The sequence below is a fragment of the Balaenoptera physalus genome (genome assembly GCF_965194825.1).
Source record: "Balaenoptera physalus genome assembly, chromosome: 1".
Lineage (NCBI taxonomy): Eukaryota > Metazoa > Chordata > Mammalia > Artiodactyla > Balaenopteridae > Balaenoptera > Balaenoptera physalus.
Window position 1 is genome coordinate 181,865,260 of NC_138882.1, and position 202,592 is coordinate 182,067,851.

The following is a 202,592-nucleotide window of genomic DNA, read 5'->3' on the forward strand; positions in this document are numbered from 1 at the left end:
CCTCAGGCTCCCTATCTATAACTTGGCACAATGACAGCCACCTCACACAGTCACTGTTAGGACTGAGTGAGATAAATGCTGGGTAGAAACTCCATAAATGATTCTTCACCGCAACCAGCCTAAGCAGAGGGATTGCTGGAAACCAGGGATCCCCATGGATCCATCCCATCTCTGCCTCCTTCAAGACCAAGTTCAAGGCCACCTCCTCCAGGAAGCCTCCCCAGGTTCCCAGCAGCCCCATTGTCCTTGTCTTTACTTTCAAGTTCCCCATGACTGTGGTTTCTGGGACAACATCTCATCCCGCACCTGCTGCCCCTCCCAGCCTGGTGTTCCCATTTTCTCCGCTGAATGGCTTTGACCTCCCGGAGCTCTCTGGACCTTGTCATTCATCACTTTTGACCCTCTGTGGGTGTCATTGGTGGGCCTGCCTGATCCCCTCCCTGGGCAGTGGAGGCTCCTTGAGGGCAGGGGTCTGGGGGAGAGTAGACAGTAGGGTCTTGAAGACCCTCTCTCACCCAATGCCTGCTCTGGGGCTCAGCAGAGGGCATGCCTGTTGGTGGTGGACTTTGGTGGGTCTCTTGTCCCTTCTTGGCAAGGAAATGTATGGGGATGACGTTTCTTTTGCCAGAGAATATACTGGGGGTTACACACTTCTCTCATTTCACCTCCCCCGAGTTTTTTTCAGACGGTATATTAAATTTTTTTTATTTTGGTAAACTATACATAACATAAAATTTACCATTTGAGCCATTTTAAGTGTACAGTTCAGTGGTATTTAAGTACATTTACAATATTGTGCAACTATGACCACTATCCATTTCCAGAACTTTTTCATCATCCCAAACCGAAACCCTGTACCCATTAAATAGTAACTCCTCGTACCCTTCCCTCTAGCCCCTCCTGACCACTCTTCCACTTTGTGTCTCTATGAATTTGCCTATTCTAGATACCTCACATAAGTGGAGTCATGCAATGTTTATCCTTTTGTGTCTGTCTGGCTTATTTCACTTGGCCTAATGTTCTCTAGGTTCATCCGTGTGGTAGCATGTGTCAGAATTTCCCTTCTTTTTATGGCTGAGTAATAGCCCATTGGATGTCTGTACCACATTTTGTTTATTCATTCATCTGTAGATGGACACTTGGGTTGTTTCCACCTTTTGGCTATTGTGAATAACGCTGCTCTGAGCATTGATGTACAGTACGTGTTTTAGTCTCTGCTTTCAATTCCTGGGTATATATTCCTAGGAACGGAACTGCTGGTAATTCTATGTTTAACTTCTTGAGAAACTACTAAACTGTTTTCCATCATGTCTGCACCATCTTACACTCCACCAGCGGTGCATGAGGGTTCCAATTTCTCTACATCCTGGTCAACACTTGGTATTTCTACCCCCTCCCCCCCTTTTTTTCGATGATAGCCAGCCTCGTGGGTATGAAGTGGTATATCATGTGGTATAATTTTTTTTTTTAATTTTTATTTATTTATTTATTTAATTTTGGCTGTGTTGGGTGTTCGTTTCTGTGCGAGGGCTTTCTCCAGTTGTGGCAAGCGGGGGCCACTCTTCATCGCGGTGCGCGGGCCTCTCCCTATCGCGGCCTCTCTTGTCGCAGAGCACAAGCTCCAGACCTGCAGGCTCAGTAGTTGTGGCTCACGGACCTAGTTGCTCCGCGGCATGTGGGATCCTCCCAGACCAGGGCTCGAACCCGTGTCCCCTGCATTGGCAGGCAGATTCTCAACCACTGCACCACCAGGGAAGCCCAAGTAACACTATAATTTTAAGGGTAGCTCTTAGAGCCCCATTTTATAGTGTGGAAAACTAAGGCTTGGAGAAGTTAAATAACTTGAGGTCACATACTTGTGCTATAGGGAAGAACCTTTGTATTCTATTACAAGTTAATCACTAAAGGGATGTTGCCTATAAGCTTAAATTATACATAATGGCCCATCTCTGAGAACCCTGCCTCCCAGGTAAAGACATTAAGCTCAAATACCTTTGTTTAGCTCACAGGAAACATCCTGACCAGGCCTACCTGTGAACGACTCCAGAGGCTGACCGGAGCCGGGAAATGTTTGACTTTACTCCCTCCCCTTTTAGTATAAAAGAAGCCTGAATTCTAACTCAGGCAAGATGGTTCTTTGGGACACGAGTCCACCGTCTTCTCGGTTTGCTGGCTTTCCGAATAAAGTCGCTATTCCTGGCCCCAACAACTCGTCTCTTGATTTATTGTCCTGTCATGCGGTGAGCAGTACCAGCTTGGACTTGGTAACACTTGGATCTGGGATTTGAACCGGGGGGTTACAAAGCTCACTGTCTTCCCACTATCCCCACCACCCGACTTGGATTCCTTGAGAGTAGGGATTGTGCCTTCCTGTTCCTTTGTGGACACCAAGAAGGCAGGGAATTCTATCATAGAACCACTGAATTGCGGGGGAATGGAAAGGTCCTTGGAGATTGCCTATTCCAACCCCTCACTTTTCAGCTGGGAAGGCTGAGGCCCAGAGAGGGGCGATTCACACTTGAGTGAGCAGCAGGACAGAAACAGGTGTCACGAGCCCTGGGCCTTGACCCTGTGTCCTACGGGTTCCCCCAGAGGCGTCCAGCTTTCCCACTCCTGAGTGTTGTCTCTCCAGATGCTCGCCACCCTCCTGTCTGACCCATGGCATGGCTGGGCACAGGGAGGCGGGTCTGGACTCCAGGTCAGGTGACCAATGTCCGGGTCACAGGGTATGAGCTGTGCCTCCCCAAAGCCTCCTCCAAAACAGACGTTAATCCTGCCTGTGGGCCAGGTGGTTTGAACCTCCCCGACAGGTAGGAGTGGTAGCTAACCTTGAATGGGACCACCAGAGGAGGGCGGAGATCTGGAGGCTCCTGATAACTGACCAGACTAGCTCTTTCCCCCAGACGACCCCAGTGGTTGTCTCCAAAGGAGACCAGAAGGTCCCGAGGATGGATTCCAGCCCAATGGCAGAGGCTTGCCTCGGCTGCACGGGAGGTGGGGACCGTCTGACTTTGGGAAACCAGGGGATAAAGGGAGGGGTCTGTCCATCCACTGTATCGGGGGTTGTGCAAGTCAAAGGGACAGACTGTGGGGTTAGAGAAAGAATATGTGTTTTGGCTTTTTACGGCCCGAGTTGCAGTCCTGGCTGGACCACAAATTAGCTGTGTGACGTTTGCAAGTCATTTGAGCTTCCTGGGCCTTGGTTTCCTCATCTGTAAAATGGGGATGTGAGCATGTGCTCATAGCATCACATGAGGATTAGATGATTTCCTGTGTGAATAAAGCTGAGGGAAGTGAGTGCCTGATCTTTAACAACTGCTTGGCAAGGTGAGATATGATTAGTCGCCATTTTCTGCCTGATCTTGAGCTGCTAGGATTGGGCTGGGTGAGGAGTTAAATGTTAGAGTTATGCCCAAAGTGACCTTTCCTCCCAGTTTAGGCTCTCCTGGGAGAGGTTCTTCCCCTTCCCTCCAAGGCCCCTCTGACCCCTGATTCTCCATCTCTCACTGTTACCTGTGACACCGTCTCCTTCCTCTTTGCAAAAGGTCGGCAGATGGAAACCAGTGGTGTTCCTGCTCCTCCCGGGGATGTTTTCATTTCAAGGGGTCCTTTAAAACCCCTGACAGCAAGGATCAGGCTCTGATGACTTCAGAAGTTTTTGCGGTGCAAAATAATATTAATAACAATAATGGCCACTTATTAACCACCTATCGTGTGCCAGCCGTTGCTCTGAATCCCTTATGTGCTTTCCCTTATTTAATTGTCCCAACAAAAGCATGAGGTTGGGACTTTTATTGTCACCCCACTTTATAGATGAAGAAAGTAAGGCCCAGAGAACTTAAGTAAGTTGTCCCATGTCACACAGTAAGTGGCAGAGAAGGGACGCAAACCCAGGCAGCCTGGCTTCAGAGCCCACTACAGCCTCTATTTAACCGAGCATTCAGTGTGCACCAGGCATGTTTTCAAGGTGCTTTATACACATGATTGTCTCTACTTTCTCTGTCTGGCAATACGTTGGATTTCTCTTTTAACCCTCACACCAGCCCTATGATGTAGATATTATTGCCTCTGATTTAAAGGTGGGAAAACGGAGGCCTGGAGAGAGAATTGCTTTCTGTTGCCTCTCCTGCTGTTGCAATATTACTTATAAAGCAAGTTTAGAATCAGAAGCTGCTTTGTCCTGAACACCCCTCCCAGCCAGGAATGGTGGGAGTGTCAGAAGTGGGAGGGAAGGCATTGGCTTTAGAGCCAGAGTTTAGGATCCCATCTCCACTATCGCTAGCTTCACAGCTCTGGGAAAATCCCAGAGCCTTGTAGAGGCTGGATATTTTCCTGAGTACAACGGCAGAAGTTATGCCCACCTCAAGGGCCATTGTGAGCCCAAAATGAGATAAGATGCTCAGAATAGAAGGTACATAGTAGGTGCTAACCAAATTGTTTCATTGCCCCTAAAGCTACATCTTTCACTCCATGTCCTCATAACACTTTGCTTGGTGCCTCTCTTGGTCCCACTTACTAGAGGTGAACTAGTGTCTAGTTATTCAGGGACCTGGGCCTGGAACCTTCTTGATGTCAAAGGCCACATCCCATGCATCTTTAGATCTTCCACTTGGCCCAGTGCTTTTTATGTTATGCAATAACTTTTTTTTCAAAGGAAAATAGCTTTGCTATTTTTCTCCTTTTAAAAGTAATAAGTGCTCATTTTAAAATGGGGAAAGAATTTGGCTTTCTCAAATGATGTGAGGCTTAAATGAGGTGATGGTGGTGTCGTCCTTACCATTGTGGCTTGTAACTGTTATTATATATGTTATATATATATATATATATATATATGTTATTATTATTCAGAAAACACAGAAAGGTAGGTAAAAGAACAAAAACCATCAGCTGACCTTTTGGATGTCCTTACAGATTTTTTTCCTATGTCTATACACGTAGACAAACCCACAGACATAAGATGAATACTTTAAAAGTGGGGTTTTATAGTTTTTTTTCATTTTCTAATGGAAGTATAGTTGATGTACAATGTTACATAAATTACAGATGTACAACATAGTGATTCACAATTTTTAAAGGTTACAGTTACTACAAAATATTGGCTATATTCCCTTGCTGTAGCTTATTTATTTTATACATAATAGTTCATACCTTTTACTCCCCTACACCTGTCTTGTCCCTCCCCGCTTCCCTCTCCCCCACTGGCAACCACTAGTTTGTTCTCTGTATCTGGGAGTCTGTTTATTTTTTGTTATATTCACTAGTTTGTTTTATTTTTTAGATTCCACATATAAGTGATATGGTTTTACAGTGTTTTACAGTCTGCTTTTTCACTGCAGTGATAGCTGGAGGACCTCTTTCTAAGCCAATGAAGATAAGTGTGTATTATCCTTAGGATCGCTTGAGTATGACTTCTTATGGATGTGCCGTGACATACGTAGTCAATCCCCAGTTGCTGGACACCGAGGTGATGCCTATCCTCTGAGTTGGGCTGGAAGGTGCAGGGCAGGTGTAGAGGGAGGAAGCCTCCGGCTGGCTGAGGTCTCTGCAGTTACGAAATAGCCATCGGGGAAGTCACCAAGAAGGCTGATGTGGTGACTTCTAAATTTAGTTATTTATTTATTTATGGCTGTGTTGGGTCTTCGTTTCTGTGCGAGGGCTTTCTCTAGCTGTGGCAAGCGGGGGCCACTCTTCATCACAGTGCGCGGGCCTCTCACTATCGTGGCCTCTCTTGTTGCGGAGAGCAGGCTCCAGATGCGCAGGCTCAGTAGTTGTGGCTCACGGGCCCAGTTGCTCCGCGGCATGTGGGATCTTCCCAGACCAGGGCTCGAACCTGTGTCTCCTGCATTGGCAGGCGGATTCTCAACCACTACGTGATGTGGTGACTTCTGTGGCGAGTAATTTCAAACTTGCGTTAAGGACAATTTGGGAGCTGGTCCTGTTACCAGAGTCTGGGATGAGTTCAGACGCATTCCTCCTTTTCATGGCGCTGGAAGCGGCAGGCCTACTGGGAATAAGGGCTTTGACTCACTCCTTGCTGGCAGTCACCTCCTGGGAGGCGGGAGGCGTCCCCACTGCTGGGATGTCTGTTTCAGCAGAAATAGGACCACGAGGTCACAGAGGACCTGCCTGCCTTCCTCTGAGGGATTTCCCTGACACGTGAAAGTCTGCTTGCAAACCAGAAATCAGAGGTGACGTACGTGGGGATTTACCTAGCTCACCTCCTAATGGAAGCAAAGCAAGCCAGTAGAGAAGCAAGAGGGTCCCCACGGGGTAAGGACTCCCCTGTCAGGCCTGCCTTGTGGTTTCTGGAACTCCCAGGGCCTCCCTGGCAACAATCCACACATCCTGGTCCCCCATGAAGCTGCAGGGCCCTCTCTCACCTTGAGGTTGGTGTGGATTTTGCAGTATCCAAGCAGGACCTGGCTTAAGGTTTCGGACCTTTGATCTCCAGGCCCTGGAACCGGGCAAAGAATCTAGCTTCTCCTCTCCAAGCTTCAGTTTCTCCATCTGTAAAAGGGGAATGAGGTCCTTCCCTCAAATTGACGAGGTTTGGGTAGAATGAGATGACCCACGTGAAGGACTTATATGCTGCCTGGCACACAAACTCTTTCTGCTGGAACTGATCTGAGCAGGACAACGTGAGGAATAAGTGAAACGCCACGTGTGAAGCAGAGAGAAGACTCTCAGTACCTGTTGGTTCTTGAGGTCAGGGGCCCATCTCTTTGGACAGAGATGGACATGTCGCATCACGCAGCTGAGCCCTTTGTAGAGCTTTCCGATGATGAGAAGAGCGAGGCCTGAGAGGTCGTCTCCTCTGAGAGAGGGCTGTGGGCTTTAGAGTGACCTCAGAGAGCCATCCCCCTCTGCCAGGCTCCCTCCCAGGAACTTAATAGCATTTCATTTAGCCCCTACCACAACCCTATAGGGCAGAGGTTTCATTCCTATTTTATAGATGGGGAAACTGAGGCTCAGAGAAGTCCTGTACCACACATCCAGTAAGGAGACATCTTGTTAAGCTCTGGGCTCGAAATTGATCAGGGCATATCAAAGAGAGGGGCCCTGCATCCTTGGGGCTGGACTTCTGGCTGCACTGGCAGAGGGTGAGTGGCCTGGGACTGGGGCGACAGGGTATGGCTTCTCCTTCCCAAGGAGCTCCGGGTCAGATAGATGGTGTCCTTGCCTCCCTCAAGGAGCCCTCCCTTCTTGAGATGAGGGAGACAAGGAATTGGTGGGAATGCTACAGACAAATAAATCTACAACGGGGAAGAGCAAGAGGTCCCTACCTATCCTGGTTTTGGGGGTGCAGAGTGGTTCTAGGGGGAAGTGCTACCCTGCACCCTAATCCTAACCCTAACCCTTAAAATAAAAAAGGACTGACTATGCTAAATATATTTTTTTAATGGAAGTATAGTTGATTTACAATATTGTGTTAGTTTCAGGTGTACAGCAATGTGATTTTTTAATGGATTTTTTTCAGATTATTTTCCATTATAGGTTATTAAAAGTTATTGAATATAGTTCCCTGTGTTATACAGTAAATCCTACTTGTTTACCTCTGACTGTACTAAATATTAGCTGGGATTTGGAGCAATCAGAACTCTCATACGCTGCTGAGGGGGGTGTACATTTACAGAGCCAACTTGGAAAACTGTTTGGCAGGATCTGCTAACTCTAAATATACACATATCCTGCGACACAGCAATCCCATCCCTTGATTTCCACCCAAGAAGAACAAGTGCTATGTTTACCTAAAGACAGAGATGAGAAGGCTCACAGCAGCTTTACTCCAAACAGTCCCAAACTAGAAACCACCCAAATCTCCATCCATGGTTGAATGGACAAATACATTGTGACATGTTCATAGCATGTAATATTACCCAGCAAAGAAGAAGAACAGAATGCTGCCACACTCAACTACATGGATGGATCTCTTACAGATAAGATTGAGCAAAAGAAGTAAAAAAATTACTGTCTGATTCCGTGTACATGAGGCTAGAAAGGAATCCATGGTGAGAAAAGTCAGAACCTGATCACCTTTGGGAGGTGTCTCTGAATGGGGTCACCAGGGAGCCTTCTGTGTGTGGGAAATGAGCTGGGTGTGGAGTACCCTGGGGTGTGCATACGTAGAAATTCGTTGAGCCATGCACAGAATATTTGCTGAACGTACATTATTCCTTAATGCAAAGTCAAAACAAGACAGCAAATGAAGAAGGAGACTGCTACCAAAGCCAAGATCTGGAGGATAAGTAAGTGCTAGCTAGCGAGAAGGGGACCAGTGTCCCTGGAGGTGTAACCAGCATGTGCAAAGGCCCAGAGGCAGGAGTGCGTGGTGTTGCTTCTCATCGTGGCTCTGGGCTCATCTGATGATGCTCCTGCCCTTCGCTTCTCTGTGCCCCTTTCTACTCAAAGACCGCCACTGTGGAACAGGGTGGCAGAACTCACTTCAATGGCTCACTTCTCAGATCAATATTTGACTGTTCCATCTTCGGGTTGTTGAGAAAGAGGCTGGAGCCGGAGCAGGACGGATGGGACTTGGAGTTCAAAGTTGGGTTCAGAGCTCAACTGTGCCATGAATTGTGTGTTTTGGGGTAGGCCCTTCACTCCCTAAGCCTCAGGCTCCCCATCTGTAAGACGGGTCTTTAACATGTAGAGTTTCAGTGACAGAGTCAGGGTAGAGAAGATGTTTAACAGATGCCAGTCATGTGGAAATGAAGGAATAAGGCCTGAAAGCAAGGGCCTCCCCAAATTTGTGGCTCCCCCTAAAATGATCCAGCATGACCCTGCTTAGGCTTCTGCAACCCTCAGCCTTGACTTCCTGCCTCGTGGAGCTCAAACCACTCCCTAGAACGGTGCCTGGCAGGGTGCTGAGGAATGTTGACTCATGACAGCTGGTGCTTAATATATGGTCAGGTGCTGCTTTCAGCTCTGTGGACTTGTTTCATCCTCACGGTAACCCCATGAAGTACTACCATCCCATTTTACAGAGGGAGAAACTGAGGCACAGAGCAGTTGAGTAACTTGCCCACAGTCACACAGTTAATTGATTGAGCCTGGACCTGCATCTCCTGCTTGTAACCACACTGCCATACAGCCCAGCTGGCCTTCATGAGAGAGGCCTGTGGAGGCCTGGAGAAGGTGCTGGAAGCAACCAGGGCTCCCCCAAGGCTGCTGACCAAGATCAGGGATGTCCAGGCAGCCAGGACACTCTGGCGCCCTGACATCGGTGAAACCCATGCCCTTTACGAGGAAGGCAAACCCACCCAGAATAATTGTTGAGCCAACAGGTGGCTTAAGCCGCCTGTAAGCCTGCAGATGTCCAGGAGGGATGAGGCTGGGCAACATGCTGCCGAAGTCGCCCTTTCTGCCAGCTTTTTTTTTTTTTTGACTGTTTTTATTGTCATTATTGTTTTTGGGGAGGTGAGATGGGCCATCTCAAGAATTTCCCTGTGCCTTGTAAAGGATTAATTTTCACCTGTAGCATTATGGGGGACTAATAACCACTCCCTTTCCTCTGTGCCATCATGTTTTATTGCTTTCTTTCATTTCACCATGAAGAAACCTGATGGGAATATTCTAGAAACTGCAGCCTGGGGGGTGGGGATGGGGGACTCAGGGGGAGGGCAGTTCATTCTCCCTGGCAACAGGACTGGGCTCAGATGCCAGAGAGGGCCACTGGGTGTGGGATCATGGGAGACGCTTATTTTTACCCCTGCTTCTTAAGACATTTATGGGCTTTTCACACTGGCATAAGCAAAAAGAATGAAAAAAAATTATGGTGATAATAGCTAATATTTATTGAGCATTTACTTCATGCTGACTTTATATGCATTATCTCATTTAACCCTTACAACCACCCTCTGGGGTAACTACTCTTATTAGTCCTATTTCCAGATGAGGAACTGATATGCAGAAAAGTAAAGTAAATAAGGTAATGAAAAATTCAAACTACCAAAATTTTAAAAGAGATTGGCAATAGAAAGGAAGGTCCTACCAATGCCATAATGTGGATGAACTTCAAAAACATGATGCTTAGTGAAAGAAGCCAGACACGAGGGATCACATATTGTATGATTCCATTTATAGGGAATGTCCACAAAAGGCAAATCTAAAGAGACAGAAAGTAGATTAGTGGTTGCCCAGGGCAGAAGGTGGAAACAAGGAGTAACAGTAAATGGCATGAGAGATCATACCGGGAGAGGTGACATATTCTAAAACTGATTTATAGTGAGAGCTGTGCAACTTGGTTAATGTACTAAAAACCGTTGAAGTGGGTGGATTGTATGATATGTAAAAAAATGCCTCAATAAAGTTGTCAAACAAAGAAATGTAATTAAAATGTGAAAATCTAACATTTATTGAACACCTCTTAGGCACTTTACAGGAATTTTTTCCAGTGCCAACAGCTCATTCAGTTGTTTACCTAAACTCATCTTTGTTGAGCACCTATTATGTGCCAGGCACTATGCCAGAACATGGGGGTACAGTGGTGAACTGGACCTGGTTCATGTTCAAGATCCCTGCCCTGCTGGAAATCACGGTCTAGCAGGCGTTGGGGGGTAGGGCGGGGGTGGGGTGGAGATGACAATGAAAAAGCCAGCAATGGCAAGAGAGTGTACCTGGGGCTGTCATGTTGTAGGCATGGTGCTGGTATAGCCCAGAGGAAGCAACCCCATTCAGACCTGGCAGGTGCTGGGAGGACAGGGAGGCTGGGGCCTGAAGGATGAGGGGGTAGTTAGCTGGTGAAATGGCAGAGGGGTAGAGTGGGGAAAATGGAAGTTGTTTGACCATTCATTCATTCATTCATTCTTTTGTTCATTCATTCAATAACTGTTTATTGAGAGCCTGCCAGGGGCCTGGCACTTTGACAGGGCAGGTGGCAGAGGCAGAGGGTATAAAGGCCTTGTGGGTGAAGTCATACCCATTTCACTGATGGGCCTCAGAGAGGTAAAGTGACTTGCCAGTTTACACAGCTGGAGCAGAGATACAAACCTAAGCCAACTTTTGTTCAAAAGCCCATCTCTGGAAGAAGAGGCCAGGCGGGTCAGACACACTGCTGTGAATCTGAGGGCCACTGGTAGGTATCCTGCTAAGAAAACCCATCCTTGATCAGCAAGTGGAGGCTGGCATCCTTCCTGGGGATATTCCTTTGTCTGTTGGAACAACCCCTCCCCCCACCTGCTGAGGACCCATCTGTAGCCCCTTTGGATTATTGATGGGGGAGGTGAGGGTACCCGGGGCTGAAGGGAAGGGACCACTGATTTCACTGTCTGGCTTGGGGTGGTACCGAGCATTGGACAGGGAGTGAGGGCCAGAATTCTAGACCAGACTTTGCCACTAATTATTTGGGGCTAGTCCCCACCCCTCTCTGGGCCTCAATTCTCTTGTCTCTAAAATGGGAGCATTGGGCTTGCTGCACTCTGAGCTCTTTCTGGCTGACATTGATGACCACGACTTCTGGCTATAGAAGTCTCAGGAACTATATGGGCTGGAAGAAGGGTGACCAACTCATCCCGGTTTGCCTGGAACTTTCTGGGTTTTAGCATTGAAAGCCCCACATCAAGGAAAACTCCTTGATCCTGGGCAAATGGGGACAGTTGGTCACTCTAGCTGCAAGGGCATTAGGCTGGCCTCCCCTCTCATCTTGCCCACAAAGAGCAAGATACATAGCATCTCGCTTTTGCACCTATGTGGCCACAGAACTACTTTCTAGCCATTTTATTTGTACAAATCATGTTTCTAGGACTCAGTTGAAAAGCCCTTCAAGTCCAGGTACCACTTCCTCCATTTCCTTCGGATCTCCTGGCCTTGCCCAGCCATCTCTTCTTGGTCAGGCTTCCCTCCCCTGCACTTCTTCCCCGTCTCAGGATGGTCCGTTGGGTTGTCTGTCTCCATTAGCTCCCCCAGGGCTCCTGGAGCTCTTGCATTGCTCACAGCTGTTTCTCTAGTGTTAGGGCAGGGTCTGTGCTAAAGCAGGAGCTCAAAAAATAATCTTGGAGTGTCTGGGTCTCTCCAGGCCCAGGACAGGGCTGGGTGCCTCCCACCCCACCCCACCCCTCCAGGAGGGCTTCACACTCCAATTCCAGGGCAATGCTGTTGGCAGGACAGATCCTTCAGAGAAAAGACAGCAGGGAACCACTCCCCAGGTGTGGCTTCTTAACCCTTTCTGTGGGTTAAGGTCCCTTAGGCATCTGGTGAAGCCTGTGGATCCACCTCATAATAATTTTTTAAAAATTGCATTCGGACAACAGTGAAAACAATTTTACTAAAACACAGCTATCAAAGTACTAAAAAATTTTGTGATATAGTAACATGTGTTAATACATTAAGTAAGATTTATTGGTGAGTCGAATATGATCTTAATTTCAGAGTGTGGTAGCTTAAATGATACTTTGAGATATATAGAAACTGAAGGTGAGGTGAAAATACCTGTGATTTCTACTAGTGACAAAATCACAGGGACTTCTACTTGTTGCCTGCATTCATGATCAAGGGAAATGCTGAATGCCATTTAGGGATTAGTGAAAATAAAGATATAATTTTTGTCGATGGCATGGACCTCTCAGAATTCTATCCTCATCCCCCCCAGGGTCCGTGAACTCCTGTTTTAAGGCAAAGGGTTTTGATTCTTTAGGTTAGATAAACAAGAAAATCACCAAGAGAGGAGAGAACAAAGAGTGAAGAGCAGTGACCACATTGGGTTGGGTTAAAAGAAATGTTTCAAGACAGGTGAGTTTCAGCTTGGAATGTTGGAAAGGTGAGCCTATTTTCGGAAGGGAGCAAGGAACTGGGGTTGAGGGAAGGAAACCTAGGGAGGGTTTGCTCCTGTGACTGAATCAAAAACAGCCGACTAACATCACAGCCACGACCTCACCCCAGAGCATGCCTGTGTCTCCTTTGTGTCTCTTCTGTCACTGAGAACACCAAGCCATTGTCCCTGTGAGACAGGGTACCTGCCCGCAAGCTTACTCACAAAGAAATGGAACAAACACAAAAGTTAATAACAAGACAAAAATTAAATTGCAATTCAAAAAATGCAGCCTGAAGAATGTGGAACATGCCACATATCTGGTTATGTGCACACAGTGCAAGCCGCAGGCGTTCAAAGGTGCGGGTTACCTCCCCTCTGAGGTTTGTGGTGAGGATCCAACGGGGAGATGGACAAGAGGCCACCAGCATCGGTAGGCGGGTTAGAGCATGTGTTTGGGGATGGATAGCTGTTCCTCTGGTCTCAGCGACCTCTGTAAAATCGGGATAACAACTATGGCACCTGACATATACTTAGCACTCAATAATGGGAACTACTATTAGCGTTCAAAAAATAACCATAGATGTTTGCAAACCGGTTTAAGAGACACCAGGAGACTGGAGAACTTCGTCTTTACGGTGGTAAATCTGAAAACAGATTTGAATGAATGAGTGAATGAATGAATGAATGAATGCGTCCTCTGGTGGGCTCCGCCCTCTATACCTGTTCTGCCCTCAAGCTGCCCCCCCAAGCAGTTCGATGACCCGCTCTGGGGTCAGCTGCATCTCGGCGTATGAGTGTGCGGTGGTGGGGAGGTGGTCATTCAAGGCGGGGGAGCGGCAGTAGCCCAGGCTGAGCTTGCGGGTGTCACATTCCGGGAGGGTCTTCGCTCAGTCTCCCCACTCCTGTCCCCACCATCCGTGCGGCGCATCTTTGGACCCGAGGACCAGCGGGCTCGGCATTGCCCAGCCAATCTCGGGATGACGAGGCCCGCAGTTAGAGGCGGGGGGCAAGCGGTAGAGGAGCGCTCCCGGGTCCACCGCGTGGGGGACCTGCCGCTGGAAGCGCTCCCTTATCCTGGGAAGGTCGAACTAGGCCGCCCCAGGCTGGAGCGGGGGTGGGGTGCGGATGCACCTTCGGAGGCTCTGGTCCCCCGGCTCTTCCAGGCCGAGGTCTCCCTCACCCCGTGGTAATCTGGGGCCGGGGAGTTCGGGTGGGGTGGAAGAGAAGCGGGGTCTCCTTGACAGAGGACGTGGGGGAGGGGACTTCCTAAAGGGGGAAACGAGCGCTGCCGAGGCTGCTTGTCCCTTTAAGAGGCCGGGCTGGCTCTGCGGCGGTTCCACCTAACCGCGTGCCTGGTGCAGCTCTGCGGTCTGTGTCCCCGGGCAAAGAACCCGAGCCGGGCTGGACGGCAGGACGCGGCGCAGGGGAGGGAGTGGTCCAGCCCGGAGCTGGGCGGAGCCAAAGCTGCAGACAGCGAGTCCACAGAGCCGAGAAAACGGTGGAGCCCCGGAATGGGAGGAGCCACGGGGCCGTGGGCGGGGCCCGGCGCTGCGGGCCTCGGGGACCCTGCCTCCAGCTTTGGGAGCGCCGCAGAGGAGGGCGGGGTGGGCGGGGCGAGCTTGGGGGCTGGGCCTGTGTCTGCAGTGGGCGGGGCCCGCCGCAGAGGGGCAGTGCCGGCTGAGAGTCCTCTGCGCGCTAATACCGCGGTGCCTCCACAGCGTCTCTGACAGCCCCGGCGCCGGGACCAGCGATCCTCGATACCTCGCGCAAGCCGCCGCGGCCTCCACCGCGGCCCGAGTCCAGTTCCTCGCCTCGGCGCCCATATCCGGGGGCGGTCCGGCTCGCCGTCTCTGCGGAGGCCGCATCTGGCGCGCATCTGGAACCGCCCGGCCCGTCGCGCTGGATCCCGCGCCCTCCCTGGCCCGGCCGCGCCGGGAGCCCTGCCCGGAGCTGGAGCCGCACTTGGAGCCGCGGGCCCGGGGCCCTGAGCCGCGCAGCCGGCGCATGGTGAACTCGCTGATATTCGGAGAGATGGCCTTGGCCTTCGGCTGCCCGCCGAGCGGTGCCGGGGGGACCTGCCCCGGCGCGAGTGGCGGCGGCGGGGCCGGGCCAGGGCCATCGCCGGTGACGGCGGCGCTGCGGGACGACCTGGGCTCCAACATCCACCTACTGAAGGGGCTCAACGTGCGCTTCCGCTGCTTCCTGGCCAAGGTGCACGAGCTGGAGCGGCGCAACCGGCTGCTGGAGAAGCAGCTGGAGCAGCAGCAGAGCGAGCGCGAGCGGAGGCTGCGCTACAAGACCTTCTCCCGCGAGCAGGCCGTGCAGACCGGGCCCGAGCTGCTGCAGCCACCCGCGCCCGGCGGCGGGCACGGCAGCGGCGCGGCGGCCGCAGCCAACGCCAACGCCGCGGCCCTGGGCGGCCTGCCCCCCTGCGGCGGCTCGCAGCCGCAGCACTACGGCCGCCTGCCCGGGACCATCTGGAGCTACACGCAGGTGCGGCGCACGGGCGGCGGCGGCGTGGAGACCGTGCAGGGCCCCGGCGTGTCGTGGGTGCACCCCGACGGCGTGGGCGTGCAGATCGACACCATCACCCCCGAGATCCGCGCGCTCTACAACGTGCTGGCCAAGGTGAAGCGCGAGCGCGACGAGTACAGGAGGAGGTGAGTGGGGCCCCGCTCCTGCCCCCGCACTCCCGGCTGGCGGGGGGGGGGGAGTCTTCCCTGTCTCCGCGGCCAAGGAATGTGTGCGTTCGGGAGGGGCCTGGGGCGGCAGCTGGTCCTGGCAGGTGGGCTGGAAGCTGTGTTTGCAGAACGCCCTACACACGCTTGGAAAACTCAGTTATCTAGTTCCAAGAATGGGAGCGGGCGCTAACTATGGTGGGGGACACCTCCGCTCCGTCACTGGACCAGGCACATTGTTTTCTAGGTGACATAATGACCATTGGTGTTTTGCGTGATCTCGTCTAATCCTCATGGCAACGCAAAGTGTGGGGCATTCTTATCCTCATTTTGTAGATGAGAAAACCGAGGCACAGAGATGCAAGTGACTTGCCTAAGATGGCTTGGCTAATAGGTGGTGAAGCCAGGATGTGAACTACTCCTGGCTAGTCTGTCTTCCAGCTTAGGTATTTTCCCAAGGATGTAGGAGGTGGGCTCTCCTCTGTCAATGGGTGAAAAGAAATAACTCTTAAGTAATCCACTGGCTTCTTGTTCCTTGAATTAAAAAGTCATGTGTTTAAGAATGGTTGGATCTGTCCACTGAGGCCAGGGTCTGCTGTCTTGGTCCAGCTCTGTAAGGTCCAGCTGGCTGGGCTGGATAACCAGACCTACATCAGACTGGCCACGAGCTTTTAGAAACAGCTACCTTCACCTCTCTTCTCCCCACCCCCAATTCTCATGGTTTTTTGGACCCCAACAAGCTCAGCCCTAAAGGCCCACAGAAGGAGATAACCTTAGGCTGGAAGACTGGGCACTGAATGGACCCAGACCACCGTCTCTGGCTGGAGTGTGGCGCAGACTGCCTGCTGAACTGGCTAGCACATTCCTGCCCAGCCCAGATTACCTAGCTGGGAAACTGACATTGCTTCCTGCCTGCAACCTGGCTGACAGTATTGTCAAATCAGCCTTCTGATAAGAGTAGAGGGGTCTGTCTGTAGCATCTCAGGCCTGGATGGGGGCAGGGCCCTCTGCTGTCCCAGGCATGGGCAACTCTGCATTGGGAGCTGTGGCTCTGAACTTCAGGGCTTGGAGGATGCACTGAGAAGCATCTTTCCTCCATTCCTCGAGTCCTAGCGCTCACATGAGCAGAGAGAGCTGGGCATGGGTCTCCTTCCTTTTCCTCTACTGGCAGGCTGGCCACTGGGCAGGATTCAAGTGCCAGCTCCATTACCTGCCCGTGAGAACCACTGGCTGAACCAAGTGGTCACTGAACCACTCGGAAGCCTGTTTACTTATCAGAGAAATGGGAATAATAAAATCCATCCACAGCTGCACAAGACGTGAGTAGGCTGGTGATACTTTTTGGAAGGTATAAAGTAATCAACTTGACATTATTAAAGATGATTGGTTTTGTCAAGCTGTCAGGGAGCAGTTGCCTGGAGAATCAGGTCTCTCATGCAGGGCCTGGCTTCCTGGGGGTAGGTCTTGGACCCTGCGGGGAGACAAGCTACTCTTCTGGGCTGGTTGTTTCTCCTGAGGACTTGAGAATGGCCTGGTGCCTCGCCATGGGGAGGCCACCTCTCTGCCCCTAGCGGGCAGCTTCCTTGGTGTGGGGCAGAGAAACAGGCACTTGCTCTCGATGGTGAAACTCGGAGGGATGGGCCCTTCTGTCTGCCACTGTTGATTGTGTCGTCATGCCCCAGGCTTGCGCTGTGTTTGTTTTACTGTGTGTGTGCTTTTTGGACCTGGCTACTAAGGAGATGAAAAAACTGTGCCCAGTCTTAGAGGGAGATGGGTCGGCATTGAGCAATGCCCTGTTCAAGTTGCACCCAGGGTGTGGGGTGTGATGTCAGCTTCTGGACTGGCCTGGAATGACATGGGCGCTGCTGAGACAGGTGGAGTGCGGGTGTCTCTCTTCCCGCCCTTCTGGGGTGTGTGTGCACCTTCTCTTCCCCCATTTTTTTTCTTTTCTTGTGAATTGGGCAGACGCATCTATTCTGAAGTTGATTCAGGGCTCAAGTTGGATTTTTTCAAAGCAAGTTTACTCCCTTCTTTGAGCCTCAGTTTCCCTATCTGTAAAAGTGAGAGGAGGGTGGTCTAGAACTGTCCTTGAAGGCCCCGGCTGCCTCAGAGATGCCTTAGGCAGTTCCTTGAATATTAAATAAAAGCTAATATTTAAAAAAATGTTAAAATGGTCATAAAAGTGTGCTGTCACTTTTAAGTTCTTACTGTTAACTCACGGAAGTCTACTTAACATTGATTTGTTAGTACTTGGCCTCAAGTTAGAGCCTTCCCCTGCCTTCTCTTTGTCGGAAGAGTACTCTGAGATTACAAAGCAAACTGCTAAAAGCTGGTCCCGTTTGTAGCTACTAATCTGTGTGAGTCAGGATTTTCTTGATACTCTGCAGCCAAAACCAGAGAGAGAATTAAAGCGAAGGTGGACCTGTCATCCATAATCCCAGTTCTAAATGTTAATGGATCAAAATAGCCTCATCAACCTCATGGATTGAATTTAGAATAGGTAACTGTTATATCGTTGAGCCTACAATATAAATTTATACAAGTAACATTCTGTTTTTACTTGTTTCTGTATTTGGGTTTCTCATAAGAATTTTCTTTTGGGAAGAGGGCAGGCATATGATCAGCTTTTTGAAAAGCTTAAGAACCACTGGGTTAGATGATCTCAAAGGGTCTTCCCAGCCTTGACAATATGTAAATCTGAGTTTGAGCTCCCAGCGCACTTCTGATCTCCTGTTCATAAGAGAATGAGACCAAGGTGTTTACCTGGGCTCTTGGCCACTGAAGGCTTCAGATCCTTCCAGGATGTCTAGCATGGAGCCCCAAGCAGTGACCGACAGAAGGAGCCTGTGCCGGGAAAGGAAAGGTTCCAGGCTTTCCTCTGGTCCACCTGGAGGAACTCGCAGCCTTGGAGATGTTCATTCTGCTTCTCCAAAGGGCAACCTGGGTTGTGTAGCTCAGTGTTCTCCAAGCTGGGGACTTTTGGGGTTCCACCTCCATGAACTGTGGCCATATTCATGTACCACCATCCATATTATTACTTATGTAAAATATTTTATATAGCCTTATGGGGTATAATTTACATATCATCAAATTCTCCCATTTTACGTGTACAATTCAATGATTTTTAGCCAGTCCACTGAGTTGTGCAACTATCAGCACAATCCAGTTTTAGAACACTTGCATAATCTCAAAAAAGATCCTTTCTGCCCTTTTGCAGTGAATCCCTGTTCCCACTCCAGACCAGGCACCACTGATATGCTTTCTATTTCTATAGCTTTGCCTTTCCTGGGCATTTCATATAAATGGAATCATACAGTATGTAGTCTTTTGTGTCTGGCTTCTTTCACTTAGATGATGCTTGTGTGGTCCATCCATGCTATAGCTTATATCAGCAGTACATTCCTTTATAATGCTGAATAATATTCCACTGTATGGGTAGAGCACATTTTGTGTATCCATTCACATACATAGTCAATAAAATGTAAATTTAAAAAGTCACCTGTGTGCTATGTCACATCATCTTGTGTGCTGTCAGTGCTACAGGATCCGTGCTTTGGAAACACCAACCCAAACCAGAGCCCCTGGCCTGGGGTGACTGGGCCCTGGCCCTGATCACTCCTGCTTTGGTTTCCTTTTGGTCCAATCAGCTCTGAGCTCTTTACCAGGAGGGAAATGTGGTCACTGAAACTGTAGCCGACAAGGTTGTCAAGCATTGATTTGAAAACCAAAACAAACATCTCTACCCTGTCACCATGCAGTCATGCCACCAAAATATCCTGTTCTGAGTTTGCAAGCTGGGGGGGCCTTTCCCTGGGAGATTCCTACTGAAACTAGATAAACTTTAGACAGGCAGAGAGTTTTCTAAATGGGCATCCTAGAGATCCAGACTCCAGGTCTGGCTCTACCATTAGGCGCTGTGTGACCTCAGGCCAATTCCTGCCCTCTCTGAGCCTTAGGTCCCCCACCTATACACAACATGTTTCCTTTAGGTGATCCCTGCCAGCTCGCTCTACATTTCGGTCTGTGACTTGGAGGGGCCCAGTTCAGGGCTGCTCTTTCTGCTTCGTGGGATGACAGTTTGGCCTTTCTCTGTTCCGGGCCTCCCCCTCTCCTGCCTCAGGCCCCGTGTGGTTTGGAACCAGCTGGTTTTGTTCCCTCCCCTTGCAAGTTTCTGAGTGTCTGTGCCCCTGACTCCAGTCAGCCTGAAAGTCTCGGTTTGTTTTCCCTGGAGCTTTGTTTGAGAGCCAGGAGGACCACAGTGATCATTTAGCATAGTGGTTTTCAAGTGGACTCTTTGGAGCCCTGGAGTCTAGAAGAGGGTGTCTTGGGGTGATTCTGGGGATAGTCCGGGGGGCTGACCACCTAGGATTCGGCCAACATCAAACACAGCAGCTCCATTTTCATGATTCTCAGATTAATATTCTGAGGGAGATTCGATTGGAAACCAGGGTTTTACAGTTTAGAAGAAAAGAAAGAAAGAAATCGCTGATTCAGCTGAATACTTTTATTTTAGAGATGGGGAAACTGAGGCCCAGAGGGAGCTGACCCACAAAGCCGAGCCAGGCAGAACTTCTGTCTGCCATTGAGAGCTTTCTTCCCTGCCCTGAGATGATGCCCGCATCATTTGCCTTCCACTGGGGCTTGGCAGAATTCTCTCCACCTTTTTATGTGTCTGCCTTTAAGCATTTTTAAAAAAGCCACTTTCAGGGATAGGAGGGACTTTTGTCACAGCTATTTGTGATCATGAGCCGGAAGCGGCTGGGCTGTTGGCCCGAATGGAGGGCTCCAAAAAGGGCTGGTGGGTGAGCCAGCTGGAGCGTCCCTTGCCTTTTCCCATCATGCGCTGGGAGGCCCTTGAGCAGGTGGGTGCTGGCCCCTAAGTGCCCCAAAGCCACAAGACTGCCCTGGAAAGCTGGTCAGAGGGCTTCGTTCCCTGCCACTTCCATTGTTTCCGAAGCTGCTGATATGGATTCTTTATTTCTGATTTTCCTGGGAGGCAGCCTGGGATGGTGGAAAAAGGGATTGAATCCCGGTTCTGCCACTCTCTGTGTGACTATGGGCAGTTGCTTGGCCTCTCTGAGCTGCCTGAGCCACTGCTTTGTGTAAAAGAGGGAGAATAACACCCCTAGGGATCAGAAAGGAGTAAATAAGCTCTTGTGTTAAGACACATGAAGCTCCCGGGACATCCCCCATCCGAGAGCCCTTCCCCCACCCCAACCCGCCCCTGCAATATCTGTTCCCTTCATTTACAAGGATTTCTCAGCACAGCGCTGGTCTGCCTGACACATCCATTTCAGGACCCGTCGTCGCTCTCTGTCCCGTGGAAGGCGCCTGAGATGGTGCTGGGGGCAGAGGGAGAAAGGGCTACTTCTTTGTCCAGCATCTAAGGAAGCTGTTCTTCCTACTCTTAGTGGTTGATTTGTGCCTCCGGGAATCTCTGGCCACCCTCCGCCCTTTCTTCCAACCTCCTTTAAAAGAAACACGCCCCCCGCCCCCCAACCCCGCCCCGCCTTCATTTAGCTCCTCAGTATTCCAAGTCTCTTGGGTTAGGCTGGCAGACTCTTTGGCAACAAATTTGGGAGGGCTTTTCAGAGCCTCAAGCTAGAAGGAGGGGAATAAGGTCCCAGAAAAGAAAAGGAAACAGGAAGCAGGAAGCAGGGATACAGCTGACACTGAAGATTCCTTCTCCCAGGAATTTGAGGCGGGGCTTTTGCCTTGGCCACCGGATACAGGCCCCTGGGCCCCACCAGCTTACATACACTTACACACACACACACACACACACACACACATGCACACACGCACGCACGCACGCACTCTCAGGCTCTCTCTCCAAGCCTGTGCCTGCATCCCCACACGTGTCTGTATTTGAAAGACATAGAAGGGTAGACCCAGAACTTGCACACATCCTTTGCTGCCAAGAGACACATGGACTTCCAAGGGAATTGATTTGAACCATGCCACGTGTCAGTGATACTGGAGGCTGTGGACTTTGCATGTGGAGTCCCAGCTTTCGATCACATTGATGAGATGCAACCGGGTTGGCGCTCCGTTTGTTTCCCAGGTCATAGATGGCAGGAGGCCCATGGCAGGGAAGGAGGCAGCCCTGTTGTTCCCTCAGGATCAGGATATGTTGCTCTCCCCTGACTTTCTTGCGTCGGGCATTCCTGAGCACCCACTGCCTCCCCATCACAGGACCGTACACCCTGAACTGTAATTGCCTGGGATGTATCTGCCCCCTCCACTGACTGTAAGCTCTCTGGGGGCCGGCTCCGGGTCTGTCTTCTTCGTCTTGTACACAGAGAACCCATCCAGGGCCTGGGCAGAGTCCATGCTGAGCGAGTATTTGTGCAGTGAGGGGCGCTCTGTGCCCAGCTGCTGCGTGCTGGTAGGCCCCAGTGAGGCTGGGTTGACGCAGTAACCGACACGCATGGACTCTACATCCGGCGGACTCACAGCTTGTGGAGGGCAGGGTCTGGACCTGGAGTCAGGAGACCCGCGCTCCTGTCCCAACACATCAGTTCAACAGGTTTGAATGAATACCTGTCTCCTGGTGCCACATGATGGGCCTCCAGTGCAGGAGTTAAAAGCTGAATGAGCTTGGGCTATCACTTTGCCTCTCTGAGCCTCAGTTTCCTCATCTGGAAAAGGGGAATGCTGAGATCTGTGTCCCAACATTGTGAGAGCAGTAAATGGGCTCACAGAGCTACAGTACATTGTAGGTGGTGAAGTTCCAAGAGTTACACAGCCAGATTTCACAGGGCAGAAGGGGTGAGCAGTGATGGCTTTGTGAGGTGGGCAGAAGTCAAGAACGGGGCTTGGACCTGGGTAGAGGGTAGTCCATGACCTTGCTGGCAGCATCTGGGGGTTGTGAAGCCTCTTGGCAGGACTGGTGCTTAGAAGAGGTGCTTAGAAGATTCCAGGCCAGGTGGGAGGCTGGTGAAGATTTCTGATGCTGCTGCCTGCCTGCCAGGGCAGTGCCCTCCCAACCCCAGTGGGCACCCATGCTTGGCTTCCTGGGCAGGATGTAGTTTCTTGCTCTAGTTCTTGGTACAAGAGTAGTTGTCACCCAGTACTAAATCTGGCAAATGCCTCAGGTTCCCCTGAGGGCCTGTGGCCTGGCTGAGCCCCCTGGGGTGTGGCAGGGGGCAGTTAGAGCCCTGTGGAGTCCAGGTCATGGTCCTGGCTTGCCTGGCGTGTGAGATAAGCTTCCTGTTGCCCACCTGGGAATGGGGACACTGGGAAGATGGGCTCGCCCAGTGCCCTAGGAACGCTGTCGTCTCTATAACTTTATTGGAGTGATCTGGATTCTGTGCACGCCATTTAATCTCTTGCACCTTGATGTGTTGCTCTATAAAATGGGGATAAGTTTTCTTATGCGTTCTGCTTCCCAGGCTTGTTATAAGAATCAGTTGAGGGGCTTCCCTGATGGTGCAGTGGTTGAGAATCCGCCTGCCAATGCAGGGCACACGGGTTCGATCCCTGGTCCTGGAAGATCCCACATGCCGCGGAGCAACTAAGCCCGTGCGCCACAACTAATGAGCCTGCGCTCTAGAGCCTGTGAGCCACAACTACTGAAGCCCTGCGAGCCTAGAGCCCATGCTCCGCAACAAGAGAAGCCACCGTGATAACAAGCCCGCGTACCGCAACTAGGGAAGGCCCGCGCACAGCAACAAAGAAAGACCCAACACAGCCAAAAATAAATAATAAAATAAAATAAATTAATTTAAAAAATTATAATAAAATAAAATAAATCATAGTGAGTTCATAGCCACCATTAGTTGAGTACCTACTATGTGCTAAGCTCTGTGATGAATTCTTTAAATAAGTGAGATTTAATTATTAGAGCAATTCCAAGAGGTAGGATTGATTCTGTTCATTTTACAGATGAGAGTTTCAGAAGGGTGAAGAACTCCGCCCCAGATCTCCCAGTGAGTCCAGCCTGGGTCTCCAGACCCCAAGTTCAGTACTCTGCCTGGCGGAGACGCGGGCTGGCTTCGTCTCATGCGGCCTGGAAGCTGGTGAAGCTGGCACAGGGTGGAGGAAGCAGGTGGGAGGCAGGCTGAGGTGTGGGTCTCCCCGGCGCCTGTCACAATATTGCCGGGCCGGTGACGGAACAGGAGGTGGCCACCATGCTGGGAAGACTTCCTGCTGTGACTTTAGAGTAATTATTTATGACGAAGCCAATGAATCACTGGCAACGCAAGCTGATGGAGCCTCCTGGGCTGCCATAGAGGGCGGGCCAGCCCCCCTGATCTCTGAGGACTGAGCTCTGGGGATGGGGAGTTCCTGGGTTGGCAAATCTAGGCTGGGAGACCTGGGGGTGAGGGTGGGGGAAGGGATGGCGAGCTAGGAACACGAATTGTTACCTGTCAGGCACTTTCCATGTGATCTGATTTAAACCTTGTGACAACCCTGCACGATGGAAACCGAGGCTCAGAGAGGAAAATTAACTTGCCCCAAGTTACATAGCGAAGCCAGGACTGGATGTGGGTCTCAGACTCTAAGTTTCAATGCTCCGTTTGTCACGCCCAGTGCCTGAGCACTCCCAGGGCAGTGGTCAGGGGCTCTCACTGCCTGATGACGAGCAGGAGAGAGCAGTAGACATTCTGGTGGCCGGAGGGAAGCTGGCCTCCACCCTGGGCTCAGGTCTGACTTTTGCTTTCGGTTGGTGCTGTGAACTTTGCCAGGGTATAGGGAACTTGTTACAGTCATTCTGTGCCTCTTGTTGGGGAAGATGAGCTTGCTGGGTGTGGGTGTCTGAGAAACCAAGCTTCTGTTCTCTGGACGGTGGCTGGGCACCCACCGTGTGCCAGGCCCCATGCTGGGCACCGGGGTGAAGCAGACACAGCCCCTGCCCTCAGGAGCTCGGTGTCTGGGGACACAGGCAAATGGGACAATGTCACATGACAAGTACCTGCCCAAGTAGTGCCTATGTATACTAGAGGCACAATAAATAGTAATTAACTTTAAAAATATTTATATACCATGTACCCTTTGCCAGGCTCCATTCAAAGCAGTTTACGAATGTTTAATTTATATGACCTCATAACAACTCTATGAGTTGGATACTATCATTAGCCCATTTTAGAGATGCTGAAACTGAGCCATAGAGACATTGAGGGAAGCCGGGCCAAGACGGGAAGCGGCGAGCCAAGATTTGAACCCAGGAAGTCAGGCTCCAGATCCAACCTCTTATCCTGTGTGGTACCCAGGAAGGGGCATGTGCATTGCAAGCAGCTTTCCTGCTCTGAGCCTCAGTTTTCCCTTCTGTGTAATGGGGGTAATAAATCTGGCCTCATGAGGCCGTTTGGAAGATTAAACTAAGTGATACCTGTGGAAGCATCTTATAAACTGTTGAGTGCTGTGCCCGTGGTGACTAAGTGATCGGAAGCCCTGGGCCACACCCACACTGCTGTTTCTTTTCCAACTTCCCATGCATCCTGGGGCTACTTGAAGTTCCATGAAAGGTCTTGTCATCCCCTTGCCTTTATATCACATCTCCCCTAGATCCCAAGTCAAAGGACAAAAACCTTTGGAACTAAACAGCTCGGAGCAGAGCGTTTGTGTGGAACTTGGAAGCTGGGAAGAGAGGAGTCCAAGAGTGTCTCCACTGCTTATCAGCTCCGTAACCTTGAGAGAGTCCTTACTTCCTTATCTGCAAAATGGGGATGGATAGGCATATTGCACGGGTGGCATGAGAAAGGGACTGAGGTGACGGCCCTCAGACACTGGCAGCTGCTGTGATGATTTTTTTAATTAATTTTTATTGAAGTATAGTTGCTTTACAATGTTGTGTTAGTTTCTGCTGTACAGCAAAGTGAATCAGCTATACGTATACATATATCCCCTCTTTTTTGGATTTCCTTCCCATTTAGGTCACCACAGAGCCCTGAGTAGAGTTTCCTGTGCTATACAGTAGGTTCTCATTAGTTATCTATTTTATACATAGTAGTGTATATATGTGCCATGATGATTCTTCAGTGAGACTGGGGGTCCTGGGGAGAGGAGCAAGGGGGCACTCCGGTGGCATTGGGGCCCTGGCCTGGGCTGCGCTGGGTTGGGGCTGTCTCCGGGGCGGCTCTGAGATGCTTGCTCAGCGCTCTCTGGCCTGCGTGCTCTGACTTCAGGATGTGCAGGTGCACACAGCCCCCTGCTCATCTGCTGCGCAATGGAGAGACACCCCCGCAGTGGAGACACTGCCTTCCACCCTCTTAATTGGCATTTTTATTACTTGGGTTATTTAAGGAGTTTCTTGGCTCGCTGCCATCTGTTTGCCGTCTAGGGGGAGGGGAAGAGCTGGGTCTAAGTGGACCTTGTGAAATTCCCCAGCAGACAGGCCTCTGTCTGGGCAGAGTTGGTACATCTTCCCGGGACCCACTGGCATCCCCATTTTGTCCCCGCCTGCTGTGGTTAATGGGAAGAAGGCCATCCCGGGGCAGGGTGTGGGTGGAGACTGAGACTGGAATAGATGTGGGGAAAGCTTGTTGCAAAGTCAGAAGAACACTGGACCAGAGAGAGAGCCTTGGAGCACTAGGCGGGACCCTGGTGGGACCCTGTAGGGCCTGAAATCCAGGGATTCTGGAAGACAGCTGAGCCAGCTTAGGGCCAGTCAAGGAAGGCTTCCTGGAGGAGACATCAGCTGAGTTGTGTTTTGAAGGTCCAGTAGGAGTGGAAGAGAAGGGGGAAGGGTGCTGCCAGTAGAGAGAACAGCTTGTGCAAAGACCTGGAGCTGAGATTGCCATGCTGGTGCACAAGCCAGGCCCGGGCTGGAGTCAGGACACAGCCAGAACCTGGCCTGCCTGCTCTTTCTTCTCCCCCTTCCTGGCCTACCTCCCTCCTCATGGCCTTCTTGGCTCTCTTTGCTCTGTTTTGCTGTCTCTCCTCCTCTCTCCTTTCCCTCTTTCCCTTCTTTCTTGTTTTGGTCTCTGTTCCCTATGGCTGGAGGCAGGGGAGGGCTGTGAGGGGTCTCTGTCCCCCACCCCCGCCCAATGCCAGGCCTTGGTGGGGGGCCCTTTGTTTGCTGCTGGGGCTTTGTGAGCCCGTGCGTGAGCCCGTGGGTGTGCGCGTGTGTCTGTGAGTATGGGGCTGAGAGCCTCTTTCTACCCCCTGTGGACTTGGAGGCTCCGGGGTCAGGACCCCACCTCTGTCCACTGCAGACCCCTTGTACTACGGGCCTGGGGTCTTGACATCAGGTTGGGGGACAGGGGAGGTTGCCTGGTGAGAGGGATAACTGCCAGGTTAGAGGTCAATGCCGTCATGGGGGCCTCAGCCTCCCCTGCCCCCGTCAAGGTCTGGGCCTATGATTAGACACCGGTCGGGGAGTGAGCTGGGGAGGCTAGGCTGCTCACCTTACCTCTCCCGCCTGACTGCCCCACCTGCCCCTTCTCCCTCACACCTGTGCCTTCCTCATACCCCCTGGTGGGCCCAGAGGGTTTGAGGCTCCCTCTGAGGTCATTTAATCCATCCCCTTGCTTCTAGCAGATGTCGTTCCCCTGTCATCCCAGATGACTAAATGTGCCTGGTGTCTTTTGAAGAAGACCTTCTGAGAGTTCGTCCCTCAGTGTTTTATCTTTTTCTCTCTATCCCCACCCACATACCCATGACCATTTTACAGATGAGAAAACTGAGACCCAGAGAAGGAGAGCAGCTCCCTTGAGGTCACACAGCACAGTAGGGGCTAGAACCCAGGTCCCCTAAACAGGGTTCCTTTGAAACCCTTGGGCTAAGGGATCCTTCTGGAGGCTGCTGGTCCTTTAAGGAGGGCTTTGGAAAACTTCCAGAGGCCAGAGAACGTAGAGTGAAGAGGCCTCGGAGCCTGTCAAAGTGGAGCCCACACAGACTGAGCCCTGCCCCTTGGCCAGACATCCGGGTCCTCAGTGCTGCAGATGAGGCTCTCTTGGCCGACAAAAGAGACATCTGAGGTCACCTTGGGTTTGTCTCCTTGTAACAGGAGGCAATTCCCTGAGCTCGGCCTGGCGTTGGCGCCTTGGGGTGTTGACTGACTGGCTGACTGACCTACTGTCCCTGTCTGCCAACCGTGTGCTCAGCTGTGCATTTCTCTGTGCCTTGGTTTCCTCTTGTATAAAATGGGATGACGAGACCCACAGGGTTGTTGATGAGCCTGGCCCACTGAGGGCCATTCCCATCCCCTTTTCTCTGGGGTGAGCCCTGGAGTTGGAGGTCTGAGAACTTTGCCCACAGCGAGGAGTTGGGTGAACCACAAAGACCGATCCCCCAGTCTTTACAAAGACCATGTTTCTTGAGTCCCCAGCCTGGGGCTGGGCCCTAACAAATAGTATGTTTGGATCTGTACACAGTTTTATATGGAAAGTCTTAATATTACATTGCAGCTGGTTTGACACTTGCCTTTAAAGAAAGTATTGATGTTTAAAACATCAGGACTTATTCAAGTTAGGAAAACTGGGGTCAGAGCTCACCAGGCTACTGACAGCCACGATTAACCTACACTGAGTTCAGGGAAGCCCCAACGTGTAGGTTGTTCCTTTCTGGGCCTTACGGCATAATACATCCATGGGGAATTAAAAAGAAATTATTTGTTCACTCTTCCTCGGTTGCATTGTCAGCCTGCAGTCAGGGCCTTCACTTGGGTGGGAGCTCTGATCCTGGAGTGAGATCGCCTGGGTTCCCATCACCACCCCACGCCTCAGTTTTCTCATCTGTAAAATGGGGATGACAACCTTAGCTCACGGGTTGTAAAGAGGGTTCAGTGCGATGGTGCATGCCGAGGGCTAAGTGTGGTGCTGGCCCCTGAGCTGTTATTGCTCTGTCCCTTCTGTCTCATCCTGGCCCTCACCAGCTCCCAAGGCCCCACACAGTGAGAACTGCCTCTTCCCTCCCCGTTCGGGCTGCAGAGTGGCCTTTGTGTTCAGAGCACTTCCTTTCCCCAGCAGAGCTGCCTGCTTGGCTGGCAAGGAGGAGGTCACATCCCCTGTCCTCCCCAGCAGACTGTCAGCGCAGGGTCACTGGTAGGGCAAGACCTAGCATTCGAGGCTGTGGCCAGCACAGTGTGTCACCTGGAGCCTGTGGCTTCCAGTGGCCTTGCTGGAGAGTGGTCTTGAATGGGGAGTCTCTCTGTGTCCCTGCCTCCCTGGGGAGGGGCCCCCTAAGTCCCAGCATCCTTGTGCAGATACGGAGGCAGCCTTGGGACCCATCCCTGGCCTGAGGTCTCAATGTGAGGCAGCGGCAGAGCTGGGATTTGAACCTGAATCTGGTGGACTCTTCCAGAATAATTCCGGCCGCACTCCCAGGCTCAGTCTTTCAGGTTGAGGAATGGGCTGCATGTTCCTGGCTCTGGCCCTTGGGCTGAGATACAGGAGTTCAAGTCCTATCTTACACCTCAGGGATCACCGGGGCAGCTGTTCTTCCTGAAGGCCATGGGAATATGGCTCCTGGATTCTTGTCCAGCCCACTGACTATCTCTGCGAGGCCTTGTGGGTGAAGCACCCGCTCCCAGACCTTGGCAGAGAGGTGACGTTGAAGGCTGTCCTGGCATTGTTTTTCCAGAATTGATGTTAAGGCAGCTGGTTTAGGGTTTCGCCTCTGAGACAAAGGCTGCTTTGTAGCTTTTGCTGGGTTTAAGTCCAGGCATATCACCCTCCCAAGGTAGGGAACGAGGTGGAAGGGATTGCAGAGAAACTCTGGGATGCTTCACTCACCCTCAGCTCCTCCAAGAAGGAAGCCAGGATCTCATAACCCCATTATACTCCTCTCACCGTTCCCCGAGCACATCCCATGTGCCTGATGCTGTGCAAAACTTCACGGATGTTTCGAACTGCACAAGAGTCTTGAACCTCGCGAGACTCTTGAAGGGTAGCTGTGGTTAATGCCCACTGTACAGATGAGGAAACAGTCTCAGCAGGTGAAATGACTTGTTGCTTGTCATGGCCAGAAAGTGGCAGAGCTGACATGTGAACTTGGGTCTTAAAAGATCGTCACTGGGGTTCCATCACTGTTCAGTCTCATTTCAAACCCAGCTTTGGGAGGGTGCTTCAGGAGGTTGAGGCGCCCCAGGGGGAGGGCTGGAGCAGATAGGTCTCATGGCTTTGGGGATCCATAGCTTCTCTTCTCAGGATTCAGAGTTGGGTCACGGTGCTTGGAGCATGTGTTGCATATTTAAGAAAGTGTGTGTGGGTGTGAGCACAAGTTAGAGAAGGGGGTTGGACGCTGGAAGGTCTATAGTCACGGGAAGGTGATTCCAGGGAGCCCTTGAGGGCAAGTGTAAGGAGTCATCCCAGGGGACACCTAGGTCCTTCTGCTCTTCTTTTTGAGGAATTACTCCGCTTGATCATTCATTCATCCATTCATCCATCTATTCATTCATCCACCTATTCATCCATCCATCCATCCACCCATCCATCCATCATTTTTAGGGTGCTTGTGCTTGGCCCCATGCTTGGGCCCTGGGGATGATGCAGCATGGACTGGAAAGGCAGACTCCTGTCCCTAGGGAGCTCGCCAAATGACTGTCAAATCAGAGCTGCAAGAGTCCTTAGAGATGTTCAATTTCTCCCCCAGCACACACTTTTCAGAGGGGTAGTGACTTGCTAAAGGTTACACAGCAAGTTGGTGGAAAACCTAGGACTCAGAGCCAGGTCTGTGGATCCCAGCCCCATGTTCTTGCATCTCTGCTGTGCTGACAGACGGCTCCACTCCTGGCTGGCAGCCCTCTCACCTGGCCCTTCCTTCCTTGGCTATTTTGATGTGTTCTTGGGCTTTTCTGGAGTCCTCTGCAGCCTCTCTCCTGAGAGACATCCAGAGATCCTGGTTGGACCAGCGTACAGGCCCCAGGCTGGAGCTGGGCCTGGCTGTGCTCTACCCTGAGATGACACCACTGTCCACTTGGAATGTCAGGTTGGCTGGGCACCCGAGTGCAGAGACTCTGAGGCCCTGCTTTGCTTGTGGACTCCAGCGTGCTGTCCCCAGAGGGTCTCCAGAGGTCATCTGTTCCTCCCTCGCCTTGACGGTAGGACCTCTGCAGATCCCACTTAAAGGTTTTACTGCCTGGGAAGGACATTGCAGGGCCTTCTAGCATCCTTGTAGGCTTTTCCATTGGGAAATGCTTCCTGGTCTCTAGCCATAATCCCATACGCTGCATTTCCCCGTGCTTAGCCTTCCATCGAGTAGGGGAATGGGTGGGCACTGCCTGGTGAAGACCCTTCCTGAGTTCTCCAGGCAGCATCAGTCCCGCACTGAATCTCAGAAGCTTACCTTCTTCCTGCCTGAAGTTCCTCTTGACTCATACACATGCTCTCGCTGGGACGTGCTGTTTGTGTAGAAAGGATCTGGCTCATGCCTCTAGGATTCCGCAAGTTCCTGGGGGAGCCGGGGCGGGGGGGGGGCAGGGGGAGGAGGTACATTCCTTCTCCTGGAGTCATGGAGCCCTCTGAGCCGGAAGTGGCCCTGGAGCCCAGGGATCACCCTGGCCCCACCTTTCCTGATGGGGAAACTGAGGCCCAGGGAGGTTGAGCAGATGTCTGCGGCCATTCAGACAGCCTTCACAGGGCAGTGCTGTTTCTGGGGTTTGGGTCGGGGAGTGGGTTTTCCAGCCTTCAGACCTGGCAGTCCCTGCCCCAGATGGGTGTCCTGGAAGCGAGGCAGCTGGCTTCATTGCGCTCCGCAGCCGGGAACCAGTACCCGCCCCGCTCACTCTCTGGGTTGGCAGATTCCTGGCGGGCCAGGCCTCCCCTCGGAGCCGGACGGTGGCACCTCCTCCACTCCCACCTGCTCCGTGGTTCCCTCTCACCCCACTGCCTCGCTGACTCCCTTTCGGCCGCTGGGAGGCCTCTCACCTCCAAGGGTGGAGGGCAGGAGGCCTAGTGTTACGACAGTAATTAAGTTGCCAGGGGGATGTTAGCTCCCATGCTGGGGCAGGAAGGGTTAATAAGCAGCTCGGTCTGCTGGGGCAGGACTCCCAGCTGGTGTCCTGACCCCTCAGGCCAACCAGGCCATCTGGCTTGGCAGACATCACACCAAGTTTCATCTGTCTTCCAAGGCAAAGTCACCAGGAGGAAGCCGCCTGCTGCCTTTGTGGGCCTGCTGGGGTGGGCATGGACCAGCCGTCTGTCCCTAGGAGGCCAGGCAGGTTGGGAAAGGGCCCACCACTGGCAGGCTGCCCGGAGAGGGGGTGGGGGTGACTGGCGGAGGGAGAGCCTGAGCTCCCAGGGATGGTCAGAGCTTCCTTGTGCAGATGGGTCCCGGGACGGGCTGGAACGCAGGCAGAGCGGGACTTGCACCCAGGCCCTGCTTGCTGCTCTGCCCCGGGGCTTCAGCTCACACGCTCATCCATTCATCCAGTGCATAAATACCAGTTGAGGGCCTGCATGTGCTGGGTACTTGGTATCCAAGTCTACCAGACAGCGCCCCAGTCCCAGTGTGGGGGAGAGGGACCCAGAGAATGAAGCCTCTGAGGGACAAAATGGCACATCTCAGCCAAGCCCAGGACCCTGGACCCTGGACCAACCCCCCAGCCCCAGCAGCTGGAAGTGGGGTCTGCTCACTAAGGTGAGCAAAGTAACATGCGATACTTGGTACTCATGATCTTGTATAATCTTCACAACCCAGTGAGGTAGATACTGTTGTTACCCCATTTTACAGGTGAGGAAACTGAGACTCAGAGAGGTAAAGTCACTTTTACCAGGTCACCAGCTGGGGCATGGCCATGGCTGAGTCTGTCTCTCTGACTTGCAAATCTTTTGAGATAAAGGGGCAGCAGTGGGGCTGTGTGAGTGGCCTCACCCCTTCCCCCAGGCTTCTCCTTCTCGTCCCTCTGTCTTGGACCATCTCCTTTTTGGCTTCTTGCTGAGTCCAGGCCAAGGAGTGTGTGGCTGGAGGACCAAGTCTCAGGGGGAGAGAGGCCCCGATTGGGTTTGAGTTGAGAAGGGACTCTGTGCTGGTCCCTTGGCGGGGCTGGGATTGGTGATCCTCTGCCTCCTCTCCCTGGGCTGGGCACCTGGCAGGATCCAGGCAGCTTGGGGGTCTTTAGTGTCTGCAGGATGCCTGTAGGATGCCCTGCCCATCTGAGGGTCCTCGGGGCTGGGCCAGGCCTAGGAGAACCTCACTTCAGGGACCCCTCTGTTGGGGCCCAGTGGGGCCCAGGGTAGGGCCTCTGTGCTTCGCTCTTACAGTTTGGAGGTGATACCACTTGGGGTCCATTCTGATCCCCAGGAGACTGAGGTACACGCTCCCTGACCTTCTCCATCATGACGCCACCTGGCACAGAGAAAGGAGCCTAGGCTTTGGGGTCAGAGAGACCCGTGTTCTACTGCAGCTCCATATGGAGAGCAGAGGCAGGCGAGTCTGGTGGTTATGAGTTTGGGCTCTAGAGCCAGACTGCCTGGCTTTAAGTCCTAGCTCCACCACTTCTGAGCTCTGTGACCTTGCACACGTTGCTTCAATTCCCTGGGCCTCAGTTTCCTCATCTGTAAAATGGGCATAATAATAGCATCTACCTCATAAGGCTGTTGTGAGGATTAAATGAGTTGATAGTGCCTATCACATCCTAACATTTCATATTGTTAACTATTATGATTAGGGGACCTGGACAAGTCGCCTTACCTCTGTGAGCCTCAGTTTCCCCATTGGCAGAATGGGGGTGAGGAAACTAGAGGCTCCAATAAGGTGCTCTGCCAGGGGTGTTACTGTCGCAGAAGGTTCTCTGGGAGTCTGCTATTTTTGACCTCTCTCTCCTCTAGAGGCGTACCCCAGCCCTGTGGATGGATGGGAGGAACGCTGTGTGTGTGTGTGTGTGTGTGAAGTGCCCTTCCCACTGATTCACATCACGTTGAATGTCAGGGCTGCATGGTGGCAGGAGGCTGGTATTAAGTCATGAGTCCATCCCCCTGAGCTGTGTGTAGTCACTAATCCCGCTCGGGCGCGGGTGACTGCAGTCTAATTACCTGTCCCGCTGTGCCTGCAGCCTTCCCGGCCAGTTATGACACTGATGGCGCTCCACATGCAGGTGGTGCCTGCCATGACCCATCCCTTGTTGCATCAGCTGCACATGTAACTGGTTCCCGGGGTCCTTGTCACTCTTCCCTCCTTCCTTCCTGGTGATTGCTCAGGACTGTCCTCCTTCCCTCAGCAGCGGCATGGCAGGAAACACACAGGCTCTGGGCTCCAGTCCCTGCTCTGCCGCTGCCTGGCTGTGTGACCTTGGGCACGTCACTTCACCCCTCTGAGCTTCGGGCTTCTCATTTACAAATGGCCTGGGCTTCTGAGCATCCCCTTCTGAGGTCCTGAGGGCCCATGTTCTGTGATTTTTTTTTTTCCCCATTACGCCTGGAGCCTGATGTGCTTGCCAATCCTCATTTAATCCAAGAGGGGGGCCATTCTCCCCCATTTCACAGATGAGGAGACTGAGGCACAGAGAGGTGACCTGCTCAAGGCTGCAGGGCCTTGGTTTAAACTCAGGATGAGGTGTGTGCCAACCCTTGCCTGGTGGGGTCTGCTTGGTTGCTGACCCCTCATCGGTCCAGGTGTGCTTAGCTCGGAGTGAGTGACATGGCTGTGATGGGGAGATGGCGTTGAGCTGCAGACCAGCAGTGCCGTGCATTTACCTGCAGGGCGGTACGGTCACTTGAAATAAACAACAGAGAGATCCAAAGTGCACATTAGGTTTCCAAAATAGCCTTGGAAGTTGCTGTTTTTCCTCAAAGCTATAAACATATCCTTGGGGTGGGGCTGCCCCAGCCTCCTGGGCACAGACCCCCTGGACCTCCAGCTTCTTGGCCTGGTGTCCAGACCCCCTCCTGGCTTCTGGATTTGAACAAGAGATGGAGTCCCAGAGGCTGAGAGCTGCTGACACCAGGGATGGGGGTTGGGTGGAGGGTCCCTGGGGGCTTGGCCAGGCCTGGGCTGAGAGGTTAAGTCCTGGGGATGGAGAGCTGTGAGCACTAACTTGCCCATCGGGGGCCCCATGAGAGGTAGGCCCAGGCGTCAAGGTGAGGGAAGGGGATTGTTGGAGGAGAGTAGAAGAGCTGGCAGGGATTGTGGAGGTTGTCTGGGAAACTGAGGCTGACGGGGAGGGGCGGGGTGGGCAGGGAGGTCATGTCCAAGGCCACACAGTGAGTTGGTGCTACACTGACTCCAGATTGGGTCTCCTAAAGAAGGCCCTGGAGGGGACCTTCCATGGGCCCTTTATCCACTGAACATTTATTTGGTGCCTACTGTGTACCAGGATCTATACTGCACTCTGGAGTTGCAGCTGGGAGCCAGAGATGGGTCTCATCTTACAAGGACTGAGTTAAGTAGAGGAAATGAACAGATGAACAGATAACCTCAGTAGCAAGTGACCAGTGCCTTTGGAGTACAGAAGAGGGGCGTTTGACCCTGACTGAGGAGCCAGGGAAGGCTTCCTGGAGGAGGGGGTATACAAACTGAGGCCTGAAGTTGGCATAAGCTTCAGAAAAAGCTTCAGAGAAAGAAATGACAAAGTGGCGTGTAGAGGGAGCCTTCCAGGCAGAGTATACAGCACAGGCAAAGGCTTGGAGGTGTGATGCAGCTTGTCAGGCCCGGGGCTGGAGGTGCCCTGGGGGATGCTGTTTTATCTTGCCCCACCCTAGCACGTGGCCACTTGCTCCAGGGCTCATCACACACCAGGTGGGAATGTCTACCCTTTTGGAAGAGAGGTGACGGGGCCCATTTCTCATATAAGCCTGATCGCCCAGCCCTTGCTCCTTGGGGAAGGCAGAGTGCCACCCAATGAGGGCGAGGAAGGACAGTATTTATGGTGGGGTCTTCCTCCACCCATGGGAGTGGCAGCCTTTTGACTAATGGGGAAACCGAGGCACAAAACAATGTTGCTGCCGAGCTGGAGTCAGGACCCAGGGACCCTGCTTTTCCTTGGCTCCCTGGGCGGCTGCTGAGCCCCATGAGAGTACAGCTTTGTCACACCCAGCGCTTTTGAGGGGCACAGAAGCCTTTTCCATGTCCATACCCTTGAGACAGCAACCCACTCCATGGAGGTAACTGGACAAATATGCAGATATGTATGTACTAAGATCCTCTTCGCAGTGTTGATTAGATTGCCAGGACTTGGGAATGACAGTGCAGGACCCATTAGATCAATGGTGCCACGGCCACCCGCTGTATCACCTGCTGGGAAGGGGGCTTGCTATGTGTTGTTAAGTGGGAAAAGCACACTTGAAAATCGCACATGGTCTGATCCCATTTTCACTATTAAAAGATCTCATACAAGAACAAAAAATTTCATAAGAAAACATTGGGAAGGGTGTGCAGCCAGTGTTAATGGCGATTCTCTCAGGGATGGAGGATTGGGTGGGTTTTTTAATTCTTTTTTTGTTTGTTTGGCTTACCTGATTTTTTTTTTTCTGTTTCTTGTGTAATCGTAAAATACTCAGGCAATTTAAAATAAGGGAAAACGAATGGGTATTTTTGTCTTAATGGCTTTGGTTTTTTTGACTGGGAGATACATTACATGATTCGAAATTTAAACGATACAGAAGAAATTTGGATGCATGCTACAACCTGGATGAACCTTGGGGACATTATGCTAAGTGCAATAAGCCAGTCACAAAAAGACAAGTACTGTATGATTTCACTTATATGAGGAAACTAGAGTAGTCAGATTCCTGGAGACAGAAAGTATATAGAATGGTGGTTGCCAGGGGCTGGCGGGGAAGGGGGAATGGGAAGTTACTGTTTAATGGGGACAGAGTTTCAGTTTTGCAAGATGAAGAATTCTGGAGATGGGTGAGGTTTACATAACAGTGTAAACGTACTTAATGCCACTGAACTGTACACTTAAAAATGGTTAAAATGACAAATTTTATATTATGAGAATTTTACTACAATTTAGAAAATGGTACAGAAGGGGACAGAGTGACGAGTCTCCCTCCCACCCTGTCCCCAGCCACAAGGCTCTCCCTCTGGAGGCAACCGCTGTTTTCAGTGTGGTGGTGGAGACTACTTGCTTTCCTTCCTCCTGCCCTGGGTACCATGGGCAGGGGCAACTCGGATGAGGCCCCTTCACTGATGGGCAGAGCAAAGATGCCTTCCACTCCAAGAGCCTGGGATGAGCACCCCCTCCCACCCCCACTTCCAGGGCACGAGGCAGCGGTGCCCAGATCTTCTAGCCCTGTTGGGTTGGGGGATTGAGGACCCAAGGCTGTGGGGTGGGGCAGAGGTCCTGCCTGGGGAAAGCCCCGGAACTCGCTGTCCCTCTCGCGGTGGGAAGAGAGTGCTCTTAATTCAGTCCTGTGCCTCTAAGTGGGCACTTGGGAAATGTTTGTTGAATCTGTCGTGGGGGAAAGAAGACGGAATCTAAGCCAACAGCCAGAGGGGTTGGGCTGCGGTGGACGCTGAGGCTGCTGGGCTGGGCGTCCCAGAAACACCCCACACTCACTCACTGGGGCGTCCTTGGTGCCGGGTCTCATGCAAGCGCTGGAATATGGCGCTGGATTGGACACGAGGGAGGTGAGACATCCTCCTGAGATGAGACAAGCCTCCAAAGACTTGTTTGACGGGCCCATGTGTCACCAGGTGTTGAGAGCAGGGAGTCTGGTTTGGTACCCGGGGTTGCTGCCTGGTGCCTGGGGCCCTGGCCATCCACTCAGCAGAGCTGCCACCCCAAGCTGAGCTGCCCATTCTCCATGGCAGGAGAGACAACATAAAGACCACGTTCCGTGGCTAATCAGTGCCCACCTATTGAGCGTTTACTAGGAGCTGAGCTCTGTGCTAAACGCGTTAACGGATGCCGACTCATTTAATACACCAGCCCCACAAGGCAGGTGCTTCCACTGGCCCCCACCTTAAAGATGGGAACCAGGAGCACAGGAGGTTCAGTGCTTTGCCTCAGCCGTGTAGGGGTGGGACGGGTGGCAGTGCTGTGGGCAGGTGTGTCCTGGCCAGTGGAGGTGGAACGCTAGGGCCTTTCTCCACCTGGGTTCTAGGGCCCAGGAAGTGAGTAAACAGGCAAAGCAAATGCCCTGGCTAAGCGGCTCTCTTCCAAGTCAGTGACTGTGACCCAGGGGTACACATCGGTGCTGACCCCGGCAGGGTAATTTGGGGGTGTTTCCTGAGCAGCGTACTGGGAGGCATGGTAGGCAGTGGGGTTTATGGAACCGATGAGATGCGCTGACTACCGCAAGGCTGCTCAGACTTGGGAGTCAGATGGACCTGGGCCTGGAGCAAGGCATTTCACCTGGGCCTTGGTTTTCTCACCCGTAAAGTGGGAAGGATAACGCCTGGTTCACAGAGCTGTGGTCGGAGTAAAGTGACTAGACTAGCACAAAATAAGCATTTTACAGTGAAAGCAAGTCCTCCCTTTCTCCAGGAGAGCAGAGTCTGATGAGAGAGGCAGAGAAGTGAATATTTACAGCACCTGGATGCCATGAGGAAGGCATGTGCTGGGGCTGGAAATACTAGGATGGGTGTAGTGACTCTTCCTGGGGAAGTCCTGAAGGGCTTCCTGGAGGAGGTGATGAAGGTGTCGCAAGCCTAGAAGAGGTTGGAAATGGTGCCCCAGAAACTTGACGGTGGCCTGCACTTTGGGACACAGATTCCTCCTCACCATGAGATGCTCATTGAGCCACTTTCCTTCTCGGAGCGGCCTGCTTGGTGGGGGACAGTGCCCACTTGGGTGTGGTTTCTAGACAGAAGCACTGGAAGGACGGCAACCTAACCCTCCCCCCTCCCCACCCAGAGTTCTGGGTTACTGGCATCCACAGAGCTGCCGGGTCCCCAAAGGGGCTTTCAATAAATGACACCAAAGTGGGAGTGATGCTGGGCACCTGGGCAGATATGGACACTGGGTAACTGGAACGGAAGACTGGTGTAAACAGCTGGAAACTCGGATTGGCATTGGGACAGGTGACCAGGGGCACCTCTGGGGCTGGGAGAATGGCCTTCAATGCCTTGTGCCTGCTGGGGTGGCCCCATGAGAACAGCTGGGCTCTGGCTGGCGGGACCCCTCCTGCCTTAGTCTCATCTGCTGTCATGGCGGCCCTTGTCAGGACAGACTTTAAAGCCTGAGCACGTGCCCATTCATTCTTGGGGCACGTCTGGGGGCATGGAGGGCAGAAGCAGGACACTTGCTGGGTTTTGCTGGCAGTGGAATCGGCGGTGTCAGCATCTGGCTCCCTTGGCCACCCCCACCCCCCTGTGCCCCTGGTCCCCCAGCCAGGTGACAGTGGCATCTAGCTCTTTCCCATCATCATCATCATCAACATGATGGTTATGGCAGCATAGAGGCTGTGGGGTCAGCCGATCCTGGGTTCAGGTCTGGCCCTGTCACTTGCAGTGTGGTCCAGGGCCATTCTCCCAGTGTCTCTGACCATCTGCTGTTGGGAGGTCACGGGGGCGAGAATGATGTCACTGACTGCACCTGTCATACACGAGTCCACTGACTACTTGCAAAAACCCTGTGAGGTGGGTGGTCTTACCGAGGCTCAGAGAGGGTCGGCAGCTTGCGCCAGGTCACAGAGCTGCAAGATGTACAGCTGGGGTTTGACCCCAGGACCCTGTGGCTCCAGAGCCCCTGCCCATCCCTCCACTACACACACTGGTTTGAACCCAAAGGCTGATGTCCCAGCTGGCTTTGACACTCTATGGTTTATCAGATAGCTTTGCCGTCAGCATGGGGTGTTTGCCCAGGCACTGTGGAAATTGTTTTCTGGCCTGGCTGCGTTGGCCCTTCGAATTTATCCAGTTTGACACCATTGCATTAAGAATGGGAAAGTGATGCTAGAGGAGGGGAAGGGACTTGCCCAAGGTCGCACAGCAAGTTAGGGGCAGAGACAGGACCAGATACAGGGCTACCTGCACAACGCCGGCTGCCTCGTTGCCTGAGGGAATGTGGGTCTGGGGAATGCGGTCCAGGGACAGGCTTGCCAGTCTCTCCCTCCCTCCTCTCTCAAGGCCTGGTGGCTGCCCGCGGAGGGCCCCAGAGGCCAGCCAGCTGCCCTGTAAAGGGTACCCATGGTCACTGAAACGGGTAGGGAGAGTGGGGATGACTTCATGCAGCTCAGCCCCGCTGTCCATTGGCCAGGCTTGCGATCAGCAACTTGCTGGGAAAATTCATTCGCCACCTCTCTCAGTTGCTTCTAGATCCCCAGAGGGTCAGGATGGAGAAGTGTCCCTGCTTAGGTGGTCCGGGCCTTACGCACCCACCTGTTCCTACCTCCCCCAGACAGGCGTAGGCAGGGCAATGCCAGTGATGAGAATGGCCGTCCAGCAAGGGCGCCTGTGTACCTTCGCTTGAGCTCGTTTAATGTCCATGAGCCCTGCAAGGTAGGATTGCTACCCCCATTTCACAGAGGAGGAAATTGAGGTTTCTAGCTAGTGGTAAGCAGGCCTTCCGGGGACCACATAGTGGCAGACAGCCTTCTCAGTTTGCTGCCCTTCTCAGTGGGGCTGGTGGAGGCTCCTGTAGCCTTTGATTCTATCAGGCCCGAGCAGCTCGTGGCAAGTGCTGCAGAACCAATCATGGAATGAGTGAGTGGACAAACGTTGAATCAGTGCATGCTGCCATCCCACCCCCTGCTTGCTGGTCACTGGTGATGAGGGCATGGGCCAGCGGCCTGATGCTGTTACCCAGGGTAACTCTGGATGGCGGTGACGTCCCTGAGGCTGTCTCCTCTTTTGGGCTCCAAGGAAGGGCCACATCCAGGGTCTGCACATCATATCCAGAGGGACTCTTAGAGATCATATTACAGATGGGGAGACTGAGGCCCAGGTGGAGAAGGGTCTTGCTGGGGTTGTGCAGTGAATTAGCAACAGAGCCGGGACTTGAACCAGGATCTCCTGCCCCCTTGCCCAGAACCCTCTCCTCCACTGGGTGCTTCCCCATGGACCTTAGACCCCCACCCACCCCGAGTATCCTTGCACAGACCTCTCCGCTGCGATCCCTGGAGGCGCCTGGTGTTTCAGGTTGAGAGCAAGTCCGTGTGTGTGCGCGTGTGTGCGTGTGTGTGTGTGTGTGCGCGCGCGCGGTGGCAGCATTCTGGGAGAGGTGCACACTTGGTACGGTGGCTGCTCAGCCCGGCCCATCACCAGCTCACAGCCTGTGCTCTGGCCTGCCCGGGCAGTTCCTGCCCGCCTGTAATGGAATCGGCTGCCCTGGTTAAGTGTTCACATTAAATTAATACCTCCTCTGCAGAGACAATCAGCTGGCATTTAATTTGTGTTTCCTTCCGAGCAACAAAGTACAGCTGGGCAGCTGGGCCTCTGATCGGCACGTCTGGGAGGAGTCCCTTCCCCGGATGAGGGGCTGGGTGCCGATGGGAGCACCGGAGTCCACAGGGAGGGGGCCGGGAGGTACCCGTGAGAGCGGGGCTCGGGGGGATGGAGGGCCTCTCCGCTCACAGGCTAGGCGGCCCGGCCCTCCTTTTACTGGAGAGAGAAGATACAGCAAAACAGATGAGAGGAGGCAGTCGGGAGATGAGGCTCCACGTGTTTCAGCGATGGGCTGCCCGGGAGGAGGATCTCCCTCAGAAAAAAGTGGGTTCTCACCATGTATCCCTGGCTCCACCCGACTCCCACTGCCCTTTTGCTCATCTGTATTTTTTTATTCTGCCACAAACATGAATTGTTTGTGATTTTCAACAAGGGTGGTGGCGTGGAATGAGCAAGTTGACCCAGTTGTGATTTGTAAGCTCTCTAGGGGGGCTCAGCAGAAGCTAAGGGGTGGGGGCCCGCCGAGTGCCCACTCTGATCTGTTACCCATCGGCTTCTGCAAAACTGCATTTGAAGAAGGGTCCCCCTGGTCTGCCTCATCCTCCAGCTCGGATGTAAGTCTAGAGAAGGACCTGCCAGTCAGGGCCCCAGCTCAGCCCCAGCTCTGCAGCGAGGGTGGGGCAAGGCACGTCCACGCGGGGAGGGGAAAGGCACCTTTGCATCTGTGGGTGGGCTCGCACAGAAGCCAGGGGCAGCGCAGAGCCCCGGGGACAGGTGGGTGGAGTGGCTCCAGCACACCCACTGGCAGCCTGCAGCCGGCTGTGCTGCTGTGGGGTGAGCTCCCCGTGCCCGGGTGAAAATTGCCCTCCGCCCATCTGCCCTCTGCCAGAGACAAGACCCATGCTTGGCCCAGAATGAAGTTTTCCGCTGACAGCTCTGGCCTAGCCTCACCTGAGTTTGCTTTCCATCACCTGAGTGGGTCGGCCTGGGCGTGCCGGCGGCTCACCTTCCCTGGAAAGGTGCGGACCATTCCTGTGGGGCCCTCCCAGCTCTCTGTGGTCTGGCCACTGGAGCCAGCTGTGGGATTCTGCAGTTTGAATTGAACCTCGGAGCATCAGTTGTCTGCTATGTGCCAGAGGTGGGACTGGGTGTTTTCACCCACACCACCCCACTTCATGTAGTTCTCACAACCCACCCTCGAAAGGGGTGGTGTGCTTCCCATCTCACAGATGAGGCAACTGAGGCCCAGAGAGGGTAATTGACTTTCTCAAAGTCACACAGCTGGGAAGCAGCAGGGGCAGTATTCGAACCCAGTCTCTTGCTGCCCAGGAGTCTCTAGGACTTTCTCTTCAGAAGCCCCAGGGCTATCCCAGGAGCCTAAGTTGTCTTCCTGGGGCTGCACCCACTTTCCTCTGGAGCTAGAGCCCCGGAGCTTCTTTCTGTGAGTGCACAGGAAGTGAAAAATCTGTGAGTCAGTCCTGCTGCCAGTGACTTCAGCTTGGCTTTCCGCCCCTCAGTAGGCCAGGCTTTGTGGCCCCTTTCCGGTGGGCTGTGTGTCATCCTGAGCTGATGGGGGAGGGGAGACACTGGCCCTGAGTGTTAGCTGGGGGGTGGCGGCTGGCAGTGAAGCTGCCAATCCCCTCCCCCCAGTGGCTTGCGGAGACTTCTCGTCCGTCACGTGGTCCAGCGGTGGCTCCTCAGGAATGCGGGGAGACCACATCTGGCTGAGGCGGGGCAGCCACCTCCCCCTCCTGGCCACCTCCTCACACATGTGCTCCTTCTGCTAAGATGGTGGCTGAGCCCCACCGAGATCTCGGCAGCGGTGTAGGGCTGGGGAGTCATTTCCTCTCCCCGCTCATTGCCCTGACATCCCTGCTTTCCCATCCCGGGCCTGGAGCTGTGGGAAGTGGGAGAGGGAAGCTTTCTCCTTCTCCCTGCCCGCTTCCTGCCCTGGCCCGCCCTCCCGCTGGCCTGGCCTCTCCCAGGGGAGGTTCAGGAGCCGAGTGGACGGAGCAGCGGAGTCCCCCAGCCGGGGCTGTGCAGATTGAGGATGTCCAAGGGGCCCTGGCTGGGGAGGGGCAAGCAGGGGGGCTGAGGAGTGATTGCTGCTTGGATCATTCATTCATTCAACAAATCCATTCAATAACTGTTTGACTCCTTACCAAGTGTGGGTGGGTTTAGGTGTAGGGAGAACAGCAGTGAGCACAGAAATGGTAATTATAACCGGTTCTCCGGCTGGGGGAGCGGGCAGACCCCCAGCTTTAGACCCGACTCCTCCGATGACTTGTATGGTGGCAGCCCTCCTGTACCCCTTTTCCCACCTAGAACAGGTGTCTCCGCCATGTTTCCTCTGTGCTCCAACAGGCCAGGGCACCTGGCCTGGGCACCAGGGTGCTACCGGCACCCACATTCTCATTCCCGATTTGTGGGCTCCCCAGTCTGAGCCCCTGCTTGTCCTTTGCATTGGCACAGAGGCCCTCCAGGACTAACCCTTGTCCAGCACTGCCGTGTCGTGGATCACACCCAGTGGATTTGGACACTGGTAAGCAGAGGGATTAGAGTGACTGAGTCCAGGGGCAGGAGGCTGGGCTGGGGCCGGGAGATGGGCCCTGGGGTCCAGTCCAGCCAGAACCAGCCCGTGACTGGGGGCCAGTCACATGACTGTCAGAGTGCGGGAACAGAATGGCTTTTCTGGAGCGAGCCTGGGGTATGCTGGGCTCACACTGTGTCTCATTTACAGATGGAGAGATCGAGGCTCTGAGTGGGGGAGGCAGAGCCAGGGGTCAGACTCGTGTCCTTCCACCTCGCTCCTCATGAGCGCTGCTTGGGCTGGGGGAGGGGAGGGCACTCTGCTGTCCACTCCCTGGGTGACCTGCACCTCAGTTTCCTTATCTGTACACTCAGAGGCGTGGTCTAGGGGAACTCTGGTCCCCTTTTCAGCCTTCGCTTCTGGAGATTCTCTGAGTCTCTTGTTTCCGTAAAATAGAAACAACCCCCCCTTGCTGGCTGTGTGATTTTGGGGGAGGCGCTTCATGCTTTTGGACTTTAGCTTCTTCATCAACGACATGGAGGTAATAATAACCCGACTTAGAGGTTACTGTGAAACTAAAATGAGGCTCTGCCTGTGAAGCCCCCGAGGACGGTGCCTGGCACATTGTAAGCACTCAGTCTGTGTTAGCTGCCCTATCACATCATCATCAGCATCAGTATCACCACCACCATCATCCATCCCACCTGCTTCAGAGGCTGGTGTGAGCATCCATAGACCGAGAGCATTTTGAGGAGCTGGCATGCATACAAGGCTGCTGTTGAAGGGTGTCTGCAGATGGGGGGAGAGTGAGAGGATGCTGGGGGGAGATGCTGGGGGCGAGAGAAGGTCCCTGTGATGTGGCTGGGGCACGAGCTAGATCTGGGGCCTGAGCACTCTTTGGAGGTGGAGAAGATGGAGGGTGGTCCGTCGCTGTCCCTGGCATCGTGGGCCGGCTCTTTGGCTGAGAGCCATGCTTGATGAGATGCCACAGCCAAGCCGCCTGGGAAAGATGGCATCCTGAGGTCTGCTGCCTCAAGCCTGAGCTCAAGGAGGGAAAACAATGGAAGTGGCTGCGGAGGCTCAGAGAAGAGATGACATTTGAGACAAGCCTGGGAGAATGGATAGATTTCAGGAGGCTGAAGAGGAGGGAGGGAAAGGGGAATCGAGTTACCTCTGATTCTCTGTTTTCTCATCTGCAAAATGGGGACCATCCTTAGGGGAGGGTTAAGTGATATTTTATCTTCTTTTATTATTAATTAATTAATTTATTTTTGGCTGCGTTGGGTCTTCGTTGCTGCGCATGGGCTTTCTCTAGTTGCGGCGAGCGGGGGCTACTCTTCGTTGCGGTGTGCGGGCTTCTCATTGCAGTGGCTTCCATTTGTTGCAGAGCACCGGCTCTAGGTGCGCGGGCTTCAGTAGTTGTGGCACACGGGCTCAGTAGTTGTGGTGCACGGGCTTAGTTGCTCTGTGACGTGTGGGATCTTTCCGGACCGGGGAACGAACCCATGTCCCCTGCATTGGCAGGCAGATTCTTAACCACTGCGCTACCAGGGAAGTCCCTTATCTTTTATATGTATATGAAGGCCCAACATGGTGTACACCACCCAGAAGGTGACCAATAAATGTCCCTCTCTCCACTCCCTTCGAGAGAAAAGAATCTGGGGACTTCCCTCGTGGCGCCCACCACCAGGGAAGCCCGCACACCACAATGAGGAGTAGCCCCCGCTCGCCACAACTAGAGAAAGCCCATGCGCAGCAGCAAAGACCTAATGCAGCCAAAAATTAAAAAATAATAAAAATAAATTAAAAAAAAAAGAGAACAGGATTTGGAAGTTTTATGAGCTGGTGGGTCAGGGCGGGCAGGGGTGGATCTAAGTGATTCAGGCTGTCTTGGCCTTGGCTAGAGCTGTCTGTGTGCACTGGGCCTTCATTTTCCCACCTGTAAAATGGGGAGGAGGTTTCTCTGCAGTTTCACAGCCGCTGTGTGAGCTCCTGTGCTCAGCAATGGGCCACACATGAAAGTCAGGAGGGCAAAGGCTTAAAGGACACGACATCCACCAGCCCCTGACCCATTGTAGGTGTGTCCCCTCTTGGTGGCAGCTGGCTACTCCCTGGCCTTCCTGCTGGCCTGTCTTTGCTTATGTTGGTCCTGCTGCCTGAAACTTCCATCCTGCTGAAACCTTACTCCTGTGGGCAGATCCAGGTCAGGAGAGGGGGCCGTGCCTGGGAAGCAGGTTTTGGAATGTCAGAGCCCACAACTTGGTTGACCAGTTTTTGGTTAAGCTGCATGCTCCCTCTCTCTGGGCTGAGTTGCAATAAATGCAGGGCATCTGGGGCGCCTTAAGAAACATCACTCATCCATCCTTTCACCCCAGTCAGCCAGGGCAGCTGAAGGGCAAAGCTTTTCTGCACTGTCAACATTGAAGCTGGCAAAGCCAAGCTTTCCCGCTGTGGCTGGGAGGGGAGGTCAGCGTAGGCAGCGGGTTTGGTCTGTCAAGCCAGCTGCTGTCAACACACAGGGGTCCTTCTTGGGTCTCCTGGGGGCAGGTGCACTGGCTGCCCACCCATCCAGCTCTGGTAATAAAAGGCCCATGAAGTCATTTGTGCAAGCTCATCTGGGGTGCAGCTTAGAGAGGCGAGGGGGCCACCAAAGTGCCTTCTGCAGGGGAGCTCATTAGAAATGAGCCCCACCCCAGACCTGCTGAATCCGGGTCTGCACGTGAACAAGCTCCCCGGGTGATTCCCATGCAAATCACAGTTGGAAACTGGATGCTTTAGAGCATGAGCTTGGCTTGAGTCCCATCCTTGCTTACTAGCTGTGTGACCCTGGACAAGTTACCTCACCTCTCTGAACCTCAGCTCTCTCATCTACAAAATGGGTTTGGGGAAAATTTCTTTACCCGAGAGTGTTAATAATTCGCATGAAAGCCGATGAGATGTGTACAAGGCACTGAGCCCAGTGCGTGGGACTCAGGCTGTGCTCGCCAATCAGTGGCTGCTGCTACTACAGCTAATGTGTCTGGAGATCCAAAGACGTGGCTTAAGTCCTCGCTCTGAGTTGACTTGAGACAAGTTGCTTTCCTTTGCTGGGCTTCATTTTTCCCGTCTGTTCAATGGGTCTGTTGACCCCTGCCCCACCTTCCTCACAAGAAGTTTGCTTAAAGGAAAAGTGAGGAGGGGCTGGGCCTTATCCCCAAAAGCCCGTCTTGGAAATGGGTGTGTGTGGGGGAGAGATGTCCCTGGGTGCCCGCATCTTCAACCTTCACTGCCCCCTCCTCTGCTGCCCCTGGTGTTGCTGCAAGATGCAGTAGTGAGGCTGGCCTCAGGAGCCAGGCTGCAGCCAGGGCCACACCGGGCTCTCCCTTGTCCCTTCTCTGCTCAGCAGCTTTGGAATTGAGCCCCCTGCCCCACTCAGGGCAGCGTGGCCAGTAAAGATGATTTACCTCAGGACCTGTGTTCTGGGCCTTGGCCTCCCTTGAGGGGAGCCCCAGATGCCCCATGCTGCTGGGCGAGGTGAGGGCAGCCTTGAACTTCTCCCCACCTGGGATTCCTGTTCCCCACACTGGGCCTGGGGCTGGACTCAGTTTTCCTATTTGTACAACGAGGTTGTTCAGTGAGATGATCCCACCTGGGTTAGATCCTTAGATTCTCTTGCTGCCCCTCCTTAGCTTCCTCTGTGTTCCTCATCCCTGCCAGGACCCCTGTCCCAGCCCCACTGCCCACTGGGTTCTGAACTCTGCAGCCCACAGAAGATCTAGGCCTGGCCGCCACCACTGGGGGCTGGTAAAGACCGAAGGGAACGGGGGATGGGGGGGTGAGTGGCGAGTGTGTCCTCTGGGAGCCCTGGCCAGGGCCGTCGTGTCTCCTGTGGGAAAGAAGAGGAATTTTCCTCTGTGTGTGCAAACAGTATCCGTTTTCTCTTGCTTCCAAAAGCTGGTGACGTAACCCACTCTTCAGCCATCCCTCCCCTCTGGCCTATTTTTAGCTGGCCCCGACAGCATCCTAAAAGGCTTCCAGACCTGCCTGCTCTGAGGCCATGTAGGGAGGCAGCCGTAGGGTGAAGAAAGAGAGAAACTCCTGGTCTGTCTGTCCCAGGATGGGGGGTGGAGAAGGACCTGTCCCTCTGGGGAAGGAGGGGCATCTGGGTGGGAAGTGGGTTAGGGCTCTGATGGGTCCTGGGTCTACAGAAAGCCTGGCAGGTTTACAAGCACTCAATCTGGAGTCTCCAGCCTGGGTTTGAGTCCTGGCCCCACTTGTCCTCACCCTGACCTTGGTACCTGACTCTGCCTTGCTTGCTTCACCTGTAACGTGGGGATCATGGTGGCACCTAGGCTAGAGGATTGTTTTGAGGATTGAATTACATCACGTAGAATGGTGCCTGGTACAAAGTAAGCACTCAGTTAAGGTGGGCTGGTATTGTTGTGGTAACTCTAATTATTATCATCCCATCCTGCCTCCGGTTAATGCTGGGGGTACACTCAGAGCCCCCATGTGCCTTCTCCCCTTTGTCCTTTCCTGTTCAACTTCAGCCCACGTATACACAAACAAGATGACATATGTAACGCCCCTGGAATAGAGCCTGGCACTTAATAAGCATTAAATAAGTGAGAGTTATATTTATTTTTTGTTTTAATGTAATAAAACAGACCTGGGTTTGAAGTCCAGCCCCACCCCCTAACTAGCTGTGTGTCTTTGGGGAAGGTGTTTAACCTCTCTGAGCCTCAGTTTCCTCATCTGTAAGATAAGGATGATAGCAGCTAGGTAGGAGATGTCTTTGTTGGTTAGGGTAGGTGGTAGGACAAATTGACTCCGAGATTGCGATGGTTGGCACGATGAAATTTGTTTCTTGTGGTTGCAAAGGAGAGCCTGAAAGTGGTGCTGGCTGCAGCCTTGCTCCTGAGAGCAGCTTCAGTACCATGTCTTACAGGAACGGAAAGAGCAGTAGCATTTGTACAGTGCTTCACAGTTTGTGTGGGGGGCTGGCGGTCCCTCCTGCCGTCATCTCCCGGTCGTGCTGTGCTCATGCCTGGAGCCTGGCACCTGTCACCACCACCTGGTATCATGGGTCACCTGGCTGTCCCACACATCTAGCTCCCTAGACTGGGAGTTCCCGAGGGGCAGGCGAGGATGGAGTTGCTGCTGCACCTTCCTTGCCCAGCCCGGGGACGGGCCCAGGGTGGGTGCTGGCATTGTGTCTGAGGCTGGACTGGCCTGGGGAGGCCACCCTCTGACCACCTGTCCCTCTTGACTCTTGCAGATGGGAGGAGGAGCTCGCCAAGCGCATGAACCTACAGACCATGGTGGACACGCTGCAGGAGGTGAGAGGTCCTGACCAGCAGAGGCTTGCGGGAGAACCACGTGGCCAAGGGGCAAAGCCGGGGGCAGTTCCCAGCACAGCCTCTGTGCTCTGCTACCTCCTGCTGCCTCAGTCTCTCCTCGATGGAGCCGGAGGCCTCTCCCGCCTCCCCTCCTTCGGGGCTGGGAAGGCACCAGCACAAGAGTTGGAGAAAAGCTTGGGCACAGGAATCCTGGTTCTGCCCCCCGCATGCAGGAACGGACTCGGGGCTGAGTGCCCTGCACAGGGCGGGTGGCCATGTCATCAGGTGGGCTCCCAGCCCTGGCAGGTGCTCAGCAGCGGGCATGAGGACATTCTTTTGCTCTTCTGGCTCTGTGGCTCTGTGTTCTGGGCCCTGCTTCTCACTGGCCTGCTGTGTACGCCTGGCAACAAACTTTACCTTCTCGGCTTCTGTTTTCCTCTCAGCCAAATGGGCATAAGAATGGCAAGCCCATGAGAAGGCATGGAAAGCTCTTTTAAAAAAGAGCTTTAAAAGCATTTTTAAAAAATTGCCTTCTGATATTTAAAGTATTGATCCTCTAAATAGATAAATAATTAATTAATAACCAAAAAAAAAAAGAAAGAAAGAAGAAAGAAAGAAGATAAACACTGATCTTCTAAGGAAGTTAGAGACAGATTAAAATAATGTCAATATGCAGAAGGAAAAGGATGAACGTCCCCCCACCCCACTTTCTTTTATAAGAAAAGTACTTTTTGCTTTACACACATAACATGCTCATGGTCAAATACATGGAAAATTCAGAAAAACACAGAGAAGAAAATAAAACTCACCTCCAGTTCTCCCCCCTCCACTGTTGATAAATTGGTGTGTGACCTTCTGGTCTTTTCTGTGCAGACACACACAAGCCCGAGGTGGGCATGTTCGGTTAGGCTGGCACGTGTGACATTGCCATTCTGGAGATCGGAGATGGTCAGATATTTTGGCAGTTTCACGTGAATTGACCTACTACTGGGATCCCTTTTACATCCACGTTTTCTCTTAATGTCTGCCATGGATTTTTCCATACAGTAAATAATCCTTGGAGAAGTGTTTTAGGCTGAGCAATGCCCTGTGCTGAGCGAGGGCTGAGTGGGGACCCAGGCTGGGACGAGGTCTTTGGCACCCCTTCCTTCCCTGGCACAAAGGCACCCGGCTTGGTTGGATGTCAGGTGTCCGGGGCTCTGGACCCAGGTGTCCATCCCCTCCCCTCCAACAGAGAGACCAGCCCCCCTAAAACCTCCCCCATCTCCATCCCCCGTAGGCAGCGCAAGAGGCAGATGCCATCCAGGAGGAGATGAACGAGAAGATTGAGCGTCTCAAGGCCGAGCTGGTGGTGTTTAAGGGGCTCATGAGTGACGTAAGTGCCACCGACCGCCACCCCCAGGCATCATGACTTCCGCCCACAGCCATCATGCAAAACGCTTCATTCACTCCGAGGCCCCGGAGCTCGGCTTCTAGTTAGAATCCTGGCTGGCTGCGTTTGACCCGTGAGGATGACGGATGCATCGGAGACCAGGCCCCCCTCCCTGCCCCCTCCCCACTTCCGCTTCCCTTGGTCTGAGTAGAGATGCATTAATCCGCTGCTTTAACCCATCCCGCCCTCCCTGGGGCTCTTCTGATGGTCTGTGTGCGTTTGCTCCATCTCCTGCCAGCTCACCACGGTGAGGACGGGTGGTGGCCGTGGGCCTCTGTGTCTGGGCGCAGTGGCGGCCAATGGCAGGTTGAAGGAGACCCCGGGTCTGATCTGCGCTGGCCTGAGAGGCTCCCCGGGCCAGCGGCCTTCAGCAGGGTTTGCTTTGTAAAGTCGGGACAGGCCAGTGTGCGCACCCTTGGGACGATAGGAGCCCCTCTGAGTAACCGTGGGCAGGGGCAGCTGATGGCAGCAAGGGCCTCCTTCCTACTGGGGACCTGGTTTCCTGCCACCTTCAAGCAGCGGGTAGTGTGTAGAGAGAGTCTCCACAAAGGAGAAGGAGCCCAGTACAGGTGACTCAGCCTGGAGCAGTTCTGGTCCTGAGAGGCGTGGAGCTGGGGTGGCTGGAAGAGGCCATGTGGCTTCCCCTCACCGGGGTCCAGGGGACCCCCCATCCTAGGCAGCCGCAACCACCAGCCGTGGGAGGAATCTCTGTGTGGGGGACAGGTGGAGCAGGCCCGGTGGGAAAGCAGGGGCGTCTTTCAGCAGTGGGACTTGTCTTTCTTTTTTCTCTGCTCTGACAAAATAAACACTGACGCTGTATCTGCTGAGAGGATGCCTTCCAGCCCTTAGGGTGACCGGCAAACACACTGTCCACTCGGCGCCGAAGCCCTAGGCTCCCACAGTCCCTCCGCCCCCTGCCCTGAACCCAAGCAGCTGGCCCGACCCTTCAAGTCCAGAAAAGGCTCAAAGACCCCCTCGGACTGCGGGGCCTCCCGCCCGACACCTGGGGGTCTCCCCACCCCTCTGTCCAGTCGGAGCCTGGGAGTGCCTCCCCACCCCCATGCTTGCTCCATCCCTCGCTCACGTAACCCCCTGCTGTCCTCCCTGCAGCCCATGACAGACCTGGACACAAAGATCCAAGAAAAGGCCATGAAGGTGGACATGGACATCTGCCGCCGAATCGATATCACGGCCAAGCTGTGCGATGTCGCACAGCAGCGGAACTCGGAAGACGTGTCCAAGATCTTCCAGGTGACTAGGGCTGCCCTGCTCACCAGCTGCCACTCCCAGCCGCCCACCGCCCTCCACCCCTGCCTGGCCACCCAACCCCCGTTTTCCTCGCACCCTGCCCACGCCCCTTCCCCCCACGAGGTAGCGTTTGCCCAACCCTCTGGCCTCCCCAGGAGGACGTAGAATCAGGGACGCATAGACTCATAGGCACGTCTGACTCCACCATCAAGGCTGACCGCTTCATCCAGTGGCTGAGGACACCGCTCACCCAGGAGGGGCGGTGGGCGTGACAGGCTCCAGGACGGACATGGCAGAGCTGGGAGTAGGACTCAGGTCTCTGGACCCTCCAGGGCTCAGTCCATCCATCCACCCTGGGTCCACTGCCCTGCTTCCTGCCTCTTCCTCTGGGAGCCGGAGCTGGGTACAAATGCCATGGTCGGGGAGCCCTGGCCAGGCTTTGGGAGCGCTGGGTGAGCTGGCCTGAGCCCTGGTCCACGAGCCTCAGAATTCAGAAGAGGGGCTGTTGACTCTTTTTCAGTCCCACGTCGAGACTCACTCCATCCCCCCCTCCCCCCGTCCAACCAGCAAGCGTGTGTGTCCCAAGCGAAGGCGATGGGTTAGCACTGGCAAATGTCCTCCAGGGAGGGCCTGGGGGCTGGTCCAGCTGCCCAAAGGGCGTGCGTCATTCTCTGAAGGCTGCTTCTTGAGTTTTGGGTTGTGGTTTGGCTTTTGCTTGAGCCCAGGGCAGTATGACGTGTTGTCGCTTTAAGTATGTGACTTTGGATGGAGTGGGGTGAGGTCTGGGCTTCCCTGGGGCCCATTGTCCACCTCGTGCCTTCTTGCTGCCCCTTTGCGGGGAAGCAAGGGACCATTTCAGCCTTTGTCTGGTTTGTCGTGTCTTGTCTGCTTGGAGTGGAGGAAGCTTGTTGAACCTGGGGCTGCCTGCCTGTCAACTTTGCATGGGAGCAGGAGGGCTCTGGGAAGCGTGGAGCCGTCTGCGCCTCTGTAAGGGGTTCTCCTCTCTGGCTGCCTCTGAGACATACCAGGCGACTCAGTGCCCCAGTCTGGCCCGCTCTTCTCCCCACATGATGGGGCTGCCTCTCTGGTGAAGGGGTGAGCTGAGCCAGCCCAACCACCAGGCGTCCCAGGGCAGGGAAGGGTCCAGGCCATCTGTTCCTCCATCCTGCATGTCTCCCCACCTCACGCTTCCTGCTAACGCCGCCTGCTTCTTAGAGGACCCGGCATCTTTCCAAGCAGTGGCTGCCCCAGCCATGCTCCATCCATCCTGTGGGACGCCGGCTCCCTTCCCAGTCCACTCCGCCCTCCATCCCAGCAGAGCCTCCCAGTGACCTTGATCTTTTCCTCTCCGGGTCAGGTGGTCCCCAAAAAGAAAGAGCGTAAGGTGGCTTCGGACGATGACATCTCTGAGCAGGACGGGGAGGTGAACCGGTTCTCGGATGACGAGGTCGGCTCCATGAACATCACAGACGAGATGAAACGCATGTTTAACCAGCTGTGAGTATCCCTGCTGCCTGGGGGCTCCTCTCCGTTTCCCCAGGTTGGGCAGGGCCGGGGTGGCAAACTGGTGACCTGGGCCGGAAGTAGCCTGCAGATGTTTTGTTTGGCCAGCACGGTGCTCTGAAAGAATTTGGATTCGGAGTTTCACATTTTCAGAAAGGGTCAAATTGGTAATGGTGGTCATATTTGTGGGCAATTCTTTTTTTTTTTTTTTATTGAGATAATATAACTGACGTGTAACATTCTGTTAGTTTCAGATATGCAACATCATGTTTTGGTATTTGTATATGTTGTAAACTGCTCACCACAATAAGTCTAGTTAACATCCATCACCATACAAAGTTACAATTTTTTTTTTCCCTTGGGCTGAGCTGCTGCCCGGGTTAGTGGCAGAGTTGGGCTGGGTATGGTCCGTGGTGGGCTGGAGCTGGCTCGCACCAGCTTGTGAAAGCTGATTGTACGCATGTCTGCCCACTCCAGGTTTAGCGATGGCACATCAGTAGCTTAATATTTGCCACGATGGGAAATTGTCAGGTGCTACCAGTCTGGGCAGCCCTCTCCCACCCCTGCGGACAGCCGATTTACTAGAACCTGGCTGGGTACAGTCATCTGGGGCAGGGATGCGTTGTAGCCTTGGTGTGCCCAGTGCTATACTTGCAATCCTGATCCGTCTTTGGCTCTAATCCGTAGAGTAGCCCGGTGTGGGCTTGGGGAGGGTAGGGGTGCAGCTGTGGGCATTGGCTGACTCATCTAAGGGCCTTGAGTCAGAGAGCAGGCTGGGACCGGGTCTCTGGAGTCCACCTTTCCCCCTGCCCCACTGGCCTGCTCTTGCCTGCTCTCTCCCCTGAGCCCTGAGGACTCAGCTTTTGCCCAGGACTGGAGTCCTCCCTCTCCACCCCTACCTCCCCCACCCCTTGCGTCTGAGTCTCAGGGCCCAGCACATTTTCTGGCCTGATGTCCGTTCTCTGGAGTCCTGAGTTTCCAGCAGCAGGGCTGGCTGGATTCGAGTGCTTGCCTCTGGTGAGCCATCACCGACCTTCCAGACCCCTCCAGGAGGGCACCTCCTATTAGCAGGTGCTCCTGCCATCATACTCATTTCAAAAGCCAGGGGCACAGGCCTCTCCTAATGCTTCCTACAGTGCTCGGGGCTGGCCTAGCATGGTAGAGTCCCAAGATCACTCTGCCCAGCCCCTTCAATGCACAGGTGAGGCTCAGAGAGGGCTGGGCAAGTTGGGACAGAGCCGGGCCCCTGACTACCGGTCCAGCACTGTCTTCGTGCTCAGAAGAGATTTCCCTCTTCTGTTTCCTTGCCACACCATCCCCACCCTGGTGACTTGTCAGGAAGACGGGAATCGGACCTGGGTGGGATGGGTTTGCCCAGCACTAACCTATACTTGCTGTTCCCTTGAAACAGCATTGAGATGGGGCTGTGTTTGGGACTTTGCTGTTTTGAGGGTGACAAGGAGATTCCTAGACTCTCGATTCATCTTTCACCATCTCCCCCCACACGCAGTTCTCATAGTCTCATCTTTCGTTGATGAGAGGGGCTTTGGAAGAGAACCCTTGGTTGGGTCTAGGTTTTCTGAACGTTGCTGTGGGCGTTTCTGAGTGTAGGGCAGGGTTGTATGCCCCAGAGACCCAGGCTGGGTTCATTTGGTTGAATTAAAGGGCTTCTTTGAAGAAATTGTTGTCCCTGGTTTTCATAAAGTCACCAGGAATCCATAGGCTGCCCAGGAAGTGGGGTGAGCTAAAAAGCTGTGCTCCCAGGTGTATGAAAGGGCTTTCTTTCCAATGCTGCTAAAATGGGCACCTGAGCGTTGACAGGTCTGAACTGGGTTCAGTATCCAATTAGGTTGATCTGGTTGTAAAGTTGCCTAGTTCAAAAAAAAAACGGCCAACCTCTGATCACCCCTCCACCCTTGTAGTTCTAGCCAAGGCCACGCAGACGGCACCAGGGCAGGGCCCTGGCCCCCTCCCGCTGACATCTCCTCGGGCTACGGGCTGAGACCCAAGCCAGAGCCCCCACCGCCCCAGGCCAGCTCCTCTGAACTCCTTGAATAATGCACCCGTGTCAGGGCTGTTTTGTTTTGATCAAAATCAGTTGCTTGGGCTTCAGGCCGAGAAGGGGAGAAATTTGCTACTTTCTCTGCACAGTGACCAACCCTCCTGCTCAGCCCTGCCCTCCAGATCTGGGGGGAGGGGCGCGCCCTTTCTCTTGTGCAGGCAGCTTCCTATCCTTTCTAGTTCCCCATTACTCAGCTGGGGTTTCCTTCTTGTCCCAGCCGCTGGGAAGGAAGTGAGGTCAGCAGTCTAGTATGTGAGGTGGTGATGGGTCGATGACGTTTGACCAGGGGCTCGCCCCGGAACTGTCTTGCTGGGGTGGGGGGGGATGGGCAGCGCCTCACCCTGCAGCCCTGCCCCAGCTCTGGTCCCTGGATGCAGGGAGCCACCTGCAGGCTCCCGCAGGAACCGCTTCTTGGTGGGGAACCTGGCTCCCGGGGGTGCTCTTGGGCTCTGCCGGGTGGCTCCAGCCTAGTCCATTGTCAGCAGGTTGGGAGCAGTGCCCTGTAGGATCCAGAAAGTAGTTGAAGGAGTGAGCGTGGGCAGTGGGGAGAGCCCTGGGATGGGAATCAGGACATGGGACCCACATCTTCCTCTGCAGCTGATTCACTGGGTCAAGCAGTTTAACTCCTGCAGGCCTCAGCCTTCCCATCTGAATAATGGGCATATTGGGCTGAATGATTTTTACGGTCCCCTCCAGTTGGGGTAACCAGTACACCTCCAGAACCCCTTCAGTCCCAGGCACACTTGTATGGTCCATCACCCTACTTCCAGTTCTAGTGAATAGGGAAGCCCAGAAATCACTCAGGCTTTGCATTCAAATCTGATTTCCAGCATGTATTATTCTAGAAGTCCACCTAATCCCTCTGAGCCTCAATTTCCTTACCTGTAAAATGGGACTAACAATCATGCTCACCTCACAGGATTGTTGTGAGGATGGAATGAATTGCATTTTAATACATGCATGGTGGCCTGTCCCGTGCCCAGCACATAATAGGTGCTTGGTGATGTTTTGATGGGCAGGAAAAAGCCATAGGAAACAGAAAGATCTGGCTTTCAGCCCTAGTTTCTTTTTTTTTTTTTTAATTTTTATTGGAGTATAGTTGATTTACAATGTTGTGTTAGTTTCAGGTACACAGCGAAGTGAATCTGTTATACATATACATATATCCACTCTTTTAGATTCTTTTCCCATATAGGCCATTATGAAGTATTGAGTAGAGTTCCCTGTGCTATGCAGTAGGTTCTTATTAATTATCTGTTTTATATATAGTAGTGTGTATATGTTAATCCCAATCTTCCAATTTATCTCTCCCTCCCTTACCCCCTGGTAACCATAGTTTGTTTTCTACATCTGTGACTCTATTTCTGTTTTGTAGATAAGTCCATTTGTACCCTTTTTTTTAGATTCCACATATAAGCGATATCATAGGATATTTGTCTTTCTCTGACTTACTTCACTCAGTATGACAATCTCTAGGTCCATCCATGTTGCTACAAATGGCATTATTTTGTTCTTTTTTATCAGCCCTAGTTTCTGGTACAGGCTAGCTTAGTGTGGCTTTGGACAAGTGAATTATTCTTTCTGAGCTGCAGTTTCCTCATCTGTAAAATGGGAATAATAATAATACCCACCTTTCCAAGTTGCAGAAAAGGTTATATGAATCACCTCAGGCATAGCAGGGGCTCCAGGAATGAGTTATTAAATGAAAGGAAAACAGTCACAAGATTGGACTCGGGAGGAAAATATCTTTAGTCTCCATTAATGAAAGCCTGGCATCTTTAGGAATATACATTTTAAATTGTATAAATAATATGTAAATAAACTCTGCATTTGAAAAGAGTTAAACTCCAAGGAGAAGGCATGTGTCCCCTTTGGCCACCGCCCCTGCCTTTTTGGATGGCCACCTGGCAGGAGCCCAATCATCGGGACAGTGTCCCTTGCTCTCCCCTGTCCAGGCCCCTGGAGCCTGGCTCTGTTCACTCATGCCCCCCTGTGTCCCCCCAACAGGCGGGAGACCTTTGATTTCGACGATGACTGTGACAGCCTGACATGGGAGGAGAACGAAGACACACTTCTGCTCTGGGAGGACTTCACCAACTGCAATCCGAGCATTGACCTGCAGGGCGAGGTGAGCCGGGCATGGCTTCTTAGAGGCTGGGAGGTAGGCACCGGGAGCACCTCCTTTCCACGATCCCGCATCCCCCACTCTTTCCCTGCAGCCCTCACCGCCCAGCTAAGTTGTGCCCTCTGTTCTGTTTCCCCAGCAAGAGGAAAACCTGGGCAACTTGATCCATGAGACTGAATCCTTCTTCAAGACGAGAGACAAGGAGTACCAGGAGACCATAGGCCAGATCGAGGTGAGGCGTTAGCTTGTTCACATCACCCGGTTGTGACCCCCGAGACTCACGGTGATTAGGTGCCCGTGTGGACAGGGGCTGGGAGAGCGAGGCAGACACAGGATCGGAAGTCAGGAGATCTGCTGATTCCCTGCCTAGTACTGGGCAAGTCACACCCCTCTTAGGGCCTCAGTTTCCTAATCTGTGAAATGGGGTTGGTGATCCATGTTTGCCCCAGAGAGGTTTTTTTTTAAAGTTATTGACTGAGATGATGATCTCAAAATAATGAGAACTGACACTTGAGTGACATCAAGTGACACTGGGCACTCAGCCCTTTAAAAATACACCCTCCCTGGTATCCGCATACCCTATGTACGTACCTAGAGGGACCTGGGTGCCTCCACGCTATGCAGTAGGTACTGTGTGCCCCATTTTACAGAGGAGGAGATGAGGTTAAAAGAGACCAAGTGACTTACCCAAGGCCCCCCAGCCAGGAAGCAGCCTGTAAGCCTAGTTCTTCCAGCTCTGGAGCCTGTGTGCTGGGCCACATCTATCAGTGAGAGTCACTGCTGCTGTCACGCTGGAGAAAGAGAAGGCCAGCTCCTTTCCTGGGGGATGTATCACTTGGTAGAGGAGAAGGGTCAGAAACACGAGAGACTTCAGGACTTTTCTAATCCAGTCCACATAAAGGACTGCAGGGATGCCGGACAGGGTGGAGTTGCTAGGGCTGCCCCAGTGGTTGCTAAGCAACCATTCACCTTCCAGCAGAAGTGGTTCTAGGGGCCCTGCACCAGTATGTAGAGAGCAGAGAGCAGAGGGAGGGCCCTGAGGGCGTGGTGTCCTGGGGTGGCCCCGTTGCTGCCACCGCCACTGAGGACGGGAGGTTGCTGAGTGGTCTGCCATGAGGGAGGATGCCTTGGCTTCCCCTTTATGCCATGTTGGTTCCTTTCAGCTGGAGCTGGCCACGGCCAAGAGCGACATGAACCGACACTTGCATGAGTACATGGAGATGTGCAGCATGAAGCGGGGCCTGGACGTGCAGATGGAGACCTGCCGCCGGCTCATCAAAGGCTCTGCAGACAGGTACCCGGCCTTGTCCTCCCTGGCAATGCAGTGGTGGCATCCTTGGGGTGGGTGGCGGGATTTGTGGGGCTGCAACTTATAGCCTGGTGGTTTCACCTGCCCAGGCCATTGGTCCATCCGTCCATCCACCTGTCTGTGCATCCGATGACTATTAGCCTCCTACTGTGTGCTAATGCCTTACACATCTAATCTCACGTGACCGCTCACAACACCCCTGCCCCCATTGATTCAACAGCTACTGTTGAAGGTTTGCTCTGTGCAAAGCCATGGGGATATAGTGATGAGCAGAACATTTGCAGCCCCGGCCCTCCTGGAGCCCACGCCCCACTTCCTGCTGAGCTGGTGGGTGGAGGAGGTGGCCGGGGCTCACCTGTGTCCTTAGGAAGCCATTTTCCTTCCTTTCCCGTCTTCCAACCCAAGGCCATATGGGACTGTCCCCGGGAGACTGACATGCATCAGGCCTCTTTTATTTGCTGGGGGACACCAGAACCAAGACAGAGCCCCTGCCCTCAAGGAACAGACAGCCTTTCGGGGAAGACAGGCATGCTAATAATAAAATGAGATAATACACACAAAATGCTTGGCATGAAGCACAGATATATTAATTATAATTGTTTCTCTTATCATGACGATATTCTTGCAGGCTGTTGTTTGGGCTGTAAGAGAGGGAGAGGCAGGGGGAAGTTGCGTGTGTGTGGCCCTGGGCTTATTAGCATGTCACCTTTAGCTCATTGATTCCCAGAAGCCACTGTTGTTATTCCCATTGTTTGGATGGAGGAGTGGGCCCGTAGGCAGGGAAAATAGCTTGCGCCAGGCCCCCCAGCTCAGCAGTGATAAAGTGAGAATTCAAAACCAGTGCTATTAACCACTGTCCTGTGTGGCCTCCCTTTGGGCTCTGAGTTAATTGTCCAGACGTGTGTTAGGTGATGGGAGTGTAAAAACTGAGCTTGACCCGTGGTTTCTGCTCCCAAGGAGCTCTCAGCACCAAGCAATTAGAGAGGCGGGTGCAGGGCCTCCCAATAGGTCTCCATAGCCACGTTCAACTCCTGGGCTTTGAAGATTCTAAGGCACGTGGTGCAAGGGCGGGCCTCGGGGCAGGATCCCCCTCTGAGGCTAGGTTTTCCAGGAATGGCTGCTCCGTCTTTCCAGCTCTTTGAATCCCTTCAGAGGTCCTCAGGCTGCCCTCTGATGTCCCCCATTCTCTTGTGCCTTCCAGGAATTCACCGTCCCCTAGCTCCATGGCCAGCAGCGACTCAGGAAGTACAGACGAGATCCAGGATGAGTTTGAGCGGGAGGCGGATGTGGAGCCCATGGTCAGCTGATGACTGATGTCCCCCAGCCCGTGCCTGGTGGTCTTGGTGATGGGGCCTCTGCCCGCCTCTCCCCACGGGGCCAGGAAGTGGGGCTCCAGCCCTCGCCACGCAGACTTCCTATGCCCTCCCTTCTCTGGAGGCCCCAACGGACCGCTGCTTCCTTCCTTCCTTCCGCCCACCACCAACCAGTGCCCCTTCTCCATCCACCCACCCAAGGAATGGTGCTGTCAATTTCTATTGTTCTCCACATTACAAATGCAGACTTCTGTCCGGACGATGCAGTGTTAACTGTGCCTTTTCCCTTAAGCTGAGCCACTTTGAGCTCCAAAGAATTATTCCTAGCAGGTGTTTTTATACAGAACTCTAAGGTGAGGGTGCGGGGTGGGGGGGGGCCCTGGCGTGGTACAATGCCGTTTTCTACCCTCCCACCTGCTCCTCTGATTGGCCATAAGCTCTGCCCTCCCTCCTCTTCTGGAGTTGGACTTGGGATGGCCCACCTCCCCCCAGGAAGGAGCTGTTTGCCTTTGCGAGCTTTCCAGGCCTGGGTGGGGGAATTCCTGAGGGTTTTTCACTTACCGAAAGAGAGAAAAGATGGAAGGAGGGAGGGAAGACAAATTTTTCTTTTCTTTCTGGATCGAGTGGCAAAGCAGAGGGCCAAGGCACTGTGGGGGAAGGCGGAACCTCACTGTGTTTAAACTACTATGCAAAAAACAAAACAAAAAAAAAGCAGCTTGCCTTATACCATTGTGGAAGGTAGGCCCTCTCCTAGATCCCTGGTTTTCCCCTGGAGCTGGGAGGGAGGCAGAAGCTAGGGCGATCTCTCTCGCAACCTCTGAGGGTGAGCACTGACTTGGGAGGGAGTTTGGTCAAGGTCGTTAGCGAGGCCTGGGCCCCGTAAGGCCCTCGGCCACCTGACTGCTTGCTTTCTTGGGACCTCTGTGGGTTGGAGTTGGGGAGCGGGTCTTTTATTGCCCTGATGACTTGATGTTTTTCCCAGCCAACAGTAAGGGGTTATAGATCTGTAATTTCTCTGTGAGAAAGTCTGGAGGGGGCCAGGCCTGGTATCTACCCCCTCCACCTCGGAGCTGGGTCGGTACCGCCCGCCGCCATCTTGGTTCTCCACTGTGCCGCAGTGGCCCACTCTTTAGCCACTGGCAGGCATTGGGAAGGGGAGGGGAGGGAGCCAGCGGGGGCTGCTGGCAGAGAGGAGGTGGTGAGAGTAGGAGCTCGAGTAAGAACCGTCCTTGTTCTGCTCATGGACATAAGCTCACCTTTTCCCATAATTCCCTGATTGAGCAGTTGGGGAGTTCAGCTGAGCCATATCTCCCCAGACCTGAGAGGGCCTGAGTCAAAGGGCACTGTGTGGCGGCCACCCCCAGATCTCAGCTTGGAGCCAGCAGAGCCAGCTTTGCTCGTTTTTTAAATTTCTTTTTGGACCCACTACTGTGGGTGTGATTGCTGATTTTTGTTTTGGTTGGCCCAGGAGCTCCCCCTGGAGGTCAGAGGAGCAAAATGTGCCCAAGGCCCAGAGCTCCTTGCTACTCACTGCTTGTGTCTGCAGGCAGAGGGGGAAATCTGGCCTTGTGTAGATCAGGCCCCCTGTCTTTCCTCCCAGGGTACCAGTGATCTGTAAGGACCTCCTCTCTCTTCCGTTTTCCCCCACCTGTTTTGCAGTCTTAAAATCATTGTACATAATATTCATATTATATAAATATATATATATATATATGGAGGGAGAGGAGATTGTTAGTGATTGTGTGTAATTTTATTTATCAGAACTTGGTGGCCTTTATTGTGAGTTTTTTCCTTTTTTGTTGTTGTTGTTGTGGAGGAACCTCCTGCTGTTTCCCTGTGAAAGTCTGGCTGAAAGTCTTCCATTCCCAGAATCTCTTATTAGCCAAATAGTCCCTTGTTGGGTACGTGGAGGGACGAGGTTTCGGAGGAGAGATCACCCCTTCTCCTCCTCCTCACTGACCCTTGTTCTCAAGGTTACAGGGTTCAAACATATCAGATTATTATTGTCGTTATTGTTATTGTTGTTTTAGTTTTAGTTTTATTTTAACCAAAGGTTATCAGAGCCAGTTGGGCTTGGACCTCAGCTGCTGAAAAGATTTTCCGTTTCTGGGAGGCTGGGAAACTGGCTGCCTCTCTGGCCTCCTCTGCCCAGGGTGAGGGAGGCATTGAATGCCGTGGACAGGTAGGCAGAGTGGAGGCCTGCCCCAGGTTTTTCCTCAAGGTGGTGGGAGGGTGACAGACCTATCTTTAGAGTTAAGACAGTTAGGCAACAATGTAAGTATTTGGGGGTGACTAAGGTTACCATGGTGATTGCTGTCCAATGGTATTATTTTTGCTTTCCCCCTTGGATACATAGGATATTTGTCTCTGGGGACTAGTGTACTCTGAATTTATCTGGGGAGTATGGAAATGGCAGGAGCCAGAGTCAGATGCTGGCCAGAAAGATCCGTCTTGCTGGTTTTCAATAGCTGTTCTTGCTGGGGAGCAAGGACTTGGGGCTGTTGGATGGGGGACAGCAAGAGTGTTAGTGACCTGCCTTCAGGGTGCGGTCCTGGTTTTGGCCTGGCTGCCTCCCTCCGCACCAAGTTCTTTTTTGAGTTAGTTGCCAGTGGGCCCCGCTTGTACCCTTGCCATGGGCCCACAGCTTGCCGAGAAAGACCCCAACGCTCGCTGGGGCAGCACCAGGTCCAGTTGGGATGAACTGGTCCATCCTTTGTAAAGATGTAAATACTGAATTTTGGTTTTCTATTTCTCAGCCCAGTGTCATATTGACATTGGTATTTTAGAATTGGTCTCAGATGGGCTCTCCTGTGCTGCCCTCTCTCACTCTCCTATTTTGGGGGGTTTTATAAAAAGAGAGGATTGGGGAGGGACAGGGAGAATAGCTTCCTTTGGGCTCCCTGTTTGTGGAACACACACACACACACACACACACACACACACACACACACTTCTCTGAGACTCTGAACAGGGAAAAAAATGATTGGCAAGTAAACACATTTTGTTTTCTTGTGGCAGTATGTCTAGAGGTCTCTGACAGGCCTGTCCATCATGGACTTAGCTCTATGGATGTAGCTCAGATGACCTTTGGAGAATCAAACCACTTTGGCTTGGGATGGGGGAGAGGGTGTGGGGCAGGGGATCATGTAAGGTGTAACTTAAGCTAAATGTAATCTATTTATAAAGCAAGAGACTCTCATCTATTTTTATGAAAGGAAAGTTTTTTTTTAAATCTAGGGTAGGCAGTTATGGTAGCCCAGCATTTTTCTGTGGACAGATGCATGTTGCTGCTGGATTTAATATAATCAGTACCCCTCACCTGTCTCCGCATCCTCACCACCTACTCATCCACACCCACGAGCGGCTTCAGCAGAGCGTAGGTCACCCCTCACCTCATTTCCTTGTCCCTTGATCCCCCAGCTCCTTGGTCCTTTGAAGTCCAGAGGGCTGGGCACTTGTGGGAGTGGGTGGGCAGTGGGGAATTCAGAACGGAGGTGGGTGGTGGGAGGGAAAGGGGGCACTAGGTAGGGGACAAGCTCTGCTTCAGAGGGTGGGCTCCGATTAGTTGCTCAAACTCTGGTCTGCCAAGATCCATTGCCAAGTCAGCTGTGTTTGGAGAGAGCTGAGAAGCAGTAGGGTGTGGGTGGCAATGGGCCGTTGGTTCATGGAGCCCACAGCTTCCTTGGGGCCTGGGCCTCAGTGGGTCCAAGGTTGTCAGGCAGCTGGAGCAGGAGTGCAAATGCCATGAGATGCCTACAGCCCAGCCCTGGCTGTGCCAACCCCAGGCCAAGGCCTGGGATGTAGTCCTTGCTGTGCTCTTCCAGGGACCTGGATGAGGAACTAGGGTGCTGGGAGCTTCCTGGGTCCTCCACCTTGAGACACTAAGCTCTGGTTCTAGAAGGGCACTCTCCTAGAGTGGGGAGTCTGGAAGCAGCCAGGTGGGTGTCGGTAAAGGCAGATTCTCCCTGGAAGGGAATTTTCCATGAGTGGAAGATTTCCAGGCTCAGGGTGGGCTGCGTGTTAGTCTCAGGCTAAATCCCTCACCATTCCCTCTGCCAAGCCCTCAAAGAGATGAGGCAAAGGCAACCCCACCCACAGACCCCTTCGTGGACATTTTAGCATCTACCTGATTTTTAGCCCCATCCAGGGAGACTTTCTATCCTGAAGTCCCATCCCACCCCACTGTTGCTGTTTGTCTGCCAGCTGGGTCTAGTGTCAAGGGGAAGGGGGGGTTTATATTCATTGAAAGACTACTGATCCTACCGGAAACCAACCTGTTTACTGTACTGTTGTAAATATCATGCCCTTTATATCCTGTATATTGGCTTCTTTTAAATAAAGTGAAATGTCTTAGAATTGATGGTGCCTTGTTTTTTTTTAAATTAAGGATTAAAAAAAATTAAGGATAAAGAGGTGATGGGGAGGGGCAAGAGGACGGTGGGCCACATAACCACTAAAACAATTAGCTGATTAGTGATCAAATAGGGAAATTTCACATCACCTGTTATATTTGCATCTCACAATAAAATCTTTGGAAGTAGTTAAAGCAGGAATTATTATACATATTTTACAGAAGGGGAAGAGAGCCAGAGAGATCACAGACTGAATAACTGGCATAGCCTGGTTTGAAGTTGAGGTCCTGTTAATCACATCGACCCCATTTCATAAACCTCCTCACAGTGCCCTTGAAAGGCTACCTCCTAGGCTCTGGATTTGACACTGTCCAATATTCTAGTTTCTTTCTGTTAATGGCTGAATTCAGGGAGACATTGACCTGTGTGAACTGGGCCCATGACTAGGGTTTTCTTCAAGGATGAAGAAAAACAGCCACTACCAATTCCAATTAACTTTTTACCATCTCTAAGACTTGTGCTTAATGTACAAATGGCTCTCCGAATCTGCCAGTTTCTCATCCTTGGATAGGGAAGGCTGACTGTACTGTGCCATCTTATGTAAGTGACTTGAGCATCGTGGATTTGGTATCTGCAGGGGCTGCTGGAACCAATGCCACACCAAGACTGGGGGACGACTGTAGTTTCCTTTCCCACTCCCTACTCTGTTTAAATTCTCCAAAGTGCCTTAAAGAGTGTGCCCTCCTGGAGAAAGGAGTAGCATGAAATAATGAGGGCGTTCTAAGGTGGGTATTATTACCCCCACTTTACAGACTTGGAAACTGAAGCCCAGGAAAAATTACGTATTTCGCCCTTGTCATAGGGAGAAACCATGATCAGCAACTGAACTCTGACTCCTAAGCAAGTTCTTGGTACACGCTGCTGGAGGAAATATAAACAGATATATTAGAAGAGAGCGTTAGAAAAGCTATAACAGTACTTTAGGAATCGAATGGGTCCCTAAGATTCCATCCTCTGGAAGACTTCAGAATCTGAGTTTTAAATAACGTTCACGTGTTCATCATGCAGAAAACTTCCCTGAAAATTCAAATTTTGGTGCGGGGCACAAAAATAAAGCACAGGAGCAACTGGTTCCGCGTCCATAGGCTTTGAAGGAAAGCCTGAGCATAGACTGGCTCCGGTTTTATCTTTTATTGATCGTAATTTGCAAAGTAGCAGGCTGATTTATCTAAGCGCTAGGCCTCAGGAAGCTGGGTGGCCCCGCGCCAGGCCGGGAGGAGGAGGGCGGATCAGTCCCAACCAGGAGGCTAGAGCCAGGGGCAGCAGGCTCATTCCAGGGGCTGCAGCCCCCGAGTTGAGGTAGGGGGCTGGCCGCTATGCGGCCCTGCACGGTCGAATATTCTGGCAGCCACTGGCCAAGGACAGCAAGAGTGGTAGCGCTGGGACTCCAGCTGCACCTGACTGGCAGATCCACTGTCCTTCCGCGCCGCCTCACACGTGTCCCATTCCCGCTCTCTTATTGGCTGCTTCAGCTCCTCTATCCCGGCCTAAGAAGGCGGCTACATGACCGCCCCTCTGATTGGTCCAGGAGCTTCCATGTGTCATTCTGATTGGTCGATGGAGCTCACTCCCTTTTGCCCTCGGCCCCCTTTGGAGGGCGACTGGGTCATACCATAAGGAGAGGAGGGGGAAGTGTGTACATTTCAAGGCTTCTCTTTTGGGCAATTTTGCCCTATGTCACATAACGTCCTTTATCATGCCCTCAAAAGGGAATTGTCTTATTAGCAGAAGGTAAATACAGAGGCGTTTCGGTTGAGCCTGGCTTGGAGGACGGCTGGGGTGACATGTTCCCCCCGCCAGCCGAGGTGGTGCGCTCAGGGCGGGGCAGCGCAGTAGAGCCGCTCCGGGGGCGAACGGTCCTGCGAACAGCAGTGCCGAAAGCTCAAGATGCTGCTGCCGCGGGTCGCACTTCGCGGCGCCCTGCGGGCTCGCCCGTGGAGGGCTGTCGGGTGAGTGAGCACCGGGCCTGGGGAGGCCCCTTGCGGCGCCTGCTGGCCCGGGGTCCCGGGAGTCACTGGGCGCTCCCTCGCCCCCGAGCCGGACTCCCTCCCTTCCATACCCTCGCCGGGTTTCCCAGGGTCTCTCCTCCGCCGGGGGTCACTTCCTCTGATGCCGCCCGACCCCCACGCAGGCCTTCCTCCCATTGCTATCCCCCCGTCTTCCAAAGGTCTTCCTTCAGCTAGGGGGACCCCCTTCCCGAATCCTGCAGCGGGGTGGGGTGCCTCGGTGCCCTGTTGGCTCCCACGCTTAGAAAGTAGCCGCTTAATCACTCGTCCTTCTCCTGATACTGGATCTTCGAAATTTGCCCACCGCCGGAGTGCAGTGCCTTCCTCCCAGGGCACCTCTTTTTAGCACACCCCGCTTCTCACCTCCCCACCCTCGGTCTCACATTCAGGACCCTACCTGGGTCTTCCCTCTCTTCTGTCCACCGGCATTTCTATTTCTCTCTTTTCTCCTTCCCCTTTTTTCAAGTTAAGTGTTGGGCAGAAAAAAGGACTCCTTTCTTCTGATAGGTGGAATAATAATACTTATGGAGTGCGTTGAACGTGCCAAACCTGTGCTACGCACTTGGGGTATGTGCCTCATTGTGATGATTAATAAATAAGTTGCTACATGTAAAGTGCATTGAACAGTGCCTGGCGCATAGGCAGTGCCCAGTTGCTATTAATCATGACCATCATTATCACTCTTATTTAAACTTCTCCTGTGGGTAGCTGTTATTCCAAATTACAGATGAAGAAACCAAGGTGCAGTTTCAGAGTGGAGCTGCCCTGCAAACACAGATTTGCAAACCCCCGCACTGTGGAGTTGGGTTCCTGGACCCTTGCCCACTCAGCGACAAATGTTCTCAGAGCCCCTTTCTGCCTCTGGGCTTGGTGGAGAAGGTAGGTAGCACACAGGTCCTGCCCCAGAGGGGCTCACAGTCTGGAGAGGCTGCACCCCTATGGACCCGTGTTTCTGTCCACCTCCCTTTCCGAGCTGGGCAGCTCCTGCCCCCAGTGTTTGCCTGACCTCTAGGACTCACCAGTTACGTCTCGCCTGCTGAGCTATGCCCTTTCTGAGTTAATCAATGTCCTAAGGGATGGTGCAGGGGTGCCCTGGGCACGGATAAGTCCCAGCGCTGCTGTGTATTCTCTGTGGCGGGGTGGGATAAGGAAGAGGACATGGACAAGAAGGGCTCTTTTTCCAAACTGAGGACGGGGGCCACGCTCACTACACCCTCAGCGTGGTCCCATTTGCAGGCCTCTCCCTGCACTCTGAGACCATCCCTCTCAGACCCTAGATGGAAGCCACATAGATTCACCTGTTTGCTGAGTACCTACCGTGTGCACGTGCTTTGCTAAACACTGCAGGGGGGGGGGGGTGGTACCCAGGGGATTTACACGTGGATGGGAGCCTTCCAAGAGTTTTCAGTGTAATGAGGAAGAAAGCCTTAAACATTAAAAACAAAAACAAAAAAACCCTCTAATATCTGGTAGAAAGAAATCCCTATTCTGAAAAAAAAAAAAAAGCTCATAACAGCAATAGTTATCAAGCAATCAAGTACCATAGGCCTGATTGTGCAGATAAGTCCTGCATTATTACCATTTTACAGATGGGAAACTTATCTGCCTGTTAAGACAAATGTGAGACCAAAATCACAGTCAGTCTGACTCCAAGACTCATGCTCTTAATTACAAAGCCTCCTGAGTGGAGAAAAAGCATTTTGCAATCAGAGAAAGCGTTTTGCAACCAGATCTGCCGGTTCAGGTTACTTCTTCAGATACAGCAGCTGGCCCGCTGCCCCAGACCGGGTTTCCAACCTCGGCAGTATTAACATTTGAGTCTGATAACCCTTCACTGTGGGGCACCGTCCTATGGTCCTATGCATTGCGGGATGTTTAGCAACATCCCTGGCCTCCGCCCACCAGATGCCATAGCATCCCCCAGTCGTGACAACAAAATAATGTCTCCAGACGTTGCCAAATGTCACCTGGGGGGCAAAATCACTCCTAGTTGAGAGCCATGGTTCTAGGAAAACAGTTTTGGTGTTTGGTCACTTGTTCATTTAGTCGACAGATATTTAGAACACTCCTGTGGCATGCCATGTCTGCATTTATGGAGAAACAGCTTTAGGACGTTTTCAGTGATATCTCTCAGTGTTCTGTACGTGAAGCTCTAGTGCTGAGAAAAACCATCTCTTGGGGAACTGGCATGGGTGATGTTCTGTAGTGTTTCCCTTTCTGCCTGGAGTGCCAGGAATCTCAACCAATTTTTAAACATACTCTTGATTGTGCATTTTCTTTTTATTTAATTAGTAGGTGTCCATTGTACAAAGTACAGATAAAGCAAAAAAGGGTTACAAAAAATCGCCTGGCAGCTCACCACACAGAGGGAACCACTGCTGTCACTTTGATTACTAGCCTTTTAATATTCTAGGAATATATATGCTTTAGAAAAACAACATAAAAATGGGCTCCCCTGCAAATCCATTTTTGTAGCTTGCTTTTTCACTTGAGACTTCTCTACCATATTATATGTCCCCAGGGCCTAGAACTGTGACTGCCACCTGGGAAGCCCTCAGCAAACATTTGGTGAATGAAAGAACGATTACGTGATTCCTTCCTTGCCAACAGAGATTTATCACAACCAGTCTGGGAGACAATCACGACAAACACCTGGCCTTTACGGATGGCCCGGGGATGGTCACTACGGGCTACCATTTACCTTTTATGTGGATGATGTTACTTAGCTCCTCAGCAACCTATGCTGTGGGTGTTACTATACCCACTTCACGGATTAAACAGCTGAGGCCTGTGGAAGTTAAGGAAAACTTGTCCAAGGCCTTAAGCTGTAAACACCAGACCTCCCAATTGATTGCCTTTTGTCTCCTTTGGCCCTGACCTGCCTGCCCTTTTCTCTGTTTCATTAACTTTGTCATGGGTGTCCTCTGCAAATTCTCTTTGGAAAGAGCCACAATACACATTTATATATAAATTTAATAAATAAAAGAACTAACCCAGGCTCATAGGAAGCTTACAATCAATGTTAATTTTTGTCCCTTACATACTCTTGTATCTGACCTCGCTGGGTGCCGGGGTCCAGAGGTGACTCCAGTTCAGCCCCACCCCCCAGTGTCAGGGGGCTTGCGGGCTGGAATTCCCCTGCAGAAATCCTGGTAACTTTGGACCCCTCTCAGCCCACCAGCCTGTCTAATTTTCCCAATTTCAAAACCCCCCAGTGCTTGTCCCAGCCTGCCCGCCCCTGGGATGGGCAGAGGCTGTGCTGGGCTGGGGCCTGGTACCTCCCACCATTCCCTGGACATACTCTGCCCTTTCACTCCTCCAAGCGGTGGCCAGGGCAGTGCCTCTTGCCTGGAATGTCCTCCCCTGGTGAACCCATGCTCACCCAGCACTTTGTGGCCTTGCCAAGGCAGCTCTCCTTTGGCCCTTCAGTGCCCTATCTGTAAAACGGGAATAATCCTATTAACAGGCATGTAGCACAAGGATTAGAGATGATGTGACAAGTGGCTTGGTGGGGGCCTGGGACTCAGTGTGCGCTCTGTGAATAAATTGAGTAAAAGAATAAGTAGAACCTACAATGATCATAATACTTGCTTCTAAAGGTGTCAAAATCCCCACTCAGGCAGCAGTCGGCACCAGCACACGGACCCTGGGGAACTTGGCTTCCGGTGCCCAGCACCTGGCTCGGCACACAGCAGGTGCTGAACAGTTGCTGTTGGAGTGGCCCACAGGACAGCCTGGGGTGGATCCTGGCTCTACCTCTTAGCAGCTGTGTGGCCCTGGGCAGGTTGCTTGACCTCTCTGTGCTGCCTCTTGTTCCCACGTGGAAAAGAAAGATAATAGTTGCTACCTTGTGGAATTTTCTTGGAGAGTAAACGAATTCATACACGAAAACCACTTTGAAGAGTGGCCAGCACCTAGAAAACTTAATAAGTGTTGCTTCAAGCATTATTTTGATCCCCTCCCCAACTAGCGGGCATTGTTATGCAGTGAAAGCCCTGAGCTTCACTTCCCACCTCAGGGTGGCCTCTTTGCTCAGGTGGGAAGAGAGGAGGTGCCAGCTGGGCGGTGAGGAGGATGAACCTGTCCCATTCAGCTGGCCAAAGGTGTCTGAGATGCTCCCCATGTTTCTGCCAAAGCATGTCTCCCAGGTGAGGAAACCTGGGTTCAGATCCTGCACCGTCACTCCACCAGCTGTGACCATGAGCTCTTAATCTCTGAACCTCAGCTTCCTCGCTGTACAATAGAGGTAATAAGAGTTTGCAGGGTAATATATTTGTAGGGTGGATTCAATGAGGTCATCACTTAGCACTATGCCAGGCATGCCGTAAAAGCTTCAGAAAAGTTCTTTGAACTGGGCTTCAGGCCCCTCCCTTCTGACCCTGCCCTGGGCTCTGTACTTTCTCTCAGCTCACCTCCATCACTGGTCCCTTATCTCAGTGATAAGGAGGATTGGTCTTATCAGGTCCCAGATAACAGCCGAAAAGCCCGGAAGCTGCTGAACAAGCAAAGGCAATTTCCTTTCTAGTCCTCTCCTTGGCCTTGGCTGCCCTGACCCCAGCCGCTGGGGACCTGCATCCAGCAAAAGAACATTGGCCTGGGAGTCCTGTCCGTCCCGGGGGCCTGGTGTCCACTTGTGTGTTATTGTTTTAAAGGTATTTCTCAGATGCTTACTGTGGTCTGGGCAGTGTGGGAGCACAGACAATCAGAGCTCTGTGATGAGGGTTGTCACCTGTGAGATGATCTGATAGGGATCCCATCCAGGCAGGGCAAGGCTGGTATCCCCTGCAGAGGGAGATGGGGGTGAGGTGGAGTGGGGAGACCAGGGTGGCAGGATTGCAGCAGATGAGGTGGGAGGGGGTGGGGGGTGATGGGAAATGAGTCTGGAGGCCTCAGTAAGGATTCTGATTCTTTTCTTTTTTTGGCCACGCCACGTGGCATGCGGGATCTTAGTTCCCCGACCCAGGGATTGAACCTGTGCCCCCTGCAGTGGAAGTGCGGGGTCCTAACCACGGGACCGCCAGGAAGTCCCAGGATTCTGATTCTTTATTGTAGAAGAAATGGGAAGCCAGTAAGTTATGAGCCGAGCACTTACCCTCCGTCTCTCTGTGTTGATCATATTTTTATGTTAAGACTATGAAAACCGGTAGCTGCTACCTTTTAAACTTCTGCCCTGGGTGGGACACAGGACTAAGTTTATTCCAGCAGTTTTGAGAGGAGCTTGGAGTCAGTGGAGCCAGAACGACTGTTGTAGTTGTCCAGGCAAAAGCTGATGGTGCCTTGGACCAGGGTGGAGGCGGAGGGGCGGCCTGGGAGCTCAGCCCCTGGCAGCTCAGCCCCTGGCAGCAGCCCCCTCAGTTTTCCCCTTTGTAAATTTCAGAGCTTGCAGGCTCTGTAAATTTCACACGTTGCAGGCTATGTTTTGGTGTTGCAGCCTTTTTAGCTCAGATCCTGGTACCTGCCGAGAGTGGGGAGGGGCAGCTGGGGTCTCAGGCCCAGGCCGTGAAGTCCCCAGGTGCGCAGAAGGGGCACCCCGGGTTGTTCAGGGAAACTGAGTCAACTTCAGACTCTGCCTTATGCTTCTTTCCTGAAGTGGGAGGGCTGAGAGCTGCCCTAAGAAGGTTGGGTTGGATTCACCTCTGTGTCCCAGAGCCAGGCACCTGCCAGGTGTGATGAACACACGGTTTGGGTGAGCCGTTTGACCTCATCTGAGCTATCTCTGCATCCTTGCCATGTGGGATAGATATGTGCTGACTGACTGACTGAATGAATGAATGGGAATACAGTCCTGCCTAGAAGGGCCCCGCAGATCCTTGTAGAGGCCCCAAGTCCTGCGAGTGGTTCACGCTGCCTTTCCCTGAGCCAGTGGAAGGGTGCTCATGTTATCCCAAAGGGCACATGAGCCAAAAAAAAAAAAGAAAGTTTGTCAGGCATCCTTGGATTTTTTTTTGGCTCTAGTTGACTCAGGCTGATCTTTGAACTAGTCTCTGTTCCCTAAGCTACGTTCGGACTGGTGGACAGTGGGGCCAGGGCCTGGAGACTTTCCAGGCAGAGAGAAAGCCACAGGGGCATGTGATCCTGAGGTCACAGTGGACCTCTGCCCTGGGGAAGGTAGGGGGAGACGTGTAGGATTTCTGTTTCTGACGTTGCTTGGGAGGGAACAGGGAGAGGAGGGCTGGTAGCTGCTACCTCTTGAACTTCTGCCCTGGTGGGACACTGGGCTACAGTCTATTCCAGCAGTGTTTGCTGAGCCCCCAGGCCAGCCCCTGATCCTCGGGGGTGTCTGGGAACCAGTTTGCCTTTGAAAGCCTGGCCTGGTGGAGTAAACATTCTGGAAGACCTTTACAGTTTCTTAGGAAAACCTAAGAGCAGGAAGGGTGAGGAGAGGCAAGGCTTGTCATCCTTACAATGACCCTGTGAGGAACATGGTGTCACCCATTCTTCAGGTGAGGAAACAGAGGCCTGTGGAGTTTGTAATAATGTGCTGAGGTCTCAAGCAGGTGTGGGGGTCCGTCCGGGCTCTGTCTGCTTCCAGAGCCTTTGCTTTTCACACCCGCCAGGACATGGGGTCAAGAGAGGGCTTGGGCCACCCCGCTTCTGGCTCCCAGCCCAGCACGCAGCGGCTCTCTCCTGGCTTGAAGAGGACCAGGTGATATGTGATTCACTGCTTTGTGGTGGTGTGCTGCTACTGAGGCGGAGAGAGAGGCATCTGGAAACTTCCAGATGGTAGGGGGTGGAGAAGTAGACGCCACCCTCCCCTTTCCTGCCGGGCTGTTGAGACCTGTGGCCACTGAAATTTTCTGGCCTCTCCATTCTTCCCCACCGCAGTAGGTGGAAGGGGGCCGTGTGGATTTTCAGTTTTTGGGCACACGTGTAGCTTTGCGTTATTATTTCTTCAGATCTCCAGAATAACCCCAGGAGATAGGTGTCTCCCTGTTATACCGAGGAATCCAGCTGAAGGTCACACAGCTGCACAGAGGGCGAAGGAGCCTCACATTTCTTCCTCTGTTTGGGGAAGGGTGGGGCCTGAGGCTTGCTGGCTTCCTTGGGTGTGGTGGGTAGGGCTGGGGTGGACCTGGAGGGAGGAGCAGGAGAAAGCCCCAGGGCTCACTTTGCCCTCCTGGGCAACCGGCCCTGCTCCCTCCCCCGTCCGTTCCCTCCCCTTCCACTGCACAGGCCCCTTTCTGCTCTTCCTGACTCAGGCTTCCTGCTCTGGGCCTTTCCCCTTGCTTGTCCCTCTGTCTGGAACGCTCTTCCCAGCTCTTCTCAGACCTCCTTCAGGTCTCTGGCAGAGGTCATCTCCTCCGAGAGGCCCTCCCTGACCACCCCCGCTGAAGCAGTCCTGCCCTTCCCGTTCCTCATTTTCCTATCCCCTTTGTCACCGCTGTGTTCATTTCTTACCTGCGTCCCCCACTGGAGGTCAGCTGCATGCAACCACAGGCCTTGCTGTCTTGGTCACCGCTGTGTCTCCAGAGACGGAGCAGGTGCCCAGTAACCTTGTAGAATCAATGAAGGACCCGCCCTCACGGCCCCCGCTTTTGTGTCCTTCCTCCTGGCCTCCCCGGCTGGGTCTTTGAGCCCCCAGACCCGGTCTCAGTGAGAAAGAAAAAAAAGTGCCCAGTACTCGTAGCCGTTCTGTTTGGATCTCTTGGGCATAAGCAACCTCGCAGAAACCCAGCCTCAGACAAGGTCACCAGAGGCCATGATGAAATGGACAGAACAGGCCCTCTTTTTAGTTTTGTCTAAGCACAGAGGTCACCATGCCACCCCCAAAGTACCAGGCGTCCCCCCCGCTCGCCAAATGAGGAACTGCTACTCTTTCACCCCACCGTAGAATTGCCGAGCTTCCTTATCCAGAGCCAGCCCCAGCTTCCTTAACCCTCCCCAAATTACCCTACTATAACCCAAATCCTATGACAGGTTCTTTCCAACACCTTCATCCCTGGAGGTCCTATGGTCCCCCAGGTGTGTGTCCTCCCTACCTCGGCAACCAGTTATCTGACTCGACCACCCACGGGTGCTGCCCGTGGGGTGTTGACACCAGGGGGAGATAGATCTGGGTTTTTCTGGATTCACATCCAGGTTTCTCTTGATCTTGATCTTGACCTAGTCTTTTTACTTTTAGGATCAAAATTACCTTATTTCTATCACGGTGCCACTGGCGAGGCCCTTCGGATGCCACGATGGCGTTATCAAATCTGATGTGCCCCCTGTGCGCTAGGTGGGCTTTGTCCTCATTATTTTCCTCATTTACAGATGGGGAAACTGAGGCCTGGAGGGGAAGTCCCACCACTGGGGTTCCTCCAGTTCTGGAATGACTGACTCTTTTTGTTTTGTTTTTGAAAAATTTTAAGGCTGTATTTATAACTCTTTTCATTTAAGTATATGTTATTTTGTTTATATACCATTTTCACCAGTATTAAGACAATAGAATATTGTGTGGCTTATTTGGGATCACTTGTGAACAATAATTCTTCATTAACAAAAAAATTTTTTAATTGAGGTATAGTTGATTTACAATGTTGTGTTAATTTCTGCTGTACAGCAGAGTGATTCAGTTATACATATATATACATTCTTTTTTTAAATATTCTTTTCCATTGTGGTTTATCACAGGATATTGAATATAGTACCCTGCGCTCTACAGTAGGACCTTGCTGTTGTTTATCTGTATATCCATACGGTAGCTCACATCTGCGAATCCCAACCCCCCACTACATCCCTCCCCCAACCCCCTTCCCCTTGGCAACCACAAGTCTGTTCTCTACGTCCATGAGTGGAATGACTGACTCTTACCCACCTGTCCTCCCACCTTGGGACCCCCAGACACATTAGGGGTGGAGGCCACTGGTGGGCACTAATCAGTGAGGTCATACAGGTTAAGATTGAATGGGGTCTGCAGAACAAGGAGTTCTTGGAGCGCAGTACCCAGGAATCGGACCCCATACCCCAACAGCAGCTCTCCCTGTGTCTGTAAACCGAGCTCAGAGCACTCCTCCAAGTTCACGGCCCACCTCTTGGCCCTTCTTGCCCACCCGGAGCTCCGCTCTTTGTGCCAAGAGAGTCTCAGCTGTTTCACATTCTGATGAGACTGAGCTCTGGAATGCTCTGACTCTCCTGCTTAGAGAAAGAAGTAACTCGGGTCTGTTTGGAAGAAAGCCTGCATTGTGGGGCAATAAAGGGAGAATAAGCCTTCTCAGTGTGCAAAACACTAAGCCATGCGTTTTGCACCTATGAATTTAAACTTCAGGCAACCAGGGACTTCTCTGGTGGTCCAGTGGTTAGGACTCTGCGCTTCCATTGCAGGGGGCACAGGTTCGACCCCTGGTCGCAGAACTAAGATCCCATGTGACGTGCAGTGCGGCCGGGAAACAAAACAAAACAAAAGAAAGCAAAAAAACTTCAGGCAACCATGTGAGTTTCTATGATTATTCTCACTTGATAGGTGGAGAAATAGGCTCGGAGGAGGCAGGTCACATGCCCGAGGACACAAAGTGGCAGGATCTGGACTTGAACTTGGGTTTTGGATCCCAAGGCTGGTTCCCGTCTCCCAGTTCTGTAGTTGCCCTGGATTTCAAGATGCTGGGCCAACCTAGGACCCCCTGTCGGAGATAGAAGGGCTGGGGCTGGTGGTGGCCGCTGCTGACCTGTCCACCTCTGTTCCCCACCCTCGCTCCCCAGGCTGTGTTGGAAGCACGTCTCCTCCCTGAAGGTGGCCAACGAGCCCATCTTGGCATTCACGCAGGGAAGCCCTGAGCGAGATGCACTGCAGAAGGTAATGGGAGGGTGGGGGGCACCCAGTGGTGTAGGGCCTGGGGAAGAGATGGCCTTCAGCAGCCCCCATGATACCTCTCCGTGCCGACAGCCACCCACGCCTTCCTGCCTCTGCTCCCAGCCCCGGAAGGAAACTGGGAATCTGGGGAGAGCTGTGCATCTGGAGGGGGTTGGGGGACCTGGGAGCAGCAGGGTGGCAACCTGGGTCTCTTTGGGGTGCCAGGTCAGGGGTCATAAGTCCACAGATATTTTATGCTTAAACACATTCTCCCGGGAATTCCCTGGCAGTCCAGTGGTTAGGAATCTGCGCCTTCACTGCCGAGGGCGCAGGTTCAGTCCGTGGTCGGGGAACTACGATCCCGCAAGCCGCAAAGCCGCAAGGTGCAGCCAAAAAAGAAGAAAAAGAATTCTCCCATTAATTGCCAGTGTTCTAAAATTGTGAGATTTCACATAAATTTCAGACACAGGTTTTTAAATCTTATCTCTAATGGGAAGACCTGGCAACACTGGCCTTACGTTCCTGCAGGACAGTGTGGGAGCTGAGTCTGCCCCTGCCCCTGGGGAGGAAGCACAGCGGCTCTGACCACAGACCCCGCCCGGCCCCCTCCTCATTTCTGTTCCTTCCTGGGTGTCTGCGTTGGCAGACTGCATCGGGGTTTTAGGCGGGAAGTAAAGGGGAAGGAAGTGCTCATCTGACCTCTCGTCCTCTCCCCAGGCCTTGAAGGAGCTGAAGGGCCGGACGGAAGCCATCCCGTGCGTGGTGGGGGACGAGGAGGTGTGGACTTCAGACGTGCAGTACCAGGTGTCGGTAAGTCCAGTGGGCGGGCAGGGCTCAGCCTCTCCCCTGAATCTGGGGTCTGTCTCTCGGGCAGCACATAAGCATGCAACATGGGGTCTCTGCCTCCAAAAGGACTTAGAGTCCCTGCAAGATTTTGAATTCTGTGCACCGGTATAAAACTTCCAAAGGCAGTCTTAGGGGACTCTCGTAGAAGGTGCCAACATCACGCCTGCCAAGAAGAAGTTAAAAACAGCAGCTGCCCCCAGCTTTGCCATCGCTTTGGAAAAGTTGACCCACTCACCAGCCTAGGGAGTAGGAAGCAAGGATAGAATGTCAGAATCAAGGAGAATCTTTCCGTTAACGGATACATACTACTATATATACAGTAGATAAGCAGCAAGGATTCACTGTCTAACACAGGGAACAATATTCGATATCTTGTAATAGCCTGTAATGGAAAATAACTTGAAAAAAAATATGTATAACTGAATCACTTTGCTGTACACCTGAAACTAACACAATATTGTAAATCAACTATACTTAAAAAAAAAAAAAAAAAAAAGATAATCCTTCCAAAGAAAGACAGTCACCAAAGTTCTGGTCTGTATTTGGGAACCAGTGGTCTAGCTGACAATGAGCTCAGCAGAGGTAAGCACCCAGGGCGTGGCCAGGTGTCACCTCCTCCTAGAAGCCCTCCTGGTGGAGCCCAGACTCCATCCACAGAGGCATCTGTTGAGACCCTGTCCCCTCTGCATAAGCTCCTCCCTCAGCCCCTGCCACCCCCCTTGGAGGCTGGAAGAGCAGGAGGTTAACTGCCCATTTTACAGATCAGGGGAGAACTCAGAGACAATCAATGACCCTCCTGGGGTGGCACAGTTAGATACGGAACAGGGATGATGGATCCAGTTTCCCCAGAACCATATCCCCTTGATTTTGATTCAAATGAATTCATTCACACCCTGACTATTTCTAAAGGGGATTTCAAAGCAGAGTGTTAATTAGCATATGGCAGCAAGATAATATTCTTGCTGTGACCTGCTGGTCACAAAATCCTGAGGCCCTAGGCGTTTGCTGGAGATGGCCACAGACTTGCCTTTAGGCCTCCTGGTCTGCAGCGGAGAGGAGAACACATCACTTGCCCTAGTCAGAGTGTTCCTGAAATAAATCCCCCACTGTGTGGTAGGAGAAGCACAGCCATTTCTGATACTGGGCCCAGAGAGGAATTTCTCCTGAAACTGTCAGAAGGACACAGTGATGTGACAAGTCCCCACAAGAGTCACACATCTCATGCACGGATGTTTCATGGGGCTGCTTCTCACACACTGTCGTGTGGGCCAAGGATGCCCAGAGGTCGCCCTGCAGGCCCCATGTCCACTGCTGGGGTGGGTTTTCCATCCAGAGCTCAGGCTGCAAATCACTAGCTGGTAGCTTTGTTTCCAAAACCTAAACATGGGTCGATTTCATGTACAAATTCAAATGTCTGGCTTCTCTTGAGAGAAGGAAGATGTGGCCACACAAGTGGCCTTCCTGTGAGCCCCCATGTGGGGTGACCCTCTAGCGGCTCCAGTCCCCAGCCCAGCCCTCTCCACTCATCCCTCTTGCCTCCTTGGCCCTGGCAGGCCTCTCAGAGCCCCGGCCAGAGCAGTAGCTGGTCTGCCTGTTCCTCCTGCATTCTCCTTAAGTCTTTCTCTCAGTGGGAATTTTGCTAGATAATGAGACAGTGATAAGACAGCCTGCCTTTCCTAGCAAGTCCCTGGGAGGCATCTAGTCTGACTTGACAGTTGAGAAATGGCACCTATACCAGTGCCTCAACTGTCAGTCTGTTCAAGAGTGAGAGTGACATTCTTTGGTGACAGTTGGGGATCTTGACCAGGACTCACGGCTGAATGGAAGTCTGCGGTGCTTCCCCACAAGGTGGCCTGAGGGTGAACCCCTGGGTCTACTCCAGCCCCAAGCAGAGGCACCACCCCATCCCTTTTTATCCCTTGTTATGGCCATGACAATTTTAGCCCAGAAAGGCTTAAAGCAAATATGCTCCTTGGCTATGAACAAAAGGGAAGTGTATGTGTGTCTTTGTGTGTGTACACATATATATACGTTTTGATGTTATGGATACATATGGAGTTTCCAGCTTTGTGCAAATGCAACCAGTTGCAAAATAAATGCCACGGTATGTAAACGAAGTGGTTTACTCTATGGCATTATTAGCTAGAAACCTGTTTAAAGTTGGAAAACAGTTTCTAAAAGGATGACTTTAGCTCTTTCTAGGAGGGGTACTTGTAAATCATGATAGTAAAACCCACCCATCCATCCATTCATCCATCCAAGCCTCCTCGGCCCCAGACCTAGGGCTGGGTGCTGGGACACAGCGGTGAAAATGGCACATGGCTCTGCCCTCACGGTGCTGACCTAGGGGAGAGTGAGATTGGTGTACATGTCAGCAAAGAAACAAACAGAATTCCAGATGGTGAGAGGGGCTGTGGAAGGCACAGGTGATGGGCTGGAGATGTGAGGCCACGTAAGGTGAGGTGGTCCACAGGCCTCTCTGAGGAGGTGACACCTGAGTTGAACCCCAGGGATGAAGATGGGCTGGGGACTCATCGCCAGCAGAGGGGTCTGCGGGTGCAGAGTCAGGAGGGGGCTGGGTGAGCTGCAGAACAGAGAGGAAGCCAGTAGGGCCAGAGGATTCGGGTGTGGTTATTTATTTATGTGTTCGTTTGTTTATTTATTTTTGGCTGCGGGGTCTCGTTGCTGCACGTGGACTTTCTCTGGTTGCAGAGAGCGGGGGCTACTCTTTGTTGCAGTGCATGGGCTTCTCACTGCAATGGCTTCTCGTTGCAGAGCACGGGCTCTAGGCTCGCGGGCTTCAGTAGTTGCAGCACGCAGGCTCAGTAGTTGTGGCACACGGGCTTAGTTGCTCTGCGGCATGTGGGATCTTCCCGGACCAGGGCCCGAACCCATGTCCCTGGCATTGGCAGGCGGATTCTTAACCACTGCGCCACCAGGGAAGTCCCACGTGTGGTTCTTGTTGGCTGTGGTTAAGAGCCTCTTCCAAGAGCCCAGGGAGCCATTGGAGGGGGTTAAGGAGGGTGAGACTTTCCGAAAAAGCCCATTGCTCGCTGGAATGCTTTCTGATATCAGGATAGAGGAGGGATTAGGAGTGTGGGCTTGGCAGAAGAAGTGAGTCTGGACATAGATGTTTGGAGGGCCAGGTGCCCGTGGGCAGCCAGGGAGCTGGGATGGGAAGGTGGGTGGAGGGCCACGATGAGGAGTCCACAGCAGGTGGGGGGCCTGGGAGGCCGGGGAAGGCGTCGTGTACGAAGCCGTGGGAACAGCTTGGAACAAAGCACTGAGGATTCCATGTGAGGTGGAGAGGCGCAGTGGGCGTCTGGGGGGGGGCGGTGTCTGCTCAAATTGATGAGCCCCTCACCCGCCCCCACGCGGTGAGCCAGGGCAGCCTTTGAAATCGTGTAGTGCTGCTCACTGAGGGATGCTGGGTCCAGGGATGGGCACCTGACCCCAGCTGGGCCAGTCGGAATTACCTGCCCTGGAACTTGGAACCGGCAACAAGCATCTTTCTTTGCAGGGCTGGGAGCTGTGGGGAGGGCATTGAACACCTCCCCACAGAGGACGAGAGAAACTAAGGAAGCGGGTCTGTTGAAAGATGCAGGACACCAACTCTCAGAGGAGCAGAGGCAAAGGAGAAGGAGCCTCAGGGTTTTCAGGCTGGGCCTCTCGAATCTTCCTAAGACCCAGCTGCATCCCACCCTAGTCACCATGAGGAGGCCCCTTTCTGCCCACTTGCTGGTTATGTATCTTTGAGCTGCTTGACCTCTCTGTGCCTCAGCTTTCTCACATGTACAATGGGGTAACAGTCACGCCGTGGAGGGATGTTGTCAGGGTTCAACGGATTAATCCGTGTCAAACACTTGGTGCCTGCACGCAGGAAACTAATGTTAGCTTTGACAGTAACTATCACTGTTCCTTAACCAGGGGCCTGCAGCTAGTTCATGTAAAAAAGAGCTAGTTAAAAGAAGGGAGAGGCAGAACTGTTTTTAACCACTGGAAGTTGTTCACTACCTTGTCAAGAGACTTTCTGCTAACCCACCCCGGTTGTCACGCAGGTGCCATGTGGGGTTTTGTGATATCACCGAGTCCTGTCCACAGGCAAGAAAGATCCTGAGGGGTCCACACAGCACCTTCCGTTATTCCTGATGGATTTCTCCACAAGGCGGTTTAGGGGCTAACGGTGGGCTAGGGTGGGAAGCTGGGCTCCAAGCCCCATGATGACATTGGCCTAAGAAACCCACCTGCTTGGAGTTTAGGAAGCCAGGACCTGGCATGTGCTTTGGACGGATCAGGAAACTCACAAGTCCCTGATTTAGGGGAGTGAAGGGCTGGCCCTTTTGCAAATGGGCTGAGCACACATCTGTCCAGATGGAGCCCTGAGCAGCACGTGCAGGGTTAAGGGGGCGGGCCCAGGGCCCCTACTCTGAGGGTTCCGAAGATGGCCTGGGGCACAGGTCACCCACAGAGGCATCCTAGAGCCCCTGCGGCTGGATCAGCAACCGGAGGGCCCACACCTGGAGTGTCAGCACAGCCTGGGGTCTGCAGGCTCTGCAGGTCTGCACAGGTGTGTGCCAGGTGTCAGCCCAGAGCGGCTCCCACGGCCTCGCTCACCTGGTCTCTGTAACCGCCCAGAGCCCGACCTCACCTGCAGCTCCCCCGGCCTCCATGGCCACTGCAGCACCTGAATATTTTTCCAGACACTGGGATTTTGATAACCCCCTGGTGGGCACTTCTGGTTTTCATTTCCCATACCACCTCACTGACCTGGCCACGTGTCATCCTTGGAGCCCTGGCATTTGGGGCCGTGGCGGCGTGAGGGCAGGAGCTCTGTTACCGGGATGTATTGCTGACTTGGGGTGTCTGCAGTCCACTGGGATTGGATGTGCTGAATCGAAGGGCCCGGGTCCCCAGCTTCTCGGCCCCTAAGGGTCACAGGCCAATCTCAGGTATAGACAGGATACAGGTGACCATGCCAGGGGGGGCCACTTTGCACTCAGACCAGACCAGTGCTGGCCAGTAGAACTTTCTGAGATGATGGTGGAAATGTTCTGAATCTGCTCTGTCCTCTTCGGCAGCCACCAGCCCCACGTGGTTATTGAGCACATGAAACCTGGCTTGTGCCACGTGAGTTGAAACTCCAGTAGGCATGTGTGACTAGCGGCTGCCTCATTAGATAGGAAGCCCCTAAACATTCCATTGGAAGACTTACAGGTGGCGAAAGTGCTGATAATTATGGTGTAAAAAATAGGTCGGGAAAGAAGTGGTGTTCCCCCCGCCTTGTCGCCCAGGCTGACGTTCAGCACTGCCGCGTTCTGTTTGTAAACGTCTGTTGGGCTTCATCCCTTTTAGACAAGTTAATCTGCGTCCCAAGCAAGAGGCTCGAGAAGCAGTTGCTCTGTTCCTTTAGGGCCTTGGGGGGTGGCAGAAATCCTGAGTGTTTCACGACGCAGTGCATCGCCTAGGGCCTCCCGTGGTGACAGCCCACCCCCGAGCCTCACGCCAGACCCAGGTGTAAGGGCAGGATCTATGTTGGGGAACTTTTCACCTGTGACCCCATTTGGTCCTCCTCTCCATGCTTTCCCTGATGGGGAGACTTGGAGAAGGAAAGTCAGTTTACAGAAAGCTGCACAGCTAGTAAGGAGGGGGCAGAGCCGGGATTCGAACCTGTGTCTGACCAAAACGTCCATGCTTTCCCTCAAAGACTGTTCTGTTCATACCTTTCTCCTGCACTGTGAACCTTCCAGAGCTCATCAAACAGCAGGTGCACCCGTAACTCTCAAGGTGGAGAGGTCATCGTGGGCCCGGGCGATTGGAGAAGGCATCATGGGGATTGGAGGGCAGAGAGCGAGTGGCCTGGAATGCCAGCTCTGAGCCCGGCTCCATCCCCACCTGCCCTGGCACCTTCCTCCTGGACAGCGGCCTCACTCTTCTCTCTTCTTTCAGCCCTTTAACCATGGACACAAGGTGGCCAAGTTCTGCTATGCAGACAAGGTGAGTCCCTGGCGACTTTGGGGTTGGGGTGCTACCCCGTCTTGTCTGGTTAGTTGCTGACATGGGGGTAGAGGTCAGTCACTGCTCCCCTCTTGGGCCATGGAGGGTGGGGGCGTCTGGGGGGCGGCTGGCACTGAGGGCGTCCCCGGGCACGTGTCTTTGACTGGGCCAGGCGTGCCGGGGTTAACTTGAGCCTAATGAGAGCTGCTTTGGCCAGGGCTGGGACATGCCCGCACATGCCCCTTGTGAGGCTACCCTGATTTAGGGAGGGGGAGGGGGTTCTGGAAGGCTGAGTCAGGGAAATTGGAGGCATCATGGATGGAAAGCCAGGCAGAGACTTGGCATCAAGGAGGGCCAGCGAGAGGCCACGGCGTCAAGGCGCTGGCGTCACGTGGTGATGAGGGCAGTTGGCAGCTGGGATGCCAGCAGCAGGTGTCTGTCTCTGGCTGCAGTTCTGGCCTGGCAAGGGCAAGGTCAGACCCAGACCTCAAGGGCTGGAGGCTCTGGACAGCGTGTTCAGGAGCACCAGGCCCCAGGAGTAAGAGGAGGCCCTGATGAGACCACGAGAGAGAACGGAGCAAGTCCTTGGCCTGTTGCCCTACCTGGCAGGCCCCTCGGACTCCTCCAGACTGTAGCAGGGCAGGGTCGGAGCCTGGGGTAGCCCAGCTGGCCATGGGACATGGCGTCTGCCGCTGTAGGGGGAGGGGGCTGAGGGCCGAGGGAGCCAGGGGTCTTCCCTGGGTGAAGAGTGACCTCCAGATCTCTCCTCCCTCCCTCGCTCCTCTGGGACCCTTCCTGCTTCAGGAGGAAGCCCCCAACCTTTCCCTCTTCATCAGGCACTACTCCACAGAGCCATCGAGGCCGCCTTGGCCGCCAGGAAAGAGTGGGACCTGAAGCCTGTTGCAGACCGGGCCCAGGTCTTCCTAAAGGCGGCAGATATGCTGAGTGGGCCACGCAGGGCAGAGATCCTGGCCAAGACCATGGTGGGACAGGTGAGATGCCCACCGGCACAACCGGGGATGTAGGGGAGGCAGTCGTACCCCATCCAATTCAGCAGGCGTCAGCTGAGCGGCTTCTGGGTGCCCACACATGCTCTGCGTGCGGGAGCCCAGGAGGTGTCCTTGAGGGACCAGGCCTCAGAGAGGGGACAGACCTATATACTTTGTAGACAAGGTGGATTGAACTACGCTTGCGTGTCCTGCTCTGGAAATGGCTCCTCCCATCCACTTCTGTCCCCGCCCTGGGCCAGTCCCTCGTTGTGCTTTGCCTGGACTGACAGTTGCCCTACACGGTCCTCCAGGCTCCATCAGACCTCTGCAGCCCTCAGAGCGGTTTCTGTGACACCTCCAGCAGGTCACTCTAGCCTTATGAACCACCGAGATCTCTGTCTGGCTGAGGGTCACGTCCCAAGTCCTGAGCCAGCCCCCAGAGCCCTTCCATTCCCACCTCTGTCCAACTCACCAGCCGCTCTGCCCTTTCCTGCCAGGCCATCCCGCCCATGATGTCACCAGCCTGGACCTAGCAAGGCTCCTGGACACCTCAAGCATCCCATCTCCTGCCTCTGCCCCGGGTCCCCTGCCTGGAATGCTCCCTGTCTTCTCTGCCTCATAAACTCTTAACTGTCAAGGTCTAGCCCAGATAGCACCTCCTCTGTGAGGCTTCTAGAACCTTCTTAGTCCATAACGATCTGTCCTACCTCTGTGCCCGCCCCCCTTCCCCAACATGCTGTTCCTCTGTCGGTTATAGCTCAGATTCCATCGGGGTGTAATGACTTCCTTTGTGTTTGTTTCCCCTTTACAAGTTTTTTGGGCATTGTAATCACATGTTAGTGTTCTCTTTCTGCATCTTGCACCGTGTCTTCCTGGAATCATAGAAGTGCCTGATAGATGTTTTTTGAGTTGAATGCATGTTGAGCCAGGGAGTGGCATTAGCAGTTGAGAGAGGGTTAGTTTCGCCTTAGGGGGTTTGGGTCACCCCAGCGCTCTTCCGGTTCGCCATCACGTAGTGAGAGCGCCCTCTGCTGCACGGAGCTGGTATGACAGCTCCACACCTGGGTAAGTGTCTCCTGATTCAGCAGAGCCCCTGGGGTGGGTGTTGGGCTCCAGAGTGTCCCAGGTGAGCCACACCTGGGCAGGAAGAGGCGCACACACTCCAAGACCAGGTGAAGGTGCCTCTTTATTTGACTTAAGACTCAGGAGCTTGTCGGAAGCATGGTGGCCACGCAGAGCAGGAGGCAGTGCATCTTAGCTCAGCTTCCCCTGCTGTGCGTCCTGAGCAGGGTGAGCAGCTGCCAGTGACCCAAGGAGGGGCCGCCCGATCCGAGAAAACCTGATTCTTGCTGCCCAGAGTTATTTCCCCACGGCTCACGTTTGCCGTCAGGAGGATCAGACGGTCTAAGGAAATGTTTACAGTCCTCAGGTTTCCTGGTTCTTGGCCCAAATGCACCTGCAACCCAATGTCACCATGGGCTCAGGGTCCAATGTCAGAAGAGGGCTATTGGGAGGCACGTCCTCCACCACTGACCCCCCGGCCCTCCCGCCTAACAGGGGAAGACGGTGATCCAAGCAGAGATCGATGCCGCGGCCGAACTCATTGACTTCTTCCGATTCAACGCCAAGTTTGCCGTGGAGCTGGAGGGGGAGCAGCCCATCAGCGTGCCGCCCAGCACCAACAGCGTGGTGTACCGGGGGCTGGAGGTACCCCCAGGTGGTGGAGCGGGCGTTGGGGGCTGCTGGAAGCCCTGGGCTTGGCCTCACCACCTCCTCCCTCCCCAGGGCTTCGTGGCAGCCATCTCCCCCTTTAACTTCACTGCGATCGGCGGCAACCTGGCGGGGGCGCCGGCCTTGATGGTGAGCTGTGGGCAGCAGGCGGGCGTGGCGGGAACAGGTCATCACTCCCCTGTCAACAGACAGGAGGCCACGTCAGAACCCCTGGGGTCCCAGCCCTAGTCGCGGGGAGAAGCACAGAAAGTGGAGGCAGCTGGGGGCTGTGGAAAAGGCTTGGGGGTCAGAGGCTGGTCTGGGTCCCAGCTTTGCCCCACTCTGTCTGGGGGACCCCAGGCAAGTCCCGGCCCTCCTCTGAGGCAGTTTCCTCATCTACGAAGTGGAAATAAAAGAAAAGCTTACATTACAGGGTCATGAGGAGCAAATGAGACCGTGCTTGTGACGCATCTAACGCCAGGCAGGTCTGGCCCAGTGCAGGCTTAGCGTTATATAGAGGCTGCTACTAATGATGATACTTATAGCTCACCTTTGAGTGCTTGCTCTGTGCCTGGTGACTTATTTGTCAGGGTTGCAAGGCTAGCAAATGACGGAACAGGTACGGATTTGGGCTTGGTCTGTTTCTGGGCAGGTGGTCTCGAAGTCGATGGGCTCCACTGTCGTTATCAGGGTGAAGGTGGCCATCGGCTCCCAATCGATGGGGGAGATGCAGCCCTACCCTCGGAGGTCCTGGGTGGCTCAGGGCGCAGCAGCAGGAGGAGGGCTGACAGCTGTCAGGGGCAGCTGGGTGATCTGGAAGGGTGCTTGTGCACAGGGCCATCCTCGTGCATCTGCACTCAGACAGACGCACACACACCTGGCACCCATGTGCCCTCGTCCAGGACACGTGCAGACAGAGCCCTGTGAGCACTTGCCCAGCCTCGCCCCGTGAGCACCCAGCGAGTTGGAAACACCCAGAACAGACCTGCCCGAGGGGTGCTGGCAGGACCGGTGGGCACAGGCTTCCGGAGGAAGGGAGCCTTTCGTAGCCAGAATGTGGGAGCAGACAGGGCAGGGTGTGAGCTCACTGACAAGGGCTTCTAGGGCCTGGGGTGCAGCACCTGGGCACCTGTAGGAATGGGTTTGGGTAGGGGACATCCTGGCCTGCATGGGGTCCTGGTGGCTCCAGGTGAGGGATGGCCATGCTTCAGGGTAGGGTGGGAGTTGGGGCTGGTGGCCCCTGACCTCATGAGTCATCACCGTGCCTCCCGGGCAGGGCAACGTGGTCCTGTGGAAGCCCAGTGACACTGCCATGCTGGCCAGCTATGCCGTCTATCGCATCCTCCGGGAGGCCGGTCTGCCCCCCAACATCATCCAGTTTGTGCCAGCTGACGGGCCCACGTTTGGGGACACTGTCACCAGCTCGGAGCACCTGTGTGGCATCAACTTCACAGGCAGCGTGCCGTAAGTCCCCGAGGTGGGGTGGGCAGGGTGGCCTGGGGATGCTCACCAGACCTCGTGACCTCTGTCCGGGATCTGGGGCTGTGAGCCCAGAGGTCAGGTGCTGTGTGGCCCTGGGTGAGCCACTTCACCTCTCTGAGCCTGTTTCTTCACCTATATGACAGTAGTCATGATTCTTACCTTGCAGAGTAATCGTGAAGGCCAAACTAGTTAATGAACAAGAAGGAGTGTGACAGGCTGGAAGCGGCCTGCAGGTGTTTGGTGATATGGATTTCGATGCCACCACTGTCCCTGGAAAGGGCACAAGGGAGCTTGGGATAAATTGGAGGAGAAGAGTCAGGAAGGCTTCCTGGAGGAGGTGGCATCTAAGCAGACGAGTAGGCCAGGCAGAGGTGGAGGAGAACATTCTAGGAGGGGGAACAGCATATGCAGAGGCATAAGGCTGAAGCTGTTGGGCTCTGGGTGGTGGACGTGGTCCCGTGGGGCTGGAGTGTGGAGCTGGGGGCCAAGGGTCAGAGGGTGGGGGCAGGACATGGTTCGATCACAGCTGCTCATTTCACTCACTCACTCACTCAGCTGGTGTTGATCGAGCCCCCATGTGTACCAGGCTCTGCCGGTGCTAAGACTGGGCAGTGAACATGTGGAATGGACAAGGTCCTACCTCTTGGGGGATTTAGTCTTTGTGACTATAAGGCCCCATGAACCTGCTAAGGTGTCTGGACTTTATCCTGAGGATGATGGCAGCCACAGAAAGTTACATGCAGGGGGCGTGGCTTAATCAGACTTCTTTTGTTTCAAGCAGGGATTGAAGATGGTAGCTCTCCAGTGGGCCCTGGCAAGTGGCTTTGTGTTCTTTGACTCCTAATAGGGGTGGACCAACCTTGTACCATTGGGACAGTTTCATGTAAAAATCCAAATATTGGGCCTCTTTTAAGAACCTGGTCCCACTGGGCCTGCATTTCCATGTGGCACCATTGGCTGGAGGCGGGCGGGAGGTCTCTGGTTCCCCCCGTCCTGACAGGCCCTGGGTCTCTGCCTACCTGGACGGCCTCACTCATTCTCTGTCCGGCCCCTCCGGGCCCCTGCGTGTGCAGCCTCTGATCTAGATGATCGCTCTGGCTACTCGGAGCACAAGTCTCCAGTGGGTGGAAGCAGGAAACGGGTTAGGAGGTGTCCACGTCCGGGGAGGGATGGCAGGCGCCTAAACTCGGTTGGAGTCGTGGGAACGGGGTGAGGTGGGCTGATTCAAGTGAGGCGGTAGCAGGGAGACTCGATCACCTGTCCGTGGGGTCAAGGTTGGGGGGGTTCAGTGGGAACATCCAGGCTCGGGGCAGGAGGTGGGCATCGTTCACCGAGGTGGGCAACCCAGATGGCTGGGCACCTGGGAGCCTTGGGAAGAAGGTGAATCACATGCTGGTCACTTTGAGTTTGAGGTCCCCATGGGTCATCTGGGTGGAGATGTTGGGGTCTGCACTCCGGGCCTTCCAGGTGTCCTAGGGACACCTGTGGTGGCTTCTCGCCCTCTCTGCCTGGCCTCAGGCTCCCCTGCAACAACAACCCCCGCTAAGGCTTGCCGGGTGGCGATGGCAGCGTTAGAATTGCTGAGGAGGGCTGTTTTCCAAAAGGCCCGCTCTGCCAGCCACGGGCCGCATGGGTCTCTGCCTGTTAGCGGGCGGAGCGGGCCTGGCCCCCATTTGCCATGCTCTGATGCGCAGCGGGCTTAAAGGTAGGAAAGTCATAAATTAGTATTAGCTACTGTGTCGCCAGCTCCCTGGTGATTAGCATTTTTATTGTTTTGTGGTGCTGAGGTTGGTCACACTTGGAGCCCAGGGAGGAGATAGGGGCCTGAGCTGCCTCTCCCAGGACCCTCCTAGGTTCTCTGGAGCCTGGGCGTGAGCTCGTGGTGCCCCTCGCAGACCACGGTGGTGCCTGTCCCCCATCAGGCACCCATAGCATACCCAGCACTGTCCTAAGCACTTGACTCACATTAGAGCCTCACAAAACAGCCCTGCCAGGTGGAATTGTTCTTTCCGGTTCCCAGATGTGGCACAGAATTTGAGGCTCAGAGAGGTTAAGCGGTGGGCGCAAGATCACACAACCGTGTATGCCTGAGTCAGGACTCGAACCCGGCATCCCCTGGCCTCAAAGCCTGGCCCTTCTCTGCACTGTCTTGCCGCCAGGCCTCCCCTTGCTCCCTCCTTGTAGGCCCGGAGTGCAGCCCATTTCCAGCTGCTACCACCTACTCGGTTCCCCATCACCATCACCACCACCACCACCGCTGTGACCCCTGCCCGCCTCCTGCGGGGCTGCTGACCCTAGCGCCCCTCCCTGGGCTTTCCAGCCTCTTCCTCTGGTAGGGCCTGCTCCCTACCCCCCAGGCCCCTCACCCTCTCAGGAGCCTGAGCCCGGCTCCCTAGTCACTGCCCTGTCCTCTGGTTTTAGCACCTTCAAACACCTGTGGAGGCAGGTGGCCCAGAACCTGGACCGGTTCCACACCTTCCCACGCCTGGCCGGAGGTAAGGGCCCCTCTCCCCGTGCCCTGCCCTACAGCCCTAGGGACCCCTCCCTGCCCTGGCCCCATGAAAGAGGACGAGGCGGAGGTGATGCCCCCAGAGGTGGGGTGGCCCTGCAGGCGCAGAGAACTCCTTCAGGGTGGAGCCCCTGCTCTGGCACTTATACAGAGCATTTATGCCTCAGAGTGTGCATTTTTTCTTTCATTCATTCATTCATCCATCCATCATTCAGCAAGTAAATTATTAAGTATGTTCATAGGCACTTTTTGGACACTGGGGATGCAAACATGATGAGACCCAGAGACCCAGCCATTAACGAACCTCTATTCCAACAGTGGGAGGCAGACAGTAAACAACTAGACAAAAGATGTCAGGGAGTGAGAAGGACTGTGGATAATTAAAGGAGGGCAAAGAGGTGACAGGCAGGGACCCTCAAGGGCTGGACGTGGTGGGTGACTGTGACTTAGGGTGGCTGGTGGGGTGGGAAGCCTCTTCAGGGAGGGAACATTTGCGCTGAAACCTGAGCAATGAAAAGAAACCAGCTTCACAAAGGTCCGGAGGGTGGACCATCATGGACACCCATACTGTCCGGTAGAACTTTCTGCAGTAATGGACATGGGCTGTATCTGTGCTGTCCAATAGTATAGCCACTCGCCACGTGTGGCCGCAGGGCACTTGAAACGTGGCTGGCATGGCAGAGGAAGTGAAGGTTTTGTTTCATTTAATTTTAATTAATTTGAACTTAAATAGCCACGTGTGGCCGGTGGTTACCCTGTTGCACAGCCCAGATCTAGGCCAAGGAAATGGCAAATGCAGAGGCCATGAGGTGGGAATGAGCTTGTGTTTGAAGAGACAAGGCCAGTGTAGCTGGGGAAGGGAGGGAGGGGGGTGGCAGGAGATGGGGCTGAGAGGTCAGCAGGGCCAGGTCTTGTCAAAATAATAATTTTCCCACAAAGAAACAGTTTCATGGTCAAGGACATTTGGCGTGCTCTGTGTTTAAAGTAAAACGGATTCCTCACCTGCAGGACTTCTCAGAGCCTTTAATGCACTAATATATGCATTGCTTATCTTCAAGAGCAAAGGCTGATGTGCAGTGTTTCCCAAACTCTTTGGACTACACAACCCTGTTTTGACAGAGGACCCCCTGGACCATGTTTTTCACGGAACACACTCCGGGAAAATGCGGAGACCTCTCAAGAGGGAGGGCTGTCCAGGGCCACACAGTGCAGTAACGGCAGAGCTGGAGCTGGTGGTTCAGCGTTCTTGCTCCTGGGGGTGAAGGGGGGGTCACGGGGAGACTGAACCCCACGCCTGAGCGGGTGGGAACTTTGTAAAATTTTATTGAAGTTTAGTTGATTTTATAATACTGGGTTAATTTCCACTGTACAGCAAAGTGATTCAGTTATACGTATATATTTTCTTTTTCATATTCTTTTCTATTATGATTTATCTCAGGATATTGAATCTAGTTCCTTGTGCTATACAGTAGGACCTTATTGTTTATCCATCCTATATATAATAGTTTGCCTCTTAAGCTGGTGGGAGCTGTGATGGGGGTGTCAGGGCAGGTGACGCTCCTCAGGGCCAGCTGTTGCATCTCCGATTTCCAGTTCCCCAGTGTGCCCCAGTCCAGCCTTCACGAGATGGAGGACAGTGAGTCCCTTGTGTGAGCTCTCCATGGTTTTCTGTTCTGTCTCCTTCCCACCATCTCCCTGAGGGAGAGAGACCGCTACTTACTCTACCACTTCCCCCCTTGAGTATGAGACTTTAATCTCTCTGTGCCTCAATTTTCTTGTCTTTAAAATGGGATAATAATGGGAGGTTGCTGCGAGGCTTCAGTGAGACGGAGCTCAAAGTGCTTTGACCTGAGTCTGGCAGTTAGTGCTTTGTAACATGAGCTGCTGTTGGCTGATGTTTAACCGAGTGAGGAAACCGAGGCCCGGAGGGTGGAGTGATCTGCCGAGGCTCCCTCATGCCAAGGAGATCGAGGAGGGGTGTCCCCACTGTGGATCAGGAAGAGGGGCCAGCCCTGGCCGTGGACCTGGGGTGGCCCCCTCTCCTCTCGCGGGGTAGGGGTCAGGGGAAGGCTCAAAGGAAGCCGTGCCCACTGCAGGGAGTGGACCAGCTTTGGGGAGCCTTGGGTTCTGGTCCTTCCTCTGCCTTTATGTTGGGCAGCACCCCCGGGGCTCAGTTTTCTCATCTGTGAGATGGGGGAGCTGGTCCTGATGCCCCCTGGTGCCCTTCGCCCTTGCCTGGGCCTCCGTTTTCTCATCTGTAGGGTGGGAGGACAGGCCTGGCTGATCAGTTTCTGGGAGGTTGTCGGGCTCCGACTCTGCCTTCTCATGCCCTTGTCCTCCCAGTACTGGGCCTGGTCGCAGGGCCCTGCGGACGGGTGTAGGCAGTGCGTTGGGCCCCTGGGCTGGCCTGGGGAGCCCACCCCCTACTCATGCTCCTCCACCCCCCCGCCCCACCCCTGAAGAGTGTGGCGGGAAGAACTTCCACTTTGTTCACCGCTCGGCCGACGTGGACAGCGTGGTGAGCGGGACCCTGCGCTCAGCCTTCGAGTACGGCGGCCAGAAGTGCTCGGCCTGCTCCCGCCTCTACGTGCCCCGCTCGCTGTGGCCGCAGATCAAAGGGCGGCTGCTGGAGGAGCGCAGCAGGATCAAAGTGGGCAACGTGAGTGGCGCCGGCCTCCCCGCCACGGCCCAGCGGGGGGCTGATGGGATTGGAGGCTGGGGGGTGTGTGCGGGGAGGGCGCTCCCTTTGTCTCCGACTCTGTCTCCTCCCATGCCTCCCTTGCTTCCAGCCTGCAGAGGATTTTGGGAGCTTCTTCTCCGCCGTGATTGATGCCAAGGTATGAGCAGGAAGCAGGCCGTTCCCGGGGTCCCGTGCCTGGACTGGGTGGGAGGGGTAGGGACAGCTATAGGGGTGACCCAGACCTGCTGCTTCGAGCAGGGCAGCCTGATAGCCACGCACCACCCCTGCCAGCTCTGAAAAGGGCAGAGGCATCCGTACCCAGAGGGCAACTCGCCTCCCGCACACCCTGCCCCAGGCTCGACAAGCCCCCTTTAAGTGCCTGTGTTCACACGCACACATACAAATAGGCCTGCACACCGCGTGCATCAACCCGAACACGCACGTACATGCACAGCCGTGAACACGTTCATTTAGCTCTCTGAGCGGGAGCATGCCTGTAGATCCACCCACGTAAACACACGCACACCGCATGCACACATATCCTATACAGAAACATTTGTGTACAGGTTCATACGTGTATATAGGCACGCTTGTGGGTCTGCATGCACAAGCGCATACACATAACAAACATCCATGTAATGCAGGCATATGTGTGCCTATGTACATAAACCTAAAAATTCATGGCCATACATTTATATGTGTGTTTGTGATGTTTGTAGTTCTAACACACACATACACACATGCACACACAAGCGTGCACATCTGCCCTTGTCTCTGCCCTGGCTCAGCCAGGCCCCGACTTTTGCTGTCAGGGCCCCCTCCCCCGCCTCCCCCCACTTCAGAATTTGGGCCCTTCAGGGACAGGTGTTTGGGGTGAGTGTGTCAGGGGGCTGCTGCTGGGAATGGCCTCCAGCCAGCCCTTGACGCCCCCTACCCCACCCCACTCCCCCAGTCCTTCAGCCGCATCAGGAAGTGGCTGGAGCACGCCCACTCCTCGCCCAGCCTCACCGTCCTGGCCGGGGGCCAGTGTGACGACTCCGTAGGCTACTTCGTGGAGCCCTGCATCATCGAGAGCAAGGACCCCCAGGATCCCATCATGAAGGAGGTGATGGGATGGGCGGCCCGGGGCCGGGAGGAGGCAACCTCTCCCCCGAGCATGGCACACGCACAGGGCCCTGGTGCTTCACGGGGCGTCATCCCATCTCACAGATGTGGAAAGCAAGGCCCTACGAGGGGACCGTCTCACACCCGGTGAGAGCAGAGCCAGGCCCTGAGCTCGGGCCTCCTGACCCCAAATCCAGTGCTCTGTCTTCGACACTGCTGACCCGGGCTGGTGTCATGGCACTTGCGCTGTCCACAGCCACCGAGGCCCCTGCGGCCATCTCAGTGGCTGACACTTGTAGACTCTTAACTGTGGGCTGGGCATTTGACAGAGATGAGGTGGGCATATCGTTCCCATTTTACAGATGAGAAACTGAGGCTCCGAGAGGTCAGGGCGCTTGCCCAGGAGGACAGTGCAGGGGTGGGGGTCTTCCTCCAGCCCCTTGATGGCAGAGGGGACGGTGATACCATCGGGCAGTTCCTGGGCCGGCTGTTGGCAGAAGTCTCTCCTTTCCAAGGGCCTGGGCCCTTGGCTCTGGGTGTGGGTCTGGCTGGCAGGGAGGCCAGAGACCCCTTGGATCTTCTGCCAGGTTGGGGTGGGGTGGGCCGGGTGGAAGCCATCCCCGAGGGAACCCAGCGGGAGGCAGCGCCTGGCCCTTCCTGCAGGGGCTGAGGAGGGGGATGGGGAGAGGCGGAGGCCAGAGCAGGGAGATGGGAGGCCTCGGGGTGTTGGTCCAGGTGGGGCCTGACCCTGGGGCTTCTCTTCCAGGAGATCTTCGGGCCTGTGCTGACTGTGTACGTCTACCCGGATGACAAGTACAAAGAGACACTGAGGCTGGTCGACAGCACCACGAGCTATGGCCTCACGGGGGCAGTATTTGCCCAGGATAAGTGAGTGGCCGCAGCCCCTCCACTCTAGTCCCGGTGTCCTGTCCCCACAGGACCCTGCTGTCCCCGGATACTGCCCTCCTGGGCGCTGATCCTAGTAATAATGCTGCCCTTGCTTCTCTCCATTCTCACCTCCGCCCTGACCGGCAGGTAGACACAGGCAGTGGGCTCTTTGTTAAAATGCAGATTCCAGGGCCCCACTATTGGCTGCTGAATGTAGGTGTCTAGGGGTGGGGCCGGGGAATCAGTGCCTTTGACCTGCTCCCTGGGTCTGATGGGGCTGCAGAGTGGAAGACAGAGGCTCGGACCCAGGTGCACTGCTTGTCTGGCGGAAGCAGGATTCCAACTTGAGCACCGGGACACTAAACCTGAGGCTTTGCCCTTTCCTTTCTCCGTGGTACTGCTTGTCTCCCCGTGTCTGCACTAAACCTGAGGGTAAACCTGAGGCTTTGGCCTTTCCTTTCTCCGTGGTACTGCTTGTCTCCCCGTGTCTGCACTAAACCTGAGGCTTTGCCCTTTCCTTTCTCCGTGGTACTGCTTGTCTCCCTGTGTCTGCCTTTAAGAATGGAGGTGGGATTGGAACCTGAGGGGCAGGCTGGGGGTCTGGAGGTTCCCCAGCTCCCAAGGGCAGGAAAATTGGACCGAGATGGGCCACTCCCTCGAGTGCATACAGCCTGACCCTCATCCAGCCCTCACAGATGCCCTGCGAGGGAGGCGTGCTAACCCCCTTTTCAGAGGAGGGGGCTGAGGCTCAGAGACTCCTGGGAGCCTGGCAGGGGCCCAGAGCTGGCGGCTGGCCTCATGCTCACCAGGGTGGCCCATGTGGGCTGGGACGGGGGTGTTGGAGGTTGGCCCTGGGTCTGGAACGAGGGTGAGCTGGCCGCCTCTTACCGCTGCCCTGCCTTGTAGGGATGTTGTCCGGGAGGCCACAGAGATGCTGAGGAACGCTGCCGGCAACTTCTACATCAACGACAAGTCCACTGGCTCGGTGGTGGGCCAGCAGCCCTTCGGGGGGGCCCGAACCTCTGGTGAGTGGGTCCCCCTTTCCAGAGGGGGGCCGAGTTCCTGGCAGGAGACCCTCGATCCTTCCTCTCAAGGGTGTTAAGAGGAACAGCAGTAGCACCATTTACTGAGCACTGTGGGCCAGCCCTGTGCTAACTCAGAGTCCTGCCAACAGCCTCCTGAGCTCAGGTGCTGCCATTCTTCTTCCCATTTTATAGAGGGGGAAACTGAGGCCCAGGGAGGTGAAGTGACTTGCCCAAGGGCACATGGCTAGAGAGTGGTGGAGCCGGGATTTGGGTCCCAGCGCCCACACCTTTTACTGTCATACTCCAGGCCACTGTAGTCCATCCCCCTCCTGTTTACAAATAAGGAAAGTGAGGGTCGGCGAGGGGCGGTGACTTGCCAGAGTTCCCAAGGGCCGGAAACCAGGTCTCCCGACTCCCAGTCCAGTGCCCTCCACGGTGCTCCCCTGCCTCCCGGACACCTCTTGCCGGTGGTGTGCAGGGACCTGGGGAGCATGGGCGTCCTGCCTGCTCGCCGGCTCCTGCCTTGCTCGACCTCCGGCTGAGTGCCCTCCGCACAGATGCGCTCGGGAAACCCTGGCCGCTGTGACTGTGTTAGGGTTAGTTTGGCAATTTGCTGCCCGTGCTGGTGCCCCATTTATTCCATCAGCTCCTCCCCACTCCTTTTCCCTCTGCCCAGAGCCGTTGTATCTTTTTGGAGATAAACAGAGCTGTCTTTTCCACAGGGACTAATGACAAGCCAGGAGGGCCCCACTACATCCTGCGGTGGACGTCACCCCAGGTCATCAAGGAGACCCACAAGCCTCTGGGGGATTGGCGCTACCCGTACATGCAGTGAGCCCTGCTCGGCGCCTCCGCCGTCCACTCGTCTGTCTGTCCAAACGACTGACCTCAGTGCACTGACCCCACCCCAGGCCCTCCACCCCGCTCCCCACAGGACGACCCTCTTTCTAGGGCCAAGGCCTGCCCCCTGCCCGCCACTGGCCTTTCCCTCCCTTGGAGTCAGACGCGGGCTCTGGTTTGAGACCACACTGTGGGGAGAACAGGGCCGCCACCCTTGACCCCATCGGCTGTCCTAGAAATTCCATCTGGTAGGTGTGACCTTGGTGCCCTGCTAGTGCTCCATCTGTCCCCTTCCCTTTCCTCTACACTGTGGCCCAGTGGCTCAGGGACCTGAGGAATGGTGGTAGAGTAGCTCACGGATCCGTGGAGGAAAAGGAGGCAGCTCTGGGGCCCCTGGCAAACCTCACCACCCACAGAGGCCCCTGGCCTTGGCCCCGGCTTCTCCGGGTCTCCAGGATTACGTGTGGCCACAATGGCCTACAGGGCTGGCAAGTCGTGGCTGCAGGGCATGGGGGCACCAGCTGGCCTTGCCCTCTTTAGTCCGGGTGGCTCACTAGCTCTTTGCCCAGATACGCCTGTACCAGCGGGTACCTGTGCCCAACCAAATGCCTTAGACCCCGTGTGCCTTGCTCCAGAGTGCCTGAGCTCACCTGAGACCCACGGATTCCTGGCTATCTCTGTTTGGGGGTCTGGGGGGACTGCTGCAGGCCACCTGCCAAGATGTGGGATGTGCTAGTCCTTCCTGTTTGGGCTGTGAGATTGGCAGACTTTGGGGGGCCCTTCCTGCTGTTTCCCTTAGCTCTCGGGTCCTGTCTCTAGAGCCTGGGGTTTCCTGCAGGAGCTCAGCACCCACTGGCTGTGGTTGAACAGGCCCGGGTACATGTTGCTCCCACCTTCCCCAGCACCCTGAGACCTCTCCTTGGGTCCCCGTCCAGCCCGGGCTGAGGCTTGCCTCTAGAATCATCCCTCCTTTGCATGTTAGTGGCTCTGTGTGGACTGGCCCCTAGGAGGCCTGTTCCTTGACGCAGTCAATCGGTGGACACTTGCAAATGCATCCTGGGTGGCCAGGGAATGAGAAGTGGTGACTTTGGAGCACAGTTTTTAGGGGGCCCCGGAAGGGCTGGGCCCTCCTCAAGCACAGCTGGCATGGGGCCCCCGCGGGGCTGGAATGGCCATTCCCCAAGTGCACGGTCACACACCTTGGCCCCCGGTCAGGGGTGGGTCCTGATGCTGCCTGGGTTGTTTCCCACAAGGGGCCAGGTCAGGCGGCGGGGGCCAGAGGTGTTCCTGATTCTACTGGTTCTACACTGTGAGGTGGCAGTAGGATCCGCCTGATGCCACCTAATAAAATGCCTCTTACTTAACCAAGTCGGTGGTCTTTCTGGTGGGGTTGGTGGGGACTGATCACCTTCTACGTCCGACGGAGTTGCCTGTGTGTCATTAGGTGTCAGGAGGGCAGCACCCTTGGTGTGATGGAAGGAAGGGTGAGCACTGATGGCCGGAATCCCTGCTGTGGGTGGCAGGAACTCTGGTGCCGGAGGGCCTGGGTTCAAATCCCGGCTCCAAAAAGTTGTGCAATCTCTCTGACCCTCTGTCTCTTCATGTCTTAGATGGAAATAACCACACACACACACACACACAAACACATGCATGTGTGTGCACTCACATGCACACAGGTTGTCTTGAGAATTCAATGAGTTGATTCATATAAGTGCTCAGAGCAATGCCAGCTAGGTAATTCATGATTCAACAGTGTTACCCATTTACCCATTGTTATAACAACCACTGTTATGTGCTGTGATAGTTAAGTTTATGGGTCAACTTGGCTGGGCTGTGGTGCCCAGATATCTACTTAAGCATTTTTCTGGATGTTTCCATGGAGGTGTTTTTTTGGATGAGATTAACATTTAAATCAGTGGACTTTGAGGAAAGCACATGACCCTCCATAATGTGAGTGGGCCATATCCAATCAGTTGAAGGCCTTAACAGAACAAAGGCTGGTCTCCCCCAGGCAAGAAGGAATCTGCCAGTGGCTGCCTTTGGACTCAACTGCAACTTCCTGCGTCTCTGGCCTGCTGGCCGGCACTACAAATTCTGAACTTACCAGCCTCCATGATCACGTGAGCTACTTCCTTACAATAAATCTCTCCCTGTGTCTGTCTCTCTCTACGCCTCATAGAGGCTCCGCTTCTCTTCAGAACCCTGAGTCATACACGTGCCAAAGAGTATGCATATGTGTTTTTCACTCACAAGTCTTACGAAGGAAGTACTGCTGTGCCCCCATTTTGCAGATGAGGGTACTGGGGTGTAGAAAGGTGAAGAGACTTGCGAGGGTATGCTCTCAGTGGGGTGGAAACCCAGGTCTGTCTGATTCCAAAACCCATTCTCTCTCTTCCACCCGGATGTCCACACATGGCTCGCAAAGATCTGCTCAGTTGGCCAGGTGACATGGCAGGGAGCAACCGTGGCCAGTTAGCTTGAGCCTGGAATCCGTGGGTCCAAACCCACCTGGGCCAGCTGACTTGGAGGGGAAGACACGTGTGTCCTGACCTGTCTCCACCCACAGATAATGTAAACAGAGCTGGTCCTGAACCACACAGACACCACCCTGTCCGAGGGTCCATTGCTTAGGGCTGTTGGCTGGAGGATCTCAGAGCTGTGGGGAGGGGAGGGGACTCAACCCCGGGCAGAGCCCCTGCCCTGGCTCACCCAGGGGCTGCTACTGATCTGTGCCAAAGGGGGCTTGAGTCAGGGGCAAAGGGCAGCACCCAGAGTGCTCTGGCTGGAGCTCACGGAAGGGAAGGGAGGCAACTGCCTTTTGTCGTCGGGGGGTACATAGGCCTCGTTAACCTTGCTGAATGGAGTGACTTACTCAAGGTCACACTGAGACAGCCGCAGAGTTGGCTGATGACTGGCCAAGTGTTTTACCTACCTAGTCTCAGAGCCTTGACATTGACCTTACCAGGTAACTATTACAGCATTCTATGGAAGGGCAAGTGGAGGTCAGAGGTAGAATGACGAGCCCAAGGTCACATAGCTGGTTAGTAAAGGGCCGGGTTAGAACCCAGGGCTGTGGGTGCCGCAGCCCATGCTCCTCACCACCTGCTCCATCAGGTCCCCGACTCCCAGCTATGCCTCTACCAGCGTCATTTTACCCTGGTGCCTCTGACTCCACTGAACGAGGTCAGGGGGTGGCTCCAAGCTATCGTTCACTCCGTTCTGTCTGCCCTCCCTTGTCCCCCAGGCTTGGGGCTGGTGGCTCCCGAAGGCCCAGTGCCCACCCGGGTGCCCGAGGCCTCTTTGCATGGTCACCGCAGTAAGTCCCCATGTCCGCGGTGGCCCAAGGAGCCTCTTCATTTCCCTGCTGTGGCGGGGGGCCCAGCCGCAGGTCTGGGCTGGAGCGTGAACCATTTGACTGAGGCTGGATGTCCCTGCCACCGCGATGCCGCCAGTGGGGCGTGCACGCTAAGGAAATGAGGGGCCACCTGTGCCCCGGTCACCAGGCAGACCTGGAGCTCCTGGGGGGCAAGAGGAAGCAGCAGGGTGCAGACCCACGCTCTTCACAGAGTCACGCCTTCATTTTCATTAATTCCCCTACCGACACATTCATCATCAAAGTTCCTGTAGGTCCTCTGTCTAGAGGCGCGTAGGAAATGGTAAGAGTCACCATTACTTGAACGCAGGCTGTGTGCCAGGCATTGTGCTAAATGCTTTAAACGTCGCACCCTCGGATTCTCACCGCAACCCCCGAAGGTACATTCCATTAGTCCCATTTTACAGATGAGGAGACTGAGGCACACATGGGTGAAGTAACCAGTGTACCAGTAGGAGATGACTGCCTGGGTTTCTGTTCCTCATGTCTGCCTGCCTGGGCACTGAGCACAGCCCTGATGTCCTGCCTTAACCCCTCTTACCTGTGCCTTGGCCTCCCCAATCTCAGAGTTGACGTTTCTGTGGGAGCTGGGGATCGAATGACATGTTTTAGAGCAAAGTGCCAGGTCCCGTGCCCTGCACAGAGTGAGATGCTCAGTGAATGAGAACTTACCTTCACCCACCCTCTCAACACCCTCATCCTGGATGCCTGTGCCCAGGAAGGAGATGAAGCTGGGCTTCCCTGAGCACCTATCCATGGGCAGGTGCTCCTGCTAATTAGCTTGGACCACACCAGCCTGGGAGGGAGGTACTATTATCTTGGCCCCATTTCACAGATGAGGAAACTGAGGCTTAGGGAGCCTCAGGGAGACTTGTTCAGTAAGGGACAGGTACAGGGACAAGAGCTGGCTATACCAGCACCCCCTTGTCCTGGTCCCTCGAAGGAATGCAGCAGCTTCTGGGTGGGAGCCATCCAGCAGGTGGATGGGAGTAGGTATGGCTGACACTGGCTCCAGACATAGCCAGCCTTGTCCCCCTCCCCCGGGTTGTTGACAGCTACCCTGGATGGTGGAGCAGGTACCATATGACCCTAGGTGCCGGGGTACATGAGCATTCTGTTCTGGGGCTCTGCCATGCCCTCCCTCCAGGCCCCAGGTGCCCGGCAGGTACTCCTCAGCCTCCCGAGCATTTAGCACACAGAGGCCTAGGAGAAACGAGGGAGCTGATGTTCTGCTGGGCACCTGCTTGGTGAGGTGCATCCGGGCAGGTGTTGTCGGAAGGAAAGTGAGGCTTGTGGAGAGATCTGAGTCTTAGGAAGGAGAGTCATACAGAATCATAGACCCTAGCCCTTTACTGGGCCTAGAATTGAGGGTCCCATGCCAGTTCCATACTAGGACAAAAGCCATCAACAATGTAACGTAATATTCACTATCATTTATTAAGTAGGTGCTTGATGTATCCATCCCATTTAATCACCCTTGTTTGAGGTGCCTGTGTGCATTTTACAGGCGAGGAAGCTGAGTGGAGTCAGGGCCTGCTGGTTGGCCCCTGTCCGGTGGTGCAGGCGGGGCCCTCCAGAGCCCCACAGAACAGGACCAGCCCCCTTCCCCATCCCAGCCCTTTATGCTCCCTTTAGCGACTATCACCTTTTTGGCTCTTATTGGGCTTGTGGTCATTTGGAATCTTCAGATCTTTTTCTGAATGAGACACAGATGGCTTGAGTGGATCTCTGGACCCAAGAAGGTGTCCCAACCACAGCAGAGTCCCTCCTTCAGGCCTTAGCTGACCCCTAGTTCCCCAGCTTCTAGGGGTCACCCTACCCACTACACTTTTGACATCTCAGAGGGGTGACCAATGAGGCTGGGTCCTCTGATAACCAGCTCTGAGGCCTTCCCTGTGCCCTCTTCCAAGGTGTCTCTGAACCAAGTCAGCTGGCTCAGGGGCTGTGCAGCTCCCAGACACTCCTTGGGGAAGCCCTGCCTGCCTACCCCTGCTCTACCCTCAGCTGGATTGGAACTAGGTTTCCAGCTGCCCAGTTTTGTCCTGGAGGAGGCAGTACTGGTAGGAAAGAGACAGGGGAAATGGCGGGGGGGTGGGGCAGAGAGGCAAACAGAGGATGTACAAAGGTGGGGGAGGGGAGAGGAGCCGATGCAACCCCCAGTCCCTGGGGTCATGCCCCTCTTGGGGGCTCCCCCCTGTGCTCCAGGCCCCTCCAACCACCATGGCAGGGGGAGGAAGGAAGTTCAGGGCAGCCCCCTCCAGCCTAGAGCAAACATGGCCGGTTGCTTTCTGTAAGCACCCAGGGAAGCAGATGTAAGGCAAATGGGCAGCATCTCCCGGGCCCCCATTTCCATGGCTCGCCCCTGCCCCATGAACTTTGCATAAGTCTGTCATGGTTCTCCATCACCTTGGCAACCAGTAGCCACACAGGTGTGATCATGGGGACCTCAGGCCCTGGACTGGGCCATGAGGATGGCAGTGTGTTCAGCCTGGGCCACCGTGGGGCATATGCTCTGGGTGCAGCCCTGAAGGAGAACTGCAGGGCCTTGGTGTTCCTGGACATTTGTTCTCAGGGCAGCCAGTGCCCTAGCCTCACCCACTTGCCCTTCTTAGGTGATGTCAAGGCTAGAGGGGACCGCGGAGATCATCCAGCCCAGGACATCTCAAGGGTCACGGACTGAGCCTTGTGTCATCCTGGATCTGGGGGCACGGCTGCATTTGTAGGCGTGTGCATTAGTGTCCAGGGCTTTCATCAGAATCTCAAAAGGATCCTTGCCCCTGAAATGTTAAGAAGCACTGAGTCCATTTTACAGGTGGGGAGACTGAGGCCCAGAGAATGGAAGCCACTTGTCTGAGGGCAGCCTTCAGGTTGGGGCGGAGCTGAACCAGAAGCCAAGACTTCTGACTTTCCATCCAGGGCTCCTTCTTCAGATTTTAGTCTTCAGAGCAGATCATCCATCCGGACTAATAGCCCCCACTAAGCAGGGGGACCCCATCATTCCTTCCTCATTGGAGCGCCTTGGTCAACACCATTCCCCTGAGCCCCCATTAGGGTCTTGGATTCCTCCAATCCACATACTTGCCATGTGGCTTTGAATAAGTTACTGTCCCTCTCTGAACCTCAGTCTCCTCATCTGAAAAATGGAGAGATAATAACAGCACCTCAAAAGGTAGTGAGAATAAAATGGGATGGCAGCCTGGCGTAGAGTGAGCCCTCCAAACGTGTTAATGATAGAAATAACTTGTGCTCATTATCACCATCCTCCTCCCATGCTTCGTGGCACAGACGCTGCCTCCCCCATGGAGCTCTTGGCTGGCCCACACCTTCCCTCCTCCTTACCCCTTCTTGGCGGCCAGCGCAGCGTGGGTCATCATAGAGCTGTCCCGACATGCTTTTGACTTGATTGGAGTCCAGGGGAAATCCACCTGCTTTTCTGGCCCTTTGGCGACTGGCCCTCTCTGGGCCTCAGTTTCCCCATCTGTATAATGGGTAGGCTTGTGGAGCTCTGCAGGCTCTCTTAGATCTGATACAGTACGCCACACTATGGGTGGCCCTGGTGCCCCTGGCATCTTCCAGCATGTGCTGCCTTCACGAGGGCCCTGATTTCTGTCTCCAGACTGCAAGCCGTATCCCTTGTGTGTCCTGGCTGTGTCCCTTGTGCCCCACCCAGCCCTGGCACATAGTGGGCTCTGCTAGTGCCCTCTGGATGCATGGTTTTCTCAGCCACTCTTGTACTCCACAACGCCACACCCAGCGGGCTCCAGTTAACTTAGATGCTCTTTTTCTCTACCATCCCCTTACCCCCAAGCTTTGCTAAATAATCTGAGTTGACTGGGAGTCTCCAGAACATTCCAGGGCCACCCAGCAACTGGCATCTTTATTCTCTTCAAACTGACGCACACACTCATTGTGCCTGGAACTGGTCCTTCACCAACACCTTGGCCTTGAGGTGAGACCTGCATTGGGAGAGGGCGGCACCAGTCCCCACCCCCGTGGTGGGTGTAACGGTGACAGCTCCTGAGGGCAGAACACACCCGAATCAGACAGTACAGGGTTGAGAGCTTGGCAGCCTGGGTCTAAATTCTAGTGTCATTGGGAATTCCCTGGCGGTCCAGTGGTTAGGACCCGGTGCTTTCACTGCTGTGGGCCCGGGTTCAGTCCCTCGTCTGGGAACTAAGATCCCACAAGCTGTACAGTGCGGCCAAAAAAATTAAAATAAAGAAATAAATAAATTCTAGCGTCACTACCTATTAAATGTGTGATTTTCGGCAAGTCGCTTAACTGTTCAGCCTCAGTTTCCTCACTTTAAAAATGGGAGTAATAATGACTGCTTTGCAGGATATCTAATCGATATGATGCATAAAAAGCGCTTGGCACCGTGCCTGGCACATAACACACCCCAGAAAAGTGCTGTTTAGTTACTGTCCTCACGACTCCCTAAGTAGCTGGCAGGGCAGGGGACAGTGGTCTCGGGGGCTCCTAGAACGCCACCAGGGACCGCGTTCCAAGGAGGCCAATGTGGCTGTAGTTTGGGGCACACAGTGCAGGAGAGAGCCGGGGGGAAGGATGGGTGAGCTGGGGTCAAGCTGGGGAGGCCTTGAAAGCCAAGGCCAGGAGCTCAGCAGTGATCCTGCAGCAATGTGGAGTCGCAGGGGGTGTTAGAGCCAAGGAATGATAGACTCAGAGCTGTCCTTCAGGGATTTAAACTGTCAACCTGAGGCAGACGGGGAGGTCCAGACAGGAAGTTATAAGGGTCTGAGCTTGGGGTGTGGCAAAAGGGGGAGGAGTCTGGAGAGAACACAATAGACACGGTGAATTAGCGCTGGGGCTTTTGACCTGCTGACACGGAGGGTGAATAAGGGCAGTCCAAAGAGGACCTCCCCATTGTACAGATGAGGAAACTGAGGTCAGGAGAGGGGAGAGCTAGGACCAGAACCCACACCTCCAGACACCCCGTGCAGGGCTCTTCTTTTCATTCTATGGGTTGGGTCTCCCCCACCCCCCACTGGTTTACATACACCCAGAGAGGGCCAGGGCCAGGCCCCAAATCACGCAGCAAATCCTGCATCTTTCCACAGCACCCAGAGGCCTCTCCCTGTTGTTTTCAATGTCTGTGGGTTGACTCCACCCCGGGGGAGGTCAGGGGCGAGGGAGGGGGTGCTCCCTCTGGAGTTGCTAAAGACACAGCCAGTATCTTTCAGGGTAACTTCGAGAAGATTTGGGCTCTTTCAGCTGGGCTCAGAGCCTGGGGTGCCCCCCGGGGCAGTTCATTTCATTACAAGAAAGGACAATCTTGCACTCTGGCAAATTCACCTTTCTCCAGGGTCTGCCCTGCGCCCCGCAGTTCACACATGCCTTTTTATTTAATCCCCACACTGATCTCATGAGGCTAGAATTATTATTCCTATTTCAGTAGCAAACAGAGGCTCAGAGAGGTTAAGTAACCTGCCCGTTCTCACACAGCACGCAGAGCTGATGTCCAGTCCAGGCCGGCTGGAGTCATGCTGCCTCAATGTTCCTCGAGTGTAGACACACACGTCAGCAGGAGCTGGTCAATGATGTAGGTCCGTTACCAGGGGCGCAGTGCTGATACAGATGGAAGAGTCACTGCAGCGCAGAGCAGAAGTGGTTCCCGTGCACTGGGGCCAGGAAAGGGCTCTAGGAGGAGGTGAGGCTCCAGCTGGCCCTTGAAGGAGGATCAGAGCTTGGCAGGGGTGGGCAGGGGGACTGTACTGGATTTCCAATCCCCTTTTTGTCCTTGGAGCCTCCTCCCCCCATGAGCCTGGGCCCCAGGAGCAGCATTCAGGCCTGTGACATATCCACCTAGGCTGGGCATTTTATAGCAGGCCCCCAAGGCTCCTGCTAGGCCATATTGTTGGGGCAGGAAAGGACCAAAACAGCATTCCGTGGACAAGGGTCTTTGACTGAAACAGGTCCCTGTCTCCCTCCATTCCACTCCTTGGGGGCAGTCACCTTCAACGTTAGGAATTTTCAGCTTTCCTTTCTGCCAACACCCCTGCCCCTGGGTCCTGGATCCAAGGGGGGATACCTAGAGGGGGCTCCCTCTGCAGAGGTGATGATGGATTATTGGGCTGACAGATGGCCCCCCTCCCCCACCCCCACTTCCCAATCTCTTTGCTGCTGTTCTGCTGCTTTTACCAAAAGCAAAGTGCTCGCGATGTAATATGGCATGGAGGTTAAGAGCCAGGCCCTGAGGTCTGGCTGTGTGATTTGAATCGCAGCTCTGCTGGTTGTGCAACCGACACTGAGTTTCTTAACTTCTCTGTGCCTCAGTTTCCTCACCTGTGAAATGGGGTTAGTAATAGTCCCAGTTATTGTGAGTGTTAAATGAGATGGTGAGTGACAAGCACTCAGCGTGATGCCTGGTTCTTAGTATCAGTGGCTGCTGTTTTGGAACAACTACTATGGGTCAGGGGCGGGACACATGACCACGTGCCAGCCCCAACTTGGTCAGACTCTGGAGTGTGGGCTCCATTTGCCCCCCGACTCTGTCTCCTGATGAAAGCATCTATGTCCTTTACTCGCAAATGTTTGAAACACCAGGGAGATGTGACCTGACCTCATCTAAGTGGCAGAACGCGTAGGTGTGGCCAGGTTAGCAGGACATGCTCTGTCTACTGCCAAATGGGGTTCTCCTGGACCACCCAGGCTCTGCTGTGCCCTAAGAAGGGATCATCCTAATTCCAGCCTCCTCCTCTTCCTCCAGAGCCCTCAAACCTCTCTACCTGTGCCAGGTACTTTCCTGCTCCATGGACAGTGACAGGATCCATATGTAAATGTCTGTGCAAATCCCCTGGTGTTAGGTTGCCAGCTCTCCAGGGAGGCAAAGCCACCTCTGGGACCTCCACTTCCCAGCCATGGGAGCCCAGGGCAGGGTGGTCTGCTCCCTGATCTTCCTGCTGCGGGCCCTGGCTGAGCTGGCTGAGAACTCGGAGTTCTACTTGCTTGGGGATTACCTCCTGGGTGGCCTCTTCACCCTCCATGCCAACGTGAAGGGCATTGTCCACCTCAACTACCTGCAGGTGCCCAAGTGCAAGGAGGGAGTCTCCAGTGTGAGGCTGGAAGTGATGGTGGGGGCGGGGTGGGAGCCGAGGCTGGTCCTGTGGTCCTGGGGAGGCCAAGCCAAGCCCAATGGGTCAGAATGCGTCTCCTCATTCATTGCCAAACCCCCATCCTGGATGCACTCCACTGGCTCTCAGGGAGGCCCGGCACAGTCCGTGTTATTAAAATCTATGGCGACTATGTCCTGAAATTTTGAAACCTGGTGTCTCAATGTCACGTCTCTTACTAAAGAGTTATGGGATGTTTGAGCCTAGAGGGGTCTTAGAGACCATCAAAACCAACCCCCTTCCCTCTGGCAGCAGCGGGACTCCCAGTGAGTCCATGCCAAGGCCCGGCTGTTATACCTTTGGGAGGCAGGTTCTCAGACTGGAAGGAAGGTTTGTATTTTCCCAGGGCTGTGGTTGGGTGGGCAGGGGTATTTCCAGGACCAGGGGTGCTTTCCTCTGCACTCCATCCCCTGTGAACCCACTGGGGTGGCAGCATCATTCAGAGATTGAGTGGGCCACCTTCGGGCAGGCATGAAGGCTGGGATACTGGAGCCAGCCTGGGATTATAAAATAGTGATCTTGTGCAGAGAGGGTGAGGCATTCTGAGAAAGAGAGAGAAAGGAAGGAGACTGCAAAGATGATTAAAGCCTGACTATAAGAAATGAACCATTTATAAGATGTTGGAGAAGATTATACGCTGGCTTGAGAATGGTGAGGGTGATGGTACTAAGCATGATGTTGGATATTTTGATGCTTGTGATGATGGTGGAGAGTCTAGTGAAATGATGGTGGTGATAGAAGTGATGGTGATGTTGATAATGTTGGTAGTAGTAATACTGGTGATAAGGAAAATGGAGTACGGTGATGATGGTGGTGGCAGTGGTGATGGTGATGGTGGTGGTGGTGGTGATAGTGAAGGTGGTGGTGGTAGTGATACTGGTGATGGTGGTGGTGGTGGTGATAGTAGTGGTGGTGGTGGTGATTGTGATGGTGACAGTGATGGTGGTGGTGGTGGTGGTGATGGTGATAATAGTGATGGTGGTGGTGGTGGTGATGGTGATGGTGATAGTGATGGTGGTGATGGTGAAGTTGATAGTAGTGATGGTGGTGGTGGTGGTGGTGATGGTGATGGTGATAGTGATGGTGGTGGTGGTGATGGTGATAGTAGTGATAGTGATGGTGGTGGTGGTGGTGGTGGTGGTGATGGTGATGGGGATAGTGATGGTGGTGGTGGTGGTAGTGATGGTGATGGTAGTGGTGGTGGTTATGATGGTAGTGGTATTGATAATGATGGTCACAGACATGGGGTGACTGTGGTGGCAGTGGTGATGATACCCATAATAGGAATAGTAGGTGATGATGGTCACAGTGACGATAGTGATGATGGAGGCTATGGTGGGTAATGGTGGTCACATTGGTGGACATTGATAGAGTGATGACGGAGGTCATAGGGACGGTAGTACTGGTGGCAGTGGTAGTGACTGATGGTGGCCACAGAGATCATAGCGTCAGAGGTGGTCATAGGGACGATGGTGATCTCAGAGCTGTGGGATGGTGAAAATGATGTGGTAAAAATGCCAGAACCCTCTGGAGTGGTTCCTTCTTGGGCGATGCCTTGGCTTTCCTACTGCAGGCAGGAGGAACAGGCTGGCTCTCCCCTCCCCTCCCCTCCCCTCCTCTCCCCTCCCCTCCCCTCCCCTCCCCTCCTCACTCTGGACCCGTTGCCCACTCCACCCTACTGCGGCCTCTCCAGGTACGAGATGAAGGTGCCGGGCTACAACCTCATGCAGGCCACGCGCTTTGTGGTGGAGGAAATCAGCAATGACATCAGCCTGCTGCCCAGTGTGCTGCTGGGCTACGAGATGGTGGACACCTGCCACATGTCCAACAACATCCATCCTGTGCTCTACTTCCTGTCACAGGACGACTATTTCCCACCCATCCAGGAGGATTACAGCCACTACGTACGCCGCGTGGTGGCCATCACCGGCCCTGACAACTCCAAGTCCCCCATGACCGTGGCCCACTTCCTCTCCCTCTCTCTCCTTCCACAGGTGAGGCCCCTGGGCCCTGGGAGAAGGGGCTGGGCAGGAGGGCAGCCGAGTGCTTTTCCTGAGGGCTCACCACCCCCACCCGTCCCGGGGGTGTTGGATCAGGGAGCGGAAGCAAGGTCGGGACATCCACCCCAGCCCTGGCAAGGTAGCCAGCCTATTGGTTCAGAGCTCAGGCTTCGGAGGCAGAAGGACCTCGGTGTGCATCTTGCCTCTGAGTCTTGGCCATTGTGAGACCTTGAGCCAACCTCTTAACTTACCCAAGCCTCAGTTTCCCCATCTCTAAAGTGGGATGGTAAGAGTCCCAGCCTTGGACTGTCTGAAGATGAAAGCGTTCAGTTTAGGTAAGAATTTCTAGTGCACAATAGGTAGTCAGTAATGTTACTGTTGTTACGTAAAGCATCTTGCGCGAGAACAAAAACTCAGGAAGTGCTCAATATTATCCTATATAATTGCCTAGCACAGAATCTGCCTCACAGCAGGTCCTCAAAAAAGTGCTATAGAATTACTACTGCTATGCTAACTCTTTTCACCATCATGGTCAAAAAGGCGTAGTCCAGAACTGGCGTAAAATATCTGCTCGTTAAAGAGCAGCTAGCACAAGCCTCGGCCCACAGTGGGCAGTTACAAATACTGTAAGTTTTGCTGTTGTTTTTATTATATCAAGCACCAAGGATCTGACTCATAGTAGGTGCTCAGTCAGTGTTAATATTCTTATGTGAAGAATCTAGTCCAGGACTGAAGTAATTCTTTCATTCATTTAACAAATATTTATTGAGCACCGACGGTGCCAGGTATTGCTGTAGGTGTTGGGGATGCCGCTGGGGAAATGCACAGAAATTTGCCCTCATAGGGTTTATCTTCCAGTGGGGAGAGACAGACGATCAATGTAAATAAGTATGTGAGATAAGATGATAGGAAGTGAGAAGTGAAATGGATAAAAGGAAAAGTCAAGTCAAGGTTAAGGGAGGTGGGGCGCGTCGGGGGGCAGGCGGAGTGGGTGCGGGGAGGTTGGATGGAGGCTTGAAGGAGGTGAAGGAGGAAGAAGAGCACCAACGACAAGGGGTCAGCAAATGCAGGGGCCGGGAGGTGCCTGGCGTGTTCATGGAACCGGGTGAGCAGAACTGGGGCTAGTGGGAGAGAAGGAGGTGAAATCAGAGCGGGAAGGGCTGGGGTCAGTGATGGCGCCCCTTAGGGACCACCGATGGACTCTGGCTTTTCCTGAGTGGCATTAGGAACTGTTGGAGGGTCTTGAATATGTGACTGGTGTGTATGTGTGAGCAGGACAGCCCTGGAGCCATGCTAAGTGTAGATTGGAGAGGGGCGAGGGGCGAGGATATTGGGGTAACTCGTAGCAGGAATGATGGTGGCTGGACTAGGATGGTGGGGGGGGGTGTAGGCACTGAACGGACACACTGTGAAGGTAGATCCCATGGGGTGTGCTGATGGCTTGAAGGCGGCATGTTTGAGAGAGACGAGCCAGTGAGGAATCTACAGTTCTGGCCTGAGTAACTGGAGGGATGGATTCACCATCAGGGGAGATGGGGAGATTGTGGGCGAAGCAGGTTCAGGGGAGACAGGAGTTCAGTTCTGGCTACGTTAAGTTTGCAATGTCAAGGAGGCAGTTGCAGGTATGAGTCTGAAATTTAGCAGAGAGGTCCAGGGCAGGGCTATTGGGAGTTGTCAGCATGGATATGGTATTTAAAGCCAGGAGCCTGGATGAGACCACCAAGGGAAGGGGAGCAGATGGAGAAGAAGACACAAGGACTGAAGGCTGAGCCCCGGGGTCCTCCAAGGTCAAGAGGTCATAGAGGAGAGGAGAAGAAGCAACCAGTGAAAGGGGAAGAAAACCGAGACTGTGCCATCCCAGAGGCTGCGGAAGGAAATGTGACTAATCTGAGGATGATGATGGTGAGGAGGAAAGCTTTATGCTCAGGGGCACACAGTAGGCACTCAGTAAATGTTACTAGATCATGAGAATGATAATGATGGAAATCACCTAGCCTAGGGCTTGGCACACACTAGGTGGTCAACAGTGTTGCTAAAGGGTGAGGTGGGGCTGACGTCGATGAGAAGCATCTTGCCCAGGGCCTGGCATGTGGTGGGTACTCACGAAAGGCTACCATGCTGATGACCATCGTGAGATGGTGTACATCACTTAGCCCAGGGCATGGCACACAGTAGGTGCTTGGTAAGTGTTACTACAAGGATAATCATGATGATGTTAACGTAAAGCACCTAGCCTAGGGCCAGGCCCATGATAGATTCCTGTGAAATATTATTTCAGTAATGACCATGGTGATGATGGAGCAAACCACCTGGTTCAGGGTCCAACACATAGTAGGTTCTCATTCATTGTCATTACTGTGATGTCCATGATGATGGTGGAGTAAACCACTTAGCCCTGGGCGTGGCTGGCGCTGTGTGCTCCTCAAATGCCATAAGGATGATGGTGGTGGGTGGAACCCCCTTGGGGGCGGGGGCCCTGTGAGGCCCTCGCTAATACCTGCTGGACCCTCCCCTCCGGCGGATCACCTACGGTGCCATCAATGACCAGCTGCGTTTCCCAGCGGTGCTGCGCACGGTGCCAGGTGTGCACCACCAAATGGAGGCCATGGTGCAGCTGATGCTGCACTTCCGCTGGAACGGGATCCTCGTGTTGCCAAGCAGCGATGACTATGGCCGCGGCAACAGCCAGCTGCTCAGCGAGCGCCTGGCCCACCATGACATCGGCATCGCCTTCCAGGAGACGCTGCCCATGCCGCAGCCCGACCAGACGATGACGCAGCAGGAGCCTGAGCGCCTGGAGGCCATCGTGGGCAAGCTGCAGCAGAGCGTGGCGTGTGCTGTGGCCGTGTTCTCGCCAGACCTGGCCCTGTTCGACTTCTTCCGCGAGGTTCTGCGCCAGAACTTCACGGGCGCAGTGTGGATCGCCTCCGAATCCTGGGCCATCGACCCGGTCCTGCACCACCTCACCCAGCTGCAGCGCACAGGCACCTTCCTGGGCATCACCACCCAGAGCGTGCCCATCCCGGGCTTCAGCGAGTTCCACGTGCGCCGCTCCCAGGTCAGCCGGCCCGCGCTCAACAGGAGCAGCCTGGGGGCCGCCTGCAACCAGGAGTGTGACACCTGTATGAACACCACTGAGTCCTTCAACTCCATCCTCACGCTCTCCGGCGAATGCGTGGTCTACAGCGTGTACTCCGCCGTCTACGCCGTGGCTCACGCACCGCAGAACCTCCTGGGCTGCAACCAGACCGGCTGCCACAAGGAGGTGGTCTACCCTTGGCAGGTGAGGTCTGGCCTGTGGAAAGCCAGGGCCCCAAGGAGCAGGTGCAGAGTCCGTGGTTGCCATGGAGACTGCAGAGCTGCCCACTGCTCTGCTCTATCCTCGCCTTCCCTTGGTGGGTTCTGGGCAAATGGGTGGGAGGGGCCATGGATCACGCCCTGCCTCCAGACACATAGGAGCCCTTCGTGGTGACAAAACAAAATTCCTTAAAAAAAAAAAAATTAACTTAATCATCACCATCCATGATAGTCTGTCCTTGGAGATTTGGGTGAAATTCCCTAGAAGGAAGCCCCGCAGGCCGGAGCCCCAGGTCTCCCCGCAGCCTCTCCAGGGTGGAGGCCCTGGGGATGAGCTTGCGTATTCCCATCAGCTCTCAGGTTCATCGTCCCAGTTCGGCATCACCTTGATTCAGGCCTGGAATTTAAAGCTGCGTTTTCCTGGTTTATGCACAGGCACACACACACCCTACCTTGGGCCTACGGAAGGTGTAGAAGGTTTTACTGAGGATCTAGAGGAGCAGAGGAGATATACACCAGAGACGTATGCTTTCTACTCGTCATGAGACATCTCTGCTTAAACAGTTCACTGACTTTTTCATAGTTTGGAACCAGCTGCCTGCTCTATTGCTCAGTCACCCCCCACCCCCGTCTTTATCCTCCCCTGATACCCCTCAGGCATCTCTGATACAGCCCATCCGTTAGGAGGCAGGTGGTGATGATCTGAGCAGAGCTTTGGAATCAGGCAGCCTGGGTTCAAGTCCCAGTTCTGCCACCACTAGCTGTGCAACTTTGGGCAAGCTATTTAATATCTCTGAGCCTCAGTTTTCTCATTTATTAAACACAAGGAGTAATATGTATGCTGCTGAGTTATTATGAGGATTAATAATAATGTATGTACATTACCTGGTGCAGAGTAGAAGCTGAGTGTCTCCTCCTCTGTTTCTGACACCAGTGTCTGGCCTTAGGAGACAGGGTGGGGCTTGGGGGTAGAGCCACTGCTGGGGTTGGGGGTGGGGCTAGGTGAGGAAGGGGAAGCAAGGCTCAGACCCAAAAGGGGAGCCCGGAGAGACCCAGGCCCATGGCAATAATAGGCCCTGCCTACTCAGGAGAATTACAGGGACATGCTTTCTGGCCCCATGTATTGGACCCCTGGAATTCAGGCTGCTCAGCCCAGCTTGGCCAGGTCGCCGCAGGGGTGTGACATGGACACTAGTGCTGGCTCCCCAGGGGCCGTTGCCATCCTGATCCTCTTCCTCAGGCTGACCACCGGGATGGAGCCTCCCCACTCTCAGCTCCCAGGACCATTGCTCTCAGACCCAGCAACCCGTGCATATGCGAAAGAGACTTCAGCCAGGTCCTCACTCTCCCGGCAGGGCAGGGAGAAGGCTAGAGATCAAATCCCTGGGCTATCTGTCAGTTCCTGAGGTGAGGTGAGCTCTGGGCCCCCAAGATGTAGTCCAATAGTCTCTCTCATTTATGGAGGAAAGACCTAGGAGCCAGCTTGATTTGATAACTAAGCAGGAAGCCGTTTTGGGATCAGCCCAGAGAGGTTCAGTGACTTGCCCAAAGTCACACAGCAAATTTAGGACAGAGCTAGGACTGGAATTCAGGCCGAAGGATGTCCTAGCATGTTCTAGTTCATACCAGCTTCTGCATAGTGAGAATGATGGGGGATGGGGTGGGGAGAGACTGAAAAAAGAGTTGGCTCCAAAGTGTGGGGCAGCAGGCAGGACCCAGGGGGCAGGGGAGACACCAGTAGGTGGGAGAGACAGTGGACTCTGGACCCCCCGTATTGGATCCCAGAGGGATGGCCGAAGTGACTTCCAGGGAAAAGGAATAATATTGACATCTCAGTAGGAGGTGAGAGCTGACTATTTTCCAAGCACTGTTCTGAGCCCCTAACGGAGATTCACTCATTTATTGCTTCAGAGCCCAGAAGGTCAGGCCATTTTGGCCCCCACTTTGCAGAAGAGGAATCTGGGGTTTATAGAGGTTAAGTGCCAAGTCCAAGGCCTCACAGCAGGTGGTAGATCTGATGCCTAAACCCAGGTGCATCTGACTCTAAAGCTAGAGCTCTCAGCCACTGCCTCCAAACTGCCACATTTTTCAAAGTTTTGGAAATCAAGGCCCGTGAGCTGGTAGCATTTCTCCCAGGTCTGGCCCAACCTCTGATGCCAGCTCCACTTCCCTTCCCTCCGGCTCCTTTAGCTACTTCCGGAGATCTGGAAGGTCAACTTCACCCTCCTGGGCCACCAAATCTTCTTCAATGAGCAAGGGGACCTGTCCCTGAACCTGGAGGTCATCCAGTGGCAATGGCACCTGAGCCAGAACCCTTTCCAGAGCATCGCCTCCTACCAACCGTCGAAGCGGCAGCTGAAGGACATTTGTGACATCTCCTGGCACACCCCTAACAGCACGGTCAGCTCTCAGGAGGGGGTGGGGGAGGGGGCTGGAGGCCAGGCCCCAGAGCTCATGCTGGGGTGGCAAGGACCCTTTTACCTGGGATTCGTTCTCGACAGCTGGTGGTGTCTCTGTTTGTGGGTGTACTGTCTGGGGTCCCAGCCTTTCTCCTCTGACGGAGAACTGTACAAGTTCAGGGTTTTCTGGCTTCTCAGGACCGAGGGGCTCAGGACATGTGTGTGTTAAAGACTTCAACTCTCATGCCAACCCTGGGAAATAGATGCTACTCTTCTCCCTATCTTATGCGTTAGAAAACTGAAGGCACAGAGTGGTTGCATGACCTGCCTAAGGGCACACAGCTTGTCCGTGTCTCTCTATACAGCATTCAGGCTACACCCTATCAAGGAATACTCACATTTTGGGGGATGATAGCTCTGCTTTCCACCGTGTCTGACATCTGTCAGTCTAAAGCTCCTTTGTTTTACCCTCTTTCTATAAAAAGCTGTCAGAATGCTGCTGGGGAGGGGAGGATAGAGACCCAGCCCTGTGGGGTGACAGAGGGAATCTAAAAACTTTTCAGTCTTCAGCACTCTCCCCACCCCCACTTGACCCCTGTTCCAGAGGCATTTGGTGCTGCTAGTTTCTGAGCTTCTTGGGGATTTTTATGGAGTACATTGTGTTGGTGTCTTTATTAGTTTGCTAGGGCTGCCATCACAAAGGACCACAAACTGGGGGGCTTAACCAACAGAAACATATTGTCTCATAGTTCTGGAGGCCAGAAGTCCAAGATCAAGGTGTTGGAGGGTTGATTCCTCCTGAGAGTTGTGAATGAGACTGTCCCAGGTCTTTCTTTTGGCTCCTGGTGATTTGCTGGTCCCTGTTAGCTTTCCTTGGCTCCTGCTGCATCACCTGATCTCTGCCTTCATTTTCACATGGTGTTCTCCCCGTGGGTGTGTCTGTCTCCAAATCTCCCCCTTTTATAAAGACATCAGTCATATTGGAGTCGGGACCCACCCTCCTCCAGTGTGACTTCATCTTAACCAATTACATCTGCAGTGATCCTATTTACCAATAAGATCACATTTTTAGGTCCTGGGGTCATAGGAATTTTGAAGGGACACAAGTCAACAAATAAGTGTCTTAGCCTGGCTTTCCCCCAGAAAGCAGAGCCTGAGACAAGGGCTGATGTGCAGATGGTTTATCCCAGGATATGATCTGGGGGAACAGGAGTAGGAGGCTGGGGAGTATTTAACAGGGAAAGAGGGAAAGGGAATGTTCTCAAGCTGGATGCTGCTGTGAGCAATGGGATCTCAGTCTTACCTGAACCTTCTCAGGAGTCACTTTCGAACGGTCCCCAAGGGTGGGAAGAGGATGGCACTGATCCGTTGGCTCCATATCTCTCAGGGGTCAAGGGTCGTGCCAGGGGGTATGAATTCCCTGGCATTTCCAGGTCGCGCTCGTGTGATGCCCAGCAGCTCTCTGTGGGCGTCTCACCCTGCAGCCCCTGGGCAGAGAGCGGCCAGTTTGGTCTCTGCACGAGGGGAGTCGAGTGAACCCAGCCACGGGTCCTGCTGCTGCCCTGGGCCCCGGGTGGACCTGATTCATCCCTCTCTTTCTGCCACTGTCCATTCTGGATTCCCTCACCCTCAGCCATTGGCTGCTCTAGGTCATTGGCATGTGGGGTGATCCAGACATTCATCCCCAAGGTGTCAGAGGCTGTTGTCACCTTGTCCTTGCTGGCTTGTGGTCCGATGGCTGTCTAGTAGCAGTCATCACTGGGCTAGAAGCACCAAGTGCCGCCTTGGGGAATCGCCTGGATCGCAGTCTTACTCCTTCCTACCCCTAGCAGCACCCCTAGCCCCTCCCGCTAATCCAAGTCATTTACCTCTCCTTTCTTGGCTTTCTCGTTCGCTGGCATGAGACCCCCTAAATGACCAGGTGGTAACCATAGAGCCCTATTGTGTCTGCTGGTGGGAGTATTCCCCCTTTGGAGACCATACTTTATTCTAGCAGAATCCAAGGTTCTGGAGATGAGAAGCCCCGATTCTACAATGGGCCTCTGCAAAGAATGGTGAGGGTGGCCAATCCTTTTTCCACCCTGTGGTTGCTGAACCCACGTCTTCCAGAATGATCAAGTTCCATGTGGATTCTGTCATGACAGGCAGTAGCAGCGTACACAACTCTGCAACAAGGTAGTGAATGTGATTTGAGATCTTTCTTTTTTAATGTGGGCATTGACAGCTAGATACTTCCCTTTAAGTACTGCTTTCATTGTATTTCAGAAGTTTTGTTACTTAAAAAAATTATCTTTAATTATGGTAAAAAAACCCCCACAAATGTTACCATCTTAAATGATTTTTCCCAATGTTTTAATTGTGGTAAAATACACATAACTTAGGCTTTACCGTCTTAACCATTTTTAAGTTGACCGTTCAGTAACATTAAGTACATTTATACTGTTGTACAACCATCACTGCCATCCATCTCTAGAATACTTTCATCTGGCAAAATTGAAATGCTATGCCCATTAAACAGTAACTCCTCCTTCATTCCTCTCCTCCAGCCCCTAGAAACCACCATTCTACTTTCTATCTCTGAATTTGACCGCACTAGATACCTCATATAAGTGGAATCATACAGTATTTGTCTTTTTTATTACTGGTTTATTTCACTTAGCATAAGGTCCTCAAGGTTCATCCATGTTATAACATGCATCATAATTTCCTTCCTTTTTAAGGCTGAATAATATTCCATTTTATGGATATATAATATTTTGCTCATCCATTCATCCATAAATGGACACTTGGGTTGCTTCCATATTTTAGCTATTGTGAAATTAATACTGTTATGAATAAGAGTATACAAATATCTCTTCAAGACTGCTTTCATTTCTTTTGAGTATATACCCAGAAATGTAATTGCTAGATTATAGGTTAATTCTATTGTTAATTTTTTGAGGAACTACCATGTTTTCCACAGTGGCTGTACCATTTTACATTTCCAGCAGTGCACAAAAGCTCACTGTTCCAATTCCTCTACATCCTCACCAACACTTGTTATTTTCTGTCTTTTTGATAGCAGCCATCCTAATGGGTGTGAAGTGGTCTCTCATTGTGGTTTAGATTCTCACTTTCCAAATGATTACTGATATTGGGTATCTTGTCATGTGTTTATTATCCATTTGTATATCTTCTTTGAAGAAATGTTTGTTCAAGTCTATTTTTTTCATTTTTGAATCAGGTTGGTTTTTTGGTTGTTGTTGAGTTTTAGGAGTTCTCTATATTCTGTGTATTAATCCCTTGTATATCTTATTTGCAAATATTTTCTCCCACTCTATAGGTTGCCTATTTACTTGGTTGATAGTATCTTTTGATGCATAAATTTAAAATTTTTCATTAAGTCCAATTTGACCATTTTTTTCTTTTGTTGCCTGTGCCTTTGGTGTCATCTCCAAGAAACCATTGTCAAAGTCAGTGTCGTGAAACTTTTGCCCTGTGTTTTCTTCTAAGAGTTTTTATAGTTTTAGATCTTCCATTTAGGTCATGGATCTATTTTCAGTTAATTTTTATATATGGTGTTAAGTACAGGCCACCTCATTCTCTTGCCTGTGGGTATCCGGTTTTCCCAGCATCATTGGCTTAAAAAACTATCTTTTCCCCATTGAATGGCCTAGAAACCCTTGTCAAAATCATTTGACCATATATGTGAGGTTTTATTTTTGGACTTTATTTTATTCCATTTGTCTGTGTGTCTCTTTAGTCTGGTACCATGCTATTTGATTACTGCCACTTTGTAGAAAGTTTTCAAATCAGGAAATGTGATTCCTCCAGCTTTGTTCTTTTTCAAGATTGTTTTGGCTATTCAGGGTCCCTTGAGATTCCAGATGAATTTCAGGATGGGTTTTTGTATTTCTGCAAAAAAACCTCATTGGAATTTTGATAAGAACTACATTAAATCTGTAGATTGCTTTGGGTAGTATTGACATCGTAACAATATTAAGTCTGCCAATCCGTAAACATGGGATGTCTTTCCATTTATGTATGTTTTCTTCAATTTCTTTTAGAAATGTTTTGTAGTGTTCATTGTACAAGTCTTTCCCTCCTTGGTTAATTCCTAAGTATTTTATTCTTTTTGATGCTATTGTAAATAGAATTATTTTCTTAATTTCCTTTTTGAATTATTCATTGTTAGTGTGTAGAAAACAACTGATTTTTGTGTGTTGATTTTGTATCTTGATACTTTGAAGAGTTCACTTATTGGTCCTAACAATTTTTTTGCAGAATCTTTAGGATATTTTACATATAAAATTATATCATCTGTGAGCAGATAATTTTATTGATTACTTTCCAATTTAGATGACTTTTTTTTTTCTTGCCTAATTGCTCTAGCTAGGACCTCCAGTACTGTGTTAATAGAAGGGGTGAAACTGCACATCTTTGCCTTGTTCCTGATCTTAGAAGAAAAGCTTTCAGTCCTTCTCCATTGAATATGATATTCACTGTTGGCTTTTCACATAGGGTTTTTATTATGTTGAGGTAGTTTTCCTTTACTTCTTGTTTGTTGAGTTTTTTTTATCATGAAAGAGTCAAATACTTTTCCTTCATCAATTGAGATGATCATGTGTTTTATTACATTTATTTATTTATTTATTTTTGATTGAAGTATACTTGATGTACAATATTATATAAGTTACAGGGGCACAATATAGTGATTCACAACTTTTAAAGGTTATACTCCATTTATAGTTATTATAAAATATTGGCTATATTCCCTATGTTGTACAATGTTTCCTTGTAGCTTATTTTATACATAGTAGTTTGTACCTCGTAATCCCCTACCCCTGTATTGACCCTCTTCTCTTCCCCTTTCCCCATTGGTAACCACTAGTTTGTTCTCTATATCTGTGAGTCTGTTTCTTTTTTGTTATGTTCACTAGTTTGTTGTATTTTTTAGATTTCACATATAAGTGATACTATACAGTATTTGTCTTTGTCTGACTTATTTCACTAGCATAATACCATCCAAGTCCATCAATGTTGTTGCAAACGGCAAAATTTCCTTCTTTCTTATGACTGAGGAACATGTGTTTTTTTCCCCTTCATTTTGTTAATGTGGTGTATTACATTGATTGATTTTTATATGTTGAACTATCTTTGTATTACAGGAATAAATCCCACATGATCATGGTGTATAATCCTTTTAATATGCTGCTGAATTCAGTTTGCTAGTATTTTGTTGAGAATTTTTGCATCAATATCCATAAGGGATATTGGTTTGTAGTTTTCTTTTCTTGAGCCTTTTTGACTGGCTTTGTTATCAGATTGATGCTGGCCTCATAAAATGAGTTAAGGAGAGTTCCTTCCTCTTTAGTTTTTGGTAGAATTCACCAGTGAAGTCATCAGATCCAGGACTTTTCTTTGTGGGGAGATTTTTTGATTACTGATTCAATCTCCTTACTAGTTATAGGTCTATTCAGATTTTCTATTTCTTCATGATTTAGTATTAGTAGATTTTGTGTTTCTAGGAATTTGTTTCATCTAGTTTATCCAATTTGTTGGTGTATAATTGCTCATAGTACTCTCTTATAATTGTTTTTATTTCTGTAGAATCAGTAGGAATGTCCTCACTTTCATTTCTGATTTTAGTAATTTGAATCCTCTCTTTTTTTCTTAGCCATTTTAGCTAGAGGTTTGTCAATTTTGCTGATCTTTTCAAAGAAACAACTTTTGGCTTAATTGATTTTCTCTAATATTTTTCTACTTTCTAATTTGTTTCACTCTGCTTTAATCTTTATTATTTCCTTCCTTCTGCTAGTTTTGGGTTTAGTTTGATCTTCTTTTTCTAGTTCCTTAAGCTGTAAAGTTACGTTGTTGATTTGAGATCTTTCTTATTTTCCAATGTAAGTGTTTGTAGCTTTAAATTCCCCCCTTAGCACTGCTTTGCTGTATCCCATGTTTTGGTACATTGTGTTTTCATTTTCATTCATCTTTAAGTATTTTATAATCCCACTTGTGAGTTCTTTGATTCGTTGGTTGTGTAAGAGCATTGTTTAATTTTTACAAATTTGTAAATTTTCCAGTTTTCATTCTGTTATTGATTTTTAACTTCATCCTATTGTGGTCAGAGAAGATACTTTGTGTGATATCTATCTTTCAAAATTTATTCAGACTTAATTCATGGTTTAACATAAGGTCTGTCCTTATCTGGAAAATGTCCCATGTGCACTTGAGAAGATGTATATTCTGTTGTTGTTGGGTAGAGTGTCCTATGTATATCTGTTAAATCCAGTTGGTTTATTGTGTTGTTCAAGTCCTCTATTTCCTTACTTATTTTCTGTCTGGTTATTCTATCCATTATCGAGAGTGAGGCATGGAAGTCTTCAATTATTACTGGGGAATATTATGTGTTGAATTGTCTTTTCTTCCTTTAATTCTGATGGTCTTTGCTCCATGTGGCTCTCTTGTTAGGTGCATATCTGTTTATAATATATCTTCTTGATCTATTGACCCTTTTATTGTTATAAAGCTCCTTCTTTTTCCCTAGTAAACATTTTTGTTGGCATTCCCCCCACCACCCCCCGCCCAGCTTCTTTTGAGACATTATCTTTGTTTTTTTACATTTTGAATATTGTATACCTAAGAGTAATTTTTTAAAAGTATTTATCCCACTTGGTGTTCTCTGAACTTCCTGGATCTGTGATTTGGTATCTGTCATTAATAATTATAAAATTCTCAGCCTATATTCCTTCAAATATTTCTTCTGTTCCTTTCTTTCTTCTCCTTTGGGTATTCTCATTATATGTATGTTACATATTTTGCAATTGTTCTATAGCTCTTAGATATTCTGTTCTCTTTTTTTCACTTTTTTTTTCTCTTTGCTTTTCACTTTGGGATGTTTCTATAGAGATATCTTCAAGCTCACTGGCTTTTTCCTCAGCTGTGTCCATCAAAGCCCATCAAAGGCATTCTTTATTTCTGTTACCATAGGTTTTAAAAAAATGTGTTGCATTTCCTTTTGGTTCTTTCTTTCAGTTTCCATTTCTTTGCTTACATTACCCATCTTTTCTTGAATGTTGTTCACTTTTTCAGTTACAGCTCTTAGCATATTAATCATAGTTATTTTAAATTTCCTGTCTGATAATTGCAAAATCTCTACCATATATGAGTCTCATTCTGATGCTTGTTTTGTCTCTTCAGACTTCCTTTTTGTCCTTTAACATGCCTTGTAATTTTTTGTTGAAAGCCAGACATGATGTATTTGTTAAAGGAACTGAGGTAAATAAATTTTAGCATAAGGTTTTATGTTTATTTGGGTAGGAGTGAGGCTATGTTTACTCTTTGCCATAGCTGTGGTGTCAGAGGCTAAAATTTCCTCTAATGTCTCCCTTTTTGGGTCTTCCCTGCTGGCTTTGGGTTTCCCTAGGGACTCCTTCTTAAACAGAATTTGAGCCTTGCAGTTCTTTTGGTTGTAATCCCCTGTTATTATACAGGAGCCTGAATGATGTGGTGGTAAGATGTGGGAGGAGGGGAAGAATTCTGGAATCATCTATGGCCAGGTTTTATTCTTTTGGTAAGCCTGTGCCCTGGGCTGTGCCCTCCACAAGTGCCTCTCAGCTCTCCCCACCTTCGGTGAGACAGGAAGGCTAGAGGGGGGGCTGCAGTTGGGTACTTCCTTTCCCCTATGTCAATTCAGCTGTGGTAAAATAGTTTCCCTTGAGGGCAGGCCTTTGTTAAGGAGAACAGAATGCTCTGGGTGTATTTCAGAATGGTTGCTTTTTCCTCTCCCCTTGCTGGAGAGCAGTCTTTACCCTGAGAAGCTGGTGGGGCTCCTGAGGTTAAGGATGCACCCCTAGAGGTCTCTCTCAAGCTAGTCTGAGCTCAGTCCCAGCAACTGGTCATTTGCTGTCTAGCTGCTCCTACCAGTTTCTGCCTCCAGCAGCATTTCCTGCTCCTGCTAAGCTGTGACTCTTTGTGTGCACCTGTCTCCCCAGTTTTGGGATCTGTGGTTTGCCCCATGACCCCAATTCTCTGATGGACCTAAGAAGGGTTGTTGATTTTTAGCTTGTTCAGCCTTTTTCTTGTTGTGAGGATGGAGGTGATGACTTCCAAGCTCCTTACATGCCAGACCAGAAACCAGAAGTTCCCCATTCTCTCCTGAATCTACACCAACAAGGCTTTCCACCACATCCATCACTCTTCTGAAACTGCTTTTGTGAAGGTCACTGATGTCTGGATATTGCCAATCCAACCATCATCATCGTAGTCAACCTGTAAACAGATGTGACACAGCTGATTACGTTCTCTCTTTGGAAACAATATCTTTACTCGAATTCTGGGCCAGTCTCTCTCTTGGTTCCCCTACAGCTATGACTACTCCTTCTAAGTCTCCTTTCCTGGTCCCTCCTTATCCCCTTGACCCTTAAACCCTGGAGGGTACGAGAGTTCAGCCAATGGACTTATTCTCTTCTCTGTCTACATGGTTGGAAATATGATCTATAGGTTTATAACTTCCAATTTTATATCTTCAGACTGGACTTCTCCCCTCAACTTTAAGTCAAATATTCACCTACTTACGCAAAGTTGCTCCCCCAAAGTCTTCCCATTCCAGTAAAAGGTAACACCATCTTTCTGTTGTTTGACCAAAAGCATTGAGTCATCCTTGACTCCTTTCTTTCTCATCCAACCCAGCAGTAAATCTTGTCCAGCCTACTTTCAAAACACATCCAGAATCTGACCACTTCTCACCTCTTCCACGGCTCTCTCTTTAGTCAGAACCACCACCATTTCTCAGCTGGGCTATTACAATGACACCCTGCCTGGCCTCCTGTTGTGCCATTACCCCTCATGATCTATATTCAGACAGGGCAGTCCTGTTAAAACGAAGGTCAGATCCTGTCACTCCTCTGCTTGGGATCCTCCAGTAGCTTCTCATTTCATTCAGAGTAAAAGCCAAAGTATTTTGACTCCAACTCTTTGAACAGATCCGCTGTTCTTCCTCTTGCTCATTCTGCTTGAGCCACGCTGACCTTGCTGCTCCTCGACTTTGCCAAGTCTCCCAACCTCAGGACCTTTGCACATGCTGTCCCTTCGGCCTGAACAGATATCTTCATGACCTGCTCCCTCCCAGCCTTTACATCTTTGCTCCAATGTCACCTGCTGGATGAGGCCTTCCTTCCCCTCACCCAATGTGAAAGTGAAATCAGCTCCTCCATCATTTTCCATATCCCTTGCATGGCTTTATTTTCCTTCACACTATATATCACCATCTGTTGTATCACAAATTTATATGTGTGTTGTCTCTCTTCCCCATGAAAATATTCATTTCATAAGAACAGAGACTTTGCCTCATTTGGTTCACAGCTATATTTCCAGTGCCCGGCATCGGTATGTACTCAATACCTTTTTGAATGAATGAATGTGTGAATATCAGGTTGAGACTCCATGGGTAAGAGGTAGGATTAATTTGGTTACTTAGGGGCTCAGAGTTAGTGAAGAGATGAACTTGGAGGAGGGGGAGAATACATGGCAAGGGAGTGGTAGGGTGTAGGTCTGGATAAGGCGTGTGTGTGCGTGTGTGCGTGTGTGTTGGTGTGCATATGCCTGCACATGTGTGGCCCCACAGGAGGCAGAAAAGACCACAGAGGGAAGGCTGGCAGGGGATCAGACTTAACTTGGCTGATGGAGAGGCTCTTCCATGAGGTTTCAGGGAGAGAACAAGACATCCAGAAACATCATCTGATGCATGTGCAAGAGAGACTAGAGGGGTGGAACAGGAAAGCAGGTGATCCCTGAGAGGCCAGAAGAGAAGGGCTCTGAGGTCGAGTGGTCCTACCATGGCTCCTCGTGTCTGGGCCCTTGGTCCTTTATCTGTGTTCTCGTGCAACGCTCTCCTCATCTGTTGTCAGAATGATTTTTATACAACCTGAATCTAATCAGGCTGCTCCCCACTCAAGAGCCATGGCTGCTTCCCACCGCCCCTACATTTTTAGTGTCATAGTTCAGTCTTCCACCCTCTCCCACCCTCTCCCCATGCAGCCTGACTTCAGCCAGGCTCAGATACACCCTCTTCCCAAGAATGCCATCCCCATCCTCTCCTCCACCTCATTGCTCTTACTGTTTCCTCTACTTGTAATTCATTCATTCATTTAATAAACAATCATTGGAGGCCTCCTCTTTGCTGGGCACTCTTCTAGTTTCTAGAAATATAGCAGGGACTTCCCCGGTGGCACAATAGTTAAGAATCTGCCTGCCAGTGCAAGGGACATGGGTTCGATCCCTGGTCTGGGAAGATCCCACAGGCTGTGGAGCAACTACTACTACTACAACTACTACTACTACTACATGTGCCACAACTACTGAGCCCACATGCCGCAACTACTGAAGCCCGCACGCTTAGAGCCCGTGCTCCGCGACAAGAGAAGCCACAGCAATAAGAAGCCTGTGCACCGCAATGAAGAGTAGCCCCCGTTCGCCACAACTAGAGAAAGCCCGCGTGCAGCAACGAAGACCCAACGCAGCCAAAAATAAATAAATAAATAAATAAATTTATTTTTAATAAAAGAAAAAAGAAATATAGCAGTAAAAGCAATAGACATGGCCACTGGCTACCTGCTCTTGCTCACCTGAAAACCCCTGCCCCTCCATAAAAGATGTGTTAATTAGGACTCTCGGTGGTAAGTGACAGAAAGCAATATAAGCAAAAAGTTAGTTTATTGCCTCACATCATTGAAAATTCCAGGAGTTGACCTGAAGGTGAAGCTTCAGGCAAGGCTGGATCCAGGGTCTCCCTCTCTCCATCTCCCAGATCCTTCCTCAGGCATGTTCTCCCCCCGGAAACCAGCGGGCTGCTAGCAGCTCCAGAGTCATATCCTATTCACTCAGCAACCTCAGAAAGTCTCCGTCTCAACAGCTGGGTGCTGTTACCCGAAGAAGGTGGATTAGGTCTTTGCTGGGCGAAACTAAGAAGGTGCCTACAGAGGTCCAGTTCTAATGGCAATCCCAGCACCCCTCCCCCTCCCAGACAGAGGCCAGTTCCCCTCCCCTGAGCATCCTGCTGGGGATGAGTTAGAGAGGGTAAGGGAGCCCCCAGAGAGTGGGAGAGAGGACTCAGGGTCTTTTGCTCTCCTCCCTCCAGATCCCTGTGTCTATGTGTTCCAAGGACTGCCAGCCTGGGCAAAAGAAGAAGCCAGCTGGCATCCACCCCTGCTGCTTCGAGTGTATTGACTGCCTCTCTGGCACCTTCCTCAACCAAGCTACAGGTGTGATTCATGGGCCCACATGCTTGCCTTGCCACTGCCCTGCCCTGGGAGGGGGGTGGTCTCCAGGGCCCTTCGCCTTTGGCAGGGTCTCTAGGGTCTCCCCCATGGTACATAAGTGTCCAAAGGCCAAGGATTATGTCTTTCCCACCAGAGGGTGAGGTCTTGGGAGGGAGGAATTATAGTTATTAGACTCTGAGTCAAGGAGACCTCGGTTCAAATCCTGCCTCTATAACTTCCTGGCTTTGTGACTTTACCTGGCTGGGCCTCAGTTTCCTCATCTGTGAAATGGGGTTGCTGTGAGGAGTTGATGAGCCAGGGGGTGTAAGGGACTCAGTGAGCGTTGGTCGCCCTTAGCTCTCTCTCTCTCTCTTTCTCCTGCCGGGGCCTGGCCCAATGCAGGCCCAGAGGATGTAGATGCTGAGAAGGCAGGTTCGGCTGATGGGAGCTGCTGTGGGGTCTTGCAGGTGAATTCGACTGCCAGCCCTGCCCAAGTTACGAGTGGTCCCACAGGAAAGATACCTCCTGCTTCAAGTGGCAGCTGGCCTTCCTTGAATGGCATGCGGCACCCACCATCACTGTGGTCGTGCTGGCTGCCCTGGGCTTCCTCAGCACCCTGGCCATCTTGATAATCTTCTGGAGGCAGTTTCAGACGCCCATGGTTCGCTAGGCTGGGGGGCCCGTGTGCTTCCTGTTGCGGACGCCGCAGCTGATGGCATACATGGTGGTCCCTGTGTATGTAGGGCTGCCCATGGTCTCCACGTGCCTCTGCCTCCAGGCCTTCTTCACGCTCTGCTTCACCGTCTGCATCTCCTGCATCACCGTGAGCTCTTTCCAGATCATCTGCATCTTCAAGATGGCCAGACGCCTCCCACGCGCCTACGGCTTCTGGTCCGCTACCATGGGCCCTACGTCTTTGTGGCATTCATCACGGTGCTCAAGACGGTCATCGTGGGGAGCAGCATACTGGCCGTGACCACCAACCCCACTGCCCGCACTGACCCCGATGACCCCAAGATCACGACCCTGTCCTGCAACCCCAGCTACCACCGGGGGCTGCTGATCAACACCAGCCTGGACCTGCTCGTCTCCGTGCTGGGCTTCGGCTTCACCTACATAGGCAAGGAGCTGCCCACCAACTACTACGAGGCCAAGTTCATCACCTTCTGCATGACCTTCTACTTCACCTCCTCTGTCTTCCTCTGCGCCTTCATGTCTGTCTACGAGGGGGCGCTGGTCACCATCCTGGACCTCTTGGTCACTGTGCTCCACCTCCTGGGCATCACCCTGGGCTACTTCGGTCCCAAGTGCTACATGATTCTCTTCTACCTGGAGTGCAACACGCCAGCCTACTTCAACAGCATGATTCAGGGCTACACCATGGGGAGGGACTAGCACTCCTATCATCTGCCCATTGGGATGAGGGCCTCAGCGTTGGGAGATGGAGGCCGGGGGCTTGCTTGTTCAACTCCAGATGGATGCGAGGAAGCCACCCCCAACGATTACCACCATGCCCTGGTATCTGATTTGGCGCTCCTCCGAGGTTCTCTGCGTCCTGGCCATTTTTACCCACCTAGAGATGGATGCCTAGAAACATTTGCCCTTCGTTCCTTTCCCTCGAGCTGTTTAGCTTGCCAGGCAATGCCACCCCGTTCTAGAAAAACAACCCAGTGTGACCTATTGGTCTCCAAGGACGGAGTCCAGTTTGGCAGCCTACAGCCGCCATCTGGTGGTCACTGTGGGTACCTGCAGGTTCACGGTGAAGGGACGCCTGCTGGAGGGCTGGGCTGGGGTTGGAGGATGTGAGCTCAAATAATGCTGCCCTGCCTCATTCACTAGCTGCCCGTGTGTCCGCGTCTCATCCCCGAGATTCCCCCAGAGCACGAATCCCCGGCTTCTCTGTTGTCTCTGAGTACGGCTGAGCCCATAAATGCTCGGGAATAAACCTCGCTTGGGTGAAACGAATGAGATTCCTTCTTGTTTTCCGGAGGTCCCCTAAGAAGATGTGGACTCGGTGACCTCGGTTTCAATCCCAGCATTGCCACTTCCGAGCTGTGTACCTTGGGCCAATTATTTACTGCCCCTGAGCCTACACTTCCCGGTCCCTAAAATGGGAACATTGAAGGATCAGAGATAAGGGGTGCAAAGTGCGTATATTAGGTACTCAGTAAATGCCAACCGTTGCAAATCCACACGTCCCTGGAACCATCGGGGGCAAAATAAGGCTGTGCTTCCTTTTTACACCCTGATGTCCGTGGCATATCTTCTAGTCCATGGCACTAGCCTCTGCTGGAAACTGGCCCCGAGCCAGTAAATTCTGGGTGTGGTTATGGGGATGCTTGAGCCTCTCACGTGCTCCAGAGCCACTGTGTACCATGGCACTGCCAAGCCTGGGAGAGGCTGCTCTGCTGGGTGTGGCCGTGTGCATGTCCACCACCCCCGATGGTGGCCTCCAGCTGCAGGAGGGGCCCTGCCTTCCCTGTTCAGGGGCCAGACCTGGCCTCTGACAGCTCACCAGGGAGCCAGAACTTCCATACTGAGGCCTCCAAACTGCTGCCTGCCCAGAGAGGTTGAGTGACCGGCTCAGATGCACCCAGCTCCAAGTTGGGAGAGGGAGTGTCAGAGCCTCCGTGCACTCAGGCAGAGAGATGGGGGCCCTGAGGAAGCCATAACTGCGGTGACATGGTGGCCTTCTCAGAAATCCCCTGGGAGTGACTGAGAGCTTGGCCAGCGCCAACCCCGGCAGGAACAACTTCCCTAAGCTTATTTGCCGCTGGGAGGGCAGGACTGACTCCTCCTTGTCCTGAATTTACCTCTTTCATGCTTCAAGGTGGTGGGTGGCAGGATCTTGGCTTGAACCATCTGGGATTTGGGACCACGGCCTTCATATTTTGGGCCACTTCTCCGTGGACGGTCCCTGTTTCTCTTCCCTAAGCCTCTTTCTGGAGCCTGGCATAGAGCAGGTGCTCCATGGATACTGATGAACCGCTAAATCACTGTCGGCTTCCTCCACCATCCCCTCCACCACCCCTTCCCCAAACCATCGCATCATTCATTCAGTTCATCCTTCGTGGCCTTGGGTACTGGAAGGACGCAACAAATATTTGTATTTACAGTTGATGAGGACAACAGCTAACATTTATTGCCCTCCCTAAGAACTGTACTGTAATTTTATCCATTTATTCCTCACCAAACTCTATGAGTTGGGTGCTGTTAGGGTCCTTATCTTACAGATGGGGTAAAAAAGAGACTCAAAAGGGTTATGAAACGACCTCAGCCCCACACAGCTCACCCCCGGAACCACAGCCCTCTGTGGAGTGAGACCCAGACAGCCCTGCCTGGAAAGCTGGTGCAGGGGAATAGCAATCATGGTTGCGTGGAGGGGATGCAGTGTCCCCACCAGGGCACTGTGGTGTGCTGGGGGGCTTCAGATTTTAGAGAGATGGCTGGTGGATGCAGTGACCAGGGAAGACTTTGGGGGAAGCTGGCATTTGAAAAGAGCCTTGAAGGACAGAGAAGTTTGGGAAGGCAGGAAGTATGAGTGTTGGGGGAGGAGCGGGGGTGGGGGAGGGGCGGGGTGGGTGGGACAGGCAGCAGAGCAAAGGCAGAGTGGAGGGAGGCCCGCAGGAGCAGGCGGCTGAGGGTGGCTGGGTTGTAGAGCCCAGCGTGGAAGGATAGCTGGGGCTACATGTGGGGGACCCTGACCTAGGGATCTGGACCTTGTCTTCCCTGGTGGCCACTGTCGGCGTCCCCTGCACAGGCTGGCTTGCCCTGCTCCTGGGGTTGCCTGAGGTGCTGTCCCTGGATGTCGCTGACCTCTGTGACCAGCCTCCTCTCTGGCTCCATCCTCTTCCCACAGTCTTGGGTGTTGGCCTGGTGGGCTGGAGACTTGCTGGGACAAGACCCCAAGGACGGACTATTGGTGTGACCATCCCTTTTCTGTCCCCTCTGCTTGCCTCGCAGGGGAGCCCGGAGCCTCGGCTGAGACCCCATCCAGCCCTGAGTTTCTGGGGAACAGCTCTGTGCAGTCTGTTCCTGGATGTGCCTGTGTTCCGTCCCCCTCGCCCTTGGGACCAGCTTGTCAGAGGCTCAGGGAGTTTTAAGCTCTTAATTCTCTTTTCTTGCAAGCTTCTGATGCCTTGGTTTAAACATTTTTTTTTAAGAGATAATGACCTCATTTTCCTGGTTCTGCCTCACAGACCACCATTAGAGAGAGAATCCTGGAATCCCACTGACCTCAGAGACATCTGCTCCGCACCGCCTTCTATAGCCACCCCGAGCTGAGAGCTTAATCCCTTCTTGTTCCCCTCCAGTGATGGGAGGCTCACTGAGGACCACGCCAGTTACTATGTTGATAAAATTCTTCTTAGATTGAATCAAAACCTAACTCTCCGGGATTTGGAAACATCTGTGGCCACTAGTTTTATTTTGGGGGACCACAAATTAAATCTCATTCCCCTTTCTCATGAAGGTCTTTTATATGTAATAACAAAAAGCATATTGCCTTTGAAGGAGCACCTACTGTGTGCCATGTGCTTCATACACATTATCTCTAATCCCCAGTATGACCCTGCCTGATGGGTACCTGTGACCCTCGGTGGCCACGTGCTGATACCTCCCAGCATCCCCTTCCTCCCTCCCTCCCTGGCAGCCCCTGGTCTCCCAAGGGAGATCTATGTGGTTATAGGGAAGCTGCCTCCCGTGTCCTGGCTCCAGGGGATGGAGCAGGTGACCCAGGCCAAGCCAATCCACACACACCCTTCCTTTGGCTGCAGTGATTGGCTCAGGGGTGGGCACATGACCTGGGTTGGTCCAATCAGAGCGACTTTCAGGATGCTTGCTGGGATAGCTTCTTTCTGAGGAACCAGCAAGGCTGTTGACCCAGGAGCTGGGGGCAGCTCTTGCAGGACCACAAGGCAAGTCAGCCTTAGAGGCAAAGTGGAAGGATGGAAAAACTGGGTCCTTGGAAACCTTTGAGATGATGGATCTTGCGGGCAGGCAGCCCCACCTCTGAAATCTCCCATTTCACGAGTCCATTAATGTCCACTATTGCTCAAGACAGTTTGAGTTGGATTTTCTGCCCCTTGCAACCCAATGCGTCCTTACCCTAGGGAAGAGGAAACTGAAGCTCAGAGATGCTGATTAACTTGCCCAGGGTCACCAGCTCGTAAGTGAGGGAGCTAGGATTTGGGTTCAAGGGGTAATTGGGGTGGGGTTCAGCTATTGTGCTCTCCTCGGATCATTTCTTTTTTGGTCTAAAGGTTCTCAGTTGCTCTTAGGACCTGATTGTGACCACTGACCCGGACCTCTCCTTTGGTCCTCTCCTTACTCTCTGACCCGTAACCATCTCTCCTAGAGGACCCCACCAGCTTTCCTCTCCAAGGCCCCTGTCATCCTTCCCAAATCCACACTCTGGCCAGCTGATTGACGTCCCCTTATTCCAATCACAGTCACAGGTCTTCCCTGCTCAGAAACCTTCTGCGGCTCCCCAGTGCCTACACGATCCTGCTCCAACCCCTCCGTGTGCCAATCAGATCCTTCAAAATCTGGACCCTGCTTGCCTCTCCAGCTTCATCTCCAGCAGCCCCCCAGCTAGTCCCCAGACACACTGCCTGGTTTCACACCTTTACTCAGGCCCTTCTGTCTTTTCCCCAGTGGACTTACATTTGTCCCCTACGGCCCAGTTCATATGCCTCCTCCCCTGGGAAGACTTCCCTGCCTTAGGCAGGGGGCTTCCTTCGTGCTCCCATACCTGCTTGAGCTTAACCTCTGTTGGTCCAGCACTTGTGACAGGGCTGCTGCCTTTCTGGTCTGCGACCACCTGCGGGGGAGGGCAGGAACTGTTCTCTGTGCAGCCTTTTTCTCCCCTGTGGTCTCATCTCCAATGCTTTCGTTGCTCAAGGCATTGCTGGCTGAGCAGTGAGATGCCCGGGGCCTTACGCAGGGCTGGAGTGGACCTGGTGGGAGCTGGCTGTGATCTGGGGCTGGGCCAGGAGAAAGGTGCTGCTTTCCCCGGTGGCAGGGGCTGCGGGGGGAATGGAGAGGGTGACAGAGGGCAGCCAGCAAGCTGGAACTGAGCCTCCCAGGCAAGCACAAATCTCTAGTGCTGCCTAGTCTCCAACAGTTTACTTATCTCAGGTATACGTTATATAACTCTTAACTTGGAAAGAGAAAATCCCAAAGACTAAATTGCATTGTTTTAAGAAAGAAAAAGCAAATATCTGTTCCAGTTGCACCAGTTAACAGTTTTACTTGGGAAATTTCATAGAAATAGTAGCATATCTTTTTCTAAATCTCACTTTTTGAAGAAAAAAAAAATGACAGCATCTCCATCACTCAGACCAGAACCCTCTGCATCATCCTGACTTCTCTTTATCTCTCATCCTACATCCTATCTGTCAGCAAAACTGTTGGCTCTACCTTCAAAATATATCCTGGTTTAAACCTACGTTCCAGCAACAGCCTCCTAATGGCTTCTGCCCTCGTCCCCATAGTGCCCAAAATGGTTCTCTAAAAACCTAAGTCAGTTCATCGCCTTCCTCTGCTCAGTACCCCATGGCTCCCCGGCACCCTCAGAGGAAGAGCCAGAGTCCTTATGTGGGCGTGTGTCAGACCCACAGGGCTCCCTGCCACCTCCCTCCTACACTCCTCTGCAGCCACAGTGCCCTCCTCACCATCCCCCAAACATGTCATGTTTCTGCCTCAGGGCCTTTGCACTGGCTATTCCCTCCTCTTTATTTTCATTTTTTATTTTATTTTTATTTTATATTTTTGGCCATGCCGTGCAGCATGCAGGATCTTAGTTCCCCGACCAGGGATCGAATCTGGGCCCCCTGCATTGGAAGAGCAGAGTCTTAACCACTGGACCTCCAGGGAAGTCCCTGTTCCCTCTTTTTGAAATGTCCTTCCTGATAGTCACATGGCTTGTTCTCTCATGTATTTTGTCTTCCTGTTTAAATTTTTTTCTTTAACACTGGCCACTAACACACTATATATTTTACTTCTTTGTCTTGTTTATTGTGTTTCTTCCCCAATAGACTATACATTGCACAAGGGCAGGGAGTTTTGTCTGTTTTATTAACGGACGTATCTCAAGCATCTAGGTAAGTGCCTGGTACAGAGTAGGTGCCCAACAAATGCTGGTTGAATGAATGAGTGAAAGAAACAGAACTATAATGGGTTGTGAGGTCAGAAGCCAGAGAAGCAGGGGCAGGTCGGGAAGTGTGGACGGTGACGGTCAGGCTGAGCAGTTCAGGTCTGTGAGTGAGGTGCATTCACTCGTGCACCCCTTCTCTCACTCCCTCGTTCATTTATTCACTCCACAAATGCTTACAAAGCACCACTAGGGTCAGGCGCTGTGTGGCCCAGAGGAGACACCACCCCAGACATCAGTCCCTGCTCCCAGGCACTCATGTTCCAGTGGGGGACCCAAGACTTCATGTGACACTGTGTGAGGGGTAGGCTCAGGTGCTGCAGGGGCACCCAGAGTAGACGCCTCGCCTTGGGAGGGGGAGGAAGGTGCCCCGAGAAGGTGACATCGGGCCAAGACCTGAGGGGTGTGCAGCCGTCGGCCCAGCGAGGGGGGCTCAGAGGGCGCAGCAGGCAGGGGCCAGCCTGAGCAGAGGAGGAGCCGGTAGGTCCAGAAAATAGAGAGAGGGGGTGTGGAGCCGAGCTTGAGAGTGAGGGTGAGTTGTGGAGGGGGGAGGGGAGAGGAGGAGGGATGGAGATGGAGAAAGAGAGAGAGGGAGAGGAAACTAAGAGGATAGAAGAGAGGAAGGGAGGAAGGGAGAGAGGGAAGGAGAGAGAGAGACAGAGACAGAGAGATAGACAAACAGCGGCAGAGACAGAGACAGACAGAGACAGAGAGACAGAGAGAGAGAGCGCACCTATCCAGCTGTGTGGCTCTGGGAGAGTGAACTCACCCCTCTGTGTTGCAGTTTCCTCTCCTGTGAAATGGGGGGATGGTCACAGGACCGCTGTGAGGATGACACAGCTGCCCTTGTGAAGCACTCAGCAGGCTGCCTGGCACAGAGTGAGTGCCCGGCAGGTGTAAGCCGTTTGGTCCTAAGAGGGAAGTTTGAAGGGTTTCTGAAGGGAGAAAGCAGGCCGTGTGGTGTGAGACAGGAGGCGGGGAGGCCCCTTGGGCATCAGGTCCACGTGAGTGAGGACACAGGCGTGGACCTGCGGCGGCCGTGGACGTGGGGCGACCGTGGACCTGGGGACAGCTTGGCCCTGCAAGGAGGAGGGGGCTCCTGATTTGGGCAGCTGCTGGCTGGGGAAGCTGTCAGGTGGGTGGGTCCGGCCCACTCAAGAGTCAGAAGGGACCCCAGAGGGCATTCATACCTCCCCCCTTGCTTCTGGGCAGGCCTGGGGCCCAGCCTGTTGGCCAGCACTGACCCGCTTTATAAAGGTCTCCTGGGCAGGCTTAGAGCACTAGATGCAGAGAACCGGCAGAAAGAAGCTTGTAATATCCAGGAACTTGGGTGGGTCCCCATCCTGGCTCACTGCATAACCAGAAGCAATATTTCCTCCATCTCTCTGGGAGCAGGAGGTGAGGCGGATTCTCCTTGGGCCTCAGATCTCCCCCATAAGACCCCCAAAGGAGACCCTCCGAGCAGCGGCCATGGGGGATGTCCAGGGTGGGCCGGGAAGAAGGGCCAGGCCCCTCCTGCCCCTTCTGCAGGGAAGATGGGAGTGTGGGGTTTTCCATACAATAACGCATAGGCCCATCTGCTTCCAATTAGCAGCTCCGGGGGAGCCTAATTGGCAGATCAAACCATTCGATGTTCCACATTAGATAAGTAGTCAGAAGAGCCCCAGCAGAGTCTGATACTTTTTGGACAGAGCCCAAGCCCTGTGTTGACCACCGTGGGGCCTGGGGTGCTAATGCAAACCAGATCCTCATGCACAGAAGTGGCAGGATATTAACAAGTGTCAAAAGGCTTTGAAGAGCCTGGGCAGATGCGGCTGTGCCTCTGCCCCTGCGCTGAGGAGGGGCGCCTGGGCTCCTGAAACTTAAGCTTGAACTTCAAGGAGGAGGGAAGGGCTCTTGGAGAGTGGCGTCCTGACCCTGGCTGTGGCAGGGATGTCCGAGAGCCAGTGGGTCCTGCCCTGGCAAAGACACATGGTGGAAGGCTACGGGCTCAAAGAGGGGAGACCTTGGTTCTCACTCGCTGCATGACTTGCTGTGGGCCACATGACATAAACGGACTGGCTCTAGCTGTGTGACTTTGGGCAGGTGGTGTTACCTCTCAGAGCCTCAGCTTCCCCATCTGTAAAATGGGAGAAAACCGTCTAGGCTTATTCAAGGTGGATGGATTCCATTCAGATCCCAGCTTTGCTCATTACTACTTTGGACATGATACTTAACCTCTCAGAGCTTTACTACCCTCATCTGTAAAACAGGGTTAATAACCGGAACCATCTTATCAGGGTTGCTGTGAGGGTCAAATGAGATTTACACATGTAAAGTACTCAGACTGCGCCTGGCCTATGGTAACTGCTGTATAAATGCTAGCTGTTGTATCAGTCAGTGTGTGCTAGGTTATGCTAGCATGACAAACATCCCCTGGATCTCAGCGGTTTACAGAAGCGAAGATTTCTTTCTTTCTTGGGTGGGCTCACTGCAGCTCTTCTCCATGGGTCTTCTTTCCATGATCCAGGCTGAAGGAGCAGGCCTGCCTTGAAACACCCTGCTCTCACAGCAGAGGGAACAGAGCGATGGTACAGGCACATCATGCCTCTGAGGCTTCTTCTTGGGGTGTCATATGTCACTTGTGCTCACATTTCATGGGCCAAAGCAAGTCACATGACCTGGCCTGGTGTTAATGGGCAGGGAGATAAATCCTCTCAGGGGGTGGGGCAGTGAAAGTGAGGACGGGCAATGTGATGGATCACGGTCATGACTATGGTTAATTCAGGGGCCATGGGGACGTGGAGGTGGGGATTGTCATTACCCAGATGTTTTATCTCAGTTTGGTTCGAATTGTGGCAAAATGGTGAGTTTTTCAAACTTTGTTGTTAGCATGCCTCCGCTCCTTTGTTGGTACCCACACCCAGTCTGTCTGATCCCTCCTGCTGAAGGGAAAACCTCACAGAATAAATTCACAAAAGGTGAAAGTCAGTATTCATCTGAGAGGAACACTGAGGGTGATGTTTGGCATGCTGCTCGTGGTGGAATTAGGCATCAGCCAGAAGGAAGAGAGTTTTGCCAGGGAGGTCTCTCAGCACATGGGCAGAAGAACAAGCCTGAAGAGAACTGATCGGGCCTGGTTACACCAGGCATCTGGCCTCGGAGCTGAGCCATCAGTAGCAGTGAGGCCTGATTGGAAGGGTCACCCCCTTGATTTTGCTTTGAACCATGAGCTGGACCGTCCCAACTGGAGACCTTTGAGACCTGCCTTTAGGGGGACCTCTGAAATGCACCTGTGCATTCTGTAGCTCCTTTCCCTATGGCTGGAATCTCAGGCTCCTGGGGAGGGGCAGACTTGCCCACCCGTGGGCTCTGGACTGTGCTAGTCCTGCCTCATGCCTGATCCCAGCCCTGGGGCTCCTGCCCAGCTGTGATGTCGGGGCAGGGTCCTTGAACATGAGTCATGAACCCCCATGAGTGGGGGTGTCTTGCATCCCGCCCAGCACATTTCCAGCCCCAGGGAGGATCTGGTTCATGGCTTTCTGATGTTGGTGAACTGAAGGTGTTTGATGAAGGTAAATGGCAACCATGATAGTGACAACAGGTGCCATTTATGGGTGTTTCCTGTGACCCAAGAGCTGTGTGGAGCATTTTACACCCATCATCCCATTTCATCCTCATAGTCACTACCTGAGGGTTGTTATTATTCCCATTTTACAGACGGGAGAACTGAGGCTCAAGGGAGTCTTGAGTCATTCATTTGATAAAGGATGGAGTTGGGATTGGGATCCAGGTCTTCTGACTCTAAAGTAATAGTGGAAGTGACGCTTCTAGTGGGTAGGGTGGGGATAACATTGTAGTGGCCTTCGTAATGATGCTGTGTTAACAGGTAATATAACAGCGGTACAAATCGTCACCGAGGAGACAGCTCTGGATTCAGAGCTGGTGGAGAGGTGTGGAGGAGGGCAAACCTTGTATGCTAATACATGGGGTTCCTTCACACATACATCATTTTGGTTCATCCTTATGACACCCTTGCAATGTATACAAAATTATATATTATAAATTACATATTTTCTGAAGAGGAAATTGAGGTCCAGGAGGGTATAGTGACATGTCCAAGGTCTTAGAGCAAGTGGGCAGCAGAGCCAGGGTTGAACCTGGAGTTGAACTTGGTGTTGGTGATGGTGGACACAGTGGTTATACTGTTGTCAGAATAGTAATGTAGGTGGTTGTTACTCAGTTGGGGTAAAGGAGAGTAGGCTACAACAAAGAGACCCCCCGAATGCTTATACATGGCAGAAGTTGTTTCTCTGCCATGTAACAATCTGGAAGTGTGCGGATGAGAACTGGTGGGCAACTCTGCCACACTCCACATGTGGATCCAACTCTGGGCCCAGCGTGGCTGCTCCAGCTCCCACCATCACATCTGCATCACAGTCAGTGAGAAGGTAAGTGGGAAGAGGATTACATGCTCATTCCTTTTCAGGCACAACCTGAAAGTGGCAGACATAATTTTCTCTTGCATAGCATTGGCCAGAATTTAGCCATCTAGCCACACCCTGCTACAAGAGAGGGTGGGAATGTGGTATTTAGTGGCATCTTTGGTGGACACGGAATGCATCACCTAGATCCCCTTTCAGGACTGAAGAACTTCTTCCCCCCGCTTCCGGGAGGGCTGCTGACTGATAGTCCTCAGTCCTCCCTAGAAATGGCTCTTGGCTGGAGAGAGCTGTCTCGCCTAAAGTTACATCCCCATCCAGTGGGGAGCTTACAGGCAACGACTGTAGGCTGTGGGAATCTCGAGGAATGTCAAGGCCAGTCTCTCAACTGTAGAAAACCATCCAATCTTCAGAGGTCCTTGTGGGATCAGCCAAGGCCTTTGTTGAGCTGGCTCTGCATCCAGCTTCTCCCTCTGCCCAATCCCATTTCTTTTGCTTCCTTTCCGCAGGTGTCAACCTCGAGGGCACTCCCCAGTAAACCTGCCCACTAATCTCAGAGTCTGCTTCTGGGAGAACCCAACCTGCATCCATCAAACATACTTGGGAGCGCTGTTGTAAGGGAAGTAGGGGAGAAGGCCTACTGATGGGCAACAGAAATCTGCTTCAGGAACGGTGGCATCATGGCGGGGCTAATTGTGGGGATGTGAGAGTGTTGATAGCTATGATGGTGTCATTCGTGAGGCTTGTTGCCATGGTGATGGAGGTCATGGCCATGATAGAGAGTGGGAAGCCATGGTGTTACAATGTTGATATTCATTCGCATGGGGGTAGGCTTACCTGGCTGCTGGACCCCAGCTCTGAGAAGCTGCTCCCTCCTGGCCTTCACCTCACGAGCGGGCTCCTGTAGGGGCTGCTCTCTTCCTCTCTCTGACGTTCCATGTAGATGACGGTCAACCTGCTTCCTGGCTCCTCAGACTCCCTAGTCCCTCTTCCTTCTAGCCAGCCTTGAGAATTACCCTGCCCTGGATGAGGTCCTGTCTACTGCTTCTAATCTCCCGTCCCAACTCTAGGTCCCTCCAGTCCTCCCAGCTCTACTTCCCTGATGACTAACTGAGCCGCTTGGCCCTCTCTGGGGGCTGACACTCAGCCTCACTCTCTTCAGCTAGATTTCTGAGTTCAATGTCAGCTGCAGGGGATCCGCTTTCTTCCCCGGTGTAACCCAACCTAGATCTGGCTCAGTGGTGATGGTAGGAAGGTTGGAGAGGTGTGGAAGGTAGTGATGGTGATGATGGTGGTGGTAATGACAGTGATGGTAGAGTTTATGTTGGCGGTGATGGTGTTGATGGTGGTAGTTATGGTGATGGTGATGGTTTGCTTGTGATGGTGTTGATGGTGGTGGTGATGGTGGTGGGGTGTTGTTGGTGGTGATAGTGTTGTTGGTGTTGGTGTTGGTGATGGTGGTAGTTATTATGGTGGTGGTGATGGTGGTAGTTATTATGGTGGTGGTGATGGTGTTGGTTGTACTGGGGATGCTGGTGATGGGGAAGGTAGTGAAGGTGGTGGTGGTGATGGTGGTGGTGGTAATGACAGTGATGGCAGGATTTATGTTGGTGGTGGTGCCCTTGGTGGTGATAGTGTTGATGGTGGTAGTTATGGTGATGGTGATGGTTTGCTTGTGATGGTGTTGGTGTTGGTGTTGGTGATCGTGGTAGTTATTATGGTGGCAGTGATGGCGTTGGTTGTACTGGGGATGCTGGTGATGGGGAAGGTAGTGAAGAAGGTGGTGGTGATGGTGGTGGTGGTGTCAGTGATAAGGATGTTAATTCTGGTCCTTTCCTTTCCAGATTAATGCCTTCATTAAGTCTCTTTTTTTAGAGGCCAAAAGCCAAGATCACTTGTCCTTTCTTATACCAGCAATACGTAGACCTCTCTCTTTGTCAGATCTCGGTCATTAGGCGATCCATCCAGATTCTGGCTGAAATGGAGCAGACCATGGGATAGAATAGAGTGGGGACGGAGCCTGGCAGATAGAGCTATGTAACTCTTCAGCCCCTCATCATCCACCCCCTTCTCTAGAAAAGGGTGGGCGGGTCTGACCAGGCCCCTGACCCTCTGTCACCACAGTCCTAAGGGGCAGGCCTCCGGCTTGTGGCACAATATAGAGAGAGCACTGGACAGGGAGTCAGGAGACTGGGTCCGGTTCTGACTCCCTGAGTCACTGAGACCGAGTTTGCTGCTCTGAGCCTCAGTTTCCCCACTTGCATAATGAGGGGGTTGAACGGGAGCTGAGGGTTTCAGCTGTTTCTTACAGTGGAACAAGGACTGCCTCTGGAGCCGCAGTGAAGCAGGATGTTCACACCGGGGTCCCTTAGTGACCCGGCCTGGGTGGGTCCAGCTGGCCCTCCGCCCTGTGTGCAGTTTGATCACCCAGGGGACCAGGTGGGAGAGCATGAATGGTTTGGTGTAGCTGACTCCTTTACAGCTAAGGGTGGGTTCGCTCACAGCTTCGCCTGTGTGTGTGTGTGTGTGTGTGTGTGTGTGTGTGTGTGTGTGTGTGTATCTATCTTCAGAACAGATCACAAATACGACCTCTTCTGGCCTGACCCATCCTGATCTTACCCTGGGTTCCTGGGTAGCCCCTCCCTGGTCTCCAACCTTCTGCCCATGCCGCCTCTACAGTTTATTAACTACATATTGTCCAAAGTGCCCTTCAAAACTTAAATCAGATCTTGCCACTTCCCTGCTCAAACTGACTCCCATTCCATCAAAGGGAAGGCCACAGTCCTGCCAGGGACCCACAAGGCCCTGCCCGATCTCCTTGTTCCCTCCCTGACCTCCCTCCTCCTCCTTCCCCCTCTGCTTGCTCTGCCCCAGCCACACCGGCCGCCTCAGTTTCTCCAACACATTAACCTGCATGGCCCCACCTCAGGGCCTTTGCACAGGCTACTGGCTTGGCCTGGAAGACACATCCATGCACCTGGTCCCCTCACCTCCTTCAGGTCTCTGCTCAAACATTCCCTCTCAGTTACACCTCCCGAGCCTCCTGTTCCTAGCCGCACCCTCCATTCCATACAGACACACTCCTTATCCTGCCTCTGTGCTCGCTTTGTCTCCATAGCCTGTATTGAAATCTGGCGAGATGTGTCTTTTGCTAATTCACCTTACTTACCTGTTTCCTCAGTAAAAGGGAGTTTTATTTGTTTTATTCTCTGCTGTATCTTCAGCACTTGGGATGGTGCTTGGCCTATAGTAAGTGCTCAGTAAATACTTGTCAATGAACTCCTGGGTGTTTTCAGATCCGTGTTGCTGTGGGCCGTCAACACTGCTGAATGGATTCAAGATGCAAACACTGCCCTGGCCAGTGTCTGGTAGTGGGGGCAGAGGAGAGGGGCTTGGGCTAGGGGCCACTGTCCCAGGGGTGAGACCTGGGGCAGTCACTTGGGGGTGATGTGAAGTTGGGCAAATTAGGGCACTAAGCTGAGCCTTGTTTTCCTCATCTGTAGATGGGATAAGAAATATCCATCCTGCAGGAGGATGGCCCCAAGCTCCTTAATAAACTGTTAATAGGGGCTTCCCTGGCGGTCCAGTGGTTAAGACTCCACGCTTCTACTGAAGGGGGCACGGGTTCAATCCCTGGTCGGGGAGCTAAGATCCCGCATGCTGTGTGGCGCGGCCAAAAAACCCCAGAGAAAACCATGATTCAAAAAGACACACGCAGGGCTTCCCTGGTGGCGCAGTGATTAAGAACCACAAGCCAATGCAGGGGACACAGTTTCGATCCCTGGTCCGGGAAGATCCCACATGCCACGGAGCAACTAAGCCCGTGCACCACAGCTACTGAGCCTGTGCTCTAGAGACCGTGAGCCACAACTATTGAGCCCGCGCCTAGAGCCCGTGCTCCGCAACAAGACAAGCACCACAATGAGAAGCCCGCGCACCACAACGAAGAGTAGCCCCCGCTTGCTGCAACTAGAGAAAGCCTGCATGCAGCAACGAAGACCCAACGCAACCAAAAAAAAAAAATAATTAATTAATTAATTAATTTAAAAAAAGACACATGCACCCCAATGTTCATTGCAGCACTATTTACAATAGCCAAGTCATGGAAGCAACCTAAATGCCCATCAACAGAGGAATGGCTAAAGAAGATGTGGACATATATACAATGAATGGGTTATTACTCAGCCATAAAAAGGAAATAAATTGGGTCATTTGTAGAGACGTGGATGGACTTAGAGAGTGTCATACAGAGTGAAGTAAGTCCGAAAGAGAAAAACAAATATGACATATTAACACATACATGTGGAATCTAGAAACATGCTATAGCTGATCTTATTTGCAAAGCAGAAATAGAGACACAGACGCAGAGAACAAATGTATGGATACCAAGAAGGAAAGGGGGGACGGTGGGATGAATGGGGAGATTGGGACTGACATATATACACTATTGATACTATGTATAAAATAGATAACTAATGAAAACATACTGTATAGCACAGGGAACTCTACTCAGTGCTCTGTGGTGACCTAAATGGGAAGGAAATCCAAAAAAGAGGGGATGTATGTATATATGTATAGCTGATTCATCTTGCCGTACAGTAGAAACTAACACAACATTGTAAAGCAACTATACCCCAATAAAAATTAATTAAAAAAAAGAAAATCTACCTCACTGCAAAAAAAAATAAACAGTAGCTACTAGGATCTGACCATTACTATTATGAAGATCTATGACATCCATGACTTAAAAGGAGGGAGGCAGGGGTAGGGGTTGGCCTAGGGCTTGGCTAAGGAACCTGGTAGAAGCTACCTTGTCCCAGGCATCCTGCACCTCCGGCACTGCCCTCTGCTCTGGGAGGAAGGCCTGACAGACCCTTTCAAGGCCTAACTCAGTCACATCCACCAGGGATGTGAAAAGAGCCCCCCACCTTAGAAAGGGTAATTCTGGGCCCAAGGCGATGAAGGAGCCGGCCACGGGGAAGACAGGAGTGCTGGGCTGGGACACAGAGGACCTGGACCAATTCCTAGCTGGCCATTGGCTCCTGTGACCTCGGAGATCCCTCCTCCCTCTGGGCCGCAGTCTCCCCATCTGTAAAATCGTGGACAGGTCACCTCCACTCTAAGGCTGCTTCCCTCCTGCATTCAGCAGGTGTCCGCACGGTGGGACGGGAGCATGGTGCCAGAGCCAGCCAGGGCCACCTTCCCAGCCGCCTGTGGTCTCCCTCACAGCCCTCATCCCTTTGCGGTTTCTTGCCTGGGCCTCCCAGCCTCTGCAGCCCCCTTTCACAGGGGGTCAGGTGTGGGCATTCGTGTGGAAGAACACGTGATCTGTACAGTGGGCCTTCCCATCCTGGGCAGGACTCAATGTGTCTCCCATTGCTTCACCCCAAGAATTTGAGAAAAACACTCCATTTGTGAGATGGCCGTGCCCCTCTTCCTGGGGCGACCAGTGGATCTCATCACTCCCTGACTTGGGGCCCCAACTTGGGTACCAACCTTCCCAGGAGGTTCTGACCAGGAGCCCCATTCTGGACCACAGGACTGGGGTGTCCCTGTAGTCTCAGCTTGGTCTCAGGATCTCAGGTCCTTAGGGAAAGCCAGCTGAGGGCCAGGCGCGCTCTCTGCGGGGCAGTTCCAGAAGTCGGCGGCAGGTGGTGCTGTTGACCCCATTCCTGGGCAAGGGGAGGGCCAGGAGTCTCCGGGTCTCCCAGCTCCAGGGCCTGGCAGAGCTGCTGGGGCCTGGGGTCCCCTCTCCTAGGAGGCCGGACTCTCGGGCACACCCTCCATGGCCCATCACTTGCCCTGGGGAAGCGCAGACTCACATAGACACATGCGCACACCAGACACACAGGGGCACACACAGGCTGTTCACCTCTGTCTGCCTGGTGCCAAATGCCCAGCCTGGCGGTCTTCACGGATCACACATGTGCTTCCGTGTAGCCCACGTGGCAGGGGGCCTGCCTGGCTGGGGGTGTGTGAGGGGAGGAGGGCTCATGGCAGGGGATGCTGTGTGGGCTCCTGTGGGTCAGCGTGAGTGCACGAGAGCTTGTGTCTGTGGTCTGTGTGTCTGTACGTGCACACGTGAAAGGTGTAGCATGTGGGTGTGGGTGCACACGTGTGTGAGTGGGTGTTGTGTGTGTGTAAGCCCTCCAGCGCCCTGTCCCTCTGGGCACGACTATTCAGCTGTGTGTGGGGAGACGTGTGTGTCTACAGCTGCCCACACAGGTATCTGTGCACACGTTTTTGGCTGTGTGTGTGTGCTTGTGTGGGCGAATCTCAAACTCCTGGCAACCTCTGGGCTGGGCTGATGGATGAGAAGGAATAATAAGTGGTCTGAGGAATAGAGAGGGTATAGACAGACAGGCTGCAGAGACGAATTAACCTCTTTGTTGGTGCCCAGAGACCCTGGCTCGGCGGGGAGTGACCCAGCGGTTCTCAGGCTGGGAGCAGGCAGCGCTGCCACCATGATTAAGTGCACTGAATTATGTGTGTTGAATTGCCAGGCTCTTTCACACACTGTCTCACCTAACATCCTCCTAATGTCCCCATTTTACAGATGAGGAAACTGAGGATCAGAGAGGTAGAGGAATTTGCCTTTGGTCAGACAGGGCTGGTGGAGCTGGGTCTTGAGCAAAAGTCCAGCCCTAAGACTTGTCACTAAATCTCCTCTACGCCAAGCAGGTCTGGCTGATGGGCCGTGACGCTGATGAGTGTCAGGCCCCAAGCCTGGGATGGGACCGGAGGACATTTTCAGGGTCAAGGGCGAGATGAAGGAAAAGAGCCATGACTCCTGGTGTTGAAGGAGGCAACTCAGACAGTGGAAAATTCCCAGCTCTGTGGCAAGAGTGGCCACACTCAACGCAGAGGAGCGTTGGCCTCTGCCTGCAGCGAGGGGTCAGCCTCTGGGAGCCTCAGTTTCCCTGCGTGCTGAGCCCCGACCTGGTGCAAGAAGCCTTGTTGGGTACTGCCCGTCCCCATTCATTCAGCAAAAGTTTATTGAGTACCTGCTATGTGTCATGCGTGGTTCTAGATGCTGGAGACACAGCAAGGAACAGGAAAGACATGGTCCCTGCGCTCGTGAAAGCTAAGTGCCATGAGAGACAGGAAAAAAAAAAACCAGCACAAACGAGACCTGTTCAGACCGAGGTAAGTGCCAGGAAGAATGGAACTGGCAACGTGACAAGCAGTGGCCGGGCCGCTCTGCACAGTGTGGTCAGGGAGGGTCTCCAGGGGACGGCCCTGGGTCTGAGGTGGGGGTGGGGGCCAGGAGGGGCTGAGCCGAGGCAGCAGCAGGTGCTTGACAGGGGCTGTTGGGATGGTGGCCGGAGGATGGAGCAGGCCTCGCAGGCCATGGCGAGCCCTTGAGATTTTATTCTCAGAGCAACGGGGAAGCCATGGAGAGGTTTAAGCAGGCGAGATCTGATTTGCCCTTTAAAGCTGGTCTGGATGCCATGCAGAGAATGTTCCATGGCGGCTGATGATTCTGCAGAATGGGACTTGCATAGGTGCGGCAGAGACTCCCTAACCCCTTCCCTGGGCCCGCAGGTTTGGAACACAGGAGGCCTGGGAAGTTGTGCTTTGAAATTTGGATCCTGGAGCAAGCCCTCCTTCTGCTCTCTTCCTTCCCATAGGTCCTGTGTGTCCTGTGACTTCCAGCTCTTTCCCTGAGCCGGGAATTTTCTTATGCCTGGAGATGTTTTCTTCACCACTGTGGATCCTGGGAGTGAGGTCTCCAGGTGTAGACTCTCTATCCTGCACAGAGGTCAAATCCCAGCTCGTTTCTTATTGGCAGGACGACTTTGGCCAAGTTACTTCTATGAAAGCCTCAGTCTCCTTGTCTGTAAAATGGGGATGATGATGTTTCTTAGAGTATCAGACAGTGCTGAGGCTTAGACGTGAAGGAGCACGCAAAGGGCTCAGTACAGGGCCAGGCACGTGGCCGTCAGAGCTCCGTTAGTGTTCGCTGTTGCTATGGTGTTGATTACTTAGTTACCTGAATGCCTGGCGTGGGCCCCTTAACACTCTGAACTGCAGTTTCTCCAGCTGTAGAATCAGACCCACTTTGAAGGTATAGCCAGAAATTCAAATGAGATGTGGGAAAGTGCGTGGCAGACTAGGTACTTGGAAATGTGGCTTTGAGGTGCTGCCCAAGCTGGCCCAGCCTTCTTTGGGGGGCAGGCACCTGGCCACCTCTGCACAGAGGTGGCTTCCCGGGGCAGGGGCACAGCCAGGAGGGCTCCACGGGCCCTCCTCTGACTCACCTGGGCTCTTCCTCTATCTGCCCTCCCTCCAGCCCCCTCCATCCTCCAGTGTGTCCCCGGGAGTGAGCCTTTGGCAGTCTCCCTGAGTCCCTTGCCTTCCCCCAATTTGCATGTTTAAAATATATCTGCAGACACATCTTGCAGCTAAGGCCCAGCCTCCCTCCCTCCCTCCCTGCCGTGTCTCTGGGAGCTGAGCTATCTGCGTGCACAAGAGCCCGGAAAAGCATATCCACTTGCTTCTCCAGGTCAGCATCTTCTGAGATGCCCTGCTCTTATTTGGGGGTGTCAGGTTTTTTTTAATCTCCCCGTCTTTGCCTGCACCTGTGGGCCGTGCTCACTCATTGGCTGCTGGGTGATGCTTTCAGATCACAGGCCTGACACTGCAGTGTTTGTGTCTCTGTGCTAGGCAGGCACAAGCCCGAGCAATCGATTCTCCCTGCGTAATCGCCAAGCACCGTCCATAACACTTCATCAGCCCCCATCAGCCCTTTGGGCTGCTTCCTCTGGGCCTCACGCTGGGTTACCCATGCCCTCTCTGCTGTGACTGGGTGCTCTCTTTCCAAATTCCAGAAAGAACCACCCCCCCCCTGCTCCCTACTCCATCCTCCTTCTACTCCCCATGAGGCAAGTAGGGCTGCCTCAATTTCTGGTCACCTCCACCTTCCTCTGTGTCATCTTGCACCAGCCACATTGTGTTCCCTTTAATTCCTCTAAGAGGAGGTGCCATCCCACCTCAGGGCCTTTGCACATGCTGTGTCCTTCACCAGAACTCCTTCCCAGTAGCCTCAACACAATCTCCTTTCTACCTAGCTCACTGCCACTTGGCATTCAGGTCTCAGCTTAACTGTTACTTCCTTCAGGAAGCCCTCTTGGATTTCCCAGCCTAGGTTAGGTTATTCCATTCCACTCCTTTTTACACTCAGCCCATTTCTTTCGTGCTCTGTCCCTCCTGTAATGATTTATTTGACATCTGTCCTCCTCACTCCATTTGAGGGGGCCTTGCCTCTGTTTTGTTTGCTTGTGTATCCTTTTGGCTCACATGGTGGTGCTCAATAAATGTTGATTGAATTGAATGAATGATTGAATGAATGCTTATTGAATGCAGTCTAACAAAGGCCTGAATTTTTGGCCAAGAAAAATTTCCTTCTGTAATCATGGGGAAAATGCTCCTCTCCAGGCCATCCTTCATATAATGAGGTGGCAAGGCTGGGGCAGGAAGAAGTGGTCCTGATGATGGATGTGATCATGGCTCCCAGGGCTTACTCCTCTGTCTTAGGCTAATGTTCGCTGAGCTGAATCTAAAAATGATGATGTGTCTGGTGGTGATGGTAGAGTCAGTGATGGGGAGGTTAATGGCAATAGCTCTTGGCAGTGATGGTGCTGGTGATGGCAGTAATGATAAGACCGATGCTGATGTTGGTTACTTTTTTGGTGGTGAAAACGATGACAGTTTTGCTATGGTTTTGGGGTGGTGATACAAAGCATGTTTAAGAAGATGGACTTTGGAGTCAGACAAGCCTGGATTCTTCCCTTGTCTCTATCACTTTAGAGATTCAAGAAACCCTTCAGTGTCTTGGTTTCCTCATCTGTTAAATGGGTACAACAAGAGTACCTACCCCATGGGTGCAGGGCTGGGGCTAGGGTTGTCGTGAGGATTAAATGAGGGGATTGCATGGAAAACCCTTAGCACAGAGCTTGGCCCACGTGAGGTTTTGGGTAAACATGTGTGGAAGGAAATCACGGGGACGATAGCTCTGTGGTGATGGCCTCTGGACTGTTGCTGTTGCTGATGATGACGATGGTAGCATTTGTGACAAAGGCGTTGAAGACGGCAGCGTTGGTGCCTTTCCTGCTGCCGGTGTAGTTGATGGTGGTGAAGTGATGGTGGTGATGGTGACAGAGGGGATTACAATGTATTAATTCAACCTGTCAGTTAAAGAAACAGCGATGTGTTTTATGCCAGCACATTTTTGGGAAAAAAATAAATAGAAGCCTTGATTTTCAGGCATCATCAATAAAGTAGCAACTACACACACACACACACACACGCACACACACACACACCACGGTATAAAACAGGTGGCCAGATGTCAAGTGGATGTTTTGCGTCAGAGGAAAGCCAGGGGATGGAGGATCAGAGAAGGTACCAAGCAGGAGGTGGTTTCAGGGCAGGAAAGGTGTGGTGCTCAGAGACTCAGGGAACGGTGAGAGGCAGGGGGGAGAGGGAGTGGAGAGGGAGAAAGAGAGAAGGCTGGAGAGATAAGAGCCATGGCCAAGGTGTGAAGGATGACGGTGCCTTGTGTCCCCACGACGTGTCAAGTGCCACGTGAGAACCCCAGTCTCTAGTCTGGAGCTCTGGTTCCAATCCCAGCTCTGCCACGATCCTCTGTGTGATCCTGGGCCAGCTCTTTCCCTCGAAATAGTCCCTGGGTTCCCTGTGACTCCTAGGGGATTTAGCTCCCATTTTAAAGATGTACACACTAGGCACATTTGGACTCTTGGTTTAGAAGGCCGGTGGTGACCTTGCAGAAGGCACCCTTGGGGTATCAGGACCACACGTTTCATGGCAGCGTTGAGTCAATTTGTGAGGAATGTCTGAGCATCCTTCCCTTCCTCCCATTTGCATGTATGAAATGTATCATCTGCAGATGCATCTCGGGCTGCCAGCCTCCCTCCCCGCTCTGCCTGCCTCTCTGGGGGCTGAGCTTTCTGCATACACAAGAGCCCCCAGAAGCGCTTCTGCTTGGCTCCTCCGCACCAGCGCCTCCCATTCTGATGTTCGCGTCCAAGATGTGAGTCACAACCAGAGAGGGCAGTGCCTTGCCCAATGTCACACAGCTAGGGGAGGCAGAACAGTGGCTTAAGGGGCACAGGTGAAAGCCATTGTGTGACTCCCACCTTACCCAGGGCTCTCCCCACACTGGATTGACCACAAGGGTGGGGAGCAGGTGAGGAATTGGGAAATAGGGACGAGGGGAACTAACCCTTATCTACCAGACACTGTAGTGTAATTAAGCCTGTGGACTTTGGAGCCAGAAAGGCCTGGGTTGGAATCCCAGCTTTGAATCCCATGGACTAGCTGTGTGGCCTCAGACAATCCACTCAGCCTCTCCGTGCCTCAGTTTCCTTGTCTATAAAATGGAGGTGATAACGATGGGACCTACCTATCTCTGAGGATTCTTGTGAGGATTAAATGAGTTTGTACATAGCCCCTAGGACGGGGCTGCCCGGTGGTGAAGGTGGCTGGTGTTACGTGCCCTGTACTTCCTAGATTCACACCTGCCTCTTTGGATGTCCCCCTCTTTGACTACCCTCGTCCCTACTTTACAGGTGAGAAAACCGAGGCTCAGAGAAGGGAGGTGGGAGACTCGCCTGGCCGGGATTCATGCCCGGGCCTGGCTGGCTCCACGCCCCATGAGCTGCCTTGGCAGAGGGACATGCAGGGGTGGGTCTGGAGAGCTGGTGGCGGGTGGAGGGGTCTAGAGAGGGGAGTGGAAAGCATTGAGCCTGACATAAGGCCCTCAAGAATGTGATCCACTTCCTCTGGGGTCCCTGGGAGCCTGGTAATCCTGGGGCGGCTGGGATGTGGGGAAACAGCTGTGCTGGGTAGGGTGGAGGGGGGGAGGCTCGAGGACCGTGGGCCCTGCTTCTCTGCTTTTCCTGCAGGGGTGGAGGCTACGGGACAATTTATTCTGGCACAGCTAGAGCCAGGAGGTGGGAGAGGAAGCAGGGAGAGGAAGGCTCGAGGTGGTGGGGGAATCAGCGAGGTCTGAACTAGGCCAGTGGTGAGCCCACCCCGGGCAGCCCGGTCCCAGCTGTGGCCAGCTGGCCCTCCCGGGGAGGCGCTGGGAGACCGAACTTCTGAGCGTGACAAAGGAGAAGGGGAACAGGCTTTTAACAGTGTCTCAGCTGGAAGGGCCATTGGGAGTCCTCTAGCCCAATCCCCTTGCTTTACTGAAGGGGAAACTGAGGCCCAGAGAGGGACAGCAACTGGCTCAAGGTCACACAGGAGTCAGTGACTGAGCTGGGAATAGGCCCAAGGCCTCCTGGCTCTGAAGCTGAGAAATTCTCTGCTGCCCAAGCGGCACCCTATCCCTCCAACCTGCCGCAGGGCAGGAGGTTAACTGGACGGTGGACGCAGAATCCTTGGATTCATCTGAGCTGCACCAAGGGTGCCCCCTGCAAGGTCACGTGTCCACCACACTGAGCTGAGTCTAGAAGGAGGGAAACGTGTGGTCCAGCGGAAGTGGGCAGGGAGGGGATTTCTGGCAGGAGGCTCGGTGAGCCCGGGTGGGGAGGCAGGGAACAGTAGTCATGAGGTACTGAAAGTATTTTGTTGCTTTTTGATTTTATACATGGTTTCTAGTTTTTCTAGTTTCTATTTTACCGTATTTTCTAGTTGAGCAAGCCCTTCACATCCTTTGTCTCATACAACCCTCGCCACACTCCATGTGAGTAGACGTTCTCACTCCCATTTTACAGGTGCGGACACTGACCTTCAGGACGGAAGTGCTTTACTCAGTCACATGGCAACTGATAATAGCAGCGAGCCTTTATAGACACTTGCTGAACACAGGCTCCCACCTGCGAACTCGTCCACAGCCCCGTGGCTCCTGTGGGCCGTGGGCATTTGTCCTCCATTCCTCCCTTCCCTGCGCCCTCACACCCCATCCAGCAGCCAGGGGATGGTGCCTTCTGCACGTTTCCCAAATCTCAGCCCCATCTCGTTAGTGCCGCCGCGTCCTTTCCCCTGGATGACACCTACGCCCCCCTTGCTGGTCTGCCTCTGTTCTTGCCCCCTGCGGTCCATCCTCCACAAAGCAGCCAGGGTAGCTTGCCAGAGTGGGAATTCGATCCTGTCACTTGCCCCCACCTCCCGCTACAGCCCTTCAGGACTTCCCATACTCTTAGAAGAAACTCCGTTTCCTGAGTTCCCCAGTGCGGCCCTGCTTCCCACTGCTCTGATCTCATCTCCCAGGGTTCTCCCCTTCACTCTCGTCACCCGCTCCTTGCTTCAGATTCAGGGTCCTCCTTCCTCTTCCTTGAACCCACCAAGGTTGTTCCCACCGCAGGACCTTTGCACATGCTCGTCCTCCTGACTGAACTGCTTTGCCCACATCCAAACACGGTTGTCTCCTTGTCAGTTCAGCCGGCCTTTGCTCACCACCCTGGCTAATGCTGATCTCCAATAGCCTCACTGGGCTTGACTTTCTTTTTTTTTTTTGGATGACCACAACAAAAGCAACAATGATTGCAATTACCAAACATGATACACACTCATACTATGTCATAATATTGACATTCAGTCCAGTAATCCTCCACTGTAACAGCTCCTTTACTTTGCAGTGAAAATTGATTTGTATATTCTTTGCCTCTGAGTCCTTGTGGGATTTTTTTTTAATTTTTTTTTAAATTCAGACAGAAAGTCACAAAAATTATACTCATCCATTGACTTTCTTAATAGCACTTTCCAGCATCTGAAATCATCTGGCTTGTTTCTTCTGTTTTGGGGTTTATGATCTGTTTCCCTGACTTAGAATGTAAATATTCTGAGAGCAGGGACTTCATCTGTTCTGTTCACTGCTGTAACCCCACTTCCTAGAGTAAAGCCAGCACATAGTAGGTGCTTGATAAATCCGTGATAACTGACTGACTAGGTGACCAAGGTTGTTGGGATCTGAAATGTAAGACATTTCCTCTCTATCAGCCTATCTGGCTTTCTGACCCTGATTCACTGTTGCTGTCAGAGAGCAGAGGACACTTTGGGCCCAAACCCTGGTGCACTTCGACTCATGCTTCTTCACGTAATATTCAAATTATGGACTCCTTGTTATGCACCGGGTGGCCTGAGAGGCCCAGAGGCAAAAAAGGCAAACAAAAAATAAGACCCTGCCTTCCGGGAGCTTAAAACATAAAGCATAAGATAAGAGAGGTGGACAAAGGATCCTAACAAGCTGGAGGGCTTTAGTGAGCACCTACTATGTGGTCGGTACATTGCAAACCTTGTTACATTGAATCCTCACGGAATGAATCACTGCTCGAGGGAGGATGGGATAAATCCTCACAAAATCCCAGCACAGTGGGGACTCGTCTCCGGTGACAGCTGGGGAAGGCGAGGTATGCTGAGGACAGTGACGTGCCCGAAGTCACTCAGCGGGTGAGTGGCAGAGCTGGATTCAAATTCAGCTCTACTGAAATCTACTCTGAAATCTATATCTACCAGAGAGCAGTAGGTCAAGCCTGATTGGGATGGGGAGGATGCAGTTGAGCGGAGTCTAGGAGGGGAAGGTGTGGGCCAGGGGAAGTGGGCAGGTAGGGGATTCCTGGCAGGGGGCCCAGGAACTGCGGTGGGGAGGCACGGAAGAGCAGGACAGTCATAGCAAAGGGAGTGGCTTTCCTGGGGGCATTTAGGGGAGGAAGGAAGGGAGATGAGGGGGGAAGGTGGCCTGGCCAGACTCTTGTCATTTGTCTTAGCATCACGGTGGCACAGTGGGGTGACAAAGGGAGTGCAGGGTAGAAGTCAAACCCCAGAAACTTCCCAGCAAATTGGTCCTGAGGGTCAGATGCTGGTGTGTTGGGGGGTGTCTTCTCTAAACTCAGCTCCACTCCAGGGGTTTGGGGGAATGGGGAGGACAGGAGAGGCCAACGAGAAAACAATGTGATCGGGAGAGAATTTGAGGCTTAAGTCTGTAAGGCTGGGAAGCAGTAGCCTTGCTTGGTGCTTTGAACAAGAGGTGGTGGGCGCTCTGGCTTTTGGAGTTGCCAGACCTGAGTTCTGATCCTGCCATTTCTGGACTGTGGTCTTTGTGTGCCAGACGGCTCTGAGTCTGGAATCTTCATCAAGAGAATAACAGGAATTCCCATTGCTATGAGGACTAAAGATCTTAACAAACGTAATGTGCCCAGAACAATGGCTGGAGCAGCGTTTAAACACTCAATAAAGATTAGTTTCTAAGTCCACCCCCCATCCCCTCCCCTGCCCCATGGGAAACCCTAAAGGGGTTGCAAACAGACTGACTTGCCCGAGGAGGCCAGGTTGCTCCTGTAAAGGGGCAAAGTGGTTGGGTGGGGCTCTGGGGAACTATGTAGCCTGAACATTTTTTTCAAGAGAGGCTAGAAATATGGATTGTAAACCTCCCACAACTACGGTGCGAGAACCCCTCACCTCCCCAAATAAAACACCCATGTGGTCCCCGAGGCTGCCAGTCTGCAAACCCTCTCTGAGCACCTGGCTGAAGAGACTTGGGGGCACCTTCTGAGATTGGGGTGGGGAGCACGGGGGGTGGGGGATGGATCAGTCCAGGGTGTTTGAGGCATAGAGGACTGTTAACTGATGAGTTAATGAGGGAGAAAAGCTTCAATGACCTGGTCAAGGTCACAGTCAGAGCAAGTCACGGAGTGAGATTGGGACTGAAAGATGATGAGGTCTGGGAGCAGAAAGCTGGGATGTGGCCTTGGCTCTGGACAAGATTGCTGTGTGAACTTGGGCAAGCCCCTTGCCCTCTCTGAGCTTCTGTGACATGAGTGAAGAGGCTCTATCAACCGTTCTGGCATTCTAGGCTTTGATGGGGTGGGCACCTGGTCTCTACCCCTGAGCGGATGGTAGGGGAGAACTCCGGGGAGAGAGCCCCGCCTCTCTTCTTGGGTCCTGGGAACAACAGGAGGTCTAATCTGCTGTTGACATTCCGCTGGGTCTAGGGGCTTGGGTTTCTCCTGGCCTGTGTGATCCTCCGGCCCCTCGCAGCAGGCGAATGCTGGGATGGAGCACTTGCTCCGTGTCACTCTGGGATGGATTAGGGACCCTGGGGCCATGGGATTGGGGGTGCTGAGAAGAGGGGAGTTGGGGGCAGGGCTGAGGGCCAGCTGCTGCCTGGGGGCTCTTCTTCCTTCTTAGTGTGTTTGTGGGGGATGTGCTCAGATAACCAGACGGGGCCTTGGAGATAACGATTGCTCATACAAGTCAACAGATGCTAACTGAGCACCTACTATGTGTCAGAGTTAGTAGGAACTCAACAGTCTGCACTATCTCACCATTATTATTGCCATTTAACAGAGGGAGAAAATGAGGCTCGGAGAGGGGGGATGACTCACCCAAGGTTGTTGGGTGATGGTGGGGTTTGAATCCAGGTAGCCAGGCTCTCAAGCCCACACATTTAACTCACTTGTGCTCACGCGGACCAACGCCGAAGGCAGAACACAAGAGCAATGGACGCAGCCAGAGGGGCGTGGCCTGGGCTACGAGGTGGGCATGTGATGGGGTGGTCGGTGTAGCCCCGAGGGGCCCCCCGGGGAAGCTGGCACTGGTGTCCTGGTGAGCTTCAGTGAGGGGTGGGGGGCACTGAGGAGTCTTCAGTGGAGTCTGGTTTGTGCTTTAAACAGCTCTCTCCCAGCGTGGTTCCTCGGAGGCAGACCTGAGTGGGGCTGTTCTGAAGGCCAAGTCTTGCTTTTTCAGGCGCTGACCCAGGTGTCCCCATGCTGGGTGCTGAGCATCCGTGGCTGGCATCTGCAGGGTGAAAAGAGGACCCGCAGTGGTCTGCAAAGACAGTTTCCCCTTGGGCTGCTGAGCTCCGCGGTGTCCTCCTTTTCTCTCCCCTCCTCCTTCCTCTCTCTTCCTTTCCCTTCATCCCTCCTCTGGTCTTGGTGCTAAGTGAGTGACCGGAGGGCCCAGACACAGATGGGCACCACCTCTGTCCCCAGGAAACTCATGATTGGCTGAGAGGGCAAAGATGGGGTTACGGGGGTGCTAAGTCTCTAGCTGAGGCATGCAGGAGGCCGTGGAGACTGCTGAATAGCCTAGGGCACGTTGCTTCCTGAGACTGAGTTTCTCCGCATCACACCTCACGGTGGGAGTGAAATGAGATGTCCTGTAGAGAGCACCTCGTGCAGCCCGGCACACCAGCTTCCTGCATGCACTCATTCACTCATTCATTCATTCCCGTAGAGGGCCAGGCACTCTTCCAGGATCTGAGAGCATCACGGGCAACATTAGTTATTTAATTACTCGATGCCAGGCATGATGTTAAGATGCTATATTCATTACCTCATCTGCTTTACACCGGTACTCCAAGTGGCAGATACTATTTTCATGCCCATTCTATAGATGGGGCATGGAAAGGTTGATTCCTAAGTGGCAGAGCTGGGGTTTGAGCCTAGGTCAGCCTGCAGGCAGAGCTCAAGCCCCAGTCCATACTTCAGCCTTGACCTGGCCCTCAATCCCACATGCCCTGTGTGGGAATGAAATCTCAGAGTTGGTCTTTCCTGGGCCTCTAGATTGAAAGCTCCATGAGGCCAAGGACTGTGTCTGGTTCTGCTCACCTCTGGAGCCTCTTGACCAGGCACATTAGGTACTTGAGAAATGAATGGATGAATGGATGAATGGTCGCACAGGCCAAGCCTCTTGGGAGTCCTGGGGGGGACCTTGTGGGCCATTCTCGGGGCAGGCCCTGGGCCCAGGGACCCTCTGCCTTGCGGCTTGGCTGTGGAGGATGATCTGTCTGGCCTCTCCACTCCCTAGCCTCCTCCAGGACTTACGGGGCTTGTGGATATGGGCCCGTGGCGGGATCCAGAGGGCCTCGGATAGAATATCAGTGGCTGAGCCCTTGAAAATCTGATCTCACCCCAGCCCATCTCCCCAAGGTTCCCCCCAGACCATCAATCAGCAGCAAGACACGATCGTATTTTATAGCCAGGCCGGGGGGGGGGGCATGAAACCCAAGCCCCCACTCTGCCTGGGCTCCTGCTTGCTTATAAGGATCAAGGCAAACCCGGGCAGAGCCTTAACCCTTTGTGATCCTGTTCCTACCAGTGGTGGGCACAGATCTCCCACAAACCCTGCCAAACGAGGTCCCTCGGGGTAATGGAGGGACTTAACGGAAAGGTGGGTAGGTGTTCTGGGGTCTTGACTGCCCCCAGGGACTTGCAGGAAGGCCTCTGGATTAGAGGATGGTTTCTGGCTTAAGGTCTGCCCATTTGCAGCTGTGTGAACTCAGGTGGGTTGCCTCCCCTCTCTGGGCTCACTCGTCAGCTCTAATCTGGGAATCCCAACAACTTCCTGCTTATCTTATTAGGGGTTATCCTACTGTCTTTAACGAGGGTGAAAATTGATTCTTGGTCTTGGGCCCCACGGTCTTTATAACAGGGTCCTTCCTGGACCCCTGGAATAGTTTATCCGTAGTAAGAGACTCTTACCTCTCTCAAGGATTGGTATTTCCGTTTTACAGACAGGGAAGCTGAGGCCCAGATAACAGTTTCCATTACCCCGGATCACAGCCAGTTGCACAGCTGGTGGACTTGGGTTGAGGGAGTAGAGAAGCTTGGAGTTGGCCTGAAGGTGTTGCCTCAGCTCAGAACCCTTGGGAGTGACCTGGGATGAAGACCACATGGGCTTCTGGAGAACCAAGGCTGGTGGGAGAAACCCCAGGGTGAAGGGACTTGTTAACATTATGAAGGAGGTCTGGTGACACCCTCCCAACTTTAGGGTGAGCCAGTCCTCGGCTGGGAACCTTGCCTAGGTGACCTTGGAGCCTAATTTTATCATCCTTGAATGAGAAGAATAATATCACCTTGCCTAGTTATCTTGAAGCTTAAAATAATGACCATTCCCAATTGCTCCCTACTCAATGGACCCTCAGTTATCATGGGGCTACGCCAGTAGGGGCTGAGCGCCCTGTCACTGAGGGGTATTCAAGCAGACTATGGTTACGAGGTAGGGAGGCATCTTGGGGAAGGGGGTGAACGAGGTGACCCTGAAGACCCCTTTCAGTCCTGATGGGGGCAGGGGGGTGAGTGGCAGGGGAGGTGCTTTCTCTGGTGTCCAGTTACCAGCTCCTGGAATTGCAGAGGTCATTTTGACAGCAGGGGGCGGGGAGGGCTCTAGGAGCAGTTTCCTCAGGGGGACGAGGCTCTGGGGACGCGAGTGTCACACCAACAGCTGGACGTGCTGGGTTGATGGATGGCTGTTAGAAAATCAATTTTCTGAAGCCCAGTGAGTGGGGTGGGCGGCTGGCCTTGGGGAGACTTGGGCTGGCGTCGGGAGGGGCTCTGTGCCCTGCAGGTGGAATTCAGCCCCCTCCCCAGCTCCAGAGGCCCTCCTAGGGGTCACCTCCTCTGCCTCTTCACTGGGCTGGACCTCAGGCTTAGAGACCCTGCCCTGCCCCCTTTCTGGGCTCATGGGGAGGAAAAGAAACCAAGTCCTCGTGGGAGGGTCAAGCCATCTGGCACCTAGTTCCGGCTCCGCCTCTGATGGGCTGTGTGAGCTGTCTGGGCCTCAGTTTCCCCATCTGTAAGTAGAGGGAATAGGGCTAAATTCCCCCCACTTCCCAGGGACCAGTAAGCCAGATCCTCCTTATGCTCCAGTCTCAGTTTAAACATCACCTCTTCATTTTAATTTAATTTAATTTTATTTTATTTTTGGCCACACCGTGTGGCATGCAGGATCTTAGTTCCCCCACCAGGGATTGAAGCCACGCCCCCTGCAGTAGAAATGCAGAGTCTTAGCCCCTGGACCACCAGGGAAGTCCCATAAATATCATCTCTTTAGAGAGATGGCCCCTCCCCTCCAACCACCCTAAGGCAGCCATCCTGAGCAGCCTGCTGGCTTTTCCCTGGCTCTCAGCACAGACCCAGGGGCTTTATCCACGCCTGTCCCTCCCATGAGGAGATGAGCTCCATAAGGAAAGGAGCTATGTTGAAGGAGATGCTGTTATGTCTCCAGGGCCTACACTGTTGTGTCTGGCACATAACGGGTCCTCAATCAATGATTGTTGAAGGAAAGGATCAGTGGCAGGCCCTCTGCTAGGCGCTCTGGAGGCCCAAGAAAACAATGACAAGTTTCTGTCTTCAAGGAGCTAAGATGGGGGTGGGGGGCGTGTTCCCAAAGTGCTTTGATTCTGAAGCAGCGAACAGGCCAAGGAGGGAGGTGACCTGGAGCTCGGTGTGAGATGAGGGGCAAGAGCTGACGGGGATGGGCTGGGGGGGACCGCTACATCTCGGCCCCTGGGGTTTTACAGGAGCATGCGCATTGCGATGGCCAAATGGAAGTTCAGCCCTGGATGCAGGGCCGGGAGTCACAGGTCCCTCCTGCTGGACCAGGTGCTCCTGGCTTTCTTCGGCTTTTGCTCAGAGCCTTTGGCATTGCTTGAGTTCCTTCTTTTGGGAGGCCGCGGGATAGGGCATAGGATCTGTCCTGAAACGCCCAGGTTTCAATCCCACTCACTCTGGGTGACCCTGGGGCAAGCTGTTAATTTCCCTTTTACACCCCCTCTGTGACCCCGCAGGGGGTTGTGAACAGAGATCCAGAGATCCACGTGTAAACCATTGGCAGGCATTGTCTCTGGCACTTAGCACTCAGCGGTCCAGTTCTCAAGGATCAAAAGCACATTCACACCCATATCTCAGCAGGGAAAAGTGAGTCCCAGGAAGAACTCCTGCATTTATGCAATATTTACTTGAATGCCCGACTCAGTGGCACATGAGTTGGGGAAAAGCCCTCCTCCCCCTCTGCCTAATTTCTCTCCTTTTGACTTGGTTTTTCAGCAACTCTACTGGAACCCCGCCTCCGCCCTTGATAAACCCAGGCTTGTAGAAAACAGACCTGGAAGGGGCCTATCTTAGAGGTCTGTGGCCCATCGAACCATTTGGCATATGAGCAAGTAAAGCCCGGAGAGTTCTGCCCGGCCAGAAGTGGACAGAGCCTGAGGGAGACAGAGCAGGCCACGATGTCCCCTGAGCAGGAAGCCACCTCGGGGAGCTGTGGGTGTCTCCTGACCGTGACTGGGGACAGGCAAATGAAGGGGGGGACGGGCAAACGGAACGGGGGCGGGGGCTGGACAGCACTGTGGAAGGTCTGTTCTTCTCTCTCTCTTTTGTCCTAAAAAAGAAAAAAAACAGAAAGAAAAATCCCGGATCTCCCACGACTTGGAAAAATGGTCTGAATCCTGTGTCTGGCTCCGGAACATTTTATGGCCCTTTCCAGCCAGGGATGTGAAGCCCCTGGTGACATGAGCTCCCTTGTTCCACAGCCCTGGCCGGGGAGGGCCCATCCATCTTCCGCAGCTGGCGGCCGCGTGTGGGAAAGGCCCCGCTGGCGGGGGTGCCACCTGTTGCTCTCACTCTCCCTAAGCTGGCTGTTTCAGTCCTTCGTGGAGGCCGTGATGGGGGAGGGCCCTGGGGGGACCTCTGTCCCCGTTGCAGACTCTGAACACCACCAGCATTGCCCGGGTGATGAGGCTGCCATGCGAGTCAAGGTCTGTCCAAGGCCCAGGCTCTTCGGCGGCTGTGCCACACTGCATCCCTCCCAGAAAAGGTGGTGGGCCCTGGAGCATCCCCAGAGGGGGAGGGAGCCAGCCCTGGCCGGGTAGGAGAGGCAGACATGTCGGTGGCAGTGACAGTGGGAAGCACAGGCAGCGAGGGAAGAGCAAGCTAGGCTGAAGGAACAGCCTCTGTGAAGGCCCAGAGACCCAGCAGGGCAGGGTGTGTTTGGGGAACTTTGTACAGGGTGTGAGGCAGGGAGGGACGCAGTCTCGGCCGGGCATGTAGGAATGGCCTTGACCATGCACTTGGACTAGTCCTGAAGACAATGCGAGTTACTGAGGGTTCTAAGAGCAGGAGAGAGACATGCTCAGATCTGCACCAAGAACCGCTCTGCTTCCAGGGTGGAGGAGGGATCGAAGATGGACGACGAGGCAGAGATTGAATGGAGCCACATGCACATGGGCGCACGCCCAGCCTGGACACCCTTAACCGCTGTCCCCTCGGCCAGCCACCTCTCCGGTTTCCCCACCACTGGAGTGAGGGGGTTGGACAGGCAAGGTGTGGAAGACCTTGGACCAATGCAAGCTCTTCCCCAGAGGTGCCGTCGCTCGGCGCTGGGAACAAGTGTCTTGTCCCCCTGAGCCTCAGTTTCCCTATTTATAAAGCATCAAACTCACAAGCAAGTTGGAAGCACCAGCTCACTGATTGGAAGGTGCCTAGCACCGGGCTTGGCACATACTAGGTGATCAAGGTTGGAGAATTTCTTCTGCTTTAAGCCCCTCCCAGGTTGAAATTGCTCTCTTTCTGTGATGACTGTTATTGGGGCTTTCCTAGGGAAACAAGGCAGGGGCGTTGAAGGAAAATGGTGCCCCAGGGAGCCCTGAGTGGGGTGGAGGGAGAGGGCCGGAGCTCTGGAAGGGCCACTCAAGTTTCAGAGATCTGGGGACCTGCAGAGCTCCTAGGAATTTTCCCAGGCCAGGAGGCAGGCAGCTGGAAGCCATCCGTCCCAGGGAAGGAGAGAGGATCAGGGGTTCTGCCAAGGTCTTTCGCTGGGAACAAGAACTCGGGAGGGGAGCGGGATTCTCCCATCCAGCCTGGAAAGACGAAACCCCTCTGCCGGGGCAGCTGCTCGTGGGGATGCCAAAAACCCAACGGCCGGCCCCTGGGCTCTCCTGGGGCTGTGACCGAGTTAAGGGGGCTGTTTGGAGCCCTGACAGCCCTGACAGCCAGGGGAGCAGACCTGGAATCTGCCAACTTCTGAATCTGAACAGCCTCTGGCATAGACCTGCCCTGGGTGGAGGCCCAAGGACATTGCCCCTGGGGTGCTGAGGTTTCTCTTGGGTAGCCAGGGTGCCACAGACCGGGAGATGGGGAGGTGGGAGACAGTGGGGGTGAGAGTCCCACTTTGGAGCCGGCCAAAGTGGGGAGCCCAAGTTCAAGGTCATCACAGGGTCAGTATTCTCTACTCTGCAAGGTTGTTGTGAAGATTAGAGATAATACATGGGAAGCAGCAGCACACAGTAGGTGTTCAATAGACGCTAATTATATTACTGGAGGGGATATAGACTAGTGATTAAGACCGCAGGCTGAGACTGACTTTCTGGGTTCAAACCTTGCCCCTGCCACTTCCTCGCTCTGTTAATCAGTTACCATTCCTGAGCCTCAATCTACTCATGGGATGCACTTGAGACACTGCCTGGCAAGGCAGTGAGCCCTCCATAAGCACTAGCTGTTATTGTTATGCTTGTTGCTACAAACGCCCTATGAATACTTTGGGCCCGGATCTACAGAATGAGAACATTCTTTTTTTTTCTTGCCAACCCTAGTAACAATAACAGCTGCTACCCACACCTTGCCTTCTGGGTGCTGGGGGCCCTGCCTGATGACATACCTTATCGCAGGAGTCTGCTTACCATGCAGGGCTATAATGATTTACTGTCGCATTTGGACAGGGGAGGAAAGAGAGATCTTAGGTCTGGAGAGACTCACCTAAGGTCCCACAGCCAGGAAGTGCCAGGGAGAAGAGATTTCAGGCCAACCTCACACAGTACGGGAGCAGAAGCAGGGAGGACTTCCAGGCACAAAGACAGCGGGGAGAGCACTGGGCTGGGAGTCAGGAGCCAACACTCTTTTTCAAGCACACCGTTAACTTTCTTAGTCTCATAGTTAAAGAAGAGGTGATAATAGCAGGTACTGCGTGAAGTCGGGATGAACGTTGGTTGAAATCATGTGTGTAGAGGATCTGGCACAGTGCCTGGCACAAAGTGAGTGCCGCCAGTGGTGGCGTGTCGGTAGGGAGTTTGCATTGTTGATGTTAATGGTGCTGTTGGCTTTTCTATTAATGTTGATGTGGTTGCTGCTGGGCTGATGGGGTAGGTGTGGCTGTTGTTGGGATAATCGTTGCTGTTGTTGTCGATGGTGGAGATGGTGTTGGTGGTATAATTGGTGGTAGTGTTGGTGACGGTGACGCTCTTGTTATTGGCATTGGAGTTGGCGGTGATGGCGGTGTTGACGCTGATGGTGTTGGTGTTAATGTTGTTATTGGTGGCAGTGTTGTTAGGAATAGTATTGTTGGTGTCGGCAACGTGGAATTGCTTGGTGCTGGTGCTGAGGTTGTCACTGTTGGTCGTGGTGTTGTTGTTAATGTTCTGACTGGTGATATTGGGGTTGCAGGGACTCACTGTGGTTATAGGTGGCATTACTGCTATTGGTAGTGTTGAAGTTGTTGGTGCTGAGGTTGTTCTTTTTGTTGTTATTGGGAGCAGTCAGGTTCACGTTGGTGACGTCGGTGCCGATGCTGTTTCTGGTGGTATTGGCGTTGTTGGTGGTGATGCTACCATGATCACTGGTGGTGTTAGTGGTGTTGGTGCTGATGATATTATTAGTGATATTGGTGTTGGAACTGGTGTTAACACTATTGCTGGTGGTATCAGTGTGGACTACGTTAGCCTTGGTAGTGTTGATGGTGGTGATACTAACATGATCACTGGTGTTGGTGTTGGTGGTAGTGGTATTAACATTATTACTGGTGGTATTGGTGTTGCATATTGATGGTGGTGATGCTAACATTATTACTGGTGGTGTTGGTGTTGGTCCTGACGTGATTACTGGTGTTAATGGTGGTGGTACTTAAATGATTATTGTTGGTGTCAGTGCTGTTGTTGTTGGTGGTTCTAGAACGATTCCTGGTGTTTTGTTCGTACTCACATTGTTCCTGGTATTGGTGTTGGTGTTGATGATGGTAGTGCTGACATGATTGCTGATAGTGTTGGTGGTGGGATGGTGGTAGTGCTAACATGTTTATTGGTCTGGGTGGTGTTGCTGTTGGTGCTAACATTGTCACTCGTGGTGTTGGTGGTGGTGTTGTTTGGAGGATGCTTTTGTTTTCTGGGTCCAGCGCTCACCCAGCCAGACTGAAACAATGCCATGGCTCGTGACTCTTCCGCTGCTCCAACCAGACTTTCCTTAAGGAGTCCGTGCCCTGCAGACACACCTGTGTGCTTTGCCATCTGGCTTCCTCTGCCTTTCCCTGTTTTCCTTTTGAAAAACTCTAGCCTGGCCTGAAAGAGCATTGCTCACTGTTCAGCTGGGATAGGGAGGGGATCAGGGTATCTGGCAAGGCCTGAAGGAGAAAGAGGGAACAACATGGGGTGGGGTTAGACTGGGGGAGGTGGGGCCCACAAAGCCTCTCCTACCAGGGTTTTCCTGTTCCCCCATTCCAGCCCTCAGACCCTCCTTCTTTCCTTCCCTCTTTCTACCTACCCTCCTTCATTCTCAAATTCACTTATTCAGCAAAGACTCCCTGGGGTCCCTCCATGCCAGGCCCTGGGTGGGCCCCTGATGTACCGTGATGAACAAAAGACATTTTAGACCATGAGTCCTGTGAGAGCAGGGAGCCCCTCTAGCTTGTTCATTACAGTGTTCCCAGCTCCTGTTGGATGAGTGAATGAATGAATGAATGAATGAATGCACAGATGAATTCCCATTTCTCAGGGGGCTCACAGACTACCAGATGATCAGCTGGTGTAGTGGGAGTGGCACCCAGGGCTCAGAGCCTGAGGGAAAGAGGGAGGGATTATTTTGCCCGGAGGGGTCTGAGGAAGCTTTACTAAGAGGTGACAATTGATCTGGGCATTAAAGGACCAATAAGATCACCAGGAGGAGGGAAGTGAGAAGCGCTGGATAGTTGAAGGAGCAGCCTTTACTGGGGGCCACCCTCCCTCACTTCTCCGGCCCTGCCTCCAGAGACTTGGAGGAGGTCTTGTGCCTCACGGCTGGTGAGCTGCCCCTCTGGGATGGAGGGGGGTGGGATGGGGGCTTAGTCAAAGCCTTGCTTGTGGGTGTTAGCATGGGCCAGAGTGCCGCTTGGGGATGTCTTAAAAACCTCACAGAGCCTAGAATGTCAGTGCAGGAAGGGCCCTTAGAGGACGGCCAGTCCAGTGGTTTCCAAACTGGGTTTCTGGGAACCCTGGGGTTCCACTGAAGCATCACTGGGAATGAGAGGGGGACAGAGGGGCACTAGCCTCAGGCCCAGCAGTACTTCTTTCATCGGATCTATCCACTTGGGTTCTGGGTAGAAACTTTTCAAAATGCAGATTGTATTCCATCTTCACCTTCAATGGCCCCTGTTGTTCTTAAAGATCAGAATTCTTACCTTGACCTACAGGGTTGGTACGTTCAGCCCCTGGCATCCTTTGACCCTCACCACACGCCAGCTGTCCCCGTCTCACTTTGTCCTCCAAGGCGGCATCCTCTGTCCCACCCCTGCTGCTGTGTCCTCCGGGACACCTGGCCAACTCCTACTCCTCCAGGTCTCTGCTTCCCCAGGGAAGCCCGCCCTGGTCCCCAGGGGCAGTGCTGACTCCTGTCACTCATGCCTTCTCCTCGGTCCTTTCGCCGCTGGTCCCACACTTCTCACTGAACTCCTGTGATGTCTGCCTTCCCCGCAGACCGTCAGCTTCCAGAGGGCAGGGAGGGGGCCCGTTTCCTGCACTGCTCTGTCTCTGGGGCCCAGCACACAGTAGGTGCTCAGCAAATACTGTGAAGTAAACCATCTTTCCCAACCCTCTTGGGTGGCAGATGGAGGCGTGAGGCCCAGAGAGGGCTGTGCGGGACCTGGGGTCGCACAGCAGGTCAGCGGTGGAGGCTGCCTGTGTCCTCCTGCCTTGCCTGTTCCATTGTCCCTTGCGGCCTCTCCAGGGCTCTCCCCCATCCTTCCTGGCCACATCTCCCTCCCCTCCCCCCACCCCCGCCTTAATCCCTGTGCTTCCCCTGAACGCTCCCTTGAACATCTGTAAACTGGGATGGGCATGGGAAGCTGGCAGTGGTCTCATCTCCCCTGTGAGGGCAGGAAGTCTCTCTCGCTGCCAGCGCTGGCTGCTTGGCCCGGACCGCGCTCCTCTAAGCCCCAGCCTGGGAAAGGCACTCCTGGCCCCAGTGTGGCATTCCTGGTCCAGGCTTGCCAAGGGCCTCAGCTGGTGAAGGCCAGGATATGGGGCGGGTGGCTGGGGTGCTGGCATCCAGGCTCACAGGGGGGTGGGGGCATTTACGGGAACCCACCTTCTGCCCAGCTGCCCTTCCGCTTCCAGGCTTCAAATGCAAGAAGCAGTGAGAGGGGAGAGGATTGGGCCAGGAGGCGGCCAGCAGCCAGGGAAAGATGAATAACGACACCAGAGAGGCCAGCCTGCTTCTGGGAAACACCCTTGAAAATTGATTCTCAGTGTGGAAAACCAATGGGTGAAGCGGGGTCTTCTGGGGTCTTTTGAGCTTGTGGGCTGTGGCCTGCTCCCCTGAGTCCTCTGGGGCCTGCCATTCCCAGGGAGGCTCCATCCTGCCGGGGTCCACCCAATTCCCAAGGCACCGCGCCCATCTGGATACACAGGGCTGCGGCCAGCTAGACTGAGACAATAACAGTAACAATCCCTGATGTTGTTTGCTCAGCTCTCTCTACCCCATCGTGTTGCAGGCCGGATTTGAGGCAGATCATTAAATTCAGGCTCTACTTTTCAAACAATGAATGCTCTCACATAGTAGGTACACAGTGAATGGTCTTATTCCACTGGGTCTTCATAACAATGCTGAGAAGTGGTAAGTGTTGTTGATTCCCATTTTGCAGATGAGAAAACTGAGGTTCCCAGGTTACGGTCTTGCCCAGAGGCTCCTAGCTGGTGTAGAGCAGACCTAGGGCTCTGTCTGCGGACCCCACTGTCTCTAATTGGGAAGTGCATGGGACTCAGGCCAGAGCACCCTGGGGGTGGGTCTCGTGCCAGCAGCCAGGATAGAGTGTCTTTGAGACAGAAACTGTAGACTTGCGGTGTCACAGGCTCCAGAACAAGCAGGCAACCCACCAAGGAACACTTTCTAGTGTTTGCTTATTTTTTCTTCTGATTACTGCAGTAAGACACGCTTATTAGAGAAAATATAGAGATGTATAAAGAAGAAAATAAACCCGATCTAAGGTGGAGGCAGTGGGGGGACGTTGAAAGTCAGATATTCTGGGTTCATATCTCCATTCTGCCCCTGGGACAGGCACTCAAATTCTCTGAGACTCAGTTTCCTCTTGTAAGATGGGGATAAGAATCCCTTTTACTGTCATGAGAAGATTATGGGAATAAGGTAATGTTTGAGCAGTGGTCAGAGCTCATCAAGTTTACCAGCTTATGGCAGGGTGGCTCCCGCTTCCCCACAGCTATTATTCCATCACGAGGATCATGCTGTATATACTTTGAATCCTGCATTTTAAAAACCTTTCTATTGTGAAATAATTATAGATCCTCAGAAAGTTGTAAAGATAGTACAGAGAGGTTCTGTGTACCCTTCACCCAGTCTCCCCCACTGGTTACATCTCCCATAGCTTCAGCGGAATATCAAAACCAGGAAATTGACATTGACACTGCAAATGACATTGAATTGCCTAGTTCTCTGCCATCTTATCATGTGTAGGTGTGCGTAACCACCACTGTAATCAAGATACAGAACACAAGGGTCTCCCTTGTGCTCCACCCAATTTCTTCTCAGCCACCAGCCCTAACCTGACAACCAGGAATCTGTTCTCCGTCTCTATGATTTTGTCATTTCAAGAATGTTATATAAATGGAATCACACAGTATGCAATCTTTTGAGGTCTTTTTTTTTTTTTTAACTCAGCAAAATTCTCTAGATGTTCATCCAGCTATTGAATGTATCACTAGTTTATTCCATTTTATCTCTAAGTAGTATTCCATGGTATGGATGTACCACTGTTTGTTTAAATATTCACTTATTGAAGGATAGTTTGGTTGTTTTAAACTTTTGGCTATTACACATGAACATTCACGTGCAGGTTTTTGTGTGGACATCTATTTTTATATCTCTGGGATAAATGCTGAGGATGGTAATTGCTAGGTTGTATGGTAAGTATATGCCTAGCTTTTTTGAGAGACTGCCAAACTATTTTCCAGAGTGGCTGTATCACTTTACATTCCCACATGAGAGCTCATTTTTCCTCATCTTCACCAGCATTTGCTGTTGTCACTATTTTTTATTTTAGCTGTTTTAATAGGCACGTTGCGATATCTCATCGTGGTCTTAATTTGCATTTCTCTAATACCTGGTGATGCTGAACTTCTTTTTATGTGCTTCGGTGCCATCCTGAATCCTGATTTTTTTTACCCAGCATTAAACGTTAGCCCTTGCTGCCTGTGTTATTGCAAACCCTTTATAAACATTATTCGTGATGACTGCATAACCTTTTATCATATTTAATTTCACCATTCTCCTATTCTCCCTGTTATAAATAATGCTGTGATGAACATCATTGTGCATAAATCATGGTCCACATAACACACCACTCACCTAGAACAGATTCCCAGGAGCAGAATTCCTGGATCAAAGAGTGTGGACCACTCTTAAGGCTTTGCTGCACATCACCGACTGTCCTAAGGGAGGTTTCTTCCCACTACCCTCCCCAATTTTCCCATAACTTCTTTGGCAACAACTAAATGTTTTAGAACACAGGGAAGCATATAACATTCTCAAAAGGAGATCATATCCTGTGGCCAGGCTTTTGTAGGTTAAATCCTGGCTCTGCCATCCACTTGCTATGTGACCTTGGGTAAGTTACTTAATTTCTCTGAGCCCCACTTGTCTCCTTTGTACAATGGGGGTAATTAAAGAATCTTCCTTTATAGGGTTATTGTGAAGGTAGAACGGAATGCTCTCATAAAGAACACAACATAGCGCCTGGCACATAGTAGATGCTCAACAAATCAATGTTTACTACTGTTATCATCATCATCGTCGTCGTCAGGCCCTTTGCTGGGCACTGGGGACACAGAGATGAATGATGTAAAGACTGTGTTGTGCTCATGATAACAGTCAAGAGAAATGTGAAGTTATGTGGTTGGTGAAACAAAGTGCTCTGGGAGCCCAGAGGAGGGAGCGATTCTCTTTGTCTGGATCTGGGGAGCAGCAGGAAAGCTGAGGGGAGCTGGGGAAAGCATCGCAGACAGACTAAGAGTGGAGGATGCTGAGGCGCCCACCGGGAGGAGGAGGGCGTTCCTGGTGGAGGGAAGAGGGGGCACCGGTGGGTTGGTGGTGAGAGACGAGGCAGCAGAGGAGGCAGATTTTTGACTCTGCTGCAGGGTGGAGGCTGGGTCAGAGAGATGGGAGAAGAGGCAGGGAGATGGTGGAGGCTCCTGAACATCCAGAAAAGATGTGAATCACAGCCAGACGCAACCTCAGAGTCCCTCAGCTGGGAGATCCCCTAAAATATCCAGGGGCTTCCCTGGTGGCTCAGTGGTTAAGAATCCACCTGCCAATGCAGGGGACACGGGCTCGATCCCTCGTCCGGGAAGATCCCACATGCCGCAGAGCAACTAAGCCCGTGCGCCACAACTACTGAATCCTGTGTGCCCTAGAGCCTGCACACTGCAACTACTGAAGCCCGCGTGATTTAGGGCCCGCCTGCTGCAACTACTGAGCCCGCAGGCTGCAACTGCTGAAGCCTGTGCGCCTAGAGCCCGTGCTCCGCAACAAGAGAAGCCACCGCAATGAGAAGCCCGCGCACCGCAACAAAGAGTAGCCCCCGCTCGCCGCAACTAGAGAAAGCCCGCACGCAGCAACGAACACCCAACACAGCCAAAAATAAGTAAAATAAAATAAAATAAAATAAAATAAAATAAAATAAAATAAAATATCTAGTCCTCTCACTTTGCAGTCATGGAGGTTAGGCCCTGAGAAGGCAAGTGACCAGCCCAAGGTCACACAGCATGGTGGTGGCAGAGACAGAATTAGAGCAAGCAAGGGGGTGGATGAGTGAGCTGCTCGCCCTGTGACAGAAGACTAGGCGACATCCCAGGCTGTGGACCCCACCTAGCCCCTAACCTTTGTACCCCTTCCCCACACTGCGCCCAGCCTTTCCACTGGAGCTCAGACAATCACATCACTGAGACCTCCCAAGCTTCCTCCCCCACTGGCCTCTCTGGAGACCACCTTCTTGGCCATTAGCCAGACTTTGCAGCTAAAATCCGAGCGACTAATAGAAGTTGATGGCTGAAAGGCCTCTCTGCTAATTGGGGCCTAATCAGAGGTGGCTGCAACCACAGCTGGGCTGTGGGAAGGGTGCAGCCTGCAGTGCCGGCCCCCTGGTATCCCTCCTGCCACCGTCACAGAAGAAAAGGACCAAGTCCCATGCGGCAGGGTCTTCATGGACCCCCATTCATTCATTCATTCCACAAAGATTTATTGGGGCGACTACGTGCCAGGTGCTGATGATATAGCTGCCACCAAGAAGGACATGCGGCAGGCAGCGACGCCCTGCCTTCACAGAGCTAACTGTCCAAAAGCAGAGTCAGATGGGAAGCAGGGAGATAAGACAATGTTGGCTGATGACAAGTGCACTTGGAAAATAAAGCAGGGAAGGGGCTGGAAATTTCTGGGGAGTGGGGTGGGGCTGTGTTGGAGATGTGTGATCAGGGAAGGTGACATTTGAACTGAAACCTGAAGGATGAGGAGGAGGGAGCCAAACAGAGATCTGGAGGAAGAGCATTCCAGGCAGAGGGAACAGCAAATGCAAAGGTAGAACTTGGAACCAGGAGTCAGAAATCCATGACTTTCTGGGTGGCCTTGGGTCAGGCTGTGGCTCTCCAGATAGGGTTGGGCTTGCTTATTCTTCCAAGCCTTAGCTTTTCTATAAGTGGAAACTGAGAGGGCCGCAGGGGGTGGGGGGAGTGTGGAAGAGAAGCTGGGATTTCATATGGGAGCTGGGCAGCTCTGGCAGAGGTGTGGAAAGTCCAGCCGAAGTCTGCTGGGCTGCGATTGCAGGCAGGCTGGAGGCCCCAGCTTCACACTCTCTGGCTAACTGAATTAACTCTTTAGCACTTTAGCAGCCAATGCCCCCAGCTCCAGGCTTCTCACATTTGCCCAACTCTGGCAGTAATTTAGGAAAGGGTATTTACTTTCTTCAAGGTGGCTGGAGAAGGTCACCCAGCAGGTGGGGCCCCTGAGGAGGTAGACCAGATGTCTCCAGGAATGACTGGCCCTCAGAAACTGGGGCAATTAAGGACAATCAGGTGCAAAACTGGGGTGAGAACCAGTGCTCTCCTCCTATCCTCACCTCAGAAACTCCCAGAATGATGGGGAGAAATAGTCCCTGTTTTGAGGGACTCCCTGTCTGATGGGAGAGATACAGCACCTGCCCTGGGAAAATTGTCTAATGGGGGAGGCACAGCCCTGACCCCAGAAGAGTTCTGGTCTGATTTAAAAAAACAAACAAGCCAACAAATGTAAAAACACATACCAAGAAACTAACGAAAGAAATCAGACCTGGTTGCTGAGGACCTCAAAGAAGCACTGCAGGTGCCTTGTTTTATATGAACTTTGTGGCAGGCGTAGGGGTGCCTGGTCATTTGGGCCAATTGCTTATGGACCTCAGATGTGGCTGGAGGTGAGAGGTGGTGGGGCACGAGGGGTGAAGAGAGCAGGCTCCGGGGCTTTGTACTTGGCTCCAGCACCTGCCTCTGTGTGACCTTGAGCATGCTATCTGACCTCTTGCGTCTCAGCTTCTTTCATTTGTAAAATGGGAGGTGGTGGGACTTCCATCAATTTACACCTGTAAAGTGCTTAGACCAGGCTCATAGTAGCAAATAACTCTTATTTTGATGATCTGTATTCTCCCCATTTTGCAGCTGAGCAGACAGGCTCGGGGAGGGGCAGAGATTTGCCCAAAGTTCGTCAGTTATCTGTGGCTGCCTGGGACTTGAACTCAGACCTCCTGACCCCATGCCGGGTCTTCTTTCCACGCTCCCTCAACATGGCCACGTGAACAACTTCCCAGGATCCTCACAATTGCCCTGTGAAGTGGTCCAGGGAGGTATGGGTGTCCCATTCTGCAGATGAGGAAACTGAGGCCCAGAGAACTTTGACCACCTGGAGGTAGGAACCACGTCTTATTCACTGGAGCATCCCCCGCCCTTGGCCTGCAGTGCATGATCAGACAACATTTGTTGAAATGAAGAAGAAAAGAGGCGGGGATTGGTGGGGGCAGTGGTTGGGAGCTTAACGTTCCCCCTGGGCTGGAGCTGAGACTCCAACTCAGATCTTCTGCCTCTCGGGTCAGCGTCTCTCTCTCCCTCTCTCCATCTCACGGCCCATCCCAGATGCAGACATTTGAATTAGCATCCTGCCCAAGACCCCTCTTCTGGCTTAATAAGTCTCACTTGCATCCCATCTACTTGAGCTGGGGGAGGTCTATGTGAGGGCAGCGGTGGTGGCGGGGGTGGCTCTGGGCACAGACGCCAAGACCTCACGTCCAGGGCCTTGGGAAACCTCACACCTGGCTGGGGAAGATGACAAACACAGCAGAACAGTGTCTGTGACATCCTGTGAATTAATCTGAGCATCCTGGGCCTCGGGCAGTACAAGCAGTGGCAGCGGGGGGGCATGCTGTCTCCAGCCTTGATTAAATCAGAATGTTCTGCCAGCCTGTGCCTGTTAGTACACCCAGGAAGGGCAGTGGAAGTGGAGAAGATGTGGCTGACACGTGAGGGGAGAGGGGCACCAGGGCTGTGGGTGCAGGGCTGGGCCCAGGCTCTGAGCAGCCTGGAGCAGAGAAGGCTTTGGGCCTTGGAATCCCCATCTGGTCAGTGGAGCTGCTCACTCCCACACACCCTCACCTGGTGATGCGAGCTGCCTCTGGGGCTCCCAGGGGAGCACTGGCTGAGCAGGTCCACTTGGTCTCTATAGATCCCGGAAGTATTTATTATTCTGTGTGTGCAGAGGACAGCTCTTGAACTGGGTATTGTCGGCTGAGTAGGAGTTTTCTTGGCTCCTTCCCACCACCCTCATCTCTAATCTCTGCATCCCCTGTGGCTGGCTGATTCACGCCTCTATGCCTCTGCACATACTTCTCTCTGAGCCACCTGGCAAACTCCTGCACATGGTGGAAATAAGCAAGTCCAACCGAAGGAGAAAAACAAAGGCTATTTATTCCGAGCTTGCTGTAGTAAGGAGTCAGCCACTGTCACTTGTGTTTTGGCAGAGACTCAAAGGCAGGCAGAGAAGTGGGGAAACTTTATAGCGGGAAAAAGCGAAGGCTTCAGGTGTGTCCTGATTGGAAGCCATTGGCACAGGGAATCTGCAGATGAACTAACCAGAAGCAGGGCATCCTATGTCATGGTCAGTGGAGCATATCTGGCTTTCTCTGGTTGCTCCTAAGTTGGAAGTGAGGGCAAAAATGAGGGAAGCTGCCAGTTATTAATCATGTCCTGGCCATCTGGGGCCGACTGTTATAGAGTTCTTGTTTAGTGTCATGAATTGTCGCTCAAGATGGCAGGCTGGTTTCCTGCAAGGCTGACTGATGGCAGGCTGACTTCCTGGGCTGTTTATTGTAGATAAGGAGTTGGTTTCCTGGGCAGGTTGTGGGTCAATGTTCTATTTTTATGTATGGTGTGGCCATTGTGCATTTGTATAATCAGTCTCTCAACATCTTTAAGAACAAGATCAAGGGCCACCTCCTCCAGGAAGCCTTCCCTAGACTCCACCATGATCTGTGCCGATGTCCTTCCTCCATGCTTCCAGACTCCCCCACTCACATGGAGACGTCGAGGCTCCTAGTCCAGACAATTAAGGGTTTGAATCACTCCTTAGCCATGTCTGCCCTGAGCAAAGTGACTTAATCTCTCAGCTTCCTCATTGGTAAAATGGAAGGTAACGATAGTATTATCAGGAAGATGAGTTGAGATAATAAATATACAGTGTTTAGAGCACGGCTGTTGTTATTCGTAGTATTATTATTACCTCCACTCCAGCAAGACTCAGCGTGGATGGGATCATTTGTTTATGAATCTCTCTCCCCCTTAGACTGTCATTTCCAGGTCCCCCCTCCCCTTCCACCACCCGGCTCCCAGTGCAGCCAGGCACTACACAGGCATCTTTACCTGCTGGCCTCATCCCTACTGAACTCTGAGCACCTTGAGGGCAAATCAATTTCTTATTCGTCTCTGTTCTTAATGCCTCATTCAGCGTCTAGCCAGGAACGGGAGCCCAGAGAGGTTTGCTGAATGAGTGACTACACGAGTGAGTGAATGAACACACAACGTGGTCTCTGAACCACCCTGCCTTCCTTTTCCCACCCACCTGCCTGAGCAAGCCCTCCTCTTCCTTGGTTCTGACAGGTGGTGTGTGTGGGGAGGTGGCTGGGACTCATGTCCCTGGGGGAGGTTTATGCTTTAGAGGGGTTGGGGAAATGGGAGGAGGATGGGGAGAAAGGTGAGGGCTTCAACCCAGGGCAGCCTTCTGACAACCAGAGCTCTGCAGTGGTCAAGCTCCCTCCAGAGGGGATGAGTTCCCTCTGGGGGTGTGTAACCAGCATCAGAGGTGCTACGGATGGAGCCTTTGTTTAACTCATTCACTTACTTTTATATGCATTTTTTCACTTATTGAGCACCTCTATATACCAGGTACTGGGGTGGGCTCTCAGGGCAGAAGGGTAAGTAACACTGGATGGAAAACTTCAGATCAGTGATTCCCAAAGTGCGGGGTATGTGGAACAAGAGCCCCACATACCCTTCCTTGGCCAGAAGTGTCCACAGCCTTCCACTGACCCCATGTCACAAGACATTTCTGATGCAGCCCTCCAGCTCTCTCTCTCTCTCTCAAAAACCCTAGAAAAAAAAAAGAAAGCCATTCCTGGAAAAATATACCCCTAACTACAAAGACAGCCAGTTCTCACTAAAAACTCAGCTACTAAGAGTGTTTGGAAAAGTAGATGTCACCTCAAGGTGCCAAGGAGCTGGTGAGCTGAGCCTGGCTGTAAGTGGCCAAATTGTGACTTTAAAGTTAAATAAATTTTGTTTTATTGACATAAGACATAAACACAGAAAAGAGCACAAGTCATAAGCATACAGCTAGAAGGATTTTCTCCAGGTAAACACACCTGTGTAGCCAGCACTCAGATCAAGGAACAGAGCGCCATCAGCTCCCAGAAGCCCCCCTCATGCCCCTGCCGGTCACCACTCCCCCTCCCCCGAAGGTAACCACTTTCATAGAAATGGAATCACACAGTGTACACCCTTTCTGTCTGGTTTCCGCAGCTGTACTCTGTTCACTCATTCTCATGGCCCTGCAGTATTCTACCCCGTTGCATGAATAGACCTCAATTTATTTATCTGTTCTACTGTTGATGGACATTTGGATAGTTTCCAGTTTGGGGCTACTATGAATAGTATTGCCATGGGCACACAGGCTTTTGGTGACCGTAAGCACTCGTGTTGGATGGGTATCGAGGAGTAGAAAGGCTGGATCCTAGGGAAGGCATATGGTCAGCTCCATGGACACTGCCTAACAGTTTTCCAAAGTAGTTTTACCAATTTCCACCCCTGACAGCAGAGTAAGAGCGTCCCAGTTGGTCTACATCCTCAACAAAGCTTGGTGTCTCCTCCCCACTCCCATTCTGCCATGTAGTTTTAATTTGCGTTTCCTTAATGACATTGAGCACTTTTCATATTTTTTAATTTAATTTTTATTTTATACTGGAGCATAGTTGATTTACAATGTTGTGTTAGTTTCAGGAGTACAGCAAAGCAATTCAGTTATACATATACATATATCCATTCTTTTTCAGATTCTTTCCTCATATAGGTTATTACAGAATATTGAGTAGAGTTCCCTATGCTATACATTAAGTCCTTGTAGATTATCTATTTTATATATAGTAGTGTGTATATGTGTGTGTGTGTGTGTGTGTGTGTGTATATATATATATATATTTTTTTTTTTTTTTGGCTTTGCCACACAGCATTTGGGATCTTAGTTCCCTGACCAGGGATCGAACCCGTGCCCCTTGCATTGGAAGCGTGGATTCTTAGCCACTGGACCACTAGGGAAGTCCCAGTAGTGTGTATATGTTAATCTCAAACTCCTAATTTTATCCCTCCCCCCTCACATTTCCCCTTTGGTAACCGTAAATTTGTTTTCAAAAAAACAATACACACTTCCTGGTGGCCATTGCTGAAATAGAGAGAGAGAGAGAGAGAGAGAGTTTGATTGGATCACACAGTGATGGGAGAGGTTGGGGGAAGTTTTCCTGGGTATTAGCCTCCCAACGTATCTCAGGATTGTCTTTCCACTGAGTGGATTGACAGGCACTGGGCTAAGGGCTAAAGCAGGTCAGAGCTTAGGATTCCTCTTCCTGCATCTTAGCATGTGCCTTTGGTAACAATGATGAAGTTCAGGGTGAGCACAGACCCAAGTGCTAATTTTATGTGTTTTGCTTCAGTGACACACTCTATCGCGGGGTGGGCTGCAATTATAGGAGGGCTTGGACACTTCACTTATACTTCACTTAGCAAGCTAATTCTAATTGTCTTTGAATCAGAAATGAATGAGAACTTTTAAAAAGTCTTCAGTAGTGAAAAATATAACATTTAAATTTAGTCTTTCTGGGAAAAAAGCAACTACCATTGTCAGGTCACATGGATACTTTCTTTGGTGAAGTGTCTGTTCAAGTCTCTTGACCATTTTTCTATGGGTTTCTCTCTTTCTTATTTATTGGTAGAAAAAAAATTTACTATTCTGGACATGAGTCTTTTGTCATATATATGCAAATACCTTCTTCTTCTCTGTGAGTTGCATTTTCACCTTCTTAATGATGTCATTTGATGAACAGAAGTTCTTGATTTTAATATAGTCTAGTTTATAATTGTCTTCTTTCATGGTTAGTACTTTCTGTGACCAGTTGAAGAAATTATGCCTACCTCCAGGTCACAGAGATGGTTTTCCCTTTTCCTGTAAAAGTTTTATTATTTTACCTTTCACACTTAGACCTGCCGTCCGTCCAGAATGATTGGATATGGTGTGAGGCAGGGTTTAAGAATCACATTTTTTCCATGTGGATTTCCAGTGGTCCCAGTGCTATTTATTGTTGTTGGGGAGGGTGATGTGGATGGAGGAGATGTTTGTGGAGACAGTGGGGTTGGGGGAGCAGGGGGAGCAGGTGGGGGCATCTTTTCCCCTAATTAGCAGAGCAGTTATCTTGGGGCGTCTGTCCCATGATGCCTGTCTCCTAGACCGTGGGACTTAGGATTTGTCCTCACGCTGCTCCTTGTCAGAAGCCCACGCAAGAGGCTGTTCTCAAGTAGTAACTGCCCCTGCCCCTCCCACGTTGGAGGAGCTTGATTGCCCAAGTCTGAAGCGCTGGGTGGTTGAATGTCCGCTGTGAATACCCCTTTCTGGACAACACATGGCTTTTATTCACACATTTCTTCATTAATTTATTCACCCATTTGTCCCTCCCTCCATCCTTCTCTCTTTTCGTCTCCCTTCCTTCCCTTCCCTTCCTTCCCTCATTCCTCCCTTCCTCCTTTTTTCCTTCCTTCCTTTCACGGACATCCTATGTAAAATCCCAATCTCCCAACTGCAATTTCCTTCTTTCGTTTCCTCTTAGCATTGAGAACCATCTGATACCATATATTTTTTCCATACATATATATTTTACTTATTTTTTTATTGAGGCTTAATTTATATACAGTAAAATGTGCAGATCTTACATGCATGGTTTGAAAAGTTTTGACAAATATATACAATCATGTTATCACTTCCCCAGTCAAGATATATAACATTTCTATCACCCCAGAAAGCTCCCTCGTGCCCCTTCCAGCCAATCCTCCCTCTAGAGGCAACCATTGTTCTGATTCCTATCACCATAGATTAGTTTTGCCTGTTCTTGAGCTTCATATAAATGGAATCCTACAGCAACACTATGTGTTTTACTTATCTTGTTTATTGTCTGTCTCTCTGACTAGAACTGTAGGAGTGGATTTTTGTTTGTCTTGTTCATGGCTGAATTCCCAGCTTCTAGAATAGTGCCTGGCGCATACTTGGAACATATTTGTTGAATAAATGTATAAATAAAGCTATAGAGTTGCCCTTTCACTCACCCATTTACTCATTTTTTCTCTAATAAGAGTCAGAATGAAGTTAAGCAAGAGGGCCCCAGAGACAGCCTGCACCTTGGCTCCAGCATCTATCTGCTCTCTGAACTGGGAGAAGTTGCCTCAGTTTGTTCATTTGTGAAATGGGGATACGAATGTTCCTACCTCATAGGATAGGAATCTTACTCATAGGGTAGGGTCGTAGGAGTTGATATATATAAAATGATTTAGTAAGCTTTCATTAAATGTTAATGATTGTAATTAATTGATTAATCAACTGTTTGTTAACATACACTTAGAGGTCATCCAGGGCATTCATTCATTATTTGTTCAACAAATATTTATCGATGACTTGACTGGTGACACACACTGGTATTATAACAGTGAATAAGTCTAAGTCCCTTCTTCATGGGGGCTGACATTTTGGTGAGAGACTATTTTAGTATTACATATTAGTATAAGCTACTAGAAAAAATAAACCCAACAATACAGTTTCTTAAACAACTTAGAAGTTTTTTGTTTATTTAATTTTTTTCACCTTGAGTAATACTCCAGAAATAAGTGGTTCAGCCCTGCTAGGGCAACTCTGCCATCCTTAGCATATGGCTTCTCCCTCTGGGTCCATAATAGCTGCTGCAGCTCCTGCTATCTCATCTGCAACCCAGCAAACAGGAAGTGGGAAAGGGCAAGAGAAGTGTCTATTGTTTCCTTTTAAGGCATGACCCAGAAGGGTCCTATGTCACTTTTATTCACATCCCACTGACCAGAACTTACTCATGTGACCACACCTCATCACAAGGAGGTCTGGGAAATAGAATCTCTACCTAAAACTTCTAAGAGCTTGGGAATTAGTGGTTTGGAGCACTGACATCATATCCCCAGGTGAGCCAGACCCCTTGTGGGGTAGTTTGGGATATCTCAAAGCTAGGACTGCCAGATTTAGCAAATAAAAATACAGGATACCCAGTCAACTTGAATTTCAGATACACTATATTTGGGACATATTTATACTAAAAAGTTATTCATTGTTTATTTGAAATACTGTATTTTATCCATCAATCCTGTTCAAAGCTCTTCCTTGGGTAGGGCCCAAACCAGTCTTCTCTGGCTCTCCCAGTCCATCCTAGCTCTGCCTCCGAAGCCTATGGGACGGTTAAGCCAAGACTTAACTGTGCACCTAAGGGGTGCTAAACGCTGCAGAAGGATGCAGAAAACACAGCTGATGGGGCACCTTCTCCTTGGGGCATAGCCGTCAGGACAGGCAGCTGCATCTTTCCCATGAAGGTGCATTAAACAGAAGTCCATGATTTGTGCCGTGGGACAGCTGATCCAAGGCAGCCTAGAGGTGCCCATCCCAGGAGTCTCATCACAGTGGGCTGAGGTCTGCCTGAGAAGGCTTCTTGGAGGAGCTGAGCTTTGAACTTGGGATTTTCACGTGGTGCCAAGGCAAGGCCCAACTCCTAGAAGCACCCTAGCCCCGGTTCAAATCCCAGGTCTGCTCCTTCCTAGCTGTGTGACCTTGGGCAGGTCCCCTCACCTCTCCAAACCTGGGTTTTCTTATCTGTAAAGTGGGGATCAAAAGAGAACCCACCTCAGAGCATGGCGGTGAAGATCAGGTGAGACAGTGTCCATGCGATGCTCCCGGGACACCCTTATCTTGCAAAATAAGATCTGGACTAATGTTCCCTGTCTGGTTGTTGTAACTGTTTTTGTTGAGGCTTTGAGGGAACAAAGGATCGGGATGGTTAGGCAGGGGGCAGCAGGACTCTCACAGCAGGATGGGGGTGGGAGGGAGTGCAAAGGCATATATGTAAAAGGGGTGGGGTCGTCTTCCTGGCCGCCCAAGGGGATTTGGTACCCCAGGGCTGGGCTTGGTGTCGTGGGTGACCCGGTTGGGGATGGATCAGGGCCAGCAGGACCCCGAAGGCCGCCGGCACTATCCATCCTCTTGTCCCCAAGCCCCTGCCCCTCGGTACCCCTCACTCAGTTCAGTGCGCCTCTGGTTCCCACGGCCCGCTGCGTCCTAGCCCACCATAGCCACGGCCACGGCCACACTGTGGAATTTCCAATTTTCAGCTAATGTGCAGGTCGTGACAGAGGCTCAGAGGCCCTGGTCGGACATAATGGCAGAAGAATTGTAAATGTCGCCCCAGTGAATGGCAATGAGGAAGGGCGGGGAGGAGACATTTTCCACTGGCCACGCGCAGAGCCCGGGAATACATTCGCTCTCCGAGTGTGTCGCATTAGATTTCCAGAGGTGCTGGGGCTCCAGGTACATGTCATTAGTAACAGTTTGGGTGATAATGAATCCTTTTATTTCTTTTCCTCACAGCTCATGAATACATAACGAGGCCCCGCTCAGGCGCATCTGGCCTGGGCCCCGAGCCTCTGCCACCTAATCTCGTCCTGCTCCAATATCCAAGCAGCCCAGCTGGGGCCTGCCTTAAAGGAGCCGTGTGCCCTTTCCTGCCTGGCGAGGCCCAGCCAGGCCGGCCGAGGGGCTGAGCCCTAGCTGAGAGTTTGGCACCACTGAATCCCAGGACGTGGAGGAGGGTGGCAGAGCCGGGCAAGGAAGGGACCACCAGATCCTGACTCGGTTGTGAGCATCACGCAGTGCATCCAGCAGGCACTCAACAATGCTGCTTAGTGCACAGTGCCTGCCTGGCGAGGGGAGAACTGTTTGAAGGCTTTCTAGAGACCCCCTTGTTGAGCCTGGCCAGCTGTTCTATCAGGTGGGGTTGTGAGGTTGTGACCCCATGTTATAGCTAAAGAAACTGAGGCTTAGAAGGGTGGGGGGTTCATCTTGGGCTTAGCAAGGCAGGCCAAAGCAGAGCCCAGCTCCTCCCCAGCTGGCCATAATTTAGGGAGGTTCCCAGGAAAGGACATTTTATCAAGTGATTCTTGGTTTTATAAAATGTTCCCTACCAAGAATTTGGTTTCTGTATTCATTGTAAATCTGTGTAGTTTTATCACTTAACCGAGCAAATGCTTCAAGGAAGAACAGAGGGTTAGTTTTTTAAAATTGTTTTCCGAGATGTCTACAACCTTCTTTTCCAAAAAACTCCCTCCTCCCTCCTCCCCTCTTTGGCCCACCCTATTTTCTTCACTGCACCCCGTCAGGTCCTCACATGCTCTCTTACATCTCACATTGTATTTGTTTACTGTCCCATGGGGATGTGAGCCCTGTAAGAGCAGGGACTTTGTTCTCAACTGGATCTTCAGGACCAAGGACAGTGCCCACCACACAGTAGGTGATCAGCCTCCAGGCGCAGAACGACTAACCAGGTTGCGTCCCAGTCGTGGTCACCCCAAGGCTGGGCTCTGGACTACACTGGCTCCAGGAGGAAAGACCTCCATGGTGGCAGGCCTCCAGGTGAGTGTGTGGCCTCGCAGCTGAGGCTCTCTGGGACTTTCAGGTGTGGTCAGACCTGGGTGACTTGGACACTGTGGAGGGTGGAGATGGAGCAGGCAAGCGTGGCTCCTGGCTGCGAGGGTGTGGAGGGAAAGTTCAGACGCTGAGATGACAATGCCTTTGTGATGGCCTGGGTCTCAGCTCTCTGATGGTCCCTCCTCAGGCGGGAGGCACCCGCCCCCAGAGCCACAGGGATCTGATAATGTGAAGGTCACTCTGATGCTGGGACCCAGGCCAGGACATCCATCTATTGAGGGCTTGTTTTCTGCCAGGCAAAATTACAAACACATTAAAAACATTACTTAACAACTTAACTCTTCTGAGAGGCAAGTGGGTATTATCATGCACCCCATTTCCTCGTGTAAGGAAACAGAGGAAATGGGGTGCATGAGAAGCTTAGGCAACTTGCCCAAGGACACACAGCAGTAAACGGCAGAGGTAGGATCTGAACCCAAACTGTTTGGATTCTGCATGCAGGTTCTTAACTACAAGACTATTCTGCTCTTCTGATATGACATTATAAAAAGGCAGATAGCATTATGAGGACCCTCTCTGCAAAGCCAGCCAACCCGTCTTTCTGGATCCACTGAACGCTGAGAAACTCTCTACGATTCCACTCCTAAATCTGAGCTGTGTTGGTGTGAAGTCTCTAATGGACCAGGGCCTGGGAGGCAGCGTTACAGTGTTAGGTGTGTGGGCCCTGCAGTCAGACAGACTTGGGTTGGAACCTTGGATCTGCTACTTAGTGCTCTGTGATCTTGAGCAAGCCACTTTGCCTCTCTGTGCCTCAGCTTCCTCATCTGTAAAATGGGGGTGATATAACACCACCTCGTAGGGATGCTAGGGGAATCAATGTGCCAATACATGTAACACTTTTAGAACAGTGCCCGTGATGCTCAAGGAGTGTTAGGTTTTTCTAGAAAAAGCTTGAGGGGGTGCAGGGGAGGCACTCTGGTTAGGGCTCCACCATGGTCTCGTCATGGTGATCACCTATCATGACCTATTACCTCACCTTTCTTCCATCTTCCCATCTCTGCCTTCTGCCCCTGAACTTCTGCCCCGGCTAAGAAGCCTTCCCAGATTAAAGGACAGAGGGAGAATAAATGCCACCCCCCTGCCATCATCTGTACGCACTTGCCCATGGTCTGAGGTTTGTCTTGCTCAGACTTTGTGCCATAACTTTCAGGGGCATGCCTTAGGGCTGAGTGTCTGGTGGGCAGACTCGGCCCAGGGAGGCTCAGGAAGGCAGGGAACCGAGTGTCAGAGCCTTGGTATCCAGGCCTGCTCCTTATGGTGTCGGAGCCCTTGACCTAAGCCTCACCGCCCCGGCTGTGCCATCTCCACCATGCACTTGTGGGGAGGCAGTGTGATCTGGGGAAACTATACCCTGGGTGGAGGGAGAAGGCCTCGATCCCAGCCCCAACTCAGCCACTGACTAGCTTTGTGACCTTCTGGCCAACGGCCCCTCTGATACTCAGTTTCTTCATTTATAAAATGGGTGCAATAACGCTGCTTCCTGTGTGGATATTGCCTGTGCTCAAAACAGTGGTCGGCACTTGGAAGTTCTCAATAGACGTCAAGCTATAATTATAAGGATTATTTTATTTCCTTCTCTTGGGATGTCTCTGTCCTGTGGCCCATTCATTCAGGACCCTGCCTACACAGCCCTTGCTTGCCTGCCTTGCTGTGTTCACTCTTTAACCCATTTTGTGAGAGTTGCCCTGATGAGTCTTCTGAGAACACCTCTCTGATCATGGCAATGCCAAGCCCAGGAATCTTCAGTGGCTCCCTATTGCCTCCGAGACAAAGACCAAAGCACTTACTCTGGCATTCACAGCCCTTCACAGTCCTCAACTTCCCTCACAGGGCCCCAGGCAAACTCTTCACTCCCCACAGGCACCCATCCCACATGTGGCCGGTCCTGCCTCGTTCGTTGGCTTTCCTCTCGCTGTATCCTCCTCCTGGAATGCATTCCCCCTTCCAGCTTGAGTTTCACCTGCTGCAGTAAGCGGTCCCTTCACCTGACCTCCCTGAGCCTCTGTTTTCTCATCCGTCAAGTGGATGTCCACCGTGCCCATTTTGTGGAGTTTCCATGACAACCGAATGTTCTAAAAGCACAGTAAGGACTTTGAAAATTGTCACCGTGGGACACCTTCTCATGATCCCCACCCCCACACTACCCCTCGCTCCTGATTCCCCGGCACACAGCAGGGTGTGCCGAAGAGCAGCCTGAACAGCAGTGAAGGCCCTCGGATGCTGTCTGGTGAGGACTGCCACCCGTGCCCTGTGCAACCTCTCCCGGCCTCGCTGTTGACTTTGGCACACAGCCCTCACCTGAGCTGCCGTGACCAGCCTGGAATTTCAAGCTGAGTTTGATTTGACCTGTTCCGCAGGTCTGGCCCCTAAACCAAACCATATTCCTGCTGAGGCCCCAGTGCCCAGTGTTCCCTGGGGAGCTGGGGATGAAGCCTGGCTGGGCTACCGCCTGGGGCCGCCTTCACCAACCCCTGCCCGGCGCTGCCTCCTGAACTAATTCCATAATCCTACCTCCTGCCTGGCCCCGGCGGCTCAGGAAGGCTCCTCTGGCAGGCTCTGATCCCACCTTCCTGCTCAGCCTGGGCTGGCAGCTCCTCGGCCCCTCGCCAGCCCACACGAGGGCCCTGCTGGGGCTCTGAAACTCATTTAGGCCCTGTGCTCTGCTGCCTTAGCACCCCGCCCTGGACCCCCAGCCAGGCCTTGTAACAGGATCCAGATGTTCCTTCCCCTGTCCCCAGGGTCCCTGGGATAATCCGTGACAGTCGGGGGGCCAATGGGGGCAGGCACAGCTGCTGGGATAGAGGACAGAAACCGGGTATGAGGCCCAGGGTCCAGGGTCAGTAGAGGGATAAACATACACCCCAGCCCAGGCACCCTCGGTCTACACAGTTCCACCCTCCTCCAGAAAGCATCCTCACGTCCAGCTGAGGGTGGAAGTGCTGTGTGACCTTGGGTGGGTTGTAGACCTCTCTGTACCTCATCTGCCTCACCTGTTTGACCAGCTCTGACCTCACAGCATTGCTCTGCATAGGTGAAGGGCGGATTTGGTGCAGGAGCCTGGTACATAGTAGGTACTCACCAAACAGTCTTGGGGAAGTCACCTCATCACCTGGAACTTCTTTCCTTGCCTTTCAGTGTTTCAGGGAGAATTGGCACAGAGCAGGGGTTCAGCAAATGGCAGGTGCTCCCCTCTCGCCTTCCAGGGTCTCTGGCCAGCACACATGTGGCAGAAGGAGGGGCCAGCCATCTCCTGGAGTCTGCCTCAGAGGCCTAGACTAGCTCGGGGAGCCCCTCTAATCTAATGGGGAATCCAGGTCAGGAAGACCCGGGTTCCAGTCCGAGGTCCACCCCCAGGTGAGTCCCTTCCCCTGAAGGCCTCAGTTTTCCCATCTGAAACATAAGTCCTTTTCCAAACATCTTCGAAACACAGTTGATGCTCCATGAATATCTGTTGAATGATACTCAGGATGCCCTCCATCCTTTTCTCTCTTCCACATTTCTGTGCCCACTGCTGCCCGCCCCCCAAATGAGGGCCACCCCTGAGGCACCCCTGGGGCACCCCTGGGCCTGACCACCTTCCCCAGACTCTTACAGCCACCCCCGCTCAGCAGAGGAGGGATTGAGGGCCAGGTGACGGGCCAGGAGGACAGGCCCCGGAGGGACCTCCTAGCCTTTCCAGGCTCCCTATGGAAGACGCTGGGGGGACAGAGTGGGAGACCAAGCTTTGGGTCGAGGTTGGGGTCTCAGCAAGTCATTCAACCCTTTTGTGCCACAAATTCTTCCTTGGAAATATAATAAGAGTAGTTACCACGACCCGAGGCATCACAGGGGTCAGGCACCGAATCAGGGCCTTTATGAGTCTGTTCTCCTCCACCCTTATCTGGATCAGGGATACTCAAAGTTGTTGGCAGCAGCTGGGAACTGGTTAGAAATGCAAATTTTCCAGCTCCATCCTAGACCCGCTGAATCTCCACCTCTGGAGGTAGGGCCCAGCAGTCTGTGTTTTAACAAGCTCTCCTGATGATGCTTGTTGGGAACTCAAGCAGGAGAACCACAGATCCACATCCTCCTCCTCCTCTTCCTCGCCCCAGGCCCTTCTTGTCCGCAGTCCCTCTGAGGCATCCTTTAACAAGCCCACCGCTTCCCCAACAGGCCACAGGGAACTCCCCCTACTTCTCAGGGTCTCCAGCGTTACCAGCTGTGCTCTCCTCTGGTCCGGAATCAGCGGCTTTTTGCCACACACCTGTGAGGTCCCTGCAGGCAGATGCCCTGCCCCTCCCCCCGCGCATCCCCCGCTGCACATGTACTCCGGTCTCTGAGATGGGTCCGCTGCCAGCCTACCTCTTTATACGTGGACAAATGCCTGGCAGCCATCAACAGACCACTCACCCTGTCCCCCTGCCCCATCACTGTGACCTAGTGAAATGAAGTGATTTAAAGCACTCACAGCCTGGGTTTGAACCCTGACTCCTTAGCATACTAGCAGTGTGTCCTCAGATTCGTTTCTTAACCTCTCTGTGTCTCATTTTCTCGTATTTAAGCAGAGATAAGAATACCTATTTCTAGGATGGTTGCAAGAATTAAAAATGATAATATGGGTAAAGCTTAGGACAACACCTATCATGTAGCATGTACCGCATACGTGCTAGAAATTATGGTTCACTGGGTCCTGTCCACACCCCACCCCAGGCTTACCTGCTTCTCCTTCCCTCCATGTACCAGGTCTACCAGCCAGACTGGGCTACTGTGACTCCCTGAACCTGCCGTTCTTTTCCATGCCTCCCTTTGTATACGCTGTGATCTCTGTCTGGAGTGTTTCTTCCTCTTCACCTGGAATACTCCTGCTTGCCCACCCTTCCTGTTCCTGTGACTGATGCTTCTGCATTCACAGCCTGATTGGCTTAGCTGCCTGCCCCACCTCACCCCACACCTCGCCCCTATCAACATACACTCTGATCCTTTCCTCCAAGCCCTCAGTTCGAGGGTGCTTAAATGCCTAATTTGATGTTTGGCTTTTCTCCTACCATGTAAGTTCCTTGAAAGCAGAGTCTGCGTCTTATATATCTCTGTATTCTGTCTGGCTTTTAGTGGGTGTTTAATAAATGTTTATGGAGTAAAAATTAGGAGTGAATTTAAAAAGATGAATTAGAGTTGTAGGGACTGACAAAGAAAGATCTTCAAGATATAGCAAGTGAAACTGGCAGAAAAATAACGAACGATATGATCCCATGTAATCACCCACCCCAAACTGCATATCTGTGTATATATTGAATGCCTAGAAAGGAATCTGGAAGAGTGAACACCAAAGTGACAACAGACATGGACTTGGAGAGGGAGACTAATTTCAATGGTGGGTGAAGGGGTCTCTGTCACCTTGTCTTGTTTGAACTATTACAGAGAGAAAAAATTGAACTGTTATCTGTGTCTTAAAAACAAATTAAATAGTTCTCCTCCTCCTGTAAAAGGCTGACATGGAACCCTTGCCTCACTCTGCTCTAGAGTCAAACTGGACATTCCAAGCCTTTTCTGCCACAGGGCATTTGCACTTGCTGTTCCTTCTGCCCGGAATGCCCTTCCCCAGCTTCTGGGTGGCTGCCTTCTCTGGATCATTCAGGTACCTGTAAATATAGCATCCTCAGAGGCACCTAATTCAGCCTGTCATCCTCTGCTCTTTCACCATGCTTAGTACAGCTGCAATTATTATTTTCAATCTTTATTTGTTCAGTTGCTTACTGTCTGTCTCCACTTACTAGAACATAAGCCCTCTGAGGTCAGGAACTGTGACCATGTTGTCCCTGCTACACCCCAGTGCCCAACACAGCTCTGGGATATAGTAAGAGCTCATGTAATATTTGTTGAATGAATAAAATCCTCTTTATGGTCTTTTTTTTTGGCCCAGTGTTCTTGAGCTTTTGGGGGGTGTGTGCATGTCTCTCTCTCTCTTTTTGTGTGTGTGATGTGTGTCTCTTTTTTCTTAGCTTCTCTAGGTCAAACCTTGACCATCTAATACATTCCCTGCCCTTGGAATCCTGGGGCTCTCACTAACTTAGGCTCCCTTAAAGAACTGCCCAATGGTCCAAATAAGCTTTTCAAGCAATGACAGCGAGGAAATGCAAGGCTAATCCTGTGAAACCCCAAAGCTTCTCAGAAGAGATGGTTCAGAGCCTGTTCTGATGAGCACGTGGTCGGTGACGACAGCATATCTGTGCTTTCAAGACCAATGCGTTCTTTGTTTTCCTTAAGTGTCACAATTTTTAGCTATTGACTCATACATCCACATGATTCAAAATTCGAAAGGACAAAGGCATCTCTCCCTGTCCCCCTTTCTACATGACAACCCATGTAACAAGCTTCTTATGTAGCTGCCAGAGTTTTTATATATGTTCAAGCAAGCACATGTATACATGTTCTATTTTTCCTCTTTCATACACATACAAATGGTGATATACTATACACGCAGTTCTGCATTTTTTTAACCTAACTGGATCTCTTGGCGACCTTTCCGTGATTAATAACTAAAGGGCATCCACATATTTCCTTATGGCAGCAGAGAGAGACAAATGCTTTCTTACATGCAGTGGTCCAGCTGATGTTTACCAGGCTCCTGCCTAGTGAGCTGAGCCTGGTGGTAAAGGTCAAGAAACCAGGGTTTGGGTCCCAGTTCTGCCACTGGCCCTTGAGTGAGCAGCTGAAATGGAACCTCCGTGCAGATCTGCAAAGGGTACAATCCCAGCACCTGCTTCGTGAGTAGTGAGGATTAAGCAAGGTCATGCGTGTCGGGGTCTTAGTTCTTACACATAAGGTGCTCAATAAATGGGGGCTGCTTTGACAGGTATTATTAATTATAAAAATAAGTACTATTGTTCAGTCCCAATTGCTCAGCCAGGGGGTGAGGACTGTGCATCCTGTGACATGAGTGTCCTGTTGAAACTGGAACCCTCTGTTTATTACTATTTTTTAAAAAAATTTATTTATTTATTTATTTATTTATTTATAGCTGTGTTGGGTCTTCGTTTCTGTGCGAGGGCTTTCTCTAGTTGCGGCAAGCGGCAGCCACTCTTCATCGCGGTGCGCGGGCCTCTCACTATCGCGGCCTCTCCTGTTGCGGAGCACAGGCTCCAGACGCGCAGGCTCAGTAATTGTGGCTCACGGGCCCAGTTGCTCCGCGGCATGTGGGATCTTCCCGGACCAGGGCTCGAACCCGTGTCCCCTGCATTGGCAGGCGGATTCTCAACCACTGTGCCACCAGGGAAGCCCTATTACTATTTTTTTAATTGAAATGTAGTTGATTTACAATGTTCTGTTAGTTTCTGGTGTACAGCAAAGTGATTCAGTTATACACACACACACACACACACACACACACACACACACACACACACACATATATTCTTTTTTCATATTCTTTTCCATTGTGGTTTATTATAAGATATCGAATATAGTTCTCTGTGCTATACAGTAGGACATTGTTGTTTATCTATTTAATATTTTATATATACTTGTGTGTATCTGCTAATCCCAAACTTCTAATTTATCCCTCCTCCACCTCCTTGCCCCTTTGGTAACCATAAATTTGTTTTCTATGTCTGTGAGTCTGTTTCTGTTTTGTAAATAAGTTCATTTGCGTCATATTTTAGATTCCAAGTATAAGTCATATCACAAGGTATTTGTCTTTCTCTGTCTGACTTACTTCACTCAGTGTGATAATCTCTAGGTCCATCCATGCTGCTGCAAATGGCATTATTTCGTTCTTTTTTGCAGCTGAGTACTATGGAATCCTCTGTTTGGAAGAAGCCATGCTGATGGCTCATGGGAGGTGGCCTTGGTGCATCTGGGCAAGAAGGGCCCTGCGAGGCCATCCACACTCCGCCCCTTTCATGTGAGAATGGGAAGAGGAGCAGAGGCCACCAGATGAGCCCAGGAGTCCTCCTTGTGCATCGGGAGACAAAGGGCTGAGAGCTTTCCTTCGCAGCCTCACAGCCTTTATTTTTTTCTTAGTCACTGGACACATTTAGGCTTGAAGCTTTTTGGATTTTGTTAAACTCCTTTGCTCCATTTTGCTTTCCCATGTAGAGGCAACTTCTGCTTTCCTTGGAGAGTAGTCATTAACAAGAGGTGATAACCAAGAAGAGGGCATTTTTTTCCCTCTTTCTCTCACTGACTCTTTGTCTGTCTTTTGTTTTATGAATTTCTAGTTATCAGAGTAATAGAGCGTCTTTTGGAGAGTAAAAAGCGAATCCCCATAATCCCGTCCTCGATGGCAGTTTCCATGAACACTTTCATACTGTCCCTTCCGGTCTACCTTCTACGCACTTCAACATACTCGAGATCATATCAGAACGCCAGTTTTCTACTCTAAATTATTTGGGTCATTGTTGGAGCATCACCTTTCCCCGTGTGGTTAAGAATGTCGTAAATGTCCATTGTAATGGCTACAGAATAGCTTATTGAGTGGAAATACCATATTTCCCATTACTATCTTCCTATTGTTGGACCTTTGGGTTGTTCTCATTTTATTTCAGTTTCCTGAGCATTCACTTAAAAGAGCTTTGCCCCCATCACAGTTTCTTTTCTCTGAGGCTTGGATTTCTAGGGGTGGAATCCCTTGGCCAATGATTATGAAGGAGTTTAAGGATCTTGATTCTCCCTGCCCCCATGATCCCCAATCAGTTTCATTTTAATATGTGGCTTAGCAATTCCTGCTTCCATAACAGACAGGGCTCTGACCTGAGTGACATAAATTTCACATTTGTTTCCCCAAAAGCATCTCCAAAGTCCCTGAATCCAAAACCATTAGAACCTGGTGCAAACGACTTTCCAAGGCATCCATGACGGCCCTGCCCAACTGTCAAAGCAGCTAAGGACAGAAAATTCTGCCACGTGCAGCAGACCTGTGTTCCAACCATTCCCACCTACCACCTCATCCCTGTCACTTTGTAGCTGTGTGATCTTGCAAAAAAGCTTAGCCACTCTGAGCATCTGTTATCTTTAAACTAGAGTTAATCCTCCACTCATCTGAATATTGGTTGGTGATTTCTTAAGGTCGCTACAGTTCTAAGAGGACAGTACATTCACTCATTCGTTTACTCAATACATATTTAATTAATGTTGTGTCAGGCTCTGGATTTGATTCCTCATTCCCCACAGTTCCATCTATACTCATTGCGTCAACAGAGACATGAGCTGAGGTCAGGCAGTCATGGGTGTGGTACTTGGGCAAGTCATTGAACTTCTCTGAGTATCTATTTTCTTACCTGTGAACTGGGAACAATAATGATACCTGTAAGGTGGCTGTGAGGATTAAATGATGTACCGCATGGACTTAGTAAGCATCCAGCGAATGTTAGCTAGAATAACAATTGTTAACCTGCTATTACATTGCATAAGAGGGTTTCAAACAACTTACAAGATAGTCATCTTGCTCCATATTCAGGATGACCAATTGCCTTAACTCTGTTCCACTTGTGTGGCGGAAGAGGGAGGGGAGAGGCTGATATTGCCTGGGTACCTACCAGAAGGTTCTCCAGGGCTTGTTCATGGGGCTTGTTTGCACCTTCCCACCGAGGGTCTGGCCACCACCTTGTCCATGACAGAATCAGATACAGGAGAATTGAGGGTTAGAGGGCTTCAGTGGAGACCAGACAGATTGAATGTCTGAACGAGGCAGCGCCTGCATGTTAGAATAATGTTATAATCAAGGGTGACAATGTCATAATGTTAGGATGTTAAAATGACTCAATGTGTGGATATTATAATAACCGATAGAACGTTATACTAGAAGAACTTTGGCTTTGGAAGGGCTTATTGAAGAGGATCTGGTCTTTTGCTGAATCTGTAGATAGGCAAAGCCATAGCAAAAAGGCAGTATAAATTTTTGGGGGCTTGGTAGTAGTAATTATAGACAGAATTGTGAGGGGGAAAATTCAGAAGTGAGCTGGCACCATTTTTATATTACAGCAGGCACGTGGGAACAGAATGCAAAATTAGAATGCATTTTAAAAATTATTTATTTATTTGGTTGCACTGGGTCTTAGTTGCGGCACACCGGCTCCTTAGTTGCTGCACTCGGGCTCCTTAGTAGTGGCATGCGAAATCTTAGCTGCAGCATGCATGTGGGATCTAGTTCCCTGACCAGGGATTGAACCCGGGCCCCCTGCATTGGCAGTGTGGAGTCTTATCCACTGCGCCACCAGAGAAGTCCCTAGAATGCATTTTTAAGATTAAAAAATGTGACCATTTAAACTAATGTTGGTTTGGGGTAGGCTGTTTGGAGTTATTTGCCTTCTCCAAATGCCCTGGGCACAGCACCCACGGTCCCTCTTCTGTACCTTGGGAGGCTTGTGGAAATATGAGCAGACCATTGATTTCAGATCAGACCTTCATTGTACAGATGAAGATGAAGAGGCCTAGAGATACCCAGTGATCTGGTCAAGCCACATGGGAGGCTGTGCAGAACCACAAGTGGAATCTGACCTCCTCCTAACTATGCATCCCCTATCCTCCCACACCTACTGCCTCAGCTGCTCCCTGGGTCATGGTCTGACCAGAGTGCCACAGGGGTGCTTGGTAACACTGCCTCCTATACTTGGCATCAGTGAATTCTGTCTTGGAATAAAGCTAATTGTGCACATGTCATTCTCAAGCCACTAGCTGTTGACATACCTTTGTTTCCTGGGACAACCACAATGTTCACTGCAGCTCTATTTACAGTAGCCAGGACATGGAAGCAACCTAAGTGTCCATTGACAGATGAATGGATAAAGAAGATGTGGCACATATATACAATGGAATATTACTAAGCCATAAAAAGAAACGAAATTGAGTCATTTGTAGTGAGGTGGATGGACCTAGAGTCTGTCATACAGAGTGAAGTAAGTCAGAAAGAGAAAAACAAATACTGTATGCTAACACATATATATGGAATCCAAAAAAAAAAAAAAAGGATATTTGGTCATATCTTTTTACTGAGAAAAATAAATAGTTGGGAAAATACAGTCATCTGGTCTACCTAGAACACTTGAATATGGCAGTTTTTAAGAGCCAGGTCTCCAGTTCTGCCACTTCCTAGCTGTGTGATCTTGGGCAAGTAACATAACCTCTCTGTGACTCAGTTTTTCCATTTTGTTAAATGCGGCTAAAAGTAGCCTCATAATATTTTTGTGCAGATTAAATGAGAAAATGACCCTTGTGCAGTGCCTGTAACAGAGAGCAGATACTTAATAAACATTATTCTATTTATAGCGATAATTTGTAATAATTTAAAATAATAATCTTTCCTTCCTGCTTCCCCTCAGTTCCTACCACCCCTCCCTGGACGTTCACACATTCATCTTTCAATACGCTGGTGTCTGCTTCGCGCATAGTAACTTGACTCACCCCCAAATACCAACATGTTTCTAAGTGATAAACATTATGGGGCTTGGGGTTTCTTGATGAACTGGAAAGATTTTTTTTTAATATCTCAAAATCCCTTAGCAAGCTGGGAGCCACTGCATGAGGGCAGGAAGTTCACACCTGCTGAAAGCCTGCCGCATGCTCTCAAAGTTAGTTCTCACAGCCTCCATGTAGAAGTATCATTACCTCCATCTTCTAGGTGAGAAAAACAGAGGCACAGAAACCAATTTATTTGGCCAAGGTCAGAGAGCAAGAAACAGATGGAGGTTAGATTCTGAAACTCTGAATGCTTGACCCTAAAACCCATTCCGTTTCCACTAGGACAGCCCATTTTGCTTTCTGAGCTGGCGTATCACCCAGTTTTCATCTGGCCCTGGGGTCAGAAGGCAGGTTAGTGGGTGGAGCATGAGGTAGGATGGAGTCAGAGGAAGAGGATATGGTCCAAGTTCACAAAGTTCCATGAAGTAGCTTCCAGACAAGCAGCTGGGAGACATGGCAATGGGTATGGAATTGCTTTGGCAATTTCCTGCATGGGTCTAGAATACCTGGTTACTTCCTCGGTAACGCACTGTTTGTGTTCTTTGTGGGTGACGTCCTCCATGCAGGGCAGTTGCAAGATGGGATGGAGCTGAAGCAAGTGAAAGTGCTTGGAAAACAAAAGCAAACATGCTAAGAAAAAGCCAGCGGCTCTAAGCCCTGCATCTTATCATCTGTGTTTCTCCTCAGGCTCCTTTTACGTCTCAAAGAGAAGGTAGGAGGATGACCATGCTGAATGGAGGACACTCGGGCCAGGCTCTTGACTAGCCCAGGATGGACTGCTGCTGAGCCAGAATTACCATCAAGGAGGGAAAGGCAGGACACAGCTGGCAGAGAGAGTGAAGCGAGAACACACAACTGATAGGAACCAAGTCTTGAGGGCAGCGGTGGGGGGTTTCGGGGTGCTGAGGCCCCCACAGCAGATGATGGGTCAGGGCAGGAGGCTCAGAACCAAGACCGAGAACCAGGTGAAAAGTTGGAGGTCTGCTCTTAGGTGATTTGGATGCAGACCTAATGGTCCAAGAGGTCCATCCACCCAAAGCTCAGACCAAAGGGATGGGTTGTTCAAGATGGCGGGCTTACAGACACAGGGAAAAGACGGATTAGCGTAGGAATGACCATCAAAGTTACCCAGCTTGGGCATTGAACAGAGAGCCACACCCAGGAACTAAGACCCACTGGCTGCCTCCCTCCTCCACTCCTGCTGAACCCCAAAGTTCTTTATCTAACCTATGGGGGCTGGAGCAAGCCACAGGCAGCGGTTGCTCATCCTTTCGTCTTCAGCCATAAAGAGACAAGAGGATGGAAAAATAATTAAAAAATAAGACTGGAGGTTGCAGAGGCGGGTGCATTGGTAGGGGAGAGCGGGGGGCTGGGGAAGCGATTTCCAGAGAAGAGAGGGATGGAGGGTCGGAGTGGCTGGCGTTGAGATAACCAACAGATGCGATTCTTCAGATAAGCGTAGCAATTTAGATAAATCTCAGGCTTTGGAGCGGGTCGCCTGCGTCCCCTCTCCTCTGTCTGCCTTTTTTCAATTTTATCTCTGAGCCAAGGCAGGGGGAGGGGGAGGGCAGGGATCTCTGAGGGGTGAGGAGATGGGAGATGGGGGGGCAGCGAGGGGGGCCAACTTCATCTTCTGGGACTTTGGCTTTTCTTTTTAATGTGTTTTTCCCAGAAGGTGGGAAATGCCAACACACACTCGGAGACCTAGAAGGCGGCCTATGTTTTTTAAAAAGCGGCGGACAAAAATCAAAATATTTGAAAATGTATTTCATGGTAATTATGTCATATTTCATGGGCTGGTGCCACTACTGAAAGAGAGGCTGAATGCCTTAATTTGTATAGAAATTGTAATCATTTGTTCATTTCAAGGTGAAAATTGCATTTTTTAATTTAAATTGTATCCTGCATGATAGTCTATTATCTAGTAAAATTGTCTCCATGTCTGAATGCCTTATATGCAGCTGCAATGCTTGTTACAAATCCACTTATATTCATAAAAGCAGGTGGACATCTCAGGAAATGGAAGCCGTTGTGTGTGCGTGCATGTGGATGTGTGTGCGTGCGTGTGGATGTGTGTGGATACGTGTGGATGCCGTAGCTCCTCTTGCCCATCTCACTTCTGCCTCCTCCCGCCCCCCCCCACCTACGACTCTCATGTCAGCATTTCCAGATCTGCTTAACAAATGATAATTAGTTGGAATAAATGAGGAAGCTACACAATGTGGAGGAACAAGCCCGGGACTGAGTCAGGGGGCCGGGCAGGGCTCTCTCGCCACCTTACTTTGCACCGCTGAACAGGTTGCAGCCTTGATCCCCACTCTGGGCCTTAGTTTCCCCGTCTGTAAAATCGGAAGCTTGACTTCCCCCAAGTGAAGTTTCTGTGCTCACGTGGCAGCAGGGTGGTTAAGAGTCTGGCTGTCTTTGCCTGATTGTTTTTGTCAATAGCAAGCTGTGTGATCTGACACAAATTCTTTAACCTCTCTGAAACTCAGTTTCCTTATCTTTAAAATGGAATAAAAACGAAATCTACTTCATCTGGTTGTTACCAACAAACGATGGCCGGTGGGCCAAATCCGTCTATCACTTGTCTACACAGCCTGCCAGCTTACAATGGTTTCTGAATTTTTTAATGGTTGAAAAATAAATCAAAAACAGAACAACATATTGTGACATAAGATTATATAGATTCAAATTTGTGTCTATAAATAAAGTTTGACTGGAACACGGACACGCTCCTGGGTTTATATATGGCTGCTGTCACCCTTTATCAGATTGAGTAGTTGCGACAAAGCCCACATGGCCTGCAAAGGCTAAAGTATTTACTGTTGGCCCTTTATAGGAAAAGTTTGCCAACCCTTGAAATAGCATAGGTAAAGTGCTCAGTCCAGTGTCTGGGATCTCAGAAGCATCAATTCTTGGTAGCAGTTACTACAGGGTGGGAGATTTAAGGAAGTTTGGGTGTCAGGAAGAAAATCAATCAACCAGTATTTATACAATAGTTACCAACAGTTTACCATCTGCCTTATAGACACAGAATTTCTCTTTGGGGCCAAAACCAGAACTGGGGCCTTGTTTTTTCAGAGGAATTTTACCCAGAGTTACAAAAAAAAAATATTCTATAGCATTTAAAATAAAAAACGGAAGTGTCAGAAGGGGCTCTGGACCAGAAGAAGTTAGATGCTCTTTTCCATTCACCTACTCTGGGCCTTAATTTTCCTCGTAAAATGGATCCCTTCTAGCAAAGGTACAACTTCAAGTGCCCCATGCCACGTGTAAAGGGTTAGCATGTTCCTGGGCATATAGCAGCTGCCCAGATGGTTAATTCCTTGTTCTTCTTTCACTGGGACATATTCCTTGGTCATTGGAGGACCCTGTTTAGAAGCACCTACTCCCATCTTTTAGCCCAGCTCCTTCCTTCCATTCTCCCTCCCTCCCTCCCTCCTCCCCTCCCACCTTCCCTTTTTTCCTCCCTCCTTCCCTTCCTTCCTTCCTTCCTTCCTTCCTTCCTTCCTTCCTTCCTTCCTTCCTTCCCTCCTTCATCCAACAATTTCCAAGCATCTCTATGGCCCAGTCGCTATCTTGAAGGAGACTATATGTGGTTCCTCTTAATTCCAGGCTCCCTTTGGCAAAGGAGAAAGACACCTGCACTCAAGCCCAAGCTGAGTGTCCTTTGGTGAGTGACTTTGTCTCTGAGCCTTGTTTCCCCAACCAGAAAATGGAACTAATAATTTCCCTCTTCCTCACAGGATTATGGGGGAGAATTCAAGGTGATGGTGTGTGTCAAAATGCCTTGTCAACTGTAAAGAGTCATGCAATTGCTATTTAAGGATTTACCTTTTCTAGGGCTCAGGTTGGGGATGACTTGCCCAAGACCACACAGCTAAAAAGTAACCTAGATGGGTTTTTCATCAATGCTTCAGTTATGGACTGAATGTTTTTGTGTCCCCCCAAATTCATATGCTGAAGTCCTAACTCCCAATGTGATGGTATTTGGAGATGGGGTCTTTGGATAATTAGGGTTAGATGAGGTCATGAGGGTGGGACCCCATGATGGGATTAGTGCCCTTATAAGTAGAGGAAGAGACCAGAGCTCCAAGTGCACAGGGGACAGGCCATGTGAGCACACAGTGAGGAGGCAGCCTTCTGCAAGCCAGGAAGAGAGTCCTCACCAGAACCTGCCCACACTGGCACCCTGACCTCAGACTCCCAACTTTCAGAACTGCATGCAAGTAAATGTCTATTGTTAAAGCCCCAGTTTATAGTAATTTGTCACAGCAGCCTGAGCAAATGAAGCCACTTGGACTCTCACTACCCAACACACTTCCTCCCTGGACATTAATTTATGAAGGGAAGAGAATGCCATCCTTCTGTTTGTAGCCTGGGGGAATTTCGGGTAGGAGAGAATTAGGGTTAGAGTTCCAGGGTCTCAGTTTCCCCATTGATTGTCAATATTGGCTGTGTGACAGAATCAACTGGGGAGCTAAAAAGAAAAAATCATAATAATAGCAGCAGTAGTAGTAGTAGTAGTAGTAATAACAATGCCTGAGCTTCATTCCCAGAGGTTCTGATTTAATGGGTCCAGGGGGGGCCTAGACATTGGTATGTTTTATCGCCCCACCCCACTCACCCATCCCTCTGTGATCCACACAGAATAGTTGTTGGGTGGAGGCCCTTCCCCAAGCAGCAGCCGTCTGAACATGTGATGACCCTCATACTCTCCCATCGGCCCAGGGGAAGTGAACAGGTGCTGGGGTGGTGGGACCTGTTCGCATGGCAAGTCCATCCGTGCCTCATACACATCCGGAATTCCTGTAGGGCTCCCAACGCTCTGTGCCAACTCCTGAGAGTCCGAGGATGTTGAAATGATTCAACCAGCGTGGATCCTGGGGCTGGAGGGCTGGGGCCTCAAGCCTGCCTGCCTGCCTGGCTGGGGAGCATCTGCATCGTTGAAGAGGGGCTAATAGTGGGCTGATGGGCAGTGGCAAGGAGTCTGCAGATGGGGCGCTTTCTTGGCAATCTTCCAAACATGTTTAAGCATTAATAACGGTATTTACCAATTACTGCCGGTCTAGAATCTTCTAGAGGCTTTGCTTACGTCATCTCACTGAGGACCTACTACGTGCCAGTGTGTTGCTTCATCCCCTGCCTCTCCTCTTGGCTCCCGGCACCATCCTCCCCTGCTTGTCCTCTTGTCCCCAGCTGCTCCTTCACTGATTCTTTCCCTGAATTCTTCTTCTTCTTTTTTTTTTTGAACTCTGAAGGCTGGAGTAACTGCAGCCCAGTCCTTGGCTCTCTTTTCGTTTCTTTTCTACCTCACCCACTCCCTAAGTGGTCTCAGCCAAACTTCAATACCAACCAAACTTCCAAAGTCACCCGTGAAGCATCACCCACCCCTCCAGATACAGGATTGTCAGGCGGTGTTTTCTCCACCTGGGAATTCTCGGCTCTAGCGTGGCTGAACAAGCCTATTGAATCTCTGCTCCATATTTTATTAAAATAAAATCCAAACTCTTTGCCGGAGTCTACAAGGCCTCCCATTATCTGGCCCCAGCCCATTTCACCCAATTGGCAGACTGAACAAATGAATGAATGAATGAATTTTTTGGGAAGGGCCTGGACTGAGATTTAAGACATGGACTAAAGCTCTGGTTACTCTGGAACTTTGGACAACCACCCTTGTCCTCTCTGGGCCTTTGCTTTTAATATTTGTTGGAATAAATTCTCCTATGAAGTAGGTATTGTTACACCCATTTCATAGATGGAAAAAAATCATCTTGGAGGGGTTAAGTCCCATGTCAAGGTCACCCAGTGGTAACTGAGAGGGCTAGGATTTGAACACAGGTCCATCTGGTTCCAAAGCCCACGCACAGTTTTCACCGTGCTTCTGCTCTGATTGTGCCTCCCATCCCAGGCCCCTCCCCTGGTCTCCAGGTTGGGACCAGAGACACATACAGCTGCTAATGGAACGTCTCCTCCCCCTTCCTTCTGGCTGGGAGCTGGGGCCCCTCATTCTGCAGCAGCCTCCATCCTCCAGGACCTGGCCACTCCCAGACCAGCTGCACAAGCATGGAGAAGATACTTTATAAGCCACAGTGTACCCGACTGAAAACGGACACGTAGCCCCATCCATCTGCCTTCCGGAAAGAACCAGATCAACTGGTACTCTGTCTGGTAAAGATGGAAAAATTCCGTTAATTTAGTGAGTCTGGACACAGTGTGGGATGACTGAAGTCTCAGTCTCCCAGCCTCTGTGTGATGGAGCTAACCCCCTCCTGATCCTCCTCTAATCCTGAATTTCTCAACTTTGGCACTATTGACATTTGGGTCAGATAATTCTTTGCTGCAGGGGCTGTTCTGTGCATTGTAGGAGGCTTAGTAGCCTCCCTGGTCTCCACTCACTAGATGCCAGTAGCAGGCCACTCACCCAACTGTGGCAACCAAAATGATCTCCAGGCTGCCAAACGCCTCCTGGGGGGACACAATTTGCCCCTGGTTGAGAATCACTAATCCTAAGCATAGCCTGATCCTTATCTGTTCTATCTTACAGGAAGATAACCATTATCCTAAATGGTTATTTTCCATGCATCAGGCTTCTAATGCTTAATAGCTCATGTTGAGCACCTACTAAGTGCTAGGCATAGACAAACTCAATCCTCACAGCAGCCCTTTGGAATGGGTATTATTATTATCCCATTTCACAGATGACGAGACAGGCACAGAGAAATTAGGTGAGTCACCTGACCTCTGTTCCTGCAGACCACCTGCTTCAGCTAGGCTGTCTGCTGGGCATGTGCCCATATTCATGTTCTCGTTCACGCCTTGCAACTTTGCAAGTCACGGTGTCACGATGCTCAGATTCCGAGGAGGAAGCTGAGGTTCATGTGGTTTCCATGAGCTCACCCAGTGTCCCGTAGCCACTGCAATGGACAGAGCTGGGTCTGAACCCAAACTTTATGGTAAAGCCCATTATCTTCCCACCTCTCCCCGCTGCCTTTTAGAGACTTGCAGACATATTTTCAGCTTGATGGGCCCTTAGATATCATTCACTTACTCAACAAATATTTATTGATGCCCATTCCATGCCAGGCCCTGTGGTTAAGAATGTGGGCTCTTCCTCATCTATCAGAGACACTTGCTGAAATGTCTAAGGATAAGATGAGGTGGGATCTGGGATTTGCTCCAAAGTGTGGATGTGGAGGGGAAGTGGCGAGTGTACAGATAAAATGAGCTTGGTGGTGAGTTGAAAAGTATTGAAGCCAGGTGATGGCTACATCTTTACTCTTGTAGAATTTCCCATCATACAATGCGTTTAGAAGTGTGGATACTGATTCCTTGTCTGGGTTCAAATCCCAGCTTCACTACCTTTGGTATGATCTTGGGTAATTTTCTCTTCTTCTTTACACCTCAGTTTCCTCATCTGCAAAGTGAAAGGATAATAATTTGTAGCTTGCAGGGTTGTCGTTAGGATTGAATGAGATAATACCGAGTATATGTGATAGTTCCTGAACAGAGTAAGGACCTGGCTGAGAGCAGGGCTCCTCTGGGGTCATAGCAGCTTGTCTTTCTTCACTGCAAGGACCTCAGTGTCTGCAAGGGGATGGGGAGACCCAGCCTCATCACAGAACTCCTCCTAGCAGTATCCTTGGTCCCCCTCCAGCCCTGGTCACCAGCGAAGCTCTACGCCCTATGATGGCCCTGGAGAGACTCTAACCCCAAGTTGTCCACAGAGTTAGGTGAGGACAAAACTCCTAATCCCCATGAAGGACTCTGAGGCCATGCAAGTCCCCTCTTGGCCTCAGCGGTGACAAAGCCTCATCTGGAATTCCTAATGGCCAAACTGACAGCAAGATCCTTGCCGAAGCCACAGTTGAAAGGCCGCTCCTGCCCATTCAGCCCTCTCCCCTCACTCCCTCTCTTCTCCTGGGGGGACAGCCCCGTTCCTTCATCATCAGCTGTCTGCGCTGGTTGAATTATTTCGATGTTCTCAGACTCTCAGGAGTTGGCATGGGGTGTTGGGAGCTCTCCAGGAATTCTGGCCGGTTACAGGGCGTGGATGGACTGACTCCGTGAGAACTGTTTCCCAATCAGTGCCCATCTACTTCCCCTGGGTTGATGGGAAAGGATGGGGATCATCTCATGCTCAGAAGGCTGCTGCTTGGGGAAGGGCCTCCACCCAACAGATATCCCACGGGTGGCCCTACATCTCCCAGACTGCCTTACAGCAGTAAGTTGGAGCCATGCAGCCAATTCCAGGAGAGGAGACGATGGGTAGCTTCTGGGCTGAGGCGGTTAAGAGCCAGTGTGCCTCAGCCCCACTTCCCTTCTCAGCTACAGTGACCTGGGGGCCCATGCATTCCAAATGGTGTAGGAACACGAAGGAGAAAACAAACCTTTATTGTGTAGGGCCACCAACCTTTGGGGATTGTCTCGCTCTGCACAGAGCCATGTCTCTCTCCTGGCAGATATAACAGGGGCTGTCCAAAGGATCAGCCTCACCTCCAGTGTCCGGAGACTGCAGGTAAGCCACGTGGGCAGTCAGCCTCGGCTTCCCCAAAAAAACTCTGCACAGCAAGGCTCGGGTGAGCTTTCCCGGTTGGCAATAGCCTGTGTGCACAGGTATTGTCATACCTATTTTCCGGAAGGAGTTAACAAGATCTGTGACTCCACAGGGCAAGAAGCTCTGTGTTTGGAGCCCTCCTGGATTCTGTCCGAGCATCTCTTTTCTAGGCTGTTTTTAATCTGCATCCTTGAGCTGTCCTAAACCATAATCGTGGGTGGAACCACTTTCAATGAGTTCTGTGAGTCCTTCCAGCAAATTACTGAACCTAAGCGTGGTCTTGACCCCCAAAGTCTGAAAGGAGTGAGAGTCAAAAGCAAGGGTGATCTTGTGGCCTACACCCCTAACTTCACCGTGTTTGTTCTCCTGTCACGGAGGAACTAGAGCTGAATGTGACACTGGGTGAATGGACTTCGTGTGCTCTGGAGATGAGATTCACGGGCCAATCTGTCCTCCTGGGACAAAATCACCAATGTGGAAAATGGCAGTGAGATCCCCCTTGGACAGCCTTGGGCTATCCAGCCGTGCTTGATGGCCTCACAATCCCACTGCTGGGTGCTAGGCCAGCTCTGCAAGGGGGCTGGTGCTGCGATGTTCATTTAGCACTGTCTGTGGAGATGTGGGGTGTGTGGAGCTGGAGGCCACCCGGGCGTGCACCCCTCAGGGGTTGGAGAGGTAACATCTGATGGAATGCTACATAGCACACAGAGCTGATGCTCCAGCACGATCACGTGGATGAAGTTCAGTGTCACCTGAGGACGGAAGAAACAGAAGACAATCCACAGCACAAAGATATTTATGTAAATTCGTAACGCACACAAAGCTATTTTTCAAAAATCTGTTTAAGGATGTACATTCAACATGGAGGATGCTAATGGATGAACAAAATGATAAAATAAGACAATGAAAATTAACATCTGATTGGAGATTATAGAACTATTGGAGATTATAGAGCTATAAACCATAGTTTATAAAATTACTTGTGCAACTTCGTGGCTTATTTGTCTTGGTCTCTTTGGGGGTCTTTGCATTGCACTGCCCCCCTTTCTTGACTTTCATTTCAAGCACGCATGGCAGCCAGCATGGATTTCAATGAAGTTCCTATGTCTTATGTTTCCCTGGTTTCCCACCTGCCTTCAGCACCCCATGAGCCTAGATACACTTTTGGGTAGACCTCAGGCCTCCTCCCAGAGAGTCAGGGGGTCTCAGTCCTGATTGCAACTCAGAATCGCTTGGGACACTTAGAAAATTACCCACCCCACCCCACCACAATGTTGATGTAATTGGCTGGGGTGGGGTCTGGTACTGGCCCTTTAAATGGCCTCCAGGTTGCATCCAGGGATGGGAACCACTCATCCCCGGGCTTCCCTCGGTCAGAGCCCCACTCATTGCCAGTGAAGTTTTCTATGTGTCTCTTCCCAACTTCCCAACTGTTTCTGAACCACCTTGAACAGGACCTGCCATAGACCAGCCTCTCAGGAAAATGTTTCTTTGAGATGAACTGTTTTTAAGCTGTTCAAACAGATGGGAAACATAGGTCCTTATTCAGTTCAGCCTGGCACTGCAGTCATAATTTTTTTCAGCCACCCCAGATTCAGCTTCTAATTCCCACTTGGATCCTGGTCCTCTTTCTTACAGAGAAAGAAATGTCTTCTCTTTTGTTTTAAAAGTTTTAAACAGCTGGGATCCACTGCCTTGTCAATCCACTGCTTAATTGGGAGGCCATGGGTTTGCGGTGGTAAAGCCAGTGTTCAGGGCAGGCTCTGGGATCATTTGGGCCTGGGCTTGACTCTGCTCCGCCACTGCCTAGGGATGAGACCCAGAGCAGGACCCCAACTTCTCATCATAAAACGGGCTGCCTTGAGAATGCAGAGCGATAGTATAGGCAGAATGCTTAGTGCAGTATCTAGCACATATAAACTTGTCATTAGCACAATCCATAAAAATATTGAGTCACTCTGTTGTACACCGGAAACTAATACAATATTTTAAATCAACTATACTTCAATTTAAAAAAGCTATATGAGCCCCCAACCCCCAAAAAAGTATCATTAAAAAACCACTATTTTTAGCAGCTTTTGGTGATGTTAGGCACTTCCAAGCATTAAAACTGCCTGCAGAACTTGGGGTCCAAGAAGGCACAGAAGCCTGGGGTCCATGGGCAGAAAGTTTACAGACCAGTGGCCACAGGGACCCCATTCACCTGCAGGTGGAAAGCTCTAAAACCTTGTCTTTCTGGCCATAGTACCAGGAAAAAATGTTCCTGTGAGCCAGAGAGTATGAGAGAAGTCTCTATTTTTTTCTTATTGTTTTAAAAAGCTATGCCCTGAGGCCAACCCTGGCAGAGGAGCTGCACCACCATGAGGGCAGTGGTGGCAAGTGGATGCCTGAGAGTAGGGAAAACCTACCCCTCTGAACAGAGAAACCAGGTAAAGGGGCCTCATGTTGTGAAGAGTGTGGGAAAATCCCAGGGTTTTATTATTTTAAAATCTTTTGTGCTGTCTCCCTGAAGGTGGGTGAAGTCACATGCAACTATGTGACATCATGGGAGGCTAAAACACAGAGAGAACCCTGTTTTTCTGGTTGGAAGGACCAGAAAAGGGGCCCCTGGGAGTCAGAGGATATGGCGGAAATCTCCAAGAGGAGAGAAATGGGGACGGGGAAAACCTAATTCTGCGTGTGAACTGACGCAAGCACCTGTTCAGGCTGCGTGTGCATGGAACACAGATGAAAACACAAAACAACATGAAAACACAAAACAACAAGGACCTACTGTATAGCACAGGGAACTATATTCAATATCTTGTAATAACTTATAATGGAAAAGAATCTGAAAAAGAATATATCTATATCTAGACAGATAGATAGATACTTATAGATATATCTGAATCACTTTTCTGTACACCTGAAACTAACACAACTTGTAAATTAACAATACTTCAATTAAAAAAATGGTTTAAAAAAACCTACGAAAAGATATGCTTTTCTATTTGTTCAAATCTTATTCTGTCTTCCAGTAAGACTTCAGTTTTCTTCACATAACTTCTGTGGCTTTCTTTTAAAATTTATTCCTAAATAATTTCATAATTTTTTCATTACTGTGAATGGAATATGTGTTCCTACTTCTGCTTTTAGGCAATCACTGCTTAGAATAAAGAAAATCTATTGTTTGTTGTATAGTTATCTTATATGTAGCCACCTTAACAAATTTTTTTAAGTCTAGTTGATTTTTTATTAGACTCTTTGACTTTTTAGATTTTTCTATCAGCAGCCAAAATACAGTTTTATGTTCAATTTTCTCATCTTTATAGTAAGTCTTTTCTTAGTGCTTTCATTAGCATTTGCTTAATAATAAAAAGCATAGTTCTGACTTTAATGAAAAACAAAATATAGCAAAGACTTTGAAGACTGAGGATGATATAAACCACTATTCAAGTCCCAGACCAACCCCTGAATGGCACTTGAATAGGGCAGACCCAAACAACATAGCAAAGGCTTTGAACACTGGAGTGAGGTTGAAACCACCATTCACAGAAGACAAGACAGATC

At 52.0% G+C, this 202,592-nt stretch overlaps 3 protein-coding genes across 3 annotated transcripts; all 3 read left to right on the forward strand.

Moving 5' to 3' along the window:
• Positions 1-12,291: 12,291 nt before the first annotated feature.
• IFFO2 (intermediate filament family orphan 2) lies at positions 12,292-63,777 on the forward strand. Its single transcript, XM_082451685.1, has 9 exons — positions 12,292-15,408; positions 48,369-48,429; positions 49,709-49,804; positions 50,972-51,112; positions 52,467-52,606; positions 56,682-56,802; positions 56,939-57,031; positions 57,963-58,093; positions 59,310-63,777. Exons 1-9 carry the CDS (start codon positions 14,753-14,755, stop codon positions 59,413-59,415), a joined length of 1,545 nt encoding a protein of 514 aa, XP_082307811.1. The 5' UTR covers positions 12,292-14,752; the 3' UTR covers positions 59,416-63,777.
• Positions 63,778-65,635: 1,858 nt separating this feature from the next.
• Positions 65,636-97,039, forward strand: ALDH4A1 (aldehyde dehydrogenase 4 family member A1). The gene is made up of 15 exons (XM_082451670.1): positions 65,636-65,782; positions 75,518-75,611; positions 76,326-76,418; positions 82,401-82,448; positions 83,285-83,440; positions 84,995-85,144; positions 85,223-85,297; positions 86,424-86,611; positions 89,051-89,124; positions 91,601-91,797; positions 91,928-91,975; positions 92,771-92,923; positions 93,689-93,810; positions 94,717-94,835; positions 95,558-97,039. The coding sequence occupies exons 1-15, from the start codon at positions 65,721-65,723 to the stop codon at positions 95,668-95,670; spliced, it is 1,692 nt and encodes a 563-aa protein (XP_082307796.1). The 5' UTR covers positions 65,636-65,720; the 3' UTR covers positions 95,671-97,039.
• Positions 97,040-105,049: 8,010 nt separating this feature from the next.
• TAS1R2 (taste 1 receptor member 2) lies at positions 105,050-128,375 on the forward strand. Its single transcript, XM_082457617.1, is given in 8 exon segments — positions 105,050-106,304; positions 107,828-108,172; positions 110,700-111,461; positions 113,666-113,875; positions 124,991-125,114; positions 125,579-125,778; positions 125,782-126,001; positions 126,004-128,375. Coding segments are annotated over 8 exon segments (2,742 nt in total). The 5' UTR covers positions 105,050-105,926; the 3' UTR covers positions 126,507-128,375.
• The last annotated feature ends 74,217 nt before the right edge of the window (positions 128,376-202,592 follow it).

Excerpts from the sequence above, each read along its gene's own strand:
- ALDH4A1 (XM_082451670.1), top strand. The coding sequence starts at position 65,721 with ATGCTGCTGCCGCGGGTCGCACTTCGCGGCGCCCTGCGGGCTCGCCCG. Across the intron at positions 65,783-75,517 it reads CGCCCGTGGAGGGCTGTCGG|GCTGTGTTGGAAGCACGTCT; the intron begins GTGAGTGAGCAC and ends CTCGCTCCCCAG. Across the intron at positions 92,924-93,688 it reads AGGATCCCATCATGAAGGAG|GAGATCTTCGGGCCTGTGCT; the intron begins GTGATGGGATGG and ends CTTCTCTTCCAG.
- IFFO2 (XM_082451685.1), top strand. The coding sequence starts at position 14,753 with ATGGTGAACTCGCTGATATTCGGAGAGATGGCCTTGGCCTTCGGCTGC. Across the intron at positions 15,409-48,368 it reads CGCGACGAGTACAGGAGGAG|ATGGGAGGAGGAGCTCGCCA; the intron begins GTGAGTGGGGCC and ends TGACTCTTGCAG. Across the intron at positions 48,430-49,708 it reads TGGTGGACACGCTGCAGGAG|GCAGCGCAAGAGGCAGATGC; the intron begins GTGAGAGGTCCT and ends CATCCCCCGTAG.